Source organism: Seriola dumerili, unplaced genomic scaffold, assembly GCF_002260705.1.
Source record: "Seriola dumerili isolate Sdu_G_001 unplaced genomic scaffold, Sdu_1.0 BDQW01000149.1, whole genome shotgun sequence".
NCBI classification, from domain to species: domain Eukaryota; kingdom Metazoa; phylum Chordata; class Actinopteri; order Carangiformes; family Carangidae; genus Seriola; species Seriola dumerili.
In genome coordinates this window covers 3,417,527-3,661,319 of record NW_019174404.1, presented here as the reverse complement: position 1 = coordinate 3,661,319, position 243,793 = coordinate 3,417,527, and the positions used below count along the sequence as shown (strand labels likewise).

The 243,793-nt window shown below is 41.1% G+C and overlaps 12 protein-coding genes and 1 long non-coding RNA gene across 22 annotated transcripts in view; 10 read left to right on the top strand and 3 right to left on the bottom strand.

The window, feature by feature from the left end:
• The first annotated feature begins 4,476 nt into the window (after window positions 1–4,476).
• On the top strand, window positions 4,477–10,215 carry cdkn3 (cyclin dependent kinase inhibitor 3). Of its 2 annotated transcripts, none has more exons than XM_022750541.1 (8): window positions 4,477–4,518; window positions 5,348–5,444; window positions 5,598–5,653; window positions 5,770–5,814; window positions 5,920–6,142; window positions 6,683–6,714; window positions 6,885–6,988; window positions 7,868–10,215. In XM_022750541.1, exons 2-8 carry the CDS (start codon window positions 5,365–5,367, stop codon window positions 7,955–7,957), a joined length of 630 nt encoding a protein of 209 aa, XP_022606262.1. In that variant the 5' UTR covers window positions 4,477–4,518; window positions 5,348–5,364; the 3' UTR covers window positions 7,958–10,215. The 2 variants fall into 2 exon arrangements, with proteins under 2 accessions (XP_022606262.1, XP_022606263.1); XM_022750542.1 differs by having other exon boundaries at window positions 4,480–4,547.
• On the bottom strand, window positions 9,550–16,288 carry cnih1 (cornichon family AMPA receptor auxiliary protein 1). The gene is made up of 5 exons (XM_022750543.1): window positions 16,134–16,288; window positions 14,713–14,781; window positions 11,778–11,890; window positions 11,492–11,635; window positions 9,550–10,593 (listed from the first exon to the last, which is right to left on the bottom strand). The coding sequence occupies exons 1-5, from the start codon at window positions 16,212–16,214 to the stop codon at window positions 10,566–10,568; spliced, it is 435 nt and encodes a 144-aa protein (XP_022606264.1). The 5' UTR covers window positions 16,215–16,288; the 3' UTR covers window positions 9,550–10,565.
• A 2,361-nt stretch (window positions 16,289–18,649) lies between these two features.
• On the bottom strand, window positions 18,650–26,323 carry gmfb (glia maturation factor beta). The gene is made up of 7 exons (XM_022750525.1): window positions 26,243–26,323; window positions 24,354–24,450; window positions 23,085–23,134; window positions 22,872–22,921; window positions 22,575–22,657; window positions 22,389–22,462; window positions 18,650–21,043 (listed from the first exon to the last, which is right to left on the bottom strand). Exons 1-7 carry the CDS (start codon window positions 26,243–26,245, stop codon window positions 20,972–20,974), a joined length of 429 nt encoding a protein of 142 aa, XP_022606246.1. The 5' UTR covers window positions 26,246–26,323; the 3' UTR covers window positions 18,650–20,971.
• Window positions 26,324–27,737: 1,414 nt separating this feature from the next.
• Window positions 27,738–33,048, top strand: LOC111226188 (galectin-3-like). The gene is made up of 6 exons (XM_022751296.1): window positions 27,738–27,905; window positions 28,313–28,330; window positions 28,431–29,147; window positions 30,395–30,483; window positions 30,853–31,009; window positions 32,071–33,048. The coding sequence occupies exons 2-6, from the start codon at window positions 28,316–28,318 to the stop codon at window positions 32,224–32,226; spliced, it is 1,134 nt and encodes a 377-aa protein (XP_022607017.1). The 5' UTR covers window positions 27,738–27,905; window positions 28,313–28,315; the 3' UTR covers window positions 32,227–33,048.
• A 1,096-nt stretch (window positions 33,049–34,144) lies between these two features.
• synj2bp (synaptojanin 2 binding protein) lies at window positions 34,145–39,028 on the top strand. The gene is made up of 4 exons (XM_022750055.1): window positions 34,145–34,327; window positions 34,914–35,050; window positions 35,566–35,661; window positions 36,934–39,028. Exons 1-4 carry the CDS (start codon window positions 34,264–34,266, stop codon window positions 37,069–37,071), a joined length of 435 nt encoding a protein of 144 aa, XP_022605776.1. The 5' UTR covers window positions 34,145–34,263; the 3' UTR covers window positions 37,072–39,028.
• Window positions 39,029–40,909: 1,881 nt separating this feature from the next.
• Window positions 40,910–48,140, top strand: LOC111225283 (desumoylating isopeptidase 2-like). Its single transcript, XM_022750054.1, has 5 exons — window positions 40,910–41,004; window positions 45,312–45,384; window positions 47,144–47,237; window positions 47,345–47,486; window positions 47,895–48,140. Exons 1-5 carry the CDS (start codon window positions 40,966–40,968, stop codon window positions 48,138–48,140), a joined length of 594 nt encoding a protein of 197 aa, XP_022605775.1. The 5' UTR covers window positions 40,910–40,965.
• Window positions 48,141–51,998: 3,858 nt separating this feature from the next.
• Window positions 51,999–60,244, top strand: LOC111225282 (serine/arginine-rich splicing factor 5-like). 2 transcript variants are annotated; one of them, XM_022750053.1, is made up of 8 exons: window positions 51,999–52,094; window positions 53,870–54,003; window positions 54,098–54,168; window positions 55,683–55,790; window positions 56,511–56,580; window positions 58,055–58,128; window positions 58,217–58,321; window positions 58,974–60,244. In XM_022750053.1, the coding sequence occupies exons 2-8, from the start codon at window positions 53,878–53,880 to the stop codon at window positions 59,284–59,286; spliced, it is 867 nt and encodes a 288-aa protein (XP_022605774.1). In that variant the 5' UTR covers window positions 51,999–52,094; window positions 53,870–53,877; the 3' UTR covers window positions 59,287–60,244. The 2 variants fall into 2 exon arrangements, with proteins under 2 accessions (XP_022605774.1, XP_022605773.1); XM_022750052.1 differs by having other exon boundaries at window positions 53,867–54,003.
• Window positions 60,245–62,860: 2,616 nt separating this feature from the next.
• pacs2 (phosphofurin acidic cluster sorting protein 2) lies at window positions 62,861–124,005 on the top strand. The gene is made up of 25 exons (XM_022750057.1): window positions 62,861–63,202; window positions 103,468–103,555; window positions 104,225–104,314; window positions 104,823–104,948; window positions 106,855–107,017; window positions 107,341–107,414; window positions 107,669–107,749; window positions 109,486–109,545; window positions 109,710–109,864; window positions 111,021–111,111; window positions 111,668–111,739; window positions 112,088–112,212; window positions 112,512–112,644; window positions 112,880–112,984; window positions 113,214–113,320; window positions 113,539–113,693; window positions 114,011–114,121; window positions 114,353–114,461; window positions 116,600–116,632; window positions 120,531–120,573; window positions 120,714–120,756; window positions 121,791–121,926; window positions 122,529–122,749; window positions 123,132–123,245; window positions 123,882–124,005. Exons 1-25 carry the CDS (start codon window positions 63,084–63,086, stop codon window positions 123,998–124,000), a joined length of 2,673 nt encoding a protein of 890 aa, XP_022605778.1. The 5' UTR covers window positions 62,861–63,083; the 3' UTR covers window positions 124,001–124,005.
• LOC111225288 lies at window positions 112,565–115,661 on the bottom strand. The gene is made up of 3 exons (XR_002665263.1): window positions 115,566–115,661; window positions 114,339–114,446; window positions 112,565–112,658 (listed from the first exon to the last, which is right to left on the bottom strand). It is a non-coding gene; the product is annotated as an uncharacterized LOC111225288 (long non-coding RNA).
• A 4,629-nt stretch (window positions 124,006–128,634) lies between the features above and the next one.
• dcaf5 (DDB1 and CUL4 associated factor 5) lies at window positions 128,635–144,811 on the top strand. The gene is made up of 9 exons (XM_022750051.1): window positions 128,635–128,836; window positions 130,541–130,684; window positions 131,409–131,445; window positions 131,553–131,692; window positions 132,824–132,953; window positions 135,209–135,422; window positions 139,060–139,126; window positions 140,130–140,257; window positions 141,937–144,811. Exons 1-9 carry the CDS (start codon window positions 128,653–128,655, stop codon window positions 143,275–143,277), a joined length of 2,385 nt encoding a protein of 794 aa, XP_022605772.1. The 5' UTR covers window positions 128,635–128,652; the 3' UTR covers window positions 143,278–144,811.
• An 8,500-nt stretch (window positions 144,812–153,311) lies between these two features.
• Window positions 153,312–210,172, top strand: LOC111225279 (alpha-actinin-1). 3 transcript variants are annotated; one of them, XM_022750050.1, is made up of 22 exons: window positions 153,312–153,770; window positions 181,639–181,753; window positions 182,588–182,707; window positions 186,665–186,751; window positions 187,324–187,411; window positions 191,306–191,384; window positions 192,158–192,239; window positions 193,112–193,197; window positions 198,142–198,234; window positions 199,381–199,611; window positions 200,794–200,941; window positions 201,241–201,391; window positions 201,966–202,074; window positions 202,515–202,655; window positions 203,316–203,498; window positions 203,976–204,110; window positions 204,255–204,434; window positions 205,839–205,985; window positions 208,318–208,398; window positions 208,728–208,793; window positions 209,135–209,293; window positions 209,586–210,172. In XM_022750050.1, exons 1-22 carry the CDS (start codon window positions 153,672–153,674, stop codon window positions 209,742–209,744), a joined length of 2,739 nt encoding a protein of 912 aa, XP_022605771.1. In that variant the 5' UTR covers window positions 153,312–153,671; the 3' UTR covers window positions 209,745–210,172. The 3 variants fall into 3 exon arrangements, with proteins under 3 accessions (XP_022605771.1, XP_022605768.1, XP_022605769.1); XM_022750047.1 differs by lacking the exon at window positions 208,728–208,793 and having other exon boundaries at window positions 153,672–153,770; XM_022750048.1 differs by lacking the exon at window positions 208,318–208,398 and having other exon boundaries at window positions 153,672–153,770; window positions 209,586–209,744.
• Window positions 210,173–211,273: 1,101 nt separating this feature from the next.
• Window positions 211,274–215,880, top strand: LOC111225285 (cytochrome c oxidase assembly protein COX16 homolog, mitochondrial-like). Its single transcript, XM_022750056.1, has 4 exons — window positions 211,274–211,422; window positions 212,282–212,359; window positions 214,282–214,350; window positions 215,077–215,880. The coding sequence occupies exons 1-4, from the start codon at window positions 211,363–211,365 to the stop codon at window positions 215,188–215,190; spliced, it is 321 nt and encodes a 106-aa protein (XP_022605777.1). The 5' UTR covers window positions 211,274–211,362; the 3' UTR covers window positions 215,191–215,880.
• Window positions 215,881–236,665: 20,785 nt separating this feature from the next.
• LOC111225635 (sodium/calcium exchanger 3-like) overlaps window positions 236,666–243,793 on the top strand; it is a 97,857-nt gene continuing 90,729 nt past the window's right edge. For 5 of the 6 annotated variants that reach the window (XM_022750627.1, XM_022750625.1, XM_022750626.1 and 2 more), the window contains exon 1: window positions 236,684–238,278. In XM_022750627.1, coding sequence (XP_022606348.1) covers window positions 236,699–238,278 — 1,580 coding nt within the window. In that variant the 5' untranslated portion in view covers window positions 236,684–236,698. Of the gene's footprint in view, window positions 238,279–243,793 lie in introns of all 6 variants that reach the window. The other variant, XM_022750628.1, reaches the window with a different exon arrangement.

Genomic DNA, 243,793 nt, shown 5'->3' with positions numbered 1-243,793 from the left:
ATTAAAAAAAAGACTTATTTTACAGTCAAATATTACAAACATAATTTTAACAGTAAAAGGACATTTGTACTATAATACCTGGACAATCGTGCTGACACTGACGGCGGATAGAGGATTATTTAATTCCCATTTCTGCCTCTGTGCTGCAGAATGAATGTCCTCAACATTTACCCCTTCGTGCCCCCAGGTGTGAAATATAGTGACTTTACATGCAAGAAAAATTCATGTGCCTTCATTTTCTTCCCTTATAAGCAGTTGAAGATCGTAGCCACTGGAAAAAACAATCCCACGTGTTTCCCCTCTCTAGTTACAGTGTGATGTGTTGTATATAAACAGTTCAGCACTTACTGTGGCTCCACGGTCATCTGGTGAGCTGGCGGTGTCCTGTATCTGTCATACAGCTGGTTTAAGGTTGAAACGTACTCCCACTCAGAATGCAAGAGCTGCATCGCCACCTGATGTCGTGCATCTGCACAGAAAGGACAACAGCTGCACAGATGTGCTTTTCACCTGTAACGTTTATATTTCAGCTTTTTAAATGACATTCGGCGCTTTGTTCAAAATTGAGCTTCGCATCCAGTCAGATGGAGACTGAAATGAAAGAGGTAACATGTACTGCCGAAGTGCTTTTCAGCAAGGTATTGAACGGTGGCCAACGCCTTAAAAGGGATGTCTTAGAGAGCACCTGCCAATCAAACAGCTCAGAGTTACAGTGTCCGTTCCTTCGACTATCTGCACATGAAGTTAAAGGTTCTGTGTTTTTCCCAGCATGCTTATTTTGTTCCTGATGTGTGTTTTAGTTTTGCAGCTGTTTGAGGAAATACACTACTATATGTTTTTGGTTTTTAAATTTCTAAAATGTGGGAAAACTGTTTCCCCTCTCCGGCACTGAAACTCACCTGTGCCTTCACTCAGTCCTGCTTTGAGTCCCTGCAGGAAACAGTGGAGCAGCAGCTTTCCTCTGGACAGACAGGAGGGCGGAGCAGACGAACACTCACACTGACTCCGTCCGCCGGCCGCCTCTGCTGCGTCACAGCTGCACAACAGTGGACAGATGTCTGTCTGCAGGTTTTACACGTCTCTATGTTGTATTATAAAGCATAACAGGCTAAGATACGTTGATGTGATGTGTCATGTCACACCATGCATGTTATAAGGGTTATAATATCAATGATATATATATGATAAACAAACAAGAAAATCCTTGAGAAGACCATCAGCCTTTGTCTTGCACTGACATCTTTTGTAAAGTTTTATCATGCTTAATACATTTAATGCAATTTGGAAATTATGTTAATAATGTATCGTGTATTAATATTGGACAGTTGTTTCTACGTGTGTGTTTTACCTTTCTCTCTGTTTTGACGTGGAGCTCTTTCCGTCCTGCTGAGGTCTCTGTCTGTTACTGTACAGCTGCAAGACCTGACACCGCATCACACCCAGTTCTTCCTGTGGGGTGACGAAGCGTTGAGACTAAATACTGTCCACAGCTGAGGGAGAATCATCGTCTAACGCTGAGTAATATCTGTGATGGGTGTACAGACTGGACAGAAGTCCCTGCAGCCAGAGGTTGAACGTTCTCCAAATTATTTACTTTAAATTGTGTATGTTGCTTTTTTTGTGTAGTCATGTATGTGGAACCCAAACTTTTCACCTTGGGATTTTGTCTGAATATTTAAAGTCTGGATATTAAAATCTCTCCGGTCTCACCCTCAGCGACTCGACCAGAGCCTCCAGACGAACGGCCTTCTTCTGGCAGCTCCTCCTGTTCTCCTCCAGCTCCTCCCTCAGGAACGTGTCTCCATGTTGGATCTGACTGAGCTCCAGCAGAGCGCTGGTGAAACCCGTCTTCAGCTCCGAGACCATGCATTGTAACTGAAGAGACAGCAGGTGTAAGATATTAGTTAGAAATTTTAGATTTTTATATATATTGATATTTGAAGCTGAATGTCTCAAGTGTGTTTTGGTCCTGGTCTCCACTCTTGGACATCACAGGGGATTTATTTTCCATCTGCTGCTTATATTACAGCGTCTAATTTAAAGTGAACTGTCTCTTTAACAAACAGCAGCAGGCAGGCTGATGAGGGAAGGTGCAGAATACCTTGGAGATTTCAGTGACAAGCTCTGCCTCTTGGGGCTTCATGACCTGTGCAGAGACAGAGACACAAACAAGCCTGTTTGCAAACACTCAGTGATGAATCTTCACGAACTGTGCGGCCAATATTAACCTGTATGGTTTTATCATAGTCATCCTGTTTTTCTCCCAGTAATGAGAATATTTAACCCCTTTCTAACCAAAAGCTCCCACAGATTATAAGAAACACATAAAAACTAAATATCTGCCTGGAATTTGATCTGATTAGTTACATTTTGTTAAGCGCAAAAATGCAAATTCAGTCAAGATTTTTTTTGCATTTACCAACACATCAAAGCGTATGCATGCACCTGAGGAGTCAAAATACCATTTACAACCTGTTTTAATGACTTTCAATGTCTATATTCTTGTTTGTTTGTGGTACCTGCTCAGATGTTGCCCCTGCCAGCAGCCCCTCTGCTAAGGAAGTGGCGAGCCAGCCAAAGAGCTCAGCCCTGCAGGGGAAATGGCTGCAGGAGCCAAGATCCCTCCTTACAAGTGTGCTGACAGAAGGACAGGCACGTGTCAGCAAAAAACACTGGAAAATGCAATATGCTTATTATAAGCCTTATATTTTAAAATTAAAATGAAACCAAGTAAAAATCCCTGTGATATAGATAATATTGTCATTTTAAACCACTTCAGGAAACAAAATATGTACAAATCACATTTTTGTTGTAGGTTGCACAACTGCAATTTACATGCTTGCTGCTATAAAGAATCTTTTTAACATTTCCCAACATAACTATAATGTTAGTGATGTCCAAATATCCAGGCATCCTCCAGAAGACTTAATCAAAGACAGAGACAAGACTCAAGAACAAACTCACCTCAGTCACAGCTCTTCAGTGTCGCCTCTCCAGACATTTTAAAAGATGTTGTGAATTTTAAAATCCGGTAACAATGTCCTGTGTCTGCTCCTCTGTGGTGAAACTTGGCCTCAGTCATTTGCGGTGTTTTGAAGGCGGTAGTCTGGTGTTGTGCTGTGCGCTGCTCTGTGCAGACAGCAGATGTCCTGCATGACGCTCAGTGAGCAGCTCTGGGATTTACTGGAGCAGTCAGGTCGAGTATCAACCATGTTAATGTCCTAATGAAAGTGTTGCTTTATAACAGAGTTAGTTACAGCAGTGCAGTTATTGTTGCGCATTTGTATATATTCTATATAAATATATTTTATTCTGCTGTTATTTTACCAGCACATGTTTGATGTTGTTTTTTAAAATGTTGCTTGCCATTTTTAACAAGTCGTTTTTCAATATGGAAATGAGAAATACTGTCAGTGGTGGCTTGATTTCCTAGAAAACATTAATAAGATGTAAGAAAACAGATAAAGAGCTGTTTATGGAGGTAAATTTGTCTCAATATTATTTGGATGAACAGATTAACAATTTGTGTGTAAATACATAAAATTATAATAATGATAATAATAATAATACGAAAAAATTAATTCGTAAACTCACAAAAATGTCTTGCTAATATAAAACGGATCTGCAAATACACGAACAAATTCCACAAATAAAAACATCAGTCACAGAACGCCCACATGAGTATGTGAAAACAAAAATGCAAATCGGATTAATGCATTTTCTTTTTAATTGTCTTTACTTTGCTGTGCTGAAGAGCAGCAGGAGAACAGGTGTGTTAACTGGCCATCTCACACAGGTGCCCTGAGTTTTCTTTGTTCTGTGTCCTGAGCTCGTTCTCTGTTTGACCTTCAGGTGAGCTGGTTCCCTCTGTCGTTTCACCTTTGTACCTGAGTGAGTAGAGTGAGTTTATTTCATTATATTTCCTCAAGTCATGTTTATTTTGTTGTTAAGTAGTACATCCATAGTCTCAAAACTGTGTGTGTAAAATGTGAATCCACAAGCGCAGAATTGAGATCTACAAATGCTTTTTCGCTTCACAAATAGAAAATTGATTCACAAATGTGTGTTTGAAAGTTGTAAATGTTAGGAAGATATTCACAAATGCTTTTCATTTATTTGTAAATTAATTGAATGTATTCACAGACATGTTTTTATTTGTGAAATTTGTTTGTGTATTTGCAGATCCATTTTATATTTGCAAGACATCTTTTTTGAGTTTAAAAATTTATTTTTTGTATTTGTGGAAAGGGTTTTATATTTACAGATTGCACATTTACTCACAGATTGTCAATCTGTTCTCACTAATACTGAGACAAATCTACCTCCATATAAAAATCATTTTCACTCCGCCCGTGTGGATCACTCCGGAGATAGATCGAGCGCGCTCACGCCTGCGTTGTTTTGGGAAGGGCGTGGTTCAGGCCAATACTTGAATCTGATTGGCTGTTGGGTTCTTCGAGTTTTCAAAATCGAGGCTGACGGAGCTGTCAAAACATGCACAGGAGCAGAGCGTGACTGGTGAGAAATAACAACAACACGGACATACTGTATGTTTAGCCACATATATATATATATATGCATATCTGTAATACTAACACGCTGTGTATTATTTTCTCATTAAGCTAAAATCACATTCTTCCCCCGTTTGGCTTCGTTCAGACAGATGAGCCACACAGCTAACGTTAGCTACAACTGTTTCTACTGTTAGCATGTTGGATAGCGGAGAAACAGCTAGCTGCTAGCCCGACTGTAGCGTGTCTAATTCAGTGTACAGGTTGGTGTTTGGCCGAGCTTATTTAAAGGACCACACCTGTCACGGTTGTAGCATGTTAGCCCACCGAGCAGCGGTGGGAGTAGTACACACTGTTAGCATCGCAATATGCTTAAAGTACTAGGAGTAAGTACTCGTTATGTAGACTGACCTTTTTGTTGATTTAATTTTAAATGGATAAAACTGTAATTTTTTTTAACACTACCATAATGACAAAGTGAAAAAAGATATTTTTGCAAATTTATCAAAAATCAAAAACTGAATTTATTTCTTATTTCCAAAGTGTTCTGATCCTTTGCTATGGCTATCCAAATTTTGATCACATGTATCCTGTTTGCTTTCATTTTCTTTAAGATGTGTCTAGAAATTGACTCTCAAACTGAATTGATTGGACATAGTTTAGAAAGGCACACACCTGTATATACAAATAAATACAATATACAAACTCCCACAAGGCTCACTGCATTTCAAGACAAAAAACAAACCATGAAGTCAAAGGAACTCTATAGACATCTGGGATAAAATTGTGGTGTGCCATACACCTGGATGAGGGTACTGAAGCCTCTTTCTCAACAGTGTTGCGGGCTGAAGCCATGAGGACGAGTGAGTTTGACTCCTCATCTGAAGAGGAGGAGGTCGGAGAGGAGCAGCTGACGCCCTTCCACATCTCCTGGTGAGTTTCAGCAGTTGTGCTTTTGTCTTGACGACCAATTGTGAAATTTCTTTCATGGTTGTGTAATAAAAAAAAAAAATGAGTCAGATTGTTTTTAAATGGTGAAACAAGCCTCACTGTGTACATGTATATTATATTTTGATTGGCTTTAAGGGTACCTCTGTCCATAGTGGAGTGCTCGCAGTTTCTTGGGATATGTGCACTACCAGGTAAAGTTGCAATTAATTATTTTACACTTGCTGTTCTTACTTTATTACTAAAGTTTTTGTGCATCTCAATGTAAAAAAAAAAAAAAAAAAAAAAAATGTCCTTCATCTGACTTCAGGTTGCAAATACAAAGAGATCCGCAGGAGTCTGCAAAGAGACGTTGGTAAGATGGGTTTTGATTGTGTCGATCATGTAGATCTTTTTAATCTGTTGACAGCTGTTTATAAATTTAACTGTTTTACATCTCGGCTGTTTTTGTTGTTGACAGAGGAGCTTCAGAACCAGGGGGTACAAGACGTGTTTGTTTTCTGCACCAGAGGGGAACTGAACAAGTACAGGGTTCCCTCCCTGCTGGAGGTCTACCACCAGCAGGGCTTCACAGTTCACCACATGCCCTTCCCAGACGGAGACGCTCCTGAGCTGGAGCAGTGCTGCAGGATCCTTGAGGAGCTGCAGGTCAGCCTCGAGAACAACAGGAGGACAGTGATCCAGTGAGTGAAATCATCATCCATCAAACTGAGATTTGAACTGAATTAAAAAATATGTTTTGCTCTTTGGCATAAAAATAGAACAGAAAACGACTTGTGACTTCTATTTCTCTACCCAGACAATTAAAAATCCATTATTTCAAGATGCTTCTCCTTGTGAAGATGCACCACTAACTTAAAAATGTGCAGAGAGAGGATGTCAGATACAATCAAACTTAACTCAAGCTTGTCTACATGAACAGAGAGACGATACATGAAATCGAAAGCAAGCGGGAGGAGTGTCGTGTAAAGGTTAAAAATAGATGCATCTATACTTTCTATGACAAAGAAACCCTTTGTGTTGAGTATTTTTAAACCTTTTTGTATCTTCAAACTTTGAATTAAGTACCAGACGGCTCCAGAGAACTAGGGTACATCTCACCACAAAGGCATCTGTTTTCACAGTTCTGTGCGGGACACCCCTCGTTACACAAATTAACAATTTGCTTTCAGCTTTTAGCTGTGCATTTGATGGCAATTTGCGCTTTTCTTCTTGCCCTTCAGCTGTTTCGGAGGCCTCGGACGCTCTGCATTAAGTAAGGATATTCTATTTATGCTCTTACTTTGAAAGTTACCCTTTATTCTTTGTGTCTGTGGTTTTTCTTGCAACACTAAAACAAAAGTTTGACATTAAAAATTCTCTCTACTAGTTTTACTCCAGCGCTCTGATCACATGATCACATGTCTCATGTTTTCTTCTGTTCAGTCGCCGCCTGTCTGCTGCTTCAGCTCTCTTCAACAATGACAGCAAACAAAGCCATCGAAATCCTCCGGGAGCACAGAGGAGGAGGAGCAATACAAACTGTGAAGGTGAGAGGTTACTCTCCTTCCTCTGACTGTGTAGTTCTAAAGGGAAGATAATGGTCTATTTACATGTTTTAGCCCATTATTCATTAATCTAAATGAATGAAAATAAATGTGCAGAGTCTCGAAACCTGCTGAAGATGGGTGACCCTTCAGAAGTGTTTCAGTAGTGTCATGTGATAATGCAGCTGCCAGCGGGCTCTTGTTTTGGAAGCTCTTCCATGGTGCTGCGTTTAAGGATGCTCTGACATTAGAGATTTGGCTGCTGAAAAGCATTCATGAGCGAAAGCCAAACAGTAAGCAAATATGGGAGGTGTGAAAAGGTTGAAATGAATTAGAGCAAGAGACCAGTGAGTCGGCTGCTCGATATTATTGGCTTATATTAGCTCAATACAGATATATCTGCATCGCTATATATGTCAGCTGATGAATAAGGATTAATAATTTCTCTACAGAAATACTGGAATATTGCCATTACATAGTTGCATTGTGCACCAGAGTGGTAATGAATTTTAAGTTGGTAACAGTTTGGTTATAAAGAGATTTAAAGAATATATATCAAAAATGTTTCTTCATATGTTTATGTTAAAAAAAAAAAAAAACATTGTGAATGTGGCATTTTATACTTAAAATGACTCTCGCCAGTATTATCATATAATGAAGTTAAGTTTTTAAGTTTTAAGTGACGATGTTTATGACCATTGTGGTGAATTATCTAAGTTGATCCTGATTCCACACAGAAATGGTTGTTCGTCAGTCATCGTGTCTGTATTTATAGTTACTGGGCTCAAACATCACAACAACACGGCTTAGATCCTTGAATGTCTGTTTCTGTGAATTCGAGAACAAACGTGAACTAATGACTTAATTTGACTTTTCCCACAGCAATACAACTTCCTCCACGAGTTTCAAGAAAGGTACACAGCGTACCAAGAGAGCAGAGAGGTTTCCACGGAGCGCTCAGTGTCTCGGTGATCGCCGTTTCACTCATTCAAATCGTGACTCATGAAAATATTGATCCCTTCAAACTTGCTTTTCTGTCAGTGATTCTTCTTTTGATTGTGTGTGTGTGATATAATTGTATTCTCTAATGATTGCACTTTAACAGAATACTCTAATATATTGCTTTTTGTCATCCTCATTATAATGGAATAAAGACGTGATGAGGAAACCGTTGATGTGTTGGCAGTGAGTTCAGAATATATGTCTTCACATGTTTATAATAACAGAGGTGTCTGTTCACCTGCTGTAGTAATGGAGCTGGACTCTATTTTATATATTTTATTTTGAAAAAGTGACTTAAACTATATTTTCTAAACCTCACTTGAATCAATATCACAATAGTGATACTGAAATGTGCTTATTAATATTGTGATATTGAGGGAAGGGAGATTTAATGAAGGATTCAGCGTCATGCATCAGACATAATTTCCTTACATTTGCAAAAACAAAAAACATCAATTAGTAATTTTGTGATGATTTTGCTCAGATCAACTAACTCAGAAAACAGAATTTCATCACGAAACGATATTCAAAAATGATTTCCTCCTTGTTCTTCTCAGAATCTGTTTTCCCTGCAAACCACTGCTCCTTCTTGCAACATTTTATTTCTCAATCACAGTGTCACATGTAAGTGCTCTGTCCTGGCTGCATTTATTTTCAGGCTGGGGAAAGTACCCTTGAGCAAAACTTGATAACGGCATGCTGGCTAATGTTTGTCACTGGACCTGAGCGTTAGGAGACTTTAATATCTGGAAAAAAACAAAACAACCCAGATTTCTGTTAAAGTGCATTTGTTTAAAAAGACTTTCATGAGGATTTTTTTTTTAGAATGAGCTCTGATTTTAATCAACGCTGTGATTGAATGATTTGAGATCTTGAACATAATTAAGGAAATCTTTAAACCTTAATGTACAGGTCAGAGGAAATGCTGGTTTCATCTCGACACTCTGCTGTTAAGAGTTTGTTTCATATGTAACGTGTTTTTAATCCCATTTAGATCAACAGCAAGAAAAACATGTTTTCATGGATTTCCAGTTACAAAAAGTATTTTAAAGTCTAAAGTCTTTTGCCTAAATGTGTCCCACATCACACAAGAATCATGAAGTACGTGAGATAAAAATTGGCCTTAAATATTATATTCTAATCTCCTTTTAAAAACATTGATCTAAAATAACATTCCAGTCCATAATAAGAGTGGGATCATTTTATTTAGATTCAAATAAACTCAAGTTGTCATTTCCTAGACGTGACAAGATGGGATCTAATACATAAAAATTTAATTTTATGTGACAAATGATCTTCCCTTTCCCTGATAAATTTACACATTTTGAAAATGGAAATAAATACTCTAGTATTTCTGAAAAATTAAGTCTAATTGCGCTGACACTACAGAAACAAAAACACCACTTCCCAGATTTTGATTCTGGAGACGAGCGACACTGCGAGGAGTGCTTGATATCGTGGAGACATGAGAAGTTAAAATTAAAAAACACTGAATAAGAGTTTTCTAACGACGTGGAATATTTGGTTGTGGAAATGAACAGAATGCACAATGACAAAAACAGTTGAGTTTGAAAAGGTACATTCAACAGTATGGCACGTCAGCAGTCTCGTACTCAAAGCTCAAATGCAGAAAGAGAACAAAAAAGTTCCGTTGCTTCCTAATGCTGAAAATATTGTACTGTTGAGTCTACCTTCTTAATTTATCGATAGCTGCGGGGGCGATTCTACAGAAACACATGTCACATACACGTTGCTTTCTACTCTGGATTCACACTTAAAACAAATATTGCCATTTATTTCAACAGGGATTACATGGTTTAAACGTGATAGACAGGTCTGAAGTACGGAAACAATACGTCAGACGGTTTGAAAACTGATGTTGTGACAACCAGACTGATTGTCCCTGTGCAACATGTTTCACTAAGTGATAATAACCCATGCACTTCAGCCCTCACCGTACATTACTGTACTTTCATGTAAATGTTAAGACTTAATGTGTCTGTGGGCAAGAACATAAGTCTGGTTTGCACTTTGCTATTTGTTTTAGTGATGGTAATGGATCACTTGGCAGGTATAAATTAGCTGTCGAAGCCCAGGATCTAATTCGCAGAAAAAGCTAATGCAATTCAGCACACAGCTTAGATTCTCACAGATATATGCACACCTGAAAATTATGTCTGCCTAAAATTTGTAAACACTCAGAAGTTGGGAACCAAGATGAAAAAAAACAAAAAAAAAACAAACTTTATTTAAATCCCAAGCATCAAAAATCACCACACCATGAAAAATAAAAAAGGAAAAGAAAAAACTTGTCCATTCAGGTTTGTCCTTATTTTCCATAAAATTTAAACTATAGTGTCATGAAAAGAACGCTGCGACCAAGATATTCTCCTAAAACGGGCTAAATGTTTCCGAAATGACACTCTGCGCTGTGTGTGGGGGTTCGAGAGTTCGTCCGCTTGAAATGGCGTCTTGTTTTGCTGAACGGTGGTCTCCAGCAGGTCCAGTGTTCCAGCACTAAGATCATAGTGTCTGGTCGACTACTGTACATGCAGGTCCTTTTCCTTCATCGCCCGGCTTAAGAGCTCACCAGAACATAGATCATCCTGTCGCAAACAGATGAGAAAGTGGAAAACATAATTAAATATTCTGCATTGTTTGGAATAATATAACATAACCACCATCACAGGGTTTTATATATTGTTCATATGTTTTGTTAAAATTAAGTCATTGTGACTTAAAAGTTGGAGGAATAATTCAACATTTTGGAATATACACTTACTTGAGGAGCTTAATACCACTCAGACCTTTACAGTAAACATGAAGCTACAGCCAGGAGAGTTAGCTTAGCTTAGCATAAAGGATGGACACAAGGGGAAACAGCTAGCCCTACCAGCACCTTTAAAGCTCATTAATTAATGTTGTCTCATTTGCCATTTTACAGAAGACTGTGCTTTACTATGTCTCATCCAGGAGTAGTTGACCGCCTTCAGCGGACTCCATGACGACTCCTGAACCAGTAATTGTTTAATTCATACAAAACCCAGAGTGTAAAATGACAAACGGGATATAATGTGCTCATTAAAAGGTGCTGGTAGGTGGATTTTGTAACTTTCAAGCAGAGCCAGGCTAGATGTTTCCCTTTGTTTTCAGTTTTTAAGCTAAGCTAAGCTAATCAGATGCTGCCTGAGGCTTCATATTAACAAGCAAATGTGGTATTGGTCTTCTCATCTAACTCTTGTACAGTAAGTAAACAATCCAGTTTCCCAAAATGTCAAACTATTCCTTTAATGAGATTTTAATTTGCACAGGATGAGTATTGTGAGGAGATTTCAAGCTTTACGAAATTAGATCACGTTATGTACAGTTGACCTATTACTTTACAAATTATAAACATGGCTTTGTATTGGAGGCATCCCCACATAATACAGTCCTGTGTAAATTAGAACCGAATCATGAGCACTTAGTGCAGATATGAACGAGATATAAAAAATAAATGCGTACCCATAGAGATAGTAGAAGAACGACAGGAGATAGAAAGCCAGTTTGCACCAGCCTTCTTTTTGACAGTATGCCAGGATGTCAGCATTCATGATGGTTGTTGGGTCATAGAGTCCTGGACAGCTCATCACAGGTCTGCTCATATACCTGCAGCACAGTGGAGCGAAAGTGGTGGATTAAGTCAGTTGTGTCTGTCTGTTGTGAAAAGCAAGAAATATCAGGGCGTTGGGCAATACAGACTTTTGATGGATCAAACACTGTAATTAGATAATGGATGTCAGAGACCCACCTCCACACATGATAAGCCAACAGTGGTAGGTTGAGACAGAGGGTGAGCCACTCAGCCGCACAGAAGAACATCACACAGAAGAAGAAATGGATGAGATACTCTGGGAGCACCAGCTGCGGAGAGAAAAATTAGACACATGTCAGAATCCTCATATAGTGAACAGTCAGTCCAACACCTTATTCTCATGAGCCTGTGTGCTGTGTTATTGACTGTAATGTAAAGACAAAACTCTTTGGCTGTCCACACAAAATACTTAAATACCAAGTGTGGACTCACAGTAATAAATGTAGTGAGCTGTAATAAGTTAAAGCACACTGGTCAGAAGATAATACAGCATCGAGTCACAAAGCCTCAAAGGCAACGAGGACATTTTACAAAGAGAAAATTGAGCTATTTAAAGAGCCAGACATCTAAAAATTGCAGCCAGCTCCACAGAGGGTTCAGCAAAGGAGTGAAATACAAATGAGCTAAAGTGAGACGCTTATGCTCAACTATGCACTATGTTCTGTGCAGTTAAGCCTCTTGGTTCACACTGTCAGGCCCAGCTTGATGTTTTCTTCCTACACATTATTACATGTGCATAAAAATGTCACAGTAAGCTATCGCACTGATCTGACAGAATGTGTAACACAAACAGGGTGAAAAATTAAAACATGCCACCTGCAAAATTTCAGTGATTTTTGAATCCTATGCTCGCCCCCAAACTGAGGACCAAAAGACGCCACTCGTTTGATGTTTAATAAGCTTCCACAGTGAGGCTTATTCACTGTCCTCAGATATCCTCTGTGTGATGTGGCAACACAATGAGCAAGGCAGAATGTGTGACTGTGTTTAGCCATGCAGCCACATTTAGCCTCTAACACCGACTTCAAATAGTGGTAAATCTTGAGAGTGGGTTGTTGAATTTAGGAGTCTTCAAGTGGATAGAAAAGGTTAATTAATTTCCCACCCTGCTTATATGTCATGCATCAAGTCTTGACCACAAGTGAAAGAGGGAAACTCATCAACAACTTGCTCTGGAGAATGTTTGCGCATCTCAATATCAACATCTTTTGCAGTGAGGGCAAACCTAGAGATCATCCCACCTCCTGACAAACGGGACTGGGAGACACACTCGAGAGAGAGAGAGAGAGAGAGAGAGAGAGACCATGCTGTGAGCACTAGCAGTGTTGATGCAGCAGCTTGCCTCAGGTTGACAAGAATTTGAACTGGTGCGGGGTTCAGGGGGGCAGATGGAGGCACCACATGGAAGCCATGCATTCAAAAAGAGCAGAGGGTGGAGGTGTGGGAGGGGGGAGGGGGGGGCAACCAACAGCCCACAGATGGAAAGGTGAGGGGCATGTAGGAAGAGGAAGGGGGGAGGAGGGGGCTATAATGTGTTGAAATCCTGCACTGTGCTGCCAAATACAAAACGACTGATCACAGCACAAAAACATTTTGCCAACTGAGCTGAGCGTTCCACACGCAAAAAGACTAGCATGGTCAAAACAGCAGATCGTAGAGATCGAGGAACTGTACTTTTAACTTAACTCCTCCTACTAGTGAAATCACCGACCAATCAGTGGTCTTGAATATTGCTGATATGGAGAGTGTTGGGATTCTGCAGCCATCTGCTCTGAACCACAGGTGATGCAGGTTAGAGCCAAACACTGAGCTCATATATAGTAGCTTAGTTCAGCTAATTGCTGAATCAAACTGCAGCCTCCCCCTCATAGGAAAGTGAAATAACTACTATGTGATATGCATGAAGAAAAGTTTGATTTAAAGTTGTAATATAAAATTATTTTCCTCCAACACCACAATCTACAGCTCAAAGTATCCACTGTTCAAAAAGCTTTGCTGCAAAATCCAATGACCTGATTTTCTCTTTACATGATTTCTATGAATACTGTTATGTAAAAGCTCTGTCAGGACAGTGTATAGGTCTGGTGTCGTGTTACTGTCATCTCAAACTCAAGACAAGTTACCTGACTTTCTGAGTTTACTGGGAATTTACTGTACCAGTAACACTATATGCAAACAAAGGGTAGGTTGTAATAAAGATCATGCATGTTTTGAGCATTTGCAAGTCTTTTCAGTTAACAACTATACTTTATCAATAATCAATAACAGTGGATATTTCATCCAAGTATTTGTATCCCACTACTTCATATTCTAATGCTTCTCATGAGCACCAAGGCTCCTCTGCTTGAAAAGCAGTTTAACAAAGCTTGAAACGAATAGTCAATTTAATTGGTTAGATGAGGTGTTAAAAGGAGAATATTAAAAAAAATCCAGTATTTCAGTAAATGCTTACAACTTAAAAGCTGCACTTTGAGACTTGCAAAATAGAAAGAATAACTACTATTGCAGTCCACAACAGTCAAAAATGCTCACAAAAACAAAGAAGGTAATAAATAAATAAATAAATAAATAAAAGGGGCAATTTTACAAAAAAAAAAAAAAAAAAATCTATCTACAACACGACAGTGGAAAAGATTGGGCACAGGTGGCGTTGTCTAATCCCTGAACTCTGGCCTTGACTCAGATTAGTTAACTGAAAAGACGTTTGCAAACACTTCCCCCGTGCAAAATGACAAGACTGCAGACTGAGTTGAACTGAGCGGGCATTTTAAAGATTGGTACAAACCTTTAATGCAATTTTGACTCTTTTAATCTTTTTGACCTTTTCAACTGTCTTTTTGCCGTTAACAAAGTGTAAAAACAAAAGCAGATTAGGAAAAACAAAACAACAAAAGGCGTTAGAGTTTGACAGCTGACAAGATCACTGTATTCATAACAGGCAGGTTATTTAGCATAACAGTGCAGAGAAATGATTGAAAAAGACAGATAGGCGGATAAAGTCCTAAAGTAAATGAAATATCTTTCAACAGAGCATATCTGCATGCAGTCAAAGAGGCAAGAAAGGTGTGTCAGGTACTATGGCGTCACTTACCGGATTTAGAGTGTTACACTGATCTATAGGATTCTTGTAGTCAGTCTTCAGCTCGTCAAATGCTATTATCTGGAGGAACAAGATGACCACAATGCAACAATGAACAGAGAGCACACAATATGGATGTACGTTTTAAATGCAATTTGACATTGGGTATCTTTGAACTGAGTCATAGATGGAGAAATAACTTAAATAAATAAATAACTGCAACATTATCTAATTGTACAGTATGTGCAATATACCATTAATTATTGCAAATCTTCCATTACTCTTATTTATTATTTGCCTTAATTTTACAGTCTTACAAGCAATTGCAACTAACAATAGTTTTCAATGTAGTCTACTCTCATTTTTAGTTTGTTTGGTATTTCGGCTTGATTAATGACCAAATTATTTATTAATCAACATTTTTTTTCTCATTTTTATTTTTTGGATGAACTAATTAATTGACTCATTAATCATGAACTGTTTCAGCACCCATGTCAAAACATTACACTGTTTGCCTAAAACGTTCTTTTTTCTTGCTTCTTATTAGGTGAATAAGACATAGCTGTAGAATTCTCTTGTACAAACTGTTTTTTATTCTGTCATTTAGCAGTTATATGCATAATAATTTGTGTGTTTAGTTACTTTATGCCCTTTTTCTTTCTTTCTTTGTTGAGTATTTTTTACAAGAAAGTGACTGGAAACCAAACCAACAGAAGCATTTTGAGTGCCGTTAACTATATGACTTTTTGAGTCATGGACACTTTACCCAAAAGTTTACAGTCTGCGCCGCTAATGGCGCCGCAGACAGTTTGACAGTAAAATTAATGCTATTTTCTAAACAAAGACATGCGACATGTCAGGAGCTTGAGATCAAGATAACGGATGACAGCAGCATCGTAGTGGTTTGTCCCTCCACGATTGGAGGTTAGTTAGCTAAGCCTGCTAACTAGCTGACTAGCTACCAGCTGAACGCTAATCATGTGACAAGCTTGACGCGGTAATACACGGTTACTGTAACTGGACAGCGGTTAATAAATGGCGAACAGTGTAAAGAGATTACGACAACACGTCATGTCAATAAAATTGTGCTTTGGTGTTTAGACTGCTAACTTTAGCTCATAGCCAACGGCGGGGTGTGTTCCATTCATTCTATAGAACACAGCCGTTCTAGAACGAAGGTTTACGTATACTGAGCACTCAGCGCGCAGCTGTTTCTATGGAGTTCCCTTGGTTACGTTCTATCCACACGTTGAGAAGCTCGGCGGGGAGCTAGCTACGTAAAACCCGAAAACGTCCTGTATATGTGGCTATAGAGCTGGCCTACCGTTAGCCCGGTGTTTGGCAGCCTTCCCCGCTCTTTCAGCTGCCTCTACCGGCGCCGTTGGACCGGCAGGCCAACGGTCTAATCTGAAGTTGTCTAAATGTTTACTTACATGCCAGATTGCGAAGAAGATAAGCGCCGCCGTGAGCAGCAGAGCAAGCATATAACAAAAGGCCGCGAATGTGAACGCCATTTTTTCCTCCGGTTCTGCTCGTCGGTTCCTGGCTCGGCTGGCGGATGATGCAGGCAGCTTCGCAACCGATTTGAGATTTGTCAGTGTGTCTTCTTCTACAGTGACTGTTCAGCTAGCTAACATCATTGCTGTTGCATTACTGCCATCTTCTGGAGTTGTTTATGTCCTGCAAGTTCGAGTCTTTCTATTAGTCAGTCTCCCAAAATTCAAACTTTCCTTAATTATCTGTAGTTTTAATCATTTTTATTTTACTTATTTTATGAAGACCTTTGAAGCCTTCTTTTTTAAAGGCACTAACAATGTACAAAAATATATTAACCGTATTGTAAGTTGTCCCTGTAATACCAAAACATGTACTGTACTTATAAATTATATATTACAGTTTAATATACAAGAACTGCAACAACCCATTATATAGCCTACAGTACTGTGCAAAAGCTTTAGGCACAGAAAGTTCAGAAAAGATTTCAGAAATAATACCAGGAAGTCAGTTAACATCATACAAAGTGCAGTACCACTCTCCCTGCCTTTGAAACGGCACTAATTCTCCTATCTACACTTGAATACAAGGTACTTGGCAAGTATGTTGTTCCAAGCATCTTGGAAAACCTGCCACAGTTTTTCTGTGGATTCAGTCTGTCTCAGTGTCTTTTCATGTAATCCCAGACTGACTCCACAATGTTGAGTTGAGGGATCTGTGGGGGTCTGACCATCTGTTGCAGGATTCCTTGTTCCTGCCTCTGAAGATTCTTTATGACTCTGGTTGCAGCCTGAATTTGGGACTGATCAGATGCCTCCTTGATGGCACTGATGATGAGGAACAATCTAAACATCTAAAGTTTCCTAAACTCTTGCACAGTGCCATATATGTACATGTGTTAGTTTATGTACAGTACATAAAACAAACTAATTGAACATATATTAAGTAACTTCTTTACCCGTACAGTATTTATTCTGTTAATCAAATTGTGAAGGCTTATAGGGTTTTCTTGTTCCCAGTGCTGGACCAAATATGATAAACACATATGCTAATCATACAATCAGATATGTCAGTTTGAAAAGAGCAGTCACCTGAAAACAGAGGTAAACATCGCTGTCACTTTATTTGGACAATAGGACAATAGACACTTTATAAAGTATGGGAAAATACAAATATCTCAAGTTTCACTGATGCCATGAGGCAGCTGATTATGATACATGTTTCAGGTGTTTTTTTTTTTTATTAAAAAGGAAAGAGAATAGTAGGCATTTGTTCAGAGAGGACACCAAAAGCTGAACAACACATTTGCAGGTTACAGAAAAAGACTCAAAAGGCCAAATATATAACAGGCTCACCATATAAAAGGAAAAGCTATTCGATCCACAGGACATAACCAGATACGTGGCTCAAAACCAAAAGCGAACTCTTTTTCCAATAGACCTTGTACTAGGGAAATAGTTTTTTATACGTGACCAATGTACAGTCTGTTACATCCCACTTGCATGAAAATGTATAAAAGAAGAGGGTTGTTGGTATGTAAAAACTTTAGATAGAGTAAGAATGCAGCCGAAAAACCAGATGTTTGAGATGCAACTTTTTCAATCAAATCAAATTAACTTAATCATTTAAGATTAATTCTCTGTTCTGAAAGAAAGCGTGCAACAAAACAGCAAATCCTTGAGCGTGCCATTCGGAAACTTCTGTCAGATTTATGCAAACTGTTCAGACATACGTTAAAGCATGCACTTCTTATACAGTAGCTCTCCACATTTTATAGGTTTTCAAGAATTTCCTTTGAACCAGAGAGCAGCTGAACATGTTTTTATGTATTCACATGGAAAGCAGTACATTGCACATATTTCAAGTGAAATACTAAGACTGTTTCAGAGTGAGCCTGTTTTGCTTTTGTCAAAACAATCCTTGTACTTCAGTCAATAGACACCCTTAATTTCAGGTTAGCTGTGCATTTTTGAAAGTCCAAAAGGGTTTAGCAGGTTTTAGGGCCATAAAACTTCCTTTACCCATAAAGGATAGCACACAACTTCAGCTCAAGTAAGGACAGAAACCATTGTGAGTATAATAATTACCCAGATGGAGCTCCGTTTTTCTGCTACAGCAGCATAATATCAAGCTGATAGTTTAAACCTTAGTTCAGATGTCATTAGTAGACAGAAAAACAAGTGATTACAGTTATATCCCATTGTTCCTGTTCGGCTAAACCTTGCCCGACATGTAAATCATAAATGATTACTGTCTAACATTTGACATCACTAAATGATCTACAGGACACGCTGTGATTGTGCGTACATATTGTATCTTTGAGTCCGATCTTTAGAAAAAGAAATTGTTTCTATTATTTAATGTAACCAGGTTTATACTTTGACAGAAAAAAAGAAAAATGTCTCTTTGACTTTACAGATCAGAAGGTTAAAAAAAAAAACTAAGATTAGTGTTGTAGAAAAAAAAAAATCCCCAACAAAGCTTTTTCAATCACCATCTATTTTTCCCTCACAAAACATATTTGTGTCATGTTTTCATTTTGGCCACATGGTTTTTCAAAACAGACATAAATATGACACAAAATGTCAGACAAGGCATTGGTATGGTAAACTTAGCAGTAGGACATCATAGACTATGTGGTGATTTAAATCAGCCACAACTCTCCAATATCTGTTCCCAAAGTACAAGTTTCTCAATACGAGACGACACTGATGAGGGAATGTGTGAAATTCATTTGTGCCTATTATTCTTTATTAGGGTCAGACCAATATACTGAGCTGATATTAAGCTTTTATTAATAACCAGAAATCTGCTTCTGTAGTCATCCACCACCTCTATAATGGAGGTTTTTTTTTTCTCTCACTGGTCACATAAAACCATTTAGTAGCACCTACGATGCAATTTTCTTTGCAGATGTTGAGTACAATTTATTTAGCTTTTTATCTATCTCAGGATGTTGTTAAGAACTGCTAATCCTTAAGGTCTTAGTCTGCTTGGTTTAGAGTTGTAGTGTGCTGCACTGTTCTACGTGCAGTTTCAGAGGATTTTCAGCAGGAAACAGGGAAGCACTGTCATTTTTCGGGTGTGAAAATAGCCAAAAATATACAACAGAGTCCAATAAGCGTGTGGAAAGTGACACATTTTTTGTTTTTTTAACTGTGTACTCCAGCACACTGAATATGTAACTTGCTTAAAGCCTCCGTCTGTGTTTAATCACAAAGCCAATATGACAGAATACAGGTCAAATGCTGCAAAAAAGTGTCTAAATACTTATAGACTTCACTTAACATATTAGACATTGGCACAAAATAGGACCTGCTGGCACATTCAACTCATAATTACCAGTATCAGCCTTCAAAATGTTATATTGGTCAAACCCTGTTCTTTATGGAAAATGTGAATTGCGCAGATGCTGTACTTTACCTACCAAGTCTAAACTTTAAGCACAACTGGCGTTTGGAGAAGTCACAGCCGTTCATTCTCAAGGCTGTGACCGCCACGAAGCAATCAAAGTGGCTTTACATCAGAATTAAGCACAACATTCATAAACACTAATAACAGTAATAGCTATAATGCACAACATTAGCTAACAATCTCCCTAAAGACACAGTAACCCACTTATACAGAGTAGCCCAGTAGAGTAAAAAGAGGGCAGGTAATGCCGCCCTGTGTGCAGTGTTTTCAAGACTGTCGTGGTCACTGGAGATGAGGGTTTGTTGTATAAATTGTTCAGTCTGGAATGTTTCAGTGGAAGTATTGTTTCCTGGGGTGTTGGTGCAGGTGAAAGGCAGAACACAGCTCTACCAAAGGTTCACGCTGTTTCTTCTCTAGGATGTGATCTGATGACGGACTCACAAGGGCAGTTCTGCTCCGTGTGATGGCCCCTGCCTAACCTGTTACTGTGGGTGTAGTGGCTTCTGTCAGCGTGTTCATGTGCAGAGGAGACGGTACAACACATCACATTTACTGTAAGTCTTAGGAGAGCCTCTTGTCAAATGCTCGTAGTGTTTTTTTTGTTTTTTTTTTTACTTAAATTATAATTAAAATGCCCTTAAATGAATACTGAAGGAGAAACTGACTAAACTCAGATTTGTTGTCTGAATTGTAGCTGTGATTGTTCAGGCAGGAAGTTTGTTTTTCACAACAAATGGAAATGAATGCTATGAAGTGTATGATTACATTACCCTAGATACACCAGAGAAAATTAAAAAAAAAAAAATCTAAAAAAGTAAGAGTCCCTCAAATTATGAAAAATGATTAAACATAAAAAGGTGTAAACTACTTAAGGAAACAGAAACGGTTGTTAAAATGCCTTTAAATTCTCCTGAATGACCATGGTTAGGAAGGGCGGATGAGCACTATCAATTTCTGTTCAGTTGAAGAGCTATGGGAGTGTTAATTCAATACAGACACATAACTGGCACATGGGGAGATCGTATGGGAGACAAAAGCAGACCTGTGTCAAATAGTATTTTCAGTTTTAGGCTGCCAGATGGGTGAGCTTTAGTAAGTGCCGCAGATTTTGACAGTCACAGGAAAGTATTCACACTCCTGTGACTGTCTGAACCGTCAGACAAACTACGAGTTGTAATATCGAGTAGACTCCACCAAAGAGGCCTAAAACTGAGAACAGAAAGTGTTTTCACACAGTATTTAAATCAGGACTGGTACAAAGAGGAGGGAAACGTTAACTGTGGTGTGTTCTCCCCCAGCGATGACACGAGCTGTGCATCCTGGATCCTCCTCACATCCCAGACCCCTGAATGAGGTGAAGACTTTAGCGGAAGAAGCCAAGTTTCTCTCTAAGCCACTCCTCTGTGAGGTCCTCTGTGTTTCTGATCTCAAACACCTGGAAAACATAAAGGACAGCAAAGAGTGGCATTTACAATTTCCTTCTAATGTGTGTGGTGTTTCATGTAAGTATCATATTCATTCATTTTGTCATACGATAAAATCAGTTGGTATTATCAATTACATCAGTAGGTTCAAAGTTTAACTTTTCACTACAGTTTAGTTTTACCCTTATCTCACATATCGCAATATTGTGTGGGCCGCCACTTATTCCAACAACTGTTTTAAGACACTGTCTCTATTAAAAAAATCAGCCCCATGTGTCTATATCCAAGATAAATGTGTATTTAACACATTTCACTTGCACAAATCAGCCAGATTTCTTCAGACAAATTTAGTAATTCACACATACAACAACAAACGGAGAAATAATTTGCACAGTCCAAGATTTAGAAAAACTCCATCAGTTCTCTTGTCAGATGCAGAGGATCTCAATTCTGGAATAAATATCATCATATTCGATACAGTCACAAGGGCTGAAGGCTTATTTAATGAGCCAAACTACTTGATTTTTATATATTGTGGCCTTCTATTTACTTATGTCTTTCTTTTTAAGCAGATTTATGTCTGTTGGCCACAATAGTCATTTTATTGTGTATTTTATCGTGGGCACATGCCTGTAATTACGTTTTTATCTCTATTTTCTTGTTTGTGTTGTGCTAATGTGTTTCCTCTTTTTCTTTCTTCATTGATACAGTTTCATTTTAGATGTTAGTGTTTTACTTCTCTTTTATTGAGATGTTTTTTAATGAGACCATTTGGGTTTTTTAATCTCAAAATCCTTTTTAATCCTTTAATGTATTACATTTTTTGTGTTTTGTACATATAAAGTAACAAATAGACGACAATATGGAAGAAGCATGGCAGCAACTGATACTGCAATATTTGTTAGATAATGATCTTCCAGGACGAATGGGATAAACTGCCCAAATCCAGGTTTGCAAACTTGTAGAGACTCACCCAAGAAGTTTCAAAACTGTAATAGCTGCCAAAGGGACTTCTACAAAGTACTGAAGTAAGTGTCTGAATACTTTCATTGAGGAGCGATTTCAGTTTCTCATTTTTAATAAATGAGAAATAATTTTCTGAAAACATTTTTTCACTTTATCATTATGGCTTTCTGAGAGTAAAAACATATAAAAAACATAAAAAACATATAAAAAACATAAGGGGTCTGAATACTGTCTGAAGCCACTGTAAATTAGATCACTACATTAATTACCTCTGTTAATACATAAATGTCACTTAGTACAGTGTCACATTAATTACAGCCCAGTCTGCTTTATAATGTAGCATTAGATAAGTTCATCAGTGTAAGTGTATAACAGGCACAGCTGACTAACCTTGGTCAGTTCAACAGTTTGCACCAGTTTGTTTTTGCTTCCTGCGTACATCATCTGCTGCTCTGGCCTGCAACCTGCCACACACAAATAAACCAACATTTACAAAAGTGATTATTACACACCATTCATAGTTTTTAACTGTTGTTTTAAATCTATCAATTAATCAAACTCCAGAGATGTTCTTACCCACTGGGCTGGAGAAGATGAAGCAGAGGGGATAAGACACACGTCCATCATCATGTTGGTACTTATAACTGTAGACGATAAACGTTCCCGGTGCTAAGGACGCTTCACATATTCATATCAGGAGTCAGTGAAATGAAGGACAAGAATGAACACAACTAACTAACAAGAAGATAACATGTAACATAAAATCATCTACTTCAAACAAAAATCCACCTTAAAACAATTAATATGTCACACAGTGAAGGGGGATCATTTAAATACAGTTGAAATAAGACAGATCATTCATTCGAAGGATATCTTGGCTGTCTCTCAGGCAGCTCGTCCTTCAGATCGTCAGGAGAAATGTCCTAAAACAAGACAAACAGGTAATGAACAACTGTCTAATGTTAATTATACATTAACATTTAACACTTTTTAAACATTTTTTTTTATTTAAAATGTGGAGGTTAAACATCAACAGCGTTATGTGCCGATCCAAGAATAAAGAGAGAAAATAAGATGATAACTTGCCTCATGCTCTTCGTCAAGAATAACAAGCTGCTTGTCTTTATCGATCTTCACTGAAGGGTAGAAAAAGAAAGCATAAAAATATTTTAGTCAACAGCAGCATGGAAACGTCGTGAGTTAATAGTACATTATTTTAAGCCAATAAAATACAGAGAAAAAGAACAAAAAAAAAGTCCGTCATTTTTATATTTTGGTTCATATCTTCTGTTCATGTAAATCATGTAAATCTGCTTGATGTCTCTGCCTTTAGAGTCCATGTCGTGCAGACACACTCCTGCAGTAATCCTTTAGCGGCACTGACATTGTGACCCAGAGTTTGATAGTCAAAGTGATGCAACACTACACTGTCACACCACCTGCTGTATTTGAAGGTAACTCTTGTGCACTCACAGCATCTGTATATCCTCCAGCCATATACAGTAGCTAGCTCACTTTTCCTCATCTGATATGTTAAATTTCGTGTTTTGTTTTTTTTTTTGGATTACGTAGGTAAGTTTTGCACATTAAAGTTGTAGACAAGCGTAATCACATTTTAAAAGATCAGCATGTCTCATCCCTTTCTATGATGACCGGCTTTAACTTGCCTCTAACAGTGGCTGTTGGAAACGTCTGCAGATACGTTTGCTATCCGATGTGGTCGTACGACACATTCTATGTACTACTTCTTTTCGAGTAAACCGTGGCCTTAATCCGAGCAGTAAGACCCCTGAGTTTAGTGAAATTCTCCTTTAAGTGTCAGCTAACAGCAGCAGGATGTCAGTGAACACAACTGGGCTTGCCCCTGGATTTCAAACTGCAATAAACAAAGCAGCTTGATCTTAGAAACCAAAATCTGTTCCCGAAAATATTTGAGTGCGATAAAGTCGCTGAATTTGGATTTTATTTGAACCTTCATTCATTTGATGCAGGAGTTTAAAGAGGCAGAGCATCCGCCTCCATCTTGTTCCACACAGCAGGAGGCAGTGACCAATCTGCTAGCTGTGTCAGCGTTAATGATGAATTTAACCCACAAGTACTGGCTTAGACTTTACAGAAGGAGGGCGATTTTTGGGAGCTGACCCAGTTCTGTAAACTCGTAAGGATTTTGATATTTACAAAACTAAAAACACTAATCGTACCCTGCTGTGATAATGACATTCATAATTCTGTGATTGCACTTGCACCAGGGACTCCTCACATCATCTTCCCGATGACTGTTTGACCTTGAACACATTATCAATAAATCTGCAAGAGAAGAAAGTGACGGACACAAAATGTGTTGCTGGTACTCACTGACGATGGCGGCATTGTTGGTCTCCTTCCGGAAACGGAACTCCCTCAGCTTTTTGACCAGATCTTCGTCCACATCACACACCACCAGTGATTCACTCTGACATAAAATAAACAGGCAAAGACATCGATGTGGTCACTTAAATTTCAAATTCATACAAAAACAAGTCACCATTCATTAATTCAGCTTTGTAGAGAGCTCATCTAGCACATAAAGGACCAGGCTATATCAGATGTATTCAATCTATGTAATGTATTGCTAAATAATTTGTGTTTCACGTGGCTTCATGATTTTACAGATAATTGCAGTTTGTGAATTTGATGTGACTACAACTAAAACCATTTTATTCTTAAATTTATTGGTGAAACAAGTCATTTTATGGAATTTAGTCTAAAAAAATATGAGAATATCTGGCATTTGTACTTCTTTTTTTTTTTTTTTAAATAAACCCACCTCTACTACCAAACTTATGCCCTTGCTTATTGTTTCATTAACTTGACATTGAGTGTTTATCTCTTTAAACAATCTGTCTGCATGAGTCAAAACTGATCTGATCCAGGCAACAAAAAACAAAAAAAAAAACCGGTAACATTTCATTGGTCTGAACTTGTCACGTTCACACACAATATTACATAACTCCAGCAAAGACATAAACTCTTTAAGAGTCTGTGCAGAGTCTCTGAATTCTATAATTACACCTTCCTGAACAGATGGCTGGTGGGAGTCAGGATTTCACTGAGCTCATAGAGAGATCTCTGCAGATTAAAAAGAGACTGGAGTGTCTGTGGCTGGGACTCTTGAAAAACAGGATGCATAGGAAAAAGATGAGGAACAGGCATGACAATAAAAGCCGGAGGTGGCCACAGGTTTACTTCTCGTTTAAATTCCTCGGGGGAAACTTAAAACTATCTACTTGATCTAAAGCATCTCATGTGCAAAAATGATACACTAACACCGTCCTAATGTTGGTCGCCACCGTACAGAGTTGAGCTGTCATGACACGCAGTCAAAACCCCAGGGGAAACATTATTCATCATGATTGAGGCGAGCTAGCATGAAGGCAGCTCCCCAAACCAAGACATGTTGAAACACATCACTGCGAGCCACAAAACAGGAAGCCCGTCACTTTAGTCTTCAGAATAAGAGCATGTAATGTCTGTGGAAAAGTTGGCTCAGTTTTTACACTTGCAGTTTTCAAAAACAATTTCTTGCAGAGTGCCAAAATAACGTGGTAAATTAATACTTTATACGCAAATGCTGTGCTTACGCACAAAGTGAAAAAGGGCTGCAACTAGAGACAATTTTTGATTATTCTAACAAAAATACACATTCTTCGAAATGCCTTCGGTGACACCTCCAAAATGTCCCGTTTTGTTCATCCAACTGTCTAAATACACTCAAATACAAGAATATAAAACAGAAAAACAGCAAACTGTCACATTAAAAAAGCTGGAACTATTTCTTTACTTTCTTTTTTTTTTAAATCAACATTTTACAGTTTTACAGTGGTATTTGATACTAACTGTTTGACATGAAAATGATGCTCTGATCAAAAATGCAATGATGTACATTCACATTGTTTAAAGTACAGTGTTTAACTGAGTACAGCGTTTTGTGTGATTTTCTTTTTCACTGAAATCAATGTTTGTTCCAGTACAGGGATTTTATTTTGAAATCCAACGCCGGTAAACCGTCGATGCTTTTCTGACTGGCTTGATACAATGGACAGAGGGTGGAACTATAATGCTAAGCTAGCAGGCTAGCGCTAGCCAATCTGCGACCTTACTTTTTCTCAATAGTCCCCGGAACTTCACATTAGTTGCGAGCACACGATTAAAAAGCAGAGACCAAAATATCGACAGCTCTCTCAAAACAACACGGAACAACTTACCATTGTTGTAGAGTTAAAATTTCCCTGAAGCTGCAGCTGCTGCTCTGACTGGTAGGGACGCTTTCAATGTTTTTTTTTTTTTTTTACTTCACATTATCTTGTGACTGGTTTGGCCAATCCCACAACGAGGCAAGCGCCCCCCTCCTTCAAAAGTTGGTCATAAATCTGTCCTCACTATTGTCATACAGCCCCGGTAGTTTATTAAATATGAATAAACTATAGATAATACTATAAATAATTATAAAATATTGATATTTTATAATTGTATGATAAAAAGGAGTCTGAATAAAACGATCACAAAAATAAAGTAAAACCTCAATGTCAGCTTATTGTTTAGTTATTTTTATTAAAGCATTAAAAATGTGATAGACAACAAAACAACAAACAGTTGGATGAGCATTCCTGGGGAAGCCTGTTATTCATTAATTCCTGGTATTAAGTAATGATCACTAGGCCCTGCAGTGGATATCAGGCTGTACTGTCCTGAATCTACTGGGCCCCATGACAGGAAACACTGACCTAACTTACCTTTAAGCTGCCTTTAATTCCTACTCTCATCCAAGCAAAGAGCAGCTTGACCATATCTATGTTGCATCTGATCAGACTAAACTGCCATGGCTCCCTTTGACAGGCAGTATCATCTGAATGCCATGTCCCAGCCATTCCTACTTATCTAGCTCCACTAGTCTTAGTAACACAAATACCAATACAGCATAAAAAAAACTCCAGCATGAGTAATTTGTGTGCAATTGCAGAATAGAAACTCCTCCAAATTCACAATAATATCACAGAGGTCATGACTTTAATGTTCTCAATACTACTTGCAACCCTGTCCTCTCTTATTATATATAACATTTTTGTAGTTTGTCCAAATGGTCTTGTATTCTTAAAATCCCCATTAAAAACTGTTCCAAAATGCCCTTAATTTTAGTCTTTTTTTATAGAATCAATGGTGGATTAGCAACAGGGACGAGCAGTCAGCAGTTCTAAACTGCGATAAACAATTTCTAAATGGATTTTGTTCCAGATGTCCTGCAGCACTTTTCCAGAAGATTAGAGTTCAAACAGTCCATTGTTGATGTCTCCTCAGTGAATTAAAGAGCTAAGAAGGCAAGTAAAGTATCACATTAGAGCAGCATTTTCCACAACCTGGCAACTCAAAAGTTGTTTTTATTAATGACATATCACATCACGGATCTATAAATCATTAGTAAATTATGTATTATAAACCATTAGCATAATCATTCATTAGAGCTTATAAACTCTTTATAAATGGTGCTTTATCAGGAAGTGGTACTCACATGACTTTCTTCTTGATTTAGAGAAATTGAATTTTAGAATGACACTGTAAATATGTTACACAATTGAAGAAAATAAGATAAAATAGTAACTCCTCCCAAACTTTCTTAAAACATGTTTGTGCTCTCATCTTCTTTTTACTTTTATATAACTTGGGTGTGTGTCCGCGCGTGTGTGTCAGAATACGTCATCAGTCCTTCCCTCTTCAAGAGTTGTAGTTGTTGTGTGAGCAGATCTAACGTTAGCTTGTAGTCCTGTCCCTCGGCAGGCAGCTAAATTAGCTGGCTAACTGGCTTCCACAGCAGGATAAATCATCTCTGTTTCCCCGTTATTAACATCTGAGAGGAGTCCATCTTCTGGCGAGGTAGCGTGAAACATCGGCTTTCACTCACTTTACTCTCTTTTGACTCCACGAAGCTAAAATAAACAAACCAGCTAACCATCTGAACAGTTAGCTACTGTTAGCTAGGTCCGTAGCAAACTGTGTAACATCAGTTAACTAGGTATTTTAAGAACTAAACCCTGGTTAATGTGCAGCGAAAGTCAGAGTAGCATCTCTATAGGTTGTCGTTAAAATAATTCGGTTAAGTCAAGCTATTTTGACTCTGCCCAAATGGATTTTGTTGATCACCAGTCGGGGATGGAAACATTTACTGTGCCATTACTCAGAGCCTCGGTGTGACATGCCTTGCACTGTTTGACAGTTTGTTGTAATCGCTCGTTATAGCCCCGTAATGAAACTAATGAAAGTTGTGTCTTGTTTTGTTGCAGATCATGGCAGATTTCTCGGTGAGTTCCTCGTTTTAAGGTGTTTTTAATTTACTTGTGGCCAGTGGTTAAAAAAAAAAGCTTTTACTAAGAGTAACTCTCACTTTCTCTTGTACTTCAGCTGGCAGATGCTTTAGGAGACGACAGCCCGAGCCAGGCAAAGAAAATAGGCAATAATAACCCGTCTGCTCCTGCCAGCCATCCCCCACCTCCTACAAATCCAGGATGGCCTGGTTCAGCCCCTGGAGCACCCACCCAGCCCTCTGCTCCGGGTGACTTCACTGGTGGATCATCCGGCCCTGGAGCACCAGGTCAGTTCCCGTTCCCTTCTGGTCCTGGAGCGCCAGGGCAATACCCAGGACCTCCTTCAGCACCTGGTGGGTTCCCCCCTGGTCCTGGGATACCTGGACAATATCCACCTGCACCAGGAGCTCCAGGGCAGTTCCCTTCCAGCCCTGGAGCCCCTGGGCAGTTCCCAGGGCATTACCCACCTGAAGGAGCTCCAGGACAGCTACCTGGAGGCCCTGTTCCTTACCCAACTGGACCATTTCCTTCTGGCCCTGGAGCTCCCCCTGGGCCTTATCCAAATGTGCCTTTCCCAGGTGGTCAGCCAGGAGGAGGAAATGGCATGTATGGACCAGGCGGTCCAGGTGGATTCCCCCCTCCAGCTGGCCCTGGCTCTTTCCCTGCGTTCCCTGCTGGAGGCTTTCCCCCAATACCCACTGGGTCATGGGGACCACCTGCAGGTGGAGGCTTCCCTCCTGCTCCTGGCCCCTTCGGACCTGGCCCTGGGCCTATGTGTCCATATGGTGGGCCTACTGCTCCAGGTGGCATGCTGGTGAGTACCAATGCTTCTTATGAATAACATTATATTGCTTGCTTGCTGCATTTCTTTGCTGGTGTGTTTTTGCTCTGGTGTGCAGTGGAGCATCTATCTTGGTGTGGTAGTCTTTCATATTCAGGGTGGGAAATTACAACCAGCTTCCAGCTAAATGTACTTAAACCTTTCACTGTGGGTGACAAGTTCATCTACACTGCCAGCCACTTTAGCAGGCCACCTGCTATCTAGACATTCAGCTGTACTCTAGCACAAGGTTTCTTCTAACATATTCAATAAGGCTCATTTGTTGTCTGCCTACTACTGCAGCTGGTGGAAGAAGAGTTTCCTTTCTTGTTGGTATTTACTGCAGGACGGTGAACTTTCTGTGACGGCTGTATTTGGATTACTTTTTCTGTCTTTGGCTCTGCTGCGGTGCAAAGCAAAACATAACGCAGAATCAACAAATATTCAAAAGTAGTTATCAAAAAATGTATTTTTGTCTTTCAGCCCAGATATAATCCACCATATAATTGAAAGCAATGAACTCAACTTTTCAGTCGGACAAGGACGTCACCTCCAGAATCACCATATGGTTTGATTAGTGCCAAAAACTGAATTTTCATATATATATAAATATATATACACAGTATACAGTTATGTTTTCATAAAGTGAGATGATTTAAAATTACACTTTTACACAAAACTCACGTTAATGTAATAACACACGTGTTCTCTGCTGAAATCACAGTCTGTATGTTTATCACTCTTTGCACATTGACTTGTCATTTTTGTACATGATAATGATAAAAAGGTGTTTGTAGTTTTCTCTCATTTTGCTGTAAAGTCACTTTGTACAGCTGATGCCTTGATGTTGTAAAAATGTTGAAAACAGATTTTACTTTGTCATTGTTTCAACTAATCATTGTGAATTGCGTAAGAGTGGAAAGAGGTGGTGACTCATTGGACATGTTGCTGTAGGAATGTGGGCAGGGTCAAAGCTTTGAATAATGTTTAACTAAAAATTGCCTGTTTACTTTAATGTCATTAAACACTTTGCTGTATATGACCATGACTATTAGTGATTAAATGTGAACCTTTCTGCAATTGCCCATGAGGATATAATGAGCAGGGTAAACATTCTTTTCAATTTTTGTACGTTGCTTAATTAGCTTCAAAGATACATAAGCAGAAATTAACTTCATTTCAAAATAAAACATAACAATTTAATATATTGTCATGATCTAAAATGTAAATTTTTCTTGCAGATGGTGCCGTATGATCTCCCTCTTCATGCTGGAATTATGCCACGACTTTTGATCACAGTAGTCGGGGAGCCCATACCTGGTGCAGACAGGTATGATAAGAGTCTGCCTCTAATTCTGCTGTCAGTGATGCTCCCTGTTTGAGGAAGACACATAACTGAATGCCTGATAATAACCATGCATCCATCCTAATCCTCCAGATCATGACAATGTTGTCATCTTCAACACATGATTAACGTTAGCCCACCCTACACGCTGCACCATTTCCTTCCTCTTTAACATGGAGTTGTTAACAATGAAAGGAGGCCTTTGTTCTGCAAAATGAAAAAAAATATGTTCTTATTTTTTTGTTCAAGCTATTTTTATATTTTATAAAACGTATATTAGAAGAATGATTAATTGTCAGCAGCAGCACATAGTCCTACTATATCTTTTCCCTTTTTTTTTTTCCTTTTTTGCAGGTTCAATGTTGACTTCATCAAAGGTCAAGATGTCGTCTTTCATTTCAATCCTCGGTTTCATGAGCAAACTATTGTTAGAAACTCCAACCTGGGTGGATGCTGGGGTCCAGAGGAGCGGGAAGGAGGCTTCCCGTTTGTTCAGGGAAGCCGTTTTGAGGTAAAGTGTTAAGAGTCTTGGAGCTGCAGCAAACATTAGAAAACTCAAAAACTTCAATATGTTGTACATAATTGAGCCTCTCAGTGTCGCACGCACCGATGGTCCACCGGCATAAGTGTTTTCACTTATTGTGGTTCTCAGAACTGTGTTGGTACGCACAGACCAGACGACTCTTTTTTTTTTGTAGCATTTTTGCCATTTAGTTTGATGGCTAGATTAGGGGGGTGATTTGCAACATAGGTCCCGAAATTGAACCAGGAGTATGGGACCAATGAGCCAGAATAAGTGAAAACACCTATTTGGGTGTGTGGGGCCTTTAACATCAGACAAATGACCAATTCAGGAAAATGCTGCAGCGGGGGGGGGGACCTTTGTTCCAAGTTGTCAGTCAGCTCGATAGTGGTTGCTAATTGCTCAGTTGGTCATGGACAGAAGGGAGTGGATGTGTTCTTAACAGTGCAAGTCCTGTGTGTCACACAAGATATTGAACATGGGTGAAACTCCAATACTAGACTTGTTAGTCACGGGTACGTACTGCGACCTCACCATGTACACAACACCTGAGTCCACAGCTGTTTACGCACATGTCAGGGCAGCATCATAAAATTCTACCAAACCACAATTCAACCAGAAATGTTGCATTAAAAAAAAAAAAAAAAAAAACCCTGATCAAATGTTATTTTTGCAGTGGACATTTGTTGTTGCCGTTATTTACAGTACTACAGGTTTACTGGTAAACCTTCACTGACACTATTACAGTATGATAGTAAACTGTTCACCACATTTAAGCATTTAAGCCCAAGGGGACATCTTCATTTTGCTTGTTTTGTTCAACCAACAGTCCCAACCCCAAAGGCATTTAGTTTACTGTCATAGAAGACAAAGAAAAGCAGCAAATATTTACATTTGAGAAGCTGGAACGACTCGAACGATTTTTTGGGCAGTTTGCTTAAAAAATGACTTGTGATTAATTGATCCATTAATCGATTAATCGTTTCAGCTCTAGGTGAATTTCCCGCAGTTCCCTTGTCCTGACCGGTTTTGTATTGCTCTCCCTGCAGCTGAAGATCCTTGTAGAGGAGGACATGTTTAAAGTGGCGGTGGACGGCACTCACCTGCTGGAGTACGAGCACAGAGTCGGCGGGCTGGAGGAAGTCACCCTGCTGCGAGTCTGCGGAGACATCACCCTCTACAGCGCAGCCCCGAGCATGATCTGAATCTCAGAGCTACGAAGCCACAAGCTGTACAGGAGACATAGGTCAAATGTAACCACTGTATTTCTGTATTTGAAATCCCTTCAAATACTTTGATGCATTTGATGGAATTTGCAAGGCACAATAGTCAGCACAGTGCAGTCTTTGCTCTCCTGGCAGATTAACCCAGGTCTGCACACTATAATCCTTTTCTTTTTTTACTGGATGACTTCCCATTTTATAGCAACTCACAATCTGATATATTTTATGACATAACAGCGTAGTATTCAACGGGGTGAAGTGCATTTAAAACAGATATTTTAAGGAAATACTAATTTATTCCTAATGAAAAGATTGTAGGCCAAGTGGAAAAGTGTGACAATGTCCCAAACATTTCATATATTTTCCACTAGTATGCTGTATTTTGTTTACAGTACGTGTATGCTTATTATTCTGTCCTTTATATCAAAACATTGATAAGCCTTTGTAATGCATGAGAGTATGATGATGCTGAAAATCAACTAGTTCTCCTTCTCAGTCGTATATCAGTGCTGGCCAACACACAGTAGGCTAATGATGAAGTTTCTTCAAATTTATCTAAATACAGACTCTGATCTCCTCCTTTGTTCAGTATTAATCCTCTTGAGCTCTCGGACTGGAGGGTCGGGTGCTGTTTTACGAATTATGATTTCATGTTGAAGTCAGATCTACTTACTCTAAAAAACATTAGGGTCAAATTTAAATGTAGAAAAGGGGAGGAAATGGGCCCTATGATTTGTTGCCAAAGATAACAGTGGTATAGTATTTTTAGAGTGTTTGCTTATAAATAAAGGGGCAACAAATGAATACTGACTGATATTGCTGTTTTATTTAGAATGATGTACACTTTTCATGAGCTACCTGCCTGCGCACATAATAAACATTAGTTTCCATGTACAGATTTCTTTATTTTACCCCAAACATGGAGAAAGTTAGTTCTCTGTTAGCACTCAAAACAGGGTTTCTAGGGTGTAGCCCCATGTATTGGAAAGTTAATATTACACTAATAAAATGTACATCGTTGATTGCACTCCCTGTTATACCTGCTACAGTGACAGTTATAGTTACTGTTTATCTTAGAGATCAAGAGTTTACATACAAAACAAGAACAGCTGAGGATGTCTGAAGATTCTCCATCATCCAGGTCACGGTTATCGAAGAAGGCAGGATGAAGTATAATGCAAGACAGTTCACCACAAATTGCAGCCTCCAAATGATAATACAATTGAATCTCTTTTCCAGTTTTTACTAAAACTGCAGATATCCTAGTTTTTGTTTTCACAAAACAGTTTCTAGACTTAGAAACTAAGTCTAGACTACTAGTTCTGTGGAAAGAAATGTAGTGTCGATAAGAGAGGCCAGAGGAGAATGGCCAGACTGGTTGGAGCTGGTACAAAAAACCATGGGAGTGTTTTCTTGGCACCGACTGGACCCCTTACTACCAATCAATCATGGTTTGATTACCCCAGCCGATCACAGTATTGTTGCCGAACTGCAGAATTGTCATCGTGTCAAAATGAAACAGAAACTCAAATGAATGTTTCCACCATTTTGTGGAATTCATGCCACTAAGAATTAAGGCTGCTTTGATAGCAAAGGGAGGATCTACCCAGTGTCAACATGATATTCCTAGTAGTGTTCATTGAACGTGGACTTGCAGTAGTGTATTTTATGTTGTGATATTGCTGAATCCTTCCTCCACCACTGAGAATGTAACATAAAAATAACAATTAGTGTAAACGGTAGCAGTATGTAGTCGTATTAGTAGTAATATTACATTACATTACATTATGTGGGGGCGTTTTATGTGTAGTATTCTGCCTCTGTGCTTTCTGATGTGTAATTCAAAGGTCAACCTGCAGTTCCGCCTCAGCCCATCAGGGGGCAGCACAACCCCAAACCACCGAATGTGCCGAAGGAAGCAAATCGAAACTCCTCAATGAGTTCACCTTCAGATAAATAGTTTGCCCCCCTCTGCGTTTTCTCTGAAGACTTATTTTAATCGTTTGGTGTGTTGACAAGATGAATGGCTCTCTGCACTCCTCGTCCAACGTGGTGGATATAAAACTGAAGCGAGGACCGGCAGGTAAGAGGAAAACTTGACGTGCAGTTAGCAGGAAGCTAGCTACGTAGCAGCGAAAAGCAGCGATGTCAGGCTAAGTGTGTATCCTCCCCCAAGCTAAAGGCTAATTTGCGAATCAAAACTTAAAACCCCGTCCCAGCATGTGTTGTCGTGGACTGCACACAAGGAAGTTATGTTGTGGGAGCCTGTTGAGCTCTAAAATCTACGTTTAATTAAAAAAAAACATTGATTTATGCACTTCGACGCTGTGTTAAAATCTTTAAAAGTAACGGCCTGGCAGACTGACAGTTTCTTCATTGAACCAATGGCGCTGGACAGTCTAGCAGGTTTATTTAGCTTAAAGAGAGAGTAATGTCTGGTTTACGTTTGGGATTTATTATGTAACATTCCGTGAAGTGGCCTCTCTTTGAGTAACAGCACAGTGTTAGAGGGATTTCTCCTGAACTTTGATCAATTGAGATAAATGACATGATTGTATCAGCAACTTCTGCCCTGGCAAACATTGAGATTTGTGCCTATTGAATTTTACTCAAAAACCTCTGTCTCATGCCAGATATTGTTTTTGTCTTTCTTTCTTTTTTTTTTTCAGGCTTGGGCTTCAATATAGTTGGGGGCGTGGACCAGCAGTTTGTTGTGGATGACAGTGGCATATATGTGTCCAAAATAAAAGAAGACGGAGCTGCAGCGTTGGATGGGAGGCTCCAAGAGGGTGACAAGATCCTGGCGGTAATAAATGTTGATTATCATCCAGGAAGTGTAGGATGTAGAGGACAGATATTTTGTGTGTGTTATCTACACAACATTTGCACAGTTCTGGCCCTCACAAGATTCCTGGGTGAAACATTGGCATAGTTCTGGAGGTTTAATGAAGCAGTCACCCTACTTAAAATGACAATTACTTTTCTTGATAGAGACTTGATATTGTAAGATAGATCATTTTATAGAGCCCAAAAACCTCCTAAAAGCAGCCTATGTAGCCTGGGAGGCGAAAACCTGGGTCACTTTGCTCCTACTGGTTAAGTTTATTGCTTTAAGCGTACGGTAACAATTGAGGCTGAGATGAGGCTATCAATGACAGCTGGATAGTCAGACGACACTGTTTAGATAGATTTGAGTAAGTACATTGAATTTAAACTCTTAAGGACATAAATAGGATTTTGAAAAACTCACCAGTGGAAATTCAACCTGAATATTTAGTTAGCTAAGTAAAGTTTTTGTTTCATGTGGGTTGTGTACCTTAGATCAATGGAGTCAAGCTGGAGAATCGGACACATAAAGCTGCAGTGGAGCTGTTCAGGACAGCAGGGGAGGACGTGGAGCTCTGTGTTCTGAAAAAGGTAGGAGCCATGATGCCTTAAATGAATTCTTCCTAGTATTCAAATGTTTCCAAACACATCTTATCGTGCACTATAGAGTCTCTCCGTCACAAATTGAGAAAATAAAGGATGCAAACTGTCTATCAGGGGGCTCATAGCGATTGTATTGACAGTCTACAAGCTACAACCAGTAAAGCTAAAGACAAATTCTCTCTGTGATGGTCCAAATCTGCACTAAACATACAGCAGATAAGTAGCCACCCTAATCAAAGTAGCTTTTTCTGTATGAAATGGCACAACTGATGTTTCTCCACAGAAGGCTAAAGTTTTTTTTTTTTTTAAATGGATTTTCAGGGCAGTGGTTTCTGTTTCAGACATCACTTTATCAGTGAACTATGTCCCGCTGCTAAAGATTACAAGTGAAGACAGGGCAACATCTAGTTCCACTTTCTGTGCCACTGTAATTTCTCTGAGCAATGCTGTGCCACAGCAACATGCTAAGAACAAAGAGATGGAGGCACTTCTTCAACAAAGCAGTGTCTATAAAACTTTATAACTAAGCCTTTTACGTGGAGCATTTTCTCTCTGACAATCACATTTTCAACGGTAATAAGCCTCCTGTTGTTTGCTTTAATGCTACTTGTACTTCCTTTCTGGTTCAGTAGCGCAATGCCAACAAGTTGAACCCAGGCTTCCAGTCGCAGCCAAATTTGTCTTGGCTTCTTTTCCTCTTTATCTACTTTTGGTTTTTTGAATTAGTGGAATGGATGAAATGGTTTTGGAAGCAGGTTCGGAGAGTCCAGCCATGTATGGACAGAAATTTCCCCCGCTGGTGGTTCGGAGGCTTGGATTTCACTCTTATAGCCATACCCGTGGTTTTGGCTTTGCTTTAGCCATTAATTACTGGACATATTTTTTATTCGAGCTGTCTGTTTTCCAAGGGATGGCATATGTTTTTAAAGTAAACAGTTTTCTTAGCTTCTTTTAGGCAGTGATCAGGATCAGTTCAGTTTTCTTTGGTGGGAGTTTGATAATTCTTCTATGGTTTTTATGTTCATGGCTTTTTTTTTTTTTTTTAAAAACGATGTGGTAAAAAAATAAGAATTCTCTGAAATGCAATATTTTATTCTTCGGTCCACAATTGCTAATAAATCATTACATTCAGTAGGTTTAACAATAAATGAATTTGTTGCCTGTTTCAGTTTGACATGTGGTTTTAAGCTCTTTCTATGTAAATATCACCTCCAGTGCAGCTTTAATCTTTATTCTTGTTTTCATATCTGTGTCTTGCAGTTGCCCTCTCACATGAACGGACCCTCACCCTCACACTCAGAATCTTCTGGAGCTTCTCTGGTAATGCTGGGTGCTTTTGTGGGAGCCATCGCCCTCATGTCATTTTTTTACATACGGCACAGTAGGAAACCCTTTTAACCAAGCTGACGACGACTGTATGTTATTTTTAAGATCAAACACTTTGCTAAAGGCCAAAGAAGTGAAAGAGGGAACAAACTCTAAACAGTAGAGCTTATTTTATTTTATTAGTAAGTGTTGGTGTCACCGATGAGTTTCTCCATCTACATGTTTATTATGGAATTAATGGTAGCTTCTTGACACCCTTCTTATGCAAGAGGATGCTCTCTTACCACAGAGATGACTTCTAATAGATAACTTTGTGATGGTAAGGAGATAGAGGAGGATGAACACATGACATTCCTGCTGCTGGGCTGAGCTGGGCTGAGCTCTGGCAGAAACAAACAGTAGTTTGCAGAAAAGTATTAAAACCTTGGGTCAAGTCAGACTGACTCAAGCTTCAGGGTCCATTCACAAACTGAAATACGGTGTTGTGTTCAGTCACTCGTGGGCCTGTACCCCCCATCACTGAATGGCAGATCTGTCGACGTGAGAGGAACCCATTCCTGGGTTTTCAGTTTGTCGCTGTTCAAAGTTCACGGCACTGGGTTTGATTTTCATTTTGCTCTGTTGCACAGAATCATTGGAGGAGCAGCATCCTGCTGTGCTGCTTAGATTGAGCTGGGGGTTGAAAAAGCCTGCAGTTCATCTGATGAATCGTGTCCTGTAATGGACTTTTTGAGTGCCTTTTGCTGTATATTCCAAGTAGGTGGTTCATGTTGCTCCTTAGTGTTGATCAAAATGAAAATCAACCCACTACATACCATTAAATTAATGGATACGGATGGCAACTTTTTTTTTTCTTGTCAACAAATCCCGTTAATAGCTCCAAACGAATAGCGAGTTAGTCAGTCTCTTAATGCTTTCCAACTTCCTCAGCCACAAAACCACTTGTTCAATTCACAGATTTATAGTTTAATTTTCAAAAACAGCTCAGTAATTCCCTAAAACAGCTGGGCACTGTAGCTTTTACCAAACGTTATGGGGACTATTTTTAACTGCGGATTAATACACATTCAGTTATATAGAGAGTATTTCTGGCAGCAGGGCAGTATATATATGATTGAGTCAAAATTAACTCTTGTGCCCATGATCATCCTATCATGTCATCCAGTGTGTCTCATTTCAAATAGCTAACAATGGAGCTCTATGGCACAGAGGAAGAAGATAAATCAGGAAATGCTTGTTAGTAAAAGTAATTCATTGTCGGGATTTGTTGACAGAAAGAAAAACGTAGATTATCACCAGACTTATCCTTTTAAAGCAAATATATATTCTTGTTCAGAGTATCACCAATTAGTTTCTCTTTGAAGAGTTTATTATGAAGCATCACATGTTCACTCAGGGTGAACCATTAAATATGTATATAATGTGGTGAGCAGCCCTTTTCCTAATGTCCAGTCACAGCTGATGCTGCCATGTTTGTGTCACAGCCATTTTAAAACATTCTCCTAATTTTGCATCGAGGCCAATGCTTGCAGTCACATCGCACCAACCGCTGAGTGATTTTTCTTGTGGGATGAATATGAAAATTGGAGCATGTTGTCAGAAAGGAAAGGAGTTGTTCTTTTGTGTGAAGGACCAACAGCTTGATAGTGAAAAGCAGCTCGAGCCAGTTCCATTTAAAGGAGTTTTCTAAAAGATGAGTTGCTGTCAACGACTTTAAATGTTTTTTGTTTCTTTTGCACTAGCCACAATCATGGAACTCCTCCAGTAACGGCCATAGAGCAGATGAATTGTATGAATTTTGTGTACTGGGTGTATTTGTCCACATTTGTCAGTCTGCAGTGCATCTATCATGTAATTGTCTCTGACTGTATGTGGCTCTTGTTGTCTGTAAATACATTTCATGTCGCTCTGCTGATTGGGACTGTGAATATGTGCAGTATACCAGAGAAGTAGATCAGAAGCACTACTAAATTATGCAAATACTGTGTGTTTGACATCTAAGCACCCATTAAAATTCATGTTGAATTCACCTGGTTTTCACCTTTTCTTTTCTTTTCATTTCTAGGCAGGAAATTCATATGTTTCACTTAAATCTAAAAATGCTACTATTCTTGATATTTTTTTTTTAGTCCTGCCAAAAGAAAAAAGATGGATGTAAAGATAAGATTGTTAAAAAATAAATAAATACTATCAGTCAAAATGAGAGAGTTTCAGAAGTATGTGGTATTAAGTCAAAATTAAGAGGTATTGTTACATCAAAAGCTTGATTTACTGTTAAAATTCAGATTTGCCAATTGTATAATATATACAATTATATACTAAATAAAAATTGAGACTCTAAGTATGTTGTCATAATTTTATAATTTTCACAGTAAGTGTAAAAAAAAAAGTGTGTTGCTTATGTAGCTCACACTTTTGACAAAAGGCCCGTGTCTGTCAAGTTGGCAAACGACAGGTACATCACCGGAATCTGTCAGTTTAGTTTCAAAATAAAAGTGGACACTGTTGCTTGATTTTCACTAAATAAATAAATAAAAATTTAAAAAACTGTCCTTTCAGAATACAGTAAATCATTTCCTTAAGTCTAATGCTGTTTACTATGAACATAATACAGTGGGGAGGAGCATAATACAGTGGGGAGGAGGGGAATAAATTAACGACTCAGCTAATTTGTTATCACAAAATAAATCACGAAACCTGTTGTATTGTTGCATGTTATATCGCTTTTAACCCTTTTATTTTTTACTGAAGTGTTAATCCATTTTCAGTAAAAAATAAAATAAAATAAAATAAACAACTTCCACGAAAAAAAAACTGTGTTTTGAGCCAACGGACCTTCAAAAAAAATGTGACGGAACCGTTTTTTAACGGTCGGTGTAAGTGGCTCGTGCACCACGCGGAGGTGAAAATGAAGCAGATCTCAGCATTTCAGCATGGAGCTGGTGGATCGAAATAGTAAAGTGGTGTCTTTTGTAACAAAATGTGCTCCGGTACACCCACCAGCAGCACTGTCTCACATCAGCTGTTGGAGGATGTTGCCTCGGAGGCAGATATGATGTAATCAAACGCTTCAGCCCCGTCCAGAGAGCGGCAGGAAGAGAGCCGGAGCTGGATAACAAGCTCGCCATACGGACGGATCGTGGCTGCCTCGCTACTTTGTGAAATACGTTTGAAAATCATCATCGAGCGGTTTGGGTGAACGGTTCGGTGTTGTTGGAGGAGTCATGTCGCGGAGGTTTGTGCCGACCAGCTTCCCCTCCCGACTTCGAAGAGGATGCTGGATGCGGGAAAGCAGTAGCAGCGGCACCGGCCGGGGATGCTGCTGCTGGTGAACCGGACTCCCCTATCAGCTTCAATTAACCGCCATGGCTCAGGAGTCCTCTTCCACAGCTGCTCCAACATCTTCCGCGTAAAAAATGGCCTCGACATCGGTCCGCCCTTGCTGTCCCCCGGCGCCTGCTTCAGATTTCAACATTTGTAGGGCCTTTTTGTCCGTTATGGACCACATTATCAACTCTGATCTGATATTTTGAGCTGCTGTGGTTGCTTTTATTTCGCAAATACACCTCCTGCCTGCATCGGTTTCCCTTGCAACAGATATTACTGGAGCCGGGACATGGGCCGCGTCCACCGCTGCACCCCGCGTTGCCCTGCAGGGATCTGAGCTTCATGCTTTCCTGACCTTACTTGCGATAATGGCTCTGTGACATCTCGCTAAGCTTCAGTTGCCCGGTTGCTTTTGGACATTTTCCCCTGGCTGGCTTTACGCGCAGAGCTGTGTCCCATGCAGTAGTTGTTGCCCTGCGGGGGGAATGAGCAGCCTCCATCCGTCCAGCAGAAGCCTGCCCGCTGCTGCTGCTGCTGTCCACCGTGTGGCCCTGTGACTTCAGCGGGGTGTGGAGGTGTGCTGACGACCTTAAAACGTGGAGGGTGGGGACGTTCGCCTTTCCAGCTCAGGTTTAAACCATGGCCAATGAACCTGTTATCCTTAACGTGTATGATATGGTAAGGACCCATCTCAACCAAACTGCACTCACTTTTTTTTCCTTTTTTTTTTCTTTTTTTTTTCTTTTTTTTACTTATTTCTTGTTTTCTGTTTCTGGCTGAGACTATTTCACCAACTTGGGAAGTGAATGCACCACTAGAGATGTCAGGCCCACACACACCTGTTTCATTTGTGCACTTCACAGCTATTTTCATGTTGCAAAGAGCCAGCTGGACTCAAATATGACATGGAAACAAGGCAGCAAAAACCTGTTAAAATAAACAATCTTCCATGTTGATGTTTCTAATGTAATACTAAACCTGTGGACTTCTAACAGCTGACTTAGTGTTAAATTAAAATAATTTTCTTTGGGATATGGTGAGCAGGCACACCCATGTTCAAAGATTTACTGCAACACTAATTGAAGAGGAGACTGGGAGGTATGCAGCCTATACTATAGCTACACAGTGTGTACGTAGCCTTAGCTGGTATGCTGCAGACGTGCTGTGTGTTATAAAGACAAATTCTAGGTCTATCTTCTAATTCAGCCTTTACTGAGCAGTATCACTGTGTTTTAACTTGTGGATAAAGATAATCTGGTGATATTTAGGCATAAAAAAAGGTAAAAAGTAGAGAAGAATGAAAGCACATAAGACAATACAGTTTCATGTTCCAACCTCAGCCTCCCTCTGACCTCTGTCACTGTGCTCACATGATGCAAACACACACACATAAACCCACACACATCAGCAAAGGACAAGGATCCTCATTCAGACATGTGCCCACTGCCAGGTCTTCACATACTGTACTGCTGAATAGTGTGCTGTGTGAGTATTATGCAACATGTTGCTGTAAATGCAAAGAATGACTCTATTTCTCTCCTGGTTTACACTTCACCTCAGTTCTCATTATTCAGCATTCATGAGCAACATGGATGCACAATATTGCTTTCAGTGTATTGTAGTTTTAAGCAGAAATAAGGACATGTCGAGTGTTTATTAATGTATTCGTCAACCATTGCAATCTCCATCCATCCTCTAATAAACACTTAGTACATTTTAATGATGTATGATTAGACACATGACCCTACCGTGTATTTTAAAACATTTATTAAACCGTTTATAGCTGCGTGCAAATCATTCACATGTGACTATAGTTCAGTTCAAAACTCAAGAGGGGTTCATTCTAGACAGATGATGTAGTAGTTACACAAAAAAAAATTTAGAGAGCTTTTTGCCATCATGAGAGTGAAGAAAACGTATGAACAAATATTGATATTAAATACTAAAATAGTTAAGTTATGGAGTACTTTATGTAGAAATGTATTTACAGATAATGAAATGTGTACAAACGCATGTCATTTGAATCCTGACAGTGAAATCTACTATATAGGGAGGTAGATAATGAGTGTAATTACATTTAATGGCCATAGCAGAAAAGAAACACCATAAATAGCATCAAAAATTAGGTTTAGAATTATAACTAAATATAACAAATAAATCCTTTATACTTCATTACATTTAGTAAATATGGATGACTGTCAAAAGATTGGGTTGGTGGTTTGGCACATATGAAAACATTAATATCAGGCAGTTACTTGGAGAAAGCCTGAGAGGTGAGATTATCAGTATGAGCTGTTGATATGTAGCAGTCTTTCAGTGATGAAGCTCATTTGGATTCTTGTTTCCCATAAATGTTTTATTTGAAAGAAAATATAAGCGCTCATAATGTTTGATCTTTTTTTATGTATTCAGAAGACACATATTTTGTAAGTATTTTCATATATAAAAAGTGATTTCAGCTACATTGCATGGTCAACCATTCATTATTTGTTTATACATCAGTTACAGATGCTTAATGAGAGCAGTTGTTAATAAACATGTGGATAAACACTTAAAATGTCCTTATATATACTGCTTATAAATAGAGTTTTACACATAAAAGAACGAAAATAGCTGCACTTGGAGATTATTATTCACTAGAGTGAGATGAAGTACTTGAAGTTAAGTATTTCAACAAGTGCTCTCATCCTTGAGCTTTCAAGACCTTCTTCATATTTTGAGAAATTGTACAACTATGAGACAACAGCGTGATACGTGAATACAGCCAAAAACCAGACTGTGATTTTAAGAACGCTCACATAAAACTTTAATCACACACTTAAGCTCAAGACCGGCTTCAGTTTTGGACTCTTGGCTCTCTCCTGATACCTTGAGGACTTCAGTGGGGCCGGAGGTGACGGCTCAAACAGCTGATTTAATTCCAGGGTGGCTCTGCAGTGCCAGGACTTAACAGGTCATACAGCGGCTGTTGAAATGGGAGAAAGTGATCCTGAGCGCAGCGACAGTCAGAGTCAGCCTTAAATACTTTGCAGAGAATTAAACACAAGAACACGAGAAGGCGACGGGATCCGCCTGAGTGTGAATAATATGAGGAGGGAGGAGGATGAGTCGATCATCTTCGATGTGAAATCAGCGTGACTGGTGGATGTGTGTAGTGGCGCATGCTGTATCTGCATAGGCAGGAGGTTGTAGGGGAGGCTGCATGGATCTCTGCAGCAGTGCTGGCGTGCAACATGATTTCACAAAAGCAAGAGAGTGAGGGTGCATCGCCAGAGAAGAGATTTATATCTGTGACTATGAAAGCTTCACTAATGTTGCCAGGACCGATTTGTTAGGGTGAAGTCAGGTCATTTGACAGGCGACTTGTCAATCTCATTTCACTTAGGTGGAAGAATTTGCCCTTGTAGATGCTTTCTTTCCAGGAAGCTGGGAGGGTTGCTCCGGTTAAAAGATTTCCATCCATTCCTGGTGTGAAATGACAAAAGCTAGAGAGCCAATAGGGTAGAGGTCACTGCAGACACACGAGAAGACTCTGTTGACACAAAGTAAAGTGGTGGAAATGCTTTTATTGTATCACTCTGAGCCCGGAAATGTGTTCTATTATTAATAGCGGACAGCTGGGCCAGCACGGATAGCTCTTAGCATGTCTCCTCCCGGGTGTCCCAGGGCATGGGAGTGTCAGTGGGTGTGGGGTGGGGGCGAACTGTGGTCCTTCCATGAATAATCTCCTGATAGTAGATTGCAGTGAGAGGCGGCAGCTTGGCTCATAGCTAGAATAAGACAGGTTTGATGTGCTGGGTTTGTCTTTTTCCTCCCATAGTCCAAAGATTTCCAGGTCAGACAGACCAGAGACTGTGACTGATTGTATATTTGCCCTTGAGATGGATTGGTCCTAAGTGTTTCCCTTGTTTTCTCTTCTGCCTGGTGCATGCTGGGATGCTCCTGCTGTTACAATCCTGAACAAGAATAAACAGAGGAAGTCAATAAATGAATGAATATTTGCTGTAATTGCAGGTTAACAGTTTTTTTTAGAACATGTATTTAACAAAGAGAGCATGCAGAGATAGGCAGTAATAACAATACTACATTTAACAAAATAAAATACTGCGAGTCACTTTGCATTTATTGGACAATTATGTCTACAAAACAAAATCAGAACATCAAAAAAAAACAGACTTAAACTAAACGTGATTTAAAAAATGGTGTATAAAATTGCTAATAAGAATCATATCAAAGCTCACACCCTGTAGGAACAACCTAGAATGGCACCTTTAATACCCAAGGGCTGTCTAAAGGGATGATTCAGCTTTAGATAGGGCAAGTGCAGACATGATGTATAAAAACAATATTCAGTTTTATTCAAAATATCCAATTAATAGAGAAGTTGTAACTTTAGACAGAAGATGTAGAGTATTACAGAGCTGTTCAGTGTTTTGTATCAGCAATGAGTTCATTTCATGTGAGTGGGTTAGTGGTTGTATCGCAGTACGAGCTGTGTTGAAAACACCGAGCCACACTAGCTGTTTCCACCTCTTCCCAGTTGTTACCGTACACAGCTAACCGGCTGCTGGCTGTGGCGTCTTATTTACCGCACAGATGCGAGAGTGGTATTGATCTCCTCATCTAACTCTCGGCAAAGAAAAATTGTGAATGTAAAACAATTCCCTTAACAGAAAAAACAAAGCACTTTCGATTTAATTGAATAGCAAAAGTGCTGTATAATAATTAGGCTCTACAAAGTCAAAAGAATGTGTCTGATTAATTATCATCAAGTAATTGGGATCTACTTTTTCAGTGGAATTGAGTAGCATTAAAAGTCACATCAGCTTTCGCCTGTTAAGCATAATCTAGCAGTAAAATATTCAACTGTATTTTCTGCAGAGCTGCTGATACAATACTGTTGTTTTTTTTTACCAAATAACTTGATATTGATCCTAAATGCCTCACTCCACCTAACCCCCCCTTCTTTCACTCTTTCTCTGCAGTACTGGATAAACGAATACACTTCCAATCTGGGCATTGGAGTCTTCCACTCAGGCATTGAGATTTATGGCAGAGGTAAGACGGGGGGTGGGAGGTGTGTGTGTGTGTGTGTGGTGGTGGTGGGGGGGCTTCCTTTATGTCTGTGAAATCCCATCACAGTTTCGTCTGAGCTAAACAGAACCAGGCCAGACTCCGACCTGGTGCGTCACTGTCTGATCATGAAATTTTGTGCGAGGCTGCTTTCACAGACACAGATGAAGTGGGGCTTTAAAAAAAAAAATGGAATATGGAGTTGTGCTCCTAATAACATGACCCCATTTCTCTGGGTTGAGTCACCGCTGACTCACTGTAAATGTGTGTGTGTGTGTGTGTGTGTTTGTAGTTTTAAAAAAAAGATGCAGAAACCAGCGTGAAACTAGATCACTGGGAATTCCATTATGCCCTTGCAACCAGAAATATTGGGTCTTCACGCCGAGAAATACGATGATAGGGAAAATGCAGTCTGTACTCAGGCAGGAAATCACCCCTTTTAATGGATCTGCAGCATAGTATCCTGAGCTTGCAGCATATTTTTACATAACGATGCCATGAATTTAATATACCCTCACTGTCAGGTGAAGAGCTCCAACTCTAAATATCCTAGTTTTGATAGCTAAGACCACAAAGTATGGCATAAAATAAATCTAATTTACATGTATTGAATCTTGCTGCATAGAGTCCGTCCACCTATAGAATCTGTGTAACCGTCGACACCCAGCAACACAGCTTTGTAAGATTTTAAATGTTGATATTATCAGAAGAGTCTAGTATTGTCTAAGCTTTTTTTTTTTCTTTTTCTAATGAATATTGAGGTTTCATGAAGCCATGGGTTTGCAGAAAGCACAGACAGTGAGAGATATATAATATAACTAACTACATCTATTCTTGTGAATCACTTGTACTTTATTCCGCACTTTATTGCACTTTTTACTGTGGTATGTTCATTTGGTGGCTATATTTACTAGTCACAGTATTTAAATAGAAAACATTATCATTTTATAAAATATTATGCGTTGTTATAGATGAAAATGCTTGCTAGTATATAAAACAGTTAGAATTAGCTTTATATGACAAGTTACAACATTAGAATGTCGTTTACATGTTAATGCTTCCAATAATATATTATATAACAACACAGGTCTTTGCTGGTGATACTTATGTACTTTTAATTCATGTGATTTTTCAATGCAGAACTTTTGCTCATTAACAAGTAAAACATTTGAACACTTGAAAAATGTTAATTTCTAAAGTAATCAGTAACGAATGCTGTCAGATAAATGTAGTGGAGTCCAAATGACAGTATTTCCCCCTGAATTGTAGTGGAGTTACAAGTAATAGAGAGAAGAAGAAACACAATACTTGTTTAAATGTAGTTAGTTACATTCCACCATCGGTCTTCATATGGAAAAATTTAATTTTAATACATCTAAGTAGCAAATAACTGCTTTAACATATTATTGATAAACTTACTTTATTTCATCCTTGACTACTTGTTTTCTCACGTCTGAAACAGCGCTGTGCGTCTGTTGGTGAAAATGTATAAATTCAGATTAAATTCAGATTTTACATAAGTAACAGTTCAAGGCATTGTATTCAATATGCTGCTGCGGCCCTGGTGTTCATCACTGTTTGCCATTGTGCTGCTGTAATACAGAGCATGGAGGCCTGTAATTAGCCAGGCCTAATGATTTAAGTACAGTGTGACTGTGATTAATTACTCGCTTCGGTGTAATTACAGCTGTTGAGTGCTTTTAATTGAAGAGTTAACCTCTGTTTTGCATCTTTGTCCACACAGAATTTGCGTACGGGGGTCATCCGTACCCTTTCAGTGGCATCTTTGAAATCAACCCAGGCAATGCTGCTGAACTGGGAGAGACATTCAAATTCAAGTGAGCATTCTCCAGTTTAGCATACAATGCATTGTGACGTTGTTAATGTTAGTGCCGGAGATAAGTGTGTGTGTTTTTTTTCTGCTTTTTTTTTTTTTCTTAAACAGGGAGGCCATTGTTTTGGGCACCACGGACTTCACAGAGGAGGACATAGATAAAATCATGGAGGAGCTCGGTAAAGAGTTCAAAGGGAACGCCTACCATCTAATGCACAAAAACTGCAACCACTTCTCCTCCTCACTGTCTGAGGTCAGTCTATATATTCGTGCTATACTATACTGTACACTGAAATACACTTATCAGATTTTATACAGACTCCAGAGAACGATGACACTGATGATCTCCTGACTTTTTGTCTCGCGCCACCATGAGGTGAACATTTGTGCTTTTGAGTAAAATGTCTTGAAAACTGTTGACTGGATTGCCTGGATGAGGATGAGATCTGGATTAGGCGCATCAGAAATGTATTTTGGCATTAAACCATTTAGTGCCTCTTAAACCATCAGCAGAGTTTTGAAGTCAATACTTTCGCCAACAGGAAGTCGGTGTAAAGGTCTGAGAGCTGGAGGGATATGATCCACTTCCCTGATCTTAGTGAGGATTCTAACATCAGACAAAGACAATATGTTTAACATCACGTCTTCTGCCTTTTTTCAGCTGCTGTGCGGACGGGAAATCCCTCGCTGGGTGAACAGACTGGCGTACTTCAGCTCCTGCATCCCCTTCCTGCAGAGCTGCCTACCCAAGGAGTGGTTAACCCCGGCCGCCCTGCAGAGCCACATCAGCCTCGGCCTCCACAAAGAGGAGCGCAACGAGTCCAGCGACGACGACCCTTCGTCCCCGTCCGGTGCTGCTGCCACCGGCTCGGGCTCTTCCCACAGCTGTCGCCACACGAGGGTGTGAACTGCCCCACACACACACACACACACACACACACACACACACACTGACCTCTGGACCTTCCTGCCACCACTGCAAGTGGCTCAAGTGGCATTAGTAGGCTTGAACAACCACCTGACCTCATACTGTTTGTCCTCTGAGTAAAGAGGCAGGGAAAGAAGACTCTCCTCCTGATGAGGAGAGCTGCAGCCAGAGACTTCAGACCTACAGCACAGAGACCCTTCCTGTCCTCTCTCCAGATGACGGGACGACAGAGGCAAACTTTGACCCGAGCCCTGAGCACTGAAGCGTGGCTCAGGCTTCGTCAACAACCACTTGTAGATCTGAAGTTTGTAGTACGTTATTATTAGTCTTTTCCATGAACTTTTAAACCTTTGTCAGCCTTGTTCCCTGCCCTGCCTTCTGAGCTGCTTTTGTAGAATAACTAGATAGACACCTGAGACTACTGATAGTGACGTTACCAGGAAACCGCTAATCTGCTCAACTTCAACAAGTTCTCGTTCAATAACCTCTATGTGGCCTTCAGTTAATATTGTTGACTCTGCTTTCTTTGTGTGGAGCTGTAGTAGTTTACTTTGGCCATTTTAGAAGGTTAGCGGGTTAAAGAGGATTGGACCGTTCCCTGAGTTCAAATGTTGCATGTTGAAAGAATTTGATAAAACTAAACTGAGATGCCACATTTCTGATCATATCATCAAGTATTTCTTCTCCTTTTCCTTTTTTTTTTTTTTTTTAAAGAAACTATCTAAACTGGGACTTGTTTTAAACCGTAAACTGGCAGTTAGCTGCCAGTGTAACCAGTTCACCAACGGTTATAAACAATCAAGGGCAAATACTGTTCGTTTTAAATAGTCGCTGTTCACACAGCGTCGGGCAGCCCAGTCACTATCTGTGAACATCTCAGAGACACAAACACAAAGAAAGTCAAGCTGCTACACTGACTATTATTGACTTTGTGACCCAGTACAATTTTTGTCTACGCTTTTATATCCAAATAGTATTTATATTATAACGGTGCGATATCTTCCAGGCTAGGAAATGTACATTTACACCCAGAGGCTGCTCCTCTCTGGTCTAATCATTTTTTTCACCATTAAACTGGTAAAGACTGAGCTGCAATGAGAAAGAAAAGCAGAAAAATTCAGTATTCCCCTTTAAGTTACAGTAATCCTTAAAGGAATAGTTCAACATTTTTGGGAAGTAGGTTTGTTTGCTTTCTTGCAGAGTGTTAGATCAGAAGATCAATAGCACTCTCGTGTCTGTGCAGTAAATATTATGCAACAGCCAGCAGCCGGTTAGCTTAGCTTAGCATAAAGACTGGAAACAAGGGGGAAACAGCTAGCCTAGCTCTTTCCAAAGGTAACAAGATCTGCCTACCAGCACCTATAAAGATCACTTATTATCACTTATTGGCATGTTCCCAGGTCCCAAATCAATCTTCTCCTCTAACCAACAAGAATGAGAATAACAGTATTTCCCAAAATGCCAAACTATTTCTTTAAGACCATATTTTTATGTTTTGATTTATTTTAACTGTGAACTGAACTGTGACATGTTTACAGATACAGAGCCTTTTAAGGATAGGGAACCAATCTTGTTGTGAAATTACTCATCATGTAAGAGGTTGTGTTTGTTGCAGTGAGAAGATCAGATTATCGTAAAGGGAAAAATATGATGTCATAAAACTATTTGTAAACATTGTGGATTTAGCAGATATGCATAATGATTATTTCCGCCTCTGCTATTGATGATGATGGTGGTGATTATAATGACAGTGATGACAAACATTGGCTCCTTGTAGTTTTACTCATGTCACCTGCTTTTCTTAATGTAAAAGTTCAGTAAACAAGGCCACATGTGATTTGAATCTTTTCCCATCCTTCCTGCTGTTGTGTCTTCATGGACAGCTACCCTTTCTCAGGAAGGAAAACGCATGACATGTAATATTGAAAGTCATCTAATTCCTGCTGAACACCTTGATAAATGGGGCTGAAAGTGCAAATTAATCATTTGACCTCTTCTTCATGCTCTTAAATAAGCTATATCCTTATTTATTTTTGATGTATCTGACATTTCACCAAGTGTATTGTGTTCAGATTCTTTGGTATATTTTACGTTGACGGGGGCTGTACAGTGGTCAGTATTCCACACTCAAAAGTCTTTGGCACTTTCTACAGAGCAGAACAGACAGGTATTTTTTTTCTATCGTATGGTGTCAACCTTAACCTTGTATTTCTTTTTTCCTAACCCAAGACAATTTCAAGAATGATGATATAGTACTAGAATAAAGAGATGGATAACCAAGAAATGTTTTGCTTTTTTTGTTTTAGTCTAAAATATGGGTAGTAGCAGACTGTATGGTGGTATATACTGTGAGACGAAGTTTTGCCATCCCGTTAAATTCAAGGTCAACATCTCTGGGTGTATGAAGCTATTGTGGGCAGTGCTGGAGTTCAATGAGCAGGACTGCTTTATGGTAACATTGGATTTTTTTTAAATTATGGTTTTTAGCATCATTGTGATGAAGTACCTTCTTCTGCCGGGTATTGCACATCACTTTCACTGGATTAGCCAAAAACATTCATTTTCTAACTATTCTAGCCATCAAGAATTTCTAAATTTGATTTTACAGAAAATCTCACAAAATATGTTGATATTGTGATTAACAATTATATCTACTGTCTCTGATTTTATTGCCCAAACCTAAGTAGGCCAATAAATCAACTGGACTGATTTAACCACTGTTTTTATTCATTCATACATTCAGTTTGTGTTGAAACTGTTTTAGCGAGGTGTTGATATACCTGGTAATTTTGGAGGCTGCAGTTTATGGTGCTGATGAATCGTATTGCACTTATACTGGCAGCCATTTCTGTTATTTTGTCCACCCCATTTATATCCACGAGAATAGGCTAAATAACAGACACACCTTTCTATATAATGCAATACAATTCAACAGCACCGCAAAATACAGCATCCAAAATGATCATACCCCTCACTAAATCCAGCCCATGCTCGGGCCATATGCTTGTTTTCTCCTGGCGGAGTATACGCCTGGTTCCACGGCCCAGATGTGGCCCATATACAGCACGATTATCAGATGATACTTCCACATCTGGACCAATTCTGGTCCACACACAGAAAATCTTTGAGCTGTCAGCCAAAACTGGAAGATAAAAGAATCTGCCCAGATGTGGAAGTATACGGGCCAGACTCGGACCGAGAACCCAGGCATATGTTGGGCCAGAAGTTTAATTTTGCTATCTGAGATACAACCTACGTGAAGGGATCATTGTTGTCATGTGGGGATACCATGACCTGGATGATAGACGTACATGAGGGGAGGATTTACTTCAGGACTGTTGTATTTTAGCTAGGTGTACCTCATAAACTGTTAGTTGAGTGTATATTTGTTTTTCCAACTACACAATAGTGTGTTAAAACCTTTTATTAAATGTTCATACACTGTTTATAAAGGAGAAGTAACGTGTTCTGTTACTGTTACCACATAGAGGAAAGAACTACTTAATTTACAGCACCTGGATTTTAGATGGTACTTTTCTAATAAGTTTAGCTCCAATACACAACCCTGAACTCTGACCTTGGTTGCCAAATCCGTGCCGTATCCCCCTTTGAGGATTCTAGGAAACGCCGAGTATTTTCTTTTTCTTTTCTTTTTTTTTTATCTACTGTGTTTCAACCGGATAAGCTATGTCTTACACTACTGTGATAAGTTAATACAGCCCACGCACTACATGATTGGGCGATAAAGGGGTAAAGTCGTTTGGTTAATAACTAAACCCGAACTGGCAACTTCAAGGCAGCAGCGTTTCCTGTTCTCTTGCTCTTTAGACTCGCTCGCCATTTTGACACAGTCGAGTGGACGGCACGGTGAAGGTAGCAGCTAACTAGCAACGTAAACAACAGCAAAGGGGACGGCTTGAGGAGAAAATTAAGGTGAGAATCTGACTGAATCTGAGTTAAATATCTGTCTTAACTCGCTGGTTTCTAAGTAGATAACCGTTGGTTTCGTTTATTCCGAGCAGCGAGTGATGTATTTGTAGCTAACGGTAGGTAGCTGTAGCCGACCTCGAGGCGAGCTACAACCGTTACCGAGCCACAAGTCTTAACTGTGTTTTTCCAGTTTAAATAAAAGCCTGCTTTACCTTAATATTAAACAGTTCACTCAAAATTATATTTGGCAGATGTTCAGTTTTCACTTCTTGAGTTTCTTCTTTTCAGCGATGCTTAAATTTAACACAAATCTATCACGATGTGTCCTCAGGCTAAAATTAGGCCTAAGTGATGACTATTGTAGGGAGTACTCGGATCCATTACTGAAGTAAAAGTACAAATAACACAAGCTAGAAATACTCCATTGCAGATAAAAGCCCTGCATTAAAATAAAAATGTTACTTAACAAAAAGTGTGTAGGTGTAATCACGATAATGTACTACGGCTGCAAGTAACAATTATTTTCTTAATCGATTAATCCTCTCGTTAAGAAAATGGCGATTAATGTGTGTTATAATTTCCCACAGATTCAAGGTGACCTCTTCAGATGACTTGCCTGGTCAAAAGTCAATAATCCAAAGATGTTCACTGTACTATCATGTGTGACAAAGAAAAGTAACTAATCGTCACATGTGAGCGGCTAGAAACAGCATGTGTTCGACATCTTCGCTTGAAAAATGACCTAAATGGTTGTTCAGTCGTCGCAATAGTTGCTGAGTTATTTTCTGTGAAGTAATTGATTAATCAATTAATCATTGCAGCTGTAAAATGTACTTAAAGTATCAAAAGTTAAAATATTAAAGTTAGGAATTTTTGCTTAATGTCACTTAATACTGTTCTAGAGATGTCGAATTAACTTAATGAACATTTTTGAGGTTGTAGATTGTGGTGTTGTATTACTGAATTAATATGCTGTCCGCTCTTTTTACAACATTAAGGAAGGACAACGTTAGAAACTTACTAGTGTAATGTAAGATAACTCAGCGGCACCTCAAACTCCCACACAACCTCCAGAATCATCATAGATGTTGAATTAACACTTCTTTGAAACAGGCCCATCAAAACCTGAACATTAAACCCTCATGAAGGTAGGATTTACTGCAGCCCTATTGCATTATGCTGCATTACCTATAGCTAGGTGTACCTAATAAACTGGGCACTGAGCGTGTGAATATCGGGGGTATTAGTTTCAGCTTTGAGATCTTGAGACTGTCGCAACGTTTGATTGTAAACAACTGTAATGGAACTGGTTTGACCAGAACCTGGTTATAATGTGGCTTTGATCCTGTTCAGGTATGCCAAGTTTCACTATAGCTAGTGTGTTTCACTCCAGACTTGACTTAATGTGGCACTAGTCAGACCTTTATTCACAAGTGCAGAAAAGCATTGACATAGGAAAAGGTAACATATGCACAGTTTTCAGGGAAGTGTTGAACGAGGTGGTAAACCACCAGGAACATCTAATCATTAAATTAGTTGGTAAAAGATGGCCTAAACTGTAACCACAGTGTTTCCCACACAAAGAATTTACTTGGGCGGTCTGCCCAGGTATATTAACGGCTGCCAAAATATATTTGGCAACCCATCATACTGTGATGTGCTTAAAATGAACTGAGGGCAAAGTGAAGTCAGGATACTGACAAATATTAAATATTAAGCTGCCTCTACTCTCCAGCTGTTAAATGTTTACCAAATCTTGTGTTTTCCCATTTCAGCAGATAACAACATGAGTGGCTGTCGTGTCTTCATTGGCCGTTTGAGCCCACACGCCAGAGAGAGAGATGTGGAGAAGTTTTTCAAGGGATATGGACGGATTCGGGAGATCAACTTAAAGAATGGATTTGGCTTTGTGGTTAGTATCACAGACCACCTTTTTGTCAATCATGATCTCTGTTCCTGTCTTGTTTTTTGCCTCTACAATTACCATTTGTTTGCCCTTTTTTCAGGAATTTGATGACCACAGAGATGCAGATGATGCTGTGTACGAGTTGAATGGAAAAGAGTTGTGCAGTGAAAGGTAATAATCTGGTGTCTTTGTGTTCTGAGCACATTACTCTGGCAGTATTGTAACCAAAGAGAGGCGCAGCATTAGACTACCATCACAGCAAGGTTAGCTAATGCCGATGTTCACCATCCTCCAGTACACCCACCATTGGTTATTAATGTGGAAGGAACTGAATTAGAATCGGTTGCCTGCTTTATATTTATGGTTATTTCCCAAACACTTATTCTAGCTTTGGTGTAACTGTTAACTTCTTCTGCTCCCACTATGACTCAAAGGCTTCGTCATCTTGCAAGGACAGAATCAAAGCAACAGATCTGAAGTCAAAATGAATACTCCTGTGTTCCTGTGCTGCTACTTTTTGTAGCTGTGAATTGTGTAGGAGTCTTAATAGTTTGCAGTATATTCTAATGAGAATTGATTTGTGCTGCAGATAAATACCAGTGTAGTCACTGTCAGTGGTCTGCTCAGAGTGGTTCTGAGTCACAGTGGCAGCAGACATGACTCAAAAGTCGCTCAAAATAAGAAGCAAACAAGTTTGACTTTATCAGAGCTGCAGTGATTAGTCAAGTGATGAAAAATCAAATGATACTATAGTCATTTTTTAAAAGAAAAAATTCCAAACTTCCTGTTTCTAGCTTGTAAAATATGAGGATTTGATGCTTTTCCTTGCCACACATGATAGTGAACTGAATTTATTTGGATTTTGGTCAAACAAAACAAGACATTTGAAGACATCACCTTGGTCTATGGGAAAATATAACAGACATTTTTCACATTTTCTGTCATTTTCTTACAGCCCATTACTACATATAACAAATTTAAGTGAAAATACATGATAGGAAATCAGTCAGGGTGTTGCTAACTGTTTGCAGATGTTGGAGTCAGGGGAAACTTGGAGGTTGTGAAAAATGTCATCACGCTTCACTAGTCAATCTGCTCACATTACACCAGTGATATGTTGCAGTTATTTTTGCAGCAGCCATTTTGCCTGTTAGAAAAAAAACACTTTTGATTTCTTTTCAAACAAGAGAAACATTCATGACGAACAGCTGACACTTTTTAGACATTGAATCAGTGAAAGAATCTTTGGGTCAATTGACTATTTGTTTGATATTTTATCCAGATAGTTTTACTTAAATGCAGCACTTGCAACTATGAATCAGCCAACAATGCAGTAAAATCACCAGCATGTGTTTCATAGGAGACCTGGCAGTTGTTGCATTATTCACTGTCAGTTCCTCAGTTAAGGCATTTCTCTCTGCAGTCACCACCGATGATCTGTTTACTGTAAAGTAAGAGAGTGTTGATGCATCTAATCATGTATTTTCACCTAAAAGCACAAAAACTTAATCCAAGGATTTATTTTTAGTCAGCTCACATAGGATAGTGAACGTGACTGTAAATCTAGCCAGAGCTTTTTTAACAATTATCAACCTACATTTCCTTCTTAGACACATTATTAATTTAATTTGTTACTCATCTTATTCATGTTTTATCTAATGAATTTCTCACTCTGTCTCGTTAAGGGTCACTATCGAGCACGCACGCTCCAGAAGAGGAAGAGGTGGTGGCCCTGGAATGGGACGTTTCAGCAGCAGCAGCAGCTATCGCCCATCTCGCAGCAGTGGATCCAGGTACATTAGTCTTTAACTAGTTACTTAAAGCTTCTGCTCATGTTTTGGTACGGTCACAGAGGAAAGACGGGTTCTTGTCAAATTTCCAGTAAAGTAAAACCAGTAGACTCAGTCAGTTGAAATCTTGTGTCATGAGGAAAGTGTGTTTAGTTCACTTTATCAAATGTCAGCATGGATACATTAAAAGTTAATTGAATAGAAACCGGAGACACAGCTTTGCAAGCAAATGCAGTAGCAGGCAAAATATATTTGTGAGGAAATAAACAATTAAATCTCTGGTTCTGATCATCATACATTCGACTTGAGTGAGCACAGTGAACCATGACGACTGGGCCAGGGTGTTTATGCAGGTACATGTAATGTACTAATATAAAACTAAGAATGACTTCAAAGCCTGACAAAAATATAATTACATGCGTGTGGCAGAAAACACATGCACAAAACAATATTTGACTTTAATCTTTTAAGCAGGACTAACTGAGATAAAGTCAAAGCTGGTGGAAAATGAAAGCTTGTTGTTCTGCTGCTGCATCAAATTCAAATATTGACCCAGCTCTCAGGCTGGCAAAGTAAATACAACAGCAGTAAATTCAGGTGAATTTTACAGCCTGCATTCAACAGAGGGCTTCCCTGATTGATTTGGAAACATCTGTCCACACCTGTTTACACAAAAAAAAGTTTCATTAAAGACCGTCCTTCTTTCTTTGTCTGCCTGTACAGGTATGGCCCTCCTGTGCGGACTGACCACAGACTCATTGTCGAGAACCTCTCCTCACGGATTAGCTGGCAGGTAAAGGATCACTAAACTTTCTTATCTATCTCACAACACAAGCTCTTTCAAATTTCATAGTAATGACATGTTTTTTAAGTGAAGCAGCATTCATTTGATCGGGCCGGGTCAATTTGTTTGTAGTCAGATTACAATAAAAAAATGTACTCAACAGTTAATTGGCTAATTACAATAGAAAGCCCCCAGTTTTTTTGTTTACCTCCATCTACATAAGTTTTTCCGCACAAAAGCACATGTTACTGCTGGTCATGGGAATTCTAACCAAAAACATTTAACTGATTTTTAACAGCTGCTCTGATATGGTTTCCTTTACATCAGAGGTGAATGCACAACCTCCACGGAGGTGTCAGAAGTGTGTAGCGCCCTCTCCTGGTTGTTTTTCTGAATAGTGTCCATTTGGTGCCTCTCCTTACACGCAGTTGCCGCCGGTCTAAAGTCTTGGCTGGGCCCCGTAGCGGGTGAAAGTGGTCTAGCGCAGGATACGGTAGCCTTAGGAGGTCCGTAGCCACAGTCTGGAGGTTCTGTGGGCTGGCATCCCCGACTGCTGTAACCCCCCTCAAATCCACGGTCCCTACACTCTCCCATTTGGGTCTTTTTCTGTTGCTGATGGAGCTGGGGGGGGGTGTTGAGTTGGGCGCACACCCCTCCTACTACTTGCTCTCTGGTGGTTCCTTACTTGTGGAGGCCGGATGCTGAGTCAAGGCCGAGGTCGTTTCTCAAGGGCTTAACACTGCATTGGTTCCCATTTGCTATTTGGACAAGTGGCTCTATGCTAATATCTTCCTGGGTATGGAGCGGTAAGTAGCATAAAACTCATGTGATTGGGTTTGTTCAGGGTCGGGTGGTAACGGGGTGTAGAGTTTGTAGGGTCTCAAATGGGAAGCGGGGGGGCAGTTTTACTTTGTAAAGATTTTACGTCTTTTGAGCCAAATCACTTTTACATGAACAAAAAGATCAGGTTTTTGTTCACTTACCCATAGTACTGTCGTCATCCATCCCCTAATAAATACATGGAGATAAATAAGTTTATCTCACACATGCAGACACAAAATTTAGCACTGACTTGTACAAAAATGTCTTAAGCTTTGACACATAAAAACTGCTGTGTTACCTGTCAGGCGTCTTACTCAGAAGTTGAATTTGGTTTTTGGTGATGAGTAAAAAAAAAAAAAAAAAATACAATAAACGCGAATTCTTGGGGCCAAGTAATGGGACATAGAAATTGTTTTTAAGAAAAGGCAACACTTGTCCACGCTCACAAAGCATTTTCAGTGGCTCTTTTTGTTTACATGCCCTCCACTGAAATGGGAGCTTATCACAAAGTGACAAAAGACAGCATTAGATAACCCATGTTTCTGTGTGTGCTGGTTTCTTGCTGCCTGCTCATTTCTCTCCCTCCAGGTCAGAAAAAGGCTCTCACTGGCACCTCATGCTCTGTTCTGTTTTACTAATCCGGCTCTATGCTTTGAAACAGGATCTGAAAGACCTGATGAGAAAAGCAGGTGAAGTTACCTTTGTGGACGCTCACAGACCCAACAAAAATGAGGGGTGAGTTCTTCTTCTCATTGTCAAACTTCTCACTCTCTGTCTTTGTCTTCAGAGTTCGGTCCTAACGAATGTTTCTGCTTGAATACAGGGTGGTTGAGTTTGCATCTCGCAGTGATATGAAGAATGCCATCGCCAAGCTTGACGGGACGGAACTGAACGGACGCAAGCTGAAGATTTTCGAGGACAGCAGAAGGTGATTTGTCTTCACTATTTTTTTATTTTTTTTTCTATTGAAGATGTGTTAAAAACTGCTTTTTCTGCTGTTTGCACTTGTGTAGCTTTAAGTATGAGGAGGACAAAAGTGTTTGATCCTGTGATCTAGAAATCTGGTAGATGAGTGAACTCTTCACATGATGGTACAGTTTTCGGGAAATGCTGCTCTTTGCTTTCTAGCTGAAAGTTAAATGAGAAGACTCTAATACAGATGCACTCAATAGGAAGCTATAGCCAGCAATTAGCTTAGCATTAAGACTGATAGTAGATGGGAACTGCTCGTCTGACTCTGTCCAAAGTTAAAAAAAAACAAAAACAAACAAATCTTCCACCAACTCCACCTTAACAAGGGCAAGAAATAACACGTTGTCTAGACAAAGTGCCAGCTGGTTTGTTTTCCCACCAGTGATTGAACCCGACACATTGGGGGCCAACATCATTTATGACAACAGAGAAGATCTATGATTTATCAGAGAATTCAAGACTCTTATTTTTGCGTTAATATCCTGCTCAGTACGGCTTGAAGATTTGTCATGTTATTGTTTCTTGTCTTGTGTAAAACTGCATAACGACACAGGACTAATGTTAAACATGGCTTCTCTCTCTCTCTCTCTCTCTCTCTCTCCCAACAGTCACAGCAAGAGCCGCTCCCGTTCCCGCAGCTACTCTCGCTCAAAGAGTCGTTCCCGCAGCCGCAACCGCTCCAGGAGCCGCTCCAGATCTCTCAGCCGCACCCCAGAGAAGAAGACATCCGGAGGGGGCAAGGCCGCAGCCAGATCCCCCTCCAGATCCAAGTCTCGCTCCAAGTCCCGCTCCAGGTCTCGGTCACGTTCACGTTCACCTGCTCCCGCTCAGAACAAACAGTCTCGCTCCCGTTCACGCTCCCGTTCTCGTTCCCGATCCCGTTCACGTTCCCGCTCCGCCTCTGCAGACAGCAAGCACTGAGTCCGATACACCCGTAGGCGGTAAAATAGACTGGTAGTTGTTCACCATAGGCCTGTATGGTGACACGTGGTTTTGTTTCTTAATGAAGGGGAGGGAATTGCCTTTTACATGGCTTCTTTTGAAATAAGATCTTCAGTTCTTAATGTGCCCACTTTTGGCTTTGATTTTTTTTTTTTTTTTTTTTTTTCTTTTTTCTTTTTTCTTCTTTTTGTTAGTTTGTGCTCTCACAGGGAAAATATTTTTGTTTTCCTGTTACTTAATGATTTATACATTTCCCTCTTTTAAAAAGTCCCTTCATATTTTGATGAAATACTGAGTGAGAAAAATATTTTGATCGGTGATGATCACAACCTTGCAGCCTGTCGTCGCTGTCTGCCATGTTTTTGATTCCATCCACTCCTCTGTGCTTTGCCTGAGTGTTCAAGGTTAGCTGGGAATGGATTTTGACCCCCCCCCCCCCCAAATGTTGATGGGTGTGTTTTTGTCTGTAATGCGAGCTCCTGGCATTGCCGTGAAACTGTGATTCTGCTTCTGATGAGGCACCAGAACAGGTGCCTCTATACATGCTGCATTCACTGCCCTGATATGTATGTGAACATAAAAATGCAAACATCCCAGTTGGTGATTTTTCAGCTTTCTTGTGTAATGATATTGGAATCTGGCACTAATTTAGACTTTTTTTAAACACTGCTGTATCAGGACCTTGTCTTGTGTTGGTGATTAATTTTCTTTGCTTTTACTTTATCTCCAGCCTTGGCTTGTGTGCTGTTGTGTCTATTTCAGCAGGAAGAAATACGTTCATTGATTTGATACTAATAAAACTCACTGCATATTGTCATTTCTTTTTTTAGTAATGTCGACAAGGAGCGATTTAATTATTTTTTTTATATTTTGTGAATGCTGGGAGTCTCATACTAAAAGTCTCTGCAGTTCAACTGAATAAAGCTTTCTCAAACTATTTAATCTATCAGCCAAAATCATTTCAGTGCTGCGATTACAGCACAAATGTTGCTAAACCCCAGGTGTACACACATAAAATTCTTGATTTATATACTATCAGTCTGTTTGAATAATACTAATCAATTTAAATGGGAAAATTGATTTTAACTTGTTTAGTCAGACTCTCTAATCTGTTTCTCTTTCATAAAACAAAAGATTATTATATCTTTGGGGTATAGAATAATTCTCTAATTATGTAGACAGTGTGGATGATGAGAGAATAGTTAAATGCTCAATGTGACACGAGTATGATGCAAGACTAAATCATTAATTGTAATTAAGACACAAACACTACATTGTAGAACTGCACCGGGTTGTTAAATAGACAATCATGTCTTCAGATTAAATACATTTTAATATCCAGGACTGGTGGATGATCAACTGTATATTGTAAGTGACTGTAAGAGATCTTGGTGCCACCTCACCTGGAGGAACTACTTTTAGAAGGCCAGTATAAGAAAGTACTGTGATTTTCTTCTTTGTCCAAAGTGAGGAATAAATCCGCTCTAGATTCAGTATGAAGTGATCCGAGGAAATCTAATGGGTGAACACACTTCAGATTCCTGTTAGGGAGTTTTTTTACTACATATGTGACTTTAAGAAACAGATTTATGTTATCATGTTAATGCCAATATGTTTGAATAACCGTCAGTAAAGTAAAAAGTTAAGTTGTCCATTTGTTCATGAGGAGACAACTATAAATGGCACGAGAGGAGTGGCCATTGATAAAATAAGAGTGACGCTGTCCATGGATTAATATGATAACAGTTTATCCATCAGCTCATACTAATCCTTAAGATGCACGCCGTGCACTCTCTGAAAACCTTGACAGTGAATGAAGTTCAACATGTTTGTTACGGAGCTTGTTCAACAACTTAGAGATTTAGTTGTATAAAATAGTGTACTACAGAACAAAGGGTCATTGAGCACTTACAGCATGTTCAGCTTCAACCACACTGATCACCACATGGTGGCAGTGCCTTCCTATTGTACAATGACAGTCAGCTGGACATTAGGGAGGATACCTGGCTGTGCTTAATGAAAACAACTGATCAATGTTCACTATCCAAATAAATATTAACTTACTCATTCACAATTAGAAAGTTGTTCCTCACATGGTTTGGTTGGTGACTTGGTCAAAAGTACCTCAGCAGGGCAGGTGTGGGAACAGGTATGGGTTGTTCCAAGTGAATAATTGTACCTTAATTATAATAAAGAAAACAAGCTCAGGTAACATCAAAACACTGAGGTGAAGTGGGTAGTTAAAATGCAAACATCCAAATTAAAAAAATAATAAAGGGAGAAAGTCAAACTCCTCCGCTTCTCCATTTGGGTGTTGTTCTAATATAAGCAGCACTGTCACGTGTAAAGGTGTAAAGGTACTTCCGTTGGCATCAGTGGACTCTATATGCTTCAGGACTCTCTGCAGTATCAGTGTGGGAGTGGAACCGACCCGGCCCGAGTCCACGGATCCGCCCAAACCTGCACTGTCTGCACCTGCCAACGCAGTCAAGAGGGCCTTTCAATGACGTTTTCCCAGGGAGAAAGTATGAGGGGTGGTTAGTGCCACAAGATAAGCCAGCTGACTAAAACTGAAAGCTGTGTCATTCAGCTGCCATCTGCAGCAGGAAATTAGTGCCACCTTAAGAAATAAAAAAATAAAAAATCTGATCTGTTTCTCATTGTAATGACCAAATTTTACTGTGGTGAGATCATGTGAGGACCAACTGTGTGATGGTGTATGACAGAGCATGTCTTTTCACTGCACTGTCAGCTCAAATATTCCAACCAAGAAAGGAAAAAGGAACATTTTTCAGGCTACAAACATAAATATGTCAGCCTTGGTTCAAAGGTAATGAATGCAGCAGGGAAGAGAATCTGATTATTGATAAGCTGTGGTGAAACAGACGTTTTACAGTAACAAGGTTATTGTTAGCCAGATCTTATGTCTCAGCACTTTGTTTGAGCTGCAGAGATAAGCAACCTCTTTAAAAGATAAATACCCGGCAATGTCTTATAAACCCATTTACCAATGACAATACAATGCAATCCTCTTTTTATTTTTAATTTCTTTATTTTTACAAGGCTGCTCTGAGCTCATGTTGTTATCTTTAAATTACTGTTTAATTAGATAATCATTACAAAATCCATATACAACAGAGAAAAGCCACATATCGTCACATTTGAGAAGCTGAAATTAGAAAAACTGTTGTTAAATGACCTTACACATATTTATCTTTTAATAAAATTAAGATGCTAATGCTAATACACAAGACACACAAACTTTGGCACTGAGATTTTGAGTATAAAATGCATTTATTATTTATTATTAATGAGTAGTGCTTTGTGAAATGCAATATAATGCAATAAGGGAAACCAAGCCAATTTTTAATCAATATTTGTAAAACTTGTTTGTGCCACTCCTCCTCGGACTCGTGTGGCACTAATCACCCCTCATACACTGGGAGCAGCGTGGTAGGCACAACAAGCTCAGCGGTCGGTCCGTTCACTCCAGCGCTGCTCCCACTGCAGAGTTCCTCCCCGGCACAGAGGACCACACCGACCGGCCCGGCTCAACACGGACGGAGAAATGAGCTCGTCCTCCGCCGTTCACATCACACTAACGTGAGCGTGTGACTGCTCTTCTTCACGGACACACACACACACACACATACACACACATACACACACACACACACGCACACACACACACACATACACATACAGAAGACCCGCACTGGTCTGCTGTTTACAAATCCCCAGCTTGGTGTCGGACAGTCCCACCCGCAGCCCGGACCATGGCGGAGAGAAGTGGCCGGTTGAGTTTCCCCGGCAGCGGGGCTCTCAACAGACCGGTGCCCATGAACCTATTTGCAACATGGGAGATAGACGGATCCTCCCCGAACTGCATCCCGAGGTGAGTCCCTGCAAGCATGACAAGCCATTGTCCTTTTAAACTTTAAAGCCTGTGTTTTGCAATGCGCTAGGCGTGCAGCCTGCACAGTCATTTGTCAGATTGCTAACGTTACAGCTGCACAGCGGCTTACCACCGGCTAGCTGTATCATCATGCCAGGTGGATGCCCATGCAGGCCCCGCAACGGGGTAATGCAATCATGCAGCCATCTGCTCTGTTTTGATGTTGTGGTAAATAGAAGATGTATGGCTTCAAGTTGGTGAGCACCATTTGGCAGGCAGCCACTAATACAGACAACTCAGAAACAAACAGTGCAGCCTTAAAACAGGCTGTAAATGTGTGTATTCTGCAGATAGATGTTGTGTTGAAGGCTCTGAATGCTCATAATCACCCACTCAGTTGTAATGATGGATAACCAGCTTTATGCCAGATCATTGTGCCAGGCTGCACCATGGAGACCATTTGGCTCCTGTGACCCCCAGAGACTCAGAGGATGAGTTCACACTGCAGGTGTTCAGTGTCAAATTCTGATTAAACTCTCTGGGGCAACATTTTATTGTTAAACAACGCATGGTGCACTCAGCTTTTCCCAGATCTTGTGACTGTATCACGCAGCCTTCATCAATGTCATGCAGATTGATTTGTTAACACGTGAGGTCAGAAGCTGACATGACTGCAGCCAACAGTTATTTTCATTATGAATTTATCTATTGATAGTTTAGTCTTTAAAATGTTAGAGAATAATGGAAAATTCCCATCACAGCTTCCCAGAACTCAAGGTGATGTTCTCAAATTTGCATTTTTTAAATCAGACAAACAGGCCGAAATCCAAAGATATTCATTCTACAATAATGTAAAACAGAGAAAAGCAGCAAATCTTCACATTTAAGAAGCTTCAGTCAGCTAAACGAATGGCTTCAATTATTAATCGACTATTAAAACAGTTGTACTTAAACTTTCTGTCAATCAACTAATTGATTATTTGACTTAGCATATCAGCTCTTTTAGGACTTCTTGTCCACGTTGGTTGATAAGTCAAACATGGAAGTTTATTCCTCATCTTGAAGATAATACTTTTATAAAACAATTGTAACTCAAGGTCCACTTACTGTTTTTATCTGCCGTGTTCGGCTGTATCACATAATCACGAGGGTTTGTTTGTATTATTTTTTTAAAGGTAGATAATAACAAATATCAGTCTGCGTAAAATCAAACACCTGAGCTGCCCTGCGTGACTGATGATGAACATTATCAAACACCTGGGGTCATGCAGACGACTGAAGGACACATCCATAACCGAAACAGTGACTCTCTGGTTCCAGCTTCTCGGATCTGAAGATTTGTTTGTTTTCTCGTCCTTCTGAGATAAAACGATGAATATCTTTTGTTTTGGACTGTCGGTCTGAAAGCGTTTCTGATTCAATCTTGGGAATTTGTGATTTGGCGTTTCATTATTTTCTCATAGTTTTCAGACCGAACAATGAATCGAGTAATCGAGACGATAACTGGCTGATTAACTGATCATGAAAATGATTGTGAGTTGCAGCCGTGGTTCATATCTCTGGGTTTATTGCACTGGTAAAATAGTCTGCAGCATTGTAAACTGGCCATTTAATCAAACCACATCCAATTGTTTCATGTGACTGTTAAGCCCTTTTGGCATTCAGTCACAGACCTGCTACGCCATTACAAGGTCTCTTGCATTTTCTTATCAATTAATCTTCCTTTTATTTATTTATTTATTTATTTAGGATTAATAAATTGATCGTGTTGTCCATAAAATGTCGGAAAAATCCCAGAGCCCAAGGTGGCCTCTTAAAACTCATTGTTTTGTTCGACCAAAGGCCAAAGATCTTCAGTTGAGTGTCACATATGACAAAGAAAAACAATGAATCCTCACATTTAAGAAGCTGGAGCTGGAGAATGTTTGGCATGTATGCTTGAATAATTACAGAGACAATCGATTATCACATAAGTTGCTAATTCTTTTACATTTTTTTTTCATTGATGGACCAACTGAATATTCAACCGATAGTACAGAGGACTGCACACTTCTGTTATAGTTGTTCATCCTTCCTGAAGTGTGGGGTCACAACAACGGTCACACTGCCGCAGATCAGACATATGATCTACGCTGAACCTCAGTGACCTTGCACCTACATGCGATGTTGGTTTAACTACTGTACGCTCTGTCATCAGCTGCAAAAACACAGTGAAGACCTCAGAGGAAGTGGTCGGAAAAAGACTGGAAGAAACCTTTTTTTTTTCCTCTCAGTCTAATGTTTCTGGAGATTTGATCCAAGCTTTTCGATATCATGTTGAAACATGATAAATATTCTGCTTTTCTTTTTTTTTTTTTTCCTTTCCACTCGCACAAGCAAATGCACATTTTTAGCCTGATGTAATGACAGAAATGAAGGAGTTTGTGGTTTAAACTCCACCCGACTAAAACCTGCTGCCAGACTTTGGTCAGCAGCTGTGGAGAAGGGAAAACATCTGTAATTAATACAGGAGTATATGAGGGAATATATGTGTGTTTATTTATTTTTTTAACTGATGACTGCCTCTCCTTAGCCTCTCTCTATCCTCTTAAGTTAATACCTTCAGTGAGTATTACATTGCATGGCTTTTAGCTGAAATAAGACTAACTCATTTCCAGGAATAGCAAAACTGTGATGTGGACTATTGGATAAAAAGGTTCCTGTAACTAAAAAGTTCCCAGGTTCAATCCCCCGTGACCCCGAATATCTGCCAGTAACATGAACAGCGTAGTTCAGTCATATGAAGCCGCTTTACTGTGTGCATCTACTTTATTTACCGTGTTAGTTGCCTGCGCAGTGAGTTTGTCTGAACGGAGGCTTCACTTCTCGTGCCGATCAAGATCACTGCAGATCTCTATTGACCGCTGTCTGTCAGTGCAGACAACAGGGAACTCGCCTTGTTAACCAGATGTCAAGTCAACTGCCTCATCCTGTGACATCAGCCTCTTAAGGTGGATCAACAAACTGACCGCTGCTTATCTGCAGAGGGTAAAACCTGTTTTACAGCAGCACTGCCTTAATATTTCATTTTCTTAAAATGGAAACAGTCGGAGAGTTTAGAGAGAGTCAGCAGAGCAGAAAACACGGGAGAATCTATTTGCAGATTTCGGCATAACATCTAGACGTTGGGCAGGAAAATAAGGGGCACTCAATGTTTTCACACATTTCATTTCATTCTAAAAATCGGTTTTATTCGACCTTCAATATACTGACTCTTCAGAGTGAAATGAGATTTGTTCAAAATGTTGTGATGTTAGGAATAATCTTGAGTTATGTTGCCTATGAGGCTAGCTGTTTCCCCCCGTTTCCAGTCTTTATGCTAAGCTAAGCTAACCGCCCTCTGGCTCCAGCCTCATATTTAACTGAAAGATATGAGAGCAGTATCGATTTTCTCTTGGAAAGAAAGAAAAAAAAAAACAAGCACATTTCCCACAGTGTGGAACTATTTTCCTCGTTGTCAGGTTATGGATTAATTAAAAATTGAATACATGCATTTCTCAAAGCAGAGTGAGCACGTCTGGTGTGAAAGTAAACATCAGGCCATTTAAAGCCATGTAAAACTTAAACAGCTGGATAGTGGAATCACTAATGACACTGGTGTGGTATGGTGGGAAGACATGGGAAAATATTGAGCTTGAAAGTTCACACTTGACCTCAAAATAAACAAATAAAGTAATTCACGGTCACTTTACAAGCGTTCACAGGAAACCCATCTCGCAGACTGCTCAGCAGATGGATGCTTTTTATTTCATATGGGGGAATATATTGGAGGTTGAAAGTGGAGAGGGCTGGTGACATGTTTTAGATTTAGGATTTTAGGCGTGATCCATGCTGTATCTGTTTACCTTGCATGGGTCCATCACTGTTGTAACTCAGCTAAAGTTACTGTCTCTCATAAGGGACCAGGTTGCATTTTTAATTTGAACCGGTACACCGTGTTCTTCTCCTGATTTCGTGTATTTATCCTGTAGTTTCTTTTTCATGCGTCCATAAACCCCGCTGGCAGTGGCTCGGAGGTCTCTGAAGCCCAAGGCTATTAGGCTGGGAGGCTTATAGAAGTGCTGTCTCTGCAATGATCTCACGTTTCATGGAGTCACATCAGGACATGTGCCACGCCATGCTGAGATGATTAATAATAACCTATCATAGGTGAGGGAGGGGCCTTAATCACCTAACTCAGAGGGTGGCTGAACGATAACTGCCTGTGGTTCGGATATCCAGATGTCAGATTCAGATGCATGTAACTCCAAGAACTAGCGGGTGAAATGCAAATGTTGCTGTGTACTCTTTTTATTAGGCAGCGCAGAGCGTTTACGAGGCTCTGGTCTAGGCTGCTTCTTATAATCTGAAGCCAGGATATGAAGTACTTGAGGGATACTTCATCCTACAAGGGCTGTCCTTATTATACTCCTCAGCAGAACTGCCTAAGTGTCTGACTTACATTCTGAGTGTGAATGTGAAATGCACTCCTAAGATCTGTCACCTCATCGTGAGAGGCATTTGAGTGAAAGTGTGGCTTTCCGTCGCTCAGGGTGTGTCAGCGTGTTATAATAATTGCATGCTTATTCCTAAAGATGGACACGTCTTCTAAGAAGCCTCTTCAGCCCCTTCTATCCTGCGTGCAAAATCAATCACGCTGGCGATGTTGCCACCGAAGCTCTCTCCTCTTAAGAGCCAAGGGCAAAGAGCTGCGTTTCATCTTGGTATTTTTGAAGTGGGCATCAGTTGCATTTCTGCACATCAGCCCACAGGCGTGAGGCTAAGTGTTGCGAGAGATGGGGGCCAGTCTCTGAGACAGAGCCGGGATTGAACGGGCCCTCGAGTGGCAGCTGGACCCAGTAGGCTGTCATATTTGGGCCTGTTGGAGGCGAGAGTGCTGAGATGTCGCTTTGAGCAGCAGAAGAGACACTCACTCTTTTGTCCCCTGGCTGCCTGGGATGCTCACACTGCGGGAATTTAGAGTAGGATGAATGAGAGGCAGTTAAAGCCTTTCATTGTTTTATGTTCCTCGTGTTGTTCCTGTTGTCCTGCGCTCAGTGCCGCTTCTGTACCAACGTTTGGGAGTTTAAACAAGACGAAGCGTCTACAGTCGCGCCAGCAGCTCTGTGAAGCTGTACTTGCTGCTTTGAGCTAAATGCTAACACCAGCATGCATGATGTTTAGCAGATATAATGTTTACCATCATCACCAGTTTGCTACATTTGCTAATTAGCACTAAACACAAAGTAAAAGTGAGGCTCATGGAAATATCCTTATTTTATTTTTGATTTTGTTCAGATGATGGCGACATCACCCAATTTTGTGCCAATCCATCCAGGAAATGTTGAGATATTGTTGAGATAGCATCAACAGTCATTAGTCATTCATCCTCTGGGAACCATGAATATCTATACCAAACCTATACACCAAAGATGTCGAGAAATCTTAAGTGTATAAGTAAACCTACTGGTGGCGCTAGATGAAAAGTCAGGGGATCACCATTTTCATTAAGATGCATCCTCTGGGGACCATGAATGTCTGTACAGAATGTCAAGCCAATCCATCCCATATTTGTTCAGATATTTCAAAACCAAAGAGCTGGACCAACTGATCAACACTGTCATCCATAGAGCAATGGCTTTTAGACTGGACTGATTCGTTCAAACTTAAACCATACAGCTAATCACCTGATGAATAACAAAGTCATTGGAGCTTATTTCACACCTTATAGATACGTGTTATGAAACCGGTTTGACCTCAGACTGTGACGGCCCTTTCTGCTGTGGTAATGTCACAGGACATTTTGGGACTTTTCTGTCTTTGTCTCAACCTTTTCGGAAATTTGTCAGTTTCACTTTGGCTGATTAACTATGATTTGATTTAGGTCCAGATCCGGCCCTGTGTTTATTAAGAAACAATAACACCTCCACACTTTAATCAGCAAAAGACGCTATGTTATGGGTTTACCGCCACTTAAATATCCATTGTGGTGTTTTGTTTTGTCCCTGATTTTTAACATAGAAAATTACTGGCTTGTCATGCCGTTATAAAACAATGTATGGTAATGAACTTTTTAATTATCTAACGTCTGGAGGGCTCCGATCATTGTATCTTCATCTGATATTGAGGTTACTCCTCTTTCCCCCTCCCTTTTTTGAAGTTGAATAAATAATTGATCGTAGGGCTGTGACTAAAAAAACAGAGTCATTCAGTCTCATGCTGCTGCTCACTTCTCATACAGATGTCTTAGTCAAGTGAATCTCCCTGCCATGTTCTTTGAATGTTAAGTCAGAGGGCCTTATGTAAGATATCCAGCCCCCCCCCCCCCCCCCCTCCATTTTGCTGATGCAGCATGACCTGGAGGACAGACGGGGCAGGACAGGAAAGGGCAGTCGCCTCCTCACTCCACACACACCCTCACACACACATCTGAGATGCTTTGTGACTCTGCAGGCCGATCAATTTTGCCTCCAGCTGACTTTTCCCCACGCCTCAGTGCCCAGCGCCTTGCCCGACCGCCTGCTTTTTATATTCTTCTATTATTTCCCCACAGACAATATTTGATTTTAAGGACCCCGTGTTGATAATATCTCTTCAGCTCATATTTAAATCCACTGCCTTTCTGCAGAATGAGATCAGGAGCATGAAAAATGACGGTCTGTGTATTTTGTGTGTCCACAAACGAGGTGAAATACTGAGCAAACCTGACATGCACAATATGGGACTGTTTACATTGAATATAGCTGGTGTTCTTGAACTGCCAGAGGGGACGAGACTCTAGTCAGGAGTCAAGGCCTGCGGCAGTCTGAAGGGTATTATACAACTGATAAAGTGTAGACATAAACACCAGATTACTGTAAATAGCCTGATTTAACCCGAATGTTAAGAAATAGCACAGCAGCATAGAAAGGAGTTAATCTTCTTTTGGGTGAATGAAGGTTGTGAAAACTGCAGAAAAATGAAGCTTTTGTGTGTGAGGAGATTAACGCCTTCGAGCTCAGGAGCTTAAAATGTGTCACTCTGCAATATTCTACATGCATCTACAGCACTGATGTTTTATTAGCAAATGCTCCTCTAATTAAATTCATGCTAATTGGAAGATGGGACAGGCACATGTGCCACCTGAGATATGGAGTCGAGAATGACATTTCTTTTTCAGTTCAGCAGCACATTGACTTACTTGAAAGGAAATGTCAGCTCTGATGCAGCAGAGCTAAACCGACCTTGGCCAATCCGTATGTCAGTGTAAATGTTTAGTCCAAGGGCAGGATGTCCTCCTCACTGGGTCCTTTAGTCCAAATAGACCTCAGGGTGACGGAGAGCAGACTAAATGGCTTCCAGCTGAATCTGACACATGATAAGAACAGCTTACTAATAAGATATCAAACGGTTCATCAGCAGAAATGACTCAGTAAAATGTAACGCTTCAGTATATTCAATTAGGTTTGCTACCAGTCTGAGCAGCGGTGGATAAATCTGTGCACATTTCATTTTAAGCATCGGAAAGATTGTTGCTTGGCCTTTAAAACTCAGCTAAAACAAGGCGATCCCTTGTTGGTAGAATTTGTTGAACGTTTTCAAAATGTAATTTCCTCTGTTAAAGGTGCTATTTCTAAGTTTTGCTGTTGCTACATAGCTAACGTTAGCATTAACAGCTGTTTACATACATGTCGCGAGTTCAGCGTCAAACTTCATCCCTTCACTCGCCAACAGCTGTCTCCAGCAGTAGGAAGCGACGCCAATGTCAACTCTTGTCTCTAACACGTCTTTTTTCTTCTACTGCAGTTAGCACGCTAACCAGCTAGCCCCGGCCCACCTCATCACTTTCCGACTCACTGTAGCCTCCAATCCGCCCTGAAGACGTAGCGCTGCTCAGAGGGCGCATTATAATCTCTTGTCTTGTAAATGCAACAATGGCCGAAGCTCTTGTCAAGTGATTATCATCACCACACGCTCACGGCAAGAAATCGAGTTCAGCAGCAGAGAGGTTTTACAGTCCACGTCTTTACTCTTCCTGTTCACTTTCATTTTCAGTGAAAAAGCTGTAAAACCCAACTTTGTGCTTCCTGCTCCACTACAAATAGCAGACAAGCAAATTTAGCAGCTAGCTAGTGAACATATTCTGAGCATTAGCAACCAAAGAGTCGGCTATTTCCTCTTCAGGAGTTGGTGGAGACCAAAACAGAGCTGAAAGGAGAGTTAATACTGCAAACGTGTGAGACGCACATAAGCCACAACAACTTTATAAGGTGATAATATGTCAGTTTTGTGCTTGTAGCTTGTTCTGTTGCCACAAATGAATTAATGTCTAATGTTTGGATAAAACAATTAGCTGATTTATCATTAAGATGACCGACTCTTAATTGTTTGAAATATTAATCAAGCAAAAATGCTAAATGTTTTCTGGTTCCAGCGTCTTCAAAATTTGTTGCATTTCTATGTTTTTATTTATTGTAATTTAATATTTGGGGTTTTCGACCGTTGGTCAAACAAAACAGGCCGTTTGAGGACGTCGACCTGGACTGTAGGAAACTGTGATGAGCACAATTTCCCAAGTTATTATTATTATTATTATTATTATTATTGTTATTATTGATGAATGAGGAATTAATTAATGATGGAAACAAATCTTTTCTTGTTCCCTAAAAGCAACTATAGCTAGTTTGATGAAAAAAATCTTGACTTAAACTTCACTTTCTCTTGAGCTTTCAAACACATCTCACTGTTTTCAGTAGTGAATGGATTTGAGGAAAAAGGTTGAATCTGGACCTGAAGTTAAGATTCTTGTTTGAAAAGATAAAGAAAGAAGTTTGATGTCCTGCTTCAGGTCGACTTGTTTCACTCTTGTCAGTAACGTTTCCCCATTTCCACATTATGTTCACGTTAGTTACGATAATGTTCGCCTCATTTTTAAACCTAAATCCACAAATCCCATTTCCATCTCAATTCTCCTAATAGATAAATTCCATTTCTAAAGAATGTCATCGTGTAGAACTGGGTTTTCTGTGATTGTTGGCTGCAGAGGGTGACCTTATTTCCAAATGTAGCTCAAATTATCGGAATAGCTTTGTGATTACACGGGGCATCCAGGGGCTTGTTTACTTTGTCCCATGTTCCAGCACTTTTGGGGGTAATGCAGAAAATGAGGTTAACGAGCTGAAAAGGCAGAGAGAGAGAGAGAGAGAGAGATGTGTCAAAACTTTGGGCCAGATGTAGATGAGATTATATCGAGGCAGCTTGCGAACAGTGGAGGCTTAGTGTAGTGAAAAGGAAATGTGACATTTCTAGAGCTGTGTGTGCTGGCTGCCTGGTCTGTCCCTGAATAATATGTTGTTATATATATATAAAAGGTGTCTTTGTAGTTCAGGGACACATTTGAGGGGAATGTTGATGAGCTGTTCTTCTATTAACAGCAAATTCCTTTCAGCCCTCAAGATTACTTTTGGTTAATATTGTTATTTTCCGTCTTTGAGAGGTGAAAAACGTTAGGGAAATGCAGGAGGACGTTTTGCTGCCGTCTTTCACCGGCAGAAATGCCCCTTTTAATCTTTAATGTCACTCAATACACACATACTGTGCTCACAGAAAAATTAATAACATGGACTTTTCCTGGATGATTGTCTCTAGGTGAAATTAAATTTTCTGCCTCACTAGTGTTTCAGCTGCTCTATTATCAGCCTCCATTGGGTGAAGTAAGTCAGGCAAATTTTTTACATTTACATTTTGCACTCAAGGCGTTCAGACGGCGTTATTATTATTCCCAGTGAGTGCCACGTTTTGATTCATTTCCTGACATCTTGATTTGTTCTTTCATCCTCATATTGATTGTTCTGGCCCGTGGAAATGTGAATTCCTGCACTGAGTGGAGCTTTTGTTTATCCGTGCAGTCATATTGCCAGTATGGCTGTTTCTGATTTCTGTCCAAACAGAGACTTCCAGGGAAATCCTTGTAATACATTACTCATTCACTCATTTCCATAGAAACAGTGTTTGTATTATTTCGCACTTTGGTGGTGGCAATGGCAAAAAGCTAAGGCTAAGGAACATTGGTTATTGATTATTGATGTCGTGCCTTTCTTGATAATTTGTTCCCCATCAAACCCTCTGCATTTTGTATAATCTCTAATGAATAAACCCATTTTTCCTTCTTGTAGTTTTGGTTAATTGCAGGAAGGCCCTGTAGGCCAGATTGCGGGCTCTCCTCCTGCAGCAGCCAGTGTGAAAAGAGGGAGCTGCTATTTCAGTCCTCCCTTCACTGAGGCTTAAAGAACTTTTTCTGAATTCAGAGCATGGAGGAGAAATGTAGGTCAGGATCCTTTTTAGAAGACTTGCAGTCGGCAGGAGAGCTTAGAAAGGTTTAACATATTGTTGTAATTAGGGAAGCTGCTGTGCCACGTCTGGCATCTCGCTCCTGGGTGGCTGAGTCATATGACATCGGTCGTATTTTCCAGCGGACTCCTCCCTGATGTATCGCTGGATAGATGGACACAGCGAAAATCCTAAAGGTTGGCACCGGAAACCAAAACCTTTCATCTCTGCCCCTGGACGACTGTAGAAATGAGCATTCATTATCACTGCCAGTCAGAAAATAAGCATCGGTTTACACGCCTGTAAACATAACCTCTCCGGCCTCCCAGATGCTGAGCAAGCCGCGGCAGTGTGGTCCTGCTAATCTGCTGCAGCACAGGCATCGACTGAAGCTGCAGAGAATGAGTGACTCAGAGGATTCACACAGACCTCACATTCAGTCGGGGAACTGTAATTCTCTAATAGCTCAGTTTATACAGATCTAGTCCAGAAAGGAGGGATGTTTCATGTCTGACCTGTCTTTAAAATAGAGCTTTGCTGTCTCTTTAATCCATATTTGTTTTTAGCAGACAGTGGATATTAAAAGCTTCAGTTACAGCTTAGAGAATAGACAGGCTTGTCTTTGAAATGGGTTACGGTGTGATTGATGTGTGACCCTGTCAGAGAAATATCCGGTTCTAGCAACAGTAAAACTGGACGTAGAGATGGAGCCGGTTGTCCAGAAACGCTGCAACAACAGCAACATCTGTCAGAATCACAACAAAGCCGTATTTCTCTATGCTCAGTGTGTTCCCAAATGTTCATGGCGTCGAAAAAATATGGCTCCACACATGGCCTCCAATTTTTATTAGTGCATCTAGCTGTTAGCTTAGCGTTTGACGGTAAAGACAAACGTAATCTGCTGAAATTGAAAGCAACTGACACAAACTGTGTATGAAATGTGTTGTTATATTTAGAATATATTACTGTTTGAACAGACTGGGCAGACGGACAGACAGAGTGGTCCTTTTTTTTTAAAAATAAAAAAGGGCTTTAAAGCACTCTAGTGTATAACATCCACTCTAGCCACAGACACACATTTAGTTCATAAAGACCTTTAACAGACCATCAGATTAAAACAGTTGTAGGTTTAGGTGGTTGAAACGTGACCCTCTCAGACACATCCGTCAATAGGCACTGATATAAATGGACAGAGTGCTCCTGCGTGTCCATTTCCAGCCGACCCTAAAATGCAGAAACCTGTCAGAGCGGCGATGAGAGCTCCTGCCGAAGGGCTCTTCAACCAGCAGTGCAGAGATTAGCGCAGATGTGGTTTCTCTGTTGTGACTGTGCACTTCATTTGCAGACTGCTCTATAATTACTCAGACAAAAGAGCCACAGCTAGACCACCTTTTTTGTTTTTTGTTTTTTTTTTTGTTTTGCAATTATATGTCCCGTTTACAGACTCTCGACGGGTATGAAAATCATTATCTAGGACACTTCACATCCTGGTGTAATGGGATCTGAAGTGTCTGTTTGTTTAATCCATCTTTGGTCTAAATTTTGGTGGAGGAGGGTCAGTTTTGGGTTTGACTGAAGCTTTTTAAAAATGCACAGATTGGCCTGATGGAGACGACATTTATGGTCACGACTAACGATTAATAAAGACTTTCATTATTGATTAGCCTGCAGATTATTCTGTGGAACATTCAATAAATGGCGCGGTCTATGAAATGTTAAAAAGTGTCAATAACAACTTGCAGAGAACAAGGTGAAGTCTTCAAATGCCTTGTTTTACAGCCATTCATTCACTACTTTTTGCTTTTAAAAAAAGAGTGAAACGATTAATCAGTTCAATCAAAATTGTTGCTAATGACTGTTCTATTGATCAACTAATCAATTAGTTAATATGTCTAACTTTGGAGTTTCCTGCTCAGTGTTTTTATGAATCTTAAGGGGAAGATCCTTGTTGGCCTTTTTCACAGATGTTGGATTTATTGTTTTAGTTAGAAAGTTATTGGACTTCTTCTGAATGATATGTTTCTGACACACTATGTGGCCAAAAGTATGTGGACACATGGTTTTGTTTCATGTTTAAGGCTAGAACCATTAAAATGTAACTAAGGGAAATCTTAATGAAGTCACAGGCTACAATGATATTTTAAACCGTATTGTGTTTTCCAACTTCGTGTCAACAGTTTGGAGAAGGTTGTTCTGCTCGAACACGACAATGCCCCTGTGGTCAAAGCCAGATTCACTAAGAAATGGTTTTCCTGAGTTTGGTGTGGAGGGAATGACTGGCCTGCACGGAGCCTAAACCTCAACCTCAGCCAACACTTTTGGGAGGATCTGGACAACTTCAAGCCAGGCCTTACCGCCGCAGCATCAGTGTTGCAGCTCACTAAAGCCCTTGAGGCTGAATTGAAGCAAATTTCTGCAGCCAGGTTCCCAGATCTTATGCAATATCTGAAGAGAGGGAGAACTGTTGTAGCAGCATAGTTTTGAATAGATATGACTGTAATGTTTGTGTCATGTTGTGTAGATGTACCAATAGCATAGCGTACACTTTTCATATCAGAGATATACCAGTAAGCCCCACTGGAACAACCAGTATTTCAGGAACAAACATATGCAAATGTTTATCGGTCTTTTCATCTGACGGTTTGAACATTTCAAGTCGAACACAGTGACCACACACCAACATTTAGCCTCATAATGATTTCAAAAAAAAAAGTCCTGGATTTGAACAGTCGGCAGAGACTAGTAATTCTTTTTCAGCCTAGAGATGATTAAAGTGGGTGTCCGGCGGTCAGGCGTCATGGGTGGAGCAGCGTAGAGCAGCACGCTGCAGATCACTGCATACAAAGCGCTCATTTGTATTCCAGTTTCTGCTGCGCCCCCCGGGGGGCTCTTGGAGGGCACGGATCATTTTGTGTCCTTTTTTTAGTGGATTAGATTCTCCGCACTTTGGCTGCGAGACATAAAACAACAACTTGGCTCTCAGCTGCCCTGCTAGGAAGTTTCCCTGCCCTCCCTTGTTCTGCGTCAGCTGGTTTAGCGGCAGAGCTCGGCGCCAACTCATAACCTACATACCTCCCGTTTCTTTCTCACTAATAAACACACATTTGTGCAGATGCTGTTGTGTAACCACAGAGGCACACATACAAATCTCCCTGAAGGTAAAATTGGTTTCAGTATCCATCGTGGCTTTAATTGTTTCTAGGTCACTCTTATTCTGAGCCGATAGAGGAGATGGTGTTCATATCTGCCTGTCCTGCATTTTTAATGGAGTGCATTCATTATAGATTAAAAAAAAAAAAAGATTTCTCCTTCTGGTTTAGTGAACGTAGCTCTACGTCAGTGCTACCCCAGTGTTTTCTCTCTCTCTCTCACTCTATCTTCTGCATCTCGCTCTGCCATCAAATATCATGGCCAAGGATATCTGGCCCAGAGCAGAAGGGGATAGATTTGATTATTAGGCTCTTTCTCTGTGGATGGCTCTTCAGTATTCAGCAGCCTGTTATTTGTGTCTTTCACTCAGCTGTGTGAAATTAAGGAATTTCTGTTCATCAGAGGAAAAGAAGGTGGATATTTTTAGGTAATACAGATAATAAATACAGATTTTATTTGAGATCAGTAAAAAAAAAAAACTTTAGGTGGTTCTGGTTTTTATTGAAGACGTGAGCGATTCTTAAAGACGCTTGTTGCAATTCACAAAATAGAAAAAGGGTCCTGGGTGTCAAGGTTTCAGTCAAGGTGTCAAGATAATTCTCTTTTAACCTTTAGTCACAAATGTGTTGGTTTAACAACAGACAGAGCTCCACAAAAGCCCCCGATGTTTGACTCGGTGCATGCATTTGAGTCTGTCCGTGACATTTGGTGCGTAACGCCTGTAGCACCCACCAGCAACCGAGATGTTTCCATCTGGGGAGAGAATGGGAAATTGAAATTGAAATTGGTGTTTTTCCAGAGAGCTGATGCAGGTTGACACATGTCATTGCAGACAAACAATGGGTGCAGGTGTTTCGAGGTGTGTTAGCTGCAGCCATTCCAGCAGCTCTGTAAGGCTGGTTAATGCTAACATCAGCGTGCAAACATGCATAGTGGCACTGCTGCAGCTGAAGGTGATAGAAATGCCTTCAGTTTGCTGGTGAAGGTAGATGCTAAACTGTTTTGGGTTCAACAAAGTCTTTAGGGAACATCTTCTGGGAATCGTCCAGTAGAGATGGAGATTAAGAGCAAAGTTTGACCTGCTGCTGGTGTAACAAGAAATGTCAGGGGATCATAAATATCAATAGGTTTTCTTCCTCTGGGGACCGTGAATATCTGTTCTAAATCGCACAGCGATCCATCCAGCATTTGCTAAGATATCTCAGTTTGGACCAGAGTGGAGGACCGTCTGAAAGTCTCGATGATATATTATAAAACAACAGTCAACAGTGAATATTACATAGCAGTTGTTTCCAAAAAAATCCATGTATTAAAACTTAGAATTAAACCCTTTATTTATAGCCCGCTGAATCTCACCCTCAGTCTGTCCTCATCTCTCCGTCTGATCAGCTTCAGAAAGTCTCTGTCTCTGCAGGACGAATGACGGGAAACTAAGCTGCAGGCCTGTGTTTGCTTGAGAGCACCTTCAATAACTCTTATCTCCCCTGCAGAGCTTTTATCAGAGGATGAGCCTCCCTCCACTGTCTTAGTGAGATTTCACTCTGCAGCTGTGGTGTCTGGAGGAACTAAAGGCCATAAACCACCATCAGCCTCTGTCCCAGTGTACACAGCCTGGAAGACAGTGAGGGACACTGCTATTGATCTTTGTTTTTCACTGCAGGGTTAGGGGAAACTTAGCCTGCTCAATACTGCTGTTTAGATTCACTATTAGTTCGGGAAACTAGTCAACGTCAATCAATAAAGAAAGGTTTGTTTTCTTAGTTTCTCCTTACACCTCATAATAAATTCATGGTTTGATGATAAACTTATCTAAGAAGTTGTAGTTATTATCTAAAAAAAACAAACAATTCAGTAGATTGCTATGAAATTTTGTACAGACGTTCATGGTTCCCAGAGGATGAATCCCAGCGAGTTTGGTTATCCTTGGGCTGTTTCTCTGGCACCACTATGATGTAGACAGTTGTGTTTTTGAGTGAAATGTTTGGCTAGCATGGCTGTAGACTCGTGAACATGTACAGTATGTACTCATTTCAAAGGTTTTGCTTTGTCCTTAATCATGGAATGATTGTTTATAAATCATTACAAACATAATTATATAATGGTAATACACTTGATTTATGTTGCATTGAGTCAGTAACATTTAAAAGAGGAAAGAGTCTTGTTTTTCCATTATCTGAAAATAATTGTTTTATGATCTCTTATAATCATGAGAAATGTAATACAACAGAAATCATCTTTGTTTCCGTCCTCTCTGGCCTTTCATACATTAACACTGACCTCTTTGATTCTTTTCAGCTTGTGTCAGAAATTGCTCAGAGGAAAATTTGATCCTGTGATCAAATGATTTATTCTGTCTTTGCTTAAGTTTGAATCTTGGCAGAGCAGTAAATTTGTTATCTTGAACTAATGAGATATTTGAGTAATGATCATGAGAAAACTATTTGAAATGGTTTGATGTTGTTAGTCTCTTTGAAGAAGACTGCAGAGGCTGAGAGCGGCCCTCTGCAGTCTTCAAAATTCATATTAAAGCAACTTTTTTCAGGACGGCGTTTGCGAAAGAACCCTTTTATTTTCTGTTGCTTTGTGATGTAAGCATTGTGGGAAACATGGAAACACCACAGTGACACTGGGGACACCTCTGTTGTCTATGAGGCCAATTAAGAGGCCACGGTACAGTGAAGCATTGGGCAGATGCCAAAATATGAGACAAAAAGAAGGGAGGAGGTGTCTGAACTGAGGGCTGGCAGTGCTTTGTCTTGAGGACCAAACCCCAGACACGGCTCAGTGGCTTAATGGCTCCCTCTATTAATAAAAGATAAGCAGTCAATTATTGAGCTGTCAAAGTAACGTTAGGGACGACAGGGGCCGGGATGGGGCCGGGATGGGGCCGGGATGGGGCCGGGATGGGGCCGGGATGGGGCCGGAGGAGGGGAGTCGAGGAGGCGTGTGTGAGGGATTTCACGGAGGAGGGACGGTCTGTGTCCTCGGGGTCTGTATGTTCCTGCTCTCAGGAGATATTTAGGAGACCAGGACCTCCCCCATCCAATTCACCCTTCACCTTTATCACTTTGTCTTTAACTCACCTTCTTGTTGTCCGTTCCTTTCATTTCCTCTGTCTGCCTTTCTCTATTTTTTTGTCTCTTTCTGTCCTACCCTTGTCTCCTTTACTTTATTTCTCGCTGTGAAAACACAAAATTGGCTGCAAGGCATCAGCTGGCGAAACATAGTCCTTATATCAACCCTCAAACTCTCCTTCTTTATGAAACCAGTGAAGAAAACCATGTTAAAAGTTTAGTCGACGCCTTTCTCTCTCTCTTTTTTAATGTTCTTTTTTTTATTCCTCCGCACTGGAGGTCAAAGGTCAAAGTCACTTTGACCTCACGTCCGTCCCATCCTTGTGAACGTGATGTATTTTAGGAACGTCTGGAGGGATTTTCATTACATTTGGCACAAACGTCCACTTATATTCAAGGATGAACTGATTAGAATTTGGTGGTCAAAGGTCAAAGGTCAAGGTTGCTGTGACCTCACAAAATACATTTTTGGCCATAACTCATGAACTAATTGTGACTAAATTTCACACAAATGTCTGATAGGATAAAATAATGAAGTGAAAAAGGTCATAGGTCAACTTCGCTGTGACATCATAACACACGTCATACCTTTAAACTCCTTCAGTGTCGTCACTACACGCAGTATATAATGAGTCTGGAGAGATGTAGATGTAAACTGCAGCTTGACTGGTTGGCGGAGGCGTACGACTGCGAGGCGGTAATTCCGCTTCCTGGTTGAGTTTTGCTGTCATTTAGTTTCTGTCTGATCCGGTTTTGTTATGACTTTTGTCATCGTACTGTGGTTGTTTTTCTTTTTTTCCTTTTTTCAGTTTCATTTTGAGACGTCTTTTATGGTTTACATCCCCGGGGGGGGGTTTCTTTTGAAGCTGGCACAATTTCTTTTTGTGCTCATTATTATCCTGCTGTGCAAATTAAAAATTTAAATTGTCTGTCTCTCATGCACACGGCCATACATACACACATGAACACACACACACACACACACATACACACAATCACAGGTTGTTTACACCAAACCAATTACAGGAATACTATGTTAAAATGCAGCTGATGTTTTCTTCTGTTCCTCCAGTTAATTGTGCAGGCATGTCATAAAATGCCAAGTGTCTTTCATATTTTCATATATTTTGCATTTTCATTTGTCATTTTGCAGAGTCTGATAATTGAGTATTTTATGATTCAATGTGTGCAACAGAGAAAACAAAGTAAGACTGTTTATTTCAGTCTATTTCGACATAAATCAGTCATTTGGATGTTAAATGTTTCTCCTCTTTTTTTTTCTCTTCTCATCTTTAATGTGCACACATTCACACACATTGATTTCCTCTTTTTGCAATTTCCCCCTTAGAGCCAATTAGGAAATACCAAGTTAGAACCCCAGCCTACATTTTTCCCTCTGTGCTTTACAGATAAAAATCTGAAGTGCTCTCTCTTCCTCTCTCTCTCTCTGTTTTTCCTCCACCTAACAAGTAATGGCATTCCTGTGTTTTGGCAGTGTGCAGGAAAGCTTCGCCCTCACCTCCTTTCATGATAAAAGCTTGCTGTTGTGGAGAAAGAAGGTGAGGCGTAAAGAGGCTAAAGCATAGCTGTGTCTGTCTCCTGCCGCTCCGTTGGCCTTCAGAGCTTAATGATCTACTGACACAGATTCATTGAACAAATATGAGCGTGATTTATAGGAAAGCGAGGGCACCGATGAGGATGGAGTTTAGACTTTGCCTCCAGTCGTCTGTTTATTATTCATGAGCAATGGAGAGAGACGGTTTATGTATGAACCTCAGCGACTTCAAAGAGGGGATGACTGTGTATGAGCGTAGGAGTAGGTGCATGTGTGCTTTTGTTTTGAGTCCATTTTGTGAGGTAATGCTGCTTGTGTATGTCTATGCAGCACAGTGTTGTTGACTTATGTCTTCTTTTCATTGACTTGTTTAATGTGAGATGAAGAAAATTTTATTCCCCTCAAGATGTTCAAAATATGTTTGGATGAACTCCAAAATGTGCATTTTCATGCTGAACACAGCCAGGTGAATGTATTTCACGCTTATTTTCCTCTGATGGAGAGAAGGTGGATATCACCCTCACATCTGTATGTGAAATATGAATCTCCAGCCAGCAGCTGGTTAGCTGGTTAGCTTAGCATAAAGACTGGGAGCAGGGGGAAACAGCTAGCCTTGATCTGTTCAACCGTAACAAATCCATTTGCAGGGATTTTCAAAATTGAGCCCCAGTGTTTGTAGCTTATATTTGTTTACATTTTTGGAAATTGGTGCCGTTAAAAGTAAGCTGAATTAACTATTAGTAGTTCCTGTTTGCAATGTGCCAATGTATATATTGACAACTATCATTGTATTTCTTTGCTACTGAAGAAAACTTAAAAACATGATAATACTCAGGCAAGTTCTGGGGCATTAGAGTTTTATCAATCCAAGTCTCTGCCAGGAAGTGAGTAAGCATTCCTAAAATGTTGAACACTTGCTTTAAGTGTGTTTGTGTGTAAATGAGTGTGTGTCTATGTTTGTATATGTGTGTGTGTGTGTGCGGACACTGCACTTCAGTACACATTCATTCACATACTTGTACTCTTCCTGTCAGAGCTGTCGTCTCTTGTCAGACAGGTTGAACTGAAATCTATTTTAGGCGCGGTGTGTCCTGAGCTTCGTGACCATCACACACACTTGCACATACAGTAAAACATACACACACACACACACACACACCCCTACCAGGCACTGCTCTGTCACTTCACCACGTCGTCTCCCCAGCCAGCCGGTAAATCCCAGAGCTGAATATTGCATGAGCTGCTGAGCGCTGTAGAGCCCCCGGCACACGTCTGAATAATGGGAAAGAACCACGACAGATTGATTATAGTGTATGTGTCTGTGTGTGTGTGTGTGTGTGTGTGTGTGTGTGTATGTGTGTGTGTGTGTGCTATGGCTGTTTGGTCTGCCTACCACAGCAAAGCTGGGCTTGAACCTGTTTCACCTGCTTGCATAGATATGTGTGTTTCTGACACTCGTGGTGTTGGCAGGCTTCAGTGAGTAAATCAGGCTACTACCACTGTAGTGTATAAGTGTCACCTCCCACTGGGAATACAGATAATCAACTATATGCTAATATGGTCATTACAGTGCTCGGTATACCAGTACTCAGACCGAACTGTGCAGCAATCAGAAGGAGGAGTCCCAAGTTTTGGAAAATACAAGAGTTAGCAGAGAATACTCTCAAATCTGAACAAGCTGCAAACAGCAGTTGGTTAGCATAACTTCATCAAGACTGGAAACTGGGCTGAACAGCAACCTGGCTTTGTCCAAAGATAACTTTAAAGCTTTATCTTTAAAGATAAAGCTCATTAATTAACAAGTTATATCTCATTTAGTCCATGTCTTTGGACTGAGGCTAACTGGTTTCCACTGCTTCCAGTCTTTATGTCGCGCTAAGCTAATCACCGACTGGCTTCATCTTATTGCATGGACAGGAGTGGTAAATATCCATTCAAAGTACATCCCATCTTCTCTCTCAAAATACAAAGCAAATTATTTGTTTTCACAATAAGTTAGAGACTCAGTTCTTTTATTAATTTTAATATGTTTTGGTGGATATTTTCGCAATTTGTGTTCCATTAAAGAGACCTAGAAAGCCCAAGTTCTGACCTTTCAAGCTAGCTTTTCTTCTGTTAGCCTCAGCTATCCGTTGAGAGTTTCTTTTATCAATCTATCCAAATGGAAGAAATGTGATATTGGGGGTTTCTGTACTAAATCTAAGTTAAAATGGTATCTACTGTTCTACATATCAGTGCCTTGCCATTTTGCGAGCCAAAGCTCAGGCCCTGTTTTAAGCTAGCTTGTGTTCTGTTAGCCTCGGCTAATGTTTTTTGCCATAGAGGGTTGAAGAAATTTCTGGACATAATCTTAAATTAAAATTGTTTCTACTACAGTAACATGATACTTTATTTAATATATAATAAAGTAATATCAAAGTCCTGGCTGTTTCAAGCTATATTCTGTTCTGTTAGCGGTAGCCAGACAATTTATGAGAGAGTTTCTTTTATTTCTAAAAAGAAGAAGTCCAGGATGTATAGCGTTAGCAGCTGAGACTCACTGGAGCAGTTGAAAGCTGCCACAAATTCTTCAAATTCTTCTTTCATCTTGGTTAACATAACAATAACCAATCAATAGTAGGCTGCTAGCACAGTACAGGCTAATACTAGCATAGAATATGGACAGAAAAACACAGCATGTTCAGTTTTTAAAGCAGAAAAAATAAGAAAACCAAAATACACTGAGAACTTGAAGCTAAATTAGAAGTAGAGCAAGGGTCTCGATTAATGCTGAAAAAATGTATGTTTTTGCATTACTGACACTTGTCTGAGCCTGTTACAGTGAGCCATGGTGGTTGCCACTTTATTGTACCGACTCACTCCACCCAGGTTTCTTCTTCTTCTTTGGCTTTGACTGAGGATTTTCTAGATAGAGTCTCTGACAAAGAGGTCCAAGTTTCAGAGTGTCCCTTCAGAAACTTTGGAATCACGCCCAAGATATAATATGACAACGATAATAAGAGACCTTACTCCCATAGTACAGTTAATGCATGAAATAATGCAATAAAATAGGATAAAGTTCAATTAAAAAGACAAAAAAGACAGGATTAAATAATGGTTAGATAAAAACTCTCCATGTTAGGTACTATGAAAACCTGAATCTGGCGACTGTTCAGTGGCTGCCCACAGATAATAAACAGTTATGAGGGGTCAAAAGGACAGATTTCCCATCGGGGATTAATAAAATATGGCCTTGCTTAAATTGTGCTGACACAGCCCATTGTTTTCATGACAAAGGTGATGCAGGAACAACACATGCGGTCAGTAGTCCATTATAGCTGCTGTTTTTAATTATCCAGGAAGAGCCAAACAAATCTGAAGAAACGTAGGATGTTTATAAAGGAATTAAACAAAAGACAACCACATAAAACAAAAACATTTCTGACTACTGGAGTGTGGTGGTGTAATCCAGCGTACAGGACAAGAAGGTCAACAAGTACTCAAAGTATTATTAAAAATTCCCAAACAGATCACATATCACTGCATGTAGAGGAAAAGGATAAATAATTCATGTTTTATTTTCTACCTGTTACAACCTTATCCAAGATAAAGTAAATCAGAATCAGTCTTTTGTTGATGTTGCCCTGATGTAATGGTAATTCAGTTGAAAAGCATTGTGTAAGAGGCTTTAAGGGCCCACACACTCATCACATCTTCCTATGAGGTTTGTGGGATGTTTGCCGTCTGATTGATATCAGCTACAGTATCAGCTGACAAGATTCATTACCCTCTCATCCGCTGTTGGCCTCCATGTGTAGTAATGATGGACCCCCCCCCCCCCTCACTTTCTCACTGTCTGTAGCATGAGAGTTGGTGATGCTCTTGAATCCCTGATGTTTTTGTACTTTATTCCCACTCGTCAAGGATGAATAAGCGTTACTCTGTCACAGGCCAGTGTCGGAGCGGCAGGGCGTCGCCCCCCTGCTCAAGTTTTGACATCCTAAATTGTGAACTATTACAGTTTCCTAATTAACTGATATAGCTGTCAGTTTTTTTTTTAAGAGTTGACAGTTGATGTCTGAATTAGTGATGCTGAGGGCTTAGTGACTGTCGGTTCATGTGGGAGGTTGTTATGTCTCATCAGAATCACTCTGACGAAACAGCATCAGACATGTTGGTTCTTCCTCCAGCACCTTCACCGGAGTGTGTGTGTGTGTGTGTGTGTGTGTGTGTGTGTGTGTGTGTGTGTGTGTGTTTGTTTGTGCAGTGGTGGAAAGCAATGAAATACAGTTGCTCAGTAGTGTACTCGTTTATGTTTTACTCTTTACTCCTCTACGTTCATGTTTCCTAACTTTATGATAAAATATATTGTCTTATTTCAGATGTTTATTAGTTGTTAACACTGAAATAACTGTTCCAGGTCCAAAGAAGTAAAAAAAAAAAAGAAAAGAATACAAATTCATGCATCGGAACATAAACACCCATTTATCATATCAGGACCCCTCAGATTTATCTCGTGGTATCTTGGTTGGGAACCACTGGACTAATAAGAGAGCTCCATCACAACCAGCCATAATAATGAATGATATTTATGTTTGGATGCATCAGCACAGAGGATGTTTTTCATTTTGCTTTTGGGTATCTGAAGCACATTTTGCTGATAACACACATGTCCTTCTACTTGAGTAAATGATCTGAAGACATTTTCCTTCCGTCTCTTATATTCTCATGTCTTTTTTATAAAACACACTTAGTCTAGCTTGCAGTTGATTCACTTTATCCATCCCAGTTATATCAATGAGGGAAGACTAAACTGAACTTTATAAGCTTAATAACAGCAGGATTTATTGCAGGGCTGTGGCATTACACTGCATTAGGTTTAGCTTGGTGTACCTAATATACAGCTTTATATTTGCTTTATGTTCTGTCGTTCTCGCTCTCTGCCATAAGTGCCACAACAATCATAACAGTATCCAAAAATAATATACAGTATCCCTCACTGAGGTAAAATAATATTTCTTGTTGGTGTTTAATTTTATTTTTTTTGCATTGCTGCTGTGAGTGCACAGTAATTGGGAGCTGTAGGTTGGCAGAAGTCAGAGCTTGAAACCCAAACCCTGAGAAAAGACGGTCTGGCTGTCAAATCTCTTTTTGCACTCTCTGAAATAAGTTGTTGCATCGGGTTGTGACTGTGCAATTGCTGCTCTCTCTTTCTCTTTCTGTCCTCGGAGTGATCTCACACTCGCTCATTATATTGCTTTCACTCTCTTCCCTTTGCTCAACCTTTCAACACTTTCTGATTCATTTTCTTCCTTCTCTTTCTGTTTTCTTTGTTTCTCTCATGTCTTACCGCTCTCTCTGTCGTCTCTCTACATGTAGGCTCACTCAGTCTTTGTCCCAGACTTTGCAGCCTCATGGATGTTAGCTGAGCTCGGGGGTGTAGTGCAGCACCAGTGGTTTGGAGGGGCAGTCTGGGCACGGCTCCAGCCCAGGACCCCCCCCCCCCCCCCCTCCACTTCCCTGCCCTCCATCCCAAGTCTCCCTGGCATCTCTCCCTGTGCCTCACTCCACCAGGATAATACCGGCCCACAGGAGGGAAGAAAAACAAGAAAAGAGTGCCTAATCATCACTCTCTAACTTTCTCAACTTGAATCAATTTATAGCTTTTACAAATTCAGCACCTGGCCTGACCGCGTTGTTGGGCGATTAAAAAAAAAAAAAAAAACTAAAACAAGAACAACAGCAGATACTTTGTTTTCTGAGGAATAAATCCCGAATGGCAATTTCCAATGACTTAACACTGGTCACATTTTAGTGTACAGATGTGTACTTTAAACTGTTGGTTCACAGGAATCACGTAATGTTCAAATTAATATATTCTAACTTGTAATAAGCTCTTATACCAATACCATTTTTAAATTTGACATAGTATTTGGTTTGACTCCCTCTTGCTTCTTGGGATGTCCCAGAATGCTTTGCTTTCTCAGTCTTCCAAGTGTCCACATAGCTCCTCAGTGGGGTTGAGGTCAGGCGACTGTGGTGGAAAGTGAACGAGACTCGGGACTCACTTGGTCATCCTTGTTTCTTTAAGCAGTTCTTGCAAAGCTTTGAGGTGTGTTCAGGCTCATTATCGTACTGCAGTATGAATCATTCTCCACAAAGATGCAAAACAGTACCCCCCCCCCCCCCCCCCCCCCCCGCCCCGCACTTGGATATCCCTCCCACCGTGTTTCACCTTGGGTTTGATACGCTGCAGTATCTTTCTCTCTCCTGTTCGTCTCCTTACATAAACCCCTCTGTTCCTGCCATAAATCTCAAACTTGGATTCATCAGTAAACTGGACTTCCTCCAGTCACCCACTGTGAAATGCTTGGATTGCTCAGGCCACCCCAGGCGTTTGGCCTCGTTTCCCCTCCTGAGAAGTGCTTTAGAAACTGCTGCTCATCCTCGGAGACCACCACAGGGCGGCCTTCTTCTGACAGGGCTGTTTGCTGGTGGGAGTCTTGCTTTCTTTATTTAGCAAATCTTGTGCCTGTGATGAAGCTGCTTTTCCGTCTCTCAGGGAACCCGGCTAGATGTATTGATCTTCCGAATGTGTGGTCACGTTTGGTCGGGGCTGATCGTGCTTTTGAAGTGTTTTTAGAGCTCCAAGCGCCGGACCCCTCGGAGACCTTCCGTCCAGCCACGATTTGACGCTGAGAAAGCCTCTCTTTGCTTGGAATAACATCATGTCTTCTGACACTTTCACTTAGTTCTGATGCCGTTTAGTAAGATGCCTTAGTAAACAATGATCTGCTGGAAAAACCTTGAGTTGCATGAATTAAATTGTGGTGAGGTGATCACATCCACCTGAGTCTGAACGCATGAGTTTTTTGAGTCTGTAGTATGTTCACACTGGAAAAATGAAACCGCAAAACCATGAGTATTCAGGCTAAATGTGCTTGATTTGTTTGTGCGCTGTTGATGCACGCAACCGTCCCACACTATGATGAAAATAGGAAATTTAAGAGCCACTCACCAGCTGGAAAAAATAAAGAATAGTTGTGGGTAGTGGTGAGACGATTCTTAAAACACAAAAGAATTAAAGTTCAAATCACAAAGCCAAACATTATCTGTCATTTCCTTCTAGCGGCTTGAAGACTGTTTTAGTTTAATTCACTCATGAAATGGGGGTGAAAGGAATTTTGTTTGTGGTGCTCTAAACACAATGTACATTTACTGTTACTGTTGTTCTTGTGTTTCAGTTTTATACTTTACACTTCACTCCAAAAGAGGAAACTATAAGAAGCTTTAAAAACACACACAAGCAGCAGCTCAAATATACAGACGTTTCAGTTGCACTTCGTCCCCCTACACAGAGTTTTTGTAACATTTCATTCATCTTTTCCAAATCTTCTAATGTTCAACGAGGTTTATACAAATATTCAACCAATAATTAGTAAACCATTGAATGGTTAGGGTTAACAAAAATAACTGATAACCTGTTGAAATATTACAAATACTGACAGTAAGTGGACTCTCCAAATAAAGTGTTACTGGCATTTCCCCTCAAAACTTCCCTGGCAGTTTAATTGAAATGACAATCTGAGGCCCAAAGAGATAAAGAAATAATATTTCAAAGACAAAGATCAGAGAAAAGTAAAAAAAAAAAAAAAGCCCATTTACTTCTTTTATCACATCGTGACCCTTCAGATTTATCTTGTGACCCTTTGCACCAAACTTTGAGTCCAAACTGGAGGAAGCTATTGTAGTTTATTAGCTGTGTTGCACTTTGACTTTTATTTAACCTCCTGTGTTGGAGTGAAACTGATTCCTCACAGGAGTCGATGACACAAATATGTCTTTAAAATAAACCGGATCTGAGCGCGTTCATTTCTTGTGCATGTCAAAACAGCACCAGTGTTTAGATCAGCGCGCACGCAGTGTATACTTCACGGTATGGTATTCTTTTGAGACACGGCGAACGTGTGTGTGCGTTCAAGTGCAGCTTGTGACCCTGACAGATCTCCGCCGCCCTGCTCTCGCCCTCCTCTCGCACTCCTCTCCTGCAGCTCTCCGCTCTGTGAAGCTCACCAAAGCAGAAATGTCTTGAAAGAAATAAATTCAGTCATGCGTCCATGGCTCTGTGTGTGCGGCGGGGCCAGGCATGGTGGCGGAGAAGCTGGTGGCGGTGGTGGTGTCACAGAAGGTGGTGGCATGTCGATCGTTGCAGGCTGAGTATGTGAGGCATGTTTAGAGTGGGATGCCACCGGCTCTGAAGCAGTGGCAACCCTGACTGTGTGTGTGTGTGTGTGTGTGTGAGTGAGTGAGAGACCATGTAAGTGTGTGTTGAGGTAGTGTATTTAAATAGCTGGAAGGCAGTATTCCTCTGTAATGTTTGCATCTCAGGTTTCAGCCTGGAGGGCAGGCAGGGCACCGTGTCCCCTGTGACTTCTTCTTCTTCTTCTTCTTCTTCTTCTTCTCTTTCTGATTTCAAAGCATGCAAAAAGATCTGTTTTCAGTATTTACATGCGCACTATTGACAACGTGCAATTAGCTGCAGCACGTGTAATCCCAGTTCCCACAGAACTCCCAAATTTGAAAGGGTGTGATGAAGAGGCCATGTTGTCTCATCAGAAACACAGATGTGTGAACAGGCTTTACACCTCGGAGGAAAGATAAACGAGCTGCAATTACAATCACGTCTTAAATGTTTCGATGACTCACGCAGACAGAGGGAAAAACAGTCAGTGTTTATGAAGCCTGTAATTTGGCAGCAGAGGTGTGTGTGGGGACTGCAACAGAAAATAACAGAGGCTTGATCTTCTCTCTGTAAGTTAACGGCAGATGCATATAGATATTACAGGCATGAATCTAGTGAGCAGGTGAGCTCAGGTTGACGAAACGCCTGGTGGGTGATGGACATATAAGCTGCAACCTGTGAACACACACTACTTACACTGCAGCAGCGTGTGGATCCAACCTGGTGCTAAATAATGCAAATGTCTCAGAAGCAGACAAACGTTCCACAGTCCATTGTTACACATGTTTTTCCTTCCACGGTTCAAACTCTCACTGTCATACAACCATAGCTCAACGCATTGTTGTTTTGTTATCAGTTGCAACAATAATGCAAAACTGCAGCACAATACGTGTGTGTGAACAAGTGTTAGAAAGAGATGGAGAGAGGGAAAACCTCATTTGTTAGGAAGATAAATAAATAAAATATATATATATGATGAATAAGGGGGTATTTGTTGCTACTGAATCTTTAAGTTGCACTTGATATAAGTAGCATGTAGCTGTCAGCATGATAAAATGTAAACACGACCGTCAGCTGAGCCTGCGTACACTTGAGACTGACAAACAACAGAGCTGAGTCTGACAAGCTGAGACGGAAATGTCCTAAAATGGCCACCATACAGAGAATAATATCATTTGATTTACAACATGACCTTGCCTCGGGTCAAACATTCTTACAAGTGGTGGATCTGAAAATAGCAAGTTGTTGTTTTTTTTGTTTTTTTTTATTTATCCAACTTGTTTGTCTGATGTATAATTAGCGCTGCGGCCTCCGGGGGCAGCTGTCGTGGCTAAAAAAGTCTTATAACAACAGAATTGCAGAAGTTTGTTTCAGAGATTGAATATTTCTCAGAGGCAGATTTGCTGTGGAGGAAGAAAGGTCGTGTATGTATCATCAAAATTCTTAATTTTTAATTCAGTAATTTACAGATAATATTGAAAATATCCTACTACCTTTTATTCAAGAACAGTAGTTTTTCACAAATGAATGCTAAAGAGAAGCTGCTATCTTTGCCATTAAAATTAGCCATTTACCTTCTTTCATTTTTTCCTTTCATTTTTAAAAAGTAGGTCTTTTGCTTCTTTAAGTTTTACAGGAAATTTAACCTCATCTCTAAAATGCTTTAAATTCTCATTTGCAACATAGATTTCCCCACAGAAACTTTATGTGCAGTGGAGACAGTGAAGTTGCATTTCTGCACAAAAATAAAATCTCACGCTGCTTTCTTTTTTTGTTCCCTGAGGCCTCTGTGGGTCCCTGTTCCAGTACCACGCCTCCCATGTGACATTTTTTCATTCGCTGACAGGTGAAAATACTCCGTCTTCCTGCAGAACAGCTCCAAGTTTCCTCTTAGTCTATCCAACAAAGGCATTTCTCAAAATACACTCAACCATCTGCAGCTGAGGAGCGGTTTCAGAGTGTCTCTGAAGAGCTGTTTTCACGTTTTTTTGTAGTGAGTCATAAAGCAGGAGATGGTTTGAATCAGACAGACAGAAAATAGAGAGAGACAGAGAGAGAGAGAGACTGCCAGACTGAATGACAGACAGACGGACAGAGACAGGGGGATGTGGCTTTTCCAGAACCCCAAGAGATGTTAGAATATAGGTCACTCCAGCTCTCTGACACACAACATCCACACACTGGGAAAAGGCACGAGCTGCATAGGTTGACCAGTCAGGGTGAAGACGTTTACAACTACCTCGTCAATTCCCGATTAGAGAGTGGACGGAGTGGACTTTTTAGCTGCCGTATATATCCACAAAAAAAAAAAAACACTTCCTCTTGGACACACGTGTACTCAATCATAAACATGGACGGACAGGAACACACACACACACACACACACACACACAAGTAGTTCTCGGAAGCTGAAAGGCATTAAAAGTGAATTTGACTCAGAACACAGGAAAAAAACACCCAGTCCTGATTGGCTGGCAGGTGTCTGTTAAACCTGTCTGCGACGACACTTCAGACAAAGCACTTATCAAAAGTTAAACACATTGTAGCATTTTGTTGTATAGTCGCTATGGTTACCCGCCCACATGCGCCCACTGGTTTAGAACTTTTCAGACATCATTCTAAATCAGTGGGCATGAAATATATGCTGGTAACCGTAGCAACAATAAACAATATCGCTGAGTCAGCGAAAACAGACCTAACCAGGAGGTAAACTGGCTACAAACGCACTTTGAAAAATGGATAATGATGATTTGAATGCTCTTAACTGAGTTTTCTCTGTGGTGGTAATGGTCATGGTGTAAGAGCTATAATAGACTCTGATGTGGAAAATGTTAAATAAAATACATAAATTAGTTTGTGGTAATGTGATTAACGTCCTACGCCCGACAGACCCGTTACCGGACACTCAGATGCCAGATGTAGCATCATGGCTCCTGCATTTTTAGCCAGGCTTTGAGGCTCTGTCATAAAGCAGGGCTCTGTATCATAGTCTAATTTTAATACCTTCATGGTTCCAGTTAAGGTGCATGGCTTCCAATACATTTGCATCCAGTCAGCTCATAAAACTAACTTACTTAGATAACTGTTGGCTAATGTGGCTAGTTTGAGCTTGCTAGGACCATTTTGGACTGGGTTTGTCCCAGTCTGGGTCTGGGAATTAAATATGCAAACAAAAAAAGAATGGCAAACAAAAACCTTTGTGGTGTGAGAGAACTGAAATGGAGGAAAAACTGAACAGTGGAAAGAGAAATGGCAAGAAACTACACTTTTTTTCCCTCCTTTTTTTGGCCTTTTCAGTGCAGAGTTTGTACAGCATATAAACAGTGCACGCTGCTGGTTACGTTCCATGTTTGTTTTGGTACAAGAACACACAATAGTCACTACTGTGATTACATAGTCCAGTCATTACTGACCAGTTGTTCAGTCTGCTGTGTAGTGTGTGCACTCAGGCGAAAAGTTTATGTGCAAGTTGGTGGAAACAATCTGTGTGTGTGGTTTTGTCCAGTCTCTGTAGGTTTTTCAGGTTTGTCTCAAGCTCAAGAAAACAAATGTGGCGTGTTGTCTTGTTGTTAGTCAGTCTGCAGTAATACAGATGACATCTCAGCACAGTTATGATGTACAGCAATTCAGGAACACACAATGTGTCAGACTGCAGGGGGTAAAAACAGCAGAGAATCTTTCCTCTCGACGGTTAATAACCAGCAAAGGAGTTTCCAGTGGAAACGTTAACGGAAAACATCAACCTTGGACTGTTGATGTTTGGACAATGATCATCTGATCTAAGGACTCTGAGCTTTAAAAATGTGTGAATAACATCAAGTGATGAACAGTTTTTGTTGTGCATGGTTACAACTGTTACAGTTTGGAGGAGATTCAACTGGTAAAAACATGGTCCAGTAACACCTGCAGATGTAGCGTCACTGTCTGGCCTTTATGCATCCTCGAGGTGACGGTTACTTTCAGCACAATCTTCCTTATTATGGTGCAAGAGTCATTCAGGCAGGGATCGAGCAGCACTGAAGGGAAATGCTATTAATTACCTGGCCGACACAGTAGCAATTTCTTTAAACAGCTTTGGGAATGCAGCATCCAAGAAGCATCCATCCATCAACCTTGGGCAGTGGTGCAAAGCGGTGATTTGCTCAGTCAGCTTTAACAGGTCAGCAGGTCCAGTGTTGAGTCACTGTCACATTGTGTGGGATCGGTTATCAGGACCACAAGTAGTCCAATTCAATCCTGTAAAGGGGTTTCCCTAAGTCGCTGAGTGATAGAGTTTTGTTTTTAAGCTTGGGTCAACAGCAACGCAGCCAACTCTCAAATAAAACCAGATTTATTTCTAAGTTACTTTGAGCTCTGGAGGCAATTTATGTGAGATTGTAGCCCAGATGTGACAACAGTTAGACTGCAAACGACCGTGAGAAACTGATATATGACTGCATCAAACAGATAAACGTGGTATTGAAATGCATTACTCGGTGGAGCTGGTCCCTTGATGCTTCGGCTCTCCTCACTGTGGTACACTCATGGAAATGTCAGAACAGAAGAAGTGCATCAATATGATGCGCATCAAATTGGCTCTTAATGCATTCCAGCCTATAAAGAGACGAGCACTCAGCCACTCACACACACACACACACACACACACACACACACACACACACACACACACACACACACACACACACACACACACACACACTCACTCTCTCGCTCTAACTGTGCTCCACTTTATTCATAACTGATGGTTGCCTGTTAACCTACATCAGAGGAGGAGAAAGAAGTATTTCCATGGCAACCTTGATAATTCATGCAGCGTACGAGTTCCAAACCAATTTGTCTGAGACTGTCAGTGGTCAGTTTGGACCCATTCATTTGTTTGCCACACATAAACAAATCCTTAAGCACACCAAGCCCAAGGAGTGTGTGTGTGTGTGTGTGTGTGTGTGGCTGCTTTATGTGCAGCATCTGTTGATTTACTGCTAGTCTTGTGTTTCAAATATTAGAGGTAATCAGATCCTTCTGCTCCTCCTGCTTTGAGCTTGACTCAGCATGCCTGGAGTGGTTCAGCATGGTAACTTCAAAGTGACCTAAAGGGCAATCACTAAACAGGTTAAAGTCTACTGTGTGGCAGAAATGGCAATTACACATCAAAAATTAAAGGAAAAGAGGTGGTTAGCCTAGCTTAGCATACAAACTGGAAACAGGAGGAGACAGCTGGCCTGGCTCTGTCCGTATTTTAAAAAAATACACCTAGTAGCTCAACTAAAGTTCATCAACATGTTGTTTCATGTTTGTTTAATCCTTACACAAACAATAACGTAGCATTGTTATTTTGCTAACATCCTAACTTTAGCATATTGATGTGCAAACGTTGAGCATGTAACATTTATTAGGTTAGCATTGAGCTTGTTAGTGTAATGTTAACGCTTAGCACTGTAGCATGCTAATGTCAGTCTGGACAAATGTGTAGCTTTGACCACATTACCTCAAAACCTAGCATTCAGAGAGATAATGTTATCTTTAGAGGCTAACAGAGCAGCACATAAAAACCTGAAATAACAGATGTTTTGGCCACTTGTGACACAACACAACATTGACATATATGATATATATGACCTGTAGGTTAATATGTTAGCAAACAGTTGTTTATTTACACATCCAGGGTTTATGGAGCATGTTTGGAGTTGTGTTTCTGAGTTGCTCTGAAAATGAATGTTACTCCAATATTCACTCTCTAACTCCCGAGGGAAACTTCTGGCTCTTTAGCTGCTAAATGCTACACTATTTTCACCAGCTATAGTCGCTAAGTGTGTCTTTCTGCTGATGTTGCCAAAAACAACGCATGAATACACTCTCATTAAAAGAAAAAAAAAAATTCATTACAGGCGCTATAAGTCAGTGTGGAGATTTTTGGCCTGTTGCTAATATTGTGTTTTACAGCACAGAGACTCAACTACATTTCTGCAGAGGGAAGTCCTTCCTCCTCACACACAGCTGTGAGAAAAATATCCAGTTTTTAGCAGGAAAACAATCCCAATCATGGATCAAAGCCATCGCAGAACAGAACGTAGTCGAGTGAGAGCTGAAATCTGAGGCTTTTTCTCCACAGTCTCAGTCTTTGGAAAAAAAAGAAAAGGCAAAACAAACTGTAATGTTACAAGGCATCACAAGAATGCTCGACTGAAACCTGAGCAGTTGATACCAGAGAGTGCAAACACTGGAAATTTCAACTTTCAGTAAATAAAAAGTGTTTTTTTTTGTTTGTTTTTTTTACACACTAGTGACCAAGTCCAGATCAGATTTCAGGTTCAGGACAGAAGAATAACAGTGAACTTGCAAAAAAAAAGTGGTATGGTATAATTTGATGCAGTTTACCGTGCAAGCTCAGCCAGACTGAGGGTTATGCAAGAAGCGAGAGCGCTGGAGGTCAGGACTGCTGTGGTTTGTAGTGCTCTGAAACAATTTTCTACTTTTTACTCAGCCCTGAAGTTCTGTCAAACATTGCAAGGTTGGACCAGATCCAATTTCAATTCAGCAGATTCAGAAATTGGATTTTCTTTCAGAGATTGAAAGTCTCAGAAAGCATGACGTGTCCTATCTCTTTAGATGAGATTGAATGCTTTATTTACCACTGAATCGCAGTTTCACCACACATTTTGTGTGAATCGAAGCAGCTCTGGCTGCTCCCAAGGCCTGTTGCAGTACAGTAGAGAGCCCGAGCTGTAATTTTAAATAACACCTTTGAGCTCGCTCCCAGCTTGGCTGTGACATGTAATCAAAAAGAATGCAGGGAGATCAAATGGTAAATCCTCTAGTTTATCCTTTGCCCTATGGTCTAAGCCTCAAACTCAATCTGTACATAAGCTACATACAGTATTGCTGCTGTCAGATAAAACCAGTGTATCATCAGTTTGTCGCAATTAAGAAAACTCAACTCTCTGTTCTTTCTTTCTTTAGCATCATATTCATGCTTTTAAAATAGATTTTTCACTCAAAAGCTCAAGCTCCGGAAATTAGACTCTTTCACTCCTGATGCACAACTGGGATTCTCTCACAGACAAGATAAATGCTTTAGTCTGTCTGAGGATGGATCGCCGATCGTCCAATAGAGAACTAAATGGAAGCAATACGATGACTCCTTTAATGATATCTGATACTCTGTTAACTTAATTCTTACGCTGTGTTCAAGCATCTATTTTAAGTGCCTCTGTGTGTGGGCGAGGTCTGGGGCAGAGGAGCAGGAAGTGGCAGTGTGAAGTATGGAAATCTGATTATCGGTGCAGCACTGCCCGACTCTCAAAAAAAATCCAGGAGGTGAAACTGACCCTTGAATGTTTATGTTGCGTGACGTCCGCACGGTCGCCGTTCCCCCTTTTCGCTTTCTGGCTTTTGCTGCTCTCTTGCTCTGTGTGTTGGGGCAGATGTTTAAAGATTTAGGTTGATTTTCTTGCACAAATCTCTGAACATTGTTCTCTTACTGTCCAGCTGCTATATATAACCCCCCTGACTAATGATCTGAGTTGACAAGATTGTTGATACAAGCCCTTGAATCTTAATGAGCGAGTGATTTATAGCTTGTTTTTTTTTTTAGCCCTTGGTCTTCTCAGGCTTCATACAAGCAGCCCTGCCTTTAGTACTGCAGGTTGTTGGGGCAGTATGCAGCCTGAAAGGAAAACCTGTACACACCACTCAAGGCTGAAAACATTTTAAAGTTTAAAAAAAAAAAAAATTGTATTTACAGTAAATATTGTCCTTTAAAAAGACGCTGGCATTAAACAGTCAAAAATATGACAGTAAAACACAGTTCACTTTGCAGTTAAAGATGCAAATACAACAATTATCAGAAAGTATCAGCATCTAAAAAGGAAACCAGAAATCATTTTTAATTAAGGTTACAATACTGTTTCTACCATCTATCATTTTTGTTTCTGTTTGTTTGTTTGTTTGTTTGTTTTTTACTTCACTGTGTCCTCCTCACTTCTGAAATCAAACATTTCACCTTGGTGAGGGGATAATTAGAAAATGTTTGTACCCGGTTCTTGGGTCTTGAAATCAACCCTGGGTGATTTTTATCAGAAAAGTTAGCACATAATTTCTCACATTCTAAATATGAGATAGATATTTAAATTCTGCATATTTTTGTAACGCATTGCTAACAATACTTTTTACAGTACAGAACATTTACAGTAAATCGGTGTAAATATCAATAGTTAGTTCAATATGTAAATGACAACTGACCACTACGGACGTGCGTCTGTTCGTACTGCCGTCGGGGGGTCTGCGTACGTGGACGGTGCGTTCCTGACCTCCTCACAGCAAGAAGAAGCGCTCCTTTGTTGTATTTGGCAGGACGACATCAAAAAGTCAGAAAAAGAAAACAGTGTGTGCGACTGCTGAACAAGGACGGGAAATGAATGAAGTGCACGAAACGAGTGTCACGCTTGTAAAGAACAACTTTATCGACTTTCTGACTGACCTGTTGCAAATCTAGAGATTAAAATCCAGAGATGTAATCAGTAATCATCTTCAGTGATGATACAGTCATTTGTCAATTGTTGTGCAGGATTTGAGACTCCCATTACAATTTTTTTTATCCATCTTACAGTTTGGTTTTTCTTCGTAATGAACACACCGGATTCTCTCTCCTGGATGGAGACTCTTATTCTTCTTTAAGAAACGAGGTTCAGTGATCAACGAATGTGGGATTAATGATTACAGTGGCAGAGTTTACCTGTGTTGAGATATATTCTAATGGCGTGTCGTGCTGATATGATCTGACACAATTCATCAGGTACCGTTGTTTACATCCAGGACGGTGTTGTAACCTTCCCGGCATCACTGACACCAAAACAAATTCCTGTTGGTTTGTTGTTCTTGGCAGATGAAGTGACTGTGATTGTACTATCGCAGTACCACACTGGGCCTGCCGGTCCCCCCCCCCGGCCTTTGCCAGAGCATCTGTGCTGAGCTGGCCGCTGGATTGGGATTTTGGCAGGGCCACGCTACAGGCGGCGGGCCGGGTGTTTAAGCAGGCTGGAGTCCCTGTGGGGCTGCAGAGAGGGGACAGGACAGGGAACAGGTTTCTTTGCTGCAGCGCCAAAACAGCAGCTGTGTGCTTTTCTGCGTGTTGAATGTGTGTCACTGAACACGCAGACAGAAGCTGGGTGTGCGCACACGCATCATAGCTGGTGGCAGTGAGTGTGTCCTCGACGTCGGTTCAGAGTGAAGAAGGCAGCAGCTGTTGAGTGAAACCTCAGGACTTGGCCGTATTCTTCTCATGTTTAGCTCTGTGTGCATCAAAGCAGGAACAGAGAGGTTGTCCAGGCCAAAGTGCTGCATACTAAACATATTGAGTAGAGTGGGGGCATCATGGGAAACCAGAACTGTCGAGTCTTAGAGTGGATTCTGCTGTCAGAGATTAAAGCAGGAAGCTGGTACTACTCCACGTGATCAGGTTGCATCATTCAAACAAACTAAGATGAACCCAGTGTGATGTCACAGCTGGAAAAAACTGCAAATAACTTTTCCAGTTCAGGGTCTGAATAAAGAAAACTTTACCGAGTCCTCGAACTGAAACATCAGTGTTGCTGAGCAGGTTTCGGGAGCTTTTACAATTGGAGCTTCCCCATCGAAATCCACAGAAAAAAACACCGATTAACATTTCAAAGGCTCAATTTCGAAACAAACTGAATCTGATCCAGCAACAAAGTGAAAGACTGAAGTAGCACCTGCCATAATGTCACAAATAAATCACCAAAATGACAGAATTTCCACCCCTACTTTGTATACAGGTAAATGTGATGTATGTCATCACTGCATCAGGTTGCTAGGAAACAGTTAACTTCATACTTTTCATACTGATCAAACACATATTCAGATTTAGGGGTTGTTATTTGTTGTTACTTGCTTTTTCAGAGGCTATTTTTATCTTGCTCTGGCACAAAAAGTCTTTTAATTTTGCCCACAAAGCCCTGATTGGCTCGGTTTGTGTCACCATCTGGGGAAACTGCCATCAGTTTGTGTCGCACGAGACCTGCAGCGTCTGAATCGCTGAAAAATACTGGAGATGTGGGTCAGGATTCAGAGGTCATGAGACGAGTTGGAACAAGGTCCCGGGCCCGTAAATCTGCCAATATCAGCTTACTGCAGACATATTGGTATTAGTGTGTGTATGGGAATCTGTATCAAGATTATTTGTTTATAATATGTGTTAATCTTAATGTTTAAGGAGGTTCCTATCAGCCAAAATATTTAGTTTGTTGCAGACTTTTCAAACTCCCCATGCACAACCAATGTTAGCGCTCAGGTGCTGGTCGGTCAGGTGAACAGTACAATTACAACAATAATATTACACACGATCAAAAATCACAGCAGTCCAGAATATCAATATCAGTATGAGCCTCAAACACCCAGTGTGGTCCAGCTGTAGTCTGGAAGTAGGATAATGATGTTTTAGATTTGATGTGTCATTGGAGGAGGCGAGGCCAGCAATACAGTTATGAATAACATAATCATATTAATGAACTCTAAACAGCCTGTTTCGGTCGAGGTGGGTGTGAATTTCCAGCAACTAAAACGGTCTTTCGCAGAAACTCAACCACCAAAAAACGTCACAAATGTCAGAACAATTTGTCCAGAGAGGAGGAAATATCCTCCATTTAATTTCTGCTTGTGTCTGTTTTCTGTTCAGAATTTTCAGGCCACGAACTAATGAGAAATGGGTCACCGCAGATCCTCTTAAATTAAGTGCTGTTGCATTAGAAATAGCATTTCTGTGCTGCTCCTGCGGGCAGATTAGCTCCTAGAGCGCACACTGCAAGATAAGTCCATTGTGAGGGATCTGGGAGAAAAAAAAAAAAATCAAATCTAAAAAAACCCCAAAAGCTAAATGTGACTTTTGTAGCAGAGCAGCCTGTGTGGCAGAAATCATCATCCAGCCACAAAGCATAACCGACATGGAGAGTGTTGTGGGTTTTGAAAGTGATGGAAACTTGGTCTAATACAAAAACGGGAGAACAAGAATGCTGCGTATTGTGTGTGTGTGAGAGTGTGTGTGTGAGTGTGTGAGTGTGTGAGAGAGCAGGCTGAAGAGACAATGTGAGCCCTTCACTGGCTTGTGTCCATTGTGCCTGGAATTTCTTGGGTCGTGTCTCAGCTGAAGAAGAGAAAGGTCTTCATTTCAGTCTTGCTGCTGCATTGCTGCTGCTGCTGCTGCTGCTGGGGGGGGTGCCTCTTCAAAACCTGCCATTGTCATCGCTGCTTCTCTCTCCATCCCAGTGTTTTCCTGGTCTGATTGATACGCAGCGTTATGTCACTCAGCAAACTGTGTGGTTTTGGACTGTTCTCTTTGCCGTCCTCTTTTGTTTGCCGCCTCACCTAACTCGTCAGTGTTTTACCTCCTGTTCCCAAAATAGAAGAATCAGACAGGAGATAGTTAGATTACATCCAAGGTCAACTCCTCAGTCTTTACACTAAACGACAGTGGATATTGGTGTATTAATGTCGCCTCCCCGGGCTTTCTCCACTCACCCTCTGTCACCCATGGCAGTTTTGACCCACATCTCTTTTTACTCTGTGTGACAATAAACCATCGCTGCTGTTGAATATCCCGTTCCTGCTGCTGGACGACATTCAATGCCATGTTTTGTTTTTTGTTTTGTTTTTTATGCCCCAGAATAATTTAGCAGTGATGTCACTCCAACCAGCAGCACCATTAACACTGTTTAATTTTGCAGGAAAAAAGAAAAAGGAGAAGCAGGATGATAAATGATCGGCCTCCACATTGTGAGCAGCCAGCCTGTTCTGAGCTGCTCCTCTGAATGATTTCATGAAAGGAACCAAACAGTGCCTGAAAAGAAAAGCTCCTTAAAAAAAAAACTTTTCTTTTTTCACTTTTGTCTGGTGAGGAAGTGTCTCAAAAAATCGTGACGGGCTTGTTAAAGCACCATGCCCCCCCCCCTTGCTCCTAATACCCTAACAATGCCCCCACCCCCCCGGCTGCCCCACCACCATCCTGCTTCACTGTCACTATTCTGCTCCGCTGGCAGAGACCCGTCTGCTGGACGACTCAGACAAAGTGGTGCAGGATTGAGCTCAGTGTGCCGCGACACCCTCGGTTCACATTCAGTCGGACTAACAAGTGTGGGAATTTTGAAACGTTCCTGTGAACTTCAGCCAGTTCTCCCTCCAGCAGAAAAACTGTTTTAGATGAGGTTGTGGCGGCAGTTAAGTTATCCCACTCTCTGAAAGGTCACATGTTTGATTGATTACTTTTCTCATGTAGCTCGAACACTGTGTGCTGAAATCACTGCCGGAGAATTTGGTATATTGGCCAGTATTTGTTATTTAAAGGCAGTTTTTGACCTCTAGTAGCACCACTGTATGTACGGTTGTGAGTGGGTTAAGGTCACACTGTTCGACCGACCCACAGGTGACAGTAATTCACCAAGATACGCAGCAATGGCAGTGAAGAAGAAAACCGCTTTCTATAGTAAACAATGCAGATCTAAAAAACAACCCAAAAAACTTTGCAAAGGTTTTATGGGGAAATAAACGCTTTTGTTAGACCTCGAAGAAGCTAGTTGTAAGCGTTGCTATTGCTACATCGCCAGCGTTAGCATTAACAGCTGTTTACTAGCCAGTCTCGAAAAAAACGTTGTGAGTTCAGCATCAAACTTCATTCCTTTACTCACCAGGAGTTGTCTCCAGAGGTGGAGGGCGACGCCAAAGTTAACGCTTGTCTCTATCACGTCTTTCTTCATCTACTGATGTTAGCATGCTAACCAGCTAGCCCCGGCCCGTCTCGTCACTTTCCGATAGCAACTCACTGTAGCTGAAGACGTAGCGCTGCTCGCAGGGCGGATTATCACCTCTCGTCTTGAAAACTTAGAAATAGCCTCTTCAAGGATACACACAATGTCTTTTGGTGAGTAACATTGAGTGTCAACATAACTTGAGTTTTGAGTCTTCAGAGCGCCTTTAAAGGAATACGTCCAACATTTTGTGAAATCAGCTCATTTGCTTTCTCTCCTTGAGATATATGAAAAGACAGAATATCTGGGTAGAGGTAGAGTTATGAGAGGGATTTGATTGGATCGCTCAAAAGAGGGAATGACTTCAGTATGAAGGTGTAAGTGATGTGTATGTGATGTATTAAGGTCCATGCTGCCTACTATGTTGTCTCCCTGCTGGCTGCTACAACCAAGTTGCTTGATTGGATAAATTAATGTTACGCTGCCTGAGCTCAGGATGACTCATCCAAAATGTTTTTCAGTGAGAGAACTGTTTGTATTTAGCATATTGTATTTAGCAAGAGAGATAACGGAGCAGTTAGCACAGGGACACAGGTTTAGACATACTGTATGAAGTATTTGAGGTATTTTATTGAATCTTATTCACTGTGCTTTTATTCGGTGGAGCTTTATTTAATGATGGTGGGGATTTGTTTTAATTTTTTTTCTCATTTTATAAAACACACTTGTTGTTCTTCATCTTCTTTTACTTTCTTCTTGCACTGCATTTTCTTCTTCTTCATCTTCTTCTTCTTCTTCTTCTTCACCGACAGTATCAGCCAAGACAATCTGTCAGGTTCCTGTGAAATATATATATTTGTATGTTTGTATAAAACTGCTCACACATTGTAACCTGCTCAGCATAAGAGCATCACATTAACACCTGCCGTACAGTAAAGTGTGAGAATGTAGCGTTGAAGATTTTCACACATGAAACCTGTTGATTCCCTGAGAATGAAATCTGGTCGAACACTGTTTGTGTTTACGTGTGAAAGGTTTACTTGTTGCTGTTTAATAAATACATGATCCGGCCTTTTCCGTGAATGACTCATCTGTTTGTGCTTATTAAGAAAAACATGCCGGCAGCGCTAAACTAAAAAAATTTTCTCTTGCTCACTCTCCATCTATCTCTCTGTCTCTCTCTGCAGATTGTGCAGTCTGACTCTGAAGAAGCTGGTTGTGATGAGGGAACTCGATAAAGAGCTGATTTCTGTGGTCATAGCGGTTAAAATCCAGGTATGTTATATAAACAGACACGACAAAGCAGGCACGTATGAAGCTGTTACACACAAACACCTGTCCTGATGTAGTAAAGTAAGTAAAGACGTATACAGTATATCTCAGTCCCTGATGGAGGGAAAAATACAGGCCATTTTTTCAGTCCATATTTTTGTCATTATTTCATTTTCTGTCATATTGTTTTCCACCTTCGAGGCAGCCTTTGGTTTCGGTTCACGTCACACGGTGCAAACATTAACTTGCACAGACTTGTTTGAGATATATTCCAGTGTACTGAACATCATGTTTGCTTCTATTTATGTCAGAGAAAAGCACGTTCTCATGCAGCCATAATTTAACTTTGACAGTAATTCAACCAGTTGCTGAGCAGAAAATAGGAAAAAAAAAAAAAGACTTTGTGAAATTGTAACACCCTGTAAGGAACATGAGATTTGTAAAAAAAAAAAAAAAAAAGTGCTAAAACATTAAAAAAAAAAGCCCTGGCAGGGTGTTTTAAAATGTGTTGAATCCTGCTGAATAATGTATGCCCTGCACCTTTGCTGCACAGTGAATAACAGCAGCAGAAATACAGAATTACTTAGAGGGGAAGACTGTAAACTAAATTAAACACAACTCTTTTTTTTTTTTATCTCTTTATTTATCTATTTATTAATCTATTTATTACAGGGCTCCAAAAGGATCTTGAGGTCCCATGAGATAGTGCTGCCACCCAGTGGGTCTGTGGAGACGGATCTGGCTCTCAACTTCTCACTGCAGGTAGAGGAGAAATCACCATGACGCCGTTTTGTTGTTGTTGATTTCCAAACAATCAATCATTAATGAATAGTTTGTAGCTCAGTGTTTCCTGTTTTTCGTTCTTTGTTGCTGAAGTGAATGTCGTCAGTTTTAGTTAAGAATGTGTGGGATGAGCTTTATTACACTTGTTGCCATGGCAACTGTTCAAACTTACATTGGATATTAGTGAGAGTTGAAGTTTTTGTATTGCTGATGTACTGAGGATGTGGAGACGCATCTTTTCTTGTATTGGTGCAAAGCGCAGGTTGTATCTGATGTTGCCTGTCAAGCGTCAATCAAATCAAATCTGATCAAAAAACCCACTCACACCCACCCACTGCTGGTTTTGGTCTTTTCATGGGATTCGCTGACAATAATAAAAAAAAAAAAAACGCACAACATCAGCAGACTTGCTCTTTACGCTACAGGTAAAAAAATGTGAGTGTAATTCCTCCTCCCTGCTCTTTCTGTTTCCTCCCTCCACCTTCAGTACCCGCACTTTTTAAAACGAGAGGGAAACAAGCTGCAGATCATGCTCCAGCGGCGAAAGAGATACAAGAACCGAACCATCCTGGGCTACAAGACTCTGGCAGTGGGATCTATTGACATGGCAGAGGTACGCACTGCAACAAACCTGCACTCATGTTCTCGTTGTCTACACCAGATTTAATGACGGGCGACGCGGCACAGGCTGTGTTAGTTAGTGTGTGTGGACTATGTAGAAGGTGTGTGTTGTGTTTCTACGTCTCAGAGCAGGAAGGAGCAGAAAGGTACATCGGCCCCGACAGGCTCTTAGTGTCTGGACCGGTGTGAAAATATAATGAGAAAATGGTGGATGCTGGAGCTGCAGCTCGACTTTGTCCTCCTCATCCTCACCTGGGATCCGGCTCTAATTCTGGCTCTTTAAAAATCAAACACTGCACAGAAAAGCCTTCTTAAATAATCACTTTCATCTTCTAATCAGTCTGAAAATAACGCTTTTATTTTTGAAAGACCAAAGATAAATCCACTTTCCTCTGCACAAATCGGCTTTGTTACACTTTTCCTTTTAAGAAGTGAAAAAAATAAAAACTCCCTGTTTTAAGAAATATTTAGAGGAAAATAAAAGTAACTCACAGCACAGACCGATTGTTTCTTGTGCTTTAAGAAAACCTCTAATACGACTCTCTTCAGATGGATATCTTTCAGTGCAGATGATGCTGATACACTAAGGAGTTCCCATATGGCGGACAAAGCTCAGTGGAGCTTATTAAGGTCACATCTCTGCAGCTGAGAGAAGAAAAAAAAAAACAAAACATTTTGGCGCCTGGGAGGAGAAAAAAAAAAAAGAAGAGGACTTGTACATAACTACAAAAAAGAAATGGCTCTTACATTTTCAGCTGAAGGATAGAGCGAGCCTCTCGCACAACATACCACACAAGTTCCAGTGTAAATTGCTCAAGGCCGACATGGTCTCACAGGACGCTGCGAGAACAGCGAGGCTCTTCCAGATTCGGGGCGGCGCTGTCCTGAGGTGACCTGAGGTTTGTGACTAGCTCCGTATGTTTAATAAAAAAAACACACTCCTCTTCGTACTAACGCGCCACCGGGCAAGGCACTCAACCAGCTCTCGGTCCGTGTCTGGCACCAGAAAACAGTGGGTGGTTAAAGTTGGCAGCACGCAGGTGTGAGTGTGAAGAACCACCTCTGCGCTGAAATGACTGAATGAAAAACAAAACACAGGTGATTTAACTGCTCTCACATGTGAGTGAAGTGTTCCAAAAACCTTAATTCACATTATGAATTTGAAGGACTAGTTCAACATTTTTGGGGAATGAACTTATTTGCTTTCTTTAAATGAGAAGATGAATGTCTCTCTCACGTCTGTAGTGAACATGAAGCTGGAGCCAGGGGATGAGATGATTAGCCTTTCTTAGCATAAAGACTGGAAACAGGGGGCAACAACTCTCCTGGCTCTGAGCCAGTGGAACCAAATCTGCCTCCCAGCACCTCTAAAGCTCATTAAAGCCTGTTAGCTTCCCTCCAACCAGCAGAGACTACAGGAAGACAAAACAGCCTGACACATTACCCCAGTAAAGCACTGATTTCACTTTCATAATACAACTGAGATATAGCGAGTTAATTACTGAGCTTTAGAGGATTTTGTCACCTTATTGGCAAAGCTAGGCTAGCTGTTTCCCCCTGTTTCCAGTCTTTATCCGAAGCTAAGCTAACAGGCTGCTAACCGTAGCTTCATATTTACTGTAAAGACTTGAGAGGGACATCAATATCATCTCATCTAATCAGCAAGAAAGTGAGCGTCTCTCTGTATTTTGGAAAACTCACAAAGTGGTCGTCGAAATGCAGGGTACCATGACAACAGCTATTTTTTTTTTAACTGTGTTAATGTCTCTAAAGGAGTGGATATTTCTTGTATTGGACAGTTTTTGCGATATGAAGAATGAGAAGACCTGAGCAGTGAGCTCTGATCACTCATCCCCCCCCCCCCCCCCCCCCCCTCTCTGTTTTTCCACCTCTCACAGGTGATGCAGCACCCGACAGAGGGAGGCCAGGTCCTTCCTCTCTGCAGCAACCAGAAAGACATGCTGGGGAAGGTGGCAGAGATCTGGATCTTTTCCCTGTCCAGTCAGCCAATAGACCACGAGGAGGCAGCGCTGCAGGGAGGACAGAAGATCAAATGCTCCGGTACACATTTTTCCCTCATTACCCCCCCACCCCCCCGATGTTCTGAGGTTAAAACAGCACGAAAACATCATAATCACCTAATGTGCTCGGGGGGGGGAGGGGCTCAGGGCTCAGGGCTCAGGGTGTCGCGTTTTTTTCTCTCATCATGCAGAAAAGCAGCGAGATTCAGGTAGCCCACTGTAGCTCGGTGTACTGTACATCATGTATATGTAGAGCCTGGCTGAAAAAAAGTGGGGGGGGGGTGGGGGGTGGGGTAGCTGAAATATGTATGAGGCATCTTCTGCTCTCCCGCCTTTAATCTCCCGACGTCTCCTCTGCTTCAGATAACTACTCAGAGGAGGAGTACGAGAGCTTCTCCTCAGAGCCGGAGGCCAGCGACGACGCCGTGCAGGGACAGGTGAGTGCGACCGGAAACAGACCTGCAAGGGTCGTGGGACAAATCGCTTTACGTTACCCTGATCAGTGGCAAGCAGGTTAATAATTAAGCGCTCAGCTCGGGCATGAGGTTGGAATAAAACGTCTGTACTTGCACTGCATAATTTGAAGACATACAAGTGTAAATAATGCATTGGCTATTTTATTTTATTTTTTTAATGGGAGGCTGTTTTTAAAAACAAATCAAGATTCGTCTTCTCTCCTCTGTGTTTTCAGGATCTGGAGGATGACGAGTACCGTGTGAGGAAGACAAAGATGCAGAGGAGGTCGATTGTAAGGACGCCCTCCATCACCAGAGTAAGAGACGGGGGGAACCATGCAGGGGTTTTAAAGCAAAGCTCATCCATCTATACTCTCAGCTAGAGCAGCAGAGAAAATTACACACAGACGGATGAAGACATAAAGTATCTCAGTAAGGGGTCGGGCCGCCAGAAGCCTCCGGAGCAGCTCCAGTGCTCCTCGACATAGACTGTCCAGATGCGTTGAACTCAACTGGACGGGTAAACATCGGTCTTCTGAAAAGAGATTCACTCATTTGGTGTGTCTCATCTGAACATTCAGCGAGGCCTCGATATCTGTGTTGAAGCATCTGCATTCACGACATACTGTAGATCCGGTTTGTCGACCAGCTGTATGTTCGAGGTTTGAGCAGCAGCGTGTGAACAGGACAGCGCTTCAGCAGTGTTCGTCCGGTCCCCTCGGTTTAAGGAGCTTGTTTTTTCTAACTCATCCACGATAGTGCCTGAAAATCATTTTATATATTTCATCATAAATACTGAACCAAATCCACCTCAGGAGAAATATTAGTTTATACATTAACCTGTTAACAGACACACCCATTCTTCTGCACACGCTCGAGAGATAATGTGCCCAACATAAAAAGCTTACTGTTCTTCAACCCTTATGATGACAGTCATAACACCGGTCTGTTTGAAATGTAACTATTTACATTTTACAACCAAAAAGCCAGAAAAAGCCTATAAAAGTCTGTAATGCCTGTAGTAAGACCCTGTGAGTGGAAAACACTCTGGAGCCGCAAGTTTGAAACAGTTCTGTGTCAACAGCTGCTGCGGTGATCTGGGGATCCTTTTGCACAGGAGACTTGGAGCTTTCAGACAATGTATAATTTGTCAAGGTTGTGTGAAGAATGAATCCGGTGCAGAACCAAACAGAACTAAAGTTGCTCTAACAAAAGCCGCAGTGCCTCGCAGGTGCTGAAATCAAGTCTAATCAGATTATCAGATGGATAACGTAAATAAATCCATCTAGTATGATATATAAAGTATTTATTAAATTGACTGTAACGGATTTGTGTTTGTGTCTTGCCTCGTAGATGGCAGTCTAACAGGAATCGCATTTTCTTTCAGAAGCAGCAACAACAACAACAACAGTACTTTCATTTAATCACAGCCTGAAGCACGCCACTGTTTATTGTGTGTATGTAACCTGTGAATTGTTAGCTGCACTGCTAGCCCTCGCTTACTAATGAAAAAGATTATATTTATTATCAAACAAACACTTTTCGAAATTACTTTTCTAATTTAATGGATTAAAAACAAACAAATTGCTGAAAAACTGACCAATAATAATAGTTCAGGCTCTGTAGTTGCGATAAACGCCAGTTTTTCCAATTAACACCTCAGTGAGTCCAACTTTTATGTGATTCATTTGCAGAATGTCAAGTGCCTGAAAAGGATTATCGAACACCTTTCAGTGAGGATGAGTTTGAATATTTTTTGCTCAGGGATGATGTCGCGTCATCGAGCTGATTGAGCACCAGCAGGAGATGAAAGCCCCAGAAAGCAGATGAAGCATGATGCTGCTTGATTATTGATTTACATGAGCACAAACAGAAAAATCGATGCGCAGCCAACGCTGCAAATGTATCTACTGCCGGTAAAATTACTGAAACTGAGGAGCTCCCGCGCGGCAGCGGCTGCAGCTGTTTTCCTCTGCACTGGATTGGTCAGATCACTGCAGTAAAGCGCAACTAGGCCACAAGCTGATTGTGTGTTTATTCTCCTGTGTTTTAGCAGCAGAACTTTAAGCAGCGAGTGGTGGCTCTACTGAAGCGGTTCAGAGTTTCAGACGAGGTGGGTGTTTCTCTAGACGCTGCTGCATCTTCTGGGAATTTCATTTTCCCATGTGCCTCTGCTGCGGAGCTACTGAGCCACTACAGATGTTAACGCCTCTGCTTGTGTGTGTTGCTGTTCCTGTGTGTGTGTGTGTGTGTGTGTTTGTGTGTGTGTGTGTGTAGGTGCTGGACTCGGAGCAGGACCCTGCAGAGCCGCCTCCTGAGGTGGAGGAGGAGGACCTGGACCTGGACAGTGTGGAGTTTGAGAACCCCAGTGACAGCGGTCCAGAGCTGGATGACGATGACAGCGTCCTCAGTACGCCGAAACCCAAACTCAAGTGAGTGACTCTCACTGAGGAGTGTGTGCGTCTTTGTTTGTGAAGCATTTATGTTATTAGTTGTGCTTCAGGGCAAATAATGATGATAAGACTGAAGTTACATGACTAAAAGTTGCTGAAAGGGACTTTAGCTGAAAGTAGTGACGAGTCTAAGCACCAGATTTACAGCTGTAAAGTTCGACATAAACAAGAGCACTGATGGGTCAGAGGGTCAACAGCTGATGTGATCCCATCACAAGCTGGTTTCTAGTTACATGAGCACTGGGTCGGACCACACCCATCTTTGAGCTCTGCCTTTGTTTTGATCTCACCTACACACCTGTGAAGTTTCATGACTGCATCTTTCACGGCTGCGACACGATCGCCGTGATGAAAGACAAACACCTGCCAAAATACTCTGTGGTGGTTCCCGCTACTGTAGTTTCTCCTGATGACACACACACACACACACACACACACACACACACACACACACACACACACACACACACACACACACACACACACACAGACTGACAAGGAGAAAACAATATCAGCTGTTAATAGATTCAAAAGAGTGCTCCAACGATTTAGTGTTGATATTTAATATTAATATTAATATTAATATACTATTAATATTTAATAGAGCAGAGGCTGCGGGGTATATCCTGACTTTTATGTCCTAGTGTAGGTAAAGCTTCAAAAATGCAAGATCTTTAGCTTCCCATGATGCAATGCGATAGCGTCTTTCTTTCAAGTCTTTCAAACTCGGCACCTCCAGTTTCTAACTCTGGCTTTCTGTTTGAAATATACATCCTCCGAGCCTGCGCCGCGACGTCTCTCGAGTCATTTCCTCACACTTCAGAAAAGCTCCTCCAGAGCAACAGGAGACATTATACGAGTGTTTTCACGAGATGAGGAGTTCTCCTTTCGACTCGCAGATTGACTTTTGATGTGTGAAGGCGGCTCGTGAAGGACGGTTGATTTTGGATTTAACCAACTGAAAAAGAGCAGCAGCACATTATACTCATAAACAAAAAGGACAAAATTAGATCGGCTTACTGAGACATACTGATTGTTGTTTTTGTTCAAACACAGCGCTGGGGAAAAGGAAAACCCTTAAAGAGTTGAGGATACTCTCATTGACTCTTTTTTTGTGTGTGTGTGTCTGTTTCAGGCCATATTTCGAGGGTCTCTCCCTCTCCAGCTCTCAAACTGAGATCGGCAGCATCCACAGCAGCCGGAGCCACAGGGAGCCTCCCAGCCCGGTGAGACCAGAGTCACCCCACCACCACACTGTAAAACGCTGTCCTAAATACCTCCAGCAGGGGTGCAGGTTTCCTTCAGCAATCTGTGAAGAATGACTTTAAAAGGGATCAGAGATTTTTCAGCTTGTTTGTGTTCCCGCTCACATGCCTGCCTCACAGCCCTGCGTCTGCTGCATTTACTTAAACAAACTGGGTTCCTAATACCACAGTGAAACAGATGGAGATACACCAGTGTAACCAGTGGGCTGCACTGATAGCAGATGAGTAAATCCACTGGAGCAGAAAGGCTTTAATTGTCTTGCTCAGGGACGACTTTCACTGGAGAGCATAAGAGTCAAATTTCACCCCCCCCACACACACACTCAGATTTTCCCATCAATCTGCAGGTAATGTGATCACTAGTTTGTTTATGAAGCTGTGGGACTTCTGTTGAACTCACAATCAGGTCACGAGATGTTGAATGAACCACCGCTTCAGTGTCTATGAAATAAAAGTTGCTGGGACTCCCATCGAAACCAATGTAATGTTTATTATTCCTCTCACCATCTAATTCCAGATTGACCCAGATAAAACCAAGTGTGGAGGAGCCAAGTATCCAGATGATAATGTGTCTGATAATGTCTCCTTTGTAAGTATGAACTCTTAAAGCTGCCGGAGATCAATAACTGGTATTAGTGTTAATATGAAGGTCAATATTTTGAGGAAAAACAGAGAAATGAGCAGAAACTGCACATTCGTTATTAGCCTGTATACTCTCTGTTGTTTTAGCTGTTAAAGGATGTTTACACTCATAAACACCCAGAAGCAATTAGATTAAAACATAATTAAGAACAACTGAAATCCTCAAAGACAGTCAGGACTCTGAAGGTGCCGAAAGGTCAGTCTGTTGTTGTGAAAAAGGAAAATGCATAAACACATCTGTCAGCTCTTAACTCATAAACCCTGCTGTTTTTCTCTGTTTTGGTTTTTCCCACAGGAGCAGCCGGAGGCGGTGACTCCGACCACAGAGCTGGAGATGGACAACATGGACACGTTTTTAGAGAGACTGCCACCAAGTGGCAAAATGACCAAGACAGAGTCGCTCATCATTTCATCCAACAGGTAAAAAAAAACATGAGCAAGAATAATCTTCTTTAGATCGTTGATGTGCTTCTGCAAGGTGGTTTTTTAAAGCTGACATGAATATTTATGACGTAAATCACAGAGAACAATCAATACTAACTGTTTTTTAAAATGGAAAAAATAGTGAATGAGTTCTTTTATTATAGATGAATGTGTCTAACTCTAATCATCACCCACAGATCAGAGCTTATCCTCCTTGTTGTTGATGATCACATTATTTCCTCTGCCTCCAACACTCCAGTCCTCCGTCTCTCTTCCTCTGCTGTTTTCGTTTTCAGGCAGGAACCGAAGTTGGCAGGTAGGCGAGGCAGGAGCACGTCGCTGAAGGAGCGCCAGCCCAGCAGGCCGCAGAACGAGAGGGCCAACAGCCTGGACAACGAGCGGTCCCTGGACACACGCTGCCACCTACAGGTAGGTGGAGAGAGCTGCAGGACAAAAACATTTCACATCAAACCGTAGTCAGCTGAGCCTTTCTACTACTCATCACATTTTGAAGGGTAATCTTCTGGTTACTGGTTAAACTACTTTTGTTCAGTTTTGAAGCTGAAGTGTTGGAAGATTCATCTTCGTTTATTTTATCTAAAGTTGAGACCTAAAAACAGGGATCCTTCTTTTCACCCAAAGTTTTCTAATTTTCCCTCCCAAGATCCCAAGAAAGACGGTGTATGACCAACTCAACCACATCCTGGTGTCTGACAACCAACTCCCTGACAGCATCATCCTCATCAACACGTCAGACTGGCAGGGCCAGGTAAGAACAACGAGCGTTTGAGAGAGCTGTGGCTCGATGATTACTCCAGTTAACTCCAAAATGACATATATTAGGCCTATTCTTTTTTTTTTGTTTTGTTTTACAGACTCTTGAAAATATATTATTTTTACATTAGTGAAGAGCTTTTCAGCATGTGATGTTTATAATGAAGTCACACACATTTCAATTTTAGTTCTGGAGACTCATTTCTTTCTTCTTTTCCTCTCAGTATCTTTCAGATATGCTTCAAAACCACCATCTACCAGTGGTGTGCACCTGCACCACAGCAGACATCCAAGCTGCGTTCAACACCATCGTCTCCCGCATACAGAGATTGTAAGTCTGCCTCTCACATGCCCCCACTGATTTTACCAACAGATAATTACTTTACAACAGTCGAAAGCACTCAGCTGCAGATTAGTGGAGTAAATGGTGATTAATAAGAACAGTTTATTGAGTAAAGTCCTGTTTCCCTGTTTCCCTGGACTAAATGCGACAGTTATTTCTGTGAGATTCTGTGAGTTGTGATTATGTCTCGTTGTTTTGTCTCCTAGTTGTAACTGTAACTCCCAGACGCCCATCCCCATAAAGATAGCCGTGGCCGGAGCGCAGCATTACCTCAGTGCAGTTCTGAGGCTGTTTGTGGACCATCTTTCCCATAAGACCCCTGACTGGCTCGGATACATGAGGTTTCTCATTATCCCTCTAGGTTAGCAGCAGTCCAACCCTAAAGTTTCTCTTCTTGTGTTTTTGTCTTTTGTCTTTTTTTTGTCAGTTTCGTTATTTTTCAAATATTTAAAGGTGCCATATTTTTTTTTAAACACAAATAATATGATTATGTCATTTCCTATAAAATGTAATGCCAGAAATAGCAACCTGCGATTAAAGAAGACTAATACTCAGCTTCTTTATGTGCAGTAGTAACAATAACATCTCAGAATGAATGATGCCGATGCTGAAATGCCACACACAACACCTTAGAAACTGACTGTGTGATGCCTGATTTTGCATTTTGATTGTCTTTAGGTGCTCATCCAGTCTCCAAATATCTCGGCACTATTGATTATCGATACAACAGTCTGTTCCAAGATGCTGCTTGGAGGGACCTGTTTCACAAGCCAGAAGCTCCTGTTGTTGGTGGGCTGTTTTGTCATATTACTTTTAAAATCACAAACACATTTAATTTTTTTTTAAATAATTTATAGAGGTATTTAGAGATCATCTACTATAATGACAACTGGTTACTTTTGCTGCCAAGTTATAGTAAATATAAATGTACAACTTAAAGATATGAGATTATATACTGTATGTTCCTGACTATGTATTCTAGTGTTTGGAGAAGAGTATTAATTACTGTGTCCTGTGCAGTCCAGGAGAACCCAGATGTGGTATCAAGGGTAACTCAGTACATGCTGGGAGCTAACGGAGCTCACCAGCTCCCCATCGCAGAGGCCATGCTCACCTACAAACAGAAGAGGTATGTTTTTTTTTTTCCCAGGATTTCACTCTCACTTAATAACAAACCACAAAAGAACCAGAAGATTTCCTACTGATTGTTACCACCAGTTACACTGATGCACAGAAACCTGAAATGTGTTTTTGGAAGCTACACTGAAGTTTGAATTAGGGCTGTCACGATAGCAGATTTTCACAACACGATTATCATGGACAAAAGAATTCACAATGACAATATTATTATAATATCTATAGAAAAATTGAAAAATAAAGTATTTTGTCTCTTTTTTTGGCAAATAAATAAGTTTAGGGAGTAAGACAATCTGTAACATAACTGTACAAAGGACAACCAGATGAACTGATAAACATAAGTTCCACAAGGTCTAACATCAGCCCTCAATGTTCATCAATCAACAATGTTAGCATATGAGTATTATTAACACAATATCAATATTTCATTTTTTAAATTTCACGGTTATTCTCAACACCGGTATATCGCGACACCCCTAGTTTGAATTTAGATAAGTCTGAAGGTTTCCTCTAACAATGCTTCTAATGCAGAGCTTTCACCTGTTTTTCAAAAGGGGATTGAACTGATCTGTAAAAAATTAACTGGCTTTTCAAAAATATTTTTCACACTGTTTTGAACATTATTTACAAATTCAGGCAAAATTACAAGGTATAAAGTAAATAATTCATTGCATGTTGCTTGAAATCAAAATACAAGAGTTTCAAACAAACCAAAAAATAAAAAACATTGTGTTCTGGCCTCAGTTATGCATGTGGTGCACAGCTATGCAGCGAGCTAAACACACTTCCATTAAGTTAACCTTGGCCTTTGTAATATTAAACACAATACTGGACAACAAATTCAGTGATAGTGATTACAAATCACAAAAAGATAACATATTGTAAACAAGAGTTAGACCAAAGGTGACATAAAAGTGAATTCATACAGTAAGAAGGAAACTGGATTTAATACTAGCTGTCAAATGAGTTCCCTCAAACCAGGAAAACAATGTATCACAGATGAAGGATCAACAATTAAGCAAAAAAACTTGTCATTTTGGGAAATACAGAAGAGATTTATCTGATAAATATGACGCTGCAGCCAGCTGTTTATTACCTTAACTTGGTGCAAAGACCAAAAACGGAGGAAAACAGCTAGCCAGGCTATGTCCAAATGTAATCAGCAGAGACCCCAGCTAGTTGCTGGTCTCAGATAAGAAATAGGTTGGTACATAACCCTGTGTGAAAAGGCAAATTGTCATTTTTACACATTGACTTTTATACAGATTAAGAAAATAAGATACAGCAAGTTAATTAGTAAGCCCAGGTGCTGGTAGGCAGATTTTGTTACCTTTGGCCAGAGCCAGGGTAGCTGTTTCCCCCTGTTCCCTGACTTTATGCCAAGCTAAGCTAATCGTTTGTTGGCTGTAGCTTCATATTTAATGATAAGAGTGATATCAATCTTTTCATCTAACTCTAAAATGTCTGACTGTAAGAAGTAGAACAAAGTCATTAATCTTGTAAACATACACATAGAGTCCAAAAAAAGCAAAAGTAAAAAGAAAACACACAAAAGTTAGCCCAGCATTAGAAGGTTGTATTAGCAACACATTGGCTGCAGACAGCTAGCTAGCCTAGTGTAACTAACACTCCACGCATTTACAAATTAACAATGACATAAAAGCTGCAATAAAAAGGAATGGCTGCACCTAATGCTCAAACAAGAAGAAAATTAATGATGTTTGTCAATTTGCTTGGTCACAGACCTGACAAAATGGCGGATTCAGCAATGTCAGTTAACTAGCATATGGAACTTTGCCAGTAGCTGTTGCTATAGCAACAGAATGTTCAACTCAAGCCAGCTGCTGGTAGCAGAACAGTCGGTTTGGAGTGATTAACACATTCAGTATTAGTATGTGAAATTGCATGCATCACAACTGCTGCATTTTCTACTTTCCATTTACTTTGAATCCCCTTTTGAAAAACAAACTGTGGTCAGAGTTTCACTAATGTTGTGGGGGTTGTGTGTTGGAGTTGGAGTGGCAGTGTCTGATGTGGGGGAGTCTGTCTAATAAACATCACTGTCTTTCCATCACTGTGTGTGTGAATAACATGTTTTATCTTTTTGTTGTATGTTTTCTTTCTTTGAAGGAAAAAGAGCTTTCATTTTGATTTTGCAGTAAGGTATTGTGGTCGATTGAGTTTGTTTCTCACGTAGCCTGGTGATTCATGTGCTTTCTGTGTGTTGGAGCCATTTCTTCTTGAACCTCCTCAGTCTTTGCTGTAGCTTGCCACTTTAACAGCTGCTTCTAAAGTATTTTTTTTTTCTATTAACAGCCTGAGCTATAAACTTTCCACAAAAGATCCATCTCTGCCGTCCAAGCCACAGCTCGGAGTTGTAAACAACAGAAGTGCACAGACAGAGTATAAGATTTCTTGAGCTAATTAAAGCTGCACCAGGCCAAATTTTTATATAGAAGTTTTTATAAGCTGAGACACAAGAGCTTTAGCTTTTCTTTTCTGTCCAAAAGAAATTGTGGTTTGGTTGGATCACTTCTTTCCTCAAGGAAGTGACATAAAATTTGAGAGGAAAATATGAACTATTTACTCTACAGCAGAAATGGCAGTATATCAAAACAAAACTGAACTCTATTAGATTTCCTGCCTCTCATCTTTTGGAAAACTTTTGATTACAAAGCAGCCATGCTAATATCACGTTACATAGTTTCATGCTAGTGAAATTCATGTCTTTCTGCATTTGTTTATTAGCTGGTGCTGCTTTGATTACCAAAAGTAAAAAATACTTAATATTTAAAGATGTATACTTCTTAAAGGAGCAGTTCGACATTTTGGGAAATTATTTTAGATGAGAACATCAATACCACTGTCGCGTCTGTATGGTAAATATGAAGCTACAGTCGGCAGTTAGCATGTTAGCTTAGCTTAACATAAAAACTAAACGGGGGGGGAAACAGCTAGCCTGACTAATCCCAATACAAATGCACTTCTAAAACTAATTAATTAACATGTTATATTTTGTTTCTTTAACCTGTACAAAACGAGTCACTGCTACCTGTCAACAAATAGTTCCACAGATAATGCATTAAACAAACTTGATATAACATTTTAATTAGTGAGCTTTAGAGGTGACGTTAGGCAGATGGTACGTTTGATCAAGCCAGGCTAGTTGTTTCTCCTTGTTTCTAGTCTTTATGCTAAACTAAGCTAACATTTTCCAAAATATCAAATGAACTATTCCTTTAAGAGCTTCATGCAGTAGTTTGGTGTACATCTTCTAAATGTGTGCTTTGACGCATATAAACAATTGTTAATCTGCTCAGAAACTCGACTCAACTCAACATCTGTGTGCTCTTGTTGTTTTTATTTTATCAGACAATCTCTGAATATTCATCATTCCTATTATTATTCCAAAGAGAGATCATACTCACTTCTCAGTTTCGACTCCAAACACGTCTCACTGATAAGATACCAAAGGTCTGAAGAAGGGAAAATATGCTGATAAAGTGGCAGGAGACCAAAAACAATCAGCTTTTTGCTCCCTCTGGAGATTTTTTCTTTGTTTCTTCCTCCTCGCTGTTTCCTCTCAGTCATTTCCATGTGCTTGTGGCCATCCATGTCTGTCTGTTATTTGTCCAGTTAGATGTAGGAAACCTGCACATTGTCAGCAAAAATAACAATGTCAAAGTGTCATTAACTCTTTCTTCTGTAATTAACCATGACCCTCAACCACCAGGATAAATGTATTTAAATCACATATTTGGTTTAAACGAATCATGATCCACCGTAGTGTCCTCAATACTACTGGGCCCGTTTTAAGATTATTACAGACAGCGTAGTAGAGCTGAGTAAATGTTTGGCACGTGGTACTATTCGTCTACTTGACGAAGTGTCACATATAGTGACTTATAGAGTCTTTCTGGAAAGATAAAGATGTTTAATTTGGTATTAATCATGAGAAGAATAGGAATGTTCTTGAATGCAAATCTAAATAAATGGATAGTGTGAGAGTAATCTTAAAGAGGAGCTCTCAAGTCATCACATTATTGATCACATGCATGCTTAATGTATGAACTTTAGAATAGTCTAATTTATTTATCGTATGTAAATGGGATTCATGATTACAGATTAAATTTGGCTGAAATGGAAACAAAACCAACTGGAGAAGAGGAGGAAAGAATTTCTGTTACAGACAGTGAACAGCAGAGAAATTTGTAAAAGGGGATTTTACTGCCACATAATGAAGAAGAATGAAGATGAAGAATTAAGATGTATAGAAAGTGATTGCGAACTAAATCAATATAAGGTTTCAGCTCCAGCCGATCCGACAGGTGCTCTTTACCGTGACAGGTAGAAGCACAAAGATCCCAGAAGTCTTGATAGATATTGAATAATGCAGACAACCATCTCTGTCTTCAGGTGAAATAATTCTGTTCAGGATTACTACTATATTTTTCATTTAATGTAGAATACATACTTCTACATCCGGCATGTATAAAGATCTAGAGTCTGTTTGTTTGCCTGTATGCCAGAGGAATAAATTAATAATATTATTCCACCTGAAGATGGAGAGCCTTAGTTTTTTTTTTTTTGCATTATTCAATATCTAGCAGGATCTCTGGCATCTTTTTCTTTTTGTCAAACAACAATAAACCTGATATTGAAAACAAAAAAACAATTGGTAACATCCAATGTTCAAAACAAGTGAAGAAAGAACACTAAAACCAACCTATTCTGAAGTACACCCTGTTCTTAAGAGACATTTGGCGCTCTGTTAAATCTCAGAGTATTTTCAAATGTAAGAAATTTGATAAATATCTTTGTTAATAAGTTTGTTATCGGAAGTAAACGTCTAAAATTTCACATTTAACAGTTTGATAAATGTGGGCCCTGACCTTTATCTGAAAAGTGCATGTGTAATGTCCATAGTTTTATGTCCATTTTCATGGATTGACATGCATGTGCATCTTTTATCTGACTACACCTGACATTTAAGCCAATAGCCGGATTAAACATACCAGACAGAAGTCATGTGTTCTGTCATACTCCATCCTTGCAAGGCCTAGACGGACATAAATCGCTCACATACCAGGCAGACATCTGGCTTCCTGTCTCTCTCTCTCTGGCTGCTCCGAGACTGATCACAGCAGAGTTGTGTTGTGCTGGGAAAGCAAACTGTTACCTACTGTAGACTGTCTTCTCTATTCTCTCCCCTCCTCCGTAGTCTCTCTGTTTCTTCCCTGGGGGGGCGATGGCAGGTTTCTTCAAGGCAAGAGCAACAACCTTTCACATCATCAAACGTCTTTACATTTAGAAAACATAGACATATACAGTACAGTAGAACTCCATCTAGGCTATTTTTCTGCTCACCGCCAGGAAAATAGTTCATAGTGTAGAAGGCTTGTAAGCGTAGTGATGCACTACCGCTTAGTGGTAGTGCATGGAACCAGACAGGCTTTTTGATTTAGGTTGGTGCTCTTCCTGCTCATCCATTTGTTTATGGTTCAGTAGTTTAGTTGTTCCCCTGATGGACTTGCTGCCTCCTGAATGCCTCTCTGACTTTAATTTGGTAGATCCACTCTTGTCCCTGCAATGATTGGATGGCTGTGGCGGAGGCCGATAGTTTTGCATGTTTTCTCTCCGCTTCTCCTGCTACAATCAGGGGGGCCTGCAGTCGGGAACGTGAATCTATTTGAGTGGAGGTTTAAAGCCCGGCAGCAAGTGCAGCATGCTCTGTTGATTCTGTTTGCGCTGTGATAACTTTGCATACTCTCTATGCAATGGGAAACTGTAGTATTTCCAGATGTGAAACACTGGAAATCAGCATCATCAACATGTACAAGTTACTAACAGTTGATCTTAGTGTTGTTAACTTTAGTTACCATTTCTTACAATTATAACCTTTTACTTTACACAGAGTAGTTTTAAATTCTTGTAGGAGTAACTTTCTATTAGATTTTTCTTTTGTACAAACACTTCAAATTGCTTTTCTTTTTTTCATGAAATGTTTATTGTTTTTGTTGCATCTTCTTTCCTCTGCACCCGCGTCACGGCCTCTCCACAGCCCTGATGAGGACTCGTGTCAGAAATTCATCCCTTTCATCGGGGTGAGTATCCCCCTTTACCTAAAAACTCACTGTGCTTTGGTTTAGTCTTTGTCCCGCTGATGTTTTATCCGAAGGTTGTGTTTTTTTTTTTAGAAATTTGTGTTTGTTTGTTTTTTTCTCCTCCCTTTCTAATTCTTCAGATGGTGAAAGTTGGCCTCGTGGAGCAGACGTCAGCAACTTCAGGTGAGTTATTGTTTGGGTTGTTTATGGATGTTTAATATTTAGAAGATGAAATACGACTTATAAAGAAACTGTTTGCATATCGTGTTAATCCTGCTAATACTCTTAAAGCTGCACCAGGCAACTGAGTTTATGTAATCTATGAATCAGCATGGTCGTATTTACATTGCTGTCATTCATAGTAACGTTAGTAAATGTCAATATCTTCTCAAAGCATCAATAATCTTCCACAAAATATCACTAAATTAATATTATTATTACAGGTAAAAATTCTGTGATATTTGATTCTTGTCAATATAACTGCACCCTGGTTAATTCTATAGTCAACTGAATCAATTATCTTTATGACTGTAATTAATGAAAATATTTACACTTGCAATTAATGTAAGAAATCCATTTGAAAAAAGATGCTCTGCTGTTGTGCAAAAACACATTTGCACAGTCAAGTCCAAATAGTCACTGGTGTAAAGGTAAAACCTGATCATGATTAATAGCGTCATAACTTACCTTGATCCTATAACCTCCAATATTATATTATAATATATATATTTTATCATTTTCAGTTTTTTAAAATGTTAATAATAAAACAACTCATTGTCCACCACTCATTTTAAACATATTTTGCCTAGTGAGTTGCACTGTGTGGATTAACGTGCTGAATGATCTGCACGTCAGTGTTGTTGGTCATTGAGAAGACATTTTATTGTATTCGGTGGAGAAGTCAGCGGTGAGACTGAGGAGACCTTGTTTCCAAATTAACGATGGTAGGGATGTTGTTGTGTTTGATGTGGATATCAGTTTGCGTATCTGAAATGTGAGTTTTTGGGGAGACGTGATAATAAGAAAAATCTAAAACAGGATGCCTTCATAGTGTGTACCACGGGGAAGACGGGGAAAAAAACTAATGGAGGGAGATTCAAATTGTTCATTTTTTGTGCATTTTTTTTGTCTGAATGGAAGATTTGAGTTGTGTATCTTCAAAAAACTAGTTTATTCTCTGGTTTTAGAATGACCTTCTGTACCGTTTCCTCCCTCAGGAGACTCCGATGATGCAGCACCTCTGGGCTCCTCGCTGCTCTCCTCCACACCTCCGCAAATATCCCCTGCACTCAAAGAGGCGTCGCCCACCCCTCCCTCCTCTCCCTCCGTCACCACCAGCTTCTGCGCTTACAGGTGCCTTTTTGACTTGTGTCCTCAAAACTGAACAATGTCGACTTGTGGCCTGTTGTCGTAGGTTTAATACAGTATGTATTACCTGAAAAGTGATTTCCCTCCTCAAACTGTTTTAATATGAAAATTGTTTAGAAGCCTGAAGCACTAAACCACAACTAGTGTGTCGCAAGCAAAATACAGTGGTTGTAGAAAAAGTTCTAGATTGTTCTTCCAAAAATTTGACATTTCTTTAAATTTAAATAAATGTTTTTTCTTTGTTATAAGAATATAAGCATGTATAGATGAATAAATAATATCAAATGTGAAATTAATGTGACATGATATTGGATTTTTCTTCCAGGGGGGAAAACTAATAAAGCTTTGATACAATTTTCAGTATATATTGTTCCAAAATATTTATATTATGCAATGGAAAATTAGGTAAAAGCTAATTTTTTATATACATGAGAGTGGGAATGTGACTTTTCTGTAATTGCTGAGCGACAGTGCTGTTTCCTCCACATATTCTCAGTTTCAGCTGCTTTAACTCTCAGGCATGCATTTTTTTTAAATTTCAAAATAAAAGTACTTCCACTTTAACTTTACTGACTTGTTTTCTGTAGCTCCGTCGGTCAGGCGGAGCTGATGGGGCTTCAGGTGGACTACTGGGTGGCTCCAACAGAACGGAAGAAAGACGTGGAGAAGCGGGACTCCTCCTCCAAAAACACTCTCAAGTGCAATTTCCGCTCGCTGCAGGTCAGCCGGCTGCCACTGGGGGGCGCTGAGCCGAGCACCCAGCCCACCATGTCCATGACAGTGGTGACCAAGGAGAAGAATAAGAAGGGTAAGATGAACACCTGTGTCATACAGGTGGAATGATACATGCTTGTTTCTTGGGATTTGTGCACTGTGGTATTATTTTCTGATTACAGTGGGAGCCTTAAAGGGACAATTCACCTCAAAATTAACCTCTTAAAAAGTTGATATAATCTGGACATTGTCATTGAGCCGCAATTTACGGATATAAATGAGAAAAAGTGTGGATGAATCACATCAGAGGACATTCACAGAACCGGATGTGATCTGATCAGATCTCCTCTCCGGTCCGACCTCAAACATCGCACCAAAAGGCCAAATGTCATCACAACTTAATCCTCAGGGAGCAGAAAAGGTTCTGAATCCCTCATTTACTCGCAGCGTGCGTCTCTGTCCTTCCCTTCTGCCAGTCATGTTCCTGCCAAAAAAGAGCAAAGACAAGGAGGTGGAGTCGAAGAGTCAAGTGATCGAGGGCATCAGCCGGCTCATCTGCACTGCCAAGCACCAGCAGACCATGCTGAGAGGTAATTTTCTACACAGACCTCCTGCCCTGGTGTTTCCCTCCCTCCCTCAGCGGCCCAGACGTCCTCAGAGAGATCGCTGATGTTTTTCTGTTCAGTTTGTCTGTCGCTATATCAACTTGGCAGTAACAGTAGCAACAGTTGCAATGGTAAAAGTTGCAATAAAAAAATAGTTCCCTCATACACAATATAACATGACATCTTGATCAAGTATCATGATGAAGATAACAAATATAAGTTTTAAAACAATACCGTAAACCAGCATATTGTCCACACAGGTTTTGGTGTGTGTTGGTGTTTTTAAGTGTATTGAGTGAAGTCAAATTTGGCAACCAACATAAAATTAACTAACACTTTTTTTGATGTTTGGTTGATTATTTAAGTCATTTATTGAGCGAAATGTGACAAACAAGCAGAATTTCCAGCTTCATAAATGTGAATATTTGCTGCTTTTCTGTGTTTTGTATCATTGTAAATTGAATGTCTTTGGGTTTTAGACTGTTGGTTGTTCAAAACAAGCAATTTGAAGATGTCACCGTTTTAGAGACTAAATGATCAGTCGGTTAATTGAGGGGGATAAAAAAGTCCTGTAATGTAAATAAACAGTGCCTGTTGTGTTTTGCCTTTTGTCTCCTGCAGTGCTGATTGACGGCGTTGAGTGGAACGACGTCAAGTTTTTCCAGCTGGCGGCACAGTGGTCCTCCCACGTCAAACACTTCCCCATCGGGATCTTCGGACACACGAAAGGCCCGTACTAGCAGCACCTAAGAGACTGAAACACTGAGGAGAGGACAGCCCCCCCCTCCCCCTCCCTCTCCCTCTCCCTCGTGCCAACCGTTTTTAACCCCCCCCCTCCATCCCACCTTCCCCCAGCACACTTCCTCTATTCTGCTGTCTTAATTTAAGCTTCTGCTTTCCACTGTTGCATTTGTCCGATTATTTAATCTTTTGCGTGTTTTTTTAATTTTCTATTTATGTAAAAACTTCTCGAGGCAAGGCTGCCGAGGGAATATTTCTTTACTCTGCTTTTTAAAAGAAAAATCCTGCTGATGTTTTATAGACTTTTGAGAAAAAAGCCTAATTAAATAATAATTAGAAATGACTTCTAACCTTTGACATACTGTACGAGTGCCCAGGTTTCACCCTCTGCCATCATGTTTTTTTGTTTTTTTTTATTTGGTGAGGTTGGTTTCAAGCACTTGGCCAGCACAATTAATCAAGAATATATATATTAAAAAGCAAGAGCAGCTGCCTTGTAATGAAGTGGAAGAGGTGATGGTCATCTCATTTTCTAACCACGGCGAAGAAAGTTTGGATTCTCAACTTCAGAGACTGTTGCCGATTCGTCGTCTTAACCCTGAAGAAGAAAAAAATAAATGGCCCCTGACCTTTTGGCCCTCTGCACTAAATGAAGACGTCCTAATGTGCAATAGACTGAATACTGTGTGAATGCGATTCTGAATAATAACCTGGCACTGTTAGAAGATTACACACCACTCTTAGTTGTGGTTTTCACTCTACGTAGTCCCCCTGTCTTTTTTTACTTTCTCTTCCTGGTGAATTGGCTTCGAGGTTTGAAGAGTTTTGCTGAAAAAATTAGACCAAAAAACTTAAAAGAATAAAATCAAAAACACCTGCTTTTTAGAAAATGATTCATAGCACAAGATGAGATGGTACTACAAACAAAAAGGAATGTATTGATGTTTTGGGAAATTTGCTTATTCACTTTCTAGATGAGAATATTGATAAACTCTCTCATCTGTATGGTATAGGAAGCTACAGCTAGCAGCTAGCTTATCTTAGCATAGCAGGGGGAAACAGCTAGGATCTGTCTGAAGATTAAAAAAAAAATCTGCCAACCAGCACCTTCAAAGCTCACTAGATAAAATGTTATTTCTCATTTGTTTAATTCGTACAGAAACTGTTCTTTTGTACGAATTAACACAAAATTATTTTTTCTAACCTTCAGACAGAGTAATGCTAGCAGTTTCTACTGTTTCCAGTCTTCATACCAAGTTAAGCTAACCGGCTGCTTGCAACCAGCTAGCCTGGCACAAATCAAAAGTAACAAAATACACCTACCAGCATCTCTCAATTACAAACACATTAATATGTTATATATTTTGTTTGTTTAATGAGCCAGGCAAGCTGTTTCCAGTCTTTGTGCTAAGCTAAGCTAACTGGCTCGGAGGTATGAGAGCGGTATCAATGTTCTCATCTAAATCTCAGCAAGAGAGTAAATAACAACGATTCCTTTAAGCTTATATACAAATAAAATGAGTCAAATTTTACAGAGTGTTTCCTCTGTATCAAGTAATTTTTTTCTAAAATGTTTATTTTTAGGAAAACTCTTCTTCCTCAAGCCCCACACTCCTCCACCACACTCCGTATCTTTTGCTAAAAGCAAACGTTACTTTTGCCAAAGGAAATACTCATCAACTGCAGCTCACTCATTACCTGTGTGGTATTATAGATGACTTCATAATGTAGAGGTGAATGTATTGAAGGTACCTTGATGTAAAGCACTTTTAAATGTTTGTCCATTATAGATTTTAGTGTGTAAAAACCGGCCCCCGGGGACCTGCAGGCACGACTGACTGTGGTTCACGGAGGCACATAGAGACACTGCATCTGTCATTATACCTGAGGTCAACAACAGCACAAGCAGTGGCGACATGGTATATAGTCAATATGCAAAGTAAACCAAGCATCTGTATCTTCTCAGTGCTGTTTAATATCACTTTACGCTCAGTGTGAAGCCTCGTTGGACTATGTTAGGTTTTAGTTTAATATTCTGTAAGGTTAGCCTAGAACGTGTACAGTATGTGATGTTAACATTTCAAAAAAAGAAAGTTCTGTCAGTAGATTTTTGCTCAATCTTTAGCTGACTATTAAGCATAAAACTAAAAAAAAGTATTTTGCTTATACAATTTCTTTCAGTAGCAGTTTCATCATAACCTTTGCCAATTTCTTGATAAGTGCCTAAATTGCTTCATTTTGACAGATCAATATAAATGGATATGTCCCTGGCTAACATGGTGCTGATTCTAGTCCAACAACAACAAAAATATCTCAGTACAGTGCATTGATCTTTACAGTCAAGCCTGTTCATTGGAGGGAGGGAAAAATCACACTCTGGCCAGTTGACTCTCTAAACACAGGTTTGGATGAATTAAAACAACACTACAGTCCGTTCATGTTGAGCATACTATTTGTTTCTCTATATAGAAGATGTTTTAGATGTTATTTTTGGTTTTTCATGTTGTCTCAGAGAAAGGCTTGTTGAAACTGAAAGTTCCCCTAAAGACTACCACTGTAATCCCAAAAACTGGGAGTAATAAAACTACTATACACACTAAAATGTACTTTTCTGTCCATGTGTGAGTTACTACAATCTGTTTCCTGCTCAAGAATTGGATGAAAAAAGATGATTTAGTCATTTGAACTCCAGCTAGTGAAGGTAACATGAAAAAAGACAACCATTAAAAACAAAATTATTCATATTTTCATTAAATCTGTCACACTTCCTTTGGTTTTTATTTTTTCAACAACCTTTTTATTACAATTTTTCTGACATCATGTTTTATATGAGAATCTAAAAATCTGAGTGGCTACAAAACAAAACAAAACACAAACAAAAACCCTTCCCTTTTCTCTCTTTTTACATACACAAGGACAATTTGTGAATGTATTTATTTATTCACTGACTTTACTGGGTAGCCCAACCCACCTTTGGCAGACATCACTCTTGCAAACCTTTCTTTTCGTAGGCGGTTAGTGTTTTTCTTCCTGGTTTTTGAACTTCCTGCTGATCTCATAAGATAATTTAAGCTGCCTCACACACTCAGCATGTTTAAGATCTACATACAGACTTTCACAGATCTTCAGGTGAGAGGACTGTTCCCATACAGAAATGTAATGTGTGACATATATGTCCCTATATCAAGACTGATGTTGCCATATATGTCAATTATAAGGGGATATATATTATTATCACATATATACATCCTCTGGATATATGAAGATATACGTTTATTTATATGAAATGCTCATAGTAAAATTTGTCTATGTATATATATAAAAAATATCTATGTGATGAATTTTTACATAGAACACATGTTTTCTATGTAAAAATTATGTGTTAACATGTGTTAACATTATATATTTAATTTATTTATGCAAGTTTATTAAACAACATACATGTTAAAAATCTCTTTGTTTAAATATGTTCTTCTTTTTCTTCATTAATTTTCAACATTTCTAAGAAAGTGGTCTTTACTGCTTATAATATCAACATATATATACAAACAGGCTAGGATGGATATATATTTACATCTATCTACAATATAAGCATACATACATAAATGTATATATTTGTATGTATATATATATATATATATATATATATATAGAGAGAGAGAGAGAGAGAGAGATAGATAGATAGATAGATAGATAGATAGATAGATAATACATAATCAATACATGAAATTGTTCCAATTTTTAATAGGTGTCATATATAAGTTTTACATATATGTGCATATAAAATAAAGCTGTATATTGGAAATTCAGTATATGTGCATATTACATTTACGTATGGGTGAGGGCAGCTCCAAAAGCTTCAGCTTGTGTCTGATTATTCTTGCTATCTGTGCAGTGTTTCCTGTTCCACTTATGTCATACAACCCAAAGTTTCCTCACCACCTACTTAACAGCTGGCAAAGGGGAAGTTACTAAGTACTGATTTAGCACATACCCCCAGTGGATTAACATTTGAATAATTTTTAGTCTGTTTGCTGCAGAAGTTGCATTTACTTATTTGCACACAACTATATAACAATGCATCATATAGATATATAGTCAGCAAAATAAAGTAACTAGCTGACAAATACATGTAGTTGAGTATAAGTAAAGTAGCACAAAATGTAGTTTTATATTTTGCAGTTTAGTTTGACCCTAAAAATGTAAATATTGGTGAATTTCAGTGCGTTCACTCTTCAGACCTCTGGCAGAAAACTGCTTGGCTCTGGTTCAGTAAAATGGAGAAACATTAAATTGAAGCTTGTGGCGTGTAAACGTGAAGTAAGTGGAGCCGTGTCTCTGGTGATGCTGAGTGACAGACAGGGGGAGAGAGAGAGATCCTCCGCCGGAGCAGGAAGCTGCTGCCGGGACTGCCGAGAGGGACGGAGGAGGTACGAAACAACGTCGACATCAGCAGCCACCGGGGGATCCACCATAATGTAGACCCAGCCGTGTACCACATCCACCCAACAACACGAGCAGGTGTCCAGGTTGCAGTAGTGAAAACAAAGGCGAAGCGGGTCGTATTTTTTTTTTTTTTTTTTTGAAAATTTTTTGAAATTTTTTAATTTTTTTTTGCGTGGTGAAAATGAAGGAGCTGAAGGGCTGCGGTATGCGGTCCTCGGTGGGCTTTCTGTCCCGCAGAGAGCTGACCGGGCAGCCGCTCATGAAGGAGGAATTCCAGAGACGCAGGCTGGCCGGCTGCACCAGCCTCTACAAGAAGGATATGCTCGGACATTTCGGCTGTGTCAACGCCATTGAGTTCTCCAACAACGGCGGGGAATGGCTGGTGTCTGGTAAGTTGACAAATCCTCCCTCCCCTAGCTTACACTGTTTTAATTTGTTAGCATGCTACACGCTAGCATAGCCAGGCAGTCAGCTGTAACCCTCCTGGCTATGCTAAGTTAGCCTAGCCTTTCCTGCTAACTAGCTAACGTCAAAACCAAACAGCCAGCGGCTCAGAGGGCAGCAGCAGCCCCGGACCAGTCCCATATGTCAGTGCATAACATGAGCCCTGTGCCCGCTGAAGCGCACATTTACCGCTCCGATGCGTCTAATCATGGCTTCCTCCTCGAATCGCAAAGCTATTTATGTCCTGAGAGGATTAAAAAACAATCATCTGGCCTAGTGTGGCAGCCTGAGGCTTGTCATTTTTGGTCTGCTTTGCACAATAGACCTGCAGTTTGCTTAAACATATGAGCATGGCTCCACCTGACCAGGTAAATAAAACAATGCAGATGCACCTCATTGACTCTGCAACCTCTATGACTGAAAGATATACAGTTTCAGTCCACAGATGTATGCAAAGGTCTCAGGCAAATAACACATTTTGTTGATTTGAATTTTAAGGTGGAAAAAGTAAATATAACCTGTGTATCAGACAGACATTAACAAAGAGCCTTTATTTAAAAATGACGCTTCTTATTTCATAAAATAAGAGAATAAATAATAAATAAATTATACAATAATTATGGCATGTGTTTGCAAAGTTTGTCAGTACTTAGTCACCCCACCCCATCCCCCACCCCACCTGCAATTGACAACTGTTAAACATGGGGGTGGAATTGTCCTGCTTTGGGCCTGTGTGGCAGCCAGTGGCACAGGAAACATCGCACCGACGGAGAGAAGAATGGATTCCACTAAATATCAGCTAATTCTGGATGGAAATATTCTGGAGTCAGTCAAGCAAGTGAATGTGAAAAGAGGCTGGCTTCAACAATGAGACAATGATCCTCAGCAGACCTCAAAATCCACCAGGAACCACTTCAAGGAACACGAGCTGAAGCTTTCTGAGCTGCCCTCACAGACCTGAACATCACTGGAAGTCTGTGGGTAGATCTTAAACATGCTGAGTGTGCAAGACAGCCTAAAAATATCTCAGAACTTGAAGTGATCGGCAGGAAAAGGCTGAAAATTCAAAAGTCAGGAAGAGAAAGATTCTTAACTGGCTACAAAACGTGTTTGCAGGCTGTGACATCTGTTAGTAAGCAGTAAGCGCTGACTTTGTAAGGTGGCCAAACTTTTGCACATGCCACCACTGTTTTTGTTTTTACATTAATGAAATGAAAAGTAACTGTTTTAACATTTGAAGAAAGGCTCATTTTAATGGCTGTTTGCTGCAGGATTGTTGTGTTTACTTCTTTTTTAACCTCAAAAATCAACAAAATATGTCATTTGCTCAAACCTTTGCATACAACTGTAAAAAAAATATAATAAATAATTGTAAAATCTTAGTCAGATAAAAATGCTGTAATTCAGTCAGGTTTGGGAGTCGGGAGCCGACAGTCCACTGAGCTGTTTTTACTACCTGCTGCAATAACTGTTTATTTATTTTATGTCGACCCAATAATAAATTAGTAGACTAGATTGTAGTTCTACATCCACAGGCCTGTAGAAATGATTAAAATGAACCAATCTGTGAAGGGAACATCAGTGTTTGATTGAACTTCTTTGCATTGTCGTGAAGCTTGTGGTGTAAATCCATTTGTCCACGTCTGCAGGAGGAGATGATCGCCGGGTGCTGCTGTGGCACATGGAGAAAGCCATTCATGCTCGGTCCAAGCCTGTGAAACTGAAGGGGGAACACCTGTCCAACATCTTCTGCCTGGCCTTCGACAGCACCAACAAAAAGGTCTTCTCTGGCGGTAAGAGAGAGAGAAAATCCCTGTCTGGTCTCTGCTGACGTTTTCACAACAACTAGAACCTTTTCCTCTTTTTAGACCTTGAGCTGTGGAAATGCAAGTGTTGTTGCAGAACTATCAGTGGGATGAGGGGGGTTGGAGGTCAAAGGTAAATCTGATTAAATAAGAAAACTTTGTGCAGCAAACAACAGAGCAAACGGCAAATGACAAACACCGAAAGCACTGACATTAGAGACACTGCAGGTGCGGAGCAGTGGAATAAATGTTAAGATAAATAAATAAATCTGAGGGCAAACAGGACTGGGAAGACGCCATCCACAACAGACTAGTTAAGATTCTAGATAAAATGTTTGCTTGGTACTTTTTGTGCATTAAGTGGTTGCAGAAACTGTAGTTAATCAATTGCACATATTTGATGTTGAATGTAAATTATGGATGGAAAAAGGAAAAAATTTTCTACGATGCTGCAGCTGCTGAATTCTAATGTTTTGGAGACACATGTTGAGTGCTACTCACTGACCACTGTCTAGCTTCTATGCAAATGAATCTAGAGTATCTGTAAAGTGCTGTAAGGCTTTAGTAACTCATCGATAAATAATTAACAAACCCCACTATCTACTGCACACCTGAGGAAAAAGGCTGTTTTGCATCTCAGCATCGAGGCTGAAGATAAAAATACACACCCGAGCTCCTTCACTTCACAACTCGTCTGTTTACTGTTTTACAGGAAATGATGAACAGGTGATTCTTCATGATGTGGAGAGGTGAGTAAAATGACACGATTAATACATATTGATTACACTTCAAGCCATGAAAAACTGTTGATGTGTTTATTTACTATTTAATATTTGGATGAATGTTGCTTCTGCAGGAGGGAAACTCTGAACGTGTTCCTGCACATCGACGCCGTGTACAGCTTGTCTGTCAGCCCCGTGAATGACAATGTGTTTGCCAGCTCATCTGACGACGGACGGGTTCTTATCTGGGACACTCGCGAGCCGCCACACGGAGGTGAGTGGAGGAGCCGTGTATGTTCCTTGTACAACTCACGAACTTGACATTGACACCCCTCTATCCTCAGAGCCTCCGTTCTGTATGTGATGTCGTTATGTCTTTTTAAATGTCATGTTGTCCGTGACAAACAGCCCAAACCCAAAGATATTCACCTTACACTGATACTAAACAAAGAAAATAAGCAAATCCTCACTGGAGAAACAGGAATCAGAGACGAGTCGGAGGTTTTTTCTTAAAAAACAATCAACATTAACGATGAATAGTTACTTATTCATTTTCTCACATTCAGCTCATTGAACAGTTGCTTTATTGCAGATCTAAATGAAACACCAAGGATCTGATTTCTGAAAGTCTGAATCTCAGTACTGCAGGATGGCTTATGACGGATTAAGAAGTTGTCATAGAAAAAAATTCAAATCACATGGCTGCAGCTGATCAAATTTCCTGCACTGGAAGATAAATTAATAACTTGCACGATTGGTGCTCCGGCTGGAAAAAGGGATGTGGATCAGTCCATAAAATTAACTCTATGAAAAGAAGATTAACCTCTGCAGTCGTCTCAGTGATAATATAATTATGAGGCGCAGTCAGAGCTTGTATCTACAGCGTGCCCTCTCTTAGCTCGTCTGTCGGTGCAATTAAAAAGCTGCTCATAGGCGGACACACACAGTGTTTTCTAAGTGGCTCTGTTGGACTGAAATGTGTGCATAGCACTTTGTGACTGGACCTAGTGAGACTCGTTGATATCTTTAAAAATGCAGTGGATCATCTTGCATGACGTCCAAGTCCTTCTATTTTGGAAGCCTTCCTTGTGACCAGGTTGACCTAATAATACATTAGTAGTAACTGCTCTTCCATTTCTGCCAGCGGGCTTTTAATGTCGGCGCGTTGCAGCAGTGAAGGCCCAGACTGAAAGGATGAATGTAAAAATAAATGTTTTAAAAGTGGCGCTTCATTATCAATTCTATTGTAATCAAAAATGTAAAGGATTAGGATGAGTAAATACAAAAAAGGTGATTTTCTGGGAGAATCTGGGAGAAACCAAAACAGCTGTAAAGATCCATCACTTTTTATAATTGTAATTCTCATGTCTTTTTATTGTTTGTTTTTTAACCTCTCTTCCTGTAGAGCCGTTCTGCCTGGCCAGCTACCCCTCGGCCTTCCACAGTGTGATGTTCAACCCTGTGGAGCCCAGGCTGCTCGCCACCGCCAACTCCAAGGAGGGAGTTGGATTATGGGACATCCGCAAGCCCCGCAGGTTAGACTTTTGCTCCCTGCTTTCTGTCTCGTAGACTCATGTCGCACCGCTTCCCTCGCCCGTGTGTGACGGTCACCATGTTAACCGGTTTTCATTCCGGCGTCCATGTTAAAGGGTTGGAGCAGCGGCGAGAGATCTGATCTGTGGACATTTCATATTGACTTCATACCAGCAACATCACATAACTGACACCGTTCGCTTTAGTTTCAGTGTATAAACTGCATCTGAATATGTCACATACATAAAAAAAATGGAGGCTACATGTTTACTATGTAATCACAGCAGAAACAATGGAGGCTATAATTATATTATGTCAATAAGTTAACAGAACTTTCTACAATTGATGGCGATTTATCAAAAGCAAACTCAGTGTAGAAAGGCTGAGCTGCAGCAGCTCAGTGAGATAGCCGCTGCACACAGGTGAAATAAACTCGTGGCTCAATATTCAAGATAAGATGAAACTTAATTGTTCTCCGTGGGGAAGTTAATATTTATTGCAGCAGCAGTAAAGTGAACCACAGAGATAATAAAAACATGGAGAACAATAAGTGTTATTAAAAATAATAAAACAGTAAAAACAACTGGAGTAAAATAGAGTAAAATAATTGTGAGCTTTTGTAAATGTATGTAGTTGTTTATTTAACCACTGTAGACATTTAGAAAGTGTCAGAAAATGTTTTTATGTCCGTGCATTAATGTGCATTGTGTACATCTTGATTTCGTATATGATATACATTTTTATTATATCCATTATTTGTTTTAATTATCTTTTGTTTTAAATTACCTAGAAACAATAGTAAGCAAATGTAACATTCAAGCAGCTAATTGAACACGAGGTTACAAGGTTAAACACATAATCCAAACTGATAAAAAGAAAATCACCTGAAAGTCGTTGCGTCATTTCTCTACAACAGAGAAGATCCAGTGTGCACATGTGAATTGATTGTGTTACTAAAGAACTTGGCTCCCCTCCTGTCACTTCAAGAATATTTAATTTGAACTTTGGACTGTCAGTCAGTTTGTTATTGATCTGTATCAGCACAATCATTTTGCAGTTGCACGATAGTTAACCACAGATCAGTGTTTAATGCGTTTAATCCAAGAGGAGCGAAACATCCTCCTCTGCTCTTGTGACGCTGCTTGTCCGGCTCATATCCAGCAGGTGGCGCTGTTGTCCTCCTGTTAAACTCCTCACCGCTGCTCCTCATCCAACTGCAAAAAAACTAATGTTTTTATATCAATAGAATAACTCCGTGAAAACACTGAATTGTGCCGAGTGTGTGTTTACACATACTCAGGTTAACTTAGGTCTCAGTTATTAGAGCACAAATGACGGCATGTCCAGAAAAAGTAAGCACTGAGTCATTTCTCTTCCTCCACTGTTGGCCCTGCTTCTCTGCTATGTGGTTATGTTTACACTTACTCAGTAGAAAGTCTCTCAGTTCACCATTAAGATTAAAAATAGCTTCCAGCTGAGGTTTATTTAATTAAATACCTCTTTGATGAAATACTTCTTGATCTGCGACGCTGCAGACATGTTCACATTACAGTGGATCTTCTGATGATGTTATGTGGTGAATCAGAGAGTTTTTATGGGATGACATTTAGTCTTTTTGTTTTGTAAAATGCTTTACAAGGCTTCAGAGTATTTGAAAAAAAGAAAACCCCTGGAACATCAATACTGAGAAACCATATTTTCCAGCCTGACCAGTGTGTGAGGCCGACCAGTGATTTCTTAGTTATTGGAGTCGGGGAGAAATCCAAACTTAAATCCAGATGTGTTAGAAAACTCATGTTTTGATTCTCTCGTTTTATTATTTATAACTGATAATTTCAAAGAAGGATGGAGATGGAGTTTATTAACATCTCACTTAAGCTTCCCTCAAAGCTTCTTTGGAAACATCATCCTCTGTTCATTTATGCCTTGTGATGCAGTCATAAATAAATGGCACAACAACTTTCTTCTTCTAAACTACATAAATAATTTTCCACTAATGAAAAGCAGAATCATTATAATTCAGTTCACAATGTTTCGCAGTGACATGGATACAATAACTAACCCCAAATCTGTTACTTACACACAGTTTTGGCAGGATGCTCTTCTCGCTTTAGGCAGATTTAAAGGTCCCATATTTTACACTTTTTGAGTGTGACATTACAAAGTTATGGAAATCTCACTAACTACAATATAGGACCGTTAAAAAGCGAGGATTGGTGCATATTGTTCATAATATTTTCTTTCCTTCTTCTCTCAGCTCGCTGCTGCGTTATGGAGGCAGCATGTCCCTGCAGAGCGCCATGAGCGTTCGCTTCAACAGCACCGGAACGCAGCTGCTGGCGCTGCGCCGCCGCCTGCCGCCCGTCCTCTACGAGCTGCACTCCCGCCTGCCCAGCTTCCAGTTCGACAACCAGGGCTACTTCAACTCCTGCACCATGAAAAGCTGCTGCTTCGCCGGGGACAAAGATCAGGTTGGTCATCAGATGAATCAAAATACTAAAACTACCGTTAACACTATTACTACTATAAGAATATATTAGAAACCTGGTTAAATAAGTGTTAACACATTTATAAAATATTGGGTTTACCAACTTTACATACAGGGAAAAACACTGTATGTATGAAACGTTACACAAGACATCTAAGAATTTCCATTTCATGTACATGTGCAGCCATAAAAAGCAGCGTTTCTTAATATATTGCACCCAAGAGTGTGATTTAGCTTCTGATAGAGCAGGCAGACACATGTACATATATATAGAAACGATGTGGAACAGTGGAGATATTGTTTTATCTGACTTTCTGGTTACTTAGAATGAAACTTAAGAGGAATATTGGGAACATGTGGGATCAATAAAAGCAATAAAAATAGAATATATTAGTTGCTTCTCTGAAATTGGAACTTCTGAGCGTTGGAGGAACACCAGAAGCCGATGCACTCAGCCAATAGTCGTCCCGTTGGTCCTCCTCAGACATGACATCACCCCACAGTCATGTTTATTATGTTAACATTATCCTCGGGTGTCAGTGGAGCTCACGAAGGCTTAACGATGATCCTCCCCCTACATGAGTGAAGGCGGTGGTTTAAAGGTCACAGAATCAGGTCAGGACTGTGGAGGAAGGTCACCGGTGTGAATCTCTTCACCTGCTGCAAAGGTGGACAGAAAAACTGCATCGCTGAGGGACTTCTGAGCAAGACCACTGATCTCTGATTGATCAGTGGGTCCTACATGTGTTTGAGTGTCGTAATAAAACTTTATGTTTTTAAGGTCTACATGTACGTAATTGTATAAGAAAAGACATACTGATTAACATCCCTCATGGTTTCTTGTTGCAGTATAATCAGCACTCAGCTCTTGTGTGGCAATCGATGCATGTGCATTGTTAAAGGCCTAAACAGCATATTCATGAACTTATATCACTGAATCTGACTGAAACATGAAAATGAAAATAATTAAATGTACAGACCTATTTTCTACCGATGTAAACAAGCTTTCACAGCTGTAGAAGACATTAATAACCTACATGCAGTTCTTCTGCAGCGATGGTTCCAGTCTTTTGAATTCGTGTTCACGTTCGTATCGTCAAACGTTTTCATCCAGAGCTGCCACAAAAAGTCAAATTCGAACTCTGATCTGCTGATGTTGTAGAGTAATGTGACTTTTTTTACAAAGTCGTCTTTGTTGGTAATTTTGACATCTACATTGAAGAAACTCAAAATACTGCCACACACTGCTTTTCAGCTGCCGACTTATGACGATCCAATCAACACAGCTTTGTCCAACCAGTGTCCTCCTCTTATTTTTATTTATTAGCTTAGTTTACTGATAGGTCGATAGGGCGGCAACAGGTTGAGCTGTTTTTAAGAGCTCCCTCTGCTGGACCTCCGTCAAACTACTTCAAACGGCCTAATGTTTTGTTAACGAACGTTCTTTTGCAAGTTGTGGGAGAAGCTTTGGGAGGGATGAGTCAGATTAGATAATGATAGTTAGTCAACATGTGCAAGTCCAGTGTGCGGATGTGGATGATGAAATGATGAGCTGGACGTCGCTCAGATCATCTAAAGCCACTGAAGGTCGAGGGTTGAACTTAAAGTGGTTTAAACTTCTCACCTTGTGGCAGTGATGTAGAAGTGTACTTGCAGGGTGTGTTGGTACGCTGTGACATCACCAGTGGTTTTGGTTAGAGATGAAACAGAGCACATGTCTGACCTCATCCATCCACACCCTGCAGTGATGTTTGGTGTGGTCAGAGGTGCAACGGACTCTGAAACACTGCGTTTCAGCCTGGTATTGAGTTACTGTTACATGATTATTATTGATTTAATAATGACTGTTGTATTGCAAAGCTGCAGAAGACATTTTATAAAACGTCATCAATATATCTGGTTGAAATGAACCTCTGAGGGCAATATATGTAACTCGATGAACAGGACTGCTTTATGGGAACGTTGGTGTTTTTATGATTCTTGGATCAGTGTGATGAAATGCTTTGATTTGTCAGATATTTAATTAACAGAATGAGTCAAACAGACACGTCTATATTTTTTGTCCATAAACAGTTTATCATTTCCAGTGAGCGATTTTAAACAAAATGTTCTACAGTGTATTACAATATATATCCATATAAACTGACTGTGTATCTTGTGATAATTTAATTCACACCACCCATTTGTACTCCCTTGACATACTGCACATACATTTATGTCTCTACTTTTATTGTGTGTGTGTGTGGGGGGGGGGGGGGGGGGGGTGTAGTAATAGAGCACAGTTGAGAAGAGGAGGCCTCGGAGAAACCATATCACATGACCAGATGATTTCACATGTTAAATCAGGAGCCTCATCTCACAGCACTCCACTTCTCAGAAAACCTCCGCATACAGACGCACAACCACAAGTATTAGAGGATTTTCTCAGACTGGTGTGGGAGCAGAGCCGCAGAGTGGCGACTCACCAGAGGAAATTGATGGAAAGGAAAGAGAGAGGGCGTTACGGGTGTGACATTCCTCCTTGACGTGTCCCCCGGGAACCTGAGGCGGAGCACACAGGTGTTCTGTTCACGGTGTGTTCACGTGCCCCTCGAGCTAAACCGATCCCAGTTACAGTCTGCGTCTGAGGAATAATGATTTTTCAGCACCGCAGAGTGTTTTTATGTAGGTCGCCGTTTAGATGAAGACATGAGGATTGCTATTTTTTCACAAAATGGAAAAAAAAAACAAAAAACGTCTAGAATATGGGGTAGAAAAGTGAAGTTGAAAGACAAATGTACCTACAGAGACCAGCAGAATATTTACAGAGGGAAATTGAAGACATTTGTTTAAATCGTTGCCACAAAGATACTACACAACTTTACTCAACGTCAGGAAACCAGCAGCACAAGACAGCGCCTAGAAACAAACGCTAATGACTTGAAAAAAAATGTGCCGCCAGATGGTAAAATAATACTTGACAAACAGTAAGGAAATATGCTAGAAGAAAGGAAAGAACAGAGGGGGGGAAGAGACGGGACAACATATTTTTTTCACATGAAATATTTTGTATTTTAAAGCTTGTGAACGTCCACTGTATAACCAGCTAATGATTTGAGCTAATAAACTCAAGGAAGGTCAAGGTCAGTGGGCCATAACCCAAGATTTAATATGCTAACTATGACAAAATACCTCTTTATTTAATTGTTCTTGAGTCTTCACCACGTGTGTAACATGAGTCTGGACAGACACGAATGTAAATTGCAGCCATGATTGGCTGGCCGGTGGCACACAACGGCGAGGTGGTAATTCTAGTTTTTCCCGACCTATCGCTTCAGGGCGTAAGTATTTGTAAGAACAAAGAACATCCCCCGCTCTGGCTGTGTCAAAACTTACCTCAAGTGACAGCTTTAAGTGGAACCATCTGTTTACAAAGTCTAATAGAAGTTCAGTGGAGGAGCAGGAGCTGTGTTAGGGTCACACCGTCATGTCATGTCAAGAGCGTGTTTGATCGCACATTATGAGACACGGCGATTACATTGAACCCCACCCCCCCACCCCTCCCCCCTCGGGGTCTGTCTCTCTGTATACGCATATATAAAGATTTCCTCTTTCTAAAATCCCTCTGTTTGACCCCTCAGTACATCTTGTCTGGGTCGGACGACTTCAACCTCTACATGTGGAAAATCCCAAAGGATCCAGAAGCAGGTGCGTTACTGAATCTGTCCGCGCTGACTGTGTATTTATGTGTCTGAATGTTGATGTGAAGGAAGTGATTTACCTTAATTTGTGCATCTCCACGCGACAAAAGAAGCATCTGGTTCCCAAGATGAGATAGTAAATTTTCCTTTGTCTATTCTTGGCAACAGTGGAACATTTCGTTCTTCTTTGTGTATTTGGTTTGTTTAAGTTCACACTGGTCGTCATCGGCGAAGCAGCGCTGGTCAGTGAACGCATCGTGACTTTAAAGGAGCTTGTTTTTGTGACCCTTTTTTTAAACTGCAAGGTTACAGATTTCAGTGGCGTCAGGGAAGTCAAAACAAACCTGATTTCAGTTGTTGTGGCTTTTAACCACAATCGTAAACGCAATAGACTTCTCTGTGCTCTTTATAGAAGAGCTTCAACCCGCACTGTTGTTCGCCCTCCGTTTGCTCACAATACACTTTCCAGACACGATACTTTTTCCATTTTGAAGTCTCAGCTCAGGTTCAATTCTCACTTGTGTTACACTGCACAGATTTTTTTTTTTTTTTTCTTCTTGAGTTTGAAAGTTTCCACCTGCTCAAACCAACTCAAAACTAAGAATCAAGTCTATTAGTTCTAATTAATCTGGGAAGAAAATCCCCAAAATGCAATAATCCAAGAATGAGGTTGTTTGTAGCTCCGTGGCACCACATGACACATTTATGGATTTCATTTTCCCTCGTGTTACTCACACAGAAAATATGTGCACTGGGCCTATTTGGTGTCAGACTAATGGCATATTATGAGGATTACATTACTGCTGTTACGACCGTTGTATTTCTCACGCCGTATTTTCATGTCTTCTAAGGTCCAGAAGCAGATTGAATGATTGTGGCTTTTACAGCTGAATGTGTTTGTTTTAATGAATCATTGTCAGTTTCTTCCATCTCTGTGACCCTGAGCTTATGTGTTATATCTGCCTGTGTCACATCAAGAAACCCGTGTTGTGTTTTTCCTTTTTTTTAAGGAGGCCCTGGTCGTGTGGTGAACGGGGCTTTCATGGTCCTGAAGGGTCACCGCTCCATAGTGAACCAGGTCCGCTTCAACCCTCACACCTACATGATCTGCTCCTCCGGCGTGGAGAAAGTCATCAAGGTGAGTAAAGGAGCATCAAGATGGTAAAGAAATCTGTGTTACAGAGAGGTAAATCTGTCTGCAGCCGCAGCAGGATGATGAAGTGGTTAGAGGAATTGTTCTGTAAGTGGACCGTCCGGCGTTCGAGTCTGCGTGACCTCAGTCGTTGAGACAGCAGACGGGCCCTTAAGTGAGACATTGATCTCAAGTGACACTGCACAGTAACTGATTGAGCTCCGACTTCCTCTGTGGGGCGGGCAAGGAAAAAAAAAGAGGATGGATTTCCTCGATCAGTGACTGTCGTCTGTAACGGATGAAGTTGGTCAGTTTTCACGAAAAAGCGGGTCATGGAGAGACGGATACCGTGTTTCTGAAACCAGACTCTGCCTTTCTAAAGTCTCAGCAGTTTAATGATAGAGCCTCAATCAAACACAAATAGCTGTAGAAGCATAAAAGTTTTATTTTGTAATTAAAATAAGAAAAACTGGATCTTGATATAATACATGTGGTAAAAATCTTGTTCTTTTCAAGATGTTTGTTTTGATCTGTTGGCTTTAAAGAAAAAACCCCACACTCAGACACACACACACACACACACTCAGACACACACACACACACACACACACACACTCAGACACACACTCACAACATTAAGATTTTACGCTGTTTGAATAACAATGGTAGCACACAGCAGCTGGATTCCTGTATTATTAGTCTCATTCATTGCCGGCTGTCTGAGTCACTGTTCTGTCCCGGTCCTGACCTCATGAATAAACCAGGCAGCATCTGAAGCTCATGTCTCAACAATTTCTGACTGACTCGGTTTCACATCATCAGTCGTAATTTTTTATTTTATTTTATTTTTTTTTTCGCCTGTGCTCATGGAAACACAACACGTGCTGTTTTGCTAATATTTCCTCGTATCAGTGGAGCAGTCCGCTCCCCTCGGTCGATCTTTTCTATCAGTTCAGCTCGACAGCTCAAAATGTTACGGGCTCAACATCAGCTTATTAACATCTAATACTTGTTGCCATGTTTCCATGATGGTATGCCAACTTCCATTAGACATCATTCTGCAGACCGTAGCCTGTTTAATGACTGAAGACACCTAATATGAATCATCATAAAGGCAATTTCTTTCCAGTATTCAGCTTTCTGTCATACTGCCTGTGCTTCATCTCAGTGGATATATTTGTACAAATATATGAATAAAATGTGTTTTAATTGCTAAATGAAGCAGCAGGATTTCCACTTACATTAAAAGAGCAACACTTTGTTTTTTAAGGTTATTAAAATTAGTGTTTTTTTAGTTAGAATAATTAAGTCCACATAAATATTGTTTTAAAAAAAATACCATTCGGTAGAAGAACTGTTCTCATTGACATTGACAATCGCTGCAGCTTCTTTTCTGTCGGTACAGTAACACAAGCTCTGTGTTTTGTACATTTTACTGTACAGAGTGAAAGGTGATACAGGCCCAGGTGTTCTGCAGTGAGACTATCAATAACAGGGAATCTTTCAGACTGAGCGGGGCCACTCCGCTCTCCTCCTGGCTCCTCATTGTTTCTCCATCCATTTGTCATTCTGTCATTCTGTCTTCCCATCTTTCCTACCTTTTAAATCTTTCCTTTTTCTTTTCTTTTATCTCCTCATCTTTCTTTTCCTTCATTCCTCCACCCACTTCTCCCTCGTGTTTGCAGGTGTGGAGTCCCTACCAGCAGCCTGACAGTCTGGGTGACCTGGAGGGCCGCGTGGAGGACAAATCACGCAGCCTCTACACCCATGAGGAGTACATCAGCCTGGTGCTGAACAGCGGCAGCGGTCTGTCCCATGACTACGTCAGCCAGTCCATCCAGGAGGACCCGCGCATGATGGCGTTCTTTGATTCGTTGGTGCGTCGAGAGATCGAGGGCTGGAGCTCGGACTCTGACAGCGACCTGAGCGAGGAGGCCATCATGCAGCTCCACGCGCGCGGACGCCGCACTACGCGGGCCACAATAACGGTTCCAACCACGACCACGACCACGACCACGACCGCCGGTCACCACAGCGACTCTGACAACTCGTCCTCCTCCTCTCTGGCTGGACCTGACGCCTCAGGAGGGGAGGAGCAAGCCAGGGCGGAGGGGGAGGAGCGGCCCAGGCGACGTAGCAGGCATCAGCGGCATCAGTCTGGCTTTCTGGTGAACGAAGACTCTGACTCGAGCGAGTTTTGGCTCGACCCCATGCCCCGCCCTCGCTCCCCGAGCCCCAGGGACAACTCCACGCTGTCCAGCCCCGCCTCCTCCCCTTCACTTCCTGCTGGAGCCTCCAGCTCTTCCACCTCCACTTCCAGCTCCAGCAGCGATGACGAGGAGCGGCGCAGCGCGGTGAGGCGGCGCAATGTCATGAGGCGACGACGCATGCATGTGGTCTCCAGAGCCGGGGATCGACCCGAGTCTGTGCAGGCTTTATTTTCAGCTATTGACTCCTGCAGTTACCCGTCAATCTCAATCGATGACCTGTCTTCCTCCTCGTCAGGCGAGGAACAGAACTCTCTCCAAATCAAGCCCCAAACTGGCGGCGCCGGAGAAGAGGAAAAATGTCTGAGCCCTTCTGACTTTGTGTGTTCGAGCCCAGTAATGTCCCCCGAGAGCCAAGAGAACGAGGAAGGGAGTGACAGGACTGAGCTGGAAAGACGTCCAGCTGCGTCTCTTCAGTCGCTGGACAGACACAGGACTGAAGGGAGGGCTGCCACAGAGCCGGCTCTAGACAGCTCCGACAGCGGAGAGGCGTGCAGCAGCTCAGCAGCTGCAGACAGTAACTCCCAGAGCCGACGACGTAGCCCCGGAGTGAACGGGCAGCACCGGACTGTGGCGTCATACGTGAGCGAGAACCTCTATGTCTCCTCAGACTCAGAGGGAGAGACTGGCGTCACACCTGGAGACACCCGGCCACGGAGAGAAAGAGGCCCAGCACAGAGCGCTCTGAAACGGACTCATGTGGGATCAGAGGAGGGAGAATCAGGGTCCTCACCCTCAGAAAAGAAGTTAAAAACATAATAACACATCTCTTCATCTGAGGACGACATCATTTGTTAACAGACTTCATTTAGAAAGTGGGTTTTCTATGGGTTTTTGCAACTCAGCTTTTTCATTTTGCGTCTTGTTGTCGTGTGACACATGAGCTTGCACTGCTTAAGAGCAGAAGAGGTTAAGCAGCTAAAAAAGAAAGTGTGGTTAATTTTTGTTGCAGAACAAATGATTTCGACCTTGTCATCGTTCTTCAGGTCAAACCACAGATGACATTAAAAGATGGGAAATATAAAACATAAGGTAAATATTGTTGATAACAATGGTATTTTAAGTGAAATGCAACAGCTACTCATTTACTTTCATGCAGAATCAGTGTTTCTTTCTCAGTCACGCTCTGGTTGTTGCAGAAAGCTCCACCCAGGATTTGGAGCGCCTCCAACCACAACAACAAAAAAAAGAAAAAAAAAAAAAAAAGGTCTTATGGAGGACAAAGGCTTTGCAGCGTTTTAATTTCTACGGTTTCACACTGAGTGTTAATCTGATAGGGCTTATTCTCATTTTTTACGAGATTCTCCGCCGAGACTCCTTCAGGGTGCCTGAAGAATTGACTGTGTCTCCATAGAAATCCTGAGGAGTACCATTTGTTTAAGCTGTGCATTGAAATGATGCTTTCAGTGTCTCCACCGATTGTTTTTTTTTTTTTTTTTTGTCTCATTATCCAGCCCTTGGGTACCATTACAAGTCAGCTCGCTTATGTTTTCTTGCAATTAAAGAATAATTTGTTCTCCAGTGACAACGCCACAACGTCTTCCTGAGCTTTTGCTCATTCAGAGTTTGGTTTGTTTGGAGAAAAGTTTTTACATATTCTATCATAAGTCCATCTGAAACGATGAAACGTTTTATTGCAGATTTTGAGTCCTCCGGGTACCAAGTACTAAACCAAGTTGCCGTGGCAACAGTCAACTCTCCTGTGAAATAAACGTGAAGCCTGTTCATCTGGCCGTGACCCTGAGCAACCAGTTTCCACCAGAGGAGAATATGTTATTGACTGAACCAAATGGCCGTCTGTGCTTTCAGTAGGAGAACAGTCTCAGCTGTTGTCATCAGTCTGACTCTGAATTAAACATTAACGTCACTCAGAATCACAACATTTGATCAAAATGTCAGAGAGAGTTTCATTACAAATAGTTCATGTCCTTCATTTAAAAAAACTACACGGATACCATAAGGAAAATACAGAACCGAAGTCTCTTGAAAAATGTGTTGAAAGCAGGTGACAAAGCAAGCAAGGTCCATTTAGTAGCTTTTCTCCAGCTTTCAGTCATATCCTCTGATCTTTTTGCTCAGATATAATGGAATTATATGTAGATGTTCACGTCTCTTCCAAACTGGTTAAATATTGGCATTGAAAGTTCATTCTTCACAGAACTACACTTTGACAAAACAACATCATCATGAGAAAAATGTGAGTTTTAGAATCTACAGTGACTTAACAACTGGACAAAACCCCGTCTGCGGAGGAAGACCGTGTGATATGACCTTGTTTTGTCGACTACTGTTTCCAAACTCAAGAATAAACTTTAAATATTACATGTACAACTTAAAGCTCTTTGACTTCAGCTATTTTCTATGCTTAGTAGCTTTAAAGATAATTTTCCTGAGCAGTCTAAGGCTCCTTGCAGTTGCACTTTTTGCCCTAAGCTGATACAAAACTATCAGCAAAACAGTAAAAAAAAAAATTGTTTGCGATAATGTTCAACAACAGTAAAGTTTACTAACATGTTCTCCAGAGACGAAGCAATTTGTTTTATTTTTATTTTGTCATACAGCAACATATTGATCTAAATGATGTTTGAAAACTTCTCTAAACGGTCCAGATGTGCTATTCTGGACAAATTCTCAGTCATTTATCTATGTTATTTTGTTATTTTGTTAAGTAATCAAGTTTGAATATGTTTCATATAGAAACAATGGAATCAACCGATTGAGCGCCCACCATGTTTAATCTTTTAACTGTGGAAAAAAACATGACCTCCCTTTTATCAATAGTAGCTGCTGCCGTGATATCCACTGTTTGGATCCTGTCAGTTTGTCATTAAACTCTTATCATACAGGCAGATATCAAGAACATTTTAAAAGTGAAAGCACAGCAAAGGCAGAAAAAGTTCTGTATTAATTAAAAAGACAGGATATTGGGCCGTCATGAGGCGAATAACCATAAATGGATGAGTGACTTTTCAGCAGAGAAACTGCCGCACCTCCTCAGATTCACCAACAGTGTAATGATTGTCCACGAATCACATGATGTCATTGCTTTCTGAGGAAGCTGCCAAGCCCGTTGTCTCCTGTCTCCACTTGAACGACGGCGGTCTCCTGCTAGACAAAGCAGACTTTACTCAGAGGGCACGCCAGCCCTTGGCGGGAAAGATTACAAAAAGAAAAACACAACCCATGGCATCACGGCCTCACGAGCTGGCGGTGGAGTGTTAATCTGAGGGCGGGCAGACGTGTAGTTGAGGGTTATCGAGTTGTTTGTGCAGCTCTCTTGTCAAAATAATTTCCTCTACTTCTAAAATTCTCAGTGCGGTTGTCACTTATCTGCAGGAAGTAGACACCCTTCGTTTAACCCCCATGCCTCCCCTGGGACGAGTTTTTAAATAGGGATATTGTATGCTTTGGAGTTGTTTACATTTTGACTGGAGCGTGCCTGCTGGGCTGAATATGGCTTAATGATTAATTACAGGCTACAGATGCAGGGGTGTACAGGAGAGTCGGCTCCTTTAGCAGCGCATAGTTTCGCAGCTGTGGCATCAATCAAAATCGTGTAGGGTTGAATTTTACTACTTCACTGAAAGAACTGAGTCACATTTTGTTTTACAGCTACCACACACACACACACAGCTCAAGTGTGTTTGTCTGGTCACGTTAGAAGAGAATGGCTCCCATTAGTGAACTTACAATAGCCTCTTTTTTTTTAAATTTTTATCTGTATTTATTCAGGGAAGGTTAACTGGTTGTGTGTGCTCTTTCCCTCCCTCATACTGTAGGTCACATTCACAGCTGGGAGGAGCCCAGTGCAACCACAGCCTTTGAGGACTTCCACTGGAGCAAGCATGGCTTTAGTCAGATGCACCATGTTGGTTTGGGAGGAGACACCAGAACCTTTTCAGTTTCTTAAAGGCCCAGAAAACCTTTTTATTTTTTTATTTTTCAGTCAGTGAGTTTGTTGGTTTCTGATTAACTTAGGAGTTTTGTCATATGAGAGGATTTCTGTATTTGTGTTTTTGTTCTTGCTTTTCTTCCTGATTTGTGATCGGCAGAAAAAAGGTGATGTCATGTTTTTCCCTGCACCAATCAGCATCGAGCAGTATTTGAATCAAAATGTGATGCCAGTTGTGGGGTTATGTTTTTTTTATTTTTTAGTTTATGTTGACACCTTTTAAATTTTCCCAAACCCACACAATCCAAATTAATCAGATAAACTTTGATTTTGATTATGAAACTCTTAAACTCTAAACTTAAACTTTAACATGTTGCATATTTAGTCATGAATATTTAATGGTACATAGAAAGTCAGAAGAGAAATACTGCACAGAGTTAGCACATCAAAACAGCTGCATCATAACCAGAGATATTAAGTTTGTTTCCATCCACCTGTTTTTATGTGTATTTTGAATTTGAGTATAACAAAAAAAAAAGTTGACAAAAATTCAAAAGTGCGATGGAAACAGACCTGGTGACTAAATCATGAAGTCTATAGCAGCAGACAAAAACATCAAACTTTGTTAGAGTGATGGGGGAAACTAACTTTCCTCACCTTAATACATGAAATGAACAGTGTTTTCCGCTGTTTGAGGTTTGACCGGAGCTCTTTTAATGAATTCATCTCGTCCCCTCTTATCCTGCAATAGTTAAATTTTACCCAACTCAGAAATTAGTGCTAACAGCTGATTATCTCGCTGAACCAACTCCTAATATTCACATATTAATAGCGAATGGAAACACACATTAATTGCATTTTCTTTTGTGGAATTTCTCCAAAAATTGGTTAAAATTTGCACCAAATTTGGATGGAAACTATCCCGTGTATTCTTCAACCTTGTCAAAATCTGCTGCCTTCATTTCTCACAATGAAGATTCAGGTGTGTTGTGTTAGTGGCTAATGTAGCCTGGAGGTGCCGGGCCGAAGCAGGGGTGAGGAGCAAGCTGCGAAGGTCTGGTAAGCTCACTTCTTTCTAACTTACCACCAACAGATTTTGTTCGTTTTTTTAAACTTATAGTTTTCTCCGCAACCACAACTTTATACAACTTTTTTCGCGTATGCAGCAGTACCTCCCGAGCCCTGTACACACACTTAAATGTGTGAAATCAGTGGAGATCCTCTTTAAGATTTGAAGCCAAGTGTTTCAGGGCTTTGAATCAGATCCTGTATTTGGCGCCTGAGCCTCCGTCTGAAGCCAGTCCCCCACACACAGCTGCATTACTTTCTACAAGAGCAAAACTCTCCTTTTCAGATTGAGTCGTGACATTCCCCCGTCCCGTGCCTACAGTATGTTCCTTTTGGTCCCAGATGGTCTTTTGGCTCAACTTGTTTAAACCACAAATCCAAACACATGTACAATTCAATGGGATTACCATGGTAGTTCAGCAGTATCCCATACATGGCTCAGCTTTAACAGCAAGGACACAGCTATTTAAGAATTCCCCTCCCAACATGACTGGAATACCTTGGGAACTTGCCAGAGACCAGACAGAGCCAAATGCACCAGCTCTTCACATGACCTGTGTGCCTCAGAAAGCAGGCCTGAGCTTCTTTGCGCCACTGACTCTTCACAAGATATTCTGGGATTCTGCTGAATAGTATTATGTTGACGTCAAGTGGCTGGACCGGGGAGAAATTCTCCAGTCTGCCCAGACCAAACTGCGCAGTCTGGAGCGTGCCACGGAATAATTATACACATTTCAGTGGTTAATTATAATGAGTTAATTCATGCGTTTAATAAGCCATCATTTGCAGCTTTGAGAGGATGAGTCTCTTTTGTCAGCTGGCCAATTAGCGCCTGTGTTGCTGCTCTGTGGGTTGGATCCCCTTTAGTTTTTAGTGTGATAGGCTGTGTGTTGAAATTACATAATGGATGCTGTGGAAATTCGTGAAAGAGATAAATGAGAGAAAACTCAAACAAATCAAAAACAAAAGTCTCAACTAAAACCGTTTTTTTACCCACACTAGCAGCTCGGCTTCAGGGGCAGTAATCTCAGTCGGTCCAACACTTACACTTCCTCCCTGCTTGGTAAATTCACTTTTCTTTAGACTCTACACGTCCAGTTTGTAACGCAGGCTTTCTGTTACAATCTCAAGCTGAAGTTAAAACAACCTGATATAATGACCCCATACAACTATTTTCTTAGCTGTACTTTGTGTTAGCGAGTGTTAGCATGCTAATACGCTAAACTAAGATAGTCACAGCGGTAACCCTGCTAAACTGTGACAACCTTGGTTTTCTTTTACTTATTTATTCTTTGTTCTGTATTCATACATTCTCTAAATTGAGCTCTCTCCTCTTTGATTGAATAAACTTGAGAGTTCAACAAAAGGGGTGAAAGAAAACCCTGCTAGACATCAGCTTGTTAGCATTGTCATTGTGAGCGTGTTAGCATGCTAATGTTGCAATTTAGCTCAAAGCAGCACTGCACAGAGCCGCTAGTGTGGTTGACAGAGTGAAATTGAATTGGAACAGATAATTACCTTTTGTAAAACGTTTTAGCAAGTAGTTTTCTGATTAGCATCATTTAAATGTAAATTTAATGAATCACTTTATTTTTCAAATGACTGTAGGCTAATTAGCTAATGGAAAAGTGTATAATTATCTCCAGACTGCCTGACTAACAAGATGCAGTCAGCTACTTTGGTTTTCTTCTTTTATTGACCTGGTACCATTCTCGCATAAAGCTTCATTAATGATTAATAAATAATTTACTAATGCTTTTAAGTTATTAATAACATTTTGTTGCCAGGTTGTTATGAGTATCATAAATATAAATAAAAATAAGCTGCTCATAAATTAATTTTTGATCCAGACGTCCTGCAGCTGGTTTTTGTTTTGGAGAGGTTTCCCAAGTGAATTAAAGAGCTAAAAAGACATCAGTGTCATGCTGGAGGATATTTAACGAACCCAGACGTTGTTCTTGTTAATGGCTTGAAGCTATATAAAAAAGATCAGAAGAAAAATCTGAAAAATGCAACCGGAAACCAAAACCAGACAAATATCCACAGACAACACATAATTAGTAAAAACAATTTCATCAATCATATAAAGTTAAAGATTGCCAAGAAAGATTAAGGACTCTAACTTGAGGGCAGTTTGCAGTTCATTCCATTTTCGAAGGTGCACAGCACCTAAAAGTATTTCTACCGAGGTTAGTGCGTTCATATGGAGTCTTATCTAAGGATAAGTAGTTACTGTATCGTGTATCACACAGGTACAAAGTTTAAATGAGAGAAGAGATGTGAGGTAGTTTGGGAGATGATTAGTCCTTGTCAGCTAAGAAATCTATCTGACTTTGTGATAGAGAAAGCAACGATGAGTAAGAGATTTATCATAAGTGAGCGTCTCTTTGAGTTTATTTTGTGTCTCTGTGGTAGTTTTGTCTCTAAGTAGTTATTTAGTGTTTTTGTGTAGTACTTTTATGTGTCTTCGTTGTTGTTTTGTGTCTCTTTGTGGTAGTTTTGTGATTCTTTCTAGTCACACAGTTGACTTTTCCAAAAGAATATGCTCTGGCCCAGGGGACACCTGACACCCTGGGCCCCTGACACCCTGGGCCCCTGGGCCCCTGGGCCCCTGGGCCCCTGGGCCAGTGCTCAGTAGACCCCTTCAGTAATTCACTATGATACAGGGTTCAGCTGCTGAAGTAATGATGGTTCAGTGGTTCAGAGAACAGAATATCTCCATAATCAAGTGCAGAAATATATGATAATCTAGCTATACTTTTTAAATGACAGACGACCTTAAATCCTGTAAAGAACCTAATTTATTTTTTAAATTTTTAGTCAAATATTGAATATGAATCTGCTGTCAAGCCAAATACAAAAGTATTATGTATTATTAATCTATAAAACATCAGTAAATGATTTATTAGCAAGTGAATGAGCCATTTATATAAACCCTTTACAAATGGTGCCTTATCAGAAAGTAGAACCACTGACTTTCATCACCACAGAGCTGCCGTTGCTGTGTGTTTGCTGCACCTCTGCACAGCAGTCACAGCCGGCTTCCTCCAACCAGGGACCGGGCGGTGAGCTGGCAGTCTGCTCCCTCTCTGTGACATCACTTTCCCAACCATCCACCGTTGGAAGTTTGTCCATATATGGAAGAGCACTCCACTTTCTCCTGACTGTCGGGGCTATCCCGTGTCGGCATCTTTCCTGCTCCGTGTGTTTGTGTGAGAATGTGAATACGTGTGTGTCTGACAGAGAGAGAGAGGGAGGGAGGGAGGGAGAGGGAGGGAGAGGGAGGGAGAGAGGGAGAGAAAATGGAGAGAGTGGGTTTACCTTACAAGGCAGACAGACCTGGGCATAGCTTCACGTGTTTACAGGAGCTGCGTTGTGACTCACTTCTCTTTCTGAATGACTGGAAGCCTGTCGCTCAAGTACAGGGTGGTAACAAACTGTAGTGTTGGGTGGAGGAGATCCTTGACTTATAGTACTTATAAAAGTACTCCATCACAAGTAAAAGTAGTAAAGCAAAAATGTTACTCAAGTAAGAATGTACTTAAAGTACTCAATTTAGAGAAGTGGCCCCTGTGACTGTTTTACTATTATATATTATATCATTAGATTATTACTGCTCATGCATTATTGGTAAGCAGCATTTTATTGTTGTGGTTAATTGAGGTGGAGCTATAATAGATTAAAATGATTAATTAATTAATAAATCAAAATAAAAAGCAGTTGTCGAAATAGTTAGGTTCAGTTCTGCTTGTAGATATTATACATAGGAACATCATATTTTACAATCTCTTCATATGTTTTGTGTGTAAAATATTGATCTGTAAAGTAACTATAGCAACTAGCCGTCAAGTGAAAAGTACCATATTTCCCCTCAGAGACGTAGGTAGAGTAGAAGTATAATGTGGCATGTACAGTACAATAAATAAATGAATTTGTTCTCCTCTGTCTCACCCTCAAAACAGATGGGAACGAGCACTACAACAAGACGTCCACAGATCATTTACAACATCAAAAACCTGCTTACATGTTGTGCAACAATAATGATATTCAAGTAGTATAGTAGCCTATGTAATATTATAGCATTCTGAAATTGGACATACTAAATAATGAGCACATTTACTGTTTATACTAGTAAGTATATTTGGCAGATGATACTGATAATACATTTCCTAATAATACTTTTAAATGCAAGACTTTCTGATGCAGTACTTTAATGTTTTAGTGGGACATGGTGAAATTTATTTCAACTGCTTCATATACTGTTGGAGTAACTACAGCTGTGAACAAATGTAGTGGAGAAAGAAGTGCAATATTTCCCCCTGAGTTGTAAGAATAGAAGTAAACCATAACACTTTGTATTGTAAGTACAGCACCTGATTAAATGAACTTAGTTACATTACACCACTGCTTTTACTACATTTTGAAAGCTGGACCTTCACTTATAACAGAGCACATTTACTGATATTTTTTACTCTTGTAAAGGATCTAAATACGTCTCCAGGTTTTAGAACTTGAGTTGCATCATATAAAGGAATGTGTTACACTAGTTTTATCCTGATTACAGTCTAAAGCAAGGGGTCAGCTATTAGGCTAATCTGTGGGCTGGCTTTTCTCCAGTCTTGTTCAGCGGGGGGTGGACGTAGTTTTATAGGCGAGGTGGAGACGCAGTCATACATCTTTTATAAAACTGTTTTTTATATTGTATCAAAGGGCAGATATCATCTTTCTCTTGACAGAGTTACAGCAGCTCATGTTAATACTCACTCTGCATCGTTTATATTACAGAAAAGAGCAGCGAGAATTATACACAGAGTGGGTTCAAAGCAACATACCAACAGCCTGTTTATGCAGTCAGGACTAATGAGACGTAGCGTCGCAGCCAGTATTAGTTATGTAGAGAGCAACAGGAAAAAAAAGGCAGAAAATGTGCTAAAGTTTGTTTTGTTTTGTTTTTAGCTCTGAGAAAGAGGACCACAGCAGGAAATGTAATTTTAAGCATCAGTATGCGTGGACCACTTTAACGCAGATGTGTATTTCAGTGTGTGGACTCGGACTGAGTGAGTTAAAGGCTTGTTTTCAAATAGCTTTCAGTTAGAAAAATGTATAGAGAGAAAATGATTAGACTATATGAAGTTGACAAAAAAAAAAAAAATCTTTTATTTCATTTTATTTTTTGCCGATTTGTCATTTATTATATTTGGCATTTTGATCTTTTTTTCTCATGTCACTTATAAGCAACTACATGTGACAGGCTGCTGATTTCTATTGTTTCCTCTCCCTGCTCCTTGTCAGTGATAGAAAATGTGTGCGAGCAAATTGAACTGAATTGAGCGGAACAAACAAATAAATGAAAGTAAATTCTGAAAAATGACTCACAAAGAGAAATGTATGCTTTGTGTTGCGCTTACAAGACTTGAGAAGTAATTGAAAAGTAACTGTTTCGTTTATAGTTACATTAAAGTGTATTTGTGTTGGAGAAGCAAATAATAAATCATAATCAGAAGTTACAAGGTCATGTTTTGCATTTAACATTATATCACCTCGAGTCTTAGTGCAAACTATAAGAGGGAAACTTTAACTTTAGACCCAACATCTTCTCTGGGGGGCCAGGTCTGGCCCGCGGGCCGCTGTTTGCCTACCACTGGTCTTAAGTATCCTCACAGTCAAACAGTCAGATGTTTGGATCAACCTACGCAGTCAACCTTGGATATAAAGCCTCAGTAATGACAGTCACAGCGGCCAATCCGCTTCGGGGGGGCGGGGCCTGTAGCCCCGAGGCGTCCAATCAGAAGCCGCGGTCGGTTATCGATTCAATTTGTCTGAAGCAAAGTTTTTGCGTCCGTCGCTCCTCGACACTGGACCTGCCTACTGCCTGACTGCCGCGGAGTTCTCCTGCTGGGCGAAAAAACAGAGCAGATAGAGGAAGAAAAGCGGCAGAGTTGGAGGGAGAGAGAGAGAGAGAGAGAAAAGAGAGAGAGAGAAGAGAGAGAAAGAGAGAGAGGGAAGCCGGGGGTGGACCGTTAATTTCATCCACACACCGTCTTGAATGCGTGGAGGAGAGTAGACTGAGCTGATATACTGCTGTAAAAACATCACCTCGCCGAGGACCGGGGGACACACGAGAGAAGCAGAGAGCGTCTCTATATATATATATAGATATATATATATAAAGCTTTATAAATACGTGTATAATATGGATCAGTATGATGGAGAAGAAGATTATATGCCCCAAGAAGATGACTGGGATCGGGATCTCCTCCTGGATCCTGCATGGGAGAAGCAGCAGAGAAAGGTGAGCGACTGACTTCCTTCTACCTCCGGTGTAAAGGTGCGGAAGTGAGGGTTTTGTTGGTTGTGATGATAATAACAATGAAGCTGGTTATTGTCATTATCAGTATTATCACTCTCACGTTAATGAGGGTGTGTGTAGAAGACTTTGACAGCATATTGAACAGAGCTCAAGGGAAGAAGCGGCAACAGCAGCAAACACCGACCGGCAGCTGTGTCATGATCCGGCTCAGAGCGTCTGTGGCACGGGCCGATCACCTGTGCGGCTCTCGGCTACTTTTTTTCTTTAGAGGAGCACGGTTCACATCCCAAACTTTTCTCGCCTTTAGATCTCCCTCTCTCTTTCTCTCTCCCACTCTCTCTCACACACACACACATACACACACAAGCTTGCACATATCCTGCGTAGCGTTATGAAATATCCTGTAGCAGCAATTACATGCAGGAGGCCCACCCATTATCTCTGCAGCAGGAGGGAAAGAGTAGAAGAAGAGAGGAGAGGAGGAGGAAGGGGGGAGAGGAAGAGGAGGAGGGGGGGGGGGGTGTAAAGTAAAGTAAAGTTAAGTAAAGTAAAGGGGGTTGAAAAACAATTAAAAACTGGACAGGACCTTTTCCAGCGCAACAGATGTCAGCCATGCGCTTGGCTGCATATGGTGTGGGACTGACCCCTCCTGTCATCTGGTTTATGATGCGACGTGGATTAGGCCGTGCTTAACAACCGGGGGATGGAGTGTGTATGTGTGTGTGTGTGTGTGTGTGTGTGTGAGGAGGAGCAGGAGGAGGAGGAGCGGGTTAAACCTACTATAACTCACTTTGCGTCCCCCTTTTTTTTTTTTTTTTAATTTAATTTCCGCGCGCTTTCCACTGCCCCACACTGCACCGTTTGGGGGCAAATATATAGATTCGTGCTTGTTTTCTAATTTCTGTGATCACAGTTTGAAAGTTGGTTTAATTTCTAAGTACATTACTGCTTTACTTTTTTTTTCCACTTGGGTGAATATGAGCCTCATTACCCGGCGTGCACTCGTGTCACCTTCATTATAAAGAGCTGTGAGACGTCCATATATTGTCTTAACAAGCCCAGATCTCCTACACGCGTCTCACAGCTGCCTCGCTTTTTCCAGACACAGTATGAATGGTCTGTTTCGAGAAGGGGTGTTACTTTTTTTCTTTTCTTTCCTGCTCCCCATACTTTTCCTCTGCTTAAAAAAAAAGAAAAAAAAAAAGAAGGGGGAAGAAAAAGCGCAGTGGAATCTGAGTAAGCGCTGTGGTTTGGGCTGGGCTTGCATGGGAGCGAGCGTGCCCAAAAATGGTAATAATCGGCCCCTCTCGCTGCTGTTGGAAAACTTTTTCCCCAAGTTTCTCTCTTGCACAGCGAAGCTCTGGGCTTCTAGTTTCCTGGATTATGTCATCGGCAGGCTGCTACCGGTCGAAAGCAAATTAAGGGAAATAAAGGGAAGGTATGCAGGAAAGGCTGAGGTCAGGTGTGTCCACCAGAGGAGGACATTATCTACTGCTGCTGCTTCTTTAAAGCCTCCTCAGTCTTAAGGGTGTTCATCCAGGAAAGATGAAGTTTACACAGACCTAAAAGAAACATTAACACCTGACAGTCCTCTCCAGTCTGTGTAACAGACCTTAATGAGAATGAAATAGTTTCCCCTGATGACCCACACATTTCTGCATCTGCATGACCCTCATTGATCTCTCCATCCCGCCGAGAGCAGGGATGTTTTATTCATCTGTTCCTCTCGTCGGAGAGCAGCGATAAGTGCTTATGCTCAGATCTGACTAGACGCATGGACAATTACAGGCTGAGAGACGGGATGACAGCAGCCCCCCTCCCCCTAGCAGGCATGCACCTCTGCCCTCATCCTCAGGGAGCGTTAACTGTCACACACACACACACATGCACGCACACACACATAAAGAAAACACACACACGCCACCCAAATTCCTTCCAGGCCTCAGCAAACAGCTTTGCTGCTGATGAACAGATAATCTGGAAGCCTTTCATGTTTGCTGAGTCGTTCCCCATCAAGAAAAAACATCATTATTATTAACATATGTATGATTCTGATCTTGTGTAGTGTTTGAATGCATCAAGCAGCGTCCTGGAGGAGCTTCTTTCGCCTTTTAGATTGAAACAAGCAGCTGAAAAACATAAAGAAAAACAAGGACGAAACAACAACAGATGTCATTTGTGTATGTTTGCCGTTACAGTGCTGACTGCATGTAGTAGTCAGCAATCAGAGGCATATAAGGAGAGTTATAATGGCTCTGTAGTTATTCATTTGTCAAGAAGTGACTGGGCAGCAGATATTTTAACACCAAAGTGACCGTGTTTGGTCCAAGAGACAACAGAACTGAGCGTCGTTTGTTCTTTAAATGTCTAAACTAGAGTTTAACAGTAAAAAAAAAAGAAAAAGAAAAGAGAAGCTCATGTTGCGCAGGTGAAGACTTTTTCTATTTTGCAATTGGCTTTGACGCACACAAACCCAGCATGTCAGAGAGTGCTTAAAATATTTTGAGTCCGATGCAAGTCTTAACCTGACCCCCAGGTATAAAGGAGCTGGTATCCTCTTATCTTGGAATCTTAATGTCTTTGCAGACCCAGGTGTCTCGGCCGCGCTGTGCCAGAGGTTACTTAAAGCTGCAGCTCCCACATATTTTCATGCAACATAGGAGTTTGTTTATCTATTTTCATGACATCACACCTCTATAAAAGAAACAAACACGCACACCTCATCCGTCTCTAACAGTTTTTTTTCCCCTATTTTCTCTTCATAGCTGGAAGGTGGAGTTCAGGTGTTAGCTGCCGTAGCTAATTTGTCCAGGTTTGTCCTTATAAGGATAAAAACTGCAGTACCTTCGATCAGGCCCTGCCTGTAAACCTCCCGCCTCCTACATCCTCCCATCTCCCACACCCCAACTTCACTATTCCCAAACACTCCCAACCCACACCCACATTCCCCTGCTCCGACTGTACAAGTCAGGTCACAGATAAGATCGACTGATTTTTACGATTTGTTCACTTTTGCCAAAAAAACTTTTGTCTCGTTTCTTGACTTCAAAGCTCAAGTTGATCAGCTCTGACAGACATGGACCATGCCAGCTCATTTGTCTGAAAAGAAATGAAATATCTGGCGTGTCTCTTCATGTAACCCACTGACTGAGTTTATGGATTTTTGTTTGGAGTGTAATCAAGGTCTGGGTGTTCAGACTGACGGGCAGTAGCAGCCGTTGGTCAATACATTTCTACATGACTTAATTAGTCCGGCCCACAGGCCAGCAGGCTGTGCGGGAACTTGTCTTTTCGTGTGACAGATATACAGGAAGTGCCCACTAAGCGAATCAGTCATCAGACTTGTCACCACTTTACACTCCCCGCTTTGACTAATCAGCACTGCCTGGGCGGGGCCGTCGCTGGCATTCACACCGAGCATCCTGACCCACATCTACACAGACTGACATTTTATTGCTCCTGGAGAAAATAGAGCTTACGGCAACTGCACTAAGTCTGATTCTCAGAAAGAAGAACAAGCCTGCTTTTGTTTCCTGTTCCCAGGAATAATTAAATTACAGTTCGTGACAGGTTTGAGTCGTCAGGAAACTGAGTCAACGTGTGAAATGACTGTGACGTTTCAGCCCAAGGAAGGAAAATCAAAAAGAGTTGCGTGTTTTGTTCCAGGGCTGCAGCTGTTTACTAGATTGCATAATAGGATGTGTAATGTCAGCTCTGACCACCTCACAGAATGCTTCCTGTCATCAGATTCCTATGCTCCCATGATGCACCTTGCACAAGCACTATATTAACAAAAGAAGAAGAGCGTCACAGACCGCCGATGACAAAGCATGGAATGTCAAAAGAATGAATTCCTCTCTTTCTCTGTGTGGCGGCGGCTCTGCTCTCGACCCCGATGGAGGCATTATGTGCTGAAATGTTGCTTCTTTTCACTACATAAAACATGAGCGCGCAGACGAGCGTGTCCCTTTTTTCTTCTTTTTTTTTTTTCCATATTCAATAAACTGTCTGGCTGTGTCATGTGATGTTTTCCATCCTACAGCCTGACTCTGTTAACTAATGTCACCCAGAGCTGCTCTTGATTATATGATTTAACTCACATGCATTTATATTCTTGCGAGTGCATAGAGCCTACATGGTATTTTAGGAAAGTGAAATGTCATTTTGTAAATAACCTTATAAGAGAGCTGGTGTTATCAGCTGGTCATCATCGCCTGGGGAAGTAGAGAAAAGGTTTGCTGCAGCATTAATACACTCAAATGTTGCGTTTAAAGCCCCTGGAAACGTTTCGATCGTACATGTTTCTCTATAACATTGTTTGTTCAATTAATTGATTAGTTGCTTTGTCTATGAAATACCAGAAAATATTCAAAATACCCGTCATAATTTCTCACAGACCAAGGTGACGCCCTCAGGTGTCTTTTTTTTCAGTCCAAGATCCTCATATCCGAGAAGCTAGAAACACATATTTTAAATATTTGACTCTTTTGCATAAAGTCATGATTTGAGAATTTGATTAATTCCCTCTCTGCTTTCTGTCAGTCAACTAATTGATTAATCGACAAATCGCTGCAGCTCTACACTCGGTGTTTCAGACATCCTCGCTTACTGTCTAATATTAATTCAACAGTCTAAAATTAATCTTCTTCATCAGCATAGTGCGCGTGTGGTGTTGTGACATCTGACTGACAGAGGCCAGGCATCATCAGAAAACAAAAACTGAAAATACACAACATTCCTCACAGGAAGTAATCAAAACTCTTTCTAAGTTAGACAGAGGAATTTGTGAATGGCTCACTGTAGGAGGCGGCTTGAGAAAGTAGGTTGTCAGGGACTTTAAGGTGCCCCTGAGCAAGGTGGTAAACCCCTAATTCCTCCGATAAAACTGCTCTTGGACCCACAGACGATTGTTTTATTGCAACACTTCCTCCAAATCCACATTCTTCCTTTCAATACGTCCCTGCATAAAGGCAGTAGTCCCACAGGTTCTTATATTGGGGCTGCTTCACTTTCTCCCCTTTTAACATTTTTTGAGTTTGAGTTATATGATCAGTTCAATACCTCTCTCATACCTGGATGTTATGCATGAAGCTGGACACAGTTAGCCTAGCTTAGCATAAAGACTGAAAACGGGGATACAGCCGACCACCCACCAGCACCTTTAAAGGAAGTCGCTGCTCCAGCCAAGAAATATTGAGGCACGTAACTCCCCATCAAAGTGCAACTCACTGTTTTGTTCAGGTTAAACAGACAAGATCTAACATGTTGGTTAGTCATCTTTAGAGTTTCAGATTTTGTTACCTTTGGACAGAGCCAGGCTAGGTTCCCCCCCCCTGTTTTCAGTCTTTATGCTAAGCTAAGCTAACTAACAGATATGAGTGTTGTATCGAACGTCTCATGTAACTCTCGGCAAAAAGGCAAATAAGCTTCTTTTTATTTCTTTTTTAAAATAAGAAAAGCCAACTGTTCCTTTAAGGAGAGGTGAAAGAGTGAAGCAGCCTCGTGTCTCAGATGGCACCTCTGTCTGAATCACGGATGCTTCTGGGAAATGAGCAACTTTCTGTCTGGTTCTTTTGACGGGAGACGGTTCACTGTCCATTTCTCAGTCAGTTAGTCATCTGTCAGCGCGGCTGCTGCTGCTGCTGTCGTCTGTGAAATAGTTCAAAGTCAGGAATTTGAAAGATATCTTAATAGAGGTCTGATAATCCTGCGTCCGCTCACTGTCGAGGCTAACGCAGCTGGACTATAAATCCCAACAGGGGCTCCCCAGCGAACTCATCATCCACCCCGGTCACGCTGTCAGGGGTCTGTCTCGTTTGTCCTGATTGATGGGGTCGCACGTCGACACCCCGGCTCTGAGGGCCCAGGAGCATCCACCCGTCCCATCACAGGAAGTTTTATGTGTGTGCTCCCAGCTCAGCCTGGTGGGTACGATTAAAGGTGAACACCCACTTTTTCTTTTTCTTTTTTAATTGTCCACTGAAGATTATTTTCTTTTAAATCTGCATGGACTTCCACTAGCTTTCAAAAGTTTGAAATCACCCAGAAATATTCATGTTAAAGAAAATGGTACTTTTATTCACCACGGAAACATTTAAATTGATCAGATCTGAACATTTAGGCATAAGAGTATGAAGGGAACCAGGACATTAAACTAACGGCTCTTGAAAATGGATCTCGGCCGTCTTATGTGAATCGTTTGGCTTGTCTGGCTATACATTTAAATCAATTTAGTTCCACCTCGGTGGATAAAATGATCAATGAACGTTTCTGGGTGGTTCCAAACTTTTAAACACTAGTGTACGACAGAGGGAGTTAAGTTCAGGAGAGTGTCTCTTTTTTCTTTGGGATTCAAACCTGCGAGCTGCCACCAACAAACTCACCTTTCTACCCACCTCCACCTCCCTCCGTCTTCTCCTCCCTGCCTGTAAGTCGATCCTGCGTGAACACGGTCAGAGTTTGATCGAGTTCGCCTCATAATTAACCGAAACATCTTGTTATCTGCCGCTAATGAGAAGCTTCCAAGTCAGGAGGAAACCATCTACTCTTTATAGCCTGAAGCCGTCGGCTGATCTATGGCGTGTCAGAAGATACTGACCTGTGTCTAATGACTCTTACATAACCCGACTCTGCGTCTCAGGGAGGGGTATTGTTCTCCGGTCTTGTGTGTCCTGTGGCTGTTGTTGGAGAACTGGTGGCTGTGTTTACCCAAGAAAAAGTCAATGCGACAGCTGACAAACATTGATCCTTCAGAGAGTTGTTTTACTGCACACACAAGTGGAAACACTGGGGTCTTTTCACTGTGCTAACAAGATCCTCAGCTCTGTTAGAGGCATGGCTGTATGGATGGTGAGGATGGTCTTTATGTCAGTCCAACATTTTTGCTGCAACTACTTTCATTCATGGTCCCCAGACGATGAACCCTAATGATTTTGGTGATCCCCTGACTTTTCCTTTGGCACCACAATGAGGTTCGCATTTTTGAAATATCTCAACAACTATTGGATATGGATTGCCAAGAACTTTGGTTCAGCATGTGTCAGCATATTAGCATTCAAAGCACAGCTGTGTCTATACAGCCTCACTGAGCTGGCTGCACGGACGCGGGACTTTTGGTCTTGTTAGAAAATAAAATATCCTTTAAACAATCTGGATTATATGAAACTGATCAAAAAAGTATAAACTACTAAACATTTATTGGATTAGTCACTTGGAAACAGGTTTTCCTCACATACCAGAAGTTTTTTATCCCAGCTTCAGCAACTGAATAATCATGTTTGTTTTTTTATTGGTGTACTGCATTTCCTTTGTGGTTTTCTTTTTTCTTTTTTTCTTTTTGCTTTTGGTGTCATACCTGTTGCCGTGCCAGTGATTGAGAAAGCGTTTCCCAACTGACTGAGGAGAGAAGCTTGAACTCCCCATCCTTTCTTGGTCTGGAAAACATTTTCATGCTGTTGTTTCAGCTCTCCTCCCCGAACACTTTCTCCCTTATTTGTTTCAGGAAGGTGAAAGCTAATTCTTCCTCATCAAGCTGCATTCTGCATCGGGGTTTTTTAGAATTCACTGTTTGAAAAGTCAAATGTGAGCAATTACCAGGCTCTTATCTGAACAGCTCCCAAATGCCAGGGCCCTGATGCAAATTCTTGCATGGCTTATTTTCTCAGGCTCATGCTCCAAATTTAGAAACCTATACCGAAATCCAAGCTCATGGTTATAGGTCATTAAAACAGTTTCGAGGCCAATTGTGCAATGAATTTTAACGACCAAGTTTTGGGGGTTTGGATGTGTTTGACTGCTTTGCTTCATTTGAGTTGTATAATTGCCACTTCATCCTGCACAGACCTGAGTTTGGGGTTTGTATCTGCAGCGTTGTGGCACATTTAAGACCCCAGACAGGGAGTCTTTCTCCTCATCCACCATGGGATTTGAGGTCAAGGTGCATTTCCTGTAGAGCAAAGAGTGCAGAGCAAAAAAAAAAAAAAAAACCTGCCCAACGCTCAACCACGTCTGGAACCACTACGCACATATAGTCACATGCATTCAATAGCATACGACCCAGAGGGGGTTTACGGGCGATCTATCCGCATGTTTCCAAGGAATTTTCCCGCACCACATGGGGAGGATGTAGTCGGGTCTTTCCTCAGCTAATGCTATTAATCAAACCTCATGCATTCTCAAGTGCATGTGCTCATTGCGAAGCCTCTCTTTGAAGCTGAGGGGGGTTCGTACTGTACTCCGGAGAGTGCATGAACACGTGAGTGCATTAGCTGTAAGCCTCCTCAACGGAGCAGCTGCAGTGTGTCTCATTTAAGTGAAAGCAGCTTTGAGTAAACAGACACCGAGGTAAAAGCAGGCAGCAGGCACACCTTTCCATTCAGTAGCTGTGTGGGTGGAGCTCTGAGGGGGGAGAAAGGAAGGGTGGGGGGTGGGGCAGGGTGGGGGGGGGGGTAGTGAGGGGAAGAAGAGGCTCAGACAGAGGAGCTTTAAGGTCTCTGCACAAAGAGAGCGTGTTCAGGAGGCCATCCTTTGTCACATTGTCAACCTGGAGTCAATAATTTATCCTCTCCAGCCAGGATGGCGCACGAGCTATCAAATGACTCTTCAGCTGTTTGAAGGGTGTTTCCCCTCTGCAACATACCTGCTCTGTCATTAACGGTGTCGGGTTAGTTACTTCAAACGTGTAATCAATTAAAAGTAAAAAAGTAAAAACATTTATTATTTAAATAACTTTTGTAGCTCCACCAAAGTTATCATTAAAACGCTCTAAAGCCTCCACACCCACACATCACAGCTTCTGTATTAGGAGCACAGTTTGTCTTTGACTGTGTGAGTTAGATGATACAGCTCTCACATTTGTCCATTAAATGTAAGGCTACAGCCCAAAGCCAGTTAGCTTAGCTTAGCACAAAGACTGGAAACAGAGGGAAACATCTAGCCTGTTCGAAGGAAACTCAATCCACCTACAAGCGCTAAATTAACTAACGAACTTAAGCTTTTTTAATAACATTTTATTTACAAGTAACAGAGTGTTGCTGGGATTAGACATTGTAATATTACTGAATTTATATAATATGATATTTAATCCACAACAGGGAGCCTAATTGTAGCAGTGTAACATCAAGTAATGTATAACTGCCCAACACAGACCGTAAATCATTATGTTGCATTGAGGGATGATTTTTTTTTGAAGTGGTACCTTTAAGTGATGGTTCTTGTCTTTATATGTATTCTGACTTGATAAAGTTTGACTCTTCCTTTGCTTGTTCAGCCATTGCAGCCTTCATTGCTCTCACTACCTACCCAGCTCTTGTTCTTCTTCTGTTTATCCAAAATCAGCTGCTGCTGCTGCCGCTGCTGCTGCTTCGGCCGGAAACTTATCAACGCATCACTTCCCATGTGGCAGAAGATATTTCCCCAGATGGGCTCATGTAGCTGACAGTGAGGAGTGTAGGACTGTAAGAGCTATAATGACACGGGCTGAGTGGGGTTTAAAACGCTATTATGTTATGTAAATGAGGGACAGGGTGTGAAACTGGAGATCTGTCTGCATTAAAGTGCTGTTACCGGGGCTTTTTCAGTCAGTTGTAGCTAAAAAAACTCCCCATAGTAAAAGTTTGATGTTCTTGTCTGTCGTCTTTTACTGTTTTTCTTCTTTCCTGCCGCCTTTTGCTCTTTCTTTCTACCCCTCTTCTGCATGACGTGACTGAGTGGGTGGCGATGTTTTTTAAATTAAAAGTTTTTTTTTCTTTCCTGTGTTTTAGCTTTATCCTCAGCGTGTTGAAATCTCCCTCCAGTCGTATCAGGAAGCCCGTCTTCCTCCGCGCACAGGGTGGTGCATCACTCTTATTTGCTCTGTGTGTAATAAATAGGCAATTGCAGAATTTGAACAATGAAGACAGGATGTTTCTGAGGGTTTTATTTTCACTGCAGGCAATTAAGTCGAGTTCAGAAGGAGTTAAATTCAATGCGGTGGATCAGGCTTCCTTGGTGGCCTGTCAGAGGAGTGCAACGGTTAAACCCACACTGTTTGGAAAGGAGCTAGAGCAAATGTTTCTGTGAACTGGGTTTAATGATAATGTTGGAAATAAATCAATCCATCAATCTGTGTTAGTAAGTCCTTGGGAAGAGTCTGTTTGGATGAAAATGGAGGCCAGAGGCTATTTGTTCAGCTGCACTCCTCCACTTTTCTAAAGTGGGACAAGTATCGAACGTCTGAATTTCAATCAGTGGCTTCTATTGATCGTCTGGTGCACCGGCGCTCATGGTCAGTTAGAGTTGACTCTCTGCAGGCAAGTTGCATTACGCACTAATGACTCTGTGCTGTTGGTGATACAGTCTGCACAATTACATTCTGCAGCAGCGAGAAAGCAACACTGACCATCGCTTCTTCCCGCTGCACTACTTTTCTGCCACAGCAGGATTAGTCCGCACACTTCCGACGTTACTTCTTTTGTGACAGCAAACAGGCAGCCACTTTGAAGTGCTCACAGCAGATCTCATTACAAGCTGTATCACACACTCGCCCCTCGAGAGCCCCACCCCTGGTAACTCGGCACAAGAGGAGCGCCCGCCTGCACCTTGTTGGCGTGTAGTGGAGAGCCCTTGGCAGAGCGGCGGGGCAGCAGAGAGGTTTGAGCCGTGTGAAGTGCTGGCAGGTGCTGCGGCTGGTGGACAGATGCAGATAGGGAGGGAGGATGAAACGGCAGCTCTGCCAGTCACAGCTGATTGTGCAGTTCATTTCGAGCCGTTGGTCACACAGGAAATACTGAAGTTCAAAGGTTGTGAAGAGCTCTGCAGGGGACAGATGTGTGTGTGTGTGTGTGCGCGCGCATGGTCCTTTTCTTCTTTTTCATTTCTCTCTGACTTTGCCATGGACCATTTCTTATTTTCCCGTCTGGTGTAATTACAACCTCTATGACCTTCCACTGATCCCGCTCGGGTTAGCCAGAAGAGAAACACAGATACCCACAAGATTTTTTTTGCCCAGCAGAAAATAGTTCCCCTCTCAAACCCTTGTCCATCTTCTGGGTCTGGTTTTATTTTGATAAAGCTGTTTACACGTATGTTTAACACCCTGACACTTGATCAATTTAGTTTGCCAAACTACATATATAATAACAAAATATTTCTATTAACCTGTGGATCCTTCCAGCAACTACACTCATACATTAATTCTGATGCAAGCTAGGGCCAAAATCCAGATACAGAGACGCGAGCAGCTAATAAAAATGTTGATTCACCCATCTGAGCGAAATTCAGTTTTTACTGAGCACTCACAGCAATTAATCCTTTCCAGTGGCAGTGAGTGCTTTGTGGACATTTTAACCCCCGTGTTTTGCCTCTCAGGCTGCTTATCATTCTGAGGTTGTTGGGTGCACACATGCAAAATGAGACGACGAAAGCAGGTGCTGCTCGTGGCTGAAAAAAGTACATCAACCTCCTCTCTTCATGCTGTTCAGAATAAAAGAAAAAAAATTTCTTTCTCAGACAGTTAATATAGTCTCTGAAAAGAGGTTTGAATTTAAAAGTCGAAAATAACGGACTGGAAATATAACGTTATTTATCATAAAGTATCAGGTCTGCAGTATATCTAGGAAGCTAAATGTGGCTAAAGGGTTAGTGCCTTAATAATGCAGCAATTCAAATAGCATTTGTATTTTTATAAACCACCATTTTTATGAAAAGAATAATAACAAATTTCATAACATTTTATCTGTTAGGTTGATATGAATCAATTATATGAATGAAGATAACTGCATTAATTTAATTGAACTGTTTTAACTATGTGCCCCTCATCTGAAACCAAACCGGTGCCTTTGAACACAAGGGAAAGAAGTTATGGTCCTAAATGTAAAAATACGTGAAATGATGCTGTGCACATATTGAACATTTATTATTTATTTTTTTTTAATCTTAGATTCATCATGCGTCTCTTCTCTTTTCTTCCTCTTTCTCATAAATGGAGTGGAAGCTTAACTGACTTATTCTGACTGAGCTATGGTTGATAATAAACCAGATTAAGAGCATAACTCGGTGCACGTTAACATAGCTACGGGTTTCTGGTACAACCGCAGTGATGTGACTGTAAGCGTGCATATTCCAGTGCAGCGTCAGTTACGAGCTCATGTGTATTCTGGGGATCATCAGTGCTGTTCCTTTACATTTGTAGCAGGAGGCAGGAATTTCCAACCAACACAATATGAGTGTAAAGCCGCATAAAGATGCAGCTCGGCTACTCAGCAAGTCTGCAGAGTGAGTGTTGCTCATGATTTCACTGTGCGACATAAATACACCGCTCCGCGTCAGGACCGCTTCATGTCGAGGTCAGAGGAAGTCAAGTGTCCTCCAGAGCTGAACCGAACGGATCGCCAAACTCTTGATCAAGGTTCCAGATTATGTATTACCTGGACTTTTTTTTTTTTTTTTAGCTGAGAGTGGCTTTCATTTCAGGTTTATTTGCTGAACTGAAAATGCTGCCACTTCTCTGTTTGGCTCACATGTGGAACTGATGATCAGGAAGCTTCACTTTGTGTGTTTGGTTCTCGAAAGCATCCCACATATAAACAGCACCGAGGCCAAAAAACAACAAAAGGCTCTAGTCCTGCTAGCCCCACCCTCCTCCCCACAACCAAGTCACTCTGCCCGGCCCACACACACACACACACACACACACACACACACACACACAGTTGAATTGTAGATATTCAAATTTCCTTTTCTTTTCTCCTGAACTCTTTAAGGACTTCTTGTCTGTGTTAGCTTAAAAGCCGCATCCGTTGATGAAGGTCATTTGAAAGCTCCAGAACAGCTACTAAATAGACTTTGTGGTGCCGTTTTAACAAATACTCCTTATATAAGTAGGCCTACATGTTTTTCCTACTTATAAAAAATGAACATACTACTTGTTCACTAACTAGCCGCTTACTAAATCCAAAGCTAGCACCACTACTAGCGAGCTAATCTGCTAGCATGTTTACTGACCACCATATATTAGCTAGCACAAGCTACAAGCTACGTCTTGCCGGTTGTAGCTGTCCCTCGAGACACTGAACAATTTAACATTTTTGTAATATGCAAACTGCTATGGAAAGAGTTTGTCGAAATAAAAGCACTTTTACAAATTCTTCAAACGTCATAAGGAAAGAGTGTTTGCTTGACAGAAAGCGTTGCATCTCTGACCACAGCCAGTTTGGTGGATAGAAATGCAGCTCATAAGTACAGTGGCCTTAACAGGACACATACAGTACAGCTGGTGTGTAGACGTGTTGAAAGCGTCCTTTGTTCGAGTGCAGTGTGGCTCCTCCCTGCTCAGCATTTCTCTGAGTCAGGTGACGGTCAGCAGTGAAAAACGCTGCTCTGGCACAAAGCGGCACCAGGACCGAGCCGCACGCTTCCCATCACACGACCACTGCAGGCAAAACGAGCCGGAGCTGACTCATGAGTACTGTGTTATGACTCGGGTGAAGTGGGCCGCTGTACTTCCCATCACACTGTTTAGATTGGCGTCTGACTGTTGTCAGAGAGAGCCGACAGCTCAGGCGTGACTCAGGACTTTTGACCGTGCTGAGTCGTTGTGATAACAAGTTTATTCCTGTTGAGTGCAATGAAAATACTTTCTCCTTTTTGCAGTGCACTGTGCATTTTTAAATAAAGTTCTATTGATATTCATTGATACTTTTTACAGTATGGCACGGAGAAAAACTACTTTTGAATGAATGTACTTTCTTTAGAATTTACTTTAATGCAATCTGCCAGAAATCTCCACTGGGTTAATATTTAGGTCAGACTTTCAGTGTGTTGTCTCATTTGTATGTTCCTGTGTTTACAGTCCTCCATGTTTGTTTCAGTACCATAAAGCTGACAGACACATACAGTACAGAGAACAGGAGTCTCTACAGACTGGCCTTTGTTCAGTGGGACACTCCTGCTTCGAGCCGGTGAAGCAGGGAGATACATGTTCACGCCGGGCTTTTGAATGACCTGTTGCTCATCATGGCCTCTTTGATGCCTGTGCTGTATTTGAATAGCATCTGCTCATGGATTTGCATCCAATTTGTGTGCTGATGTGAGATCAGCAGAGGTGCTGCATCTTCTTATCAACATGTGTCGCGCTCACGACACGATGACAAATTTGTGTTTGTCTTCACCAAATATGGAGACATAACGTTGCTGAAGCATATTTCTTGTATATCGTAAAACCGTTTAGAGATTGAGAAAAATATTTTTGTTTGTAGAGGAACAGGAATATTGGATTCAAACATTTACTCAAGTTAAAGGACTAAAGTATCATCACCAAAATGTGCTTTAAGTATCAAAAGTAGAAACTCATCGGACTGTCATATCATTAAATATTGTTGGATCATTATTATTATTTATTAACTTATAAGCAGCATGTTAATGTTGTAGCTGGTGAAGCTCATTTTAAGTACTTTATATTTTCTTCAGCAGCTAAATCCTTTATTATAAGTGATATACGATATGTGAAATCTTAATGTGCAAAGTAACTAAAATATACTGTAGGATGTAGAAATAGAATGAAATAGAAAATCAAAACACTGTATTGAAGAACTTAAGTAAATGTATTTAGTTACAGTTTAGTGTTTTTTTTTGTTTTTTTTTACCTAAAATCTGGAAATCAACTGGAAATCCTTGGGTTCCACCAAACTCTCACTGTCGCAGATGTGTTTGTGGTTGTAAACTTGTACTGCGTGGTGTGTGTGTGTGTGTGTGTGTGTGTGTGTGTGTGTGTGTGTGTGTATGCTGACGTGTTGGATCCCAGCGAGCACTCGGGGAGTCGTGGACGTGGGTTTTAAGAGCCTTGGCGCAGCCAAGCTGTTTGTTTGTGGGTCTCCAGGCTGTTGTGGTTGTCATAGCAACCGCCCAGTGTTAGGTGCTCTGCGGCATTTTCACAGACGAGCCACTCTTTGTTCAATGAACTCGGTTGAGGAAAGAGCTATTACAGCCACTTTGACTTCTCATTGTAGCACACACACACACACACACACACACACACACACACACACACACACACACATGAATATGCATCAGGGCCGCTTTGGGCCACAAGAGAGTAAATATCAGTGGACTGGTCACAATGGCTGCTATTCTTTGTCAGTCTGCACTTCTTGGCTGCCTCACTGCTCCGTCAGCACGCGCTTCAACTTTGGACATTGTGAGCGTGCATGTGAGCAAGTGCACGTGTGGAAGTGTATTTGCTTGCATCTACAGTAAAGGAGTCTGCATGCATGCGTTTTTTGCCACAGAGTTCATGCTGATGGACTGTGTGTGTTTTTCTGTGTTAGCATTTTTTTTTTTTTACATTTTTCCTTGTGTTCATACTCCGGGCTGCATTTGCTTACGTGCACTCCCCCTCGTGCACACGTGCGTGCTGACGCAGCAGCCGAGGCGATAGATAAGTGTAATGGGATGACTGTGCTGAGTCGGCAGTTTGAGTTTGAGTGCCTGGCTGGATGGATGCTGCACCTGAGAGACTGTAGCACTCCATCATGGCTGCAAAGGTGGAGGAAAGAATGCTTCCTCCTCTCAGCTGGGACAGGATGGAGGCTGCTATGGGAAAGTGTGTGTGTGTGTGTGTGTGTGTGTGTGTGTGTGTGTGTGTGTGTGTGTGTGTGTGTGTGTGTGTGTGTGTGTGTGAGAGAGAGAGAAAGAGAGGAAGGTTTGAATGAGGGCAAGAACTAAGAAATGGGAGCATGAACTAGCTTCATCAATCCCAAGATGCCAGTTTTTACAACTGCACCACTCTGCATCAAATTTCTGGATCTTTTGGTTATAATTTTATGCACATTTACTTTTTATGCACTGTGGTGTAGTTGGTATTTTGGGAAACCTTTGGATCTTGAATAGAATCCAACATAAAGTTCTGTTGGTCAGAAAAATTCATGAGCCTGAGAGTGACGGGGCTGCCAAAACACTCTGTTGAAGCGATTAATGAAGCATCTCGCAGCAGGATCGAGGATGAAGCCTTTGAACATCACACGTACGTTTGGCCGGGTATCAAACCTCATGACACGTGTCCAAAGGAAAGATGGTGAAATGTTGGGATAGAGCGTAGAACTGACACGATTAGTTGATCAGCAGAAAATGAATTGGCAGCTGTTTTGATAATTAATCGTTTTTCCAATAATAAAAGTTTATGTATTTATATATTCTCCTCTAATGTGAGAATGTTTCTTTCTCTTTGTGAATCGAATATATTTGGGACTGCTGATTGGAGCAAACAAGACAGTCGCACCATGTATCTAAAAAACTGATATTTTACCAACCAAATAACTAATCAATTAATCAAGAAAGAAATAGGCAGATTAATTGATGATGAAAATAAAAGTTAATTACAGTTGTAATAGGGCGCTCAGATCTTTTGGCTCATCTTTGATCAGATACCTCGTAATTTAAACCAGGAAACTTTTCTTTTCTTAACTTTTCTATATTTAACACTGCTGCACTGAGCAGTTTGACGTCTTGTATTACATTTAAAAAGTTAAAACATTGCCATATAAACTAAGGTATTCTTCTGACATCAGTTCCAAGACTCAGGTGTCATATTGGCACCAATATCTAAACATATCTGTGAAAACTAAAGGATTTTCAAACTTTCTCAGAAGGGGAAACGTGATAAAAGAGGTGGAAAAAGAAAGTAGGGATTAAATTGGTTAAGTGTCGGCTCAACAAACTGGACCAGCTGCAGGGAGGAAGTACAACGGTTGCACACACACACACACACACACACACACACACACACACACACACACACACACCGCACATCTGCCCGGCCGAGCCTCGTCCAGTGTTTTCGGAGTCAAAGAGGAGCATGTGTGGGTAGTCAGGCTGTATCCTCCAGCGAGCGTTAGAGGAAGGAGACGGAGGGGGATGAACGGTGACCTTTGACCCTCTCAGCACACTCCCCTTGCTACTTGGCAGGCCCCCAGACTCCTGTCCTTCCTCTGTTGGGGGACAGACAGCGTAGGGAAGGCTGTCACAGAGAGAGCGAGGCAGATATTTCCCCTTCATTTTTCCACAAGGTTCAACAGGCAGAAAGGTCATATTGTTCCTGTCCATGACTCACTCTGAGCACGACGGATGGAGCAGTGGCCCTTTTTTTTTAATGCAGCGGCGTCGTGCTGTTCATGCCCGAGCTTTAAATGTCGGCATGCTGAGGCGCCTCTGTAGATGTCAGGTGAACTCTTTGTGTTTGCTTTCAGTAATTGGTGGCATCAAAGCAGCCTGAAATACCAGCGAAATAACTCCAGTGTCCTTTTTCATAGTTTTGTTTTGGCCATCATTTCCATCAGTCATGATAATATTGTACTTCCATTAAAAGGCAAGAAACATGAGCAGTCGAAAGATCAGACAGGTTAGCAAGCCGGCTGTGTAGCCAAATGATCTAAGCCGCTTTATTTGGAAGTGATACTGAAAGTGAAAACAGACTTATTTTTAGAGATGTTGCCACAGATCACAGGAGTTAACCTTGTGGATACAATCCTATTATAATGATTGGAGTGAAGGTCGATACAATAAAAATACGACCTAATTTGTAAAATAAACAAAATCTGTAGGCGATAAAAAAAGAAAAAAAAAAAAAATCCCCCATTTGCAAAGCCCTCAGTGGAAAAACATTTTTTCCATTGTTGTCAATACACAAGGCTACTTCTGTCCACTGTGGGCCACCGTAGGCAATTCGTAGGAGCCTTGTTCCAGCTTGCAGCAGTTTTTGGTCTAAAAACAACCAAGTTTTTGGCTTGAAGTGGCAGAAAATGTCTGTTTTTTTTTGCCCTATTGTTACCCTGTGTATGTGATGGTTTAAATGTATTTCTGTTATTTCATATTCAGTTAGTTTACACAGTTAAGTCAAGAGAATATATTTCTACCATTGGCTCCATCCATTACCTCTGTTGTGGGGCACTTTAAACTTTGGCGGAACATGGTTACATAAAACCGAATACTGTGTGAGCCAGTGAAGAGCCTCCAGTTTGCTTTTGTTCGAGAGTGCAAATGTGTTCATCAAAGTTGTCCAGAGTTGAACTTACATTGCCTCTGTGAGTGAATCCCCTGAAATATAATAAATCTAAAGTTTTATTGTTATACTGGTAAAATGATGGTGTGAGTGGACCGGCATATGAGTTGATTATTGGCTACTAAAAAGTGCAAATATATTATTTCAGAGGTTAAAATCTTGCTCCTGAAAGAACAGAGAGGCTACTCAACAATCAGAACCACAGGAATACAGTTTCCCTGCCCTGGTCTTCCTGTTTTCCCTCTCTCTGTCTATACATTCCCTTGTCTGTCTCTTCATCATCTCTGCCTCTGGGCATACACAGCTCCACCATCGGGTTTTTCAGACTTTGCATCACATCCCTCTGTTCTCTCGCCTCCCACTCAACTGCAGAGATGGACTCTGTGTTGGAGTCTCTCTGCTTGCCAGATGCATGGAGCCACAGTGCAGCAGCCTGCAGAGCGGCCAGACAGCAGTTTGGCCTGACTTGCATGTCCGCTCCATCCACTGTGTTTCACTGTGACTTTCAAAGAGGAGGGTTGGCTCTTATTTCCACAGCTCTGCCGCCAAACTGAAGGCAGCAGTAACTTGAATCTTCTGTTCACTCCGCCAGACCTTCATTGTCGATTCTGATTCACCTCTCAATTCTGTTTTTTTGGATGACAGTTCATTTTTATTTTAGGATGTAATGTATATCTGTTACCAATTCTGACAGACTGCACTGTCAGAAATGCACAGGGGAGCATCACATCGGGACTTTTCCAGCTTTTCTTTAAGTTTTTGTTTATGTTTTGCAACTTTTTGACCAAATTTAGGCATCACCCCGAATACTGAAAAAGTTCCTCTATGCCTACGTCTTTCCATTGTTGTTGTTCTCTCTCCTGATTGTGGCTCCACCAAGTTGTTGTAGGTGTCAAAGTTGCAACAACTGTTCAGGTGAACTGAAAATCTATTGTCTTGGCAACATTGACAAACTCCAGATTGAGCACTCAAATACAAATGATGTGTGGGCTGAATATCTGCAAATACAGATGCTTAACTCGTATAACTTATTTAATCAGAAAACACATGATCTGTACAAGTTTAGTGGGTGATTATGAAGCACATGAATTCATTTATTTTGATAAAAAGTTTGTGTTCAATTTCTACACTACCTCTAAGTTTGTATAGTATGCTGATGATATCTATGGCTACTCGCAGAGCTAGTTCGTGAATTGCTGTAGCTGGTGAGCTATGGCTAACATGCCAGCATGCTGGGAATGCTTGCACTATAATCACAATAGCTCTTCAAGCTTCTCCTGGAGCTGGCATTTTGTTCTTGGATTATACATCATTTCATCCAGTAAAAAGTTATTTAAGCTGGGAAATAATAGCTTTCAGAGCTGGCAAACTCGCTAGCTGACAGTTTAGCTAGCTTCTTTGGCTCGGCTGCTAATGGAACTGTAAGTTTATTCAAGAGATGTATTTGTACTTTCATTCCTGTCTCATAAACGTCTGCAAAGCATCTGAAGTTTGTGGTGTTTATATTCAAGCAATTGGGTGTTAAACAAAATTTGACGGTTCAGAACAGCTAATAAACTACGACAGCTTAGACTCTCCTGCTGTCCATGCCTTTAAAGGTCACCGCTGTCAAGACGACTTGTTATTAGTCAACGGCACAACTTTGTGTGGAAGAGATCACCAAACTTACACTTGATGTTTAAGATTTATGCAAATTTACTTGTCCCTTAAATTGAATCCACATTTGAATAAGTCGATTTTTCCAAAAAATGTTGCCGTTTTGACCGAGCTATTTCCTGTTCTTCATGATACTTAGTGTTTTAAACAAGAGGGGACACACAGTTCAAATGTCCGCAAGTCTGGAAAGTCTAAGTGTAGGATGATCCTGATTGTAAGACCCCACCCCCACTTTTCCAACATCTGTTTTTGAGAAAAAGGCTTTTTGAGGATAGGAAATACTTTTTACACTTGTCCTGTTGGGAAAGTTTCTCTGAGAAACCATTAATCCAAGGCGAAGACAGTCCCCATCGTTGAAGCCATTTCTCTTGTGTAAGTGAAACATTAAACCCACGTTAGTGTATCTTGTCTGTCAGTCACACACTCACACTCTCGCCTGTCAGACCTCTCGAAGCGTCACAATCATTTTCTCTGACAGTTTCGCATTTTTCAAACTGTTTTTTTGAGTTCATCATCTGTGACAGCTGTAATTCTTGACTGACTGACAGATTTTCTCCCTGATTCATTTCTGCAGTGAAGATGTAGAGAGACGCTATGAACTTGTTTTCAGTTGTCACAGCAAAACACATCGAACGAACCTCCAGAACCTCCTGCAGGTTACCTGGGCTGAGGCTACGAACGGCGCATAATTCAGCACCTTCTGTAGAAGACCGTGTTGTACTGGTACTCTCTCCATTGAAAAAAGAAGATCTGAAGTTGTGAACATGTTCACACCTTTTTTGTCTTATATTCAGACTATGACGGTAAATTGGAAAAGTTCCTTCCTTCTTTATCACTTCCCACTGACACATACCCTGCTCCACATGTGTCCCTCCAGGGTGCAGACCGTGCTCCCAGTGAACTCGTCTGGTTATAAATGCGATGCCCGTAATCTTTCACACATGAGGAAATCATCTGGGAGTCTGAGAAAGAGGAAGGTGCTGTAGCTGTTAGCAGCTCTGTTTTCCTGGCACAGTAAACACTTTCCACCAGCACTTTCTGTCCCCCCACGAGCCCGAGTGAAACGAAGGCAGCAGAAATAGACTTCACATGAGAGACACAACACTTTTACCTCCCTGGGATCCACAGAGGCCCCCCCCCCCCCCCCCCCCCCCCCCCCCCCCCCCCCCCCCAACTCATCCAGACATCTCATTACATTACTAGAGCTGTGGGTGGCGTTAAGGTTTTTATGCTGTAAAAAGAAATAGTCTCCCCCCTTCAACCTCCTCTCTGCTCCTTTCTCCATCTTAGTCGAACATTTTGGAGGAGATGCTGGAAAGATACTTCTGTAGACGTTTTTCTTGCAATTTATCTGCCTGATTCTGGGGTTTCGTGGGGACATGAGAGGCCCTCTGGTACCCTTAGCTGGAGACTCAGGCTTGAGAAACTGGCCACGGTGTTGAAAACCGCTTTCCTGTGTCGGACGCTCTGCCAGCAGTATCTGCCTTTCCTCTACACTTGTCTGCCTGCCTGTGTGTTCGGATATGGCAGGGGCTCGCACTCATGAGCTGGCTTGTTTCAGTAAAAGGATTGTACTAATATGGAACTGGCAGGGACGCAGGAAATATTTTCCTAACTGAGGTTGATTAATGGAGTGGGGAGGAGGGGAAAGTGGCCGAGTGAGAGGTGGGGAAAGGAACAGGAGCGAGGAGAGATAGTGGGTTTTCTTAAAAAGAAAACTATGTGATGGCTTTACGGCTGCTATTAATGTGTCATGAAGCAGTTTTTATTCAAGTTTCTTGAGATTATGTGGTGCTTTACTGTCAGGGAGGTTAAACTCTTTTTAATTGTTAAAGAGTATTTGTGCTAACAGCGAATGGTTGATTACTCAATTCAACAAAAAATTAAACAAAACTAATCTAACCTCGGGTCACACGTCACAGTGATGGATCTGTTGGCATCAAGTTCAAGTTTATTTTCATCTGTGTAGGAACCACAGGAATTCGACTCTTGTCCCAAGCCAATTTAAAATGAAAAAATCTCTCATACTGCTGAGGTGTTCAATGAGAAGATTGATACCACTTTCATGTATGTATGCTAAATCTGAAATACTGCAGGTAGCTTCTTAGCTTGGCCTAGCTCAGCTTAATGACTGGAAACAGCTAGCCCAGCTCTGTTAGATGAGAAAAAATTGGTTCCACTCTCATATCAGCACAGTAAATATGAAGCTGGAGCCAGCAGCTGGTTAGCTAAAGCTTAGCTTAGCTTAGCTTAGCTTAGCTGAGCTTAGTACAAAGACTGGAAACGGGGGAGTAGCTAGCGTGGTTCTGTCCAAAGCTAACAAATCTGCCTAGTGGCAACTCTAATGTTCACAAATTAAACGTCACGTGTTTGTTAAGTCCACACAAAACAACAGAGTTTAAAAGTGACAAGTTGTGTGCTGCACGATGTGCTAAGCTAACAGAATGGTATTGAGCTCTTCGTCTAAATCTTAGCAACAAAAGTGAATAAGCGTATTTGTTATCAGGCAAAAATGTTAGACACCCGCTGGTTTCAGCTTCTCAAACATGAGGATTTGTGGCTTTTTTTGTGATTTATTGTAAATTAAATATCTCTGGGTTATGGACTGTTGATCAGACAAAAGAAGTGATTTGAAGACACCACCTGGCGCTCGGAGAAATTTTGAACAACAAATCAGTTAACTGAAAAATAATTAATATCACCTCGGAAGAAATATCATAAAAATGCAGTAAAATACAGCAGTTTTCCAGTTTTATTTACAACCACACCAGAGAGTACAGTATGTAGTTATACTTGCTTAAAGTAGTTCAGGCTGCTGAGCTTTGCGTTCAGTGGTTACCATGGGAAAAATGGTGCGTGTAATGACGCTGACTGGCAACTTTCCCTGAAACTGATGCGGAGCAGATTCCTCCCGCTCTTGACCCCTGTTGTTTTTATAGCCCGCCTCAGTTCTGGGAGGCTGAGACGAGAGAGAAAAGAGGCAGACGAGAGCAGAAGGAGGGGGGAGTGGGCCCTCAAAATTTACGACCCTCCTGTTCCTCCCTCAGACACAGTCGGTCGTGCTTTCACTTTGCTCCGTTACACGACATGTTGCACTGAAACTGCAACAGACTGTGTTTGAGCTGCAGTAATGAGAGTGATTTTCACTGGCATGCTGTTGATGAGCAGCACATTGAATTGGTCTCCAGGACTCTGATGCAGACATGTTAACAGCTTACAGAGATTCACAGCACATACTGTACTGAGAAAAATTGTGCAAGGACGACACAGTCACACATGGAGCACACAAGGATACAAGACTCACTATAATATACACAGCAATGTACTGCGTGTATTACATTTAAACAATAAACAGTCCGTCAACTGTTGTGAATGTGATTTCTGTTGAACAGATGTTTGTCATGCACATTACATTTGAAGTTATATTTTTGTGTTTTGAGGTATCTGGCCAATTTTATGTAAACTGCACAAGTAGAGTAAATCTCATCGGGGTTTCACAGTTGATCTAAAACAATGATAGAGATAATAAAAGCCTTGTGTCAGTCTTATAGAATAAAAGCAGTTGCTAATGAGACAAACCTTTTCAACAATTACACACAGCTGCACCAGTGAGTTGATTAATCATTTTGTGGATCTTATCAATTGTCATTTTCAAGACTGTCCAGGCTCTGAAATGTGACAATTTACTGCCTTTCTTGGTCTTACATTATAATGAATTAATTATTTGGGGGTTTTGTAGTGTTGGTTGGATAAACACAATTTTAGGGCTTTTTTTTATTGCTTTTTGCAGTCATTTTGTTATAAAATGTAGAACTGCAATTGCTTTCATTATTGACTATTGGCCTATTTGATCAATTACTTTTTCATTTTTGTGTGAGAATAGTGTAAAAGGCCAAAATTTCCAGAGCAGTCCCAGTAAACTGCAGAGCAAGTTCTCCTCTTGTGCCTATTATTGCGTTATTACACAACCCGCTCTCCTGCAAACTCATATGATCAGCAGAGGAATGCAACAAGTTTACACCAGCTCTCAGATCTGGAGTTTGTCAAAAAGTCATTCTCGGACGTTTAGGAAATTCCAAAATGGTTCAGAAGTCGATGAAGCGGACTGAGCAAAAGCAGACGGAGCACCAAAGGCACATTTCATACTGTATCTGATTATACAGTGAGAGTGTTCAAGGGTGAAGCTCACCAGTGGTTCTCATTCAGAGCATGTTTGTAACGATGCTACTCATCCTGCCACCCCCTTTGGCTATAAATACCCCGGCCCTCCGCGCAGGGAACACCCAGCGCCTGATGCAGTGATAGCAACTGAAATCTCAGGGGGGTGTGTTTCTCTGTGAGCTCCTTCAGTACTCCACCAGCACGGTCAAGTTAGTGATGCTAATCTTTCACAAAGCCATACTACAGTCATAGGGAAGTGAAAGGCACAGTTGCCCTTAGATTAATTCATTAATAACTACGGTTGTTATGCTTTTCTTCCAGTCTGGCCCGGCACATACTGTCTGTCGTTTACAACAATGATGGTCACAGGTTTTTAGTAAGCAGTGGGCTCCTGATTTCAGACATTTCATTTCTCATTTCAATCAGACGACAGTTGATTTAGCCTGAAATGTCACTGGTACTGGGAGATGTTTTCAGCTGTATCTAGCTTCCTCCGTGAGCTCGTTGAAAATGCTGCCTCTGTATGACTTTTACTGTTCCCAGAGGACTCATTTTAAAACAACAACCCTGTGATAATGTGCTAAATGACTGAGGCTTAAGCTGCATGGCCATAAATATACATCTCCATGTTCCAGATGAGTCATCAAAAAAAGTTTTGTTTCTTGTTTGTTTGTTTTTTTTTCAGATGTATTTGGGTCATACTGAAAGTTAACTTACAACAGTTATTGGAAAGTACTTTTTTTTTTCAATTTTAATGTCTTAGAGTTTGAAGCTACAACCAGCAGCCATTTAGCCAGTTAGCTTAGCTTAGCACGAGGACTAGGAGCAGAGGGAAACAGCTAACTCAAAAAAAATCAGCCTACCAGCATCTCTTCAGTTCACTAATTAACACATTATATCTATATACTGTATATGTGCTTTTTGCTTAACTCGTAGAAACAGTGTAAAAGCGACAACTGACTGACTGATGTGTGGAGAGAGCCAGGGCTAAGCAGACATTTAGCCAGTTAGCTTAGCTTACTGCAAGGGCTAGAATCAGAGGTGAACAGCTGGCCTTGCTTTGTCCAAAGGTCAAAAATTGGAAATAAGAAACAACATAGAGCTGAGTAGTCCTACTATTATAAGTATGATCATGAAAAATGTAATGTAATGTCTTTAGCTTATACGCTTGTTTTCATTTTTAAATGGTGTGTCTTCACTTTTATCATTAGGAGAGAAAAGACTGAACACCCGCAGGTAATAATTCTGGTGTTGCTGAAGTGCAAACTTCCAATAACATTAGCATTACCCTAAACTCTGATGGCATCTACAATATCTTCCAGAGAGTGAACACAATTTCTTTAATATGAAGTTCACACATCCTTTTTGCACACAGCTCATCTCTTACAGGTTTCGTGTGAATATAATGACCATGAGTTTTCATTTTAATGCCTATCTGACTGTCTGCTCAGGCGGTAATCTGCCACTTTGACCAGTGGACCGGTAACTCAGTGTCGTGCCCTGCCAAGAGCCCCAGAACACCTGAGGGGCCTGGGAGTGTTGACCATAACACAGCAAGCGGGTCATGTGACAGTGCAGGTGGCTGCCAGCCTGGACTGTGGGCTGCTGCCAAGCTCCACAGTGACCCAGAGAGTTAGAGGAGCTGCAGGAGGGCCGGCTAATTCTTGTCAGGAGGAGGCTTGTCGTCCAGCCCGGAGCAGCCGAACTTACCCTCCTTCCAGCACATTTAACAAGCTAACATTCTTTCTGTGAACTTTTAGTCGTTTTTCACAACTGTGCTCTTTGCGGTTTGACTCAAAACCCTTTGGCATTTTCAGCTGTCTGGTCCTGTTAAAGCTGCACTAGGCAGTAGTTTTAAAGAAAAATGCACTCAGGTCATCCACTTAAAGCACATGTCTCATCTCCCTTTGTACCTTCTACATTTCTACCCAAGTGAAATTATGGTTTTAGAAGGTCTAATTCTTTCGAATGTCCTTTGGTATAAAGCCAAACCTAACTTCTTGCTGCTTGGTGTTGCAAATATGCAAAATTTAAACTTCTCTTTCTGACATTTTTGAAGGCGTTTTTGTTAAATTAAGTGGTGGGAAAGTGAACACAAAAAAAAAAGGGAAGGAAGAGAAAAGTAACAAATAACCTCACAGCACAGTGAGAACCTGAACCTGCAGAGCCAGAAAACACTCTTATCTTAACACTGATTAAACTATACAGTATTCACATTAGCTGCTGACACCACAGCCTGGCTTCAACAGTTTAAAGTCTTTGGCAAGCCTCTACAGAGACTATTGATCAGGATTAATTGAAATATCTTAGTGCCTGTTGGAGCTTGACTTAAATCATGACTAACTTTAGAGGAATACAGTATCTCAGAGGCTGTGAGGGCGTGTGCCTGCCAGTTGCACATAAATCTTCACTGCTGGTCTTTTTCCGTCAGTTCTACCCTCAGAGATAAAACACCATATAATCTGCTCTCTTCCCTCCACATCTCCTGCAGTATCCACAGAGTTGGCTTTGGGGGTTTTCATTGGTTGAAACTCCACACCACGCACACATCTGAAACCTGGCTCTTCCACGCTTCAGTTTATTGATAGTCATGTAAACCTCATGCCACTCCATTTTTAAGAGTGACTTCATCGCAGAAAGTTCCACGAGTGCTCCGAAACCAGCTCGCCCAGTGACTTTTAAGTGGCTTTTGTTCCCCCGGCAGTGGAAGGCAGGCCAGCGAAGGACAGTGCTGGCTTTCATAAACGCCTGGCTCCGCTCCTGCAGGTCCTCCTTCTGCTCTCTGGAAGAAACATGGTGCCTGATGTTTGCGCCCTTGGTGTAATTAACCCGGGAACTCATAAAGAGGCGTTCACAGCAGGGTGCGCGGCGGGCCCACTCCTCATGCCAGCTCCTGTTGGGCGGCTGAGATCCTTTTTCCAGATGTTTTCCATTAGCATGTTTGCATGCCAGCAATGCCAGACAATCCGAGGCCTGCTACACCTACTGTATACAGTGTACAATGCCCCAGTGTGTTGCGGCTCCATGGAGAAAGTGCCGTACATAAAGTTGTTAGTATCACAGGGAAAGGTGAAAGGGTGGGAGCATGCGAACAAACCAACAGACCACAGATTGTCAGTGAAATTTCCTTTTTTAAGAGTCTGATCTCACACTCCCTTCTACCAAAAGGTCAGAGGTCAGGTTTGGCTACGCAGAGCTGGTAGTGAGTCAGTGTTTTCGTCACAAACACATTAAACAGGAATTTAGATTGCGACATAACCCTGTGAACGGTAGTGATGATTCAGATATATCTGGAATATCTGTATCTATAAATGATTATCTGATGGATTACCATGAACAGACATTAATGGTTTCCAGAGGATGAATCTGAATGACTTTGATGAATGACGCTGCTACAGGAAAGGTCACATTCACGTCCCCTTCAGGATGATACTTTGGTATTTCATGTTATATGTTTACTGCTAATTAGCAAATGTCAGAAAGCTAACACACTAATCTAAGATGGTTAACATTACACCTGCTTGACATCAGCCTATTAGCATTGTGAGTCTGAGCAGGTTAGCGTGCTGACTTTAGCATTCAGGTCAAAGCACCACTGTGTCTATATATGGCCTCACAGAGCTGCTGGCATGGCTGTGGACTCCAACAAGACCTCCATCAACCAGGCGGAGAAAAAAACCTCTCACTTCTTCAGACACCAGCCTGCTGCTCTCATGTTTACCTACCCAAATAAAATTCTGCCTGTGCTGGGTTTAATGCACTGGACTGGCGCCATTAACAACAGATTGTAAAAAAAATAGTGTGAATTTAATAACTCTGCAATATGAACAAACTGGTAGCTTCACAAGCAATGTTGCTTCCCCTGCAAGCACCCGTGGCTCACGCTGGACTTATAAACGCCGCACATACACATGCAGTATTTGTGCTGCAGTAGATTACATCTCCATATGTGCAGTCACTGATGTTTTTGTCTTCTCCCCCGCCACCCTCCTGTCTCTGTAGACGTTTACAGCTTGGTGTAACTCTCACCTGAGGAAAGCAGGCACGCAGATCGAGAACATCGAGGAGGACTTCCGGGATGGACTGAAACTCATGCTGCTGCTCGAGGTCATCTCAGGTAAACAGCTCCTTACTTAACAGGATTAACAGAATGAAAACAGTTCGCTTGGGCAGGACCGTCACATGCTGATTTTGGATAGCAGGATCAACCTCATAGCAAGAGTTAAAAAATTTTTTTTGAAAATACCCTTATTTGCTTTCTTGCTGACAGTTAGATGAGAAGATTGATACCGCTCTCATATCTGTTCCTATGCACGTCACGGTGACACAGAAGCTAAAACGTTTTCATCTTCTGTAAGTGAAACTGAACATGTGGGTCTAGTTATGAAAGGGACTTCAATTCAATTCTTCAAATTTGATTGGATTATTAAAAAGCAGTTGTGGCAAAGCAATACAGAGCTGTTGTTAAATACGGAGGTGGACAGAAGAGAAACTGATAAATTAGACCTTAGACACATTCTTTGGAAGTGAAAACAACAGTTTGCTGCTGTGATAGACCATCTCTCTGCTAGCTGCAACCCATGAGCTAACAGTCAACGGCAGTTTTATACTAATAATACAATTATAATAATCTTTATTTATAGAGCATTTTACAGTAATAAAATAGACAAGACATAAAATCAACAGGTTTCAAAGAGAAGAAAAACAAATCAAACAATTAAAAATATTAGGTGACAAAAACCAAAACAGAGTCTTTCTGAGAGAAATAAAAGCCTTCAAGCTAAATCAAATTCATTTTAGCCGTGGCACTATTTTCGCCTATTGTATGTAGAGCAAAATGTTTTTTATTTTAAAGTTGAACGTGCCAGACATCATCATCATCATCATCATCATCATCATCATCATCATCATCATCATCATCCTCCTCTGCTCCTGTGTTTTCCTTGTGTAGGCGAACGCTTGGCCAAACCAGAGAGAGGCAAGATGAGAGTCCACAAGATCTCCAACGTCAACAAGGCGCTCGACTTCATCGCCAGCAAAGGAGTGAAGCTGGTGTCTATTGGTGCAGAGGGTGAGTGACAGGAGCTTTACTTCAGTTAACAGTGTCGCTGATAATTTTGGTGATTAATCTATTAATTGTTTGGTTTGTAGAACGTATGAAATTTGTGAAAAATGCCCACCACAGGTAAACTGAGCTCAAAGTGTCTAAAATATTAATTACCAAAACAGCTGCAGATTATTTGTTTGATGATTCACTATTAATCAATTAACCAGCTGCTGTCAGATAAAGGCATCACATTTTCAAAATAAAAGTAACTGAAGCCGTCAGATATATGTGGTGGAATAAAAAGTACAATATTTTAGTATATTATTTCCCTCTGAAATGGAGTGAGCGGCGAGTGCTGTCACATCTCATTTCCACATGACCTTCTCTACGTTTGTTTACACCTCACACTGCGATGCATCGATTTGAATTAGTCCATCAGCAAAATCAATGTCTACTATTCTGTTGTGAGTAGTTATGTATAATGTAGTCTCTGCCCCTCCCCTCTCTCTCTCTCTCTCTCTCTCTCCCCTCGTTACCATGGCAGTGCCGCCGGCTGCTGTGCCGTTAATGAGATCCTCATTTCGGAGTGTTCCGGTGGAGGTTGTGCTTTGCGATGCATTTTTCTTGAGAGTAAATCTTAGGATCAGCAATCCCCTCAGGGCCTGAGGCTGCTCATTGTTCAGCACAAATAACTCGGGGATGTCCGTCCTCCTCCCACCGGAGAGTAAACAAGTCTTTAGCAAAGTAAACACTCTACTCTCCCTCTCACTCTCTCTCTCTTATTATTTATCTTCCTCTTTCACAGCGACACACGGCCCTCTGGCATTTTCTGAATTCGGCATAGTTTGCATGTTTGTTGCAAACACAAACTTCCAAGTGTGTCCAATAAGTGATCTCAAAATATTTGAGGGATCTTAACGTGTCAGTACCCTCTGTGTTATTTAGCCGTGCTGATCGTTTTAGTTTCGAGTTGTTGTTGAGGTGTGTGTCTCTGAGATTTCTTCTGCTGTCCCAATCCAATGAAGGGGGAACAGAAATTTGATCACGTTGCTCAAAGCTCGTAAAAATGAAATTTAACAACTCGTCCTTCCAGAAACAAAAGTCCTGGTTACTCTTTTTGATGCAGATACTGCACTTTCTATTGCAGAAAAAGTCCCCTCCAACACTGTTCACACCCTTTTATTGGAAGATATCTCAAAACGTCAGCACACAGAACTGAAACTTTCTGAATGTCCAAACAGCATATATATAGAAAATATGTTATTTTGGATTGTTTGTGAACTGACCTTTTTAAGAATATGAACCCTTGTAAATGAGTCGATTCCAGGTTTAACACTCAGGGGATCTGGCTCTCTTAAAGGCGTGGGCCTGTTCTTTAGGTCCCACCCCGACACATAATAAAGTTAATCTCTGACCTCTCATGTTCAGCCCTTCTACTCTTTCCATCAGTAGCTTTTTCTGTTTCCCACACAAAAATCTTTTAAGGAAATCTTGACAAGGAAAAACCTTTAAGAACAAATGAGCTGACGAGCGCAAACTGCAGCTACATCTCCATAAATGTGGATCAATACAATAATGATTCCACATATTTCTACCCCTACATCTCTTCGTGATTCTGCTCCTGTCCTCGGCTCGAAGGTGAACACACACAAGCTGCTAAAATCTTTATCATCAAGTCCTAAAAGTCTTATTTTCTTAATACGCTTGAAAAAAAAACTTTTATTTTACAAATATTTTAAATAGTTCAGTTTCTTGACGAGGGCTGCAGGGATCTGTCAAGTACCGAAAGTCAGCATTGCTTTGTAAACAGAATTTTAATGTATCTTTTGTATCTTTTTATAGTATTTTCAGCTTCTTATTTCTTCATTGCAGAGCTGACAGTAGAGAGGTGACAGGAAGTGAGAGAAGAGAATAAGGGAGAGAAGAAGAACGATGCGTCCACAGGGACTTACTGTTTGATTTCATCTTAAATTGTGAATTTTCCAAATTTAGACAATATTTAATAAAGTCTAAGGTCTTTTACAGCAGATTTTCTCCCTTTAGCGGCGGCGCAGTTGGTGCAGTGGTTAGCACTGTTGCCTCACAGCGAGAAGGTTCTGGGTTCGAACCCCTGCTCCTGGGCCCTTTCTGTGTAAATTTAACATGTTCTCTCCGGGTTCTCCTTCTGTAAGAAACCATAATATTTGGGCCTCAGTGACGGACAGAAATAACTCGATAAGATGGAGATTTTTTTTTTTTTTGCAGTGCACAGAGGCCGGTATAAAAGCTCCTAAGCCAGACCAGCATTCCAGACAGATTAGCCGGCTGGAATCCCCCCCCCCCTGGTCGAGCGGCCCTGCTAACTGTGGCGGTGGGATGGGACTAGTCGCAGGCTCAGATCCATGCGACTCATCAGGGGGTTAGCTGTGGGTGAAGGATAAAGGAGATGGGGGGGTGGGGGGTTTCAAATGGAATAAACAGGATTTGTGCCCCCCGATGATCAGTCATGTTCATTAGAGCTAATCTCAACATGTATCTGCATGTGTCAGCCTCGGCCACCGGGCCCAGCTTCTTCTGCCTCCTAATTCAATCTGAGCCGTCTTTCACACACGGTTACATGTACAGACATCTGACTGACATCTCGCAGCCCGAGTTTGTCCGTCACGGTGGAGCAAACCGCGGAGCTGCCGTGCTCTGTGCCTTATTGGATTAGAGGCAGAAACGAATGATTATTGAAGGCCAGGCAAACAGGGTGACCTGCTGGAGGGGATTTTCATTATCGACAACACAGAGAGGACTGGACGCAGGCAGTTCATTCACAGCCTTCGGCCGCAGGCGCACAGCTGATTGACAGCTAAACAGGTTCAGGCTCAAATGACTGAATCATCACACATCTCATTCATTCAAAGGTTTAGTGCTCACTGATTCAGTTTCCCCTTTAGAAATACTGTGAGCCAAGCAGAGCCTCTGTGGAAAATCATGCAACTGGAGTTTTGGCTCTGAATCAACAGATTATCCGCCGTGTCAAACTGGGCTCCTGACCTCAAAGGCCCATGAAAGCTGTTTATATTCTGTATATCATACATTTGTTAAACACATGGTCGCAGGATAAAAAATATGATTTTTTTTTTTTTTTTTTTTTTTTTAAATCTGTCAGTTTCCTATGAGTGTGTTCTTTCTAATTGTGTGTCAGGGCATCATTTCTTTAACTCTCGCACTCCTTGTTATTGGCCGTTGGAATACTGGATATCTAATACTGGAAAGCAAAGTTAATGTGCTGCTGCACATATTGTAACTGTCTGTGGACAGCAGCCCAGTAAGCATCGATTAAATAACTGGCAGGTCAAAAGATGTCCAGACATCTAGGTTAGAACTTATTTAAAGGTCCCATGTTTTACACTTGTCCGGTATTTTATTTTAAGTTCTGATATCAATAAGAAGATATATTTGTGGTTTTAAGAACCAAAAACAATCTCAATAGTAGTTTAGGCTCTGATCCTCTTTTCTGATTGATCTGACTGTTTCTTGAGTTAGTGAATAAAAATATCGCAGATCTCAGGTAAACACTCAGAGAAACCAAATCCTGCAAGGCTTCTACAGTGGGTCGGGGTGGGCGGGGCTTGGGGGCATGGCTGAAGGAGGTGACTGCTTTGTTGTGACCTCACAATGTAACAGAAGTCCATTTTAAAGGCTCAGTTTCTGAATATGTTTCTGAATGAATGTCTGCACAACATTTCTGGCCGTCAATTTGGACCAAAGTGGGGGAGCAACTGTCCGACAGACCAACATCACATCGAGCTACGAAGCTAGCATCGCCAAAAATCTTTCAGTCTTCAACCAAATTTAGCCAAATTTTAACCTGAACATCTGGACAGCATTTTACCCAGAAATCACCAGATCAGTGCGGGGAACATCTGCCAGATGTGAAAAATATGAATTACAGGTCGCTTCTAAATGTGTAAATTCTAAAATGTAAACGTTGTTGCTTCGTCCGTCTTTCAGAGATCGTAGATGGGAACGCTAAGATGACCCTGGGAATGATCTGGACCATAATCCTCCGCTTCGCCATCCAAGACATTTCTGTGGAAGGTAATATGTGTGTGTGTGTGTGTGTGTTTCACTTTATTGAAAAGAACTCTTGCTCACTGTCTTCATTTGCAGTTGAAAACACTCTTCATTGACACAGTGTCTCAGCGTAAAGACCTTCATCACGATCTCACCCAGCTGCACAATACCAGATATGGACTTGAACTAATGCACGTTCATTTGAATATGAATGTTTCAGAGACTTCTCCTTCCCTTTGGAGGTAGAAATGTTTACATTATGGCTGGCTCCTTGGTGAACATATATAATGCATTTACAGCGTAATCCAATTTAAATGTCAGAAGTAATCAGGCTTGATTCGTTCAGCTTTAGATTTCAAAACCGTGCGTTTTAGAGTATTTCACTCTCACTGTGTGGGTGCAACACAATACCAGACACCAGCTCAGTATCCACTGGAAACAAGAGAGCACGAAACATCCGAGCAATCACACATGCTTCCCATTCACTTCACCTCCACTTAATCCACCACTAAACAGGGATTAGTCGGGAGTCGGTCAAAGTGAAAAACCCTGAGAGTTTCGCCAACCTCACAATGATCCCTTCTTCCCAAATGCAGAGACATCTGCCAAAGAGGGCCTCCTGTTGTGGTGCCAGAGGAAGACTGCGCCCTACAAGAATGTCAACATCCAAAACTTTCACATCAGGTAAGGCTTGAGGGAGGAAAACATGATAAGTCATTAAAAAATGTTATTTATACTCACATTCGGAGATGAAGTTACAGTTAATGAGATGAGATTGTGGAAGCAGATGTTCGAGCCTCTGCATCAAACATCAAATCAGGCCAAAGACTGTGAATAAACAGCAGGGCCACCACCTTCACCTAAAGTCTGTTTTATTTGGTGCATTTTCATATTTGGCTGTTCTATTACACCCACAGTTATATCTGAACCAGAGGTTTTGGTTAGTTATCGTCCCACAAGCTTAAAGATTTTGCTGAAGGGGGACGTCAATACAAAATCCAGTTGTGCTGTAATTTAAGCAAAGTAACATGGACTGATCCCAGTCAGTCCTGACTTGTTATTCATGGCGGTCAAGAAGAAAACAAGAAGAAAGAGTCGGATGTGAGCATCAGTCCAGACTTCTTCATTTTGTTACTCCAGACTTTTAAAACTTGGTAAATCGCCCAGCATCACTTGTGTCTGTCCGTCGATGTAAAACCTGCTTTTTAGATTCAGCTCTTCAGTTTTGAGGCATCTTGGCTCAGTTATCAGCGCAGTGAGTTTGAGTGATGTTGTTTTCATCTCGCCAAGGAAATAACACCAAGAGACATAAAATTAGTTTCTGATGACTCACCCTTTTATCGGTAATAGATAATTGACTATATATCAGTTATAGGACATAAATAATAATGAAGAACAACTGTTTGGGTTGCCAGGTTGTGAAAAACCTGTCAGACTGGTGATATTCTTTTCTATTTGGTGATAACAAATGTTGGTAATCCATCACTTGTGGGTTTCACACTTTCTAATCAGCCATTTGTTCTTCAGTTATACTTTTTTACAAGTTGGTCGAGATTCTCTGGATGTTTCTTTTTTCATAAAGTGATGCGTTCAATGATCTTCCTGCGGGCAATAAAAACCTTCAGTGTCAACATTTCCTCCAGCATCAGAGATGTGTCGGATAAATACAAGCAGCCAATCGCAGCTGTTCAGTCTCCACATTTTATGTTGGTGTCTTCGCTGCAACTTCTTAACAGAAAACTTTAGATTCAAGCTTCAGACACAACGCCGTAGCGGCACCGGGCAGGAACACGAATCCCTCAGACCTGCAACTACGTCTTAAGGACGCTGTTATAAATTAAAATGTCGGCTTGTCCGGATCAATTAAGACTTTCAGAACAGCAGGATTACATAAATATGTAATTTCCTGACAGTCGCCATTAGTGGCCTCAGACGGTGGTGACGGTGAACAGAACAGACCTAAAGCAGACGGAGAGCAGAGCAGCAGACGTGCTCTCATAAACCAGACCGGCTGAGCGGGACAGGACGTGGCGCTAACCAGCCGGCGCATTTAGATTTACACCAGCAGATCTGTTGCATGCAGACAGTTAATGGAATAAGTGCCGAACCCGAATGTGAGGACGTGAGTTACTCTAACATCCTGTCTGGATGTGTCTGCCATGAACGGGTCTAGTTAGTCCTGAATCCACGTCATGGGATGCCTCCGGGCGTGTTGAATTATTGAGAGAAAAAACCACTGTGATCCTCAGATCAGTGGATGAAAGCCGAGGCGAGAAGAAAGGTGGAGGTGAGGTCATTTCAGGAGAAGGGAAAGGGAGAGGCTTGATGATCCCTGTGCAGGAGAGGGGGACTGTCAGCGTGGACCCTTTGATGTGGTCTCTCTTTGAGGGATGAGAGCAGATACATCTCTGTCCACAGATGAGACGCAGACAAGGAAAAATACTGATTTTTTAATGTCGTCTCTCGAGCGCTGGAGTGCTGCAGCTTCAGGTGTAAGAGCAGCCTTGTAAAAGTCCCTCTTGTGCATTACAGGCTTTTAATGGCAACCAATACACTTAAATAACCCATCGCACTAATTCTCCACCAGTAAATCCTCCAAAACTCTTCCAAACTGAGATTGAGATTGCACTGCACCATCCGGTCAAACTGCTTTTAGACCGCCTGCTTTCAGCATCAAGGCTGCTGATCAATGAAGCACAGAAGGTTAAACTAGAAATAACCAGATATAATTAGATACATGATCAATGATTTACAGACAAAATTCTGTTTAACTGTAACGCTAACTTAAACTTTGTCCTGGAGTTTAAATTTAGCAGCTGTGCAAACCTCAGTACTGCATTTATTGTATAAGCGCTTAGGTTGTACATTTGTATCTTCATTTCTCTCATTGTTTATCGCAGTCGTTCCCAATTCATGCCCCACTTAAAAATCTGAACAATGTTGGAGGCCCACATCCGACCCCGTAACAATACGGAGGTGAAGTTCTCAGAGTACTTTTTATTTTAATGATAATGATTAAACATTCAGGACTGAACTGAAAGCCGTCACTTGTCGATTCACCTTCTGTCTCTTGGTGCTAACCACTTTTCCATTTTGATACTCAACTTTTTGTCGTGGATTTAATCTTTTAGTGAACAATCCGACTGTCTCACAATAGGTTGATAACCGCTATATAGGTATTATAGAGAGTATATGGTTTTAAAGCAAAATTTAAAGCTGCTATAACCAGTATCTTTGCATTAACAATAGATTCGCTTATTATCTGTAACATGAAAGGTGTTAATCAAAGTGATGAACTCACAAGGATTCACTCCCTGACTTTGTTGTTCCTCTCAGCCTCTTATAACTCTTTGTTTTGGTTTTTGTGGTCCACAACTTCACTTTCTCACTTCCATAGTGCGGTTTTTGGTCGCAGCAGACAGGAAAGTGCTTTACAAACCCACTGAGCACCACCTGCTCAGCAGCCAGACCAAGTCAGTGGCTAGCCGGTGAACCTTTAGCATTTAGCAGCTAAAGAGCCAGACAGAGTCAAACTTTAATTGATGCTAGTGCTGCTCCATGTTTGCTTCTTCATATCAACTTTAATCTGTCAGCATTATGTTTATAGTTTGTTGTGCTGCCTCCAAGTGGAAAAATAAAAATCACTTAATGCATCTTTAACTTAATCTGGAAGATACAGCTAGCAGCAGTCTTTAGCTTTCATATTTACATGCTAGAAATATAATAAAATATATAAATAAACTTGCATGACTCGATAAAAACATAGTATTTTCTCGTTGCTTCTCTCGAGTGTGGCGCCTCGTTGCTGCTGCAAACCGGACCACATCTGTAAGTCGGCAAGTCACCGTGAAACCACTTGCCAAGAAAATTACTCAGGAGAATTAAAGAAAGGCAGTGCCACAGCACCCTGTCTGTTCAGTGTACTAAAGTAACCGAGCAGAAATTTCTTTTTCTCTGAACATGATCCAGAATCTGGCCCTCAAAAGCAAACCGACAGCGATTACCAATTCTGTCCTGAGTCCTTGAAAATAATTTTAATGGGTCATTTTTCACCAGAGTTCCCAGGTTTCTAACGTTTTTCTTCTTTAGCACAGACCCCCCCCCCCCCCGCCCCCCCCCCCCCATATCACACTGATCTCAACACACTCTGCAGCTCTGTCCTAACTAACCTGTACTGTATGTATATGCTCCATTATATATTCAGACTGGAGAAGAGAGTCTTTGGGTCTCGTCGTGACAAAGCATCAAAAACATTTCCCCAAACTTTAGAACCTGAGGTTTAACTTTAATCAGAGACTTTGCGGTACACGTGGTTCACTGAAATAACCCATCATCCCCATTTAGGCTGATGCTTTCTGCTGTGTTACAGTAACACACCACGTGCTGCCGGGAGGACGTGGGTGTGTTACATGAAACTAATGAGGGAGACAGATGGGGGGGGGGGGGGGGGGTAGTCTCGATCAAAGATTAAAGACAAATTCCTTCTCTTTTCGTCAACTCATTACGTTTCCCCTCACGTTCGCCCTAACCTCTCTCTCTCTCTCTCTCTCTCTCTCTCTCTCTCTCTCTCTGTTTCAGCTGGAAAGATGGTTTGGGTTTCTGTGCACTCATTCATCGACACCGTCCAGAACTCATTGACTATGGAAAACTTCGCAAGGTGAGGGAACGTTGTCTGACACCATGAGCCGCTAAGACCATGAACCACAAACGCTGGCGGGAGTCACCATGAGTGAAAAGCTTGTAGGGAAATATTCAGTCAGACAGGAGAAAGAAAGGAAACCGTTTTGCTCTGACTGAACCAGTGAAACAGGAGATGTAAACACTTGTTTCATTATGATAACCTGCCGGAAGTATTCTTGTGAGAAAGCACCTACAGAGTAGAGATATACATAAATTATAATTATTAATAATTTTAATAATAACCATAATAATATTAAACTTTATTTGTATAGCACCTTTCTTACAAGAAATGTCAGACAAAGTGTTTTACAACAAAGACATTACATCCAACAAGTGCAGTGACATAATGAGTAACTTAAAAACCTGATCACATAGAAGGCATAAAATCAGTAAGAATCAATACTTATAACAGCATTTAAAAGAAGTGCTGAACAGTGCATAAGTGCAGTAATTAAAATAAATCTACACCATTTATTGTTTTGTTAGTGGCAAAAGACATAAAGCATTTATAAGTTCTGGTGATCGAATTTTAGTTTCAAGATTTTTAAGATTTTTCTTTTACAAGCAACAAAATATATAAAAGCAACACTTAACCGTAACCTTGATTAACTGATGCGTAGGAGAGATTTCTCTGTGGTCACATTGTTCCATGTACAGTAACTAGCTACTGTCCAATAGAAGCAGTTTCCAATCAGGATACTACAGTGACATAAAAGATCTTAATGGTCCCACTGTGTCTGCTGTTGACAGGATGACCCCATGACCAACCTGAACACAGCCTTCGACGTGGCAGAGAAGTACCTGGACATCCCCAAGATGTTGGACGCAGAAGGTGAACAGTCGGGGGGGTGGGGGGGGGTGATGATGATGATGAGGAGAACAGACTTTTTCCTGTGTTCAAAGTCAAAAAAAAATATACTCTCTCAGAAGTGAGAGTGACAGAAAGCTCCTCTCAGGACATGGATGTGAAACCAGCCATCTAACAGCCACATCTGCGTTTCCGCGGTGATTACCCAGGTGTGCAAAGGTGTGAAAAGGGCAGAGCTCCACATTCCTCACAGGCCTACTTAAAGTACATTATGTTACATGTGTACTGCTGAATCAGTGCTGAGAGGTCGTTTGCTTTCAGAAAGCTGAGAACCAAAAACACAGAGAGACAGACTCTCCCTTTTCCACCATGTCTGTTTGTTTATTGATCACATGGGACTAAAGATTGCTTTGGCTTCATATGAACTTACTTCTTGTCCCATCCTCCAGGGAGATCACTTCATTAAAGTCTATACAGTTTGGCTTTTTCCGTGATCTGAGAGACTGTATTTTGGCTTGAACGCTCACACACGCAGCTGTGCACACAGAGGGAGACAAACATCCATTTTCTATTGAATATATTATTGAACTGAATATGCTGTTCTCCTAGTACAAATCAATTCAAGTCTTCAGCTCACGTAGTTAATGTGGACGTTAAAATCTCTGTGTTTAAAAGAGACGAGGTTTTAAAGCCGATCCTCCCTGTTCAGCATCTGGACTGTGATACGACCTGTTTTTCTTTCCACTCTGGATACTGTTTATGAGAAGAGCTGAGCCCCAGCTCTACTTCCTGTTTCTTGATTTATCTGTTCTCTGTTTAACAACCTCCACTGCCCTCCTCCATCCTCCACCCCCCCCCCCCCCCCTCCCCTCCCTGACCTCCTCTCTTCCCCGCAGACATTGTGGGCACTGCCCGTCCGGACGAGAAGGCGATCATGACCTACGTCTCTAGCTTCTACCACGCCTTCTCAGGCGCCCAGAAGGTATCCTGGATGCAGCGTCTCCTTCCTCCTGCTCCTCCTCCTCCTCCTCTACCTCACTCCCCTCCTCCTTGTGTTTCTCCTAACGGTGCTCCTTCTCTCTCTGCAGTGCACATCGCCCCCCTGCAGGGGTCACTCTCCTTCTCTTTCCGCATGGTTCACACCACCAAATGCATGATGGGACGACGACACTCTGTTCTTAGAGGCAATGAGCACAAGTGTGTCTCCAGTGTACCTCGTTGTCACGGCGCCGCAGGGCCCTCAAACTCGCTCCCGATTAGGGTTTTGTTGCTCTGAACAGAAGCTGAGCGGAGTGGGAGGTGCGGCGGAGCTTTATCTGATAAATGAAGATGATTGCCTGTGATGAAGGCGAAGAGAGACAAATTGGCCTGAAGTCTAGCGTGGCGGGGGGGGAGATGTAACCGTTTAAATGGATGGTTATGTTCAGCCTCGAGAGCGACAGATTAAATGGAGGGTGGAGTGAATGAATGAAATTAAAGGTGGCACTTCAAAGTCAAGCAGCGAGCCGACGGTTCATCTTAATGGATGCGCGCCGGTTTGGCTTAAGTAGAGAGTCTGTTTCCTTGTTTCTCTGCGAGACAGAGGAGCTGTGTGGGACTTTCTCTGTTGGGCAGTGACTGACTGTCGGTTAGTTTGACAGCCACCTTGACGTGCAACAGGAACCGTGAGACGGTGCCTCGTCTCAGAGCATCAACCAAGCAGGAGTTACATAAGAGCCAGGTTGATTTGCGAGGCAGAGAGAGAGAGAGTTTCAACACAGCTGTGTTTAAGCAAAAATGTCTGTGTTTATTACTGGAGAGAGTGGGGAGGCGTGGTCTGCCCCCCCACACACACACAGACACAGACACACACACACACACACACACACACACACACACACACACACACAATGAAAACTACAGCTGGACTCTCGGTTGCATCACAGCTCTGAGAAGTTGTGGGATGGGTCACAGCTGGTTGTTAAATTCAGTCAGACGAAGTTTCGTTACAAAATACGAAAGTTTAAAAGTTCAGAAAGTTTCCCTGCTCACAAAATTAATGATATTTGATGCCAAATTTCTGGTTGTATTTTTTGGTTGAACAGCTGGAGGCGATTAATTTTAACACGTCTTGAGATGAGCTTCACATATTCATACATTTAAAAAAAAAAAAGAAAAGAAAGAAAAGATATATAAAATAAAATATATTTTCATTTCGTCCACCCACCTCCCACTTAAAATTCTGCCACATTTCTTCTAATATTTTTGAGAGAATTGAACCAAACCGAGTTGAAGACAAACTGGAGGTAGACTGGAGACGACTTGTGCCCTCAGTGCTGCCTCCTCTTGTGATTACGCCCCCTGCTGGCCCTTGTGTCTCTGCACACTTTTACTCTTGTTGCATTTTTTCTCTTCTCTGTCCCCTCTCCCCTTCCTCTGTTCCCTGGGCAGATATCATTAGCACCTTGAGGCCAGATGAGAAGGCCGTCATGACTTATGTGTCGTGTTACTACCACGCGTTCTCAGGCAAGCAGAAGGTGAGAAACTAAATGAAAAAAAAACAAAAAAAACAATCTCCAAACAATGAGCGGATACCTGCCAAAAGTGGCTGGCAGCGAATGACAGCCGAGCCGCAGTCTGACTTTGCCAACATTTGTTTTTTCGCTGCTGAAGTGTGATACCACAGTCTGATCCTACGACTCTGCACGACAACAAGAAGGATAATATCAGGCAAAACATCAGACTTCAAAACGTCTCAGCTGAAGGTTCAGAGATGCTTTTTGTGCGGAGTTAAATTTTCTCATGCATCAGCAATTCTATTGATGTTTTTTGAATACGAAAATCTGACTTCTGAAGGCTTAGTATGGTAATTTAAAGCTGCTTCTCAAAGAAAAAGCCCCCAAAACCGTCTATACACCAGCAGTCCGGCAGCAAACTGCGGGGCAGACAGGGTTGGAGACCAGCTGGTGAACATAGTGGAGCATTTAGCTGCTAAAGAGTCAGATATTTCCCTCAGGAGTTTGTGGAGGTCAGAAACACAACTCAAAGGAGAGTAGATATTGAACTCAGATTCACCAGGTGGCCAGAAACATGTAAATGAGCGACTGTTTTTTTTTGCTGGTATTGCAGGTTTTAAGCATCTTTCCTGACCTCCTCTCTATCGCCTAGACAAACGAATGTCAAGAGTGGGGTCAAAGTGGGAGTCGGATCTCTGGATTTTTTAATTAACTAGCCCAAGAAAAACACATATTTGCATTGCTGACATCTTATCTCCAACAGATCTGTTGAACAGTTTTTGTTTTATGAGCCTTGAAGCGCTTTGACTTCATACTTTTCTTTTTATCGTGGGCGGCCCCCCCGCTGGGAAACACGACCCCTCAGTCGTTCAGAACCTCCCCGTCTTCCCTCTGTCAGCGGCGTATTGATCCTTGATACATCGCTCAACCTTCCCCCTCCGCAAACTTGAAGTTCTTACCCTCTCGGGGGAATACATTATTCCAAAGACATGCCAAATCCGCTCAGGATCTGTGCAGGCAATAATAGAGACGTATCACACACACACACACACACACACACACACACACACACACACACACACACACGCACAGACAGGTTATCCGCTAAGTCTCCTGTACTTATTAGGATCCACTTCTTAATGGAGCGATTGAACCTCCTGAGGAGAAGGAGTCCGGAAACAACTGCTGGCTGGCACACAGTTTTACGGTGCTGGCAAGGGTTTAACATAGAAACAGGGGGTTGGGGAAACACACTGTCAGACACCTCAGATTCTTCCCTCCGGGGCAGAAATTTCCCCGTAAACACCATCGCTCTAACTTTTTCTCGTTGGCTGGATGTGGATATGGTAATCCTCACATTAACGTTACAAAGAAAGGTGCATGTTCGCAACATCTTGTGCCTCCCGTGTATTATCTTTACAGTCATGATGATAAGAATCTAATTTGTTTCCTGAAAGTTAAATTGGTCACAGCTCTGATAATATTTACAGACCCCTCAAGGAGTCGTCCGTCCACCCGGATCAAAACAAGCCTGCCAGGCTGAAAGCAGAAAGTCAGGAGTTACATATCTCCTTTGCTGTTTTGTGCAAGAAAAAGATTTCTGAAAATATAAAAGCACCAGAATGTAACATGAACATAGATGAAGCAGAGTAATAGAGGTCACATGACTGAGGTCACTGTGGTCATGTCCTCGGTGATGTCTCTGAAAACATGTGGCGGTTTTATGAGCTGTGGAAGTTTACGATGTGCGATTACAAACATATTCCACATGTGGGGTATTTTAAAGCTAATTATCTTAATTGAAGATTAAATTGCTTAACATTTGACTTTATAGGGGAAAAACAAATTAATTTGAGTATCATGAGGAGATTTTGTGTTTTCGCCAATTATACCTGGCAGTGTAGAGAAGGCTTTAACAACGGTTACAATCGTATAGGGAGATAGAAGTTTACAGAAATTATAACTCAGAAGTTGAAGTAGAGATAATCGATAATTTTATGCAACAATGGATGACATGACGACCTGTAAGATGACTGATGATCGGAGGATTTAGCCCTGGATTCAAACATAATGATAATACAGGAGAGACGCACTGTGGCCGTGTCCTCATTTGCTTCTAAGATAGTTTTTTCCTTAATAATCGATCCGTCCAGTGTCGTCCCGCTGCTACCTCTGATGTCAGGGCAAAGTAATTCATAAAAGCGGCCCTGGCTGTCAGGGCTGTCAGTAAACAGGCCTCATGTGCAAACATTTGCTCACAGAAGCACGACCTGCACATCCTGACTGTCCTTTTAAGGCAGCTCGCCCGCTGCTCCTGGTGGAGCCCCCCGGAGCACGTCTCCGACCGAGCCAAGTTTCCTCGTGATCTCTGGACAAAAGGAGGCTGGAAGCAGCCCTCTGTGTGGAATGCGGGTCTCTGAGCTGTGAAACGGGGCGGGAGGGGACGTTCGAGTCAATGTAACTGTGCGTCCGTGCGCTCTAAAAGGACACCGCTGCGAGGTTATGCTGCATTTTAAATCGATTTGTTTCCTCGGAGGGAAACTGATAGTGGTGCAGTTTGGGCTGATTCATTACAACGACATGGATTTCATTCGATTTTTTTAATATAATCTACTTTAACTTCATCACTTTAGAACACCGGTCGTTTACATTTCCAAGCCTAAATCCGCTGCACATTTTCCAGACTTTATGCATGTTGCTTAAATTTCTTGCCTCTATTTTCTCTATAAACCCTTCTCTCTTGTTTTCAGTGAGCTTTCCTGACTACGTGTTGTCATGGAAACTCCGCTTCGCTCATGCATTGCCAGTCCAGTGATGAAGGACTGACAGGCCATGTTGAGGAAGTGTTGTGTCATGGATGAGACCTTCTGTTTCCCCCCGCTGGGCTTTTTTTATTCTCACGGGAGCCTCGCTCTTTATTCCCTTCAGTCTCTGTATGTAGGTTGAGAGTCTAAAATAACACAACTGTACACTGCTGTTCTATAAAAAGACTGTGGTGCAGGGAGAAAGGTGCCCCGACACCTGACGACAGGTACTAAATGATGTGTCCTTGTTAGTCGTCACTGTCGCTCTCCAGAGTCCTTCCTGCTGGAAAAAGACGTTAGATTATTAATTTTGGTGACATCTGGTGACATTCACACAAGCCCAGACAGTTTTACAGAGGTAGCATCATGCACTAAGCGGTCCTGTTTTCACTGGCTTGCTGCATTGTTGCTGATCTATTGCTTTATCCCCAAAAAATGACTGACTCGGGACAATCCTGCGTAGGCAGTGATGAATATACTGTATGTAAATCAAATATATCCGTTTTAATTTCACGGAGCACACACCAAATACACGTGCATTGTGCGGTATAGATGATTGAACACCAGCGAAGCTCAGTTTACATTTCTGCGTCTCACACTGTTTCTCCCCTCGCCCTCGTCATCCAGGCGGAGACAGCGGCCAACAGGATCTGCAAGGTGCTGGCTGTCAACCAAGAGAATGAGCAGCTGATGGAGGACTATGAGAAGCTGGCCAGTGATGTGAGCACACCCCGATTTTCCCTACAATTGTCCTGCACCTCCACTATCCCCTCTCTCTACCTCTATTCTCCTTTTTTTTTTTTTTTTGAGTCATTCCCTCACCTCCCAGCCCAGGGGTGTCTGTGCTCTGTACAGGTCCAGGGTTAGAGACCACGAAGCTGGTAGATCAAGATAAACAGGCAGCCAGGAAAATACTGGAGCTTTAAGTCTTCAGCACACAAAAAGAAGTCATTTATATAAGACTATAAACATGTTTTTGCTTGTTTAAACTCATTTTAAACCAACTGCAAATGTGTTTTCTTCAACTTATTTTCAACTATATGCATTTTAAGATTGATACAGCAGTTTTTCTACCATCCAGAAAACCAGGTCATGTCATTACAACATGAAAATTGAGACTTGAAAGTCACTTGATGCCAGTGCAATGGATTACCTTTTACCAGCGAGATTAAAACTCTGCAAGTTGCTTTTCATACTATTGGCTGATATTAGTTTATCACAGATGTATCAGTGATGCTGCACATGTCAGCCAATAAACAGAAAACTGCCGCTGAGAATCAAAATAGCTTTGAAGTGGTTTTGAAATAGTGTTTATTTTTCAACTGAAAATATCCAGAACTTAGTTAAAGATTTTATGTTTATGTTATGTATTCATCTAAAGAAGGAATATTGGCTGGTGTGTATTTATCAGATTTACTAAAACTCTTGGTCAGGCTACAGCTACAGTTATTTTTTTTAAAGTTATTTTTTGCTATAGAAAAATTGTCAGCCAATGAAAATGACACACAAATTGTAGTAAATGGGATGAAACATGCAAAAACACGGCTGTGGATCTTTAAATCAGACGCAAAATGTTCTCTTTTGATTGCAAGAAATTAGTAAAAAATTTGCTAACCAATTATCTCAACCTTTATTTTTTTTCACACATTAATCACATCCACTACACCTCATTTACTTCCTCTCTATCAATCATGATTCTGCATTTTTCTTCTATTTGCATGATTCTCCTTTACCTCTCTGACCTTCTTCTTTTCCTTAAACTTGTTTTTCCTCCATTTTCTTCCTCTTTTTCTCACCCTTTACCACACACACACACACACACAACGCACACTTTCCCACACACCAACAACACCATCAACACTCCAGCTGCTGGAGTGGATCCGTCGCACTATCCCCTGGCTGGAGAACCGCTTGCCGGAGAACACCATGCAGGCCATGCAGCAGAAGCTGGAGGACTTCAGAGATTACCGCCGCCTCCACAAGCCGCCCAAAGTGCAGGAGAAGTGCCAGCTGGAGATCAACTTCAACACCCTCCAGACCAAGCTGAGGCTCAGCAACCGGCCCGCCTTCATGCCCTCAGAGGGAAAGATGGTCTCGGTAGGTCACAAAAAGTTTGAAGAAAAAGAAAGTTTGAGATCCAAACCTTCTTTGTGCAGGACAAGGCAAGATTTTGTTGAAGAGTTCCTGTACATGAATCATGATGTCAGATGTCATATGAGCTCATTTTAACCCATGTCTCACTTGGTGGCTTTGAAATGTCTTTTATTTTAGCAGAAGATGTGACCAACAGACTGTTAGCCCCGTTAACCAAAGACTGAAATTGTATGAAGTTGTATATGTAAAGAGTTACACAACTGCATGTTTATATTATTTTTTTGAAAACATCAGCAAAACAAGTTGTTTGTCAGAGTTTTTGTTTTTTCCATTCAGTTTAAAGCTGCGATGATCAATATTTTTACATTAAAGGAGCTATTTTTACATTAAATGAGCTATTTGTAAGTTTTGCTATTGCTACATAGCCAGTGTTAGCATTAACAGCTGTTTACTTACCAGTCTAAAATAAACATTTCAAGTTTTGAGTTCAGCATCAAACTTCAATCCATCACTCACCAAGAGCTGTTTCCAATGGTGAAAAGAAACCCTCTTGTTTTGCTTCTATTTCTATCACTTATTTTCTTTTACTGGGGTTAGCATGCTAACCAGCTAACCAGTTGGCCCCTCAGCTCTATGTAGCATTTTGGCATATTTCAGCTAATAGTTTTGGTTTTACAGGCACAATTTTACAGTTTAATAGTCACTTGTGGGTCACAGTTCTCATAAGCGTCGCAGCAGGCAACAGTTTTAAGTGGAAAAGCCCTGAAAATGAACCCCCCTGTAAGCTAACTGTCCAACAGCAAACACCAATTTAGCGAACATGGAGCATTTAGCAGCTAAAGAGCCAGGTATTTTTCTCAGGAGTTGCTGGAGGCCAGAATAAAGTGAGTATTGGATGCACATTCATCAAGCAGCCAGAGTGAATAAACAACTGTTTTCAAACAAAATCACCATATAAATTTTAGTGAGGTAATAATAGGTGGGTGTTGTTTCTAGGTTATTTTCATTGCCCACAAGTGGCCAAAAGATCTGTTAAAGCAGGTTTAGCTTTAGTTTAACATCAGTAGATGTGCACATATGATATTTTGTTTTGCTCACAGCATTTTCCCCATTTGTAGACATTGTTTATTTCCGCCTGTTTTTGGCTAGAATAAATCCTTTGGTACTCTCCTTTGCGTCACTCAGGACATTAACAATGCGTGGGGAAATCTAGAGGGAGCAGAGAAAGGCTACGAGGAGTGGCTCCTAAACGAGATTCGCAGGCTGGAAAGACTCGACCACCTGGCGGAGAAATTCCGCCAGAAAGCAGCTATCCATGAAGCTTGGACTGAAGGTACTGAACATCTTAAATGAGCTGAGAACAGCTCACTGTCTCTAACACAAAGATCCAGCAGGCTCCGGTGCTTAGTGTCATGTGCCTCAGGCCACAGTGAAGCGAAATGGAAATTACAGCCTATAAACATTTACATGTTTGAGATGTTTGCTTGTTAAAATACAGAATGAAATTTCGCCTTGTTTTATTATCACCTAACAACAATTTTGAACAGTTCAAAATCAAGACAAATTGATTTGATATTAAAAAAAAAAAAAATCAAACATTAACTGGTATGTTTTCTGTGTCTCCCCCTGCAGGTAAGGAGGACATGCTGCAGAAGCGTGACTACGAGACGGCCTCTCTGTCAGAGATCAAGGCCCTGCTGAAGAAACACGAGGCCTTTGAGAGCGACCTGGCTGCACATCAGGACCGTGTGGAGCAGATCGCTGCCATCGCACAGGAGTTAAAGTAAGAGACGGAAAAACAAGGCCAGGGTCGATGGGAAAAAGGATTGTGCAGCAACCTTCTCCGGCTCTAAAAGACTAAAATAGAGAAAGGCCCTGGAAACTTTCTTTTTAAATCTTAGACATTCAACTGATTCGGATACACATAGTGATTATTTTCACGTTAAATTTTCAGTAACTCTCTCTTCCATGGTTGTATTGATCATCTCACTATCTCTCTCTCCTGTCGTTGGGGATCTCAAACTTTATTATTTTCAGGATTTTCATCATTAACATCAAAAGTCACTCTCTCTTGAGCTTAGGTTCACTTCATTTGCAGATGTAAATAACGACACACAAACGAAATTGCGACACAAACAAACCCTTTAGGGATCCATAGAAACATTTCACACCACAACAAAAGACAAAAACTAAATATTAAGATAACGAACAAAGTCACAGCTGGATCATGAAGGCGTTAAAGTGCATCAAAGAAAGATGATGGCACAAAAACAACCTAATGAATACACAAGCTTTATTGGGAATTAAAAGCATAAATGATAATTAATCTCCTCTGCTCTTGTGTGTTTGTGCTCCAGTGAGCTGGACTACTACGACTCCCCCAGTGTAAACGCTCGCTGCCAGCGGATCTGTGACCAGTGGGACACGCTGGGAGCTCTGACCCAGAAACGCAGTGAGGCTTTGCAGGTGAGAGGGGTTAAAACAGACTCTGGGATAACCCTTAGAGAATTTACAATAAACAAGTTACTGAAGAGTCAGATTTCCAACTTCTAAATTCACTCACTTTGCTGTCCCTCTTTCTAAATCCCCTCTCTCCTTCTTGGTGTTGCTTGGAGCAGAAATAATTACACATTTAGAGATGAAAGTTTTCTCCCGCACAGCGAGAGGCTGTGAAGAGACTGGTTGATTTTCAGGGCTCCTGTTGGCCTCGAGAGTCCTTTGAAATCTGAAGATTTTATCTGTAAAAATATAACCCCCTCCAAATCCTTCTATATGCGCCAGCTCTTTGTAAGAATCTTAAATAAACCGAAGCGTCTGTAAATCCTTGAATTTCACCCAGCAAGTCTTTTAAGGTCAATAAAAAGCCTGCGAGTTTGCGTGATAACCTTTTTATTTATGCTCAACAGAGAACTGAGAAACTGCTTGAAACCATCGACCAACTGTACCTTGAGTTTGCCAAAAGAGCGGCTCCATTCAACAACTGGATGGAGGGCGCCATGGAGGACCTGCAGGACACCTTTATCGTCCACACCATCGAAGAAATCCAGGTGAGCGCGGAGAGAGAAGAACAGAGGAGACTTTATCCACTCTGGAATGAACGGCTGTCACGTTATGTATGCTGGTTAGCTTAGCTTAGCACCAAGACTGGAAACAGGGGGAAACAGCTAGCCTGGCTCTGTGTGAAGGTAATGAAATCAGCCAGTTTTTTAATTTAAAGTACAAAATCCAAAGTGTAAAAGTGACAAAGTTTGTGGTGACACATTAAGGTTTTAATACGTTGGCTTTAGAGTTGTATTAAACTGACAGATATGAGAGTGATCATGATCTTCTCATCTAACTCAAACAAATAAACGTAAACTTTAACCTTTGTTTTCTGCTTCAACATAAAGTGGGGAACCATAGGAAAGAAATGCATTTCTCACGTTTATGTAGTTACGTATACACGTTAGTAGTCTGCACAGTTTGTAAGATTTGATCACTTTGAGAAGAGTTGTCCTTGTGATTTTTAAATAAATACAGCAGTTCTCTGTCAGTGGGACGTTAAGAGAGAAAACCACAGGCTGTCATTGTTTCATATTCTAAAATTCAAGAAGAGGAAGGAAGCCAGTTCTCTCTCAGATGTAAAAAAAAAAAAAAATGATGATAACCTTTAATGTTGTGGTTGCGGTTTGTATATTTATTTAATATCTTGATGTTTTGCGTCTCAGGGATTAAGCACAGCCCACGAGCAGTTCAAAGCCACGCTGCCAGAGGCAGATAAAGAGCGCCAGGCCATCCTGGGCATCCACAATGAGATTGCCAAGATTGTGCAGACCTATCATGTGAATATGGCTGGCACCAACCCCTACACCACCATCAACCCACAGGAGATTAACGCCAAGTGGGACAAGGTAATAAGATCAATCACGCGCAGGGAAACACGACTCAAGATATTTTTTTCTTTTCTTTGTTTATTCAAGGAAGATCTAATGTGATCAATGTGATAATGAAATCTGTGGCTCAGCGCTTTGCTTCACATTAATGCTAGTGGGATTTAGAAAGTGCCAAATACTTCCCATAGGTTTCTCAACTCAAACTAGCCCGTATCAGCTTCCAGTAATCATCAGTCAAACCAAACCTCCGGCCACAAAGACTCTTCATGAGAGATTTTGATAGGAATGAAAAGGAAAATTAAGTTTTGGATGAGGTATAACATGTTATTCAAGTCCTGAGACATGTATGATGGAAAACAGGGTTAAGAGCAGGATCAGCTTGTTTTGTTCTGATGTTTTTTTTATTCATTTTTTACCATTTTGATATTCTACAACATCAAAAATCAAACATGCAAACTTGTATTTGATTTGGGTTTTCTCTGCACTGCGCTGTAGGTCAGGCAGCTGGTGCCTCAGCGCGACCAGGCTCTGATCGAGGAACACGCCCGGCAGCAGAACAACGAGCGTCTGCGCAGACAGTTTGCCAACCAGGCCAATGTCATCGGGCCCTGGATCCAGAACAAGATGGAGGTCAGTGCGAGCAGAGGCAAAAAAGACAAACGACCGTGTAACAAGTTCAGGAGGAGGCCAGCTTTTAAGATGAATCACCTACCAGGGCAGTCAGTGTGAAAACAAGGCAGCTCATTTGTATTTTCTCATCATGCGTTATTGCAGGAAATTGGCCGCATCTCCATCGAGATGCACGGCACCCTGGAGGACCAGCTGACGCACCTACGCCAGTACGAGAAGAGCATCGTCAACTACAAGCCAAAGATCGACCAGCTGGAGGGAGACCACCAGCTCATTCAGGAAGCCCTCATCTTTGACAACAAGCACACCAACTACACCATGGAGGTAAAAGCTCAAGGTCTCCACACAAGCGCAATCAAACGTGAAAGAAAACACGTCTTACTTCACGTCACTTTGAACTAAAATCCCCATTGATGTGTCAGACGTGACCATCTGACCTGGCTGTGTCCTGCAAATACTTTAAGCCTTTTTGAACGGCGCCTTGGTTGTAGATGGTCGCGGTTTGCCACAAAGTAGAAAACAATGGGTGGCAGCATGTTAGGACGACCACAGGAAAGCCTTCAAGAGTTTAATACAAAACTTTTCTGACATGGCAGCTCACCATCGAGTCTCCGGCGTACAAAATTAACTTTTCGGCTCATCGGCCAAGTGCTTAACTCTGAAGCCCTGCCTGCCAAGAACGCTTTTTACTGGCCAGAATAATTCATATGAATTTTGTCACAGACATTCTGCACAACAACAGAAGCACTTTCAAAGCTGTTGTGTGGGCGTGTCTGGAATCAGCTGCTGAATGACGAGAGACAAAAGCCACTTTTACATTTTAAATTAAATTAAATTGAATTAAAAAGTAATATTTTTGACTGCATTACATACTGTACATTTCTTGGTGACCTCTTGTGCCCTATCTGTTGTGGTTTAGCCAATGTTAGACCATTTAAAGTGATATTCTATTTTTCTTATTGTCAGAAAATCCCAAAACCAGCAATGGATAGAACGACTTAATTTAATTTCGGATAGACAGACAATCTGTCTATCCAAAACCTGATATATCTTATTCCTCTGTGCCATAGAGCTCCACTGTTGTCCAAAAACCATTAACTATAACTTCTGGCACTCTATTTTATTATGAGTCAGTTCCACATACACCGTCCTGCTGCTGTAGATGCTCAATAAATTATCATATGTGCATATGTGCCCTGCTTTAGAAAACCGGTTTACACTTAAGTTTATATTTCCGAATCAGTTTTTAAAGATTTGTGTTTTCAGTAGGAACCAATGGGCTTAAAGCTGAGAGCCAGAGACAAGCTGCTGTAGAAAAGTCAGACAGTGTCGAGAGACGGACTAACAAATTGTGGGTTTTTGTCTTTACATGAGATTTCTTGACAAAAATCTGCGATGTTGACTTATGCTATAGCTGTTCTGGCAGTAGAAAAAACAGGGCACAGCTGTCATTATTTATCTCAGTGTGAAGGAAGATGGTGGCCATCAGAGACAAAGCAGAACAGCCAAATACCAGACTGAGAGGAATCACAGCATTCAAAATCAAGTTTTGAAGGCTGATTTGGAAGCAATGTCAGACATTATCCACGATAAAAACAAATAACCAATCATTTACAACCACTGTTTGACCCAAAGCTAAATCTCAGCTGAGGTTCTTGTACTCTCCGTCTCTTCCTTAGCCTTACTTCAGCGTCTCTCTCTCTCTCTCTCTCTCTCTCTCCTCTGCAGCACATCCGCGTGGGCTGGGAGCAGCTACTCACCACCATCGCCCGCACCATCAATGAAATCGAGAACCAGATCTTGACGCGAGACGCCAAGGGCATCAGCCAGGAGCAGCTGAACGAGTTCCGGGCTTCCTTCAATCACTTCGACAGGGTCAGTAGTCGCACTGAGTCACTGTGCAGACACAAAGCAGAGAGGTGGCGCGAGCTGCGCGCTGCTCGTTTACAGTCAGACCTTTTGGGTTTGGTTCTTGGCACAAAGACATGCTGCAGAGTAGGAATAGTTTGTGAAATATGTTGATCCACTCTCTTGCTGAGAGTTAAATGATAAAGATCAATATCACTTTCATATCTGACCATTAAACATAAGACTAAAGCCAGAAGACTGTTAGCTTAGCATAGCATAAAGACTGGAAACAGGAGGAAACAGCTAGCTTGGCTCTGTCCAGAGGTAATGAAACCTGCCCACTAGCACTTTTTGAAGCTGAGTAATAAATTTAACCTTGTTTATTTAATTTGTGCAAAAACTGAAGAGAAAAAAACAGCAGTTTGTAGTTTTTAAGGGGTGTTTGGTGCCAGACTATTTCCTGGCTGTTACTTCCAGGAGTCTACTAATTTTTTAGTGAGATTTATGAGTGCAAAGTGCTAAGCCAAGCTAACGTCTGCCGGCTTCATATTTATGAGAGTAGTTATCAGTATTCTCACCAAACTCTCAGCAAGAAAGCTGATTAAGTGTATTTCCCAAAACGGTGAACTATTCTTTTAAAGATGTATTCATCACTTTCTGCCGTGTGGAGTCACAAGTTTGTCTTTTATATATTTAGACTGCATCTGCAAAGCGAAGGAGTTGAGGTGAGAATATATCGTGTCTGGGTTGGTCCTGTCATGTCCGTTATCGATCCTTTAACCAGAAAACAGTGAGTGTGCAGAGTGGACAGTTTGTGTGTGATATGCATCAGGCCGTGGAGTGACCCTTACCGCTTGGTTGAAATGGGACTTACAGTTCAGTTACTCATGTTGAAAATCTCAGGAGCTTTAAGTCAGAATCAGCCACCTTTTATTGTGAAATACAAAAACGTCTAAATGAAAATCAAACACAGAGCAGGTGGAAAGGAAGTTTAGACTCTAGTTTATATCACAGGTAGCTACATAATATCTTCCCATTGAAGGCTGCTTCTATAAAACTCTCCCCCCACCCCAGGCTCTAGTGTTTACACTGGGGCTCACCATGTCAGGAACAGCACCAATTATGGATGAGTTTTTATTTAGCTCCCTCTCCTCCTCCTGCCCCTCCTCCCTCTCCTCCTCCTCACCCCAGTTCTCCCGCTGACTCCACCATTACCTCATGCATTCTTCCAGAGCTGCTCTATTGTTAATCAATACCTGAGGTGGACGATCGCAGCCAACGGGAAGTCAAGTGTGGACCTAAACTTGTGTCTTTATCTCATATTTTATTAGGATTAAGTCTCCACACGTCCATCTTCGCAGTTGTTCTTAGACATGAGGGAAAAGCAAGCACCAGATGAATCTGATGGATTCAAAACATTTTTGTTATGGACTGTATTGTTTTAGTGTATAAGACCTTTGATCTGACAAAACACACGATTAGTTGATTGATCAAAAGCTAATGAACAGATGAATCAGTGATGAAAATAATTAACAGAACGATCGGAACTATTTTGTTAATCTAATCGGCTTTAAGTAATTTAAGCAAAAATGATCACTAATTCCAGCTTCTCAAATGTGATTAATTTTTTATTGTTTCTTAGTTTTCTATAACATCAAAAGCAAAACACGACATTTTACGCTCTGAGAACAAGTTACGGTATTTTTTAGTATTGGCTGACATGCTATAAGCCAATTTTAGAAAACATTTGGTAGATTAATCAGTGATGAAAATAATAATTAGCTGCATCCCGAGTCTGTGTCTATACTTATAAACACATTATATGAGTATATGGGAAAGCTGATGTAATTGTAAATGTGTTTTATGAAGCATTTCGCTCTTGACGTTTGCCTGTACAGAATAAGGTAAAGAGATACTTCTGCATCTAAGAAGAGCATATTTTGTGTTGTTAAGTACATGTGCCATCGACGATATGAATAACCTCACCACAAGGCCCAGTAGTCTGCCTGCCACACTGCACATTAACGCCTCTGAATGCCCTCGCCCAGCATGGCAGCACTGCTGCCACCGTGTGTTCACCTGCCAGATCCTAATGAATATGCACTGTGTTCTCTGTTTTCTATCTCTCGTGCATGGCCCTCCCCCTTCACCCCCCTCACCTCCTTCCCCCACCCTCACCCCGTGCATGGTGCACTCCCTCCACCCTCCTTCCTTCCCCACCACCAACACCACCTCACCCACCACCTCGTCTTACCCCGTCCACCACCCCCCCCTCACCATCACTGACACCGCTGTATGTGTTGCTGCATGGCCTGTGGCCCCCCGACGCACCGCCTGGCACTGGCCTCCCACACCCCAGGACCGCTCGGGCACTCTGGGCGCGGAGGAGTTCAAGGCCTGCCTGATCAGCCTGGGTTTCGATATCGCCAACGATGCACAGGTACTTAAACGTAGCCACACCCCCGCGGTGAGAGGTTTAACTGGTTTCTTTTTTTTTTTTCTTTTGCACCTTTTCCCTCCTTGTATTTCTTTCCTTTCCCCTACTCTCCCTCTGTTCCCGCCTTTACTGCTGCTCCCTCCGGTCTAAATACCCTTTGTGATTTTCCACATCTTGCAACATCCCATTTGTGGATCGTTGCGGCTCTCCTCCCAAAATCTACTCTCTGCTCATCCTTTGTTCTTCCAATGACTTCCTCCGCTATCCCTGCCTCTCCTTCTCTGTATCTCTCTTCTCGTCCTGGTTTCGTTTGTCCATCGCTGACCTTGTAGAAGAGAACAGGAATCATGGATGCTGAAGACTTCAAAACCTGCCTTATCTCCATGGGTTACAATCTGGTAAAGCCATGAGTACTCTTCAAGTATGAAAGTATGATTGTGTGTGATTGCTGAGGACAGCCGGAAATCGTAATAAATAGATGTAACTTTAATTTCATTTGAATTTGAAAACAATGTATGTACTGTATATCTTATTTTATTTTATTATTATTAAAAATGTATTAGATTGTTTATGGTAATGAAAACCTTAAAATAATGTAAAACTCACTTGTGTGATAAGTCGTCCCAAGTTTCATCACTACATGTAGGATGTCAGTCATTTGCTGTGTTGTTTTAGTCCGTTTCCCTGGGGACTGTCACCACGGCGACTGAGCTTCACAGTTCCTCTCTGTTGCCTCCAGGGTGAAAACGAGTTCTCCCGCATCATGAGCATAGTGGATCCCAACAGGATGGGCATCGTCACCTTCCAGGCCTTCATCGACTTCATGTCCCGCGAGACGGCCGACACAGACACTGCCGACCAAGTGATGGCCTCCTTCAAAGTTCTGGCAGGGGATAAGGTACGATTAGACTGCAGTCAAAGTTCTCTTTGACTTGTTCAGTGTCTGACTTCATTTACCAGTGGCTCGTTTATTCCAGCTTCAGCATTCCTGCAATTGGCTCAACTGTACAAGCTACAAAAATAAACAATGAGCCAAAAGTGTCTGAAAGCTGCGTTGAGCTGCTGACCGGGTGTTGATTCGGAGTGTGATTGGCAGCAGCAGCAACTATTTCACATTATAGTTTTTTTTTGATAAACTTTATTCATATAGAAACATAACAGAATATAATGTTGTTTTTCGTCCACTACAGAACTACATATTAGCCGACGAGCTGCGCCGGGAGCTGCCTCCAGACCAGGCGGATTACTGCATCGCCCGCATGGCCCCCTACACCGGCCCCGACGGTGTGCCAGGAGCCCTCGACTACATGTCGTTCTCTACCGCTCTGTACGGAGAGAGCGACCTCTGAACACTCTGTCAGTTGTCCTGACTGGGGACCACCAGCCTACCTGCTCCGATCACCGCCACGTCCTCCGACTGCCCCGTCACCACACTCCTGTCCTACTACGCTCATTTTTTGTATGTCTCTGGCCTTATCTTTTTGTCATTATCCTCTGTCTCCTCCTCCTCCTCCTGCTCCTGCTCCTCCTCCTCCCACCTGTCCAGCCTCTTCCCCGCTCCTTCACACCCTGTCTCCGTTGTATTTGCTTCCCACGCAATGCAGCAGCTCTCCAGGTTTACAAAGAGGGAGAGAGAAAAAAATGTTTGTTTCTGTTTTTATTTTTCTTGTTGTCATTGTTTTTCTTCATAAAATGAATAAAGTTAACATATTTTATTATACTGAACAAAAAAAGGTATTTTTCTTCACCTGATTGAAAATAAGAGACAAAAATTGTAATAAAGAAAAATTGCTATACTTTCTCTTCTTATTCTCTGTTTGCTGCAGGGATCAATTATGGTTTTTTAATGGATTTACATTGACAGTATGCGCTTTTAGAGTTACAGATTAGTTCAGGTTAGTTTGTGGTAACTTGTTAAACAACAAGATTAAACAAGTAACAGTTATCTAAAAAAATCAGGCCAAATAACTATGACAAACATGAAAATAATGCAGGTGTCCCTTTGATCTGAGCATATGTTGTGATTTAGTGTTTTACACAGCCTTAACCAGCAAATGTGCAACGAATTTAACAAGAAATCACATTGACAGATCAAAGACTCTTGACTTGAAAAGAAAACCAAAGAATCCAGCACATACTTGAACTTCATTAAAACAACATGTCAGTCCTCAGAGCATCATCAGACAAACATGATACAGACAAACAGCACTATTCATATAAAAATGAAAGGCTTTCACCTGGGAAGAACCTGCCAGCATCACCTCCCAGTATGCATACAAATGAAGGTCAAAACGCTCCTCAAATACAAATGTAGATATACATAATGAATTCATCAGTATTATTAAAAAAAATGTTCACATTATACAATTATACATACATTTTACAAAAGCTCCCTATGGGGACATTATAAAACATTTTTAACCAATCAGTCCTACATTACATAATGCAGCCTGTTGGCTTTACAAGGTAGAAAGAAAGCACCAAAGGCAATCTAAAGTGAAAAGTCAATTACATTTTTACAAAAGAATTGACACACCCTGTTCCTGGAGTATTCTGGGTTGCCTATTTTAACTGGTTGGTAAGCCCTAACAAAGAATAGAGTAGAATGATTATTGTTAATTAAATGAAATCACCTGGGTGGGTCAACAGACAAGAGTGTGAACTGAAACCATTTGCTGCAGAGAAGGTAAGAAAACGTGTGAAAGAGTCAGCAGGAGACTAAACTGTTTGTGACACTAGTGTTGACGGTAAAGTATGTGATTGAGTCTTATTTTTTCTCGACAATACAAAATATATTGCATTCCTATCAATACTATCCATGAGACCAGTGCAGGGCGGAACCTAGACCGTGACTTCGCGTCGCTCCGGACAGTTTAGAACGTCGGACACGTTCAGGAAACGCGTCCCGGCTGTGACCTGCTTGCAGTTTGCACCAGTAAAATGGACTTGTAGCTGGAAAGAAAAATCATGTTCAGCATTAAGGCGTTGCAGAAAAACAAAACAGTCAGATATGGAGTCCCTATGCTCGTAAGTAACTTTTACGTCACATTTTTAACATGAAATTTAACAGCAGATAAGCAGTGCTAAGCCTGTTAGCTAACACTTAAGCTAACATGATAGCAGTTCCAGTGCAACTGTCAAACATATAAGTGTGTTATTTTAACTTTTTACTCTGGTTATTATGGTTGTCAGAGCCTCACAATAGTGGCATCTGTTTTTCTTGTTTCCTTACTTTCATTTCCTTTGACACGTCTAGCATAGCGGTATTATCTAAACCTGGTCTGAAAAGTAACGTAATTTTCCTTTTTTAGCATTTTCACAAATAGAGTAAAGGTTTTAAAAATCTGAAACTGTTTTAAAGAGTCTTTAGCTTGTCTGGGGGAAATCTAGAACAGATTTGACAAGTATAGTGGTTCTTGGTCTAGACCTGATCTAATGTGGTCGAGAGCATTACAACTTAAACAGTCTTGTGTTTAACTGGACTAGAGTATGGACTAAAGGGTAAAGTAAAGGTCATACACGGCGCTGTTTTGATTTATCTCCACTGTGACAGTTAATTGATTAATTGGTAAATTAATTCTCATTTAATTTTCAACATTTGATGGTTCCAGGTTCTAAAATGTTAGAATTTCCCGCTTTTCATATTTCATAGTAAATTTACCATAAGAAATATAGGACAAATTTATTTAGAGAATAATAGTAAAAAATAATAATAATAATAATAAAAATAATGTAAACAATCTTCAGTTCCAGCTCCTGTTCTTAAATGCTTATGTAGCTTGCATAACTTGTGAAATTTCTCTGAATAGTGCTCTGCATAGTCTGAACATAATTGATCAAAATATTTCTGAATAACTAACCAAAGATATTTTTGCTGTTATTTCAGTTGCTGGTAGTTGGAGGTTCTTTTGGCCTGCGAGAGTTTACACAAATCCGATATGATTCCCAGAAGATCAAAAGAAAGGTTTGTAGTAAATTAATAACATTTTACATATCCACTAATGGGCTGCATAATAAATATGACAGTAAACTAAGTTCCCAGATTTACATCATTATAGAAAACAGTTAACAGAACTATCATATACACACTTTAAGGATCAGTCTCTTTACACTAATGTGTAGTCAGTGTGTAAATACTCCTCCTAGTGGTTAGAACCATAGTTGCTCCTCAGGGTGAAAATGATTATGTCACATGTTTCTACATTTTTAAACACTGCTGGAATATACCAGGTCAGTGTGGTAGATTTTGGCTTATTTAATTAATAATTTTGTTTTTGGGAACTCAGAATTAGACACTAGACGTCTGTCCATTTCAGAGTCGCTGCAGGCAAACATCACGAGAGGCTTTTCTAACCAGTTTAGATTGAGTCAGTAGTGCAAGAGCAAGAAGTGAGAACAAGCTCTAATAATTCATTAAATGACAGACCCAATTCATTAAAATGACAGAGGACTGACCCTTTATTAGAAGCCATTACAATCTGATGAGCTGGCTGCGAGGGGAAGTAGCTGTTTTGTGCTATTTTACTGTGACAAATGCCGATGCATGTCATCTGGGTGGGAGCCAGATGGCAGGGGCGTCTCTTCTTATTACTGTCCATGTGAAGCGGCATTAGACTGTGGAAGACTGTGTGTGTGTGTGTGTGTGTTGTGTGTGGGGGGGGGGGGGGGGCAGCGTCATGCCCCTGGCATGGTGCCTGTGTAGCTGCCCCCACCACTCACTCTCTTTGGACGGGGCCTGCGGCAGACCGAGCCTCTCTCCTCTCTCACTCTGTGGAGCTGAGATTCATCTCTGCCGTGTGTGTGTGTGTACACATGTAATTTAATGCATGGAATATCTAAACAGTTATTAATGAACATGATTGTAACCACTGCTCTGTTTCTTACTTTGGACTGTTATCAGCCTGTTCTTTTGTTTTGTTCTGATTTGCCCACTTAAATCATTAAAACCACTGTCTGAGAGTAAGTCACTGTGTGATCCAATTTGCATTTGCTCTTCAATGATTTAATTTAGCCTGGAGGCAGATATGAACTTCAAGGCCTTTTCTCTTCCCTGTCCAGGTTCTGTTCGAGTCTTCCTCACCTCTGAAGGCTCCCAGTTTGTTTTTGGGGTTCATGCTACTGGCTTTGTAGAAATAATAATACTATTACTAGAGTTTTCTATATATTATATATTATTTATTTTTCTGTAGTATGTAGGTCTAGTTAAAAATCAATCATGGAATTATGAAACTCCATAAGTATCCCAAGTAACTGCAGCATTATTGCAATGAAATATTAGAACTCATTAAAAGTAATGAGTCAGAGTGGGATTCATTTCAGTCCTATTCTGGGGCAAAATCAGTTTGAATTGCAAAACCCAGATAGCTCCATCGGACTCTCTCTCCGAAGATTTTTTTATTTAATTTATTTTTTTAACTTTTACTAAACCTCGTAATGTTTATCCAAATCAAGAAGAATAATTTACAGAGTTAAAACACAGTTTGACACTGGTGAGAAAAAGTCAGTCAGTCTTCAGTGTTTGTCTCCTACACAAGGTTATGGAAGAAAACTTCTTCACCTCCTCTGCAGATGTCATCATTTATACATTAAAGAAATAATACACGAAGGAGAGGAGGGGAAGATGCCGCCTAAAGGGGTTTCTCACCGTTTCAGTTCAAAGTTTTAACCGTACAAACCTCTTACCTTGTTCCATTCTTTGTAATTTCATTCAACACTAACGATTTTTAATTTTGCTATCCACCAAATTCAACACTCAAACAAGGAGCCGCTCCACATCTTTGCCTTTCTTCTCTTTGCTTTAATTTTCTTTTTGTTGTCGTAAACGTGCGTATCTCTGCCAGAAAGCTCCATATGTGTTTCAAATATTTCTTCTCTGTTCTCTGTCAGCTGGATCCTTCACTGGAGGCCAAAGTGAACATCGAGAAGCAGCCAGTCATACTGGAGGAGGAGTATGAGGTAAGGAGAGACAGCTTGAGACCTTGGGGGTGAGGGGGAAGTAGATGAAAGAAACTAACCAGCCTGGTCTGTCTGCAAGCCAGTGCAGCTGGTAAACAATATGTGCTTTTGTAGCATGTCATCAAATCCTACAAAAAATGGCTTTTTGCCACATCCCCTGGTGTTCTCCAGCTAATGGCTCTTGCTCAGGTGTTATCACATGATCTAAGTACAGGGCTTTTGTCATGTGATAACAGGTGGTTGTGCATGGTGACCTGTTATCAACACAGGTGAGCCAAAAACAGTAGAGATGATGTGACAATTTATATTGGTCTATTAGTACCATTATTCGAGTGTTTAAATATAAATCGCTTGGTTGATACGGTAACATTAACGCCAAACACTTTATGCCCAAATAAAGGACAGTTCTGTTGCAGTAACTACTGCAATTATTTGAAAACATTATTTGACCTTGGTCTGTAAAAATCAAGACACAATACTCACACAAGTCCACTTTTCTCTTTCTTCTCTGTCTTAAAGAAGGGGGGACCACAATATAATTTAAATATGGGGATAACTACACATTTCCAGAAAGCCTCTCCGAGAGGGCAAGTGGAGACTGAGTGTTGGATTGTCAGATTCAGAAATTTACAAAAACAGAATTTTTTGAATATTGAATTATCTGCACCCTGAAGTTTAAACCTCATCATTCACCTGTTGTTTTTCTTCCCCTCTGTCTCTTCCTAGAAAATGAGGGAGTTGAATTTGGAAGAGTGGAAGAACATCCGTGGTCCTCGTCCCTGGGAGGACTCCAGAGAGTATCAGGAGCAGCAGCGATCCAAGCAGAACAAAAAAGACTGAGGCTCATGGACGCCATGCTGAGCAGACTGCACACACACTGCAGCAGGACGGGCCAGACAAGAATGGATGGAGTCTGTGGTGAAGACGCCACAGAGACCAAATTATCGCGGATGCTGCAACTTCAGGGCTTGGCCTCAACTTGTTTGGCCTTGGCTTGTGTTGGACTTGAAACTTTGGAAATGTGCATTGTTGTGGTCTCTTCTGGATGTTCACGGCTACTAGTGGTTACAATTATGCCACATGAGCTCAAAACCTTGAAATAAGTTCAAGGTTGCCTATAAATTTAAAGAAATATGCATTGCTTCTTGTAGTTTCATACACAAAATTATAAAGCAGTCAGCTGTTGGCTGGTTATTCTCCAGTGTGATCAGGAGGTTGTAATAAAATCAACCAGTAGGTGGCACATCTGTGTCCTGTTGCACCATACCTTCCCCACAAAAACCAAGAAGGGAAACAAAAATATATCTATATATATATATATATATATATCAATGTATGATTTCCATGTCCCAATAAATTATTGCTATTGATCCAAATTGTTACTTTTAGTTTCATTTTGTTTTTGACAAAAGCCTGTAGATGTGGTGAGTCTTTCTTTACAACTGTATCACATTGATTTACCAGTTGAAAGTATAAAAGAATAAATAACACAACAGTCCAGCCTTTCCTCAGGCTTTATAGGTCTCGACAGTAATCTGTTTCTCTGACAGTTATTACTTTGCAATGTGGTGGATTTATTACGTTTATAATGGAAATAGTATTACCTTTTGCTTTTTTTGTCCTACAAAACACAAGAACATGATTTTCGCTGTATGCTGCAATGTCTTCACATCAGTATGTATAAGTAATGCATGTTCTGTCTCGCCTCATTCAGCTTGTGAAACAGGGATGTAATGCATATTCTTCAGGTCCAGAGGTCTCCATGACAGTGTCTCGGGATACATTTTCTGTAATCACATTTTTTTATGTTCATGATATTTGAGTCACTTTAACACCTAGAGTTTCTCAGACTCCGATATTTATGTGAAACAAACAACAGCTCATATGTGAGGATTTATTTTTTTATTTTTATTTTTATTTTTTTCATGCACAGGTTTTACAGAGATGGATCTTGTTTGGGGTGGTACTTTGTCATTGGTTGTTTCCGTTTCAAGCAGAGCTGCCGTGAAGTAGCATTTGCCTCTAATCCACCAAACAGATCTGAATGACAAAGCAGAGCAATCAAGTAATTTGTCACAGGATTAGCAGATCACATCAAGGCTCTCTTGTCAGGCTGTGTGTTGATAAAAATGTTTGGTGTTTCTGACGAGGCCTCTCTACATTTAGAGTATCCACATGTTGGTGCATCTGTAATCTTAGAGGTGAATCACACACTTATTCTGGATGCTCCACAGACTGCCCCTGGGCTGTTTTTCATTAGATACACACTGTCTGAAAATCAAAGTTACAGCGAGGACGCTGCAGTTTCGAATTGTGGGAAAGAAGAAATATTGAGTTTGATGATAATCAATAAGCCAATGTTGAACTGTTCTAAGGAGAATGTGGCTTATACTGTAATGTTTGCTGCAGTGGTGGAAGAAGTACTAAAATGTTTTACTGAAGTAAAAGAAGCAATAGCACAATTTAAAAATATTCTATTAGAAGTAAAAGTCATGCATTCAAAGTGTTAATCATTTAAAAGTTCTGTAAACGATATTCTAAACAATAATACAGCAGCAAACAACTATTGTTTGTTTAAAGATATTGTGGAGTAATGGTGTCCTGAGCAGAGAATAAACACACTCCCTCTTTGTTTTGGTATCCAGGACAACGGCGTGTGCATGTTAGTGCATGTGAGTCCCTCCTGTTAAACTGTTGGCCCGCCCCACATTTAGAAACACATAGGTACCGCCCACAGGGAAGATGGCACCTTACACTTCACAGCTTTCAGGTGAAAGCTACCTTTCAGAATTGCCTTCATTGAAGAGACGACGTTTTCCTCAAAAAAAAAAAGAAAAAGGCCTCAGATCAAAATGGAGATAAGACCGAGCACAGGCGAACTAGCCATGGGGACTACCAACTCAAATCCTGTCTTCCGGTGGACCATCGAAACATCCAGAAAGATTTTTAAAAAAGTTTTTTTTACCGGCTGTCAGTATCTTCACCGGCCATCTCTGTGTTCCTGTGACTCCTGCGACCCATCTCAGAGGATAAGTCCAAGGCTGAATTTCTTTCCTAGTCCAACTGTCGCGCCAATACTGGTCTGTCTTTACGGAGATGGGGAGAACTTCCAGCTGCTAAAGACCCCCACCTTGACTTGGACCTGGTTTTTCTTCTCTTCAATGTTTAAGTAAGTTGATGGCTACATAATGTCACATGTCTGTTTTCATTAGTGACCGGCTACCAGCCAGGCATGATAAAGTTAGCTAACTTGCTGTTACCAATGTTATGAATGTGTTCGGGCAACTGTTGCTATCGCTAGCTGGCTAACTGCTAGCATTGCCTCGGAGCATATCACGGCAATGCTAGTGGGCTAACGACTGTGCCTGGATTGTTTCGGTTGGCTCTCATGGACACAGGGTACCTTTTTATTCAGTTGTGCTCCTTGTTGTGTGTTTAGTTGCCGATTTCACCGGGCTTCGTAACAAGAAGAGAGAGAGGGATGGGGGTGGGGGGTATAGACTTATCAGTATGCAAGTAGAAGTAGTAGCTAGATTGAGTTACAGCTCATTTTTAACTTTTCTGTACAGGACTACAACTAATTATTATTTGGAACATAGAATGATCGCCTGATTATTTTCTCAATGAAATAAATAATGAATAAATAAATAAATAATAATAAATAAATGAATAAAATAATGAGAAATGCTCAGCACAATTACCCAGAGCTCAAAGTGAAACCTTAACAATGTTTGTTTTGTCAAGCTTATAATGGAAACAAAGTATTAGAAAGAAAAGCAGCAGATCCTCACATTTTAGAGGCTGAAGCCATGAAATCCACCCTGCTGAGTTGTCCTTCAGCACAACACTGAAAAGCTGCCAGTGCCAAGGTTTGCTGTTCTGTAGCTGAGGGCTGAGCTCTGACCTATGACCTCTGACCATCTCTGTGCAGGAGGATGGGGTAGGTCAAAAGAGCATTTTGTTACAGGAATCAAGAACAGCTCACGCTGTTCTTTAATGTCACTTAATGCACAAGAAGCTTTGTGGATTAAGCAAATACTTGCACATGCAGTCACTTGTCTGCAGAAGTATGAGCCTACATTCTGTTTTCACCCCAGTGATGAACTGATATTTACTGGTTGAATTTCCCTCAGTTTGATGAAGCAACACAGTGAGTGGGTTTTAACCACAGACAATAGTTTGGTCTCTGAAATGGTGACAGTTTCCATTAGCATGCAGTGAGATGTGCTTGAGGAAGTGGATGACCTTCAGCCAGCTTTTACAGCAAATTGTAACACATATCAGTTTTACTCTCAAAAGTATTAATTGAATTCAAATTATTTTTCCTTCAGTGCCTTCACTTAACTTACAACCATTTCATACCACCTCCCATGGTCTGTATTATGATTAATGATAAATAAAAACATCTGGGGAACCAATGGGTATAACTTATAGAAAGGAACTATGTGACCACTTAAAACAAGAAAGGGTGGTTGACTTCCTGGCCTCTTAAAGTAACCCTTTCAGCTATAACCCTTCAAATAATTTAAACGTGCTGGCTTTCATGTGGCAGCTTTAGGATCCTTCAGGACAACTCAAATCAGCATGTACACAGTCTCTGATGATTTGTTTCCCATCGTTATAATGAAATATTTCCTAAATTGCTTTTAAAAACTCACCCAATCACATCTCTTTCCAGAAACAGTGTCCCTGTTAGTTTGGATCAGAGGTTTTCAAACTGAGTCTCACCTTCCAAGTGGGATGCGGGAGAGCTGATGGGGAAGGAGGGACAGGTACATGCAGGTATTCTAAAGACAACAGGAAGTTAGTTATTGTTGCTAAGCATCTGGTTACGCCAGCTTACCCACATGGTCAGCAGCTGCAGCAGGATATAAAAGGATATAAAAACCCTTATCGCCTAATTGCTGCATCAAAATTTGTAGCCTACTCCTTGATGGACTAATAACTCAGTCAAATTTGAACACATAGACATGGTGCACATATTTTTAGATCCAGTGTGGCTTCCACTTTCTCAGAATATTATTATTCACAGATTATTCATAATATTCCATGAATAAACATCCATTCATTCGCTGTCCAGAATTCGCCTGAGAATCATCACATTTTCAGGTTTTCTTCAGTCTCAAAGTAAAACAGTGAACTAAAGTTTTTCACAGGGCGTTTGTTGTTTGACGTATGTCAGCTTCCAACATGGAAATCTCCATTTCTTCGTATTCTGCAGATGAAATGAACTGTGCTTTAAACTAAATACTCCTTGTTTAGTAATTTTTCAGTCCTGTGGTAAATGTACATCACATGGTATTTATTTAGCTGTGTGTTTGTGTGTGTGTGTGTGTGTGTGTGTGTGTGTGTGTGTGTGTGTGTGTGTGTGTTTGATGAACCATCCGTAACCTCACTAATTGTGCAAAGCCGTTCTGCCTCACAGCTTCTCAATAGAGCCCACTTCAAATGAACCATGTGAAGGAGACTTGAGAGCGCTGTAGCAAAAGATATGTTACCGAACACTCCAGTTCTATGGGTGCAGTCGTCACAGGCCAAAATGGGTCAATCCTTAGGGCCTTGCTATCGTAAGTGACCTGTCAGGATGCATGATGAGCTGGAGTCCTAATTTGAAAAAGGCCCATCCCTTCACGTGCTATTCAATTTTTCATTTGAAAATGCAAGAAAACGTTGTTAAATATTCATTGGACGAGGCTAAAAATGGGGAAATGAAATTCAATATTTACCAAGTCGTTCTGTGAGCAGGAGAACTAATGAAGAATCATGTAGCTGGTTGAAATTCTGGGCCCTATGAGAACTGGACTTCTGAAACACTACATAATCCTTAGCATCTTTCAGTGGCCCCATGCAGCTCTGGGGCTCCTGTATCATTCAGATTTGGCCGCCCGATCTGCAGCTCTGCGAGTAGGTTTTTGACATGAATCAAATCAAACCGCTGCAGCCACATCATCTCGGCTCTGATGTGCAAACACTCAACAGACGAACCAGTCTGCACTCGGTCTTCTTGGCCCTGAGTGAATGAAGAAATTCCCCCTCCTAAACACACTCTCACACACTCCAGATGATGATTAATTACCACTCACAAGAAGACATTTTTCACAAAGATTGGTGACACGATCATTCAGTTCAGTGAGGAAATACAAAATACTCTGTGACTCGTCTGAGGATTTCCTGGCGAATCCTCATACAACACTATATTTAATACATGTATTAGTGTTTATTATTATTTCCTTAATGTGATGTTTCCTTTTTAAAACAGGCTGTTGAGTCAGGACATTAGACAGTGTGGGGCCCACCTTGACTCTAAACCAACAGGCTTTTTAGTTTGACGGGTTGTGTTGACTTCATTAGTTGGACTTTGAAGTCACACCCACTAAATTACTGAAGACACACTCCTGGTTTCATTTGATCTTTTTAAAGCTTCAATCCTTAAGTTTAGTTGGTCTTTACAGCATCAAAGGTTTTCATATGTAGACAAATGATACAATCTGTTCGGCAAAGTTTTGGGTGGAGGAGTGGGAAGCAGCAGCCACCGCTGTCTGCCACTGCCTTGCTTTTCAAATCGTACACTGAGGGACGAGCATGGATAATACCAATATCAATATTTAAGAGTTTTAAAATGATGATGATTATTGATATATCAGCTGATAGACATTTCTTATAAACCAATGACGTAATAACCAAACGCATTTTTGATAAGAATACCCCTTAACTTAGATATACTGTATACTGAATGGGACACTATACAGTGTGTATCAGCCAACATATACAAGGTTAATGTCACATTTGTATTATCACAGAACCAGTGTCATCTCAATACACATTATGTTTTAGTTATCATATAGCATATTTCAAGAATTTGTATACTATGTTGTATATAAAGTATACCCAAATGTGTTGGTGTTAATTAGTTGATTTGACAAACATCAACAGCAGTTAAAATTATTTGAGTCAATTATCAGTGGTAACACTTTAAGTTCCCTTATTTAGCATTTATTAGAAGTATAAAAACATAAAATAAATGGTTTATAATGCACTATAATGACTTAAGACTAACTCAATTGACTTGAGTCGCAGCCCTGGTGTGTATTTGTGTATTTTTATCAGACCCTTGTCCCAGATAGTAAAACAAAGTCACTGACGCTGTGGTCAGCGAGAGCCTCAACCTTCCCTACCCGACTGACTCGCTGAAATGTCACTTACAGAGAGCTGCAGAATCAAACGAGGAAAAATAGACTTATTCTACATGGAAGGAGGGAGGAAAGTTAGCGGGGAAATGACCCCTGTGTTTATTTTATTTAGGCTTTCTCTCTCCCTCTTTCTCTCTCCCTCCCTCCCTCACTCTCGCTCTCTCATTTCATTTCTATAAATAGACAGACGCTTGGCAGCTGAGGGGTAGTCCACGCAGAACAAATGCACCCCCTGGCTGTTTCACTTCATTCCCCACATAATGAGCCAGACGGAACGCGCACAGATCGCTGCCGTCACTTCCACTCTCCCCAGGACCGAGGCAGGGGCCACACGTCGCCATGGAGACGTGGCTGTCGGGCAAAGGGGGCCCGAGCATGCAAAGCCGAGACCCCTCAGACGAGCCGACCTCTCCGCCTCGATCTCCTGTCTTCTCGCCGTCCCTTCCTTTTGACTCTCTTCCCTTCATCCCTCCTTTCTCTTTTCATTCAGCACCATAAGGCACGGGGCAGATGAGTAGATCAGTGTGAAGTCCAGTGCCCTGCACTCATCTTCACTGTGTCTCTGATGTAATGGAGTCAGTGTGGGTATTCCTCTCTCACCCATCTTCCGCTGCAAATATATTCCAGACCAGTGAACCACTGAATGCTCAGCTCCAGTAGCTGCAGCTGCAGAAGTGGCACTCTCCGTAGACAAGCTATACTATGTGTGTGCAAATACCGGTCTCTGTGGATATTATTTGAGCTGAAAATACATACAGTGTGAAAGCTTAGCGCAGGGCTCCCTTCTATCTGCAGTGCACTCTGTATATTTATGGACTGTCAGGGTTTTATTTGAGGAGAGGATTTATTGGTGCAGGGGATGGTCAAGGTTATGTAGCGTTATATGAAGAATAACCGGCTCCTCTCCTCAGTATGATTATGTACATATCCACCCATCAAGGCGATGCATGCAGGTCTGAAAGATGGGATGACGGAGATGTTGTGATGCAGTGGCTGCCAACCATTTTGGTCACTGACCCCTTAAAATGAAGGTGATTGTAGATCTCACATGTAGTTTCACTTTGGTGGACTTTGACGTGAGTCTGTGCCACGGGCCAGCTGCAGAGCGTCTTGGCGGAGCTGAGCTGTTGAGGGAACAGAGGACTGAAGACTTGAAAATTGAGGATGCTATCACATTGGCTGTGTTGCACCATCGTATATAGACCTGCTCCGCTGAAGCGCAAAGAGCTCTGCGAAGATCTGCAGCAAAGTTTGTAGTAGTTATAACACGGGAGTCAGTGGTACAAAGAGACATCATGAAGGGTTAACTTTTTTCGTCCAGTTAGTTACCAGAGCACAGATGGACAATACTGCTTCCAGCACCATCTCAGGCTTATCACCAGGACGCGTGAATGAATTTTGCTGTGCCGCTTTCTGGGCCGACAAGGCACTAAGAAACAAGAAAAACACAAAATTCATCATGTTTATTTTACAGACTTTTCTTTAATCTTTGACGTATTGTAGTTTTACTGTCACACTGTCATATAGAGGGGAAATCATTCTTTTATTGAACTTCTCACAACTCATAGATGTGATAAGGAGTTGCGTGTAGACAAGACTTTGTATGAAGAGGTCACAAGTACAAAACTTTAGGAACCACAGTAGCAGGAGCACCTTTGGGAGAGAGATTTTGTTGTTTCTGTTTTTCTTTCAAGTTGTGAACACCACATATGAAATTTGATTGACCTGCGTCCGACTGGGGTAAAGGCTAAAATGTCTGAGACAGATATTTTAAAAAATCGAGCAAATGAAACCAAAAGCTTTTGCATGACCAGATAGGACTTGTGGTAAGTTAATGAACTGAACCTTCACAACATATTTTCATTTAAGCTAAGTGTTGCATCCCTCCGCGCCATGCATCATTTTTTCCCGACTCCTCAAGGGACTCGGTGCTTTGCTCGTGTTCTGACCCCCACCCCCCCACCCACCTCCCACCCCCCCCCCCCCAACATCACACCACCCTCCAAACACACACTTTCACTGGTGACAGGAAGTCACCCTCCAGACTCAAGGTCTTTAGATCCTGATATGAGGTGACTCTTTACCTTTCTCATTTCACAACTTCACTATTCATTACTGACCGTCGTAAGTGGACGTCGCCCGGGGGGTGATGTCAGTGTTAACTCCCCTGATGACCTCCCCCTCCCTCCCTCGTCTCTCTCTCACCAGCCAGGCCCTGACAGTTTTTTTTTTCCACTGAAGTTGTTGCAACTCGAGCCTACAAATTATCAGCATGTGCAGAGTGCCGAACACAGCACGGGGAGAGAGAGGGAGAGAGAGAGGGGGAGAAAATACAAATCACAAAGTGCAAGTGCAGCACTATTCTCTTGTGCTATGCTGTATCGTTCCCTGCTCCAGATTTTCTGCTTCTGCTGCATGCCAGACGTTTTAGTGAAACTGATCCGGGGCCTCGACCGTCATCGGGCATACTGAGGGGCAAACGGGAAGGAGAGGGCAGGTGAAGTTGCTTTATTCTCACGGAATCAATGCAACCAGTCAGTTTCAGGGCTACGGCCATCAAGCCCACTCCCGTCCTTGTGAGTGCCGCTCCGCTCAGTGGGAAGCACGGGCAGGCCCGCTGTGTTGATTTCAAGTATAATCCATTAATCATCACTGAATGCATGCAGGAGTTTGATGAGAGAGGCAAGAGCAGGCATTGAATTCCAATCATAGGACGCATGCTGGCTGCAGGTACGCTTAAAGAGTCTGCACATCAATCTGTCCAGTGTATTCTCTGCCTCCACCCTTTCCCCTGCAGATAAGAAAACTTCATTAAAACATCCAACCATATTCTCCATACTAATTACAGCATTACATGGAGGGGAGTGGAGGATGGCGGATGGGTGTGGTGGTGGTGGTGGTGGTGGTAGTGGGGGCTGCCTGACCAGATTGGCCTGTCTCAACCCCCCCGGTCCATTTGGGAAGTGATTGTTTTTGAATTTCATATTTGAATTTAACAAGCATGGAAATCTGAACAGGCTAATAAGATTCTGTGCCACAGTGCCGGACTATGTAATTAAAATCGGACCCAATTGATTTTTTCCTGCTTTGCATATAGGCTCCATCCCAAAAGAAAAGAGACTCTGCTCACTGCAATGAGAAGACTGCGCCAAGTCTCTCCATGTTGTTTCTGGGTGGATTAATTATAATTCATTATTGATTAATTGCTAATTAATTTTAAAGACTTTTTAATACTTGTATTAATTTTACACACTGTTTGGTTTGCCCTGGGACTTTTAGGATCTTTTTTCACAATGCTTCAGGTCGGTGTTATGCTGTAATTAGAGGTGGTGGCAGTGTCAACATCCTCCCGCTTTGCTCCTGTCTCTGGGGCTTCGTCTGTCTTGTCAGCAGTGGTTATGGGTGATTGCGCTGCATCAAGGACTGTGTGCCCAGTGAAGCTCATTATCTACTGGCTACTAATGCATCTAACAGGGGGATGGAAGATCACTGGGTTGTGCAATGCAACTGCAAGAGGGGGCACAAAGAGACACAAACAGGATGGTGAGGATGCGCCTGAACTCTGGGAGCCACTTGAGCAGGATTTGTTTTAAGGAATAGTTTGACATTTGGAGTAGAAATTCTAATTTGTGTTCATTTATGAATTAATTTGTTTTTTAAATGTGTTTAAGTAAATTAACTGGGAGTTATGTGAGTATTTTTTCTCCAGGTGTTGTGACTTTCTGGAGTCTTGTAGTCACGGTTCGGTCGTCTGGCAGGTTGGACAGAACCAGGCTAGCTGCTTCCCCCTGTTTTCTGTGTTTGTGCTAAGCTAAGCTAACTGGCTGCTGGCTATATACATATTTAATGGCGAGACATGAGAGTGCTATCTTCTCACTGTTGAACAGTTAGCTACTTTAAAGGCTTTATGATGATTCATTAGCCCCATGGAGAGCCCCATGCTTAGCCCTCCGCTTGTGGTCTGTGTTGCAGTTTTTCAACTTTTTTTCTAAATTTTATTAAAAGATATTTAGGTTATTGATCACAGAAATAACTATAGGGACTGACCCCTCGGTCTAGTATGGACTTGATCTAATGTTACTGCTGTGGAACATCCTAACAATCTGTGGCACTGATTAAAAACAATGCTCTAATTTTCACATGGATTTATAAAAATTCAAAAAACTCATCTGAAATTTTCTTTCTTAGCTTCTGTAAGACGTTGCATACAGTTTTCCAAATAACTTCCTGTTTGTGTGCATACACGCACATCTTAATATCGTTGTCATGAAGCTGCAAACTTTTTTTGTTGGCTACTTCCAGAGTTTGTCATGAGAAGAGCTCTTGCAGTGTTTGTCTGAAGGAGGAGTCATACAGAGTTTACAGAGGTTAAATAGCAAGTGGTTCCTTAATTACAATCTTTTTACTCCTCGCAACCCCGCCTCCCTCCCACTGTGCACAGTTGTCACGGTGGGCTGTGGGCCTGGACGATATTTATGCTTTGTGTTGCAGGTTTCTTCTCTCAGCTGATGGTGACGTAGTTGCGCGCCTAACCGAGCCTGTCTGTGTGACTTTTACAAATGGGGGGCGGAGGGCTGTAGGGCGCAACCATTTCACACCTCCACCGCGCGAGAAGAGGCCTAATATCAATAGTAATTATCCGAGGATGAGACTTCATAGATGAAGCTCATCTCCAGCGAATCACTGAAAGCTCCAGAAGCCGAGGCAGCGCGGGGGGAGACGGGTCGTGGCTGTTCCCATGGTGCGCAAAGTCCAGCTGACAGCTGTGGTAACTTAAAGAGCGGTGCGCACAGCTGAGCGCGTTTCTAATGTACGACAGTGTTTAATATTAATATCGGTGGGCCATTTCTGTAGAGAGGAGCCGGCACACAGGAGCTCTACAGCAGCGCCTGTTCCCACAAGAGCGACATCATAGATTTCCTGCGCTATCGCAGCGGAGAGAGGAGGAGGAGGAGAGCGCTGATTCACGGCTTGCAGGAGGAGGGAGAGCCGTGCGGACGGGCTCCGAAGATCCATTCCTACCAAGGGTGCAACCTTAAAATACAGACCCCCTCCCACACACACACACACACACACACACACACACACATACACATACACATACACATACACACACTCTCTCCCCCTCCTCCTCCTCCCTCGTCATTGACAGCTTTGCGACCCGGTCAGTCCGTCAGACGGGGAGGATCTGGGGAGGAGGGCGCCAAGGCAGCAGAGGACGAAAAGCGATCACCTCTGGCCGGTTTGATCCAATCGCCAATACCGAGCAGGCTGGGGGGAACCTGCCTCTCCGTACATGAGGACGACAAAGCGGCTTCACCGGGGGAATTTGGTCCGAGGAGCACGTTTGACTCCAGAGATCCAAACAGCGAGCTTATTTTGAGACTGTTGGCACGGCTGATCTGAACGGCAAAACAATAATAAAGGGGGCGGACAGGAGCTATTTCGCAGTCACTACATAAACTCCCCGGAATACAAATCCAGGTAAGGTTATAACGAACAACGCATGATGCAAACTCACTGATATTAAATCATGTGTGCGTTAATGAGTGATGCAACCTGGCGCACAGTCAGTGCTCAACACACGCAGGCTTTCTAATTAAACACGAGACAGATCACATCAGCCACATTAGATGTATCTCAAGATCCGTGTAGCTGCGAAACACAGTCGATATAGTCTTAACAGATGAGAGCGGGATGTGGTCCGTCACTCCGGGGCGCCTGGTTCTGCTCAGGCTGTAACCTGTCTATCCGCTCCCATTGCCCCTCATCATTGTGCAGATATGATCCATTGCAACGGGCTGAAATGGATTCGTGATACCGTCTAATGGGTGTGCCATTAAAATAATTGGCGTCTGTCAACGCAAGTAACGGATACCGGTTGTTACAGCACCTCCGAGCCCTCCCTGCTGCTGATTGGCTGAGCACCTGGATTCCCAGTTTTTATATATGAATTTTAATCTCGTATTTTTTTTGCTTGTATTGTGGTTTCCCTCGCGCGGCCTGCCACTGTTTACGTTTTTATTCTGGAGACAAGTGTTTCCTGATGTCAGTCATGTATAGGCCTATTAATTTCAGCAAAGACACAATAAAAGCATCTACACACACAGGCCTATATGCACCCTATAAGTTACAGTGCGGGCCTATGGGTGCTCCAGCAGGGATTCCCCCCTCAGGTAGCACTGACATCGGTGTAGTGAGCGAAACAGCCTTCCGATGATTAATCAGGAACAGCTGAGGCTCTCTGTGTCTCTGCTGAGTCCATGTTTACGCGCATCTCAAATAGCCTCCTTAAACAAGACCCCCATCCCAAAATAGGGAAAGGGAAGGAGATCTGTGAGCAGCAGTCATAACGCTGTCTGCACCAGTCAGGACATACAGAAGGGTGTGCATGGTGGTTGGTCACTAAATCATTAATATTTACCTCTCTTATTAAAATCCAAGGTTTTAATCTCAGAGTTAGACTCGTTATGGCTGCAACTAGGCAACATGTCTGTCGATTATTTTAAACAGTCAAGTGTTAGGTTCATAACATAATGAAAAATGCTCATCACAGTTTCCCAAAGCCAAAGCTGACATATTCAAATCGCTTGTTTCCTTCAACAGTGAAAAAGCAACTCAAATATATATTTAGTTTAATATCAGAAGATAAACTTGGGAATATTTGCATTCTCAAATCTGGAACCAGAGAACTTATTAAAAACGGCTAATTATCATCACAGTTGCCTATTTTCTGTCGATCGACTAATTGATTAATCAGCTAATTATTCCAGCTCAGTGACAGATGAGTGTTTGATGTTCTGTTGGCCAGATGTTTTCTTGGAGGTTCCTCCCTGATCACAAAAGGTTGTAAAGCTTTAAACGCGTTGTTTTGTTTTTTTTTCCTAACACACGTATGAATTCCTGATTTTGCTTAAAGTTATATTTACTAGAAATTCCCCTCTTACAGGATAAAAGTGCCTTAAGAGCTTGTAACCCTATAGGAATTAAATCGGTGTGCACTTAAATGGAGAGTATTAATGTCCTCTAATGGTTGTCTGCATGCTGCTTCAGCTTTCTCCCACCTCGACAGGAATTCAATTCAGGAAAAACATGAAATACATTTTCTTTGAATTTGTATGTTTCAGTGTAAAATTTGTTCCAAAATATTTGTAGTTTCAGTAAAAGAATATTAGCACAGGAACCTCCTTAAAAAAATTCAGTGAACTCTTTTATTAATGGATTTTTATTGATCTGTTTTATTAGCTGGGAGATACAGTATAGCCTATTAGTAAACGTTATAAAGATGGGTAAAATGAATGGCATTTTAGAGACCATATCCTCATACATGTTATTGGATTATAAATATTTGTGATATTTGATTTAGTAAATATCACTGAGTTCTACCTCTTTATATTTTCTGAAGAATAAAGCGGTTAAAAGTTGTGTAAATCGAGTTTAATCGGGTTCACCCCCAACTATTTGTGGTCGAAGAGGTCGGAGTAATTGGAATATGTCAAAGCTGAACTTCACCCTTAATTTAGATATGTCAGCTGCAATATGGCTCCTCAGTTCCTGTGCAGTTATCGTGAACAACTTTGTCTTTTCACTTGATTATAATACTTTTTGGTAGCTGCTTCTGAACAGTCGTGATTAGTCCATCCCCACATTCGCAATACAGAATACAATCCTTAAAACAGTAATTAGTATGCAAATTGTTTTGTGTAGCTCCTAATTTGGGGGTCATGGTTCTAATGGTGGTACACATAGAGAAATGGGGTCGTTCACTCTCCGTCGCCAAACAGCACTCAGTGCAATCTGTGTTGAGATAGAAAGTCAATATTAAGATAGAAAATCAATAGGAAATCCTTGTGAGGTCATACACCTGAGCAGCCTGTCTGAGTGCTTTAATGTAATCATTTTAATGAGTTTTACATTATGGCCTAAGATTATGTGTTTGTGTTTCTTAAATGAGCGATCAATCAATCAATCAGTCCATATTAGCTATAGTGCCAGCATTTTTCTAACATTGCAATTTTGTTAAAAGATTGTGCAAAAGTCTTTTGTGTGTGTGGAACTTTTGAAAGTCAAAAAATATAACCCTGATGATGTCGCAAGAAGTGTGACTGTCTGCTTGTGTTAACCACTACATGTTTCTGATGGCGGCAAAGTTTGTTGAGAGTGAAGACGAGAAGTTAAAGAGGGACTGATCGACAATCACTGATGGCCAATGAATTCAATAATGCGACATAATGCGAAATAATGTTATAAGTTACCTGGGAACTCCGGTTCTATAAATCCCATTGCTCTGTATCACAAAGTAAGTGGAAGAATGTAAACACAGTCGCTGTCGACTAAATCCTGACTAACACCTCTCATTAACATGTGATCTGTATCTGGATGTCACATCTGGATAAAACGATTAATTTTAATGCAAGGTGTAAATGCACCAAGAAAATGAGTTGTGATCGGAGCGTGATCAGATCACATCTAGGGGTGATCAGGCTCATATTGTGATCAGATCTCAGTAATGCAGTTTGTACAGTTTGACTAAAGAAATATACCCACCAAATTAAAAGGTCACCTAACTCCGCCCCCTCCCTCCATCTCAAGCTGCCTGGAATAAACTACAAGTGCTGGCAGTAGCTGGAAAGTCTTTCCACAGAAAAAGTGACTTAAAAATGAATGATGCCCTTCCGTGGCATCGCTTTCCTCAATCTGGGACATGCTATGTTTGTCGACAACTTCACCAACCCTGTATAACTACTTTGCATATTGAGATCTGATCAGTGCTGTCAGACTAATCAAGATAATGAGAACACCAGGCATAAATCCAAAGGCCTGTGGAACAGCTGCCATTATCCAGATAATGTATTCAGATACATTAATACCAGGTGGGGGCTTTAAGTCAAGATATAAGGTCTGATGCTGCTTTGATGTCGACCATTTTTCTTACAAGTCATAATATGGACAACAGAGTCACCTAGAAATTAAAGCAACGAAATGCAAGTTCTGGAAATCAAACTACTGTCCCACTCCTCCCTCTCCCTGCTCGGTTAAACTCCGCCCAGCCCAGCCCATCCCCTTCATCCTCATTTTATTCACCGTCTCAGCTGATGTAGGGGTCGGGAGCTTGCTAGCCAGTGAGGCAGCCATAGTGATGTCTTCCAGCGGCCTCGGTGCAAGTAGGGGTATGAGACCAGGAGCGTGTTCACATATTGATTGACAGCCGTGAGCCCCCACCGCTGACTTTAGCCTCCTCTGACTGGTTAGAAGGCCGAGACTCGCTCATAAAATTTAGAAGGGAATATCTCTGCACTGCTGCCAGGCTGTTCAGTGAGTCTGGGTCACAGAAGCGCTTTAACAGCGCCGCTCCACATTTAAGATATGTTTTGGAGCTAGAGCCAGGATGTTAGAGTGATTTTTTTTTTCCCCCTCTGTATATACCGGGTTCAGGCCTCTAAATATTTCGAGTTTTCGAGTACTGACCTTTCTGGCCACAGTAGTGGATAATGCCAGGATCCAGTGGAAACTGAACAATATGCTTCATTATCCTCTAAAATATGAAGCTGTAGACTAGATAAAGCAGATCAATCATGAAATGAATGTTTTTAATAAACTTACTGTGATAATACTGTGTTGATTTTACCTCCGTGCTTTTACCACAAAATAAACAATATTAATTATTAACACTAACAGGCACTAAAGGTTGTTTAACTTAACCAAACTGCAGCAGCGAGTCTCTCCAAAGTCCACCGGCAGCAGGAATCAGGAGTAATAGCCACAGGATATTAAGCTAACAGGCTAACGGGCACAGAGTGTACTGTCGCAATCTGGTACATGAACGAATCTGGCGAGCCCCGAATCCCCCCCGAGCGGTCTCTTCGGCATTCTTATACGCTCTTATGGGCTGCAGTTCAGCATGTACAGGAAGTGTCGGGGGCAGCGAGTCTGTACGAGAACTGGTAGCAGCATCAGACGAGTCGAGTCTACGGGTTTGTAGTACTGAATGGTTTCCTGCACCTGCACTGCTTAAAACTAAACTTTGTCACAGCGCTCAGTTGAGTTTGTAACACCATTTAGGGTTGTAATGCTCTCATTACAGTGAGTTCTGTAACGTATAAAAGCTGAATAGGTGGGAGAAGGTGTGACCTTCTGTCTGTGCTGGACTTTAGAGAATAAGGATATGGCTATTTCCTGGAGGCAGTAAGTACCAGTGTAAACTTAATTCATAGTGAACACACAAAAATACCAGTAGAAAAGATTTGTTAGTTCATTTTGGGCCAGTACTATTTGAAGCTTACGTCAACTAAATAACTAAAGAGAAAAGTTACATACGGGAGCTTTTAGTTTGTATGATACTAATTAAGTTTGAGTTTAGAAATGTTATTGCTCTCCGGATTATAGTCACACCAGTGAAGTAGTGCGTTACATTTTTGTACTGCAGGCAGGTCATAGGGAGGTGGTTGTGGTGGATGCAGGTGTACGAGGCCGGACTCCAGAGACGAGGGTTCCTATCCTGAGTCCTGCATGTGGTTAGGTTGCGGCGACAAACACAATTTGGGTTATGGTTAGGAAAAGATCACGGTTTCATTGTCAGTAGAACAAAGAAGTGTTTTTTTGTGCTTCAAGCCATCGCGGACAGTTTGAAACCAATATCACAATCTTTAACCAACTACTCTGAGTAAATAATAGCCTACTTTAGAAAAAAGACATTATCAGGGCAGCATTATGTTTTTTCTTAGCTGCTGCAGATTAATAGTACACACACGTAATTTCTCAGAGACAATGTTGTCACGGAAGTTATGTTATGGAAATGCTATGAAATACTAAACTGCTGTATTATCCCTTTAATTCTGTCTTTTCGGGCCATGGTAGGTTTTATAAGAGGATAAGTAGAAGTTGTAATGATGAAGTAGAAGTAGCAGGAGTAGTACCAGTAGTTTTAGTGAGCCAGTACATAGTAGGATGCTCTTAGTGATGAAATTAATAACAAGCAGAGGAACTAGTTGTGGTACATATTATATTAATATCAGAGCTGCAATGAGGGGAAATTGGAAAAGATGAGGAATTCATTTTTACATGCACTAAATTGATCATTTAAAATGATAAAAACTATTACTTAGGATAGTGCAAACAATAGTGTTTATAATATGGAAATGGGCACAATTATAGTTTACAGTTTCAAAATAATCTCTGAGCATGATTTTATCCAGCTTGTGAAATTTATAAACCTAATGGGAGCAGGCAGGAGGTATTACCAGACAATTGACTCCCTCTGTCCAGTGTTACTGTATGACCTTATATCTTTAAAATTCTCTGTGTCACTCCGGCAGTTTGCTCTTGGATTCGTGGGTATTTGGTTTGTTTGCCATTTTGTTTTACCTCTGTTTATCCAGGGTAGGCTGACTGAGCACATTTTACTCTTTTTCATCACTGTCCCCCTTCCATACTCTGATAACACACATTCACGCATGAGGACACAAGAGCCTTCCTCTGTCTGCGTTAAAGCTGCAGGAAATCACAGTGATGTGTTGAAAGGATAGGCAACGTCAGGCTCATTTAAAGAGGCTACAATCAATATTTTTGTATTAACAATTGATCGTAAGACTATTTGCATGTGAAAAAGGTAGGGATGAACCCACAGACTCTGAAGCTCCCCTCAGCTCGACAGGGCTTTGAAGCATCTTTTAGCTCATTGTTTTGATTTGGTTCACACCCACTGTTCTCATAGTGTCGTTTTCAACTAGCAGGCAGCTGTGTTAAAATTTAAGCAGCTCTAAAACGGACTGCACACTACTTTCCCAGCACCAAACGGTAGACAGACAAAGTTGGCTAAGCCAGCTGGTAAATATGATGTAGCATTTAACAGCTAGCGAGCCAGATATTTCCCTCAGGAGTTGCTAGAGACCTAAACAGACCTAAAAAAAGAGTTAATATTGGATTTACATTCATCAGTTCAGCAGAAACACCGAATGACAACAAACACATTTGCCATATTGACCTAAAATCACAGGTTTGATGCAGTAATCTCAAATCATGGTGCTTTTCATTCGACTGGTGTAAAAATAGAAAGGTCGAGCAAGGTTACAACAGTAGGCCGACCTAATTTTAGTAGGTCTGAAAAAATATGAGTTGATGTTGATCTGACACTTTAGATTCAGGTTACCTTTCCACCAGTATATCACCTAACAATTAAATGACCAGTCATTTAATCATTCCCGTCCCCAGGTTGTAACATACTGAAAGGCCCTCCCTAGCCTTTAAATCCTGGATGCTGCGTCTATTTCTGCCTCATTGCAGTTTCTGCTCATCCACCCTGGCTAGCCACCATGCAATAAAAAAGACAGGGGAGAAGCTAGCTGGTCAGCAGCACTGCTGCTCTGATTCTAAAACAGGAAAAACATTTCCCTCAGCCTCCCTGCACCTACATTATCTTATTCATCCCTGCTGACAGTTATTCATCTTTGCAAATTAAACAGCACGTGTTAATAGCATTTTGTAACTGATTTACAGAACAGATGTACAGGTTTTTTTAAAGGGTTATTCTTGCAGGAGGCTTGCTGTGTTCAACTTTCAGATTGATTTAAAAAAAAAAAAAAAAAAAAAAAAAAAAAAAAAAAAGTCCAAACCAGTGCAAAACCTTTTTTCTCATTAAGTTACCTTTGTCACTCAATTATTTCCCTGTTGTTTTTGTTTGTCAGTTCTCACAGGGATTGCATAGCTGGCTCCTGTCCATATAAATGGCTCTGCTGATTCAGTTAGATTTAAAGTTCCTCGTCTCTGCCTCTGCTGCCGTTTGCTGTCATCCCCTCTTCCCTCCTCCGGATCAGTGTGCTGCTCTGCAATCAGCTTCTTTTTTAACATCTGAGGAATTTAATTTCAAGCTGAGATATCCTCCTTTTATGTTTTATCACCTCTAAAAAAAAAAAAAAAAAAAAAAAAAAAAAAAAAAAATGCGCTTCTGGAAGGACATATGTCTCTGAATGTTATTGCGGTTATGATCCCTAAAAAGGCATCATAATAACACTGCTGGTAATGCAATTATTTGTTCCTGTGAACCATTTAATTCGAAATATTAGAAATAATTTATTCCAGAATAGATTAATTGGTTTTCCTAATGCTTGAATTTGCACACAAGATGTTGATTGAAACTGGTTTAATTTTTTTCTTCAGATGTTAGGTGTGTGTTGGCCTTTGAACAGATGCGAGTGCTTCAAATATGCCAGCTCTTGTTTGACTATCCACACCTCCATTGAAAATTTTGTCAGCCATCCAAACTGGCTGGTGGTCCGTCTGGATGATATCATTTCCAAAAATATAACCTGGGAGTTCAAGTATCTGGAGTTATTTTAAGTCTTCAGATCCGTTGTACTTAGTAAGAGTTAAATCAAATAAGAAATCAGCATTACACGCCATAACATCTGCCATTTAATGGATGCTTTTATCCAAAGTGCCTTAAAGTGCCATGTGTACGTACTGTACATATTTTAGTGCAAGAGGCCCCAGAGGTAATCAACCCTTTATCCAGGAATCAGAACACAAGAATGCACTTTCAGGTACAAAATGTAAAAATGAGTCAAACTAAACAAAGCTGAAGAAAAGCAACTGTCAAGGTAATAAAAGAAATGTAATCCTCCGGTGTATTCAGGAGGGAATGATTAACTCACACTGTCTGTATCTCTCTGAAGAGATGACTTTAATTCAGACTAAACTGCCTGTGTGCCTCATGGGCCCCAAAGGTGTGGTGAAAGCTTCAGAGTGGCCCCACCCAACCTCCCGAACCACTAAATAATCAGATACCACCGAAAAGAGATCGTGAATAATAAATCCCCTGTGTCCCCTTTTAAGTTTGGTGTGGTTAAACTGTTCTTCGCTCTCCCGTTGCCTTTGGCCTCAGCTGTTAGCATCAAAAGAATTGTCAAGTCCCGTCTCACGAGAGCTGACGAGGTACGTAAGATGCTTAGCCTGAGCTTTTATGAATTCGGACAGTGTCTATGTAACGCTGCTCTCTCGGAAGTGGGAAGTGTGCATTTAGGGCTCAGTATATAATGAATTTGGACGGGACATCTGTACCCTTTGTTTTAGTTTGCCTCTTGACGGTCTCCTGCCTCCCCTCTGCTGTTTTTTTTTTTTTTGCCAATGCGACATTTTGGACAGTGCTTAGTTTGGCAACATTGCACGCCTGCTGAGCGAGCTGTTCAGAGCTGTGTGTGTATTACCCCTGAGATTTCAGACAATCACACTCAAATCCACATTATTGGGCGCACGTATCCACATCTTAACTGAAAATAAACTTTATGATTGGGAATGAGCCTACAGGCTATGATTTTATTAAACTAATGTTATCTACATTGTTCACATAGTGGTTTACAGACCTGAAAATCTCATGAATCTCTGAGCACGAGGAAATGCTTCCCAGCCCGCCTCTCTTAGCTAACATTAAGGTCTCATGACTGTGCTGTTTGTAAAGTAGGAGGCAGAAGCTCTTACAGAGGGATAGTGGGATCGTTTAAATTTGTGCACTCATATAAAAGAGACATTTCTTTCTTGCTTCAGACAGTGTGTGTTTTCCTCTCTGTGAAATACAAACACACAGTCGTACATACTTCTACAACTACTACGCCTTAAACTTGAGATTTAAAACAATGTACGATTGCCTTCATTATTTAATTGTGATGTGACTGAAGTGAATGCATTGTACTGCATTAAGTAAGTACAGTTAATGTTTATCAAGCAATAGATGCATTAATTTATTGAATAAGACCCAAAGCGAAGTGATGCAATTGTTTTATCACTGTTCTCCCCGTCTGGATGTTGTTTCTAACGTAAAAGATAAAGATATAATATAACATCCATATAATCTCTATTGTTTCTGTCTGGTGTCTTAGGTGGTGGGTGGAGAAAAAGCACAGCCCAGTGCTGGATCCCAGAGGGACTGTCAGTGTGGTAAGGACCCTTGAGACGAAGGAGGGTGCATGGAGGGTTCAAGGCCTGTGAAGCCAGGGTCGTCAACCTGCCTCTGGTTGGGGCTGGTCTCCGTGGCTGTAGCCTTCCTTTGTACCGAGGCCCGGACCACTCCGAGCCCTCTGCTCAGTCCCAGCAATGCCACCTGCGAGGGGAACTCCAAGTGTCACGCGGGGATCATCCTGCCCATATGGTATCCGGAGGATCCGTCCATGGGAGACAAGATCGCACGGGTCATTGTGTACTTTGTGGCCCTCATCTACATGTTTCTCGGAGTGTCCATCATCGCTGACCGCTTCATGGCGGCCATTGAGGTTATCACCTCCCAGGAGAGGGAAATTGTCATCAAAAGGCCCAATGGGGAAACAACCACCACCACAATCCGGGTGTGGAATGAAACGGTCTCCAACCTCACCCTCATGGCCTTAGGCTCGTCCGCCCCCGAGATTATGCTTTCTGTAATCGAGGTTTGTGGACACGAGTTCAAATCTGGCGAGCTCGGGCCCTCCACGATCGTTGGCAGCGCAGCCTTCAATATGTTCGTCATCATTGGCCTCTGCGTGTCCGTCATTCCCCAAGGAGAGGTACGCAAGGTCAAACACCTCAGAGTGTTCTTTGTCACTGCAGGCTGGAGCATTTTTGCTTACATCTGGCTCTACATGATCCTGGCTGTGTTTTCTCCAAACGTAGTCCAAGTCTGGGAGGGTCTGCTCACACTGGCCTTCTTCCCCATATGTGTACTCCTTGCCTGGGTGGCGGACAGACGACTGCTCTTCTATAGGTTCATGCACAAGAAGTATCGCACCGACAAACACAGGGGCGTCATCATCGAGACGGAGACTGAACGCTCCAAGGGAATTGAGATGGACGGCAAGATGGTCAACTCTCACTTCATGGATGGAGGTGCGGCCAGCAATCTGATCGGTTTGATCGAGAGCAAAGAGGTAGACGAGTCCCGGCGCGACATGATCCGCATCTTGAAAGATCTGAAGCAGAAACATCCGGAGAAAGAGCTGGATCAGCTGGTGGAGATGGCCAACTACTACGCTCTCTCGCATCAGCAAAAGAGCCGTGCCTTCTACCGCATCCAGGCCACGCGCATGATGACAGGCGCTGGAAATATCCTGAAGAAACACGTGGCAGAACAGGCGAAGAAGAGCGCCAGCGTGCAGGAGGTGCACGTGGAGGAGCCAGAAGAGTACGTGTCTCGGATCGCTTTTGAGCCTGCTGTCTACCAGTGCCTCGAGAACTGTGGTGCCGCCATTCTGACCATCACCAGAAAGGGTGGCGACATCAACAAGACGATCTACGTGGATTATAAGACGGAGGACGGCTCGGCTAACGCTGGGGCCGATTACGAGTTCACAGAGGGTACAGTAGTGTTCAAACCGGGAGAGATGATCAAGGAAATAAGCATTGGCATCATAGACGATGACATCTTTGAAGAGGATGAGCACTTTTTTGTGCGCCTCAGTAATTTGCGTGTCCTGGAGACTGAGGACGAAGTGCTGTCCCCAAACAGTCTCCCGTACCCAAAGGCCATGCTGGGCTTCCCCGCTGTGGCCACCGTGACCATTCTGGACGACGATCATTCGGGCATCTTCACCTTCGAGAGCAGCTCGGTGCACGTCAGCGAGAGCATCGGTATTATGGAAGTGAAAGTGCTGAGGACTTCTGGAGCGAGGGGGACGGTCATTGTGCCTTATCGCACCATGGAGGGACTCGCCAAAGGAGGAGGGGAGGACTTTGAAGACACCTACGGAGAGCTTGAGTTCAAAAACGACGAGACGTGGTAAGACAGCAACTCTGTTTTTCTAATGGTTGTTGGGCAGTTGCTTTTCATTAATCTGTTGTCGGCGATTTATTATTGGCTATTATCCGATTTTTAATCACCCAAGGTTATTGAAAATGAAGTGAATTTAGGAGTCATAAATAAGCAATTTTCTTTGTGTCCTAGTTTTTGTGTCCCATTGATTTGTGTGTTTTGATGTAGAATTGCAGTTTGATGGTGGTAAAACTGTCAAGAAGCGATATGATCGCTAGCTTCAAAGCTGTTCGGCAGTCTGCCAGATACACGTCTCATTCAGCGTTCGCTTTTGATACAAATATGTTGTCTCTTTTGCCTCTTGACATCATTTAATTGAGAACATTCTTTGGTAACCTGTTCGTGTGCTGTTTGCACTCATCACTCTGTGAATTTTAAATGCTTTTTTTCTTTACATGCTTAGGCAGCGTACTCTGTCATCTGAGCGTACACTCTATATCCCCTTGTTTTCCTGTCAAGAGATTTTGCTCTCATCAGAGCGCTTTGGTAGCGATCCTGTGTGTGTCACATGCAATGGGGATTCAACTTTGGGATTCGTCACACAACCGTGGAAACAGGAAGTCCTTAAGTAACCCCCCCCCCCCCCCCCCGCCTCTCTAATCCCTGCCGCTTTTGTTTTGTCGAACTTTGGGGGTTTATGCTCTTTTTCTTTTTCTTTTTCTTTTTTTTTTATTGTTTGTGTTTCATGTCTACTTCAATTGAAACGAAACAGTACGGAGGAACAGAAACAGGATATTAAAAAGGAGGGAGAATTACAACAAAGGTCAAAGGCCAGGCTCGTGGTTCATGTAATAATCAGTACATGGCAGCCTTTTAAGTTAGTAGGTATAACATATAACATTAGTGATAGGACTGAAACTTACAGGGTGGTACGAGCCTCTGCGAGTAGTACTAACGTCTTATGTAAATTGTGTATGTTATGTAGTCTTGTCAGCTGTACCATCTGTGTCCAATGCTGCACTACAAAAAGGCCGGCTTACAACTGAGTGGGCATATTTGGCAGTGTTGCAATAATAGCAACATACTGTACCGTAGCACAAATGGCATCGGGGGGCCATGCATCGTATGATACTCGGGCCTTTCGTCCCGCGCATGTGAGGCAGTGCTCGGGGATACTGGCATGCGTACAGAATTGCGCCTCTTGAGAAATATCGATTTGTTTATTTCACAGCTTGCATCCGTTTGCATCTCACACATCAGTCTGCAGGCACTGAATCAAAGTGACATCCTTCCATGACATCCCCCACCCTCCACCCCACCCCCCACCCCACCCCACCAATCAGGACCCTCTCAGCACGCCGAGGCTGACTGTCATTGTCTGTGCTCCAGGGTGTGGGTTCCTGAGGGCTGAGGCAGCCCAGGAGACCGGCGGCGGGGGAATGAGTGTCGGGGTGATCAGCATGCTCCTGGGGCCTGCTGAGCTCTCAGGGCTTTTGCTTGATTTATGTGAGAGACGTTTTTTGGGCCCGGCCTGAAGGCTGCCGGGGGAGTAGAGGGGAGAGATGTGGAGAATGACTATTATTATGAGACTGCTGTGATGTTGTTGGCATTGTGAGGGAATGCTGGTGTATCGATCTGTTCATTGTGTTGCACATTGTGCTGCGAGTTAGATGTTCTTACATTGCAGCAATTCTCCAATGTGAGAGTGCACAACTTGACATGCTGTGAATTGATAAATATAAGTAGTGATCTGGGAGAACAATCTGACTGTATGGTTACATAATTATTTCTTCAGAAAACTTCAGCATAACAGTAAGGAACTGTGTTAAAGACATTATTGTCAGTTTTTTAATCTTACGTTTACGAGAAATAGAAAACATGAGCCTCTGTTGATAAATACTAGTGATCTGGGAGAAGAATCACTTTATGGCCAAATAATTGTATATATACTGTATATTCCCTCAACATACATTACAAAGAAGTGAAAATATTTGTCCAGAGGTAAGAAAATGCACCTACCGATGGCTCTAAAGCTTGCTAACTATCACTACTTCTTTCCAGGAAACCAGCGTAGACTGGGGAAGAGAAAGTCTCGTACATTACCTGTCAAATGTTGAATTGAAGATAATAGTGTTAATTAATCAAGCAAGCAAAGCTTTATTTATATAGCACATTTCATTCCAGGTGGAAGCACAATGTGCTGCACAAACTTATCACGAAAGTTGCAACCACAAAACCGTATGTGGGTAATGTAAAGAATAAAACATTAGACACAAATTAAAACAAACAAATAAATTATACGTATGAATTAAAAGCCATTAACAAAATGAAATAATTAAGACCAACAATGAATCAGTAAAAATAAGATATCTAAATGAAAACTATTAAAATGTAGGAATAAAATCTGATTTAATAAAATAATAATAAAAATTAATTAGAAACTAAGAGCTGGATTTTGGAACTTTAGAGAGAGCCAGACGAGCTGTTTCCTCCTGTTTCAAGCCCTTATTTAAGCTACGCTAACCATCTCCTGGCTGCAGGTTCATATTTAACAGACAGACGTGAGAATGATATCAATCCTCGCTGTAACAAAGCAAATGTAGAAAAGAGTATTTCCCAAAATGTCAAACTACTTCTCAGATTGCGGAGTAGCCGTACGTGGCCGAACCTCCTCCAGTTCTCTGTAGTTTAGAAACATATCTTTATTAGGAGCTTTATTGGAGATTTTTTTTTTACACTGTGTGTAGATGTATTGTCAGGTGGAGAGACTGGGGTGAAGGTCCGGGCCAAAGGTCATGATGTTTGACCTTTTAATCCTTTTAGCAAGAACTAAAATCAGATTGTTGCATTTAAATCAGTGGTAAATACGAACTCTTGACATTTCCAGTGACAGTGAAGAGAAGAGGCGGCGTGTTTACCAAGAAAAAAATTAATATGATAATTAAATTAAAAGTGTCAAAATCACCATCTGTGGAATAAATGTCAAAGAAATAGTCATGCTGATATATGTGCAGCCGTTTAGTAGAGTTGTATAGAGTTTTATTGTCCACACTGACGGACGTGGTACAAAATAAACAAGATATGACTTTTACTGCAACTTACAGTCAGTGTTGATTAATGTACTCACTGTAGAGCAATGATAAATGTTGTATGATCACTCAAAACATACTGGACATTATTCAATTAAGCAGTTAAAACAATGAAGATTGTTCATATGCATGAACACGCTCGCATCTTATTATGAAAATCTCCCCTTCCTCCTTCAGAGACTTGTGGATCTTCTGTAGAAACGGCAGACCGCTGTTACTGAACTCCCAACAAATCTCCAGAAATTTCCATAATTACACTCGGATAGTGATGAATTAGATTCTGTGTGCATCCATAAAAAAGACAAAGAGGAGCAGCGGAAGTGACAGCTTCATCCACAAGCATACTAGAAGATTCATGAGAACATTTCCATACACAAAACAAAAGGGGATGAATGTGTAGAATATTCACTAAAGGCATAATTACAATGATGTTTCTTCCGCTGCCTTGAAAGCTCTCCTCGGGGTCGTCTTAACGCTCACAACATGAAAAAATACAGAATTTATTTGCCTCCATTGACTTTACATTCATATTCCATCAGTGGCGTGTGTGGAAATTGACAATGGAAATGTTTATTTCCATTTTGCAAATTACACAATTCCCTCCTTGGCATGTGGTTAAAACAGCTAATTGAGTGTTAATTGTGACGACTCAATGAGGGCAGAGTGCGCTCCCTGTCTAAAGGGCAAGTTTGTTTTTTTTTGATGTCCTTTAGGACAATTAGACAACATAATGCTTCAGCTCTCATGCTCTTCCTTTCTCTCTCACCCTGTTTTACGAGGCGCTGACTCTCAATCTCTTTTGACACACTTTAGGCCCATTGTTATCAACCAGAGTGGAAATTTATTACAGTCCTAATCTGGAGCTCTGGAATACATCACTCCAATTCTTAGCCAGACAATAGTTCTCAGCACGAAGGATGAAGTTAATAGTTTTTTTTTTGTGGTGATGCTTCTGCTCTGAGCCAACAGATATGAACCTCATCCAGGCACCACAAGCTTCTTAAATGCACATTTTATGGCGGCCGAACCTATAAAGTGACTCCTAAAGCTAAAGAGTGCTTCCTAATAGGCTGGGCTGGGCTAAACACAGGGACACAGTTTGGGGTGGTATATGTCAGTGGTTCCCAACCTTTTTGCCAATGTCTAATTACACTTACATGTGTTCATTTAGCAGATGTTTTTTTCCAAACTTACAAATGAGGTTCAGTCCAAGCGACATATGACCTGCGATCGCAGCTCATGGCGTCAGTGTAGACATGAGAGCAGAGATGCAACTAACATCTGATATCGATCTATTCCACTTAATGTGCTTATTATTTTTGTGGCTAATCAATTAAACCTTTCAGCTACAACATAAAAAACATTGAAAAATGCTCCTAATAAATTCTCAGAGCCCAAGGTGATATCTTCAAATAGCTTATTTCATCAGAGCACCAGTCCAGAACCCAAAGATATTTAATCTACAACACCAGTAGCATATTCTTACATTTGAGAAGCTGGAAATGGGAAACGTTTGAGTATTTTTGTTGCAAAATGACTAAAATGATTAATCAGTTTCCACAATTGTTGAATTTTCCTTCTCATATTATAAAAAGTTTCCAATATGTCACTAGAAATAAGCAAAAACAAAAATTGAGAAATGTAGTGAGAAAACTGTGCTGCAATGATTTGTCGATCAGTTGACAATCAATTTATTATTTTGAGTAATTTTTGATGGAGAAAATATGATGAGTGAATAATTGTCTTGGTTCAGCTTCTCCATTGTGATTATCGGGAATAGTGGTTTCTTTAATTTTCTACAAATGTACACGGAGGTGGACAAAGCCAGACTCTGTGGAGCTCTGATGGACGTTTTAGAGATGAAACGAATCAGGGAAAATGATCTGCAGATTAATCAGCAGTGACGATATTCTTTAGATGCAGCCCAGAGCAGTACTTAAAAAAAACCCAAACATTTTAATCCTCTTGTGAGCCCCCCTCCTCACATTTATCTAGAGACCCTTTGGGGAGGGTCAGGAACCGCTGGTATATCGTCTCTTTGCTGCTGAGAATATTAAAGGGATAAAGGTTGCAGGCGTCTGTTTCCTTTGACCGAGCGAGGATAACACAGCTGTGAGGTGGAGAAGCTCCGTCCCTGGAGAGTTGCATGTTTAACTAGGCGCTGATGGATTCATAAACAAATGAGTGGTGTGCAGCGGACAGACCAGAATCAGCCAAAGTAATTGCCACTGTGGTCACGCTGTATGAGCACGACTCTCCTGCGCTTGTAAACCTGCCATATATTTTTTATATAAATAGCATCATGCGGGGGGGGGGGGGGGGGGTGGCGATATGCTCACGATAAGATGCACAGATCTGCCCTTTCCCCTGCTGCCCGCCCCACCTCCTCCACTTCTTGCCCTCACCGTCAACCCAACCTTTTTCCTTAATATCTCAGGAATGTGTAGCTGTCA

What these genes read in the sequence shown, in the direction of transcription:
- LOC111225283 (XM_022750054.1), top strand. Translation starts at nt 40,966, where the DNA reads ATGGCCAATGAACCTGTTATCCTTAACGTGTATGATATG. An exon ending in GGAGAGACATTCAAATTCAA is followed by an intron (nt 47,238 to 47,344) that starts GTGAGCATTCTC and finishes TTTCTTAAACAG; the next exon opens with GGAGGCCATTGTTTTGGGCA. An exon ending in TCTCCTCCTCACTGTCTGAG is followed by an intron (nt 47,487 to 47,894) that starts GTCAGTCTATAT and finishes GCCTTTTTTCAG; the next exon opens with CTGCTGTGCGGACGGGAAAT.
- LOC111225282 (XM_022750053.1), top strand. Translation starts at nt 53,878, where the DNA reads ATGAGTGGCTGTCGTGTCTTCATTGGCCGTTTGAGCCCACACGCCAGA. An exon ending in AGAATGGATTTGGCTTTGTG is followed by an intron (nt 54,004 to 54,097) that starts GTTAGTATCACA and finishes CCCTTTTTTCAG; the next exon opens with GAATTTGATGACCACAGAGA. An exon ending in CCTCACGGATTAGCTGGCAG is followed by an intron (nt 56,581 to 58,054) that starts GTAAAGGATCAC and finishes GCTTTGAAACAG; the next exon opens with GATCTGAAAGACCTGATGAG.
- dcaf5 (XM_022750051.1), top strand. Translation starts at nt 128,653, where the DNA reads ATGCGGTCCTCGGTGGGCTTTCTGTCCCGCAGAGAGCTGACCGGGCAG. An exon ending in TCGCGAGCCGCCACACGGAG is followed by an intron (nt 131,693 to 132,823) that starts GTGAGTGGAGGA and finishes CTCTTCCTGTAG; the next exon opens with AGCCGTTCTGCCTGGCCAGC. An exon ending in TCGCCGGGGACAAAGATCAG is followed by an intron (nt 135,423 to 139,059) that starts GTTGGTCATCAG and finishes TTGACCCCTCAG; the next exon opens with TACATCTTGTCTGGGTCGGA.
- pacs2 (XM_022750057.1), top strand. Translation starts at nt 63,084, where the DNA reads ATGGCGGAGAGAAGTGGCCGGTTGAGTTTCCCCGGCAGCGGGGCTCTC. An exon ending in GCAGACGTCAGCAACTTCAG is followed by an intron (nt 120,757 to 121,790) that starts GTGAGTTATTGT and finishes TTCCTCCCTCAG; the next exon opens with GAGACTCCGATGATGCAGCA. An exon ending in CAAGGAGAAGAATAAGAAGG is followed by an intron (nt 122,750 to 123,131) that starts GTAAGATGAACA and finishes CCCTTCTGCCAG; the next exon opens with TCATGTTCCTGCCAAAAAAG.
- cnih1 (XM_022750543.1), bottom strand. Translation starts at nt 16,214, where the DNA reads ATGGCGTTCACATTCGCGGCCTTTTGTTATATGCTTGCTCTGCTGCTC. An exon ending in TCTTCTTCGCAATCTGGCAT is followed by an intron (nt 14,782 to 16,133) that starts GTAAGTAAACAT and finishes TTGTTCCTCCAG; the next exon opens with ATAATAGCATTTGACGAGCT. An exon ending in AGTGTAACACTCTAAATCCG is followed by an intron (nt 11,891 to 14,712) that starts GTAAGTGACGCC and finishes TTCTCTCCGCAG; the next exon opens with CTGGTGCTCCCAGAGTATCT.
- gmfb (XM_022750525.1), bottom strand. An exon ending in TTCTTGACGAAGAGCATGAG is followed by an intron (nt 22,922 to 23,084) that starts GCAAGTTATCAT and finishes GTCTTGTTTTAG; the next exon opens with GACATTTCTCCTGACGATCT. An exon ending in CTGCCTGAGAGACAGCCAAG is followed by an intron (nt 22,658 to 22,871) that starts ATATCCTTCGAA and finishes AGCACCGGGAAC; the next exon opens with GTTTATCGTCTACAGTTATA.
- LOC111225285 (XM_022750056.1), top strand. Translation starts at nt 211,363, where the DNA reads ATGTTCAGCATTAAGGCGTTGCAGAAAAACAAAACAGTCAGATATGGA. An exon ending in GATATGGAGTCCCTATGCTC is followed by an intron (nt 211,423 to 212,281) that starts GTAAGTAACTTT and finishes CTGTTATTTCAG; the next exon opens with TTGCTGGTAGTTGGAGGTTC. An exon ending in CCCAGAAGATCAAAAGAAAG is followed by an intron (nt 212,360 to 214,281) that starts GTTTGTAGTAAA and finishes GTTCTCTGTCAG; the next exon opens with CTGGATCCTTCACTGGAGGC.
- LOC111226188 (XM_022751296.1), top strand. An exon ending in CTGCTCCAGGTGGCATGCTG is followed by an intron (nt 29,148 to 30,394) that starts GTGAGTACCAAT and finishes TTTTTCTTGCAG; the next exon opens with ATGGTGCCGTATGATCTCCC. An exon ending in TTCAGGGAAGCCGTTTTGAG is followed by an intron (nt 31,010 to 32,070) that starts GTAAAGTGTTAA and finishes CTCTCCCTGCAG; the next exon opens with CTGAAGATCCTTGTAGAGGA.
- LOC111225279 (XM_022750050.1), top strand. Translation starts at nt 153,672, where the DNA reads ATGGATCAGTATGATGGAGAAGAAGATTATATGCCCCAAGAAGATGAC. An exon ending in CAGAGGGAAAGATGGTCTCG is followed by an intron (nt 199,612 to 200,793) that starts GTAGGTCACAAA and finishes TGCGTCACTCAG; the next exon opens with GACATTAACAATGCGTGGGG. An exon ending in GCCATCGCACAGGAGTTAAA is followed by an intron (nt 201,392 to 201,965) that starts GTAAGAGACGGA and finishes TTTGTGCTCCAG; the next exon opens with TGAGCTGGACTACTACGACT.
- synj2bp (XM_022750055.1), top strand. Translation starts at nt 34,264, where the DNA reads ATGAATGGCTCTCTGCACTCCTCGTCCAACGTGGTGGATATAAAACTG. An exon ending in ACTGAAGCGAGGACCGGCAG is followed by an intron (nt 34,328 to 34,913) that starts GTAAGAGGAAAA and finishes TTTTTTTTTCAG; the next exon opens with GCTTGGGCTTCAATATAGTT. An exon ending in AGGGTGACAAGATCCTGGCG is followed by an intron (nt 35,051 to 35,565) that starts GTAATAAATGTT and finishes TGTGTACCTTAG; the next exon opens with ATCAATGGAGTCAAGCTGGA.
- cdkn3 (XM_022750541.1), top strand. Translation starts at nt 5,365, where the DNA reads ATGAGGACGAGTGAGTTTGACTCCTCATCTGAAGAGGAGGAGGTCGGA. An exon ending in ACGCCCTTCCACATCTCCTG is followed by an intron (nt 5,445 to 5,597) that starts GTGAGTTTCAGC and finishes ATTGGCTTTAAG; the next exon opens with GGTACCTCTGTCCATAGTGG. An exon ending in CCTCGGACGCTCTGCATTAA is followed by an intron (nt 6,715 to 6,884) that starts GTAAGGATATTC and finishes TCTTCTGTTCAG; the next exon opens with TCGCCGCCTGTCTGCTGCTT.